We start from the raw sequence: 206317 nt of genomic DNA, 5'->3' as shown, positions 1-206317 counted from the left end.
TTAGATAGCAGCTGCGTTCACAATGAGTCAGCCTCCTTTGGAAATGACATTTTGGACGAAAGCAAGTTGTGATTTTGCCGAAAATAATGAGGATGTGTTATTAAGGGTGGAGAGTTGGTGAGGCAACATTATGACGGGAGTGGATGTAATATGGGGAAATAAATTGTACTTTTATAAGAAATAAGTTGTACTGGAAGGATGAAAAATAAACATTTTAGGAGAATAAAGTAAGAACATTATGACGGTAGAAAACAATTTCACAGATAACTTTTTTACAATAATACATTTTTAATCTAATGGGGGACAAAGGAAATAAATTTGTAGAATTAAGACGCTGATGATATTCTGAAAATATAAATCTTAATCTGAGGGGTATAACATAATAGCATTTGATTAATTAAAAAAAGAATTAAGTTGCAAGGTAAATCCAAACTGCACATTTATCGGAACTAACGTCAAAATATTGATGGAATATGATTAAAAAATAGCATTTCAAGAATAAATTTGTAATATATTGAGAATATAGAAACTTTAGGACAATGTCACCATATCACAGCAAAAAAATAAAATTCATTCATTCAAAACTTCAGCGTGACATTACAGGAAGAAGAGAATTCTACAAGAATAAAGAAAATCACAAATTTATGAGAATAAAGTAATTTCACAACAAAAGATTTCAATCCCCTCCATGAGGTCTCACTTTATCATGGTGGAGGGGTTTGAGTATTCCAATGATCTTAGGAGCTAAATTGTCCGGGGCTTTATGACCCTTGCAGGGTCAGCCAGGGCAAATGCACTGGGGAGGGGTTGCTGGGGGACTTGCTCAAGCATTCAGAATCTGTGCTCAGCAAGGGTTGTCCATACCAAACACCATGTTCAAGAACCAGGACACCCTCGCCGCAGTTTGACGATCAACTGTATGGTCGTGTCATCCATCGTATTTGCTGCCGCATGTCTTGGACACTCCGGTGAAAAGAGGGGCGGAGCTGTCAACTGATAACCACCTTGTGGTGTATTGGCGCTGATGGTCGGCGAAGATGCCGGTCCGAGCAGGCAGGCCCAAATATATTGCGAGGGTCTGCTGGAAATATCTGGCAGAGTCCCCTCTCAGAAGGAGGTTCATCTGAATCTGTGTGTCATTTCTTCATTCGTTTTTCAAGGCAAAACTAAAAAAAAAAATAATAAACACTTGTTTTCTCAAAATTCATTCCAAAAACCAAAATGAAACAACGAATAATGATTCACAATTTCCCATTTTGGGAAAAAATGGAAAATGGGAAAACATGGCAAATTGGATATTTTCTTCAATTCTGATATTTTCACCTGCTGTAAGTCGTGAGAACCACGAGGAACATTCAACCTGAAGGTAGCTTTCGCCTGACTCGCAGGAACTTTATTTCTACTAAGCATTCGGCACACTTTAAAAAGTCCTCACTGAATTTTTGAGCAATTTCCGTGCTGTTTGGTTTGTTGCAAACGCCAGACATGTAGTTATAATATAAAAAATGAAAATGCTTCTTCCTCAAAAATTGTGACTGTTATGGAAATATTAAGTAGGAAAAACAATTTGGTTAAAATGCTTGAGACTCACATGTGACTCCCATGGCACACGGAACCCTCTTTGGGAAACACTCATGCCCACGATCCCTTGTTAGTTGTTAAATGGATCAGTGATGGTTGTGACAGTTTTCTTGCCGAAGTGTCTCCTGTTACTAAAACAGGCAAATCTCCATGGCGACCTACGCCAAAGAGCGCAAGTGGAGGGCCCTTGAGGGTGCATTAGGATCTTCTCCATAGATATCTTGCATGAGCTAGCTTTGTTTCAGCCATAAACACCAAGAGCCTCGCTCGAGAAGCATCCTCAAGTATTCTATGAGGGAGATGTGCACTTACAAAGAGCGTACATGGTTAGGGTGGACATCATATCTTTGCATTATTGATTGTAATTGATATGGTGTTCAAACTCTTTCTTTCGAAAAAAAAAAGAGAATACAAAGCTTTTTACGTTCCGACAAGCAGACGAGAGTGTGATATTACATTCGATTAAAGCTCCATTATGAAGACTCCAAAATGGTGACCGACAGCCACCGAGGCTTTTGTCAATGTGACTGCACATTCATGAAATACAAAAGTCCAAGTATTTGGCAAAATTTGTTCAAAATTAACATGGACAAAATTGTTGGTACCCTTTCGAAAAAAAGAAAATAAATGAATAAAAATCATGAAACAGACTCCGACAAACATAACGGTGTTTAAAATAATATGACACAAGGGATATGCTCATTCAAGGTGTGTCCTCTAATTATCATCACCGGTGTCTTAAAACTTGTAATCTGTGAGTCAGCCTATTTAAAGAGTGACACAAGTAGTCATCTGTGCAGCTCGGTGACATGCTGCGTACCGCACTAAACATGTACTGGAGGAAGCGAGTGAGCGAGTTAGCTCAGTAGATTAGAAAGAAAATTATAGACAAGCACGTCAAAAAGTAGAGGCTATGAAAGCATCTCCAAGAATCTTGAGGTCGCTCTGACTACAGGTGTACATATTATTCAGAATTTTAATTCATTTCTCACGACGTGGTCACAGGAGGAAGATTGATGACAAATCAAAGAGATGGATAAAACCAATGGTAACAAAAGATCAACTGTCCAAAAAATTAAAGGTAACGCAAGGTCAAGTCTTTCACTGTCAGATTGCTCCATTCATGGGGGGAGTCATCCAGTGTTGAAAATAATTCGTAATTATCGTTCCCTTATAATTGTCATAAATAAAATACATTTAAAAAAAAAGCAATTAAGATAAGTGGGTAGGAAAAAAATGCAAATAAAATATTTTGAATGCTCGTTTTCCTCTGCATAGTTGTTTTATTGTATTCTACCTTTTATCCATTCAATACTCTTTCTTATTTTATATAAGGGGCAAAAATAAATAAATGCATCTGTTGATAGCATTTATTTTTTTCTTTTATGATATTCTAATAATCATTTTTACCAACCTTGAGTTTCACCAGGTTTGATTGGCAACAAAAAGTCCTGTGCTGTAGCCTCGAGACCCACAAGGCCACTTACAGAGGTGCCCACATAACATGCCCACACACAGCTTACATTGAATTTAATATTTGCCATTAAATGTTTTGGAATCATGAGCAGTAGATGCTTTCATTTTCCAAGCGTTATCCTTCAGACGTTGTCACTTTGGTGAAGGTCTGTTCAGTCCAGAATAGTTTGTTGCAAAAATGTTGAAGCTCTTTGAATGTAATTTCCGACCCAGAACTCTTATTTTCTTTACTTAAGAGTGGTTTGCATCTTCTAGCATAGAATCGGTGCTCAATGGCCATCTGGGGGTTGTTGCTGATGTCCTTACCAGTTGTTTTGGGGTCTTTCAAAATATGATCAGTGATCAACTGCTTTTTAGACTTCAAGTTTGATGTCGTACTGTTAGATTTTTGGGATGGTTACACCACCTCTAAAATTGAGTGAAGCCATTCAGCAAAGATGTTTTGGGCAACAAAACATGGAAACACTGATGGGTTCAAACTAGAGATGCTAGCTTTAAGTTCTGCACATGTGGAAATAACTTGTCTAATATTCATTCCAACTTATATAGAAATTCTGTGAGAACTGTGAACCCTATGTGATGACCCAAAGAACACAGCCAAAACAAAAGAGAGGTCTATCAGGGGCTGGACGTAAGACATCTCCAGAATCAAACCCTATAGAGCATGCATTTTACTTCTTGAATAATAATACTTACAAATAATCGTGTCTTCTAAGTTGTGTATCCGGGGAAAAGTTTAAATTTATTATCTTGTCTCGTGTTCTTCTTTTGATGTCAAATCTGTTTTCAGTCTACAGTGAAAATGAAGGACTCAGCCTCACTATTCCAGGACTAATTACAATGAGAATCAAACCAAAGAATATAGCAAAGCACAGTTGGAAAAGACTTCTTGAGATGTTTGTGTAATAACCACATTGATGGCCCCATAAGATGAAAAAGAGGACAAGTGATGAAAAAGAACACACTTGAGAGTGAAGTGCAAATGATGATGGTGGTTGTGTAAACAATGCAGCCACACTATCATTTTATTGAAATCATAATCCAACTTCAGTTTTTTTCCCCCCTGGGCAGCAAGAAGAATCTTTCAGTCAACAAAGAGCGCTACAACGCGGGTCTATAATTACTTGGCATGTTGGACTTATATGGACATGTTTCCAGTTTGCGCGAACCCCCAATTCGCGACGATTATCTCTCATTGTGGCTCTAAGCCACATACATACAAAGCTAGGTGACAGAAAGACGTCCTTCCTTTCTCGGCGTTTTGATGCCTCCTTGTCCCAATGGCTTCCTGCTAGCATAGGTGACCTTTCCTTTCGGATCTGTGCTCATCAAGCGGGAGACATTATGTTGCACGCCCGCGCACCCACACGCGCACACACCCAACACGTGAGTGCCGCAAATGATGCCACAAACAAGTTGCTCTCAAATGTGACCGGAGAAATGATCAACTGCAGTAATCTCCTGTATGAATAAAACATGGCAGACATTGACAGTGTCATGACCCGTGTCGGTCATGTCAGGGATTTTGTTGTCATTTTCACGTCCCATGCCTTGTCTTTGTTTTTGTTTACCTTTGTCAGCTGAGTGGGGGCGTTTCCTTCTGCGCTCGTCCCCCACCAGCCACACACCGGTTCTCCGTTAGCCTCACACACCTGACTCCCATCTGCTCCCCTAATCAATGGACTATTTAAGCACCCCTTGCCGACAGCTTGCCCCATTTTGCGGACTTCACTGTGCCCTTGCGTTGCCTTGTCAGCATGTCATTGTTTGCTCGTTACCCCCGTTCATGCTCATAGCTCATAGTAGTGATGGGTAGATGAGGCATCCTGTATCGTTTTGACACAGTGACACAATGTATTGACACTGTGTTGCTGAATACTGACACCTGGTGGACTTGCAGGAAACTTTTGACAGGGTCATCTGACACTGATCTGTCAAACTAATTTTATCCAATTCCATTGATTAGCGACGTGATGCGTTTTTATCCTATTTTGTATTACTTTCCATCGCACTAATTATTCTCTTATTTATCTAATTTATATATTTAACTGAATTATTGTTGTATTGCACTGGAGAGGGGAGCTCTCTCACTTCGTTGCACACTTGAGTACAATGACAAAGGGATTTCTGATTCTGATTAGGCATTTGCTTTCACATTATTTTTACATACATGCAATTTCATAAAAAAAATCTTTGATATTCGAGACGCAGTTGATAAATTAAGTGAACATCTGTCTGAATGCCCAAGTAAAAGTGTTGCGAATGACAATGGACTCATTGTAATTAAAGATTTTTATTCCAAAAAATTAGTTTTTCCAGCGTTTTGTTATTCAGTCTATTTCTTTTTTTGAGGCAATTTCCCCCGCCTTTGAGAAGATCCTCTCGCAAGGCACTGAAGAGGCCGGTGTGCACAACGCCTGTGTGGCAATAACTCGATGCTTGTTTTGAGCGTCCATCCTGTTGACAGATGCGCTTCCTTATGAACACAGTTTGGCGCGCGACCGCTGTGTCGACACGATTCTGGTAGTGGTCACGTGACTTTTTCAAAGCGGTACGCGCACTGACACGGGGTTTGCCCTTGAAGCTCGGCGCGCGCATCGACGCCTCAGTGTCGCTGGACCCATCACTAGCTCATAGTATTCGTTACTGTCCCCGTTTCTTAGTCAAGTTTAGTCTTCCCCAGCCGCGTTTCGTTCGTCTTCCTTGGTTTGCACTTGGACACGTTTATTTATTCCGAGTCCCTTGTTTGTCTTTCGGTTTTGGTTTTGTTAATTAAATTCCCTTTACGTTACCCTTACCTTGTCTTCCCTGCGTTTCTTCGGTCCTCCTCCACCTCGCCTACCAGCGAGCCTAACAGACAGGAAATCACGTTTTGTTCATGTGTTTACAGCCTAACCCCCTTTGATATTAAAGTAGTCATTTAATCCTGCTTGCGTGGCAAAACAGTCTTTTCAATGTGGCATGTTGTTGCTCATGTCGCAGGACAAATATTATACAGATATCACGTATTTAGAATTCCGTATTGTGGCTGTCTTGTCAAAAACAAATGTCCATTTTCTTTTTTTTTTTTTTTTACATTTTTACTTAGTGGTTTCCCGTTACAGACATCCCATTAACATTAGTTGTTGTGTTGTTCGCAGTACATCAAGGGTATCATCTAAAAAGTGTTGCTTAAAATATTTTTTTTATATGGAGACCATATTTGCGGAATATTTTGCATCAGGAATTATTTTTTTTAACTTACTGGTCATATACTAGTGAGGTGAGAGTTCTTTGGAGCATTTGTTGGGCAAAATAAAGTGTTTTTCGCGCAATGGGCTCATCTCATTTCTCTAATTGCAACGTCCTAGGTCACAGGTGTCACACTTCGGTCCTCGAAGTGCTCTTCTCCTGCACGTTTCCCTTCTCCAACTACCTGATTCAAATGATCAGCTCAATAGCAAGCTCTGCAGGAGCCTGATAATGATCCTGATCATTTGGAAACATCTAAAATTTGACACCTGTCCTCGCTCCTTGGTTAACATGCTAGCACCTCCAACCAGAAATTCCATCGAGGATGGACGAGATAGACAGAGTAGCAAGGCGGGAGAAGGTAGGAATGTTTTCAGGAAATGAGATGACTGTGGTCATGCAGACATCTACGAATGATGACATCACATCATTTTCGCATGTCGCAATTGCGCCATCTCGGTGTATGTCCACTTCATACTTTGTGTTTCAAATGGCGTTAATTTAAAATAAGAACAGTTGCACTTCAAAACTTTGCAGATATATATATATATATATATATATATATATATATATATATATATATATATATATTTCCGTATATGGCCAAATGAATTTGAGAAATATCAGCCTAATTACAACAAGATTTAGAAACTGGTTCAGCGTAGTCACCATGAGACGGTGTGCTCAAGTCATTTTGGTGTCTAATACTGCTCCAATGACAACCGCCACTCAGCAAAATACAATTTAAAACTAAAATAATCAAGGAATGACAGGACATGGTTCAAAAATGTTAAAAACTTAATTTGAAGTCCCGCGTCGTTTACGGGCAAGATAGTACACGCCTGTTTTTATACATCACCACCGAGGGGTGAGAAGACGTCCGCAGAGGAGGCATTAGACGTCCCTTGATTTAAGATGGCCCGTGGAAGCTCCTTGATGCTCGCTGCACGGTTAAGACAATTAAATAATTAATGTGGTGCCATGCAATCAATTTTCTGTTTGCTTTCAATGCTTTGAGGAGCAAGGAACGTTGCAATTAAGAGATGGGAGATGAGTCCAATGTGTCTGCCATGTTGCATGTTGGCCATCTTTGTGGAATGTGGTAAGACTGGCAATCCATTTTAAATTGTCCTTTTGTGGTACAAGAGGAACAACAAATGTTTTGGTAGTGGAAGATTTAGCAAAGTCCTTCCCGCTTGACCACGTTGTTATGGCAGATTACCAGATGTGCGTTGTTGGTACATGCATTGTTCAGACTATAAGAATGTAACCCACATGCTCTTGTAGCTTACGTTGACACACACACACACACTTTTTGTACACCATCTGATTTCTTTTCTTGTGCTTAATAATAATAAGTAAGGGCAGGAAACAAGAGGAGGTAATGTTGGAGAGGTGTAAGAAAGAAAAGCACTATGCACAGCTTGTCAAATTACCTTCCTAATGACCAGCTTGTCAGGCATCGTCGTCTCTGTGGAAGTGAGAGAGAGAGAGAGAGAGAGAGCAAAAAAACCCCAAAAACGGACAAGTGGGGGGGAGCGAGCCATTCTCTTCCTTGTCATAAAAATCACTCAATGGTCTTTTTACATGCTCTCGTCTCTTTCAACGACTGTTTGGCTGCTGCGGCGCGCTTGTATTCAAATGGTGGTAATAACTTGGTAGTACATGAGCACGCCATGGCGGGAGCGGCCCGTTGCATTGTGGGCTTGTCAATCGCTTGTCGACATTCTTTCAAAGTTGCCCTGTGGAGCCATAATGGGCTTTTCCATTAAGTCTTGTTCATGATTACTCACCTGAGCCTTCACTGAAAGGTCACAGACAGGATTAATTGTCTCTCCTTATTTGTGAAAAAAAATTACATTTTTCAAAATCTTTACGCCTTTAATAAGAAACGGTTATAGGACCACACTGACGAGAGAAAAAATTGTGAAAGGGAAAACATTAAGGGGCTAAAATTGCTATTTCTATACAATAACTATAAGTCATAATTCCCTTAACTTTTGGAGTTTATTTTTCCCATGCAACTATTCTCGTAAAATACTCAACTCAACTGTATTTACAAAGCACTTTAAAAACATTTGTTCATACAACAACAAAGACAGGTAAAACAATAAATGTAAAAACATTAAAAAAAAAAAAAAACAACCACAAATGTTCGCAAAACAGTCTTCAGATGTTCGCTTGTACTTTTCTTGTCGCACGGGAAATGCTGGACATTTTCAAAAGTCCAAGCGTCACCAAAACTGTTGGCGAACATCTACAACACTGAATGAACCCTGACGTTAACTCATTCACTACCAGCCAAGTAAAAAGAAAAAAAAAAAAAAGAATCATTGACTTCTTTAGCCGTCAATGGCAGTAAATGAGTTAATGCAACATTCACTGCCTTTGACAACACTTGCAATTGTAGTCGCTCAGTGGGATAAGGGCTTTTGGCCTCTGTACCTCCAGTAGCATCAGGTCCGCTGATTTAGCATTTTTTTGGCTGACTACAGAATGTAAAAAAAAAATTATATTTTTTTTAATAATTTACTTTTATTAAAACTCCTTTTCTAATTATAAAAAAATCTTCATATTTCTATTTATTTTCTAGTAAAGTTACAGCTTCCCCCCCATTAAATTCCAACTGTTTCATGTAACATTTTGACCTTTGATCCGGAGTATTATGCCCATTCTGTTCTCTATCTATTCAAACTCAACTGTTGTTAACTGAAAATTCAAACGTTATCATTGGACTATTACAACTTCATTTTGAGAACATAGCGACTTGTTCTCTCAAAGAAATCTCATCAAATTTTGACTTTGTTTATTATATTTTTAGCACCATTTCTGAATATTCTGACAAAAAATAAATAAAAAAACTATTGTCCTCCATATTTCTGGAGTCATAATCAATACCCTATATAGCCTAGATGACTACTATTACTTTATTTTTAATGGACTGCAAAAGACAGCAGCGCTAGTCATAGAAACTTAAAAGCAAACTCCATTAAGAGCCAAAAAGGTTCCTTAGTTCATTCCTTTTTGAAAGCACACGCACACACGCACGCGCGCACACACGCACGCATACACACAAAAAAAATCTCCTCCATCCGGACGAGACAAACAAAAAGGCAAACTTTCATATAGTTTAAGTTCAATTTCATCATATTTTTTCCTCTTCCTTTTAATGACTCACGTCCTCAAGCCTCTGGCACATTTGGATGTGGGCCCCTAAAAGAGAGCTTGAGCCATCAGAAAGGATTTTTCATTACTAAATGTAATAGGGCAAAGAAAATTACAGCTGCTCGAGCATAGAGTTTTTTTTCTCCCCCCCCCCGGATTGTTCCTGTGCTTTTTACCTTGATGATGGAAGCAGTACAGTGCAGCTGCATTGGGGCCATTAGGAGAAATTAGCACAGTACTCTCTTCCCATATGTGCTCCATCCCCTCCCCGAGCCCCTCAAGCATCTCTGCTCTATGTTATTTGCAATCGGGAAAGATTCATTCTAAAAAGGGGAACGAGCGTGTATTTTATCTCCGGCTCGACACGAGTGGGCAGCCGACGAAATCACGTAAATAATATCGCAAATGGAAAGCTATTAGGGAAGGACGAGCGCTTTCGTCGATGCCTCTCCTGAAATATGTGATGCATGCAGTGAACGTTTTGAAGGAAACTGACCATTAGTTACATTGTTCATTAAGGTCTCGCCTATTTATAGCATTCAAGCATGACTGGGCAGGTGGCTGTGGCTTTTTTTTTTTTTTTTGAAGTACAATGTATAAACTAATTTTGTAACAAATTGTCCAGAAATATATGAGATAATGAAATTAATACTTCACATTATATCATAACAGTTCTCAGACACCATCTAATACAGCACTTGCAGTATCTGTGACCGGCTGGTGGAAATTTGAATTTCCTATTTATTTATTGTATTTTAATTATATAAGGGCAATAGAAACTAATCATTTGCAAGACAAACCGTTTCAGCCATAAGATCTGTATTGGCTATGCAGAGAATCGCAAAGGTCTCTGTAAAATGAAAACAAATATGTATTCTAAATTTGACACATCACAGAGTGTTGATCACAACCCGGTTAAATTTGAATGGGGGGGTGGAATCTTCAAATATATAACTAAGTAAAGTCATAAATCATGAAAAAAAAAGCCGTTCGCTCCACTGAATGTGCTGAAATTACTCCCCGCTCAACTGTCAAGTGTCAATTACTTTTCCACGCCACAACGAGGCGCTCTAAAGTGATCATGCCACCTTAAGGCCGCACCCTGGTTGTCAAGTCTGACTTGTTTTCTTTCCTCTGGCTACTCTGTAAGATGTGCACTCAGTCTCAGTTGACGAGACATTAAGTGGCCACACCAGCGCAAAGTCCCGATCCACATGCTGGATGTCAGGCGGCTTTTTTATGTGTGTTTTCTTTCTTTTCCTTTTTTTTTTAATTACACACCCTCATCGCTCTTCCAGCTTTCTGCGTGATGTTTGCGCACTCACAGCCAATAAAGGAGTGCTCGAATGGAAAGTGGCCAAGACAGCCGATGAGCCGAAGTGATGATGCACTTCCGGGTCCTACAAATCGCTCGCGAGATGAGGTCAAGTCATAATTGTGCCAGATAAGTTCTTATATACTGTGAGAGTGGCGACAAACGTAAATACTATGCTGTACGTCTCCACGTGTTTCCAGCAATTATCGTTAAACGTGTAGTACTGTATAACGTATTAAGAAACAACGTGGGTTTTTAACCCTCATGCATCTGTACAAAGATGTTAAATGCTGCGTTTCATTTGAATTATTCTTTCTATTTCAAATATCTTTCTGTTAAGGTCATACAATAAGTTTTGTAAATTAAGATTTCTTTGTGTTCCGTCACAACTTTTTCTTATAGCTATATCACTTCTTGTGTCATAAAATCTCATTAAAAAAAAACAAAAACTATTTCTTCTCAAAATATGACAGAAACTTTTCGCCCCCCATACAAAAGTATTTTTTTTCTTATACCATTTCGACTATTCTCCGGAAATTACAAACCTTGATGACACAATGACAATGTTGACTTATTGTGAATTTGCAGCATTTTTCTCTTAATTTTTCCAGGGCAATTCTCAAATTCATGTAAACCCATTTACAAATCTATTTTTTTCCATAATATTTAGACTTTTATTTTGTTAAGATTTTGACGGTCGGAAATAAGTCAAGTCAAAATCTATCTTTGAAATAATTTGTTCTATGCAGCCCCACTAGCCTTTTCACGGTATTCTGATTAATATTGTGTTTGTGGAATATGAATTAAGCAGCAAAATCCACCCGTTTTCTGCATTTAGTCATGTGACATTCACAAGCTCAACCTTGAGCAAGAGATTGTCACATGACCGAACCCAGAAAACATGTGAGCCCTTTAGCACTGTGACATCATTTTCAGTCGACACCAAATGTCAAAATGGCTGCCCCCTGAGATGAAAAAAGAGAAAAATAAAAATAAAAGTGAATTCTTCTGCTTCATTCACTTGCCACAAATGGAATATTATTCACAATGCCGTGGTTATATTAGTTGGGCGCATATGACATATTATTGTAAAGAACATTTTTTGCCTTGACTTCCCCTTTAAAAAGAATTCCCACTACTTTCTCATAAAACTACTTGGATCATAATAATGTATTTCAGCTTTATTATAAAATTAAAAAAAACAAAAAACAATTTTGCCTTCATTCTCATTCAATGAGCACATTTGTCCCACATAAAAGTACACATTAGTATTTCTGTCTGTGGGATAGGTTTCATCTCGACCAATTAAGGATTATTATATATTTTGACATCTCTGTATATTTTAGGCAATTTTTTTTGTAATTATTATTGTATTGTCTCTTTAGCCATATTGCAGAGAGCCGCCAGGACGTAGACAAAACACAAGCATACATATCACAGACAACCCTCCCTCTGATACAGTGCCTCCTTCTGGGTTGCCTGTGCCCCCCACCTCAGGCCCCACCCATCCACCCTATCCAGACTCATTAGCACAAAACAGGCTATCAAAATGCATGGCCGGGTCTGTATTTAGATGCTCAACCTGATTAGGCACTAATGAAGGTAGACTAGCGACATGAATGGAAGTGCACACAGCAGTATAGCACAGTACACCGCATGTACAGTACATGAATTCAACTCACACATTGTCAGATATGCATGCAGAATCTAAATGAGAACCAACATGTTGTTTCTATTATTTGCTGGGAAAAAAATGGAAAAAAGAGGAAACATCTTGGAAACAGCACTCAATCCAGAACCAAATAATGCATTAACAGTAATAAATAAATTGATCAAAGAATATCTCTGACAGTGTCAATCAAACAGATTTATCAATGAGATTTTTCTTAACATTACGACAAAATTGTAATATTAAACTTATCTTGTATAATATAAATTTATTCCCTCCCCATGTTCTAATATGCAAAAAATATGCAATTTTCTCATTTTGACGCCAGCTCTTAAAATGACAACTTCTTCATAGTAAAGTACAATTTTCTCATAAAATTTCTTGTAAAAGCATATTATTTACAAAAGCCTATTCTAATGAAGTAGCACCTTTTTTGTCTTTCCCCCCTATTTTCACTTCGTTCTCATAACATTTCAACATTATAAGGTTTTTATTCTCAAATTTCGACTTTATTCCTTTTCATAAAAAAAAAAAACAAATCCCTTAAAATCAGGAAGTTATTCTTGAAATATTTCTGCTATCTATATAATGAATGGTACATTATATATTTTCAGTATACTGGGCTCTCAAAATTGCAGCATTTGTCTCATTATTTAGACTTTTTAAAATTGACTGTCAATTATTTGTAAAAAAAAAAAAAAAAAAAGCATTTAGGCTTGAATATATGCCCCTTTTATTTCACTTTTGTTCTTGTAATATTTCTACTTTATTCTAAAGATAATACAACTCGCAAAATTCTAACAATATGGTCGTAGTCGTAACATCCAAAGATTTTTCTTGTAGTATAATGGAAAAAACAGGAAGTAAGTTACTTTATTAAAGAAATACAGCTCATTCTTTAGGGGACCTTGGCTTCACAGGATTTTGCACCACCGTCCAAGACCATAACAACTTAGAGGACCATTGCAGCATACCAAAGTTTAATTTGAATTCATTATCTCTAGAGCTGTGATCGCTTGGTGGAAAAGCAGCAACAAGCTCCTGTGCGATGGCTGATAAGAAACAAAAGATGGCGCGTGGTACAAATGATTCTAATGATTTCTGCCTCCTTTCATTTCTAGCATTTGCTTTCTATGGTGCATGTCCCAAAAGGTAGCAGTTAATCAAACCTTGAAACATTTGTCGCATGTTGATGACTCATTGTAATTTTATTAGAGAAAAAAAAGTCCAATTTCACCAACACCAACCACCTTTCAAACAATTGTATACAGTTAATATTAAAAGAGCGCCAACAACAGTTTGTGTCGCACATACAAACTCATTAGGATAAAAACACAGAGGAGCTCTGTAATGACGAGAAATAATAAAAAATCATGACCTTTTCCTCATTTTCCTTTCCTATTTGCTCCCCTGGGGCGACTTTATTGAAGACCTGCACTGCCCTTGGATATTCAATTATTTCACCAACGAGATGTAATGCATGTAATGAATGAATACAAAGCCGGCAATTCATTACCGCAATTTGAATATAAACTCGGGTCCTCTGCCGCACTCTTCTCATTACAGTTCAAAAATACGCCTTACAATTCAGCATTTAGTAGAAATCTGACGTTTTAATGCACTTGGCATAATGACAGACATTGCATGGGAGAAATAGCTCCGTGAATAAATGAATGAAATCCTCCTCTAACGACAGCATGTTATATTGGTGTGCAGCAGATGGGCTGCATTGCGACATGAATTCACACATTGTCTCCTCCAGATCGGAAGCAGAAGGGCAGCTTGATCGCAGTCATTTCCCAAATAGGAGAAAAAAAACACCTAAGTCTCATTAAAAGAACTCTGCTCATGGTAAATGTCTATGTTCTCATTACCGCCATGCTCCCATTCTCATTTCCTGTCTCGCACCCTCCGCTCCAGCTCACAGCAGACCGCCTCGGTGACAGGCTCGGCCTGGGTCACCACCGCTCCCCTGTCGCCCACCTCCACAGTCATGAGGCAGCACATATCCACCAGCTCCTCCTGACAACGCCTCATACCGGCATCCAGCTGGGCCCTTCGGGTCGGGTCACGCCTCATTATCCCCTTCTCGGCCACCGTGAAGCCCAGCAGTCCCGTCAGGACCCGGTCGGACAGCTCGGCATCCAGGTAGCCGCTGCCGTCCGAAAGTGTTGCGCGGATTCGCCACAGGCCGTCACTGGCACTTAGTTTGCCCAGGAGGGTGACGATGAAGGCTTTGATTGTTATGGAGGTGGGTGGGGAGATTTCGTCGAGCACACACAGGTATGTAAACGGGGGTGAGGTGAGGGTGATATCACCCATTGTGTCCGGAGTTGCTCCTGTAGTGTTTGAGGTGTGACTCCCACCAAGAAGTACACTCTCTTTCCTAACTATTTCATTCGCAGGCAACTGACTGGCAGCAGCTTGTACGGTCTCGCCATAGGATTCAATGTCCACGGGTAAAAAGTCCATATCCTCCATGACGTCACCTCCGTCTTCTTCCACAGGAGGTTCACGCACAGGAGCCGTTCCTCCATGGAGGATCTCGGCATCCAAATTGTCCAGCGTGAAGTCAACAAAATCGTCATCGGGAAAGTCGTCGTCGTCGACATTGTGCTCCGCCGGGCCTTGCCGTGCAGGCAAGGGCTCGACGGGGCCGGACTCCGCTTGCTCGTTACCACGGCGACCGCTTGGAAATGAATTGACTCTGCTCACATTGGAGTGCATAGAGGCTTCACTTCTAAGGAGAAAAGGTCATAAATTAACAAAAAATCTGGATTTACGCTGGATAACTAAGTGCCCAATTACCATTTAATTCATTTTAATTTATCTTCAAGTGCTGATCGCGCTGTATTGACAAACCATATGCCCAAGTGTCAAGGTTGGACATGCAGCCATAACACAAAAGTAAATAATAATCTAAGCTGCCAGCAGCAATGAATGGTCCCCTGGAAGCACATTTTCCATGGCTAATCTTCAAAATTATCATTTGATGGTATGCTCCACCCACATTAGGTAGTGTAGGTACTGTGTAAGGCTCCACCATTTAGAATCACTCTGTTTAGGATGCCTGTTTTTTTGGATGAATTCTCTGTTTATTCATCAAAGTGCTATGCCTGGAATTCGCCCCAAAAGGGCTGTTTTCCAGCTTCTTTTCAGGTGTAGGTTTTTGAGGCTTAATTTATGGGTCGACTCGTGACAGACATGCCAACCAAACTTCATGTTGCTATGCGAAACCTGCTTTGGGGGCTGAATTAAAAACAAAAATGTGGGGCCCACCAAGATAACCTACCAAAGCAGTTAAAAAGAAAAATTTAAATGTTCCCTTGGAATAATAAGCTATTATTCCAAGTAGCAACGTTCACATTTCACAGCAGTGTGCAAAGCAGAAATAAAACCAAATTTCCTTTATCTAGAAATAGGCTGTTTCTTTCCTGATGTGTGACGTCTTTGTTCAAAACCAGAGCAATAAATGGAGACAGGCAAGTTTAAATGTAAAATGATATGGCGATTACGCACAAACTGAGGAGTTTTTGTGACTAAATGTCCTGACATCACGCTAACAAACCACCCACCTGCTGGATGAGGCACTCAGGCCCCTAATGGCGGAGCTTCTCGAGGACAGAGTTGAAAACTGGCTGAGCGTGCGGTAGCCGCTGTCTTGAATGGGATTGACCGGATGTCTCGCCACCACTAACTCCTCCTCCACCTGCTGCTGTTGCTCCGCCTCCTGGGCCTCCAGACCTGCCAGCAGCTCTCTGTCATCTATCTCTAGGTCCTGGCCTCCTTGGTTTGTGGCATCATCTTAAGCAGTTTTGAGTGCGTGAGCGACTTTGGAAGCACATAAGTTGAAACAAGTTGCCATGGAGGTTCTTTACCTCGGTGTGATGGTTGGTCTTCTCCCCGGTCTTCCTCTTCCTGCTGCTGCTGCTGATCTTCGGGTAGTCCCAGCACCCGACATAGAACCCTTCCCTGTCAGTATTGTACATGTATCACTTTTTTTTCTAGATGAACCCGATCTTCATATGATTTCTTTTATTTGAAAAATGATGTACCAGGCCATATTGTTCCTCTCCACTGCTGTAGGTGTGCATTATAAAGTAGGAACTAACTGCTGGTGGGTCAAAAGCCAACTCAGCCCAACGCAGGCAGACTGCAACTGCAAATGTTCAAAATAACCCCCCTACATTGAGGGTTTGGAGGGTTACTTTAAAAATTTACAATTTAAAAAGAACTATGTGGCAAACATGCAAACCACTTGCGTGACATGCCGAAGAGATAGACAGACAACTTCATCCTGGAAGGGAAATTAGATTTGATAGCTTCAAAAGGTTTGTCAAACATTTACACATGACCATTGTGTTATAACGAGAGAAACGTAAGAGAGAAGTTCGCCTCAATCCGCCCGTCTCACAGGTGCACACAAACACAAGTTCGAAATTTTAATTCAATGACAATGATAGGTAACATCAACCGCAAATTGGTATTTTTTTTTTTAATTCCCGGTGACAAGTTTAGCAGAAGTTTTTGGTAATTTGGTATAAATGGTAACGCTGTGGGTGATTTGAGTTGGGATTTAGTAAAGTATTTACTTAAAAGTTACAGGCTAGCTTGCTAGCTCTTAGTGGTCCTCGATGGTAACCGGTCCTGATATTTGACAGGTAACATGTTTTTTTGTAAATGTAATTTAAGTACTCCAGTGAATACAATACAAAACAGTCACCATCTATTCTCTTCGAGTCAACATGTAGCCTATTCAACCAGTGGCCTTTGTCACTGACATAAAAGGCAGTCCATGAAGTTATAGTTTGACCAATTATACACATAAATCTGGGAACGCTTGTTTACGACAAGTGTCAACATCTTACTTGTTGAAATTTGGTGGGTCATTTCCCCTTTTGCAAGCAGACCGCAGCAGTGAAATATAAAAATAGCACACCTCCATCTGTTGGACCAGCACCTTACTCCAAATATGGGTTACTGTACTGATTGGTCCCAATGCATGCAGACTGTATCAGTGAAAGGTTAAGTATACCAGAGCTCTATCTGCTGCATCTGGTTGATCACCACCCCACTTTGCCCCAATGCATGTAGACTGCTAACTAATATCTTAATATAAAAACATCACTGCTCCATCTGATCTTTTGCTAAAAGAAAAACTACGTCGAAGTCTCAAATTTTAGAAAACTAACCTGGTTGTTGCTTTCGGCCAAGTCTTCCACTTCCCCGCCCAGGACCTTCACGTTTCCCGTTCCCAACAAAAGCATCCCAAGTCTGCAGATCATCTGCCCTTGCAGCTGCAGCTTCACACCAGGCCTGGAGGTTGAAAACATTAACCATCATTTGTGTTTCTTTCTTGTCTAACGTGAGAGTTAGCATGCAAATAAATGTATGTGTGGTCCTTCACCTGAGAGCAGTGCTCAGTGCAGGTATCGTCTGATACTCCATGGCCTCCAGGCTCTGGACGCCATCTGTCACCTGCGACAAAGATGATGATTATTGTAATCAATTTGAAAGGCCATCCGGATCATAAATGAGCCACTAACCTGAAGCAGGAGCATACGTGTGGGTCTGGCCTCCCACGGCTTTTGAGTGTTCTGTGTGACAGCCGAAATGTTGTCATTGGCGCAGTCCGTGCCCCTCCATTGCTGCAGCTGACCATACGCGGGCCGACTGATGTCCTGTAATGAGTCAACCTACAACAGAGGCTGCTTTTATTTTTACCTGCTGAGTGATACAATACTGCCCTGAAAAATATTGTCATCTAAAGCTTGTATCCCACCGAGGGGCGAACGTTTATGAGTATTTGCCAAGGTAGCAAATATTGATTTCACATCAGGGTTCATTCAAGGTCGCAAACCTTAGCCAACAGTCAAAATTTCCTTGCGGCAAGAAAAAGTTCACGTGACCATTAGAACTGTTGGCGACCGGCGTCTTTTCAAATCAGAACAAACCCAGACAAAAAAAATAAATAAATCAATATCCACTACCATACAAACATTCTCTGCTCAGTGGGATATGGGAATAAGATCACTGCCTGTGAATAGACACTATAGATAAAAATAGAGTCACAATACAAAGAATCCTTAATGGTCAAAACAATCTGTTCATTTGTCTGCATTCAGAAAACATTTCCCATGGGAAACAATAGAAATGCAAATTAACCTTTATTAATTGTACAGAAAATATTTACGTAACACGTTGGCATGCTTAATGGTCATACACCTGTAATAATCTAAAACAAGAAATGTATTACGGGCCAAAAACCTCAACAAAAAAATAATCTTTATTGACAGAGGCTAATGCAAAGATGAGTCATTAAAAATAGCGGATGTGGTCAAATTTCAAATTATTTGAGCTGAGGTGTATTCATTCCACTGTATTGTAAAGTGAAGCTGTGCACTAATCGATGTTTTGCTACATGATGGTGTTTCTTGCTCATTTCATTTTCATGTGCCTAATGTTAAGTAACGATGACAAGTTATATGTACTTTCTTTAAAAAAAAAAATTTTAAAAAACACACGCACACGCACACACGCAAAGTTGGATAGTTCGTGCCTGTACACAGAAGGTACCGCTTAGCTGAGTGTTGTGGGCTTGAGCAAGTCCCTCAGGGAGAACAGGGTAGTCCAAGTCCTTCAGGTCCGTCAGGAGCCACTGGTCAAACGCCTAAAGTAATAACAAATGGTGGTGTTCTTTAGTTGCAGGCTGGTTGTACATACTGAATTCCTAGTACAGTTATACAATTTCTGCTTTGAACTCTCAATTGTAACCAAAATGTGAGTAGAAGAAGGGGTGCACATTACAAATTTGGTCTGGTTCTCTCCGTGGTTTGGTGCAAATTTTTAATGATGGGCGATTGATCTATTTACTGACTCTGGACCAATCCAGCAACAATTTAAAGTAAATTAAAGTGCCAGTGCCAACCATTTTCCTCATGTTATCAAAAATCTTATTCCCGCAGTGTGTGTATTTTTAACAAAATGGGTTGTTGTGAGTGTGGCAACATTTTCAGTTTCTCACATGGCTTCTTGGAAATAATTATTCAATTAATTGTTACTTAGAGCCACACTATCTTGCAAGCAGAGCTAATTTAATGAGCTTATTTATTAACAGCAGCTGTGTTTGTTGTTAAAGTGCTATAAAAATGAAATTCAGAGGAAAAGTGCAAAGATACTATACACTACGGTACGTCTAAAGCCTTCTAACTGTCAGTACAGCACTTTTCTACCAACCTGTTGGTTAATTTGCTGCTGCGACAGCCTGCCCACACCTCCTGCCTCTTCCTGGAGCCACTCGACACAGGCCTCCAACCAAGCGAAAGGAACCCGGACATGCCAGGAAGACTGCAGCCAAGCTTGGGTCACCTGGACCACAGCCTGAGGCGTCATACTCTGTCTTCTGCCTTCACCACTGTTGAAGAAATTGTTATTTTTCTTCTTTTTTTTCTTGCTACTTTGGTAATCATGAAGAAATTGTTATTTTTCTTCTTAATATTGTTATGATTGTGTTATTACTTTGGTAATCACCATTAGGATAGAAGTCAAGTAACATTTATGAAACATGCAATTCAACAAAGCGTCTAGCGGTTAGAATGCATGACACCGATCTGATGTTCGGGGTTTGAATCTCTTCAAGTTTGAATGTTCTCAAGTTCTTGTGTGTTTTCTGCCGGTGCAGTACATTCCAAAAACATGCATGCTTGATCTGGACTAATTAACACAAAATTGTCCATTAGTGTGAATGTGCATAGATATTTCGATGAGTCTTGTGATGGACTGACATACATTTCAGAGTGTACGACGCCTCGCGTACAAATGTCAACATGCTTCAAACGGTATGGTAAATACTATTTTCAAAACAAACGGATGCACACAAACACGCTTTCATAAGGCGCCAAAAGTTATCAAAATACACTACAAGCGTATACACTAACGCCATAAAGACAAAGAACATAAACCAGACGTATCAGATGCTTTGACACGTTAGCCACATATAAAAGTAAATTATACACACCTGTTGTAACAGAGAACCAAAAAAACAAATGAAAGCCACGAATTTCGCAAAACAAACGACTTCCGGGAGACGAGGGCGTCGAAACGCCTATAATTGTGATTGATCGCAGTAAAAGCCAATCAGAGGTTCACTTGAAGGCGCTTTTCGCCTTGTTCTCCGCCAATCCGCTTTTGCGTTTAGCTGCGCACTTTCTTTTCCGTAGCGAAGCAAGGGGCAGAGGAAGCGAGGAGTTTCATCGCACGTTTGGGTTCGTACCCTCCTCATTTGTTAGTTTTTGTGACATATTTCGAGCTCAAAATACCAAGCGGACGCTCATGCGCCGTTATAAACCGCACCATTGTAAACAGAGTGAGTCCCTGGCGTATCGTTGTTGACATTCGCTTACATGGCTCGCGCCACTCCTTCTCAACTGATTATAGCAAGATGGCGAAAGCTTAGCTTTTAGGAGCTAGCGGCTAGCTGATAGCCTTTGACGTGTGTGCCTCAGTACCTGCTTTTTGTAGTAGGAAACGGATGAGCGATGAATCGTGGTTTCTTGTCCACGGAGCAAATAATGTACTATAAAGACCTGCGCGACCGGAACGTAATTTAATAGCGGCGTTCTCCACAAAGCGCCTACCGAACGTACGCGTATCAGAGCGAGCCACCTTGCTTGCGTTTCCTGATTGTCTCTGTCTCAAGTCCTATTCAGCTAAATCCAACTGTTATAGTTAGCCACCCTATTTCGTTCTCATTTGATTCATTGCTTCTCGAAATAATTACTCACTTATTGACACCGTGCTGCTTATTTTGTGTTATTCGCTGTTAATTAATTGCGTATTTGCTATTGGTCTAATCCGCGTGTTCTCGTCATTGGCTGGTCTACGTAATCATTGTCGGTTATTTGATTACCACATAATTATGCTGATTAGAAGTGACCAGTCGAACCTATGGTCATGTCGTACAGACCTGCCTCGTAATAAATTTGCTCAGCAAATATTTTTTAACTCAGCTGCCCAACGTCAACATTTGTGTTGTTTCTAATAGAAAACTAGCACACAAATGTCTGAAAACATAATGAAACCGAAGGCACTGTTATGTAATAAAATGGTTTTGTCTAATGTAATCATCACAATAAATTATAAGGCACAGCCATTTTGTAAAATTTAATTGTGATTTTTGTTTTCCTCGTGTATAATTTCAAGTTAATATGCAATACATTTTTTCAAGCTCCTTGTGCTTTTTTTTAAACAAACATAAGAAATTCATTCATATTGATGAAAATAAACAAAATCAGATTTAACATACGTGATAGATTTAAGCTCAAATATAGGTAAATAAAAATCATTTACGTAACATATTTACTTCTTTTAATGTGTTCACTGTGACAACAAAATTCTACCCAGCAAGTGTGGCATAGACATGTCACTACGTACGTATATATGTAGTGTTGTCCCAATACCAGTTTTGACTTTGATAAAGTATCTCAGTTCCCAAACCGTATCCCAACAAAAATCTAAAAGCGGCAAAATTAAAACTGTCAAAAGAACTTTAAATGATGTTTTTTATTAATTCAAAATATTAGGATATGCTTGATAAGAAAATGACATTTTAAACCTTGTTTAACATTACACTTTTACACAACACGCATTAACCAGTATTGCACACAAACTAAGATGACATTTTGACACTTTTTATGACATTTTTAAGTTCTTTGCTAGGAAAACAAATGTCTCAATATTTAATTCAAACCCAATAGTCGATGTGCTGAACACTCATGGGGGAGTGAGATAACCATATCACACTGAGAAAATGGATGAATGTTTCTTTCTATACATCCATTATCTCGCCGGCGTCTCTTCACGAGGATTATATTTTATAGACTACATGTAAATTGAACTTTAAGAAAACTAGTTCCAATTTATTTTGATTAAATTAAATGTCACTCGAAAGAAATGTGCACAGAGGTTTATTGCGCCATTAGTGTGGTATCAATTGTAATGCAGTATTGAGCAGGTAATGATAATTTTCATGGCCAGATATGCAGCTGCACAGCCTCTATGATTTTTGGACGCAGATTTAGCCAATTTCTGATTTTAAGAATGACATTTTTAAAAATAATGTAATCATTGCATACATTTATGCAAGATTTATGTATACATATCAATGTATATACGTATTACATATTCACTGTAAGCTTTTACCTTACATGCCATATTCTTTACCTATTTCATGTCACGTCGTCCGTTGTTAACATTAACAATACATTTGCACCGTTACTGTCGAACAAATATGTTTATTTAATTTATGACTCATTGTAAAATTGCTTTGTGTGCGTGCGCGCGTGGTCTACTCTTATTTAGTGTGCTCCAAACTAGTTGAATGCCTCATCAAATTATACAAATTGTAATCAAAATAAGTCACGCAACTAATTTTTTGAGGGTAGTGTTAGAAATGTTTGCGATGTCGCTCTTTTAACTGGGGGTATAACTCTGGCTGATGGTCAGCAAGGTGCTTGGCCAGATTGGATGTGTGAGCCACTGTAGATTTAAAAGAAGACTTACAGACGGGCTTTATGTTGGTCGGCTTACCATGGCTGTCAGTCATGTAAGCAAAAAAGTTCCGGACGACACTTTGCGCGTCATGCTTTTCAATGCGGACCAGAGGGGTGGCGAGCGCCTCTATTGCTCATGGCCATCTTCCTTTTGCGCACATGCAGATGGAGGCGTGTATCTCAGATGTTCTTTGCACATATGTATACTTTCCTATAAGACAAAGTTAGTGAACTGCATGTTTTTTGTTTGTTTTTTTGTTTTATATACCAGTGTTAAAAAATTGTGTATGTAGGACCCCCGTCACTGTCCTGTGCCAAACAATTTTTAATTATTTTTTTTTATTTTTAAGTGAACGGGCTTTCTGCCTTACAAACACCCCATTAATGTGAGAAAAAAAATAGGCACGTTTTTCACTGGAGAGCAACTATACAGGAAGTACTCAATTTCCGAACAACTTCCGTACCTAATAGGGCTGCCACAAATGATTATTTTGCCAGTCAACTAATCAACCGTAGTCTCGATTAATCAACTTATCGTATCATGTGTGAATTACGACAATGTCGCACCAGCAAGCAGCTGCTCTTATATAACCAAAATTTGTTTACAGCTTGAGTTCGTCAAGATATGTACACATTTAATAACATTCAACTTTGCAATTGGTACCAGCATTTCTGAGATGTTTATTAGTGATGGTGCTTCTTAAATTTGGAGGCAATACAATGGCCTTAACATTTTTGGCTGTAATTGTGTAGTGTATTTTAAAATGAAACCAAAGCTATATATTATTCATCATTGCACTTATACAATTAAACTATATATACATACAAAAAGAAATGCTCGTAAACAAATTTCACTCTTCTTGGGCACCAAGCATTTTTTTCAAATGTAGAAAGTACTGAAATCAGAAGAGCAAATTAAGAAAATGCACTGTGCTTAGATAACTAAAATAAACACTTGTTTTTTTTTTATTGTTTTTTTATTTAAATTTGATTTTAATTTATCCAAAATATTTTGTCTTTGTTCACTAGTATGGGTAATATTAGTAAATTGGTCCCCACAATCAATGCAACAAGAAAAAAAATGTTAGAAGGAACATTTTTTGGGGGGCACTGTAATATAATACATTTTCAACAAACTTATGAGTTTTTCTGATGCTTATTATGGCTTGTTCTGTTACTTTGCTTACTGGTATTTCCCAGTTTATGATTGCATCACTCCGTTCGCGAGGAAGAGCGTGGGATCTTTTTGCATCGATGTTCACTGACTAATGCCTCCTTAATCCATAGTAGTCGCTACAATATGTTAGCGTATCAAAAAGGACATTGTGTTAGTGTAACTGTAACTGGCATTGTGTTAGTGTAACTGTAACTGGCATTGTGTTAGTGTAACTGTAACTGGTGTCTGCTACCTCCAGTTGGCTTCTCTGTCAGAAATTAAATCACGCATTAGCAACAACATACTTCCTTTCTTAATGATCGACCATCCCTGTCGTGCTGCCGTGCAAGGGAGGTTTGCATTGTAAGTATTTGTAGGTGAAATGTGCTGTCACTTTAGGACTTTGTTGCTAACACCAGGGTAGCCTTGACACACACACACACACACACCCCATCACCCACAATCCCTTTGTTTACATCACGGATGACCCGGATCACCACTACTGCGTGTGTATATATGTATATATATTAGGTCTGTCAAAATTAAAGCGTTAACTCTCGAGATTAATCTATTTGTTTTTTAATTCAGTTTAATATTTTAACTCAACCTATAAATCAAGGTAGCATTGTATTGTAGTTTCCTGCCTTTTGTTGCAGCAGTAACAGTTCCTCTTTTACATCTTTGGTCATTGGCCAAACATGGATTTTCAAGTCAAGCATTGAATTAAACAGTTACTTCTCCCCTCCCTCGACCCCCATCCCTCTCTCCCGTTATATTGACAGATTACAACAGCCAAGCGGATCCCATTTTCTTGTCTGTACCTGTTGTCCGATCCGGTGTGCCCCCCAACCCTTTTTGTTCTCACACTCAGAGAGTATCATGGACATAAAAGACGACCCGCAAGACGATTCCTCATTCAGCACTGAGACAAATGGTAATATCTGTGTGCGTGATGATACTGGTGGCCCGGCCTATTTACCATTGATGAGTTCGCGCAGTCTTTGCAGTATTCCGCCTGCCTTCCAACTATCATCGCTTTTCTCCACTCAAAGATGCTTTACGATGAAGTCATGAACTTCCTTCAAATGAAGCAGTGCACCAAGCGGCGCATAAATAGTTGCAAGACCAGACAAAAACTTTGTTCTCAAGGCAAGACAGGTTTATTTTTATAGCACATGTACAAGACAATTCCAAGTGCTTTACATACAATATGAGAAATCACAAGCTGAACCACTGGAACAAGTGCATTCTAAAAGATCAGGACTATACAGAAAAATTATGCATTTATTTTACTCTCGTGATTTTTATTTTTTTTTTAAACCCAAATTATTCTACAAAAAACAGCTGATAAACCTCAAATACGCATTTTCCTCAAAAACTGAGATTTGTCCCTCCCCGCGCCCCCTCGTAATTACAAAAAAAAGTTGGACAAATCTGCCAATGGTGCTGAGCTTCCACTATTTGAGGCTCCACTGTCGTAGCGGAAACATTTTTATAATTCCCCCCTCCCACAAAGGCCTTTCTTTTTTTAAAAATGTAATCAAGGGGCCACTCTGTGTGGTCACATGCTGCAAAACTATATCAGTCTGCATGCTTCACAGGCACACAAAGACCTATGTTCTTTCTCTTTTCTTTAAAAAAAAACTGTTGCAAAGATCTGAAATTAGGTTTAGGGAGTTGCCCGAATGTCTTGCGTGATATGCTGAATTTGTGGACAGTTTGATGTCCAAAGCTTGTTTGCCATTTGAGGTTAATTTTGGCCAACCATCAAAATTGGCAACTGGAAGCGATTTACTCTCTGAGGTTTCACTGTTTTTACTTCTAAGTACCATGAATGTTAGCTGGCTTCATGCTGTCTGTTTATCTCCTTTGCGGCAGGTAAGCGTCCCGCAGAGGATGCAGATCAACAGAAGTCGTTTAAGCGCTCCAGGAGCTCGGACGAGATGATTGAGCTCCGCATCCTCCTGCAGAGCAAAGTAAACGAGACATCCCTTTTAATATATTTTTATGTTCTAAGCGATATATATATGTGCTGATAAATATCATCTGTCTAGTAGACAAAACACAATGCACTGTTGGGATTTTCGTAGTATTAAAGGATTTTGTCTCCACAGATCACAATATATTAATGGAGTAATTGGAGACATATGGTAAAAAAGGTTTGGCACATAAATGGATAAAAAGTTACCTCTATGAGCAAAATCGTTTTGTGCAGTCAAATAATGTAAAATCTAACTTGGGGCTGGGATGATATTTCAGTATCGATATGTATCGTAATAGTCGCATGATCATTATCCATAGAAAAATGCCTTTGATAAAATGTTTGCCAGAAAAATTAACAACGCATGCCATGACCGCGTCAGTGAGTGTGTTGTCGGCGGTCCACCTTCAAACATAAAGATGAGTCATTCAAACCGATGAAGAAGACTCAGCTAAACCAATGGTGTGGGCGTGCGTCATACACGGAACGATGGCGTAACATCGTTCTAATAAATGACCACTCGATTCGGTACAATATAATGTCCATTACCCTGATTAAACACCTCCGTGTGAATATGTGGTGTACAAGTAAAGGAGTTGTCTGTCTCCATGTGCTAGTGCCAGTGTTAGCCATGTCTGATGCACGGCATCCAACTCATGAGTCAAAATAAGGCAGTGAAATATGAAAGGACTATATGCCGATAATGAGTTCACTAAATTGATAACGTAATCCTAAGGCGGTTGGTCAATTCTAATGCATGCACGCAAGAAAGTATTAGTTCACTACACATTGTATGAACATTGAATGAAGACTAATGTAGGTGTCTTCACAATTTTGTTTTGGGTTAGCGTCTAACAATAAAGGTGGACAAGATCCAAGATGGTCCACTTTTTTTCACTTAACAAGCTCAGTTTATATTTTTTTTTTATCAGGAAACTGAAATTTGTTATAATTTTCTATTTTTTTAATCTATTAATTTTGGAGAAATTAAGAAATAATGACGACTTAAAAATGCCTGCTTTTCATGACAAATATGGCCGCACCCCCCCCTCCACTCCCTCAGATGGTACGGCAAGAGTTAGTAAAGAGACCAATTACCAACTCTCCATTGGAAATCATTATACTTTCATTGCTTATAATGTCCAAAAACGATGATCAATTGGCACCAAAATCCATCCCTCCTATTACCACTTAAACATATAAAAAAGATCAGCCTTTCTGTGGCTGATTTATATGAGGAAGAGGAAGTGAGTAGAGGTACATAGATGTATGCTGTTAGGAAGCGGCATGCTGCTGCTTTGCTGATCACGGAGAGGGTACACTGCATAAAACGACGAGTTGGGATATTTACAGAGACTGAAGTGGGAATGCGTAGACATGCACATTTATTTGGGTGAGGATTGGCTCCAGTTTTTCAATTGTAGACTAGGTAATTTCAACGCGCCTTCTTATTCTTTGGAACGCGACGTCTCTGAGCTACGGGTATGCCTCTCAAACGCCCAGCCTTAGTTGAACTTAAACATCTAAGGATGATTCCTTATTTCAGTTTTTGTTTTTATCTTGTACTGTGTATATGTATGTATGGTTGGTTGGTTGGTTCAATACATCAATCAATTAGTCAATGTTATTGTTGGATATTTTGGGCTATCTTGCTCTGTCTTATTGTATAGTTTTTGTCAATTTCTCATCCCCTCCTTTTTACTGCCAGAATGCAGGAGCTGTAATTGGGAAGGGTGGCAAAAACATCAAAGCATTGCGTTCAGACGTGAGTACACGTGCAAGTTTTGTTCTTTTTTGTATTCCTCCCCGCCCCCTTTTCACAACCTCTAAAACGTCCTGTAAAGGGCAGCAGAGTTTTTCTTTGATAGTGTTGTCCCTGGGTGACAACTTTTGTAACTTTAGTTGACCATGTTTACCTAGTTTAAGATAGACCAGTCCTACTGTTAAGTTATTTCTACCTCTGAATTATAAAGTTAAAAGAAGAGCAGAGTGTGGTGTTCAGGTAACCTGGTCAAGATTTCTAATTTCATTCAGTCATTGCCTCCAGTTTGCCCTCCCCTTCTCTCCTGCTGTCTTCTGGTCTGTTCCCAAACGTTGAACTCTTCATGTTCTTAATATGCCATGACCTCTCTGTTCCAATGTCACCTTCTCTCCTCCTCTTTGCCAAGCCAATCTTTGAGAGAATTCAACACACATGATCAGTGTAGAGCCTGTATATTAAAACTGTTTCCCCTCTCCCCTCTCCCTTGTTTATTATTTTGCTGTTGACTTTTTTGCCCACTTCCTCCTCTGTTGCCCATGTTCTGGACGGCCCCTCCTGCGCCCGCCCACCTGACACCCCGGTTGGCCCTGCCCATAATCGCGCCCTGTTCCCTAAACGGGCGCCTTACTCGAATGACATCCGCGCTCGAATGGCCCCGGCCCCCCTGCCCATGCCACCACGCCCAGTACAATGCCAGTGTGTCAGTCCCAGACAGCAGTGGGCCCGAGCGGTATGTCCCTAAGCTCCTCCCTCTCACTGCCTGACTACAGGTCAAACAGACAAGAAGATCAGTCATAGTCATCCTGCCTCTTTTTCAGCTCATTGTATTTGATAACCTACTTGTGTTCACTGTTTTGTAGCCACAGTTTAAAAAGAAAAAAGCCTTAATGTCCAATGTTGTTGTTTTACTTGCATTTTTTTATAGTCACATCAATTGTTTTCAGTCTGCCACTGGTCTTTTTCCTCAATCTTATTAGAAATATGCTTTTTGTTCTTCCAGCCAAAATGCTTTTGTTGTTTTTCATTAATGATTATTTTTTTCCTATCTTTCGCCCTCTTTTAAAGTCAGTGTTTTGGGTGCTTTATTTGTGTGTTAGTCCCATAAGTCTTCAGCTGTGTCCTGCGCCAACCCATTCTTCCTTGTTCCATTATATAACAAACCTTAGCCGACCACCCATTCCCTGGTTCCGTTCAAGTACTGTGTTTGTGTCCTTGGTCACCTGCTTTTTGCTTCATTTCGGTGTAGCCATTAATTGCTGCAATGGTTTGAACGTACAGGATGCCACTCTCCCAATACTGCTCATATATGCATCATTTGGTTATACCGTATGGCTTTTCCCATTATCACCTTATTGGCACCGGCAACAGTAGTAAAACTCTTAATTCTACCTCTAGCACTCACCCGCATCTGTTGCCTATTTATCTTATTTTCTCGCTTACTGGGTGCAGACATCAATAGTCAAACTTGCTGTTCAAGACGATGAGTTCATATGTTTACCTGGTCTTTAATAGCTTGTTTGACGTATGTAGTCTAAATCATAGTACATTCGTGAGCACCCATCCCAGATTTATGCTTGTGAATTCTCTATAGTATGCATTGGTGCTACTTTTTTTTTCTCCCCACCAGCCAGATTGTCCCCAGATTTCACTCTCCCGTCTTGCCCCTCCAGTGGTCACTGATTGCTGTCACTTTCTTTTGGTTTCCCTTTTTGTCTCCTTTCTTACTTTTTTTTTTTTTTTTTAATCTGATCTGGACAAAAGACCAAGAAAAGTCTCTTTGTAATCACCTTAATGAATTTTGTAGTTTTATGACAGCTACAATGTGGCATTATCACTCCTCTACCATCTCAAATTAGTAGAATAATCGACCTAACGTTTGAATAGTTTTGATTACGTAGGTTGAATAAATGTACTTTGACTGTTTTTCTTGTTGAATTCTTTGATCTAATATGTTCCCCCACCCCTTCCTTCCGGGATGCCTCATGGGCTCCCTACACCCCACCCTGTTTTGCCACTGCCTTGTCATTGGCATGTGTAACGTAAAGCATCCTGTGCATCTGCGCTGACATAGAGACCATTGGTGAGATCATGCTCAAGATCATCCCCACACTGGAGGAGGTAAGGACTCAACATGTTTGCAGCCTTTCACCCAGAACCGAGTGGATGAGCTATATTAACGTTTTAACACGTGCTCCGCAGTACCAGCAGTACAATGGCATGGATTTTGAGTGTGATCTGCGTCTACTGATCCACCAGAGCCTGGCTGGCTCCATCATTGGAGTGAAGGGAGCCAAGATTAAGGAGCTCAGAGAGGTATTTTTTTACTTGTGTACTGAAACGTTCAAAGCTTATTTCTCCACAAATTATTTGTATGAGAATTGCCACGATCGGATCGATGTGATCAAAGATCTAGGTCGATCGCATGATTTTCGCCTGATCAATACTGGCAAACAAAGATCAAATTTTCAAATGTTCTTATTCTGAAGTCAAGAATAAAAAATATTTTATTTCTCTTCTGGTTTTGAATTACTGCTGATTTACAGCCAAACTGCCAAATCTGCCGATAGATCAATGAATGCCCTCTGATAAACACCTTGCTCTTAATAGATGGTACTGGCCTAGTACTATCTGGAGTTGTGTAAATGAACCCCCAGGGAACTATAATATATGGGTAAATACTGTAATTGAATGAACATGTCGTTCGTTTTCTGGCTCAGGAAACACAATGTAAACATTTTTCCCCTGATAATTAGATGCTGTATTGTAAACGTGTCCTCTTGTGTCCATTTTCCCCTAGAATACAAAGACCAGTATAAAGCTGTATCAGGATTGTTGTCCTCAGTCGACAGACCGTGTTGTGCTGGTCGGTGGCAAAATGGAGCGCGTGGTTGAGTGTATCAAGACCATGCTGGAGGTCATCGCTGTCGTAAGTGAGAGAGTGCAAGAGAGATGTATATTTGGCAGCCTTTTCTACACAATACATGTCTGCTGACTATGTTCCTAACATGAGTTTTATATCTATATCTGACATCCCTATTTTTAAGTTGGCCTGCACAAGGTGGTGTATGTCATACTATCCATTGTCAGTTGGGATGTACTGATTAGGGCTGGGCGGTATGACCTAAAATCAATATCACGATAAATTAAGCAATTTTACCTCAATACCGATAAATGCACGATAAATTTCCGCCCGTGGACCAAAATCAAAATAAATGCAGGAAATGCATATTAACTGTATTTTTTTATTTTTTATTGACCGACTGGTACACGTTACTTTCAATGAAAAATAAAAGTACAAAAAAGTATTTGATCACACTGCTATATTGCAAGTTCTCCCACTTAGAAATCATGGAGGGGTCTGAAATTTTCATCGTAGGTGCATGTCCACTGTGAGAGAGATAATCTTAAAAGAAAAATCCAGAAATCACAATGGATGAATTTTATTTATGTGTATGTATGTATGTATATATATATATATATATATATATATATATATATATATATATATATATATAGCTGGAAATAAATATTTGAATACCTGAGAAAATCAATGATAATGTTTGGTACAGTAGCCTTTCTTTGCAATTACAGAGCTCAAACACTTCCTGTAGTTGTTCACCAGGTTTGCACACACTGCAGGAGGGATTTTGGCCCTCTCCTCCACACAGATCATATCTAGATCGGACAGGTTTCTGGGCTGTTGCTGAGAAACAGGGAGTTTCAGCTCCCTCGAAATATTTTCTATTGGGTTTAGGTCTGGAGAATGGCTAGGGTGCGCCAGAGCCTTGATATGCTTCTTGCGGAGCCACTCCTCGGTTTTTCTGGCTGTGTGCTTTGGGTCATTGTCATGTTAAAAGACCCTGCCATAACCCTTATTCAATGCAATGAGGTTGTTCCCCAAAACCTCACACTACATGTCCGCGGCCATAGTGCAGTCGTCCCATCCCGTGTGCAGAAAAACACCCACAAAGCATGATGCTACCATGCTTCACAGTAGGGATGGTGTTCTTGGGATGGTACTCATCTTTCGTCTTCATCCAAGCATGGTTAGTGTAATTATGACCAAAATGTTCCATTTGGTCTAATCTGACTACAAAACATTCATGACTCCTCTGTATCTTAAGTAAACTTAAGACGGACCTTGACATTTGCTGGTTTAAGCAGGGGAATGTTCTATGCCATGCATGGTTTCAAACCATTATGAACAGTCACCTTGGAAATGGAGGTCTCAGCTCTTTTCAGGTCATTCTGTCATGTAGTTCTTGGCTGATTCCTCACCTTTCTTAGGATCATTGAGACCCCATGAGGCGATATCTCACATGGGGGTCCACTCTGATTTGAGTTGACCGTCAGGTTTAGCTTCTTCCATTTTGTAATGATAGCTCCAACCGTGGACCTTTTTCGCCAAGATGCTCGTCAATTTCGCCGAAGCCCTTTCAGGCCTCAGCTCCCGACCTCACACAGCTGCATCTCATTCAGGATAATACATGGAGTGGAGGTGGACTTTTAAAGGTGGACAAACAGGTCTTCGGGAGTCAGGATTCTTGCTGATAGACAGGTGTTGGAATATTTATTTGCAGCTGTATCGCACAAACTGTTAAAAAAAAATCATAAATTGTGATTTTTGTTTTTAGATTATCTCTCGCACTGTGGTCATGCACCTACAATGAAGATTTCATAACTAAAATAAGAACTGGGCAGGTGAAACAGCAGTGTTAATCCCAATTTTAGATAATTTGGAACTCATGCTCCTATAAATTTCTCTGGTTTTGCAGGCACCCATCAAGGGTCGCTCACAGCCGTACGATCCCAATTTCTACGATGAAACTTACGAATATGGAGGCTTTACGATGGCGTTCGAGGAGAGAGGCAGCAGCAGTCGCCGGCTAATGAGCAGCTTCCCCATGCGAGGAAGCAGGCCAAGTGCCGGTGACCGCGGCTATGATCGAATGTCCTCCAGCAGGTCGACACGGGGACCGCTGCCCCCTTCTCGCAGGGATTACGATGACATCAGCCCCCGGCGGGGTCCTCCCCCGCACCACCAGAGCAGGAACCGCGGCCACACTATGTCCATGGGTCGCTCACACAGAGGCGGGTAAGACGTTCAGTTCATCCAGCTTCCTTGGCAACGCTTAAATTTAAATGAAAGGTACACGTGTTGTTTGAGATGTTCTGTTGCTTATTTTTCGTTCTATAGTGCACACACACTTTCTTTATATTTTCACTTTCATTGGATAAATGGCGTCCAATTTTCTGACTGAAATTTAGTGCTGAGGATGTATTTCTTAGTATTAGTCCATTTCATGAAGTGAATGTTATCATGCCTGGGTGTCTCAGTGAGTGTTTTTGTCTTTTTATTTTTCTTTTTTCCCCATCTCCATCTTTTCTACAGAGATGATCGTTACTATGACTCATACCGTGGCTCAGATGAAAGGTCAAAGTAAGTTTTATTTTTGTTTGTATTGTTTTTTCTCCTCCCTTTATTCCTCTAATTGTCAGTCCCAGTATTTAATTTCTCTTCCCTGTCCCCCCTTTCCAATAGTGATGCTCTGAGTGCTGAATGAAGAGTAGTATGAGCTCCCCTTTGCTAATGACCCCTTAACCCCTTTTTTCAAATGTGTGGTGGTGCAGATGATTGCCAGACGCTAATACAAAACTGCTTACAGGGGGTCCTTGGTTTTCATCCTTCTTGACACAAGAGGTTTGGATATTACGAGCTGCCCACAGTGAACTAACTTTCTTGCACAGTGGTGTAAGATAATGTGGTTTTACAGCACAAGAAGTTCAACATATTACTGATTTGTTGATGCCATAGTATCCTATAATGCATAACAGATCATTTGTTTGTTGTAATAAATTGTTGAAAAATTGTAGAAAAGCACCTTGCAAAAACTTGCAAAGCAAATCACAATTTTTAGAGAAAAAAAAATCTCAATCGGATTATTTTCCATAATTGTTGAGCCCTACATGAAAGACTGTCTTGCGATCGATCTCGAGTGACATCCTATCGCAAGCTAGTTATTGCAAGAAGCTAATGTGTCTACTGTCACTTTGCACTTGTTGTCAAAATGCACAAATGGATGCACTCAAATGTACGATGCCTGTCTTCGTTCATAAAAGGCTACTCAATTCTGACAGTCAAATCGAGTAATTGGTGAGTAGAAACCAGTAATCACACTAAACATAACTGAGAGCAAACGCGTCTGCTTGCCGGACAAATATACTCTGACACCACTGGCGTAGTTTTAAATGAGTCCCTTTGTGTCATTCCAATCCACCTTGTCGCTACAAAAAATGATTCTAAACATAACAACTGAACATATGGAAATCAAGGGAAGAAAATCAGATTCCAAACAAATGTCCTCGGCGGTAGTGACAAGGCTAGCAAATAAATGCACATTACGACGGGTGGGAGCAGCAGCAGCAGCCCTTGGCTCCGATCTACATCACCACCACCTGTCACTCCTCTCACCATAACACTGTCAGAGCTGTTCCTGTGACTGTGTGGGAAGATGGCTGGGAGGAAATGTGTTTATACTGTAATCTTGCTCAGCGTGTGTGTGCAGGTTGACCTGGACCGCAATTTCTTTTCCTCTCCTCCCCTTGGAACGTTTTCAAGCATTTTTTTTTCTAAGCATTTTCTATTTCTTTCCACCCCCACCCACGTTCTCACCATCTCCCCCTCCCCTCCCTGTCTCTCTCTTTCATTACCAGTGACAGAAGAGCAAGACCGGATCGCTACAGCGATAACATGGTTAGTGACCCTTGCTTAAATGCATGCAGCTCGCGGGGTGCCGGCATCCTGAGGCTAGTGCATGCTGTTCGCTGCAAGTTTATGACAAGCTGTGATTTTGCATTGTGTTCCACTCATGCCAAAGCTTTATTAAAACCCAACTCTCCCGCTCGTACATACCAGCCATCTCGCCAAAATGACCGTAATGGCCGCGGCTGGAGGCATCCCATAATAATCAGTTATAATTGCCCTCTTACCGTGTACTTTTTCATGGCCGGCTTGTTTTTCTCTGCAAAGAGAGAGAGTGGCGGTGACCATAGTTGGTTGCTAGGCGATAACGCTTTGTTGACAGACTCCCTCACCCACCGCTCTCTCTGAGAGCTGGCAGGATACTGCCTGCCGTTACCCGGCAACAGCGTTTTGAATTGCCTGTTGCCCTGACGACAGCAGCCGCTGAATAGCAGGTGAAAATGGGGGCTGATTGGAAGGAGGGGGGAAGGAGGCGGAGTCTGGCATATGGATGAAAACCGGCTGGCTTTTAGTTGAATCTACTCCATTGATGGTACATGTACATGCCGCTCTTGGCGTGCACTCTTAGTGCAGGATGCGAACGAAGATGTGGCCTATTGCTAACCTCATTCCTTTTCTGTTTCTTTTTCACAGAGTGGAGGAGGATATGGTAAGTCGTACACCTTTTTATGACCGTGTCGCAAGGATGTAGTTTAAAATGCAGTGATTTTTAAACGATTCGATTTGTGTGTGTGTGTGGGTGTGTGTAGCTTTTACATGCATCAAATTCTGAACTCTTGTTCATTATTTTTTTGTAACATGTATTTTCACATGTGATTTATTTATTTCAATATATATTTTTTAATTGTCAAAAAATTTACTGAGCATTTCTGCTTTCTGTCCTGTGCAGACAACAGCTCCTCCTGGGATAGCTACCAGTCAGGTTAGTCCAAAGCTCGCATTCTGCCATTCCCACACCCCCTGCCCCCCATTCTTGATTATTTATTTATTTATTCGTCAATTTTACTTGTCGCTGCTCTGTTAGAATGGTAACCAAAGCATCCATCTCTAGCATCTAATCTCGTTGTCATACCAATAATTTTCATTTGAAGGTAGTATCAGCCATAACAGCGTTACTGCAATTGCAGTTTGAAGTTAATAGTCTCATCCACCTCCCTGTTATATGTCACATCATGCATGGATGGCTGCCGTCCTCTAATTATCTGTTTGTGGGATGCAATGTCCAAGTGTGAAAGCACCTGCTGTGAAGGCAACATCACACTTACACTGTACAATGTGTGAAAGACAGAGGCAGATACATGCTGTAGCTTCCGTTGAGGCTGAGTGAGAAAGAGGATCATAATTACTACTAGTTGTATTACGAATACACATTACGACAACTTTTTTGTCTGCTGTGTTTTATAACTGTTGTATTTATTGCCATCAGGTGGACGGGGCTCCTACAATGACCCGGTCATCACCACACAAGTGACCATCCCTAAAGACGTGAGTTACCGACCTGATGTGTTGAATGCAGGGTTATGCACCTTTTAAATACTTAACATTAAACAGATGGCTGCATATTGAGTTCAGCATGTCAGGCAAAGCTTACTATTGTGAAGACTACAGAAATGGAAATTGCCTGCTATATAAGACAGCATATCAATATGTACTGTATTCCAAAATCACTTGGGTTTTCATTTGTCGGGTTTTAATTTTCTCATTTGTCAGATTGTTCCCATATGTGCCTGGTTTGTATGTAATTGGAGGTTTGGTCCCTGACTAATATGTTTGTGCACCTGCTTGTTTTCTTTTGCTCCTCCTACTAATGACTCGTGCCAGCTGGCGGGCTCCATCATCGGCAAGGGCGGTCAGCGGATCAAGCAGATCCGGCATGATTCCGGCGCGTCCATCAAGATCGACGAGCCATTGGAAGGCTCAGAGGACCGCATCATTACTATTGTGGGCACTCAGGATCAGATCCAGAACGCCCAGTACCTTCTTCAGAACAGGCAAGTTCTACTCTGACCCTTTGATCTAAACAGGTTTGCTATATGTCTAGTTCTCTAGTGCAGGGGTAAAGGAACCAGGGGACAGGTTTGTGTGATTATGACTCCAGCAAATTGCGGAAATTCACCAAAAATGGCAACTTTGAAACGAAAATGGACAATGTCCTTTCTTATTCATCTTAAGGCTTTTTTCTGCGTTCATGCTGAACGGGGCTCCTGAATTTGGTGTTTAAGGGCCTGATCCTTTAAAATAATTGATTGATTTTCCAGGATATAAAAGGTGGCGTGTGTTTAAAGATGTCCCACTCACATAATCGGAGATTGGGCCCGATCATGTTATTTTCAGCTGATTTTTATCAAGAAAAATATTAATATAATGTTTTAAGGGCTTCAAAGCAACAAAATCCAGAGATAAACACACAGCCTGTGGGTAGTTTCTGGTTGTTGTCTCAGCAGACAAAGTGAAGCTAGCGTCATGTAACGCTGATAATGTCTCCAGTACGACGAAATTTTATTGTGGAAAGCAGAGACAGCGGCAACCTGTAATGTGTGTAAATTGAGCATTTTGTCACGGGGCAAAGGATAGAGCTTCTTTTAACGCAACTAATTTAATACACCTCCTGAAAAAGTGATGTAAACCCCCCCCCACACACACAAAAAAAGGGTGGGGAAAAGTTGCATTTTTTTAATGGTTTGACCACTGCTCCACTAGCCATCTAAGAGGTATAATTTGGGATATTTTGTTTAATTAAAAAAAAAAAGAAAAGAAAAGAAAAATTTAAATGCACTTTTTTGGGGGGCTGGGGATCCGCCTTAATACAATGCCGAGTTATTAGCTCGGTACTTGGCAAATCCTCAAAATCATGAGACTCAGAATTGGGTGCCGGTGCCGTTCGGAAGAAGAAGAAAAAACTTATGGATGGATGGATGGATAGATAGGACACAATTTGAATACAATCATGAGGAACTGTTAGAAATAAGGCCCCAAACATGTTTGGCAGCATTATATGGATTCATAAATTAACAGCCATTGATGAATGCACAGAAGAAAAAGGTTCCCTGCTCCTGCTCTAGTGCCTGTTTAAAGTATTGAAAAACCTTTTGAGCAATGCATCGTTTACAAATGGTTATGAAATGCATTTGTGCTGTATTTCTAATTTCTCTTGCCTGCTGTTTTTCCACTAACACCCTTCCTTTCTTCCCCATGCAATCTGCAAGTAGTACAAACCTTCCTCTTACACCAAACGGCTACGGAGAGGCAGGCAATTTTTATTATTATTTTTTTTTACAATTGAACTCCTCAAGATTCCTTTAATTGAAAAAAAGAAAAGACAAAAAATAACCAATCCCCCTCCTTCGAAGCCGTTTCAGTGTGAAGCAGGTAGTGGAGTGATTCTACCCCTGGCCGCTGCTGTGTGGAAGACTAGTGATTTTGTTGTTTTTAGTTAGATCAAGCGACAACAAATCACAGTCTGCCAAATAGCAGGGGGCTCCTCCTCTTCTGTCTCCCTTGGCAACCAGTCGGCACGTATACAACACGCCACTTCCTTCTTTTTGTCAACGCTAATACAGCTGTACAACCTGCTGCTTGCTGCTACTGTCTAATTAGCAGTGGTGTTGCCATGGTAACTAACCCTGACTCCCTCTTTCCTCCCTCTCCACCCCCTTCAGTGTGCTGCACCTGCTTGGACTCAAGGACTAACCCCACCCCACCCCCATGTTTCTCTTTTTTTTAGATCTCCTTTTTATTTTTTTGTTTATGCCCACCTAATTGTTCTGTCAACCCCCCCACCCGTCCAACCCCCTGCCATAGTCTATGATGAAAACGTATTTTTTTTTTTTGTTTTTTTTTTTTTAATGACTTGTTAATTGAAGTTCTTGTGCATTTTACTCTTTATTTCAGTGTGAAGCAGTTCTCTGGTCAATTGCTGTAGACACCCCCAGGATTGACTCGAGCAGATTGCCCCCCCCCCTTTTCCCCTCCCTCATACACAGCCCCCTCAGACTATTAATCTGTATTGTGGGTACTTTTTTGGGGGGGTAATTTCATTTTTATAGTTTTAATGCGATGTACAACATTCCTGTTCATCAAAAATGTTCTGCATTCTTGAAAAGAAATGTAGGTTTTTGTTTTGTTTGAGTTTACCTGCTTATCTTTCAAAATACACTTCAAATAATAAAATTCTCATTTTCCCAGCAGATGAAAATTAAACCTTATTTGTGATGCTTGTTTATGTGTGTGCATACTGCAGACATTTACATCCAATTTCTGCTCCAATTCATCCACAATGTATGATAACATGTTCTTTTTAACATTTTGGAGTGTGTTGGAATGCATTACAGAACACACTGGCTAATCTATCAGAATAATTGTAGGTGTTGTCGTGTGAGTTAAATTCAGTAGTTGACATCTAGTTGGATAGCTGCAGCAATTTTTGTTTGGAAATTGAACTGAAAAAAAAAACAAATGCCACATGTCTGTGCTCTCGACTACAGTCGATGTCCATGCTGTAAAACGTTTGTCGAGTTGTAAAATGAATAAAGTTGCCACTTTTTACTCAGCATGTCTTGTTTTTTGTTTCATCTTTATATTTAGACGTGAGTGGAAGAGGGCGGGGGGCATTGGGGAGACTATGGGCTGGGTTTTTGTCACTTGTTGGACAAACTTTGTCTCCCCCCCCAAAAAAAGCAGTACCGTACATGACAGGTGAACAAAATTGTCAATAAACGAAACCCACAATGGTCACTAAAATAACTTGCAACAAATAAGTACAAAATTTATTGACTGAAAATTTATCAATAAAAATCAGGTGTTGCTTCAAATTTCAGTAGATTCATATTTTAAAAATGTTTGGAGAGTTCACTGCACCACGCAAGTATGAAAGCCACCCTATGTCAGATATAGCAAAGCAGCCGCAGAACATAAAGTGTTCTTGCTATGCTTAATGTTTGTGTCTGGGAATGTAGAGTTTGTGCCTTGTGAAAAATTACTCCAGTTTTGTCATGAACTGTCCCAAAAAGTTGTCTTCCTTGTGGCGTATTCCAGTAGTTCTTTCTTGTCATTGCTTTCAACATTGGCATCGTCCCCTTGGCACAATGGATAGTGAGATTTGACACTTTACGTTTTCTGTGTTGTTTGCTCCAGACGCCTATTATCAGTCCCTCCGATTTGCAGAACTGGGCACTTGACCCCTTTTTGCCAGTCAGTTTCCCGCCCCCTGGCCGCGATCTCTGTACCGTTCCAGCCTCTACCCTCCGTCCTTATTCATAAAAATTGTCAGCCCCCAACCCAAACAAAACAAAAAAAAAAAAAAACGTCCATGCATGATGCCGCCGCAGGTGAGGTGCTAACATCAACGGTTTATGTAAATATCATTAGTTGGCTAATTTACTGTCCAAATCCACTTACCTTTTACTTGTCTTATTATGGTCTTATTCGTCTCATTCATCTCCTCCACGAACGTGCCTTATGCAAGTAAGTACATGTCATCGCGGTATTGCCTCCCATCTTGTAATATGCCCCAGTAGCAGTTGGGAGGCGCAGGCTTTGTGATGTCAGAATAAGGAAATACAGGCACGCTTGAACGCAGACTTCTTTCTCATGTCTCTTTATACACAAACAGTTGGTAGTGGCCCTTTTGACGCATTTGGAGGAGAATGAAATTGACAATTTTAATTAAACGTTTCATGGTGTATTTATTTATGGCACATTCAGTATTCCATAGGCATGTTTGTTTTTTCAAATAGTTCTTGTGAACTTTTAATTTAAAACCGATGACAATCATTGGTTAAGGAGGTTTGTAATACTTTTGACAGTTTATTTAATTGGCCGGTTTTTTTTTCATGAACAGGGGTTTAATGACGATTTTGTCCACGTGTATATGCATTTTTTAAATTCACTCTTACTTTACTTTTTATTTCATTGGCCCAGTCCAAATGTACGAACATATCGCTGTTAATTAGTCACAGAAACGACGCAAACAGAAAAAGCTTCAGCTGACCTGCTCTGTGATTGGCTGAGAGTCGATAACGGTCGCGTGATTGGCCGAAGTCCTTGCAAACAGGAAGCGAATCTACGAGTCGGCGACAGTCAACAGTCCTTATTCATTGGTAATTTTTAATAATAAAGTTGACACAATGTGATTACACAAACGAAAATATGTATATTAACGTCGGGGTGTTTAAACCTCAGTAGTTCCGAATTTCCTAGTGAAACGCTGTCACGTGATTTAACACTGCTTTGCATTGCCATAATTGCACTTAATGCTGAATTATGTGACAAATCCTCAGAACGAGGTAGACAAACTTGGTGCTAAATTATGTGACAATGCCTCAGAAAGATTTAGACAAATTAATATCTTAGAAAACTCATTTAGGCTGCTTTTAATGTGAATGACACATGTTGGTCACTGGTTTAAGGTTTGTGTCGCAAGTCAAAAACATGTTTGCATGATCTGTTTCTCAGACTTCATGGAGCCTCCCTTATTCCCACGAGAGTCCGGCCAGTTTGTAGCAGAACAAAGTCAGCATGTGTTTGTGGAGGAAGAAGGTGTCCGGAAGGTGGCACAGATGCTCTACGATCTGCGTGGTTGTGATGAGCTCAGCGCCAGTGGCTGGAAGAAAGCCAACCCCCTTGCCCCTGCACCCACCTCTGACCAGGGAAGTCAACGTCATATATAGCATCCAATGTTGGGCCTTTAAACTCTAAAATTCAAAATGCTCCGGTGAAGAGTGCGACCAACGAATCCCTGGGCACCTTTTTTCGTTTTTGTGTCCGAAATTCAATTATTATTATTATTTTTTAATTAATTTCTTTTTGTTGTTTGAGTCACAAAGCAAATAGCCCCCTCTGCCCCAGAATACCAGGCGGTAGAGCCTGACCTATTCCAAATGTTATTCTCCATATACTCCCAAAAAGTAACGTGGTAGCTAACAAGTGTACCGACAGAACAAACAAAAATAGGGTAAACCTTGATTTTTGTGGCTTTGTTTGGTGGTAAACAAATTGTGAATGGATCTTTTTCCACTGGAGTCACTATAGAAAAATTCCTGTCACCCCCAAATTCCATTTGTAGCTGCCTGTCAGCGCATGTTGCTAATTGCCTCACCCACAGCGACAACAACAAAAAGATATGCAATGTACGTTTATTGATGTAGAAATATATTTGCTCTTTTTGCCTTTTGAGTCGTATTAGAAACATCCCCACACCCCACAATCCAAATGGTCGAGCCCCATCTTTTTTCTGGTGATCTTCATTAGCCAGAAATAAATAGTTTGCTTGCCAACAAGCTATTTCTTGGCGGTCATTTGAGTCTTCAATTGAGGTGTTCACCTTTGTTCCCTATGTTTAGTTCCACTGTTAGATGTGTTTATTCATTTGCAAGTTCAGCCATTCATCTCCCTGTTGCTGCCTCGCTCTTGTAAACATGCACGCTGCTGATTAAAACTTGCCTCCCCAGGTCTAGCATTTGACTTATTGTATCGGTCCAACTTCTAACCCTGCAGGCCTTCAACTGGGTGTTCGTGGTTGACACCATGAACTTCTCCTTCTGGCCCAATGAGGAAACACAACAGTGTGAGGTGACCTTCCGAGGGACCACGCACACAGGCTACATGACCTTATGTGCTGCCATCACCAGAGCCATGGAAGAAGGTGAGATGGCGTGTTTCTATGACCAAATTTTTTGCTGCATAAAGAAGCATCAACTAGTAGAGCTATGACCTTAAAGTCAAATCTGTTTTTTGTTTTTTTTTTCGACAAAAATCTGATATATGATTTTAATCAATTTGTTTTTCCCCCGTTGCTTTTGGAAAAAAAATGACAATGACATTCAAAACAAATTTGAACGATAGGAGCTCTTAAAAACAACATCCTCACATGTTTGAATTAATCTGTATGTAAACACTTCTTCTCTGTTCGTCCACATGCTGTGCATCTGCCACTTCCAATTATCGAGCGCGTGCCCTTCACTTGAACTTAAACCGCTTGGGGAATTGCTCATAATGTCGTATGCATCATTTACAATTAGACTCCGGATATTTATAAATGACATCTCATATGGAATGCTGCTCCCCGTGAATCACATAAAATGATGTTGTTTGAGCTACTTGATGGAAATGACTATTATTCCTGTTGCTCAACCTTCATACCCGAGTGTCCGTTGACCTCGCTTCTCTTGCCTTCTCAGGACTACCAATTACCGACCCTAAATTCTTCTCCCAGATATCGATCGAGGAGCTCGGGCACATCCTTCGATCTGACAACGAAACACCCATGCCTATGCTTCAGCAGCGCCATCAGGTTCCAAAATAATCTTCATGTTCACATTTTAACATTCTTGACTGTCACTAAAATGTCAGAAGAAATTAACCACAGTGAAATGTTATATTTAGCATTGGCTCAGTTCTTCAGGCACAACATGACATACAGCAGAACCTCTTAAAGTTGAGCACAATCGTTTATCAAGATGTTGATTCATTTGTCGGTATTTCGTAAGAGTATCGAATGGGAAATAATGTAAATATAAATAATTTCTTCATGGGTCAAACTGCGGTCATCATAAAAGCTTTATTAAGTCGCCTGAAGCAACATTTTGACTTTTAGGACCGTCATGCAAATGTTGAAATTGAGAAATTTGAGAATGTTAATAGAAATCATTTTTTCTGCGGTCCATATGTGGCTATAAAATAAGCTTTACAAACTGCACCGGCCAGGCTAATATTTTCTCATTATAATTGACGATGGTGGTCAACATCTGAGTTGCTTATTTAAAAAACAAAAGTAAAAATTCCACTGTGGTGCAAGTATGAAAAGATGGTAAAAACATTTCCCCTTGTACAAATATTCAGTGCAACAGGATACACAATGGAACTTTTAATGGAACCTTTAAGAATAATCCATAGAAAATAACCAAACAGAAATCTGTTTGAGACAATCAGTGGCTGTCATGACACCGTTAATAACAGTACAGTAATCCCTTGAGGCAGCTGTAATTGTTAAAATTAAAAAAAAAGTCTCCTAGGAAATAATGGGGTTGTCCATTCCAGGGTGAAATCATCATCATCCTAAAACCTTAAACTAAACAGGCAAGGTACAAATCACAATTTATCATTCTTAAATGTAATGCAAATGTAAATAATAAAATGCATCGTCTTGATTTTGATGAATTTTAGTGAAGATCTAACGCAAAGTTGAATCATATACATTTTTGAAGTGTAAAAAGAAGTCAACGACTGTAAAAACAAACAAGTGACTACATTTGGTGACTCTGGCGATGTCGTCGCGCCGTAACGCCATCATAGCAAGTCACTCGCGCACAGGTTAGTACATCGTAGTGTAACATAGCATTCCAGTAGCGTGAGAGGATGACATGGGAGCAATCTGATTGGTAAGCGCTTTGATCGATTAGCGACATCGTTGTTTATTCTGTCCTTGATGTCGCCTTTCGATGTCTTGTTGTTTAAAAAGGTCATGTTTTCCTTAGTGCAAATGCTATTCTGCTACTTAAATGCTAATTATAGGGATGTGCATTGCACTGGCAAAGCGTTGGCTGCGAAATATAACCAGCCTCTTAGTCCTCTACTTGGCGTGGCAAAGTCATCTCTTCCACCATTACAGAGGTAAACTACTATGTTTAAATGAGGCTGATGTCTCAATCCGATTAACAGGTTGGCATCACAAGCGCTCCCGAGCTCATTTACATGCCGAGTCTTTCTTTCAAGGTATTGACTGAAGGTGGCCGTGTGCTGTTGCAACATGGCGGAAGCTTCCAGAGTTTCATCAGCCAGGCAAAGAACGACGCCCGCAAGATGGTCGAACTCATCGTGGAGAAGATTCCCTCCTACCGAGACGAAGCTGTTTACCAGGTGTTTAGTCCAGTTGTATGAACCCGCATGGACTAGTGATGAGCTCGTTTACATCACATTTCCGTTCTCCCCGTGCTCACATGGATATCCTTCGGTCATTACATCTTTATGCCATTGCATTTAAAACAATATAACTATTTTAAAGATTCAATGTAAATTAATTGAATTGAAATGTTCAATACAACTAAACTCGAGCAAACTTTGAGAATCATTGGTTTAGAAAATATGTGCCCTGCGTGACTGGGGACCAATCTGACGGTGTCACTTACCCTGAGTCAGCTCGGATAGGCTCCAGTTCATCTGTGATGCCTTTGAGTCCAACGCTATACTAAATGCATGGATGCATGTCTATAATGAGCTGATCCTTCAGCATGCTGAGGTGAAGCAGCTGCAATGTGAGCGCTCCATCTGCTGGCCGCATTTTGTTGCGTCAAGGCTGTATATCAGAATGGATATATATTTTTTTAAATGTACGCCACATTTTCTGGAGTTGATTTTTCTTTATATTTGAATCATCATTGTCATCATGTGTGACATCAGCAGATCTAAAGGATTTGCTCCTCAAGTGTTTTTTTGTTTGTGTTTTTTATATGGCTTTTTTTCTGTGCGATGTTATCACAGAAATTAATGGCAACAAGGAAAAAGTACCAAGTCAACCAAACACTGTATTGGAAGCGTTGACTTGAGTTTACTTTTTTATGCTACAGTGCTATTCTAAAATTGATTAAATTCATTGTGCCCCTTAAAATTCTATATGTGGTTAGGAAGTAAAAATAGTTGTTGAATTAAAAAAAAATGCTTTAATGTTAATCATGTCAATCAAATTCATACACTTCATTCAAGTCACACAAACGACTATATCTCAAGTGAGCATCAAAAGAATTGATTCCACATTTTAGCAAATGTGTAAGACTTCAGGGATGAAATCCACACGTTTTACTTTGTTGCTTTGTTTTTCTTAATGTGATCCCATCACAGAGGAGTAATGTTGATGGCAAAGAAGAAACGTGTGACACAAAGAACACAGCCAGAGTTCTCATGTTGTACCTTCCTTTTTTACTCATTTTGTTACGTCACAGCAATCATCCACAGTTCATCAAATCAGCAAAATACATGACTCCACCTACCGCCATTGTGGTCACCATTAAAATATTATAGTAGAGAAGGCCAAACGGTTCATTAAAACAGGACAGAGGCCTGTAAACATGTCTTTGTTCAGATCGTATTCAAAAATCAAAGAAAGCTATTAGAATTGTCTTTGAATTAAATATACTTGGTATTTGGTGATTTTGTATCAATTCCAAGATATTCAAGTAAATATCTGTTACAAGCTTCACAAAAAACAGTAGTTAAAAAATATGATTAATCGCAATTAAACGTGTACATTTTTGTGATTGACAGCACTATATACTGCATGTTAGAAAATAGATGTCATCATGAGAACATGTTTTGCTTCGTTTAAGGGGAGGAGGATCTCGTTATACAAGAGGGCTCAGATCCTGGTGGCAGATTTCTGGGCCATCGCGGCGGCCAGAGGCGAGACAGACATCGTCAATATAGATTGGCTCACCATGTTCGCTGACTACCGGGTCCCACAGGCCCTCGCCTTCCTGGGCGCGCTGCGATACTCTGACGCTCTGATGCGCACGCTCAAGAGTGGTGTGTGTTGTCACAACATTATGTTCACTTGCACTTTCCACTGAGATCCAATACCAAATTTCTGCCTTCAGGCGAGCAGTTGCAGTCAGGTGACCGCAGGGAGGTGGAGATCCGGGCGTGCTCTATTTGGGCAGTGGAGCGCATCAAGGCCTGCTTGGACGAGCTGGCGCGGGAACAGGGTGCCGACAGCAGCGGCATCAACTCGGTGCTCATCGACTTCTACCTGTGGCCGTACGCCAAGCAGCACCACCGAGAGATGGCCCACATTCCCATACACCACACACGATGTGTTTACTATTGACGAGATAGACGCTGCTCGTGTCCAGGATCAAGCCAACTACCTCTATGTACATTATTTTAATCCTTTTTCCTGGTAGTTACTCAGGAGATACAAAAAGTTTACACACCCCTGTTCAAATGCCAGGTTCTTGTGATGTAAATGAAGGACATCATGTTAATCATTTTCACAACGTTTCCCACTACTATTATGACATAACCACATTGAACTCCAGTGAAAATTTAATTTGAACTAATTATGAATGATTTCAAAACGCAGTGTGAGCACAAAATCTGAAGGCCATCTGTGAGAAAGAAACAAACTCAAAAAATGATTACTAGCTAACATTTGATCTGTATTTCTTGTTTTTCATACATACAGTAGGTCTTTTTAGGGTGCTCGATTAACCCATCTCCACACAGCTAAGTAAATATCTTCCAGATGAAATTTCAGGATGAACCTGAAATGCAGTATATTGTTTGGCCGGCAAACCAAATTTGAACTGTTTTCTTTGCACGCCATTGCAATTGAATGGGCCAACCGATTTTATGATTCAATGAGAATAGTAACCACCCTCTTCAATATGCTGTTCATTTTAAATCATTAAACCAAGATGGCAGCTAATTGATCTACAGTACCTCACCATCGCTAGAGTTCTAACCGAATATTCTCAGACTCATAGGGAAGTGGCCACAGATTATATATATATATATATATATGAAGTGGAATACGGATGAAGTAGCCTCAGCAAAAAGGCCAACTATTTTGCAAGGAGGGGCGGCATAATACACAAATATGAAGAGTACATAAACACAGTCGTCTGTACTTTCACATTTGTGGATTGTTCAATAGTTTTAAAATAATTTGACATACGAAAATCTGTTTTCTGATTAATAGATCTACATTTATGTATATGCCATATAGCCAACATTATCAGATTGTTAATGGAAAATGAAAAGCGCCAACTAGTTTAGCTCAAAACATTGGTCTGTCCTTCAATGTTGCATGCAAGTTTTGGAAGTCCCATGTGAGGGCGCTGTTTAATTTATAATGTCTTCAAGTTGCTCCATCGAGGGGACTCTTGGAGCACATTCTTTGACTCCAGCGACGGTTTCCATGCCTACCGAGCTGCCTCAACGGACGCTCAAATGTCAACAACTATTTAGCCATCACTTCTCCTGGCTCGATTAGAATCGCGTGGAATTAATAAATCGATAGGCTGATGATACGGACTGGATTATGAAAGAGAAACCAATTGGAGAATCTCAGTTGAAACGTGTTCATGACGCTTGATGCTTTTGACAGTCGCAGGTTTTACCTTTATGGTCCTGTCTGGCTCACTTTAATCTTTAAAAAGGGCGCACAACTAGAAAGGGTCTTTATATAAGGATTTTCTTTCCGACAACTATGTTTGAAAAATTAAACTAGATTAGTATTCGGTTGGTTTTGGTAGGGGATTCCAATAGATTACGTAATGACGGAGGTTCGCATCCGCGTGGCGGTTCGGTTGCGTCCTCTTCTACCGAGGGAGCTCCTGCACGCCCACCAAGAATGTTTGCGTGTGGTCCCTGGTGCCCCGCAGGTTATCCTCGGCTCCGACCAGCTCTTCTCCTTCGACCACGCCTTCGGACCGAGCGCCAGCCAGGGTGAAGTATACGAGTCATGCGTGCGGCCGCTGACCAGATGCCTGCTGGACGGAATCAACGCCACCGTCTTTTGCTACGGGCAGACCGGCTCCGGGAAGACTTACACGCTCGGTGGGAACAAAATGGGTGAGAAATGGAACGTTCAAACACGCCGTGTTAATTGAGGAGTTAAACGCTAAACAGGCGGATCTTTCTCTGTTCTCGTAAAGAAACACTAAACAGCACCACCTGTAAACATGCAGTATAAGTGAGATAGAAATTTTGCAAACTAAAATTAAGGTAATCCCTGGACAATGAAATGAATAGCCTACATTTAAATTAGGTCTGATAAAGGGAGATGGCTGCTATTTTGGTTAAATTAAAAAAAAAGGGCAACTAAACATCCATCCACCTATTATCCCAGCCGCTTATCCTCACAAGTATATCAATAATTAATTTGGGTACCTTAACTTTGTAATTAATGAGTTAAAGAATGATTTTATTTGGGAGGAATATCCAACCATCCATTTTCTTCCACTTATCTGGGATTGGGGCAGCAGCTTGAGAAGTGTAGCCACTTAGTACAGTGCTTCTGTGGGAGATCTTGAGGTGCGCCGAGGCCAGCTAGGACACACACTCCGTCCAACATGTCCTAGGCCATCCCTGGAAGCAACTTCCAATGGCTCGGAACACCTCTCCAAGCAGCCGTCCATAGGAGGTATCCTAAGGAGAAGACCGAGCCGCCACCTCTGGCTCCTCTCAATGTGGAGGAGGAGCAACTATACTCCTCCCACATGCCCGAGCTTCTCACTCCATCCCTAAGGGAGAACCTGGATACCCCTGCGAAGGAAATTGTTGTTTTGGCCTCTTTTGAATCACAGCTCATGACCACAAGTGATGATAAGCAAATCGAGAGCTTCACCTTTTCGCTCAGTTCCGTCATCAACATGACAGATCGAAGAGTCTGCATCACTGCAGATGCTACACTGAGTCGCCTGTCGATGTCCTATTCCATTCTTCCCTCACTCGTGAACAAGATCCCAAGATACTTAAACTCCTCCACTTGGGTCGGGATCTCATCCCTGACTTGGAAGCGGGTACTCCAGCCGTTTCCGACCGAGGACCATGCCCTCAGATTTTCAGCCCAACCCCTTCACAGTGTGCTGTGAACCGCTCGAGTGAGAGTTGAAGACTAAATCACATCATCTGCAAAAAACAGATGCAATATGAGGCCACCAAACCGGAACTCCTCAATGCCAAGGGATTTGATGTCCACATGACGTCTCAGAGGGATGTCAACTAGAACAGCCCCACAACATCCACACCCTTTAGGAACATCCATCCATTACCTGTACCGCTTCTCCTCACAAGGGTCGTGGAGGGTGCTGGAGCCTATCCCAGGTATCTTTGGGCAGTAGGCGGGGTACACCCTGAACTGGTTGCCAGCCAATTGCAGGGCACATGTAGACGAACAACCATCCACGCTCACACTCATACCTCGGGGCAATTTAGAGTGTCCAATCGGCCTGCCATGCATGTTTTTGGAATGTGGGAGGAAGCCAGAGTGCCCGGAGGAAACCCACACAGGCACGGGGAGAACATGCAAACTCCACACAGGAAGGCCGGAGCCAGAATTGAACCCAGGACCTCTGCACTGTGAGGCCATCGTGCTAACCAGTCATCCACCGTGCCGCTCCCCTTAGGAACATCGGGCGGTAAAATAATTAAATAATACAATACAATACAATTCAAATGATATTAAAATACATTCAAACATTACTCAATGCGATGTAACTTTATTTATAGTGCACTTTGGGAAAAGTGACATAAGTAAATACACTTTATATATTTGATAAAGCTATGGTCTTTAAAAAGATAAAACTCGATGGTGAGCCGTAGCGCATAATCCGCGGCCAAACTGTCACTCTCCTAATGTTGGCCTGCATTTTCACCAGCGGCCTGTTCGTAGTCTGAGGTCTTAAAAAAAGTATTGTAAAAACCCAAAAGAAAAAGAATTAAAAGCTAAAGTGAGTCAGAGCTGCTGCTGACTCTCACCCAGAAGTGACTGCTTTAAACACGAAAGAAGTTTTTGTTCGAATAATAATATTTAAAAATAAACTAAGTTAAGAATTTGATGTTTGCTAGACAGCTTAAAAATGTCATCAATAATTATACTGACAATTAACAACGAAATAATATAAAATCTTACAGATGCCGATGGAGGAATCATCTCATGCTTGGCCAAGGATGTGTTCTCGCTGCTTGACAAGAGGCAACACTGCGACGGCGTTGAAGTCACCATGCGGGTGTCGTATTTGGAGTTGTACAAGGAGGAGCTGCGTGACCTGCTGGAGCTCGGCACCTCTCACAAAGACCTTCAGATCAGGGATGACTTTAGGGGAAACACCGGTGAGATGAAGATCTTTGACCTTTTTTTTTTTTTTTGTAAGGACTATTTTATGATAATGATCTCAAGTACTATTTTCTCATGACTTGAAATGAAATGATTTGTCTTGAAATTAGTCTGTTTCTTTTGAAAATAGTTGACTCTTTTCATGCAAATTTAAAACGTATCAATGATAAGCAACACTTTTTGTAGAGAACTTTCAGGAAAAAACGGAAAATTAAATAGTTTGTTTGAAAAATATATGCAATATAAAACTAAAGCATGCAATGTTTTTTAAAATCAGGATTTTTTTTGTTCTTTCAAGAAATACATAAATTTGTTTTCCTTAAAAATATTAAATTTGGGTCTCTGAGGGTGTAGTGGTACACTCGCCTGCAGGGGCGCCAAAAGGGGGGAGTAAGGAGAAGCATTCGAGGGGACCATGATCGACAGGGGCCCAGAAGTTTTTTTTTCTCAAATATAATATCAAGCCTAATGTTCTTCAAATATTCAACAAAGAAATACTTTCATATTATGACATGACATGATTTTTCTAAAACTGTTTTTTTCCTTGTAAGATCACAACACATTTCTTGGTTTTTAAATATTCTACAAAAATCAGTTTTAACATGATTTTTAATGCCTGACTTTTGGGGAGAAAATGTGTCAACATGGACTTTGAAGATTTAACTGATTTCACTGAGCGCATCGTTGCTAACCAAAACAGCAGTGCCTAAACAGTCTCAGATGAAATATTGTAGATCTGTGTGTGCGTGCGTGTGTGTGTGTGTGTGTGTGTGTGTGTGTGTGTGTGCAGTGGTTGTAGGTGCCAAGGAAGTGGCAGTCTCCTCGTGCGAGGAGCTCCTCAACGTCTTGGAGGTGGGCAACGCATTGCGCCAAACGGGTGCTACCCGTATGAACGAGCACTCGAGCCGCTCGCACACCGTCCTCACGCTGTGGCTCCGCCAGAGAACCCCCGCAGGACCAGACAGGCCCGAGCGCCTTTCCAAGTTCTGCGTGGTGGACTTGGCCGGCTCGGAGCGCGTCGGCAAGACGGGTAACACAGGTGTCCGCTTCGAGGAGTCGGTTCACATCAACACGGGCCTTCTGGCGCTGGGCAACGTCATACGGGCCTTGGCCCATCCCGGGCGGCAACGCAGCGCCTACATTCCGTATCGCCACGCCAAGATCACTCGGCTCCTACGGGACTCGCTGGGCGGTAACGCCTGCACCCTCATGGTGGCGTGCGTAAGCCCGTCTCACCACAGCTTTGCAGAAAGCTTGAGCGTGCTCAAGTTTGCTTCCAAATCTCGCCGCATTCGCCACCATGCTGAGTTAGCGACGCCCGAACAAGACTCTGAGGAGACATTTACCACGATGATGACTTCTGATGACCCACTTCCAAATGACATCCAGCCTCTAAGGCAGTCAGGAAGTGACTCCACGCCAGAACAGGAAGTCAGCCACCGAGAAGAGGCTCCCTACTCATCACTTGTGCAGCAGGCTGCGGATCTCCTAGCAGAGGTCTGTGGACCGGACTCTCAAGACGACGCTTTGACACGCAGAGTGCATGAGTGGCAGACGAGGCTGAAGGCTGTCAGCCAATCACGTGGCAGCGATGACGTCAGCTGGTCGGATGAGAGAGACTCGCCCCATCTGGACACCATCATACAGCTCAGACAGGACCTCAAGAAGTGTCAGGTGAGGAAAATGTAACTTTTGTACGTCAGTGCTCTGGTTGGCGGTAATGCTCATAGCAAAGAGGAGGACGGCTGCAATACTCAAGGTTTTTTTTCCCGATAGCTTCATCTGTTGACTCTGATGAGTCACTGTCCCCTGATTCAGCGTCCAATCAAGCAGTCAATGAAAGCATCCATACACTAACCAACCCTAACGTCGTTAACAAACCACCCAACCATAGAAGTCATCCAACCTTATCAACCATCCAATCAAATAACCATCAAATCATAACACGCAACAACCAACCATCCATTATCTGAGCCGCTCATCCTCGCCAGGGTCACGGGCATGCTGGAGCTTATCCGAGCTGTGTTTGAGCAGAAGGCGGGCGGGGGTACACCCCGAACTGGTTGCCAGCCAATCGCAGGGCACACATAGACGAACAACCATTCACACCCACAATGACACTTAGGGACAATTTGGAGTGGTCAATTATCCTACCAAGTATATCTTTGGTATGTGTGAGGAAACCGGAGTGCCCGGAGAAATCCCACGCAGAATTCTCCGCTTACTAATAAGCTGGATCACGTCTTTGTTCTTTGCTATTATATCAACATTTACTTTAATGATAATATTTAAAAAGAAAAAAAATAAGGTTAAAACCCGGCATTGGAGCGGATGACCAAATCGAAACATTCATGGAGAAAAGCTAGCAGGGAAAACAACGATGAAGCGATGATGTACCACCAAATAATTTGAGCACATGCAAATCTGTTACTTCAGAATTAAATAATTAAAATTAAATTAAGAAAAAAGGGTGACCCCTTCTCCAAAGTAATACAGTATATATCCACCTAACAACACCAGTCTAACATCAACCAGACTAACCGGCCAAAAAAGCATTGGACCTTAGCAACTATTCAATCATTCGAACAACCCAGTTCTCAACCACAACAAACCCACCGCAAAAACCAGCATTGCAAACAACCAACAAACCATAATATCAGCTGACCAAACCACCCCAAAAAAACATTCAGCCCGATAATAAACACCTGAGCCATTCGCAACATCCAGCCAACACCTTCAATGAATGCAATCCTTTTTTTTCAGGAGTCTCTGGAGACGGAGGCCCAACTGGTGGCCCAAAAAGATGCCAAACTGAAACAAGTGCAAAAAGAAGTGCAGGAACTCTTACAGAAGCAAAACGTCCTCCTGCAGACATTTTGTGAAGAGAAGGCACAGGTGAGTGAGAATGCTCGTCATACGTTTGTGTATCATCCGCAGCCATCACTAACACTTGATGTCGAATGCCCTCAATGTTGTCAAGACGGAGCGACTGGTGGACCAGCAGATTCTCATCGATCGCCTTCGCTGCGACCTGATGGCCATGCGGGGTAAAACACCAGCTTCCTCCTGCACGGCTCACCACAAACCGCACAGTGCCAGCTTGATACGACCCAGCTGCGGACACATGCTGATCGGGAAGGTAGGTGGCGTGACTTCAGGGTTGCCATCAGCATTAGCGCATGTCACAAATGTTTACAGACCAAATTAGGAAATAATGAAAATTGAAATAATGCTGTCGTTGAAGCATCAAAAGAAGATGACTGATTTCCGTGTAGATTCGTCCCGGTGCGCCTGCTGAGTCGCTGGAGAGGCTGATGGCAACTTTCAAGATGAGCAACCACCGTCTGCAGAGTGTGGAGGAGGTGAAGGATTTCTGTCCCGTGCTGAAGCAAAAGGCAGAGGGAAAAGGTCAAGAGAAGGACAACTTTGTTAGTGGACTCGGGTAAGAAAATACTTTAAACATTTGATGGCCGTTTTTGGTTTGAAGCAGCTTTCTGGCTCGCAGCCGTTCTAATCCCGTTTGGGTGGAAAATTCACGAAAAGCTACCATTGCCTGCAAATTCTGCAATTTTGCAATGCGCAACCCAACATTTTAATGAAGTATCTTTCGTTCTTCAGCTGGACCAGCAGGCAGAAGAAATCAGCCCTGAAAGAAAAGAGCTTTGGACTGGACCAAGTATCAAAGCAAAGAACTCAGCAAGCCACTTGTACCACATGACTCTTAAGAATTATCTTCCCTCATATCTATGCAATTCTTTTTCGATACAGTCTACTTTTTCTCTCAGGGACCAAGCGACAAGCCGCTGAGTACTGTCACAAAAAGGACCCGAGGCTGAGAGCCAGTCTAATTCAGAGGAGGATCCAGATGTTGTCGGCAAACATGAGCTTAAAAGACGAGCTTGTCAAAGAGATGGAAAAAACTGGTGTGTACAGAATTGATTCGTATTATCAATAAACGATTTATTTTTAAGGTTGTTTGAAATTGTGCTGAAGCTCACTGACTTATTTTGCCCTACAGAGAAAGAAACGCTGGCGGCAGTCCGACGTGATGCGGGCGACCAGCGAGAGGACGACGCGCTGGTGTGGCTGTCGGAGCAGAGCCGCCAGGCCCGTTTGGCGCTGCGTCACAGCCTGCAGCACATGGACCTGCAGAGGGCGACACTGCAGAGGAGCCTCAGGCGGCCCAGCCCGGAGAGCAGCGACAACTCTGCAGAGTCAGAGCCTGACGGGGTTAGTGTGGAATGGAATTCTATGAGCGCCTGGAACACAGACACACCTGTAAATTAGATGTCTGCATCAGCCTTGTGGTTGTTTCAAGTAACTGGTAGAAGATATGATTATAGACTATAGAGAAGCGTTAATATTGCCTCTCATGAGCTCAGTTTCAATGTTTTAATTGTTAACTTGCTTCCCAGACGAAACAAGAAAACAAATGAATAATATAAAAACAATTTTGCTCCTAATGTTTAGCCTATAGCTCAAATAGAAAATGATGAAAAAAAATCTAAAAATTTAATTCTGAAATCGTAGTATTTTTTTAGAAATACAGTGAATAATAGGGACCAAGCCAGACCTCAAATAGCAAAAATCTGTGAAAAATTGACGCTGATTAAAATTGCTCTGAATTTATTTAGCTTTGTTATTTTAAATTTCAACAAAAGAAAGCAAATGAGTGTAGGACTTGACTGAAAAAAAACAAAACAAATACGTTGAGGCTTCTATAGAAAAGTCTTAAAACTAATCAAGAATGAAAACAATTGTCAAAATGATTCCGCAGCACAGCAGCTAGTCCTTAGCATTCCTGCAATCGTATTTTTATTAAGAATATAAATGTGAACAATATCAGCATGTTTGTTTCTGCCGGTTTTAATTGTTCATTTTATTTCATGTTGATTGGATTTTATTTTTGACTCATTGTGATTTATTCATGGGAATAAATACAAATAAATAAGTGATACTAATGATGATAATTTGAGATGGCATATTTTTCGTATGCAGGTGGACAGTGTTCTAGAAAGCAGAAATAAACTATGGCCAAAGGAAATGGTAAGATGAGTTCATTGCGGCCATTTCGCACACGTCGCCTTCCTTTGAGTTAACGCTCCCCTGCGCTGGCTGCAGCCTTCTGAACCTTGTTGGCTGAATGAGGCAGAGGAGCTGGAGCTACAGAGGAGAGCCACGCAGCAGGAGCTGGACGAGGAGTTGAGCAAGAGCGAGGAGGTGCGTCGACGCAGAGACGTGTGCCTGCAGCGCAAGAACGCGCTGGAGACAGAGAGGCTGCGCGCCAGTCAGGTAGGCTGGCTCGAGATCTTTTGCATAAAACTCTACAAACATAGACTGTGTAAAGCTTTGTGGTTGAGTCTTCGTTAACTTTCATTTTACACGTGTGTAGTTGTGGTAGATGACATCACCGTTGTGCATTTATTTATATAGCACATTTTATACACAAGCTAACTCAATGTGCTTCACAAAGTTAAAATCAAAGAATTTAAGACCTTTAAGGGCAAAGTAAAATACTAAAATTATGAAAATTTTTAATGACTAAAATGACAAAGAATGTTCTAATCAAGAACATGAATGTGGAAAAAATTATTATAGAAATGCTCTTGTCATATGCATGGGAAAAGAGCACCTGTTTTAAAAACATTACATGTGGTGACGTTCGGACTGGTTTTGTTGGCATCTTATTCCATTTGCGTGCAGCATAACAGCGAAATGTGGATCCACCATATTTGCTTTGAATTTGGGGGTCCACTATTTGACTCAAGTCTGCTGACCTTAGGACCCTACTGAAATGAAACTGCGAAAAGAGTAACAATCGCTCGTACGAAGCCCACTCGTCACATGAGCCCTCCACCACCACTCTTCGCACTATGCAGCCAGCGTCTAAAGTGTGTTGCAAACCAAAACAACAGAAGGCATATAAACAGTCTCTCAGATGAACTACACTTCAAACAAGTTAATTGCGTAATATTCTACATAATCTTGGGTTATGCGGAGACAAGTCTTTGACATCTCCTCGATGTGTAATGTTATTTCACAGGTTTTGAGTCAGGACCTGCTGCGCTTGTCAATGCGCTTGGAAACGCTGGAGGAGAAGGCGGTGATTAGGTCGAAGCATGCGTCCATGACGGAGCTGGAGAAAGAGAAAGAGATGCTGAGAAAGAAGAGAGACTGCCTGGATTCACAGCTCAAGGACAGTGCAGTGCTCACTGTGGAGGTCAGTTGGGGGTATCCCAACTTTTTCCTTTGTGGGCCGTTGACGGAAAAATTTATTTTCTCTGGACATTTATATTCTGGTATTTACTCATTTTAGTTATCATCCCCTTTGCTATCCTTGCCACCCAGTGGCGGCATCACAAACAAAAAAGCGAAAGAAAATGCACAAGCCACTTGTTCATGGCTTTTATTGTCGTCAAGGAGGAGCAGTTGGAAGAAGCTGTGCAGGTCCTGGAAGCAGAGCTGGACTTCAAGCAGCGATCTATCCAGGACAAGCAGGAGAAAGCGTCGAGCTTGGCGCCACACAACAGCATGCGTGTTTCCAACGTCACCGGCAAGCTGAGGGCACTCTCGCAATCCCAAGCTTCCGACCTGCTCGTCAAATACTTCAGCAAAGTAAGAGTAGAATAAATACACAGTTAAAATAAAATGTAAAAAATACAAAAGAGAAAGTACCTGTAAAACCATTTCAAGATAGAATTTAAACATAATTCAAAAAACAACAACAATCTAAGCATGTCATTTACTGTATATATAGAAAAGGTAAATACCATAAAGTCATCTATAATTATTTTTATAATTTAATTTTATTTACATTTGTTGAATAATTGATTCAGAATTTTACTTTTATGGAAATGAGGGTGATTAAAACATTTAATATTTTATCCTTTCTATATTTTGCAATTCTTTTAAATGTTCATTATTTTGCAAAGCAATTAAAAAAAAAAGAATTTTACAAAAACTTCCAACAAAAATTTATATATAGATATTTTTATAATTTATTCTTTCAAATGTTTAATTATTTTTTCATTTTATTACGCTTTATAGATTTTTTTTCTTACATTTTTTGCATGTAAATTTAAATTTTTACACTTTTACACTATTCAACATTTTTATTAAATATATATAAAATAAATAATAATAAAACATTTTATTTATGTAAAACATTACAACCCTTTTTTTTTTACATTTTAACTCTTGCACATTTCATTAACAGAAGAATACATAAATTAGATTCCGATGAAATTTTACAGAGATTTTTTTTACATTACTTGTACCTTTTTAAAATTATGTATTGATTATTAATTAATTAATTTATTAATTATTTTATATTTTGAATTGTTGCTTCTATTTATTTGTCATATTTTTATATGTATCGATTTGTCAACACTCACTTGATCACCTTGTTTGTTTTTTAGGTTTTGTAACATTCTTCCACAGACTCACTGTTGACAGTATGAAACAAAAGTGAGCCTCATTTTTGCGTTCTCCCACCTGGTCAACAGGTGGTGAATCTTCGGCAAACGCAAGCTTGTTTGCGTTTGTACTGTGAAGAGCTGGAGATCTACTGCGCAGAGCAGGAAGAAGCACGCGCAGAGCTGGAGGCCGCCGTACACAACTTGGCCTGGGACGCCGACCGCAGGCTCACCCAGCAGCAGCAGGAACACCACAGGAACATCCGTTTCCTCATAAGCAAACTTAAAGGTCAACACACACACACACACACGCCGAGCTGCGAAAATACCAATATAGGGTCTAACCCTCTCAGTGCTACTACTTACGGCTTAGTTTTTGTTTGGATTTCTTCCCACTTATAGAGGGCGCTTCATCAGGAGAAGCCCAGGAGGCGATCAAGGAGCGTATGCAGAACTTGGAGAAAGAGTTGTTCTTCTACAAACACTGCAGCCGCAAGCTGAGGAAGCAGCTTAAAGAGTCCCAGTGCGCTGACCAGAGCCCTCTCGCCAACGACACCCCGCCGGAACTAAACAGGTCTAAAGACGACAAAAGATTCTCGCGACAGGAGAGCCCATCTTCATCCTCATCATCGGCTGAGAACGCCAAGATGCCCGCCGAGCACCAGATCGGTTACCACGGTTACAGTGAGCGCCGGCCGCCGCCCCCTCACGGGATGCGGGCGACCGTTGGGCTGCGTCGTAGGAAGCTGAGGGAGCTGGCGGGGCCGGCGCGAGACTCTGTGGTGGACACCGGTATTGAGATGCTGTCGGACGACTCGTTGGAAGTGTCCACTGGCAGCGAAACGCCCGACTTTGTGGCAATGTGAGGCCAGTGGGACTTCACTAATGTTTTTGAATTGCATTTTGTTAACTATACAACTAATCATTGAAATTTCATGACTGAATATTATCACAAGAAAACCGAATTTCATTTTTTGTCATTTTATTTATTATACTACGAGGAAAATAATTTTAATTTTTGTATTTAGAGGAAAAAAAGTTTTATTTAACAATATGTAATTTTGAGAGAAAAAAAATCTCATTTGACATTTTTTATGCAATATTTTGGCGGAAGATAATTTGTGTGATATTTTTAGTTGTAATACGAGAAAAAAATCTTGATATTATGTCATTTTTGTTGTGGCATTAAAAGAAAGACATGTAGTTTTAAATGCAATGACGCAAAAATCATAATGGTGTGATTTGTTAAAATTTTTATACAAACATTTAAGTACAAAAATTAATTTGACTTCAAACAAATAAAAATTTCATCCAACATAACTTTTGTTGCAATATTGCAAGAAAATATTTTTTCTTAAATCTAAAATTAATATCACAAGCTTCTTTTTAAAGTTTTTGTTGTAATCTGAGAATGCGTATTATGTAATTGTTAATTTCTGTAGTACTGTATTTCTGTTTTAATAATCTATAAAAATGATATAAGATTTAATTTGAAATAATTTCTAAAATATTTTTGTTGTGATATTATACAGAAAGAAATCACAATTGTAAGTTTGAAAAAATAGCAATTCACAAATAAAATGTGATTAAAAACATGTATGGGATACTTGTAATACTACACTATTTCTTATTTTTTTCTCTCTTAACACTATACTTTTTTGTATCTTTTAAGGTTTAAAAAAAATCACGATTATTCGTTTTTTTCCAAACATTACTAATACAGTATAATTCCTTATATTCCATTAAACTAACAAAATCTAATTGCATTTTGAATGCTCTTATAGCTAAGGAAGTCTACTTGAAGATGACAAGCTCACTTGCCCAAAAACATGGATGTGAACTTTTTTCCAAAATGCCATATTTTTACATTTATACCAAGACGGACGTCCCTTGTACTTTGTAGTTCTGTTGTAAGAGTGTTTGCAATGATGGTAATGTTTACTCTTGGGAGTACAATTAGATTGATTGCTGTGTAATTCTTTTGTCTTTCAACATTTGCATGGAAAGAAATGTACTATTGATCTCCATTGGTTTATTTATTGTATCCTCGTCCTACAGGTCAAAGAATGTTCTTGAACCATATTCCTTTGGTCATAAAAGGGCTTTATTGTCCAATATCAAAGGATTTTAAAACATGATTTTACACAATCATGTTCTATAGCGACCTCTGTTTTGATAATAGATGCCATGCCTCAATAATCTTAATAAATAAATGCTGCACCTCAACTGAAGGCCCCTTTTTTTGTTTGCCACACCCTAAAAAATAATTACCATATAATATACTGAAAATTATATTTGATTGTAGAAAAAAAGTGAAGTTATCGCTCCTAATAGATGCCTGATTCTCTGTAGTTGAGGGAATAAATGCGCCGAGCCCGTTTTTTAATTTTATAGTGTATGGTATTGATGTTTACAAAACAATTTGTTTCCAAGAAAAACAGTTGTTTCTGAGAAGCATCTATAGTAAAAAAAATATTTAAGACATTTAACTAATAATAAAACAATTAAAAATTATTCTTAAAAAAAAAATCACTGAAAAAGTTTTTTATTGACTTAACAGTGCATAAACTAGAAACATTTCTCAACTCCCAAGTCAGTCAGACATTTTGAACAAACAGGCACTCACTCTGTTACTATGCACTTATGCCTGTAGGTGGCAGCACTGACAACCGTTTTGTGTGTGTGTGCGTGTGCACGTGTGTTGAGAGAAAGGCATGCATTAGTACATGCTGACAGTCCAACATAGAAAAAAATTAACAAAACAAGAACATGTTTATTTGTTGTTGTGACTTCAAGTGACACTATCAGAGATCCGGCTCAGAACTTTTCTTCCCTCTTTTGTGACCCTGGCAACAACAAGAATATAAGTCACATATTCAAACAAGTGAAAGAGCAAGTTGAAAAATAAAAACACTGCTCGACATTGGATCATCCTTTGAAAATGCCTGACACGTGATCGAGAGGGAACAGCTTGCGATTTCCGTGGTACCCTTTTTTGGCGGTCACTCCGCGGCCCTCGTCCCTCCGGCCTTATTCATAAAAATTGTCCGTCCCTGACCCTTATTATGTTTTATGGTTGTCATCACATTTTGTTCAGCATCATTTACTGTAGGTTCAACATTTTAAGTAGCATATTAAAGGAGGGCGGCACGGTGGCCTCACAATACGCAGGTCGTGGGTTGGAATCCGGCTCCGGCCTTCCTATGTGGAGTTTGCATGTTCTCCCCGTGCCTGCGTGGGTTTCCTCCCACATTCCAAAAACATGCATGGTAGGTTGATTGAACACTCTAACTTGCCCCTAATTGTGAGTGCGGATGGCTGTTCGTCTATGTGTGCCCTGCAATTGGCTGGCAACCAGTTCAGGGTGGATGGGCTGTGAGAAGCGGTACAGATAATGGATGGATGGATGTTTCTGTGAATATTTGAATGGCGGCTCACAGTATGACTTTTAACAAGAAGTTTACCTGATGCTTGGGCTGCTCGGACTGCAGACATTTGACTTTAGATCGTTCTTGCTCCAGAGCGGTGTGTAGTAAGGTCACCTACAAGGAATAACGAAACTATGAGGCGGCGATGAACAGGACCTCACGCACTCTTTTTCATGCTTTGTTCAAATCCTACATTAGCCCTGCCGACTAACAACTTTTACTGAGCCAATGCAAATGTTTCACTTTAGAAAAGAAAATCTTTCAATCTTATATGCATTTGAGCCTTTTATTGTCACTTCTGTTATTACAGAGCTGGTGTTTGGGCCCTAACAACAAAAGTCATTTCAATACAAAAAGTGCAACCCAACCTGCAACGAGAGCTCCTCTTTGATATGCAGCAGCTCCTCCACTTGCAGCAAAATTTCCGCTTTGTCTTTCACTATAAACAAACACACACAAAACACTCATCAAAACCTATGCCAAACTATGTTGCCTTAATAATGCCGCCTGCTGGCATGAAATGGAAAATGCCCTTGATGTGCAAGCAGTTAGCATCAATCGTCACAGTTTTTAAGTAACAGATATTACTGATCTCGGTGCAATTAGCTGGCAACCCGACCTGCGACCCTAAAGAGCAGATCAGCACTATAGTCAATGTATGGACAGACTCACTCTCCCCTTGTTGAAGCATCTTGAGTAGCTGCCCGTTTCTGGCTTTCACCTCTTTGTATTTGACCTGCAACAGATGATGCGAGTCGTCAGTGTGTCTCGATAGTTGCCCACGCTGTACGAGACATTAGTGGTCCCACCTCCCACTGTGCGATGGTCTTTTTCAGATCACGGATCTCCTGGTCCTTTTTCTCGAGCTCATACTTCAGCTGCTCGGCACGAGGGTTCTACGACAAAAGGAGGAGAGGTGACGAAAAACTTCGGTGGGCTCAGCGAGAAAGGCACAGTGGTGGGAAGTAATAAAGTATAAACACTTGAGCTTGATTAGTGTGTGAATGAAGATTCTTTTTCTGCCACCATGAGAAAGGTTAGTTGCATTTTTCTTGCCGTGTTGTGCGCACACTCACCGGCTCTTGCTCCGCCGACGCGTCACCATCATGTCTGCCGTTGTACTGCTTGCGCCTCTTCTCCCGCTGGATTATTCGGCTGACGTCGTCCTCCAGCTTGTTAAAGAAACGCTCCTCCTGGCCCAGTCCCAGAGCAGAGTTGGCCACTTCCTGGTGGGGGGACTAGCATGTTGTGTTATCTAGACCCCCTTTGAATGTGAATATTATATATGATGGAGCACAAGATAGGGCGTCGGCCACGTAATATGTTCAGGAGCCACAATTCATTTTTAAACCGGACAGTTGGGCCAGGTCAAGCAGCCATTAGGTCAAATAAATGCAGTAAAAAAAACACATCACTTTTTAAATGTTATTTTTAATTACTTTAATTATTAGTTAACTATCATTTCATTAAAAAAATAATGAATTTTGTTTAAAATAAAGACTCCACTCATGTAATAAATGCAAAACGTTAAATACATTCCAATCTTTTATTTTACTATTTGCAATTATTATTGAGCTATTATTGAGAAAACATTTACAAGTGCTGTGTATTTAAAATAGTTGATTTTACCCGTACTCATTTTATTTAAAATAAATAACTTTTTCAATTAAAAAGGTGACATTTTTACAGTTTTTTTATTTTATTTAAAATAAACAATGTATAGTGTATGGAAAGTTGGTTATTTTTTTATTAGCATTTCATTTACAAAAATAAATGAAACAATGATTAAACTTAAAGATATGCAAAACTGTTCTAGTTAAAAAAATCTTCAATGAATAAAATACAATGGATAAATGAAACAATTATTTAATGAGCTAAATACATTTTAGTTTTCCAATTTTAGGGGTAAAAAAAAGCCAAATAAATACAGCAAATAATATAGGACTCTTGCTTGATAATGTAAATGCTTAGCAGGCTGGACTAGATAGCGGAACGAGCCCTATATGGCCCGCAGGCCATGCTTTGCTCACCCCTGCATTCGATGCTCACCTCTTTCTCCTGTCTCCGGTTCACTTGTTCTACAAAGAGCAGGAGTAAATCAATTATTACAATGAAAGCATTTTTGCTGGTGTGGTCTTGGAGTTTGTCTGACCTGCACTGCCTTCAGCCTGGAAGTCTTGTAAAGAGACAGTCTTTTTGTCTTTTGCCTGCACGTTCTTCTTCTTCTTCTCCTTCTCCTTGCCGCCGCCATCTTTGCGAGACTTTGGTGAGGATGCGTGGTTGCTGCTGCCTCCTTGCTGGAAAAACAGTGAGGTGCTAAGGAGTGGAGCACAGTCGTGCTCTTGCAAATTTTCTACTTGTGCGAGACAGATACTACACTTGTATAATTGTTCATGTCAAACTAAAGGGAAGGTTGATGGAGCTAAAGAGGAGGGCGAACCCTCATGGGACAAGCCAAAAGGAAAATAAGCAGATAATTGTACATTGAATATACAGTAGCACCTGGGGTAACGTGGTTTATGGCAGTATGAATCACTAAAAAATTGAATATAAATATGTAATACACACTGGTTAGCTTATTTTGTAGTTATTATCATTATTTCTAGTGGGAATATTGAGTAATACAAACGTAGTGTGTGTCTTTGTCTGAAGTACCTGTTTGTTTTGTTCGTACTCCAGTTTGCTGAGAATCAACGCCTTCTCCAAATCTGCCTCGTACATTTCTGATGTCATCTGTGGTGAGAGGGCATGTTTTAGATATGGCACACACGCGCACACACATATATATATATTTATAATGAGATTGGCATGAGCCTCCTTTACCTGCTCATCCCTCTGCTTCCACTGCTGCCAGCCCTGTTGGGACGATGGGGTAGCACCGTGCCCCGCTGGGGCAGCGCTGAGGAGCTCGGTAGCTATTCCCGAAAGCGTCATGCAAGGCGAAGGACCATGAGACTTCTGCGGGATCTTCTTGAAGGCCAGATTGCGAAGCTGAAGTGAAGACATTGCACATGCTTGTTCAAGTTACTTGGGTTAAAGGACATTCAAATCATTTGAATTTATAATCGCCTCAACATAATACGTATACATAATTCCCCCTGCATTTTATTGTTTTACAAATTATTAGGACTCAAGATGTGTGCATGGTGCCTCTCTCTATAAATAAATATATGTCAGGGTAACCTGCAGACATAAGGGCAGGGTGAGCAGTGGCTAGAGGGTATATTATGTTATAGCATGATTGCTGATCCAACACAGACATGTTATTAAAACTCCTGGAAACGGCTTCCCCCTTTCTCACCTGATTGGCTTCACTTTGCTGCTGTTCCTTCTTCCTCTTCTTCTTGTCTTTCTTTTTGTCGTTGCCCTGATTTGCTTTGCCCCCTCCGGACTTTTCCAGACGCTGCTTCCCCGAGCTGGCTTTGTTGGTCGTCTTCCCGACCTCAGAATTGTCCGAGTCGGAGTCCGAGTCGATCTGAAGCAGGGCGAAGCGCGAGGCGGTGGTGGGGACCATGATGGTTGACGATGCCATTGAGGAAGCCTAATACTGATGAGGGAAGAAGAACACTTCGCTGAGAATAACATTCCAGTCACTGCTACTTTTACGTCATATTATGACTAAATACTGATCGTTTAAATTGTAGAAATGTTATTTGATTGGCGGCTAGCTGCGCATAGCATCTTCGTTTCCACAAAAGCTAAAGCCGGCTTATTTTTCTTCTTAGCGCCCCTACAAGTACACAAATAACGACATTCTACGAGGGTAAAAGGAACTTACGCTGTTTTGTTTTTAAATACACTTGGCGACTTATGTCGAAGAGTGGCGACGTTCGGAAAAGTTATCCAAGTCTTACTTTCACCTGTTAAAAGAGAAAGGGTTAGCTCTTCCTCGCTAGCTGCTAGCTGGTTTTGGTACGGAAAATCAGAAATGCCAAAAAGGACAAGTTCGCAATTTGACGTGCAAACACGCGTCCTAAATCTTAGAGCTACATTAATTTTATTAACGTTCACTTAGTCATAATGATATGATGATAAAATAATTTATTTGAAAAGGATAACGTAAAAATTTTTTTTTCAAGATTACTCTAAACATAAACGTCATCAAAGTATTTATTTTGGTTTTCTTTCTTTTTTTTTTAAACAAATAATTGCATGTTAATATCCATCCATTCATCCAACATATAATTGGATATTTATATTCATCCATCCATTATCCGGGCAACTTATCGTCCATTTATTTATATTGTACATTTACTGTACTTATTTTATTTGTGTCATTTTTTGATATTATGTATTTTTATTTTATATTATTCCATTAATTATTTGTCATTTATTTTTACCTCATAGAGCATCAGCCAAATGTATCACAAGGTATATTTTAAGGATGCATAACAAGTACAACAGGTACATTATTTACAACACACTCACATATGGAATTATAATTATTGTGTCTTTGTGAGTGTAGTACTTGGCTTTAGTTGTTTTCAACTTAGTTCAAGTAGTTTTGTAAACAACCACTTCAGGAATGTTACAATGGATTTCAGTAATACCCTCGTCGATATGTGACCGTTAGTTGGTGCTTGGGCTCCCTCTAGTGGTTTGCAAAGTAATCACGCTCGAAAACAGTTCGGTTGCATATAACTAAAGATTAATAGATTTGCAAATGAGTGCTTTAACATTAAAATGCATAACATTTTAATCAACGCATTGTTGAAGCAATTTTAATAAAATGGTTTAACTAAGTGCAGTGTTCACCGTCAACCTCTGCATAATGTTATAATAGGTGATGATATTAAATATATTATTGGGGAATAAAACATCTGCCTCGTTTTTATGATCACCTAGGCCTACAATGGCACTGTATTTTAATGTTAGTAGTACTTGAAGAGCTAACTTTTTTTTTTCAGTTGAGAACCACAGCGATAGCATGTACAATGGATCTATTCTGTTGTAATATTATATTGTCTTTTGGTACTATTATATATCAATGCCAGTTTTCCCATACAAGGTAATAAAAGCAACCTTCTTCTGCCTTGTAATGCTCAACAGCAAACACTGGAGAGCAGACACACGTCAGGTTAATTTTTAATACAAATATGTATAGCAATCCAAGTGTCATTTCAGTCTTTTTTTCTAAATTACAATTAGTGGAGGCTAAAAATTTAATTTATGTGGATCATCATAATGTGTGTATGTGATTCACTTGACAAGCAGTGTGTACGTTGCGTGATCTTCAGTATTGTACAGGAGTGTGCGCGTGTGTCTGTGTGTGCGTGTATGTGCGTGTGTGCACGTGGGGGTGCGTGTGTGTGGGGGTGTGTGTGTGTGTGTGTGCATCCCCAGTGTCTGGTTAGGAGAGATAAGAAATTTGGCCTTAGGGATTTTTTTCTCTCCAGTTATTTGGGATGAGGTTTGAAGACAAGTAAAAAAAACATGACATAGTTGCTGAGTGAATGTTTGACAGGCGTGAGTAAGTGTCTGAATAAAAAGAAGTTGATCACAACTTTAGGTACAATAATATCAACGGTAGTGATATCCATTTGAATGGCTCTTCAATCTTCACCTTGGAGACTTCAGGCTGTTGATGTGCTTCTCCACCTCCTCAGCCATGTCAGGGAAGCTCCTGCTTACATCCAGACGTAGAACGTTCTCTTCTTGCCCTTCCACGGGGAGCTCCAGGATATCAAACTGGGAATCCAGAAGGTCTGCCTTCATGAAATGTCCCTTGCGGTCCACCATCCGCCGGCGGATGACCTCATAATCTCCGTGCAAAAAGAGAAAGAAGACATCGGGAAGGGAGTGGGGAAGTGGAGGGGAGGAGGTGGAGGTGGAGGAGGGCAGGGCTTTGGCGCCGTGGAGGAGGATGATTCTGTAGAGGCGTTTGAGGGCAGAGCAGGCCACCAGTGCATTAGAGTGGGAACATCTTTCACTGCAATGAAGGACGTACACATTGAACAGTTTGATCAAATTTAACAATTAAAAAAAAAAAACGGACATTTAATTCATCCTTTCAAATAAGCGCTAAAAAAAGACAAAGCAGAGCACACAAGTGTGGGTTTAATCCCTTTGATTCTCACTGAACTGCTTTTTTTTTATGTGAAGTTGTCACGCAAATTTTTCAAACATTTTCATCAGATGCCAAATTGTGTGATTTCATTGGAGTTCTGAGGTTCCACTGTTGTAATGCCTTCTTATGCTAAGATGGCAGTGTCCTAAATAACTTTTGCACTGTTCTGTTTATAGCGTAACTAATAGTATTAAATGATAAAACAAGCAACCATATTCATTTGTTATAGCAGATTTTCAAGACTCTCTAAAATGGAAGCACTCTTCTATCCTTATCACCAGCATGATAACGGGCCTGAGATCTGAGGCCCAAGATTCCAAACTGCACGTTGACTCACACGAACAAGAGTTTTGCAAGAGGCGGAAACTGTCGTACTTAAAAAGGGTTTTGCGCTTAAGAAAGCACTGACGGATTTCAACATGGACAACTTGGGAGAGCAAGCAAGCGCGAAATGAAGTTTGAGGTGTTGGAATTGGAAGTGTCAGTGCAAGAGGCAAACAAACATTACTGAGAAACATTTTCTGCCAATTTTGCCTCGTTTGCTTGCGCAAACATTCAGTAATTCAGACCGTGAAGAGGAAAGGTGGAAGAAAGTCAGGGATGAGCGAAGACAACCAGACTAAAAGTCTTTGATGTTGCAGGCGATATGGTGGCACACTTTCAGCTACTTTCAATTTTCATTGGCCTCTCTCTCTCTTGCAAATGGCCCCGCCCCCCAAAAAAATGGCAAAATGGTTTTGATCTTTCGATGATAATTTCATGCTTTTGATTACTAAATCCCCTGCCCTTCATCATTGTGTGAGTGTGGGTGGGTGCCAGTTTAGTCACACCTTTCAATGACGTCATGTAGTCTCAGAAGCCAAGGAAATCTATCCTGAAGAGAAAAGTAAAAATATATTTTACTTTTAACAATCATGGATGTTTGCATGAAAAACATTTAAATAGTCCTAAAGTTACAACCTCAAGCCCCTTTTTTTCTGGTAAATGAGCACATTCACATACATGCAAAACTTACAATGATAATACTTGAATAATCACAAAAAATAATGAAAGCATCCATGGGCCCCTTGAAAAGCACGATAAATAGTTATGATTATTACTGTTTATCAATAACAGTAAAAATTACAATATTAAAGTGAAAATTATGGAAACAGTAAAAAAATCTTACGTAATTTCAAATAATGTAAAATGATGTTAATACTAATATAGTTACTAGATTATTGTTAAAATGAGATTAAAAACATTTTTAACAAATGTTCATTTAGTTATACAGTGATATATTATAATTTAATCATATTAATATCAGAACCACAAACTAGTTAATTTAAGGTGGAAATAATGAAAAACAAAACATCCATCTAGACATTATAAGAATATACTTTTTTTCAAATAAGGTCTTGGAGTTAAAAAAAACAACTTCACATTAAGACTCTCACAAAACAAAAACAATGCACGTCTTTTTGAGTAGCATTACACAAAGTCAAAGAAAAAGCAAAACGGACAGAGCACGGTTGTCATGTAGTCAACAGAAAACAGATAAGAGGAAGCACATTTTGTCCCATGTCCACCTCAAAGCACGCTTGCCTTCTTGCCTGCAGCCAAGTGTGATAGTAATACAAGAAAGCCTGACACTCATCCAACATGTTGCCAAAAACTGGCTAATCATTGCTTTGGTTGTTTGAAAAAGAGAACCTGTGCAGCACAGTGCCGGTACAAGTTGCACTTGAAAGCACAGGTGTGACAGAGGCTTACCAGGGGCAGCCATGGCACATTGCTAACATTGGAAATGCTGCCAAACGTTGTCATCAGATGTCCATGTTTACATTCCTCTAAGTGGGAGAGGGACAGAGCCCAACCAGAGATAGTGAAAAAATTCCAGTCATTGATGTCCCCAGATTTTTTTTTTTTTTTAAACTTAATGTTATTGCTTTTAACTGTAAATACACCACAAGGATCCGTAACAATAAAATACATCACAAAGCTGATATTTTTGCCCCAACCGTATTGAAAATGAAAAAAAAAAAAAAAAAAAAACGTTGACTCAACTATATTTGTAAACAGTGAGCATCGTGCTGACAAGATGCCAACTGACCTGGTCAGTGAGTGCTTCTCCGCGAGCCATCTTGGCCACATTCTCCTCAGGGTGGAAGCTGTCGCCCTCGTGCAGCGGCCATCCCAGCTGATTCATCAACACACACACACAAATTCAGGTGATGATGTCAAAAATCACCTGAGATTAAATGCCGGAGTGAAGGCTTTAATCACCTTTTCCGATAGGAAGGCCCCCAGAGCGCTTCTGCATGAGTAACACAACAGAGCAGTTAATATCTATGTACTACTGTGGATGCCTCTAAAGCCGCACAAAATTTCGGTGGTTCAAGACTGGAAAGACGTCAGTTCACGATTCACTGGTTTTACTCTTTGGCTTTTTGACGAGAAAAATTTGAGTGAGTTATGTGAAATGGTTTCCAGTTTTACACCCAAACGCTTCTACATTTGTTACACAATTTATGAAGTAATTGTCATGTTACAGAGTTTAACTATATAAACCAGTTTACTTAAATTAAATGAGTTGAATCAATACTTCTACTTTTACATAAATAATGTGTGAGTTGGTAATTATGCCACTTTCCCATACTTGCCACAACCTGACACTCCCATGATGATGTAGATCATCCTGCTGGAGCAAAAGTGGATACACAAGCATACATTTTACACCCCAGAAGAATATTTGTACATCATGATTATATATATATATATATATATATATATATATATATGTGACTTATGGTTGACTGCGGTTTTCACATCATTGGTTGTAATATCACCAATCACCACTAGATATGACATGTCATCGTCGCGCTTGCACTGGTTCTTCTATTTATTGCGGCTTTGGAATAATATGCTATACATACATAGTATCTCAACAATATTAGAATTTTGAGTGCGTGTATTTTTGTGATGAAATATACAACATTAGTTCTTGCACTTAATGTTGGTTTCTTGTTTGAAAGTGCGTCGTCTTCTGTTGCCCCCTGGTAGCACTGATAAGAAATTGTGCCCTTCCTGCATTTAAGTTGCCCGTCCCCAGTGTAACGCTTCTCCACAGTTAACAACACGATAGCATGTATTGAAAGAATATTTTAAAGTGTTATCACTAAAAAAAAAAGTATCGAGTGTATTTACTGTATATCTATTTATTGTGTGTCTCTGAACATCCATCCATTATCCTGTTCGGGCCAGTTGAAACTAAGTCGAACTGACCTCGGGCGAAAGGACTGCAGTCAGGCCAGCCTCCACTCGCAAAAACGAAGTCGAGCCAGCCGCCACTGTTATATTTCATACTGTGCATCACGGTGCATTACGGTAATGCGCCGAAACCGTCGTGCTGTTGGTCATCTTCAAAATAAAATCTAACAAACTCCTGATTGCATGTCAGTGGTTTGGATTTAAAATATTGTTATTAAACGTCTCTGTTCACACAGGGGGAATGCAAAATGTCTCAGAATTGCACCAAGAAACGTTCTGAATTGAGACAGAGAGAGAAATTAAGTGTGGCTGACATTACAACCGATTAAAAAAAAAATCAATACAAATTCAGTTTTCGTTAACCCGCAACCAGCCAAGGGCTGGGGCAGGCACGCTAGGCCACCCCAGGTATCCAACCAAAGTCCTTTGAATGAAATCTGATGTGCCATTTCAAAATAAAACGCAGAAGAAATTTCAAAATTTGACAGTTACACCCGAAAGTTGAGATTTCTTCTGCATTTTCTTTTGAAATGCCACATGACATTTCATTCAAAGGACTTTAATTGGATACCTGGGGTGGCGGAGTGTGCGAGTGGTCTGGTTACGGGATAACGAAAACTTAATTTTTCATGATTTTTCATAATCTGATGTATTGGTCAAAAGTTGAGATTTCTTTGGACTTATATTTTGAAATGCCACATCAGATTTTAAAGAAAGTACTTTGGTTGGATATGTGGGGTGGCATAGTGTTCCCCAGCGCTGGTCTGGTTGCGGGATAACGGAAACTTTATTTTTTATGATTTTTCGAAATCTGGTGTACAGGTCAAATTTTCTATATTTCTCCTGGCTTTTATTTTGAAATGCCACATCAGATTTTGATGAAAGTACCTTGGTTGGATACCTGGGATGGCCTAGTGTGCCACAGCACTGGTCTGGTTGCGGGATAACGAAAATTTAAGTTTTATTTTTTTTTTTAAATCAGTTGTAATATCAGCCATTGATGAACAGTGAACATTAATTTTTCTTTCTATCTCAATTCGGAACATTTCTTGGTGCAATTCTGAGTCAGTTTGCATTCCCCCTGTGTGAACAAAGAAGTTTAATAACATTATTTTAAATCCAAACTACTGACGCGTATACTTGAGTTCCACAGCTTTTATTTTGAAGGTGGCCAACAGCAAGCGCTTTCGGCACATTACTGTAATGCACCGTGTTGCACAGTATTAAAAATAACAGTGGCGGCTGGCTCGACTTCGTCTTTGCGAGTGGAGGCTGGCCTGACTGCAGGGCGAAACGTGGACTTCGCTCTCGACTGTTCGCCCGTCAGTCGCAGGGCACAACCAATCACTTAGTTCATTCACACCGTCACCGAGCTAAACAAGTTAGTTGTTAAAAGTAAAACACAGACCTGGCACCAGCACCATTGGGAAGATTACATCACCAAACAAAACGTCATCACTCCATTTGACAATTAAAGGGACAGTGTCCAAATTATCCAGATGCAAAAAAAAGCAAAGACGAGGTCAAGCCAGCCGCCACTGTAATTTTTTTTATCCTGTGCATTATGGTTATACGCCGAAAGCGCGTGCTGTATGGCACTTTTAAAATAAAAGGCATGCACTTTGGTTGGATATCTGGGTATCCGACACGATAGCACGCGGTGTCCAAAGTCACATTAATCCAGTACAAATTTGCAACGGTTCATGCAGTCGACGGACACTACAAGAGGAGGAGCCTTTGACGGCGTCGAAGAACCTAGCCTGCGAATCGTCTCTCTAGAATTTGGAAACCACGTGCAGTCGGATCAGCCGGAAGTGACGTATTTCATCAGAATATGTTTCAAGAAAAGTTAAATATTTCATTTTGATCATTTAAATTATTTTCTTATGCATACTTTTATTCTGGTCAAATTAATTATTTCGAGACAGAAAAATGTATTTTAAAAAAGTATCCTAAAACATGATTTTTTTCTTACAAATTAGATGTTATTTTCCCAATGTTGCAACTCATTTGTTTAACTATTGAATTTCCTGTTTTCTTAACATGTCTTTCCCCCCCCAAAAAACTGTAATAAAATCAGAAATACTTTATTATTCAATCTTGTCATATTCTAATGAAGTGACCATTTGCCCAATTTTATTCTGAACACGTCAATGTGACGTCATGTGTGCAGGGGCCCTTTAAATTGGATCTACAGAGAGAGAGTGCGGGAGAGAAAGAGAGGGAGAGAAAGGGAGCCCATGAAGAGAGAGAGAGAGAGAGACAGAGAGAGGCTGACTCCATGCGGTCTGTGCTGCAGCTGTGGGCAGCAGACGTGCACCATCTGTCCATCCTGCTCTTCCTCCTCCTCCTGCATCCGTCCATTCATCCATCTCAACAGCTTCAGATGCGCTGACATGCCGCGTGGAGCTTTGCGTCAGAGCCTCACACGAGGATGAAAATGCTCCGCTTCCGCAGCCCCAGCATCCGCTCCCTGGAGAACCACCAGGAGATCCCGTGCACCATCCGCCTGCTGGACGACTCGGAGATCTCCTGCAGCATCCAGGTAGGGAGGAATCATCACAATGAGTAGAGCAGATGGAGGGAGAGCAAGCTTTTGCACACATGCTCATTGCGTACCGGTGTAGTTTTACATAACGTGTTGTTTGACGCTGGTGTAGCGCAATGCACATGCTGCCTCAAAAATGCATAATTACATCAAATAAGCACCCCAAGGCAAAATAATTATTTTTGTGTATGTGCTTAAATGCATGTGTGTTGAGAGAAGTTAGGTGAGAAGTTTGCCTCTAAGTACAGCGATGATGGAGCTCCATGGGTGTGGTGGACGAGGTATTGACAGTAATCAGTCTTATAATATTTTTTGTTTTAATCATAATTATTATTATGGGCTGCCATCAGCCACAGTGCACGACCCAGCAGTCCAAATGTCTGCATGTGCATGATGCTTTATTGTTGGATCATAATTAGGCTCCAATTAAAAAAAAATAACTACAATGTTTTAATGCTTCACATTGGATTCAATACACAGAGCTTCAGCTTCAGATAGCTGTCTGAACAATTCTGCATTTGTGAGTAAGTATGACATCGTTCACTTTTGCTTGACATTGTCAGGGAATTATGTATATACAAAATTAAATAATAACTAAAATATACAAACCAAAAGTATAAACTTTACATGCCGTTTTTGTCCCCATTTTTCCAGATTGTCCACCAAAGTTCAATTGCTCACAAATGTGTCCGAATCTGTTTGAGTGAGCGCTTCCCCTTCAATTTGATAACCCAGCCACTTCACAAGTTTGGCATGTCAAGATGCTGATTTGAATGCATTCCCATTTTGGTTGGCCACAATAAAATGTCGGTAAATGTTTTACTATATTGGTGGGAGAGGAGCTGGGGGGTAGTGTCAGAAAAATAGTTAGTTTTTGGAAAAAATAGTCAACAGAGTGGCTCAGTAAAGTCACTAAGTTGGTAACATTGAGTATTTGTTCACTTTATCCCAACGTATTAGCGCAAACAAAAAGGAAAACGTTTTTGGTGACTTTAGAGGCGTTTGAAGTATGTGGAAATTGTCCTGCACTTCTAGGTGACTGCTTTTATTTCTCTTTTCTTTTCTTTCTTTTCCAGAGTGTACTGTTTAATGGCTTTGTGTTGCCAGTGTGCCGTGTGCTTGTTCTGTGCACCGCTGTGCATATTTCATGACCTCTTGTGCCTCCTGCTCTAAGTCACTCACAAAAGCAGCAGCACTTTTCTTGCTCATTACTGGTTTAATTTCTCCTTTCTTTCCATAATGTGGGTCGGTTGGCCCCCACATTGCAGACGTCAGTAGAATGTTGTGTGGTACAAAGATGTATTTTAATGACTGCCTTTGAGTCCTTTATTGCAGAAAACATTATGTGGGTGTGTGCTGTCAAATTCAGTGGTGTCATAACTGTACTGCGTCACGCTAAGAACTGCACCTAATCGTGTTGAACACAAAATTGCAGAGGGTCTACTGGAATTGTTGTTGAAGACACATTTGACCATGTGCTGTGAGATTGTTTAATACTGCACAGGGAACTCATTCACAACATGCAGTTAGCTTCCACAGAGAGGCTGATTGGTGCTTCTTTTTTGGCTCCAAACAGAGTTCGAAACAGGCTTTAGATGTCTGCGGGCGACATGTTGACGACTGAAGCTTGAATGGATACAGCAGTTTTTTTTTTACATTTTTATTATTATTATTTTTTTTAAACAAGTTATTGAAGCTAAAAAAATGCCCTGTTGTCAGCAACCTACAACCTTTTTATTCTTCCTTTTTTATTAGCAAAAACAAACTCTAAATAGTGACTCTATTTCTACCTTAACACAAATCTATCCTTCCTCCATTACTGTTAATTTACACGAATGATGCGACACATGCATGATTTCACTCCCTCAGATGAGAATGTGAAGTGGAAGTTTCCCACAATGCCTCATTATGCCCAAACTTTAAATACTAGTTTCCCTTTCTTACGTGTTCCATAAGATATTTATTTGTTGAGTGTCTTTACTTAGCAATATAGTGTTAGAAATCAGGTGTCCTTCTATATTTTGTAATTCGTTAACCAATAGTTTTGTTGAGAGGAACAGTGGGTGAAAGGGCAGATGTTTTTCATTTTGTATTTTCAGGTTAGACACGAAACAAAAGAATCTATTGGTTATTGAAGTTTACGACTGATCGTTGTGTGTGTGCGGTGCTACGGCATGTAACACACTATCGGTCCTGTCATGCATGTATGACAGGAGAGACAAATGGAGATCAATAACCGGTTGACCTCACCTCCTTGTGAATGCACGCTTCCCCTTCTCCATCCCGTCTTTATTACATCATTCTCTTCCCTTACCTCTTTTCCCTTTTTAACCTCTTGCCATAGCACCTTTTCTCACAGTCTCTTGCTCTACCTATCTTTTTTTCACTGCTCTCTCGGTCCCGTCCCCTGGCGTGTCTGTGACACATCATGTATAATTAAGAGAGATCAGTGTTCCTCATGCAGCTGACACCCGTCAGCTGTCGCTGAGGCTTTTGCATGGTGAGGGTCAGACAAAGACAAATTATTAAAAAAGAATAAGGTGGAGTTACGAGAGAAAATTTGTAATATGAGACAAATGCAATTTTCAAGAAGGCATTGTAAAATGACCAGAGATGGGCACTGTACCCTATTTTGTCTGTCCGTCCTCCATATAAATACACACACACACACACGTATATATATATATATATATATATATATATATATATACATATATTAGTGCTGTCAAGTGAGTAATTTTTTTTAACTAATTAATCACAAAAAAATTCTAGGATTAATCGCGATTAATCACAGTTTTCAACTACAATTTTTTGCAAAGCTTGTAACAGATATTCACTTGAATAATATCTTGGAATTGAAAATCACTAAATATGAATTTAATTCAAAGACTGTTCTAATAGCTTTCTTTGATTCTTGAATATGATCTAAATGGAGACATCTTTAGAGGGATTTTTCTTCAAGACATTTATCAAAACCGCCCACAAGCGTCACACTCCAGCAGTGTTGGTTTGCAAGGCCCAGTGGTAACTTGAACACGGTGTTTTGTTCTGAGACTTGCTAAAGATGTACAGCTAATATAGTGCAATATTTGCAAAGTATGCAAATTATTTTTGAAGTAAATCAAACTGAGTTAACTGAGTTAAAATATTTTAATGAGTTAAAAGAATTTGGATTAATCACCCGAGTTAACGCTTTAATTTTGACAGCCCTAATATATATATATATATATATATATATATATATACTTACTTCATTCTCATAACACAATTGTTGTCATTATATGACTTCTTTCTTTCATGTACTTATTTTTTTTCACTGTGACCTGCCAGATACTAAATCAAATATCACGTCGGTGTTGTGTGTATGTGCTTGTCAATTAGTTTGTAAACTGTATGTGAGCACAGGTGTTATTACAAGCACTGTTCCAAGCAGATAGACGTGTTATATAGTTTTATGGTATGGTAAAGAGCTTATATTCTATTTGTGGGCTGTAGCACTTGCAGGCATCCTGCAGGTCACCTTATCAATACATCATTCATCTATTACAGCAAAGTAGTTTACTATGTTGGGATCGTTTTCCCACTTCATTTGCCTTTTATGAAACTGTGTATGTGTGTGTGTGTGAGGCGGCTTTTGATAGTATAAGCAGCAGCGACGCAGTTCTCAAAATTGTGTGGAGAAAGTTAAAAATGACTGGACTGTTTCTATTCCTGTCATACTCGCCCGCTGTCTCTTTGATGCTGATCTATTTTCTGACTTTTACCTTTGTGGGGTGATAAAATAAAGGCACGGGAAATGGGTTACAGAGTAGAAGGATTATGAAGGGAATTTAGGTGTGATGTAGTCTTCTTGAAAAGTTAAAACCTGGACCTATTTTGGCATTTTGACCATTTTTCATTTTATATTTAAATTTGGAATTTGTCAGTGCTCTTTCAGTAGTTTCAATAGAACAAATATGTGTATTTTCCTCAAACATAGACTTACAAACAGCGGACTCTGAGAAATTTATTGTTGTGCAGTGGTCTCTTGAGTATGCGTTTACGACGCAAACATGAGCGAGAAATTGGATTAAACTATTAGAGTGCAAGGGCTGATATCTTAAAGGGGAAGTCAACCCCCGAAATTATTATTTTCAATTTTCTATGCACCTTCACTAGTTTGTGGAATTTGAGTTGAAGCAGCAAAATCCACCTGTTTTTAACCATCTCTGGGGGCAGCCATTTTTACACTTACTGAAAATTGAAAATGACATCATAGGTGCTCACAACTCAGGGAACGACCAAACACATCTCACCTGTTTTCTGAAGCTGAGCCATGATTGGTTGTTGACTAATCCCTGTTGATCCCTATTGACCTAAACAAGAAGCATGTGATTGGCTCCAAATAATTGTCAAGCATAATGATATTCGGGGATTTCTGAAGTTCAACTTGGATGTTGGAGGTAATCACCTTACTCGTATCACACGACATTAAGTACGCCAATGAGAGCCACGAGAAGAGCTGTACAAAGACTTTGCCTTTACAAATGTGCTCAATAAAGCTATCAATTTATGTGTTCATTATTTGGCTTGTCATTTGTGTAGAACTGTGACACATCAGCCAGCTTGCTTTAATATTACTGTTTTTGGGAACTCGCTAAGATTCTACCCTTTAACACAAATGCAAATTTTCTCAAGCAGTATGAAAGGACCTGCTGATATTAAAAGTATAATAAAGTTAAATTTGTCCATACGTAAACATAACATTGAGGCGGAAAATGCGGGAAAATGCTGACCAGTGTATCGGACATCCACCTGAAAAGCAGCCTCAGACAAGACCTAGGAAAGCGGAAAATGAACAGGTTGGCATTGTCCTCCCCATGTTGATGTTCCGTTTAAATGGCTATGACAAAGAGGGTCAAAAAGCAGAAAAACGTCAACTTTTGTGTGCAGTGTAAAAGGCGCATCACATATTACCTCCGACATCGGAAAATCATTTTGCGTCTGTGTGTATGCGTGTGTGTGCATCTCTGTGTTTGAGTGTATTGGCAAGCCATGCAAGAGGAATGGATGGCTCTCCATTAGAATAGAAACTACTCCTGCCCCATAAACGGATAATTTATGGCTAACTCTAAGCTTATTAGCCAGTGTGCCCAGCCATGAACTCACTCTCAGTGTGTATGCATTTGAACTGTGTGCGTGCGTGTGTGTGTGCCTCTATTATTTGAAGTGATGATGAGGTAATTTACCTTTCCCACACAGGGACAAGGTCATAGCACAGCCAATGTGTCATGTGATGAACAACCCACCCTCAGTCCTCCCCTCAAGAAAAGAGCCAAGATTCACCCTATAGGCCAGTGGTTCCCCAATTTTTTTTTTCACCGTCCCAGTTTTGGAGATGAAATTATTTACAACTTCCTTTCTGCTAGTCTTCCTAGCCTGCTGCACCTTGTTTGCCTCAGTCCTGGCCGGTAAAGGAAGCTGGCTGTGTTGTATGCCTCTCAGTCCCAAAAAATGGAAATGATATTGTTGTCCCACATTTTTTTTATTTCACATGCATTGTGTATGTGCATGTTAAAAAAATATATATATATTTTGCCTTTGAACGTTTTCATACTAAGAAATAAATTAACAATCACAGCTTTTATTGGTAACTTTATGTTAACAGTGAGAGAAAGATTAACAAAAAAAAAATAAAAAAACCTTTGGCATACACACCAAGAGTAATTTTAGTCCACTCGTCCCGGCAGAACATCTCCATCTCGATTTTTGTCTCATCCGACCACAGCTCCCAGTCTCCCGCTCAAACTTGGAGTGAGCTTGGACATTAGCCGTCTTGCGTAGAGGTAGCGTTTGCTCACTGCAGGATTTTAAGTCATTGCATCTCAGTGCATTAGCAATGTTTTTCTTGGGAACTGTGGCTTGAGATCAGGAACCAGCTCCTCCCATGTAGTTCTCTCTCTCTATCCATTGTCGTGAACATTGAGACCCCGCAAGGTGATGTCTTGCATGTATCCCCCAGACTAGATCACCTAACCAACAAACCGTTTTATAGAACAAAAATATCTATATTTTTTCTATAGCCTCTGAAAATACATGTGCAGTATCTTAAATGCCGTCAAATGCATTCTGCTACCTATGACATCTGTTAGCCAAAGGCTGAGCTGCACTGTATTTGTTTACATTTACATTGTTATCATTTCCTGATGCTTACCAAATAGATTGTACGTTCTATGTGGAAATTGGGTACGTCTCACCACTGTTCTGAAAAAAAAAATCACAAATATGTGTCATTTTTACTCACTGTCTGCGACCCTAACCAAAATGGGTCCGCTACTCACGATTGGGTCCCGACCCACCAGTTGAGAATCGCTCACTTAAAAATAGCTCAGGCCTGGCCAACATGCGGGTCTTCAAGCCCTTTTCACTCTGTACTTAGTAAAGCATCGTTGTCAACCCTATTTATTTTGTGAGGGGTGGTGACAACAACCCTAAAGGCAGTTTGTAATACAGAATGGGAGATGCTCATTTTCCTCCATTGTTGTTTATTGGTGCCTCTCATTCCCACTGATGTGTTCAATGTTTTTTGCAGTTTCCAGCAGCCTTGTATATCTGGGGTTTCTGGAATTGGCACAACAGTAAGTTGTACTGACCTCATTGTACGAGGATTTTCTAATAATCACTTAGCCTATTGACACCATGAAAGCCCAAATTCGCTCCAACAAAATCTTATCAAAAGAATGAAATCGGTTAATATTAATCATAGGTCATTTCCTAGGTTAGTCTCTATAATCTGAATAGGATATATCCCATAATATTAGCCTGACTTCTTGCAGTGTCGGATCCTCGGCTTGGCGCCTGAAGTTTTCAGAGCGTCGCCTGAGAGGATGATTTGCATCCTGCAACCTCGACTGGACTCTAATCTTTTCAAATGCACCAAGCACCACCAAGTGACCCACTTAGAGTAGACAAACTCAAGTAGTGCAGTCAAATATTCTTCATTTAAAAAAAAAAAAAATTGAGTGCTTGCCAGAAAAATTACTACCATAAAGTGAGGGGTACTTTCGAGTTTCATAAAACGCTGTGTTGCTCAAACGAGTTTTGCTGGTGTCACTTTGCACTGGATCAATTCGCTATAAAGCTAAATTAGCTTCCAAGTTCCAATTTTTCTAATGACGTCATCCTCCATGCGGTGGAAACAAAATTAGAAGGAAAGGGTTTGCTTTTACTCAGCACACAAAAGCATGTAGCAAAAACTTTGGTAAGGATCAAATCCATTCAGCAAAACTTGAACAAATAGAGAATGAAAACATTTTTACAACATTTTGTCTTTAATTCAATTGACTTTACAGAGGCATGGTGGCCAGTGGGAAATTCGGGATGACTCACAAACAACTTGCCCATTCCAGGCTGACATGTGCGAGCAATTTTGTTTGTAAATAGGCCCTTGTTCCTATCTAATTCCCAATCTTTTAACCACCACTTTGGATTAGTCCGAATATCGTAAAGAAAGAATATAAGGGTGCAAAGCAGAGAGAGCTTTTCTGGGCTGTCCACAGGAAAGATGCTGCTGAGGTAGGATCAGTAGATCAATTAATGATAATTGTTAAGTACTTTAATCCTTATCTATTGCATGATTCAATCTTGTTTCTCACCTTCAGAAAATGATCAAGTTGTCGTGACTTGAATTTGTGAAACACTTTGGTTAAAAAAAAAATAAATAAAAAGAAAAAATGCAATTTTGGGTAAAAAAATGGAACGATCCATTACTTGGGTCAATTTGACTGAACTTTCTGGATTGTTTGAGAGTTGGGACACTTTGACCCAAAATTGATTATTATTTTTAAACCCAACAGTTTTTAGAGTGTATAATACCCTTGAATACCACCTGACCTCCCACCAATAGAGCATTTATGGCACTCAATTGAGCCCTCCCAAATGGAAGGAGGTGGAGTACTTCAAGTTTCATTTTAAAATATTAACCCTGAAATGATACGGATACGGTACGGTATATCTTGTACTGTGAAATAGGAAGAGATGCAGAGACGACAAGAGAACGGTTGTTGCTGACTTTTTAAGTGCTTGCATCTGACGTATTGATTTGCCTCCTTGATGCATTCTGCTCAAGTTGCAATGATCGACCCGCTGCTGAATACAAACAGGATTTCGAATGATTGTGCGCGTTAATAAGAGGAGAAAAGTGAGCAAAACCGGCTAATACACTTGACGTTAAGAGCTAAAAGAATTGTTCCACATGTATTCTAAATCTCTGTTTACCCACATTGAACACCATTATGGTTAAAGTCCCATCAACTGCACCCTCCACAACCACCGCTCTAGCTTTATAATTCATGACGTTTCAGCTGTACATTGAGCCAATTAGCTGGCCGTGCCATGAAAAGAAACAACGAAAGTGGATAAGGACCAGTCATAATCGAGCTGACATGCGTATTAATTAAACAACACCGGCCACTTAAGTGGGACACATGACCCTGGGTCCTAGTGCCTGGAACACGCAAATCCATAAACACTGTGACAACTTCTTTTTGATCTATAGAGAGTGTTCCGTCATATAGAAAATAATTTACACAACTGCAGCACATCGGTAAGACATCTGCTCAAATGGTTTACTTTGATTTTTTTTCTGATCACACCATAGAAAGTTGCAGTCATGGCAAAACAGCGAGTGTAAAAACATTGTAAAAGCATTTTCACTCATGTAAGCAGCACTTCATATACTACACGATGTGTACGTGCCACATCGAGACATCAACAAATAGAAATTCCTGCCACCAATACTGCGTGGTCAACTCCTGACTCTGTCCTTTTTGGACCCAGCGCTGGGTTATATATTTCACCTGACCCAAGCCTTTTGGGTTACTTGCAAGCGTTTAAACAATATTCATCTATCCTCTATCAATATTTCCATTATTTTCTACAGAGCTCTTCTGTAGACGTTTGAGATTTGAATTAACAACTGTCCACTTATGCAGTTAATATCCTATTACCAAATTCAGTTCTTGTCCAAAAGCTGCATTAAGTGACTTTGTATTGCAAATGCAATGTGGTCGTAGGTCATGTTCCAGCATCAATACTTGATGTTTTGTGAGTTTTTGCGGATTTAGGACGGACCCCCGGAATGAATCTTTGATGGCATAAGTGCTTTTATTTTATATCGCTTGACGTGTGGACGTGGCTGGCTGCACAAAGCTTGTTGAGCACACACACACACACACACATGCTGCAGTGTACACTACTTTGCTCCTGTTAAACGGAAGCCACTCTGCACTGAGGGCTCTATTGAAGACTGCCTTAGATGAACCAGAAAGAAGGGCACTTTGCCATCATTAAGTGGGGCTCATGTAGAGACTGACCGGGTTAATTTTTAATATCCAAGCCTTTGATGATATAAAAAATGGATTTTGCTCTTGTTGGACATGACATGGACTCTTAAACTCAATTCTCCTCTGTGAGTCAAGCGTCCTCTTTATTTAGTGCCGTCTCAATCCTCTCTGTGTGTTTGGCCTCTCACACTGCCTCTGTTGTCTGTCCTCAAGTGTCTGCCCCGGGGACGAGGACGAGTGGGACTCCATGATCCGCCTGCGGCGTTACTGGCAGCATTTGTGTGGATATATTTGGTATCTTCTGATTTTACGGCTCCAGAATGCATTTGTCACTGGGAGAAAAGAAATCCAGATGAGAATGAGGATGGATGGATGGACGAGGAAAAACACGAAAATGTGGACATGCCATTTTACACTTTCTCAATCTCTAGGAAAATCAAATAAGAATAATTGATTGTATATTTTTGTCACAAATTACAGAAATGATCAAACATTTGACTTTCACAAAGATAAGTACAAAGGGATAATACTGCATAATACTTAACTCATTGACTGCCATTGACGGCTAAACACGTCAAAGATCCATTTTTTTTTTTCACTTGGCTGGTAGTGAATGAGTTAATACATAATTACTCTACCACTACTACTGACAATAATCAATGAGAGAATATTCCAAAAGAAAATTTCTCCTCACTTTATTTATTCATTTATTATTGTCAGCCAATACCAAAGTACGGTGGCCGAGAAAGCTCACAAAACAAAGATGCCATCAAATGCCTGGTTGATGATGACCACAACGTATCCCTCAGCCATACTCTTTCATTGTTTAAATTACTCTATATACATTGAAAGCAAACAGGTTCAATAGAGAGGTCAGAAATAGTTTCGATAGATTTTACATATTCGTTTGCACTCCTCATGTATAAGTACAGTGAGGGATCATGAGGTAGAGTCCCATTTGGAAAAAGAAAATAAATATAAATATAAAGTATTTACTATGGCTGCAATTTCTGCATTGTTGATGCCCATTACCAACCATGGAAGGAAATGACTGCCCAGACTGCATGGTGCATAAATCAAGGCAAAAATGTGTTGACTTGCCTAATTGAGCTGTCATGATGGCTAACATTTGCATTTAAAATCACCTTAACTTTACAAAGACCTCCTGCAAAACGAGCGCTCGAGATGTGCGTGTGTTTTTGTTTTGTTTTGACGTGTGTTTGTGTGAGTGCGTGTCCCGGCAGGCGGGTAAATCTCAGCGAATGCCCGTAGGACTCAAATCAATCAGTCCTGCTTAACTGAGCACAAATTCAACCTCCATCAGCAGGTTATTGAGCAGTTAGAGGACACGCTCCCTACAGTGATTGCTATAGCACTTGGGTTGACACATGATGTGACAAAATGGAAGAGTCAGGGCTTATTATTGACAGATTTGACAGAAAAAATATGTATCATGCTACAGTGCCATAGGAAAAAAAAGGGGCACCACTCGCAATTTGCATCCTAATCACCTAAATCCGCGATTTGACAAATTTGACCTGAAGAGCTCATTTGTTTTCCTGTTGGGATTGTGTTTTAAACAAGTATCTTCACTGGCTACTGTGGTGTAAATATGTTTAAAAAAATAGAAAGCAGTTAAACAGGTTTTTGTTTCAGAGATTTCAAATTTACATTCATGGTTTTGATTGAAAATTGCAACATTCCGCTTCACCGTTGCTCAAATTGCCAGAGGTCACAATTTGGTGATCGTTAGTTGCATCTGGGTCAATGCTGTCTGACTCTGACCGCACACATTTTTTACATCGCTTTTGTCAGTTTCAAGTTAGCTGCTTTACGAGGCGCAGTAAGGATCTGGGGCTGGCGGATATCATTCTCTTGGATCTCAATTCAAAAGCAATCCTGAATATCATTACTTTGGTCACTATATTTTTTTTATATTAATTATTGATTTTGTGAAGTTATTTTATTGAGTAGTAGTTAGCTATTTAGTTTGTTATAGTTTGCTAATTCATGCTCAGTAATGTTCTGGGGCTGCTTTTCGACATCCGGCACGTTGTCTCAAAATGCAAGCTAGCTATTTAGTTAGTTAATTGGTTAATTGTCAATCTCGGTTATTTTGCTTTTCTATTTTTGAGTCAAACCAATTCTAACAAATTAGTTCATTTTCTGTCAATTTTTTAATAGATTTTATATTGTGTTAGTCCACGTGAGCATTGGAGGTTTTTTCTGTCTTCATCGGAAGGGAACTAAGAAATTTGACCTGACATCAGCTTCACCAATTGTCACAGAATTGGGTGAATGCCGCATGAAATGACCCATGCATGAAATTGAAGAGGAAGTCAGCCATTTTAGTTGAAAGCTGCCATTTCAGGCAAATTTCAGAGCTTGACGTTACGGCCTGCCTCTCGCCCAGAGTCAGCTGGGATCGTCTGTGGATGGTGCTTTTACGAATAAATTCAAGCTTTTTTATTATTATTATTTTTTTTAAACCTGTGCCATCTAATACGGGCCATTCATCGTCATGGTCTGGTTATCTTATCCCAATTATTTTCCCCACTTTTCTTAAAGGTCCAACTTTTGCGTTCTACATTCCAGTATTGCTCGTGTTCATTTTCCATGATGAGTAGATATTGACTGAGGAGAAGAGAGTTTATTGATTGCTCTCTGTGTGTCTGCATTGTCATTATGGACTTGAGTTGAACATCCGGCCTGTATTTACTGGCACTACTTTACCTCAGTAGACGCATCACCACCGCAAAGCTGCTGATGTTTTTCTTGTTATTGTTATTATGATATTTACAATCATAAAACTGCTCAGCAGACTTGAAGCCAACTGGGAATTGTTGGCTGGGATTACAAAGGAGCGGTGCAAAAGAAGAGGGGTGGACTTTATGGGATTTGTCAGCTTTGATAGCAAGCGTTTGAGTGTCGAGCCAAAAAGAACATCCATTTTGGAAGTCAGCGCCAGTATTGGATCTACACGGCCAGACCCCGAGAGGGTTGTAAACTATAACCCTCACGCTCACACTTGACATATTCATGCGCCTACAGTGGGCATCTGCCAAATACAGTAAAAGCACTTTATTCCAATAACTATCATAGCGCCTGTATACAGTGGCTTAGTTCAGGTTGTATGCAGTTTGGTCAAGTTTAGTGATTTATTTATTTTTTCTCAATTTTATTCCCATTTTGCATCTGCTTTATAAATGATAAAGAATTTGAATTTTCCTATTTTGGATACTAACTGGGCATTGGTGTTATATTTTGTCAATAAAATCTTGGAACTATGTATATTTTTTGAAATAATGCAACTTTATTCTTGATTTCTCTAACTATCTAACTTTTAATCTAAAAAAGATGGGCCTTTTTGCATGTGGTTTGGTGTTGCGCAATGACTAGACACATTGACAAGTGTATTTGTATTTCAGTGGCTCGGTGTTGAAATTCTACTACTGTGATATTGTAATATTGCTAAACAAGACAATTTTATCATATCAAGAAATATAAAGTCAAAATATACAATTTGAATAGTAACAAGTAACATACTATAAGTCCTGATCCTTGGGGTATTTTGACAAAAGCATGTCATTCACATGATATTAAGACTCTCGGGCCATGCTTCAAATAAAAAAAGTGGTCTGTTTGTACTTTATATTCTTTCTAGAGAGACACGAAAGGCCAGTTCCTGTTCGACCATGTGTGCAATCACTACAACCTCCTGGAGAAGGACTACTTTGGAATTCGCTATGTGGATCCAGAGAAACAGAGGGTAAAATAACGTGACTTACGCGTGCAGAAGAGAGATGTAACCTTGACCTAAGCTTAGGAATGTTTATGTGTGTGTGTAGCATTTTGAAACCTAAAATTAAATGAAGAAGCTGTCGTAACGATAAAGTATTCTCCTTTAATATATCGAGAAGGCTTAGCATTGCCAAGTGCTATACATCATTGCTAAAAATTATGCGCTTGTGATGAGGTGATATTTCATCTCAACAGTGCAGAGCTTTGGAATGTTTTTACTGTTCAAGATAAGTTGGAGAACTTTGTTTGTTAGCGTGTAATATTCAACTGTGTGTAATAATGTGACATGAATATTTAACTTTCTTTTTTTTTTTAGCACTGGCTGGAGCCAAATAAAGCTGTGGTTCGACAAATGAAATGTAAGTGCAGCTTCTTGTGCATTTTGCATGGATTTATGCATGGACGGTTGTGATTAAGTAGATTTAGTACGTATGGATATAAAATATCATCACACAAAAAAGTTGTTTGCATCCTTTTACTGCGCCGTGTCAGGTTTTCAGTTGAGGCGGAAGACCCAATGCAGGGAAGCGAGGCTCTGTGTGGTTTAACCAAAAAAACGTTTAATTTCCCCCCAAAAAAACTCAACAAAAAGATCAAAGTGCATATATGGATAAAGTAACAAAACCTAGAAAGCAGCAAAATGACTATAATAATGACTATGACGACTGAAACACGCTGAGGAACGGAGGACAGACACTTGACAGGAACTATTGACCCGACAAGAATTGAAAGGAAACTGGGACCTAATTGCAAACATCTTGAAGAGACAACGAGGATAATATTTATTGATTTTTGGAATAAAAACATTACTTGTAAAATGTAGAAAAATAAATGCCTCCCCATAATAAACTCACACCCTTCACTTGACATATATCGTAACAAGTCATTATGTCAACCATGCAAGATTAACACTTAGTGTATTCTGTGTGAAAATAAATGCTTCCCTCAAAAAATAACGTCTCCCTTCAAATAGACGCCTCCTCCATCTGCAGTTGAGTAAATGAACGCCTCTTGCCGCTATGTGAGGAAGAACCCCTTTTTCATGTCCTCTCTCTCTTTTTCCCCGTCTTCTCTGCATCTTTTAATGGTCGGCTTGTTCTTCCTGTTCTGCTCTAAACTGATAACAGAACGGGGCTATTAGTGGGGCAACATGTGCCAGGGAATTAGCCCGAGAGATTGAGATAGAGGCAGAGGAAATGTAAGACGTTGATAGATAATGTGGCTAAAGAAAGAAAGAAGGTCTGGGAAACTGAGACGAAAGCTCTGTTGACAGGGAAGGAGAGAGGACAAAGAAGAAAAGAAATAGAGGCGCTGAGTCGTCCTGACGTGTCTTCTTCTCCCTGTGGCTGACTTGTATCCTAAATTAGGACATGTGACGTATTTTTCTTTCGGACATTGACGTCACATTTGCATACATGAGACAACTTTGTTTAAAAAAAAAAACAAAAAACATCTCAGCCAGTAAGATGCTCATGTTTTTTGAGGACGGGTGTGTGGGGGGGAGGAAAATTTTGGCTTTCATATTCCTTAGCATGTATTATGTATTATGTGTGGATTCTATTTTCCCAGTGACATAATGCCGCTGAGGATCACCCCTTTAAAGGCAAAGTCTGCCTAGATTCGTGGTGGTCCCATTTAAAATAACTCTTTCTCTTTTGTCTTTTTACTCGCTTTTTATGGAAAAATTTAATTCTATTTGAATTCCAATGCAATTGAAAAGCTTTATCGTTGTGCATTTTTATATGCAAATATCCTACTTGTGGTTCACTATTCACAAATTCATTCTTTTTTTTTTTTCTGTGGAACATTTTTGCAGCTATTTGCTGAAAAACTCACCTGTTTTGTTTTTGTGGTCAATGTTGTTTAAAATAGGAAAATAATACATTAATTGGTATCAATGAAGTACAGTTTGTTGAAGTAACACAAGGCAAGCTTTGTAGGACAGAGTGGAGATAGGTTTTGTCAGTATTGCATACGCATGTACATGCACACTAAAAAAAACATTTGTATTCATTGTTTTATTATTTAATTGTATTAATTTTAGTGGATGTAAAAATGCACTTCTGGAAACATAGGCCCTTTTACTGGTAAAAGTGAAAAGGATGTATAGTACCTGGAAGGTGAAATACTGTGTATTGACATATTTGTATAAACATACAAATGGTTGTGTTGTCACAATAAAACAGTAGACACATGTAATTAATTACAAAGACAGAAATCAGAAAGATTACCATTTCAAGTATCAAGAAAATGTTTGTGTGCGTCTTGTGTTTCTCCCACAGCTCTGCAACCCTTCACCATGTGCTTCAGAGTCAAATTCTACCCGCATGAGCCAATGAAAATCAAAGAGGAGCTCACAAGGTACAAGAGGCCTTTACACAAAAACTGTGCTACTTGGTCATTGGTACCATGGTAACAGGGGAAATATGGGAATGGACAGGAACAAATTGGAATTAAATGCAAATAGTGGGAGTCGTCAATTTACAACAGCTCCATTCTTAATGAGGTTATTTGTCCTCTATCACTAGCCTTTGCTCGCACAGTAATAAAGTCTTAATTACAGTATGTATTAGCATGAAAAACACTTGTAGTCATGGACAAGCATATTTTCACGCCTTGTAATACAATGTGGGGACCATCGCAAACTGAGGACCTGCTGTATAGGTTAGAGCAGTGCGAGAGATCATCAGGTATGCTGCGGGACACTCAAATTCACCTAATTGCTCTGCAAACTATTATTTACCACAAAAAAAAATGTTCTGTCAACTACTATAACGTAACATAAGCTTTTCCACTAGATGGCAGAAGGTATAAATCTATCCACCTTCCACCATTCATCCAACAATGAGTGGTATGGTGGATGAGTGGTTAGCACATCTGCCTCACCGTTTTGAGGTTGGGGGTTCGAATCCGTGCTCACTGTCCTTTGGTGGGTTTCTTCATGTCCTCCAGTTTCCTTTAACAATCCTTCATTGCGGACTCATCATTGTCAATTGGTGCAGTTGTGAGTGGGAATATTTGTTTGTTTATATATGCCTTGTGACTGGCGTGCAACCCGCCTTTTGCCCAATCAGTTGGGTTAGGCTCCAGCTCCCCTGTGACCTTAATGAGGATAAGCACTATAGAAAATAGATACGGATATAACGCAAAAGAAACTTGGAATACATGTAACAAATCCAAAACTAAGAAGCAATGAAATAGAATATTTTTCTCTCGTGTTTCCATGTACTCCGAAAGGGTGTAAAGGGTGTGTGCTTTGCCTGAATAAAATGATTTTTTTTTTTTAGTGTGTGTATTTTGTATGTAGAATGGGCTGATCTGGTGTAGTATGAAAGCTGGTGCGAGAAATGTCGCAAAATACCACACAAATCAGAACATAGTCATACTTCCTCCAAGCTTCATCTAATTCTCATGGACACGTTAGTGGCAGCCCCGCCTCAGTAACCATGACAACAAATGCATCCGCTGGCTGCGGCGCCGCTGTCATTTTTTATTTCCTTGGTAACGCAACACGCTGCCTGCCGTGAACATTTCAAGCCGTTTCCAGGGTTACGCCACCCCAAGTGTTTATGTTATGCCGTATCGCGGCATCACATGCCTTGCAGTCATTACATTTTGAAAAGGTGCGGTGAAAATGTTTTCATATTAGCCGGATTTGAGGTCATCGGATGTGTTGCAGGATAATTAATCCATATTTCATCATTCACTGTTTTTTTTTTTTATTCCACTCTGGATTTCAGCTAATGAATGCGGAAAAGCATGAAAACAAATCCATACGCGATACTATTTTGGTTTATTTATGGAGACAGAAGAAAATGGCTTTAATTTTCCCATCATGTCCGTTTTGCTGCCAAATATATCAAAACCTTGTGATATACTTTTAAGAAAGTCATTTTAAACCTTGTTACGCAAAATGCAAATGCATATTTCATTAGCATTTTCAATTTGATTCAGTTTCCTTCCTTGCGTCTGCAGGTACCTGCTCTACCTCCAGCTGAAGAGAGACGTCTACCACGGTCGTCTCCTCTGTCCCTTCGTGGAAGCTGCCTATCTGGGCGCCTGCATTGTTCAGGGTGAGGCGGACCGACAATGCAGTGTAGTATGCATTCACGCATCTTAACATGCTGTAGTCTATATACCAATAATAAACTAAAATTTAACCAACCTTTTGTCACCTTCTCTTAACACCTCTTGTTGAGGTTGCTCCTTCTTTTGGAATAGTTGTCGTGAAAATATAGATGGTATTTCCTATTCAGTGCAATACTTTCACTTTTCCACGTGCGAAATCCTACTAAAGTTAATTGAACTCAAACTACCAATCGGAGACAGACGACGTCCCCACGTCGTTCCGAAACACTCGAATACAAACTCGTGGTTGAGAGGAATGAGTGCACAGATTAGGAATGGGATTAGGGAGACTTGTTCTGTTCGAAGTGAACACGACTGGTCGAGTGCGCTGTGATTGGTTCGTGTGAAAGCACCGAAGCCGCAGCAGAGTCCTCTCACTTCCAAGTGTCACCATGTAATGAGGACGGCCCCCTTCGGGGATTGTGGATGTGGATTAGTTTTAATGAGGCAACGCTTTGATTTCATCATTACACTGATTTGTAATTAGGACTGGATTTCAAAGACAGTTGGGACCTTTCATGTGTTTACAGATCGAGGTTTTACAGTGATCCCCTGCATATCCACGGTGCACTTTACAAATTCATGGCTCGACCTCTATGACTGGGTTTAAAAAAGGTCATTAGTAACTGTACGCAAATCGATGTAAAATGACAGCTGTGAAAATGTGGGATGGGGTAGCGGGCTCCATTTACACTGCGTGGTTCCAAGTGACTTAACTCTGATGATTTCCTCTGAGCGGAACAATTGGAATATGCGTCACGACAATGTAAAAAAAAATAAAATAATTGAATCACTTATGTTCAGAGGATAATTGTCAGGTCAACTTTTTTCAAACATTCTGACATGATGTAAAAAAAGTTGTGCACGTGGGTGTCTTACACTTAGAAATGACTACAGGTTCACAATACAGACAAAAATATTGGGATGCTTGGTTATTGTTAAGCTTCAGCTTCCACTGATTGGGAAAATATCCCGGTGTTTCTGTGGAGAATTTTTGTCCATTCATCCAGAACGTTAACATTCTCTCAGATGCGCTTGTAACTTTCCAAAACAATCAATCATGCCTTTTTGGACCTTGCTGTGTGCACTGGGGCACAGAAAGTGCTCCCAAAAAGTTGGAAACAAAACAATTGTCCAAAATGTCTTGCTTGGATGCAGAATTAAAGACTCAGTTGAATCAATCTGTGTTGTTCACGGTTCAGTGCCCACCTTGGTTTCAAAAGTCCACAGTTCAGTTCACACTGGGAACAGGAAGGGGTCTACATGTGAAGCAAACTGCTCATGTTTCTGTACATTTGGAATAGATTTAATGACAATTACAATAAAATATCAACATCTTAAATCATGCAGTTTAGAAATCAATAACTTCTTCTGCGATTGGCTGGTAATCAGTTTAGAGCATACCTCGTCCAAAGACAACTAGGATAGTTCCACCTACTGCCTGAAGATAGCTGGGATAGTCTCCAGCAACCCCCGCGACCCAAGTGAGGAGAAGCGGTACAGATAATGGAGGTATATTTATAGCACGGAGTTAGGGGGCCGACAATTTTTAGGGATACGCCCGAACCGTACCAAGATTGCAGCCAGAGGGCAGGGGACTGACCAATAAAAAAGGGTCAAGTGCCCAGCTCTGCTAATTAATTTTGATCATGTTATGGCTAGTTTTGAACGGAGGTCAGGAGAAAATGGTGTCGAGATTGTATGGGCCATGTAAAAGGCCCGTGAGCCTTGAGTTTGACACCCGTGTCATAGTGCATTCACCTTAACCGTTTTGTCTCCATCCAGCCGAGCTGGGGGACTTCGACCCAGAGGAGCATCCGTCCGACTATATCAGAGACTTCAGACTGTTCCCCAAACAGTCGCTTAAACTGGAGAGGAAAATCATGGAGCTACACAAGACTGAGCTCAGGTGGGAAGAATGAGGATGATTATGTGTGCATGTGTTTCTTACTGGATGTTTGATCTGTACACGGACTAAACTAAAATGGGAGCCTACTCTTGAAGATGTGAAAAAAGAACAGTTTAAGTGACTGGATGGATGGGACTGGAGGGAAGAAGCTATTTATAGATGGTGTGAAATTTGATTAAAGGTGTGTTAAAAAAATGGTTTGGGAATCAGGAATTTGCTTTTAGACACTGGGTTGGATATAAATATCACTGTTGCTTTACAGCAAGAATGTCACTTGGTTGAATCCTGGCTTGTGAGCGTTGTCATTGTTCGTAATCAACAAACGTCAGCTTTTTGATATCATGGCTTTGTGCTTTGGCTCATTGTGCTGGAGCTGTAACAAAGCGCTAGCATCTCCTCAGCCTGCCACCACACGCTCGTTTGTGTGGCTAGAAATGGCCAGGTGATGAGTCGTGCTTGGTGTCCTTCAAGTATGACATCCCAAGAATCAAGAATCCCGTCAGATTAGAGGATTTTGGCTCGAAAGGCTCCATCTGGTGCCTTTGCGGATTTTTACCTTCTTTAGCACATTTTATCCTTATGATTTCAGTCACCTTTACATTAAAAAATGGATTGGTGCTCAAGAAATGTGAAATGTTTTTTTTTTTCATTTTGTTATAGTTAGTTTCAGTAATAGTGCATCTCAGCATAGTGTATAGTTTTTGGTTCAATTTTAAATGCACTAATGATTAAACATCAATGGGTATTTCGTTTGGGGACAAACAAGGCAGCAATTAGAAAAGGAAAAATAAAAAATCGAATCAAATCTGGGCACTGAAAATCGTTAATGGAATCGAATCGGGGCTTGATTACTACCGTCAACTGAGTTTGCTACATGTGAGCAGAGGAAGCAGGATGCATCTGTGTGCAATTTTGGGCTTCCTGGCAAACTATGAATACATTACTTGAGTACATTTTCATTATCTGTTGTTCGCTATTGGATTTTGACTGTAACATAACAAAATATGGAAAGAGTGCAGTGGATTCTTTTTGTTTGTTGGACTATAGTGCTTGTGATATGTTAGACTGATAAGTAAAACGCTATAAGCCACTCCCCTTGTCTTCCCTGTGCAGAGACGTTGAGTTCACGTGATGCTCTTATCCCACTCCAGCAGGATGTGTTTGAATGTTTGTTTAGAGCTGAGCTGCAGCCTGCAAGGTTTGTCACACTCTGAGCTTTTAAGCATCAAAGACAAATCCCTCATTTGTCAACAGCGCAGGGGCACACGATGACAAGAACGCCCTCAGTCTGCCCTATGGCGTCCAAATGACAGTAATCGCGGCACATGGCTAAGAACGCCGCTTTTGAGGTGTCTCACGTTCTTCCCGTTAGGCTTTTCGGCTCGCTGCATATGAACAAAAGTTTACGGTTGGGTTGACTTTGAGACTGATGAGCAGGTCGGTCATTGTGTTGTGTTATGTTATGTTATCGTCCATCCTTTTTCGATAGCGCATGCCCTCATTTGGGTTGTGGGTGAGCTGGAGCCTATCCCAGCTTAGTTTGGGCAAAGGGTGAGTCACACGGTGGACTGTTGGGCTTCTCCTGTACTACTGCCTTTCACTTGATGTGACTTCAGAATTACGTTTCATCGAAAGCTGTCTTGAGCCTGAGCTTTGGCAGCCCATAAAGGATTTAAAATTTAGATTTTGGCCACACCAACATTTGAAGTTGGGGCCAGGAAATATCATGCAGTTGAGTCCACTGGTTCAGTCTTCAATAACCTGAATAAATCTCATTCAAGCGTGGCGAGAAAAAGCAAATTCTTCATCAGAAGGCAGTTGCTGAAATTCTGATCCAAATGCCCTACAACCAGACCATGCTCGCGAGTTCTAAGCAATTAAATGAAACTAGTCCATATCTAACCAGAACTTTGAATCTCAGCTCTGGGCTTCCGATTATTTTTTTTTTCTGGGTATTATGCTTTGCTTCTATGTTCCCAAAACATGCACGGCAGACATGTCAGCCACTATTCCATTGTGTTGCCCCCAAAAAAAAAATTATAAAAAAAAATGAAAACTGGAAATTGTCGTTAGGTCTACATGAGAGTGACAGTAAGAATGCCTCTTTTCTCTCTCATCCAGGGGTCAATGTGCTGCCTTAGCGGAACTCAACATGCTCCAAAGGGCTCACAACCTCGAAACATACGGAGTTGACCCTCACCCATGCAAGGTCGTTTGTACTACTTTTTATTAAGTCAGACTGGTCATAAATATGCTGTATCTTGTGTTTGTCACTTGAAATATATCGGGACATTTGTGTGTTTGTGTACAGGACTTCACTGGCTCCACAGCATTCCTCGGGTTCACAGCGACCGGTTTTGTGGTCTTCCAGGGGAACAAGAGGATCCATCTTCTCAAATGGTAATGAAAAATATGTGCATGTTGCGTCTTATTCTCAATTCTGGAAGCAAAGAAATAACCCATGAAATCTTACTGTACTCTATAATATTTCAACGTGCACATTTTCCACTCTACTTTCTATTGGCACTATTTCATGAGCAAAACCAGATACTATTCTACTACCTGGTTTGCTGAGGAGCGGCTATCCAATACCAGTGGCGGGTCGTGAATTTCCCACGTAGGCCTTCAGTGAAGTTGTACTTAGTCCGACTTTAATCAATCCCCCTCACATTGCCTTCATTTATGACACTACAGCGGAAGAAATATACAGAAGGCACTAACACACTACTGAGTGTTGGACAACCTAGCTTCTCTTGAAAGGCCCTTCTTGAAAATGGCCTCGCAAGTGTATCTGCAATTAAATCCACACTTTTCCCTCCTCCGTCCATTGTGGTTTCAAAAATCAAGTATATATTTTGGATTTTCAAACAGTCGCCAGTTACAACTTTCAGGTGTGCTGATTCCGCATAACGCTGACCCCTCACGAGTGAGTATCCAATCACAAAACGGCGTTCATCACTTTCAACATAAGGCCAGCGAGAAGGCTCACTGTCATCAACTCGTGATCTGATTGGCTATCACAACTGTCTGTCAACTGTAAAAGGCCCCGTCCTCACACAGAACAAACACCCGCATGATTTTATCTGAAGGCCTCGGACAAATAGTGCATACCACTAGTATGATGAAATCTGCCTGGCAACTTGAGATAGCTGAATTGTGAATGGATAAAAACTCTAACCAAAAAATTCAACACTAGGATATAATATAATATGACATCAATGTGAAGAATATGATCATGATTGCTTGATTACCACATTTTTACGGCCATAAGACACGCTGAATCAAAGGGCGCAACACCAGTTGAGGGTGCTATTTCCGCATTTAATGCATATACTAGGCGCGCCGCACTACAAGGGGCGAGCTAGCGCTAGCTGTAGCCAGCCCACAAGGGATCACTGCCAGAGGTATCACCCCAAGTCAATGACAAATGTCCTGAGGCTATAAGGAATCACTGTCAATAACACTTACTCTAACCAATAAGAGGTGTCTTGGCAATACGTCTACTAGACAACGTCAGGGGAGGGACTTCACTAGTCACCACACTCCTTAGAGTCATGGTTTCAAATCAAAACCAAAAAAAAACTCAGCATACAAGCAAACAATGAAACAAAGAAATAAGATTAACACAAAACATGTATCTCTCATGCCATCTATATACCCAAAAGAAATAAAAATAATACAAAAAGATTAGAGCAATGGCTTCTTGGGAGCCACTCAGACTCAGCCAATCACATGGCTGTTTAGAGAGATGTGCATGTTGTGCTTTGGGCTTTTTGCAGTCTGTTGTCTAAACCTGGGACGTTTCTTGCTTGCAATAACATAAATGATAAGACAGACTACAACATTGTGGACAGCTGCCCTTTTGTCCAGCTTTCTCCTACACCATCAGCCAAACACCATAGTCACATCATGTATAAGTCACGGTCAATTTGAAGCATAGATGACTCAGACTTTGACCAGCAGGGTGTGCTAATGTGCACTCTGTACAGCCCAATGAGTAAAAGGGTTGATGGGCGAGAGTGATGCTCAGTCCATATAATGGGCTCGTTTGTTTTGGGGAAGATTTGGGACTTTAAAGTGCGTCCTATGGTCCGGTAAATATGGTATGTTTGGCTAGCAGAGAAGGCCTTGAGCGGCCCTTAGTGAAAACCGTTAGTACAAAAACTCTTTTCACAGTTCCTTGTTTTGTCCTTCCATGCTTTGTTCAGGGCCGACGTCAGTAAGCTCAAGTTTGAAGGGAAAACATTTTACGTCATCGGCATTCAAAAAGAGGTGAGTGCGTCGACCTCCTCCTTCTCCTTTCATGTGTCCAGATGAAGTTGGAAACTTCATCGCCGTGTTAACGCCTCTCATGTTGACACAGTCACTGTGTATGGTGCGACCTTTCTGCTTTCTTTCCTTCTTGCTTTTGCCCTTTGATAACCTTGAACACATCTCTACTGTTGATGCCCCATCACACACAAACTGTGTATTTGTGTGTTACTGTTTCAGATCTCCTTAACAGGCAGGATACACTGTAACAGGATGGTGGGTGTGTTAACCTCCTCACTCCCATCATGTGACCCAATGTTACCCAAACACAAGATGCCTTGTAGACCAGAATACACTCATTGAACTAGGGATGAAACGGGTGACAATTTCAAAAGCCGTGATCAGATTTCAGCGCATGAGAGAGAAAAAGAAGAAGAGTATACAATCGGATAGTGAAGAAGACATTAGACATGTTTTGGCGAAACAAATCAGAGAAACCTGCCTAGATGAGTCCTTCCGAAATATTTTTTTTTTTTTTTGTTTCTTTCCCTCTTTTGTAAATTGGGTCTAAAGATATGGTATTTTTTTTTCTTAAGGTGTGTTTTTGTTCGTGTATTTTTAATTTAATATATTGTATTTTTGGGTAACATTGTTGATTTCAATGTATTTTATCATTTTTTTTTCATCTTATATTTTACATGTTGTTTTCAGTTTTTTTGTGCTTTTGTCATCATAAATGTTTTAAATTTTTCTCCAAATATTGTTTTTTTTTGGGGGGGGGTCTGGTATTGGTTCTAAAATGTATTGGTTTTCTTAAACGCATAATATTTTCCTCCAACATGTTTGTTTTAATTTTTTGCTTTACTTTTGTCTTTTTTTTAAATTTGCATTTCCCCCCCTAATATTTTTGTATTTTAGTAAATTTTTGTTCATAATTGGAGCATTTTCCTTGGACTCTTCTTAGATTGCGCACGTGGTCCTAATCGTTTGAATTGTGCCACGGATGAACAATTTTATCATAATATTGCTAACCGTCATCATTTTGGTCAGCGCAGGCCTTATTGTGATATGAATTTTTTCATACCGTTTCATCTCTTCCAGTGATTGTTGCTTTACTAAACGCCATCTGAATTCCATCATCTGATTTTAAATAGCAGTCTTGTGTTTGGATAGACTTTTCATGAACATCTGGGTGTTGCGGCTTTGATGCCTCTCTCATAGTTGTGCAAAGTGCCTCTTCATTTTGCAGCTGATTGTGTTTGACATTGGAGACTGACTCGCATTGCTGATTGGGTGTAAAGGCTTCATTATCGTTAAGCCAAAAGCTGGGTTTGGTCTCCAATGTGTTGGCTGGCCAGCCAACCGCTCGGTCTGTGCTAATCCAATGTGATGACGGCTGTTTAGTTTTATCTTTGTGTTTCTGTCTCTTCTCTCCGTTTGTAAACATAGTCGTCACTGGTGAGTACACGAGGAGGCGGGCGGCACCATAAATCACTCTTGTACTCTAATCTTCCGATATGATCTCCCTCACAGCACCATCATCACATCACAAACAACCACTGTCACACAGGCCCTTCATGTTACATTCAGAAGAAGTTTGTTGATGTTTATTGTCAGCTTGTTGGGTGTCCTTTTTGTGTACAGTAATTTCCAGATTTTTTTTTCTGTTCCCTATCCTTAGTTACTCTGAATGGGAAAGTACAGAAATTAGTGTCAAAGAAGCACAAGGAAGTCTTCAATTTTAACTGAGAGACAAGCTTTGGCAGGAGTTTAGCCTGGGTTGTCAGTGGAAGTTATGTAGTTATGATTAATTTTCGAAGGTGATGTTGTAAGATGAGTTTCAAATTATATTCATTTGTTTCGGGATCTGTGTTTGTGTTACATTTACAGTTAAAACTATAAATTAAAAAAAAAATGATGAGGGTTTCGAATTCTCAGTGCAGGGCTTCGTCCTAGCGGGAAATTACTGTATATTAATTGTCTTAGTTTGCGGTTTGTCATGTAGCTCATCTCATTGTCATCTTGATGTCGGGACGTTCAGAAGACACAGTGTGCGCACAACAGTACACTTGATGCGAATATAACGGTGATCAGATACGACTTGAAAAGCGACTGTATGTGGATGTAGTTTGTAGGCATACGTGTCAACGGTGCACTTTTACTCTCCACTCTCACTGAAAAAAACCCATAACGTATTTCCTCAAATAGTGGAGGTTATTAAACTTCAGATTTTATTCATAGTAAAGTACAGTGTAAATACTGTGAACACGCAATTCATATTTTCCACACATTTGACTGCCATTGCTAACCAAAACAGCAACACCGGCAGGAGCACATAAACAGAGTTTAAGAGTAGATTTCCAACAGTCGTAAGGTTCATCTTCTCTTATGTACATACGATTCACTGTTCACTGTGTGTGTGTGTGTTTGTACGTTGTTTATAATCCCTCACAGCATGACCTCATCACTGTTTGCCCTCACTTGTCATACACTGTGTAAACCGTCCCACTTTGAAACACGCTTAATGCTTCTGAACAATCCATTCACAGTTTTTATGGTTTCATTTTATCACCATAATGCGTAGTACGGTATCAGTAAAACGGAGCTCCACTCATTATTTTTATCCAAAGTGGGATCAAGGACAGCACGGTTATCTTAACACACTCAAACACACAGAAACACATGGCCAATGTGTGTAAATCCAAACGACTTAATGTAAAGTGATGTGTGACACAGAGGGGAAAGGAGAGTGGAGTGGTTGCAACTTAGCTGACTGAGTCACTTTCGGAAGGTCACACGCTGTTATGATAATAAATTACTAAGATGCAAATGATCTGACACACAAACTAAAAAGTGCTCAGTGCAATAATGGACTGAACATGAAAAAAAAGAAATTCCGCCGTGAATCGTTGATGCTTGGGGGTTGACGTGCCTCCATCATGCGCTTAACGTAATCATTGACCGGAAGGCGTACGTCAGCTGGCAGCCATGTTGGCCTTGAGCAGAAATACACCAGCCGTTCGGGACATTTTTCAGAAATTCCAGATTGCCACCCCGCCCCTGATTATAAATGCAGTGTGTGACTACCCTCAAGTACTCATCTAAAAGATATGCTTTTCTCCATTCAATTTTTACTTAACTTAAATTGTAAATGACAAAAATTCAGCTTCGCTCTCTCTCGCTTTCAGTGGGACAACACGAATATATAAATGTGCGCAGTAGCTGATGATGTCATACCTGTCAGTGTGTTTCACCGAGTCATTCTCACATCATCACAGCACTGATTAGAATCGATTGATTTTCTCATATTACCAGACGCTCACGGAAGCTGTAAACCTGCACTTAGAGCAATATGTCCATCTTGCAGGCCCATTACGACCTCACTGCTGACCTCTTTGGGCTGAGCAATGGAGCTGAAATGACAATTGTGGCTGTCAGACGTTCTTTTTTGCACAGCTCCCCTCTCTTTGTGCCTGTACATGCCCCCAAAATATTTTATTTGAGAGGTTAAAACAATCATTTTTGTTTGGGCCCAGTCCCCCGCGAATAACGGGGTCCACTGTATTTACATCTTACAGTTACATTGGCATGTAACTTATCAGCTCTCTTTCTGTACTTTTGTGTTTTTTGTGTGCAGAAGAAACTGGTGTTGACGTTTCACACTTCAACCCCTGGTGCATGTAAGCACTTGTGGAAGTGTGGGGTGGAGAATCAGGCCTTTTACAAGTGGGTCTCACACACACACAAACACACACTACTACATGAACACACTCACTTTGTACAGTGGAACCTTCGAGGTTCAACACAATTTCTTCTGATTAAAAATAAATAAATAAATAAATAAAAAGTGTTCCAGGAAGCGGCACGGTGGACGACTGGGGGGCACGATGGCCTCACAGTTCAGAGATACTGGGTTCGATTCCAGCTCTGGCCTTCCTGTGTGGAGTTTGCATGTTCTCCCTGTTCCTGCGTGGGTTACCTCCGTATACTCCGGTTTCCTCCCACATTCCAGAAAAACGCTTGACAGGTTGATTGGACAATCTGAATTGCCCCTAGTTGTGAGCGCGGATGGTTGTTTGTCTCTGTGTGCCCTGCGATTGGCTGGCAACCAGTTTGGGGTGTACTGGACCTACTGACAGAAGGTAGCTGGGATAGGCTCCAGCACCCCCCGCGACCCCCATGAGGACAAGCAGTCCAGATAATGGATGGATGTTCCAGGAAAAAAAAAAGATTTTAAGGATTATCTTTGACAACACAGTTGGTCCTCATGAGAATTTTGAATTGCAAACAAAAAGTTAGCCTGGTCATGTTTTTTTGTTAATCGAAGTTGCCTGAAAAAAAGCTTTCCTCTGACCAACCAATCAGAGGATCATTGGGTGCCATCTTGCTGACCTTGCAAGGATGAATTTTAAAGCTGATCGGTTAAAGAAACATTTTAATATAGTTGCTAAAAAGCTTTATTGGCTAACATTACTGAGTCTGACGATACTTAATTGGCAATTTAGATTGAGTTTGCAGCATAAAGAAGCTGAAATCTTATTGGATCAGAAAAAAAAAACAAATTAGTTTTTTTCGCTGTATAAAAATGTCTTCAATAGTTGCTAGTCTGTTTCTATGCCTCGCATAAGCTCACGCAACCAGCAACACATCACTTTGTGTTTGACTTTTTCCTCTATTCCTGCTGTGCTGAATGGCAGACACGTCCTTGAGTGGGGAGCAGCTGATTGCTCGGAGGCCTGAGTGAAGTGTCAGGCAATGAAAATCAGGAAGTCTCGAGCCAGCGTCACTCTCTGCTTTTGTAAAATGGGGTCAACACATACAGATTCTCAACACCTTAAAAGGGTTAAAAATTCTGAAACAGCACACACATGATGAGGAAAAAAATTGTCAAGTGTGTGTGCTTAGGGCGCTTAAAGTGTGTGGTGAGTTGACAGCGTTCAGCAATCAGACACATTTGCTGGACTTTCAACCAGAAAAATGCAACTACATATTTATAAAACAACGTGGGACAAATGTACGTCAAAGGTTCCAGCTACAAAAAGTGATTATTATTTTCTTCCTTTTTTTCTGACATTCTTCCTTTCATTCACGCCATCATTTTTCCTTCCTTGTTTCATTGCTTTCTCACATAAGAACCTTTTCCACCTTCCTTCCATCCATCATCGTTTCCTTCCTTTCTTTCACACTATCATTTTACCTTCCTTACACCTTTCCCTTCTTTCCTACCTTCCATCCTTTATTCCGTCCTTTCCTCTTTTTATACCAGTCTTTTTTCCTTCCTTCCTTGTTCACTAAATAAATGCCGTCCCACTTTTTCCTCACCCTGTATCCCAGGAACTCCACGATATACTTACCTAGTAGTAACAGACACGTTTGCAGGCCTTTCTCTCCTGGCTCTTGCGTCGACTTTTTTTTAAAAGTTCAATTGGAAAACGGGCCCGTGATAATGGATGGATGGAAGGATGGAAAATGCTTCTGTCGTTCAGCGCATTTCCCGGAACAACCGACATTCGTATCGACTTCTTAATGAGAGCAACTCGAGTGTCTCGTAGGGCGCGAGACAGAATGTCATCTCACATGTCAGACAAGCATAACATCTGATTCAATTCTGTTTGTAAATGAAAGGTCCGTAGTGTATTACTGCGATTCATACTGAGCTGGCGACGAATAGCAACCAGACAAAAAACACAGGTCGCTAATATTTTTTTTATTGAGCCCTCATGCATGAGATGCTTTGTAATAATCTCGCTATTTGTATGTGTCTTGTCTCCCGTTTTCTAATAGGTGTGCAAAGTCAAGTCAGATAAAGACCATGTCGAGTAGCAACATTTTCTTCAAGGGCAGCAGGTTCAGATACAGGTGACATGCATGTTACGGTTTGTAACATATGTACATTATACAGGTGCATGTTGTGTGGATTTTGCTGCTTTGTATCTATAGGTGGATCACATTAAATTAAAATCTCGTCCGAAACGTTTTGTTGGTTTGTCATGATTGTATCACTAAAATTGTATGCTATGTGTTCTGTAAAACGCTTTGTTACAGTTGCAGTGGTATATAAAGAAAGATGAGCCGAGTTCGCTTTGTGTGTTGCAGAGGAGCCAAGTTTAGTCTGGGTCGTTAGCAGGAGTTTGTCAAATGTGTATGTTTTTGCTCTGCTGCGTGGCTTTAAAAATCTCAAGCAGTAATCTACTCATTTTAAAGGGTCTTCTGTGAGGGGAGTTTTATTTTATATTAAAGTGTATTAGTTGGTGGTATATCTATGATTTTAACTGATGAAATGGCGTTTTTGGGGGGATCTGAGGGGAGTCAGGTCAATCTCTTTCTAATTCTAATTACACTGTCCTATGTAAAATGTTGGTGAAATGTTTTTTGTTTTTTTTTGCAGTGGAAGAGTAGCCAAGGAGGTGATAGAAGCAAGCTCTAAAATCCAGAGAGATCCACCTGAGGTGCGCAGGTAAGGTCAACTGACGCGGTATGTGTGCTACCATTGTTCAAGACAAGTAGGAATTTGTATAAAAAAAAAAAAAGAACGGAATCATCTAAACTAGATTAATGCTCACACAAACACTTTAAACAATGCTCTGTAAAATTTTCCATTGTGCTACACAAAGTACAATTGGTCTATTTTCATTCTTCTTTTCTGAGAATGAGCATCAACAGATTAGATGTCAACACCCCGTATTCTGCTCCTTTGTATGGCCATGTGAAATCCCTCCACATAGTTTTTTAAAAATATGCAACAAAAAAGCCAGTTTTTACAAATTATAATGCTACCCATTTTGTTCAAAAGTCCTCTAAATTCTTAACATTCATGGTTGTTCATTTTTGTCACTCCAGGGTGCAATTTGGCCAAAGTCGAAGCTTTAGCTCATTGAGTCATAAGAACCTCATCATGAACATGGAACCTCTGGTACCAGCCATGCCCTCGACCAACGAGTACGACGAGACGACCGCGGAAAACGGTAGGCGGATGCTCTAATTCTCGTTACACGCAAACGTACATCCCGCAGGAAGGTCAAATGTGGGCTTGCACGTACGCACCCCTCACACAGAGCGCTAATTGAGCAGCTGATGCTCCCGTCCCTCCATCAGTCCGGTCTCCCTGGAGACGGCTATTGCCGCCTGCTAAAAATACCCTTCCCGTGATCCTCCCTGAGTGTGCCGCCATGTCTGTGCACGCACGCTTGTCTCCGTGCGGCCATGTCGGCGCGTCAATATTTTTAATGTGCGCTATATGATTTGAGATCCCTCAGATTGAGCATGAAAATCACTGTATTGGGACTGACACAGGGAATATTTACACTTGTCTCTTATTGCTCCTGTCCTTTCTAATGTGAGGATTCAAAGATTGAAATGATGATACAGTCGTATCCACACTCACGAGTGGAATTTGTTCTGTGATCAGGCTCATATCACAATTTAGTCATATATATCAAATCCATTTTCATTTAACTTTATTGCAATGCCATAAATACATTCTATACCAGAAAATAAATGTTTTTTTTGCACACTTTTAATAAAGAAAATAGCATTGTGTTCCAAGAAAAACATAAAACGTAACAACAAAGAAATAGACTCGTTTTGTTTTTTTTCCCCCCAAGTCTAATAACTGTCTTCCTTGTAGTATTTGTACGTTTGACTGTTTTGTGTTTGACTGTTTGTTTCATTCAATGAACAGGTGAAAGTGCATCAGCAAGTGTGGCACATGCATGACAGTACCTTATTAATTATATTATCTTTTTTAATTTTTTTACTTCAAGATTGCCTCACAAAACTGCAAAAAAAAAATGAACTGATAAACTGAAAATGATGGGATGGCTATAAACCTGGAAAATCTGTTTATTGCAGCCGGTTTAGTCAAGGTACCTCTGCAGTGGACTTTTTTTCCCCTCTACATTCACACTTTAAAGGAAACAAATGCATAATTGACTCTATTTTTGCGCTTTTACAAGTAGTTTGGTGTTTGGAGTGCTTGCCCAACCAAACACACCTATGCATAGACAGAGCACCTCGGAAAACCATCTTTTCTGTCCAAATTGCTAATGTCTATGAAAGGTCTTCACAAGGTGTTGTCTCCTAATGTTTCCCACATGACTCTTCATTTGCATGTTATCATCAATCCCCATCCTTTTCTCTATTATGTGATTACGACATAAATATCAGGTATGATAAGCAGAGGGTTAGATGACAGGAAGCTAGGTAGTTCATACACGTTAGTTTCCATCACAACTTCACCTTGGAAGCGTCAACAACCGACCACAAGGGCATTGGGATAAAGTGTCCTCGACGTCTAGAATCACCGTCTATATTCAGAGCTCTAATCTCCAACATTAGAAGAGAAACAGGAAGCTGACCCGGCATCAGTGTCGACCTTGTTGTATTTGCACAGCCTGTCCCCACACACTGTGACACTAGGCTATCACTTATGAATGTTCTTATGGGACTACGCTTCTGCCATGTGCTTTTTTTGTCAAAGAAACTACATATGTACTGTATACACTACACTTTGTGACACACTGCCGTCAGTAGTGCATTAGTAGTCATTTTCTGTCCTTCTCCACTAATTCTCCACTAATGTGCATGTACTAATCTAGTTTGTAGTTACTAACTAGTAACCGTGCAAAAGGCAGAAAACATATAAGTCACAAACTACCCTTTACAAATTTCATCTGCAGTGAGACCTGCAATCCACCGGTCCAAAGCCCAGCTCTTTAAAAATTGGGCATTACCGCCCCTAAAAACCGAACCTCCTGAGAATACTACCCCATTGACGAGCAGGCATATAATGACGGGGCAATGAACAATGATATAGGGCACAGGTGTCAAGCTTCGGTCCTTGAGGGCCGCTATCATGCAAGGTTTAGATGTTTCCCTCCTCCAGCACACCTGATTCAAATGATCAGATCATCAGCAAGCTCTGCAATACCTGATAACGGTCTTGATCATTTGAATGTAGGAGGAGGGAGACATCTAAATTATGCAGGATGGCGGCCCTTGAGGACCGGAGTTTTGCACATTGGGGGTACATTAATTAAGGTACATTTAATCCTGGACCCATCCAGGACTCCAGGTTGCGCCCTTTTGGTCTAAAAAGTAGAGGTATGTTCATTAGCTGTTTAATATTTGGCATTCAGTGCCTTGCTCAAGGGCACTTTGACAATAAAGTGGGCTGTCCTCTCCAACAACCTGCCCCAATTTTCTTTTACCGTGAGTCTTTAGCCTGCAGTCCACCATAGCCCAGATCCTGCCCGCTCTGAAAGATGAACCTTTGAGGGTTCCACTCCATTGGCAAGCAATCCAACCACCTATGATTCAATGAACAAGGATACAGTTGGAGTTTGTACTAATGTTACCCTTTGGCCTAACTCCAGGTTTTCTCTTCCTGGTCCAAAAGGTATATGGTATGTTCCCTGCTCCTACACCTTCCTCAGTGCTATTTTTCCAGTGCTAAGTAGGTAAGCTCAAGTAATCAGCCCCAGGTTTCCTTCCGCAGTGGGATTTTAACTTGCAACTCTTTGATCCAAGGCCCTTTGAAGAGAATAACTGACTACTGTCCTTAAAAGTGCAACTTTTTGAGCATACCGCCCTTGGCAAGTCGCCATAGAACGGTGCATTTTGGGGGGGGAGTGTAATGCACCATTAGGGCCCAGCAAATGTTGCAAAAGACCTTCATGTGGACCCCCTTGAAAAGGGGAAAAGGAAACTGATCCCCATCCCATCCAGGGTAAGGCCTGCATCTCTGTAATCACGGTTAGATTAGTTGCCTCTCTCCCACTAGGACTCCCTTGATTATATTTAGAACCTGAAGCTCTGCTTGATCTGCCTCTAATGCCCCTGCAATCTTTGTTAGGATGGTTGACATTCATACGAAGGCCGGCGATGTGTGGTGGATCACAGAGAGAGAGAGAATGTATCTGGTCCGCGTCACCCACTGTCTCTCAAGTGTTGTACATAGAGGCATGTGAGTGTGTTCAGATTCCAAACACTGTCCAGTCAGTCTATGTAGTGTCGTCTCAGTGGACAGTTGGGTCTGAGCTTTGTCATCAGACTCAATGATGGAGGTTCTTGACCACCGGAACGGCACAGATCAAATCAGTTCGGAGTTAGAAGGGGCCGAGGAACCCAACCGTGGTAACGCTTGTAGCCTGCCGCCAGAGGAGATTGAGTCCAAGGAACTGCCTGAGGGAGAGGCCGGGCCCCTGGAAGTGTTCTACCCAACGGAGGCCTCAGAGGACCTGCCATCACCATCGTCAGTGGTCGTGGCACAGGCCTTGAGGTGCCAAGTGAAGATCACCACCCAGCGCAGCCTCCATCTGCGCATTGCCAACCACACCGCACGGGATGTGTATGTGCGCCTGGTCGGTCATGGGGGACAAATCGCTGGGATCAGTGCCGGAATGCAGAGGAACACACAGGAGCCAAGTAAGATAAGGAGATGGATGGAGCAATACAATAATCCTCGAAAAGTCATGCAAAGTCGATGGGATGCTGGTTAATATCCAGTTTCTTTGGATTTAAGAGTACATCTTTTTACATTAATGCCAGTATACAAATTTTTAATGTCTATGTTTATTTTATTCATTTGGACAACAATATACACTTCCGGCGTGGGCAAACTACGGCCCGGGGGCCACATGCGGCCCGTTAAACGTTTTAATCCGGCCCGCCGACCCTGAAAAAAATTAAATGAAAATGTCTTATTTTCTAAATACTTTGGTTTTTCAAAGACATATATATTGTTGTAATGCTTTTGTTCATTTTCATGATATTAAAGTGTATTGACTTGAATTAGGGGGCAATTGTAAGCATTTTGGGGTGGTATCAAATAAGCACACACACCCACACATGTATATATATATATATATATATATATATATATATATATATATATATAAAACTATCTCTACTTTATTGTGTCAATTATACTCTGTCTGCTGTCTGTGTAGCTGATAGCGTCTGGTTTGTTGTGCCAACCAGTTGGTGCAAAGTGTAAATGCAGTCCATCATTCTCACTCTCTCTGGTGGCATGCTCTATGTGTATGTGTGAATGAGAGCAATTCAGAATGCGTGCGTGTGTTGGTGTGTGTGTGTGTGTGTGTTTTCAAGTCGCTACTGTATTCATTAGCTAACAATGCTATTGATGCCAACTGTAGCATGCATGAAAGTGACTCTTATAGCTATTAATAATAATCGACTACTACAGGCTGAAATGTTAAGGAGACAATATTAGCCTGACTGTGGAGTCATAGCACAAGTGGTGTCAATGAGTCATTGATGTGGCTGAAGGCGGGTGGTGAGTGAGCAAAACCTGTGGCGCTAACTGCCTGTCTCTGAGTTTGCCAATCATCAGTGGAAAGCAAAATGGAAAAAAGCTGCCTTGAAGAGGAACATCCTTTTGACTCAAAGAGCGCGTTAACATCGCCAAGATTCAATTTGCATACTTCCTGCATCAGAGATATCACTTGGCAATAGTTTAACGGAAAAGCCAAATGACGGAATTACATCAAGTTGATAGATTCTCATGTGAGTCGAAGGCCTGTCCTCACAATTGTATTGCAATCACTCAATAGTGGCAACGTTGTACTCCGAACATTAAACCTCAAAGCCTCCTCAAGGAGACATTTAAACCGTGCACGTCTTGGAATGTTTCCAGTACAGTCAAGTGTCCTTCTTCCAAGCTTTAAACCTCCCTCGTGACATTTTTAGGTGATCCCTTACACAGCTCACATTACTTTCTTCAAAATGGAAAACGTCCTGGAGCGATCGTCAAATGAATTGTACTTATTATTTTTATTATTCAATCATGGTATTTGAGCTAAAGTTAAGAGTAATACCAATACAGAGAAATGTATTCCCCCTGTGGATATAATACCAACATCTTTCATTTCAGGGTTTTAGGGAGCACAGTCAAAGCAGCCATGACTTCCCTGTCATTTATCATTACCACTGGCTTTGGGACATTGTCCCTCCAATATGTCCTAGGTCGACCCAGAGGTCTCCTGGACATTGACGTATCAACTTTTAGGGAGACGACGACTGGGAGCTCGTCTCCCTGCCGGTTGAATAGAAACACCGGTCGCTAAAGCAAAACTGCGGCATTACTTTACTTTCTAAACTTGGATTTGCCAGAACCGGCAGACAAACACAGGAGATGGCAGAGCCACTTCAGATGGCTTCTCTAGAATCAGAGTTCCCTCTGGACGCCCATGTAGGGTGATCGACTGACAAAACCTGTTTCAGGTTTTTTTGGCCACTAACCTCGCTTTGTCACAATGGATGACAGTGGAACTGTGGATTAACCAATAAAGAACTTTGCCTTTTAACTCTTTACCGGGATGATGCGATAAAGTGACCACAGCACAAGTCGGAGTTAAGCTAGCTCGTAAACAAGACCCTCAGATGCTTGAACAAGACCTAAATTCTCAAAAGCTGAAACAAAGGCCAATCTTTTAAAGTTGTTTCATCTTTAACTTTAAAATCTGTGTAAGATGGAAATTCCTGGCTCAAAATTCCCAATGGCCGCCCCGTCCCTGGTCAGCCCCATTGACATTTTAGTTGTAGTTTTTATTTTTCAATATGGCTTTATTTTATTTATTTTAAAGTGTGGCATGGTCATGGACTTCCATTTGAATGGACAAACAATGCCGCTTCCTTGTCAGCGGGAGGAGTGAAGCCACAGGAGTCCATTTTACAGTGCCACTGGCCAAACCCGACTAATTTGAATACATTTATTCCTCTGCGATGTTTTCACTTTAATTTCTTTCTCTGCGGCGAAAATACAACAGTGTATGGCATACGCTCGTGCCAATAAGTGTTAGAGAAGTGCTACATGTGCATTTCATCGGTAAGAATATGATTTTAAGTTTCACTTTTAAGGTCTCTGTGTACCACTTGTTTTATTGTAGCAAAGTAAAGGAGTCTGCTCTGGATCTTGTGCACCGGTGTGAGTGTGCGAGTGTGCGTGTAAAAATATATCCAGCTGTCTTGGGTGCATCAAATTGGGGGGCGGTTGTCGGTCCGCTAATGTCCTGTGTTGTTTGACTCAGCTTGTCAACATTTTGTTCATCCAGAGTTCATCTTTCACTTCACGCCACTCGCATGTACATTATGCTCAAGTACACATTTGCACAAAATGAACCTGCAGGATTTTTGTCTAGTGGTCAAAATATAATTTGTAGTATTCTCACTGTTACAGTTTGTGTGAGAGTGGACAGGGCGTGTTGTATGCAAACTTTGGTAACATTTCTGTTACTTTGCCCCCCTGTTTTACCAGCCCGTGAGCGCCATCGTGTGGCTAATATGCAGGATTCAGCGAGTTCAATGTAAAACAAAAAATGCATTTGAAAGTTTGTCTTACAACTAAATAAATAAAAATCTGACTGAAACTAATACAATCTACATTTACCTTCCTTAAGAAGTTATAAAATCCTCTCCTTTTTTCAAATAAAAATAAATAATAAAAGTTGTGTGATGTGACAAATTTTCATTCAACTTAAAAATAAAATGTACCCTGTGACATTCTTTTGTCTTGTTTTTTAAGGCGCAACAAAATAATGTTATATTTCTCAACATTTTAGATTTTTCCGTATCCTTTTCATGTAAGTCATTTTTAATTTATTATGAAATTGTGTGGTGAGCCAAGAAAAAAAAAAAACTTGCAGTCGCCTACGAATGGCTCCTGGGCGGGACTTTATACTCTTAAGTAAAAATAAACAGTTGTTATTAGAGAGAAACCAAACAAAATATTAGATGAGTATATTCTTGTAAATTCAATGTTAAATCTGAAATATATCCATGTCACCCAGCAGGCTTTGTTGCTCTGAAGGACTCGGCCGCATTGTCTCCCGTCACATCTTCAGCCACTCCTGCAGACGAGCAACAAAGCACGGATGGAGCGAACTGTGCGTCCGACCTGCCACCTCCCCACCTTGCCATGGACACTTCAAGTATCCGACCTCAGACACCCAAACCGGGTAGAGAAATGAATGAGGACGACGAGGCCGACGGAGAGAAGACCATATCTGAACTTGTCTACAGGTTAGTTTGACCACAAATGCACACACTGGTCACTTCATTGAGACCTGCAGGTGATGCTCGTTACAGCTAACTTGGGTTGACGGATTAGATTTAGATTAGAAAAACTAGGTTTAAAAAAAAAAGGTACTGCATATTCCTCAATCGTATAGAACAGTGGAGGGCAACTTAAATGATGGAGGTCGCCACAAATTTCAGTGCTACTGGACTGGACGGCCACCAAGGACCACACATTTCCTCCAAATTTATGTTAAATATGGGAAAAAAATCTTTCCATATGTCGTTTTTTTTATTGAGCCACTGTAAATCATAGTATCTTAATATATTTTATTTTTCATCAAAAACACATTTCAGTGCATGTATCAAAGATCCAGCCCTCAACAACAAAGAGTTTTAACAATCAAAAAATAAATACAGTGATTTTTTTTCCCATGTGCTGTCATGCTTAAAATGGGACGGCACAAAACTGCTTAACAGCCGACATTAAGTGCGAAAACTCATTTTGTGCAACTTTTTTCCTCACATAAATTGTTTGTCCTGGATGTCTTTACAAATCAGCTAAATATTATTAGGCTTACTCATGTTGGTGGAATAGATCAATTAAAGACCTGGTGCACGCACAACTAAGGCAGGTCTGCCATCTACTGGTGATTAGGGATATTACAACTTCAAACAAAATAACTGAGCCGGTCGGCAAATAGCGGAAATCCGCATATAATTGACGGCTATTAAAATGGAATTGTTTGGGGGTTTATACCCCCAAAACATTTTTACAAAAATGCCGGTAAACCTCCCATACACTTTTTCCATGACAAATTCAGGTTTGCTACTATGGAAAACCATAACGCAAACAATAGTTTTTTTTTAAATATTGACAAAAAATGTATATCAATAAATGAAATGCGCGGGTGTCCTGCTGTGAGTATGCTGGGTCCGCTGTAGAAAACGTAACATGTTTATATTCCACGCCCCCAACCCCTCCAAAAAAAAAACTCCACTCGGAGTATGGTTGCAGTCCACATTTGCGAGTTGCCCATCCCTGCTGTAGAAGGTAATCAAAAGTTGAGCAACCACAGAATTTAAGAGTCTGCATGAAAACTCATGATGCTGGATGGTCTCTTCTTGTGTGTAGGTCAACTCATTTACTTTGTCTTTGTTGCTATGACGACATGTGTTTCCATCTGCCTAGCCCTTGCGCCAGCATGCTTCCTACCCCGGTGGACGACACCCAAGGAGGCGTGGACCTCCTATTCTCGTCACCTGTCCAGAGCCCCGCCAGGCTTCTGAGGGAGCTCCACGACGACCCCGACATCCAGGCCCAGCTGGAGGCCGAGAGGGAGCGCGACCGGGCCTTCGAACGCACCCGGCTGGCAGCGAGAGGAGCCGGCATCGGTGTCCTGAGCCTGCTGTCGTCCAACACCCGGCTCAACGCCTGCGTGCTTAGCGTGGCCCGACTAATAGCCGCTCTCACCGGCGTCCTGATGGTCACCGTGCCTACGCTGCTGCTGTTACTGGAGTCTGACCTGGATGTGTCTTTCCTGCACGAGATCCGCCAGACACCGGAGTTCGAGCAGTTCCACTACGAGTACTACTGCCCTCTTCGCCGCTGGATCGTGTGCAAGTTCAGCATGGCCATGGAGAATCTGTGGTCAGACTGAGCAAAGGATGGAAACGCTCTAGGACAATGTGGCTAAAAGAGGGAAGGCATCACTTCAGGGAATAAACTGATGCCCAAAGGTCTGTCTTATAGGGATCCTCAGACATGACATGGGAGAAAAATACAAATTTGTGGTTACAAATTACATTTAATGCGTACACAAAAATACTAATTTGTGGTCACAAATTAAGTTGAATATATGCACAAAATACAAATTTGAGAGTTTGACATCCTTCCTATGAATAACTTGTACACCTGGGAAAGAAAACTGGCCGAATGTGATATGGCGAACATTAAAGTGTGGCCACAATGTTGTAACACATACAAAATGCTTATTTGTGGCGAAAATGTGGGTATAACTTGCACACAAAATACTCATTTATGGCCAAGTTAGGTATAAAATGCACAAAAATATTAATTTGCCAAAATGGCCTTTGTGAGTCATTCCCATGAACAAGTTGGACATCTGAGAAAGCAAATCAGCCCAAAAGTCTGAATTACAAAGGGGCCAAAACGTGTCTTATAAAAAATAAATTGTGGCCACAAATTAAGTGTAACAAGCACACAAAATTAATTACATTTTTTTTATTTTATTTTAATTAATTTGTAGTCAAAAATTACTATAAGGTTTACACAAAATACAAATTTGTGGCCATGAATTCGGCAAATTTGCAGCCCAAAATAATGGTGTAATATCATTCCCATGAACAAGCTGGATGCCAGAGCATGCAAATGGAGAACAACTTTGCTAGAAACTGACCTCTACTTCTACCCAGGCTTGGGAAGCCACGGAATACGGACATTATGTATTCAGGATTCAAAAAAATGCAATCTGTGATAGTTACAGAAAAAAAAAAAAAAAAAAACGGTTCATAGATTTTTGGGGGGTTTTATTTCACAGGATTACATTTTCAATGCAGGGAGAGAGATACCACGGTCCTTGCCTGTCCTCAAACAACCTTTTGCAGGAGTTAAGTGGATAACTTGTCACAATATAGCTTAATTGACCGCTATTGCTCATTTCAGTTTTTGTTAGCTAACGAGTACAGTAAATGACACAGGTTACGTGATATCGCCGATTTTAAAGCGGTCAATTACAAAAGTGACTCACAGGGAATTTGTTTATTCATTTTAAATAACGGTTCCAAAGCAATATGTGAGCTGTTAAAATCGCCTAGACTGCTTGTCACCACAGAGGAGCGCTAAGAGCTAGCAGGCTAGCTCGCAACTTGGAATTAAATACTTCACGAATTCCTGTTATAGATCTAAATGCCATATTACAATTCCATTTTCTCAACTAGTCAGCAGAATAAAAAAAAAAAGTATTCTGGGGTTGAAGTGAGGTGTGTGTACACGAGTGAGAGGGGCAAGGGCGCTAATGAAGCAACCTTTTTTTTTTTAACCTCTAAGTTTTGACAAACTTTATGACACTAGAAATCTAATTTCCATCACAGGCAGAATCTATCAATTTATCTCTGCAGCGTGGCAAACAAATGGTTATAAAATTCCCCAATGATGCATATTAAACATTGATAAAAGAGAAAAGCTCAGACAGGACGTTGTTTACATATTTTGTATTAGAGTAATCCAAAGGGAATTAAAGGTAATCAAGTGACATTACTTTCAAATTATAATTCTTGGATTACATTACTAACACACTCACATTCATTTTTGTAACTAACTAGGAACTGTATCAAAATGGATTTTAAAACTAACCCTCCCAATTCTGCGTCTACCTTACAGTTTCCATAGAAAGTGCGCTACATTTGCTTGCCCAATTGTCCAAGAATTATATTAATATCCAAATGTGAAAATTCTGCATGCTTTGTGACCACAAATTTGTTGCCAAATGCCAATGCCCATTAGACTTAATTTGTGGCCCATAATTGGCCTTTTTGTGTGCATGTGAAGTTAATTCTCCCCTCGCCCTGTCATGTCTGGGTCTCCGTAGTCTTAACATGTCATTGAATCCCAGTCTTGAAAGCCAGTCTTAACTACTGTTGCATCATCGAGTCTTGAGCAGCAGTGCATCACAAGACTGACATTTGTGGCCAAGGAAAGAGGACAAATGGTGCTGGTAAAAGAAAGAGGAGAGACACAAAAAAGAAAAAAATAATCAAGATGCTGACAAGCTGATGCAAAGACTTTTGTCTTGACTTATGTTGTTGTTTTATATAACGCTTGTTCAATGAGCGCCCCAATTGGTCCCCCAGCATGTCAATCATAAGAGTGTGGGCGGCATTTGCGCTAAAACTTACCACACTCTCTTAAGTTGATATAGCAAACAGACAAAAAAAGCCACATTGGTACACAAGTTGTTTTTAACCTTTTGTACATTTTTACGTGACGCCGACCTTTCAGGAATTTTTCAGTCAGAGGATCTACTTGGATCTAATTTTGGAAAAAATATGGACGTTTACAAAAGAACAAAAGAAAAAAAAACAAGCAAATTTACCCAGATTCTTTGGGGGCAAGGGGCGTATTTTTTTTACTCCTTGACTCCTACAGCACAAATTGACGTCGAGTCTCTTTGTGAGACCACGTGATGTCATTTCGGTAACAGGAGGGGGCGTGCTTTGTTTGTGCTAATACAACAGGTCATGTCTTCATGTTACATGCGAGGAGTGATGGGATGCTGGAGAAAAGTATGTAAGAGTGGGATTTGGAAGAGTTGGGACTGAGAGGGAAGCGATGGACGTGGCTTGATTAAGATGTGTGTCATGTCAGTGTTGTTCGTTTCCTGTGATGTGTGTCGTAGAGGACGGTTTTGCCTGTAGCTCTTTTCCACAACACTGTGTCAAAACCTACTGAGCGCCGCGTCTCCCAAAGTGGTCATTTTCAAATTCTCTCCATCCAAATAAAAAAAACACGGTGCTCTTGGTAGCTTCTATTCGGACTGTCCAGTCAGCTCTTATGATCAACTTCTCAGGAAATAGCTCCTGTTGATTGCATCTCGTAGGCAGACGTAACACTGGGCCAATTGTCATTTACTACCAAGCTCAAGCATGGTTAGTCCCTCTCTCCCTCCCTGGCCTCCACTCATCCATCACTGCATGGTACTAAACTGTACAAAAGCAATTTTTGTTTGCCTTTGCGGCTCATTTCTGGTGATTAGAATGAAGGGAAGGAGTGTTCAGGGATGGGACAAAAATATGAAAAAAATTATATTATAAGAAAAATGTGCAATACTAAGAGAAAATAAGCGTATATGCTTTAAAGTTGCAGAATGAAAGGAAAAGCCGATTTCGATTGGCCATGAATCAAGTCAGCTGTGTTCAGTCCCACAACGGTGCAAGCGCCCATTTCTAACAGAAAGAAAATTCCACCCAACGCACATTAAGACTGCACTTAGCACTAGACTTAAATAAAATAAATAAAAAAGGACCCCAAATGTTCAGCACATTAACATTCTATTTTGGGCTACAAGAGAAAACTACCAAAAGTTGTAGCATTTATAGAACAAACACTTTGGGGGATATAAGAAAAATATAGTTTAGGAAAATACTTTTTTTTTCCATTCCAAAAAAACTGAATTGAAGAGAAATAATGATTTTAGTGTACATGAATGATAATAATAATAATAATAATAATAATAAATTATCTTCAAAGCAGAAGAGTATTGTTCTCAGAGTTGACAAGACAATAATAAGGGAATATACATTTATTTGGTGGAGTCTTAAACAAACAAAAAAATAGGATGGGATATTAAAAGAAAAGTCTTATGTAAATGGCAGGATTCCCACATAAGACAAGACCAGCAAACCACATTCTAGCGGTCTGCAATTCTGTAACTTTGCTGGAAAATGTTCTTTCAAACAACAAGAGCATACAAACCAAAACATTTTCTCAAATTATCATTGTAAAATGAAGAAAAAATATTTTTCAACTTTGTTTGGTAATTCTCTGACATTTTGGTCTCCATTTCATATTATGGCCAAGTCTATCTTTTTCAAGCCGTGCCAGGGAAGTGTGTTTACCCTGCTTGAGCTCACTAATTTAATTTGAGCCAAACAATCTGTACTGTGGCTAAGGTATGAATTTCCTGGCGTGAGTGTGCTTTCTCCATACACACTGCAATACAGTGCTGTGCAAAAAGTCTATAATTAGCATCACATATCTAGAATGTCACTGAGTAGAGTGCAGATGTCTCCAAAAATGCAAAAATAAATTGTCAAGTGGAGACATTTGTGATTTGTTTGGCTACTTCCTGGGGAATCTGTGATGAATACCAGACCAGTGGTGGAGGCGATGGACAGTCCGATTGATGGCAAAAAATAAATTGTAATTAAAATTGGTAAATTTGTGGGTATAAGATACAATTATACAATAAATTTTCCTAATTTAAATAGTTAACCATCAGTTGACCAAATTATTTTCCCACAATTGTTTTACCTATTAAGCAGAAGTCTTCTTCTTTAGAAAACAACACATTGAGAGTGTTAAAACCTTTGCACAGTACCGAATATAAGATGAAGTGTATTTATTTCTAGCAAGACTGTAGCTGATGCACTGGAATTGTCATCATTGTGAAGGCATTGAGTGAATACATGCACTCCTTTCAAAGTCAGTCCAATTATTTCCCGTGCACCTGTTACGAATATGCATAACGACGTGAGTGTGTCCGACTCAGCATGCTTTATGGTTACGTAGAAAATATGCAGTGACAAAGCATTTATTTTTTCTACTGAAAACCAACAGAAGGGCCAAATCACTATGACAACGTCCCATTCATCATAATATTAATTGCTGATGTCAACATTTTGGAATTCCGAGGTAATTCTCTAGAGGTTTCATAGATGTACAGCTCTTCATTTCCGTACTAAATCACTCACTGGTGTCACTTTTTCAGAGCCTGAAAAACTGCATGTCCTCCTTTTGTAAATATGATGTGAATCAATGTGGCGAAAAAAGAAAAGATTTTGAAATATGTCGCTCCCCTTTGTCTTGTGGGCTTGGCTGTCTTGACCATCATTAGAATGCATGAAACTTGATTTGTTTTGACCGAGAAGGGTTAAGATAACAGTTTGCATTAGCTGAGACCTGTAATTTTACTAACTTTTTAAATCAACGATTTAAAATGTCAACTTAAATTATAGAAAATGAATTACAAAGAAGATTTTTCAAAACTGTCATGAAATCGAAAGACAAACTCGAGGCTAACGAAGCATGCTAGCATGCTACCTAAACTGGCATTAACCCACTTGTTTGAGCCAAAGTGAATTATTAACCGATTGTGATTGGCTTTGAGAATAATTTATAAACATGAAGTGTTAGACAAAAATGCACGGCTAACAATGCACGCGAACAAGTTTGCTAGCATCATGTTTCTGTTCATTTAAAATGACTCATTAGCAGTTTTGAGATTTAGCTTGGAGAAAAATCTTACATACAGGATGTTGCATTACCTTAGATTGTAGCTTAGCGATTACGCTAAAAACAAAGGGGGACCGTCACCTTTATATTGTGGCTCTTATTTTGAGCTGTGTCACTTAAGCATCACGGTGACAGGAAGTTTTGCAGTTTTTGCATTTCAAATAAAAAAAATATGCATATACGGCAAGTAGACACTTGGTGTCATTTCCAAGGACATGTTTTGGGGATTATTGTCATTAGCAAACATTTACAGAATTACATTGAAGTTTGTAGAATTATACATAATAAAGAGTGAAATGTATTCTATTTCAACTCAGGTCTTTGCCAAGGATTGGGCATGGAGAGGATTTGGAGGGAAGCATTTAGGAAATGTGCGAGCATGTAGCAGACTGTAGTAGCAGACTGCTCATTTTCCTTTTATTTGAAGGGACTCTGGGAGATTTTATTTTGAAAGGTAATATCCACTGCACTTCCCCCCCTCAACCCTCCTCTGGGACAACCAAGCCTTATGAACTTTGTGAAGTGAAACATTTGAATGTTTGTATGTCATTCAGAAGCAACTATGTGTTGATTTCTATATGTTGATACTGCCACAATAAAGCTCCCTAACGTAAACACATGCTGTGTCCACCAGAAGTTAGTTTCAAGAAAACACCTCTAATGTCACACAAAGCTTTTGTCGGAAAGTCTCATAAGACCTCAGTTCATCAAGGAACAAATGAATTGAGTACGTTTTGGTTTTTTCTTTGCCTTTCACTATTTGTTTTTGTTTTAGGCGAAACTTTATTGCTAAGGATATAAACAGGAAGTTACGTGAAGTAATCTTTCACCACAGTGTCCATCTGCTGGATCAGGCACTTGCTTTGACAGGTAAGTGAATTTTGGTAGAATATATCTATCTTTTTTGCTGTCGATTGATTATTGGTTGATTATGAGTGACAAGCTGCAGGTGTGCCAGAGGAGGAGCCTGAAGTTGCAGGGGCGTGACCAGGTACGGAAAGAGGGAGCCGCCCAAGCCCTGCAGGGAACACCAGAGGCTCCAAAACACAGGAACACACACTTTCCCTCATCCCAATTGTCCCGATAGTGTCAAATGTGGCTGAAACTAGGCCCAGTTGCTCTTTAGCGTACTTTCTAGGACGAGTGGGCCCTCCCTCACTATATACGTCCATACTGAGCACCGTTATTCCATCAGTTGCTATCACCTGCTATTGTAAGTTCCTTAGGATCAATACCTGAGAACATTTCTACCACTAAGATGGCCAACGTTCCTTATTTCCATATGCAAGACTCAAATGTTAAGGTTTGTATTATCTGGAACTATTTGAAACTTGAAGCAAGATCAAGCCTTTGCCTCCTATTTCCTGTCAAGTGGCCATTCTGTATGGTGTAGCAACTAAGACACTTTCCGGTCAAAAAGTTCAAATGTAGAAATGTTTCACTTCTCATTCAAATCAAACAAATACACACTAGAGACAATTAGTACTTAGACACACACATTTTGCGAGTGAATACATTTTCTATACTGCTGCACTATCCTTTGGATCTGGTCGGTCAATGCAACACTCGCCCTAACATCCAAAATGACCCTTTTTTGATGACTACGGTAAGCCAAAAATCAAATTGACACCCCACCCCAAAAGTCCCGATGGAACAGAAATAGTCCACTTCTGCATAGTCATCATCACATCATCACATTGGCGTGTAAGCCTGAAATGGCTCACTGCTGTTTGTGGTCGATTGCAGCACACACCGCCTTGTGTTTGCCCTGCTAATTCATTTCCCACCCTGAGCCGCAGATCCATGGAAATGCGAGTCATGAGGGTCGCACCATGGACGAAGGAATGGAGGAAGGTGGCTCTAATCAGCCTGCAAGTAAAAAAAAATGGAATGTTTGAAAGTGTCGCCATTATATTGGTAACACACAGTTCCATACAATTTACACAACATTGTGTATATACACAAGTCTTGATCAGTATCATCTTATATACACGAGGGTATGTAGACTTCTTAAATATAATAGCACTAAAGTACGTCCGCCTGCTTATGAGAACTGGAACTATGATTTTAATTCCATACATATCATGTGTCAGCTATTTCAACTATATCACGCTTCCGATATCCTGTCGAAGTCTCCCAAAAGTGGGGAGATGCCCATCCAGATCCTGCCCCCAATATATTTATTTGATAAGCTATATTGCTGATACATTGCATTTTTACTTTTTTGTATCTCACTTGCTATTTAATAGACAGTGATTTTCAAATGGGGGTTGAAGGCAAAAAAAAAATGCAAATATGAGACAAGAACATGTGTAAATATACCCGTGTTGAAGGTTCAGGCTTGGTGTTCAAATCAGAATGTCGGTGTTGCGTTAACATCACTCAGTAATCAAATAGCACGTGCAGTATAAGATGTCGCGCTGATACGTTGTAAAAATGGGGTGTCGCCTCAATTCAACCCGGTCTGGCGTCTATTTGAAATTGAAAACATGAGCTATGCAAGGATGCTCTTTGTGGACTACAGCTCGGCATTCAACACGATCATCCCAGACATCCTCGTCGCCAAACTGGACATTCTCGGCCTCCCTGCCCTCACACGCATCTGGATTAAGGACTTTCTGACCAACAGACCCCAGACTGTGTTGCTCGGCCCCTACACGTCCTCCACCCGCAGGCTGAGCACCGGTTCCCCTCAAGGATGCGTGCTGAGCCCTCTCCTGTACGCCCTCTACACCTACGACTGCAGCCCGGCCCACGGCAACAACACCATCGTCAAGTTTGCTGACGACACGACAGTGGTCGGTCTGATCTCGGAAGGTGACGAGACAGCCTACAGAGAGGAGGTAAAGAGACTGACAGCTTGGTGCAAGGACAACACACTGCACCTTAACACTGCAAAAACAAAGGAGATTGTCGTCGACTTCAGGAGGAACAAGACGGTGCCGCCCCCCCTCTGCATCGAAGGCGTGTGTGTGGAGAGGGTCCACACGTTCAAGTTCCTGGGAGTACAGATCTCCGACGACCTTTCTTGGACTCACAACACCACAGCAGTGGTAAAGAAGGTCCGCCAGCGTCTGCACTTTCTGAGAGTCCTCAGGAAATTCAACCTGGACAGGAAGCTGCTGCTAGCCTTCTACCACTCGTCCATCGAGAGCCTGCTGACGTACTGTGTCTCCACCTGGTACAGCGGCTGCACTGAGGCGGACAGAGTGAGGCTCCAGAGGACAGTCAAAACAGCGCAAAGGATTATTGGCTGCCCTCTCCCCTCACTATCGGACATCTACACCGCCCGGTGCCTCAGAAGGGCTCTCAACATCGTCAAAGACAATACCCACCCAAACTCACACCTGTTCGACCTGATGCCCTCTGGCAGGCGCTACAGATGCATCAAATCGAGGACCAATAGACTGAGAAACAGTTTCTTTCCGAGAGCCATCTCCATTCTGAACTCTCACACACACACGAGAACACCCGTACCTTGCAGAACAGCATTGTGATGTTTTTTTATATACACTATTCAGTACTAAATTCCATTGCACTCTCTTATTTATTTATCTAATTTATATATTTGTCTGTATTATTGTTGTATTGCACTGGAGAGGGGAGCCCTCTAATCTCGTTGCACACTTGAGTACAATGACAATAAAGGGATTTCTAATTTCTAATTTCTAATTTACGTAATGTTGGAGACAATTCTCTTCAGAATAATTTTCCCCCTCACTTGCAAGATTAATTAAACTTCCCTAAGGCAGGTAAAACTCACATTTTCCACTTGAGTTTTACATTTCATATTGCTTAAAACAGACTGTCCAATCATGGTTATTTTCCTGAGAAGCCGCACTCAACAAGACTGACTGACACTGACAAGAGAGGACCTGTTAAATACTTCAAAAAAGTACAACAGAACTCAGTTTTTCTCACATTGTCTTTTTAAAAACATACTGTATGCTTTAAGATGGCGTATGTTTTACCATTCCCACGCCCAATAATACGGTGAGCGTTATGTATGTGTTAAATACAGAAATAGCACCCGTAACTGAGACACTGCTTTCTAATACGTGGGCTTCTTTGACCGGCTACATTCTGTTCACGTCACCTTTCGTGGAGTTAAGTGAACACATTTGATAATTTAAGATTGACAGCCTTGCTCCGTTTCGAATAAATCCTTGCTTAACAAACATTAGACGAAAAAATAATTTTATAGGACAATCTTAGAAGATAAATCATATAGTTGGCCTTTTTTTAGCATACTTGGTCTGGAAGGAGAAATATTTCAGATTCCTAGTTATACTGCTAGCCAGCATTATCCTTGGGCCTTGGCAGAGGTCTATACTCTACCGAGAAGTCACTTTGTAACATTTTTATGGGTGAACGCTGGGAGGTTATGTCACAGCCACATGGCTTGTTCTCATGGCGTAAGCACATCCAGTGCGTGGTGGCGAACAAGCGCACCTCCCTGGGCAAACATGTTGTCAGATAATCCTGAGATTAGCAATGATATAAACTCAATCAATAAAACAGCCTTTTAACATCTGAAAAACATATCCGAACTGACAGAATTGCATGCTCCAAGCAGACAAGGAGAAATGTCACAATCTCCAGGATATTTATTTATTGTAACGGTCTTCTCACTGGACTTAATCAAAAGAGCATCAAACAGCCGCAGTTCATTCAATATGCTGCATCTTGGGTTCTGGCCGCAACAAAGAGAATAGATCATATTATGCCAGTCCTAAAGGCTTTACACTGGCTACCAATCAGATGTAGAATTGCTTTTAAAATCCTGCTACTGGTCTATAAATCACTGAATGATTTGGGTCCTGAATACATTCAAGAAATGCTGATTAAATATTACCCCGGTAGCGCTATGAGGTCAGCAGATCACGTAAAACATGGTGGTGCTGCATTTAGCTTCACACAAATGGAAAGGATCGCCAAAAGAAGTCAAGTCAGCTTTGAGTCTAAATGCTTTCAAACCCAAGTCAAACACTACCCCCCATACCTTTGATTAAGGTCTTCTAAACATTTTGACATCATTTTTCTTCTTTGAGTTAATTCAGAAACTACTCTTATTACATACTCTACTTGTTTTTTATCGTTTATTCTGTCCTTTGTCGCTTCTCCTCACAAGGGTTGCCGGAGCCTATCGCAGCTATCTTTGGGCAGTAGGCGGGGGACACCCTGAACTGGTTGCCGGCCAATCGCAGGGCTCACATCGACGAACAAACATCCACACTCACAACTAGGAGTCATTTCTAGGGGTAATTTAGAGTGTTTGATCAACCTTCCATGCATGTATTTGGAATGTGGGAGGAAACCCACGCAGGCACGGTGGGGAGAACACGCAAACCCAACACAGGATGGCCAGAACCGAAATGGAACCCACGACCTCTGCACTGTGAGGCCATCGTGCTAACCAGTCATCCACCGTGCCGCTTCTGCTTTGCTTCTAAATATCGTTTATTGTTCTATTTGTAAATGCTTGTAGGTGTGTTTTTGCTTGTGTGAAGCACATTAAGCTGGCTTGAGTCTGAAATGTTTTTTTTATAAATTAAGCTGCAATGCCTATTCCATATAAACACTTGTTCTTGGGGGCAAACATGATTGTGCTCCATGAATTTTGCACAGCATATGATACAACTTTATTCATACACATTCTACAATAGCAAGCCAATAGCAATGAAATGCATATGTGGAGATGTTTTGATGAGCCATGTCGCTCACATTGGTTTGCCTGCAGGGTTTCTTAAAATTTCTTCTTCATGGACTTTTTTTTTCCATCGAAGGTTTTCCCATCAGGAGTGTCAACATGTGATGAGCTAAGAAAAAGCACATGAGTGTGAGTGCTCATATAAAAAGTCAGCGCATCATCTTTATTTGCCGTGTTGGGGTATTTTGAAGGAACACTCATGGATACTCCAGGAGCGGTCGGATTGTTTTAAGTTAGACCAAGAAAAAGACATAAAAATGGCAACGGCGTCAGCAAGAGCCTTGTCGGAACGTCGGCGGGGCTCGCTTTTCCGAAGTCGCAATGAAGAGGATTGCGAAAAACTGACGAGAAATGACGACGACTCTTCCATTTTAACGGATGTCAGCGGTGGAAGCGGGACATGCAGAGATCTGGAAGATGGAGCAGAGAATGTTTGTCTTCAGGAAACTGTCAAAGCAAGGTCAGAGAATGTGATGTTTAAAATGCAATAAATTTTGCTTTGCAACAAAAAGATTATGGGATGTAAAATCTTCAAATGGGGAAACTTGCTTTTATAGGCAAACTTGTATTGTATTTTCTTCTTTTTACTTTATCCACACATATTGTTATTTTTCACATATCTTTACCAAATTTAAATGTATTAAATATTAACACTCCTCTCCAGTGTTAATTTTGGACTGACTTGCTGTTTCCGTCAATTCGCCCAGTCCTTGTTATAAATTGAGTAACATTCTTTTTTTTTCTATTGAGTTCGTTGCGTGCCTTTCATGCTAAAACGCTTCTTTGAACCTTTTCGGGGCAACACGTAGTGTATCACTGACAACAGACAAAATCCGCTCACCTCCAAAAGCAGACCAGGAGCAACAGTTGACATCTCTGTTGAGAAGAGCGCATTATTGCATGTTTTGCGAAGTTAATATTCTGAGCTGAACCCTTAATATTCCGAACGTTCCGCCTCACCCTGTTTTGTGGGTTTGATTACGTGACGGTCACATTGCGAGCTGAGGGCTCTCTGACGTCAATTTCTGTCGACAGCAGGTGGCAGCAAAATGTCAAAATTTAGATCCATTAAAACGGGTGGATTAATCTAAAATTAATTAGAATACCGTGTTTAGACTTGTTGTGACACACATTATAATAAAATATTTGTTTTGTATTGACTTTCATTTCAATAAAGTCCTTTATACGTTATTGCTGTGTTTAACGTCTCCCCAATAGTTTTTATTGACTTTGCGCATAAAACAAAGAAAAAGAAGAAACTTTGCTCAATTTATTGACTCATTTAAATCCTTAGGAGGGAGGGAATAAGCCTCGAGGCTTTTGAACACGCCTCACACACACACACAGGTACACCCCCACTTGTCTGGGACTTACCTGAGTGTGAGCGTGCTCATTTCTGAGGAGGGTGTTTTTGAAGTGGAACCGAGGGGGGTTAACGTGTTTATTTTATTTATTTACTTTTTTTCCTTCCGCCTCAGCGTGCTGCGTCCCAAGGTGATGAGCGCGGAGGAACGGGAGCGTCTACGCGCACTCTTCGACGCCTACGACACGGACCAGTCCGGCAGCATCGAGCGCGACGAGTTCTTCACCATCTGCACGGAGCTGCAAGTCAGTCCCAGTGAGGCCGAGCGCCTCTTCAACCGATTGGACGTGGACAAGGACGGCACTATCACGCTGCCCGAGTTCATCAGCGGCTTCCACGAGCAACACCGCATGGACGTGGGACAAGAGCCGAGACAGGAGGACGACGACGCGAAGCCGTTCGCCGTCGCCTGGGAGGACTTCGCAGCCCGGCTGGGCGAGCAGAACAAGTTCATCCCCAAGTCAGTACAGCCATATTCTATTAAAGACAAATACTCACACGTTTAAGTTGAAGTACGGGTAGCCTACTTTTCTCATTTTTTTAAGGAACAGAATGAGTTGTATTTAAGTCCATCAATGCAAAAGTCAGAACAGCGACAGTAGCATCATAAAGGTACAAGTAGGGACCATTAATGTAAACAGATTTGGTGAAGCAAGATATTCCCCAATCATGGACTTACTTAGATGGGGGTTGGTTATGACGCAAACCTTTTTCTTTTCTACATTTTACAAATGAACAAATTGGTCATGTGTAAAGGTTTGAAAAAGTACTTTCCCTCACCAGATGAAATTATCTATCTGTCTGTCTAGCATGGTGCACATTTGGTTATTATAGTGCTTCTCAAATAGTGGGGCAGCCCCCCCTAGTGCGATGCTGAGGGTGGCACGCGTGAAGCTAGGGAGCATGTTTTTTCCCACCATACTTGTAATTGCTCATCCACTCCAGTAGTTGGCAGTGGTGCTCTCATTGCCCATTGTGCAAAGCGAGTATTAAGTCTACAATGTCGATTTGTTTTGCAACAATAATGCTCGCACTGGGTTAGTACAGTATATCTCCCTCACATTTCTTGTGCTTTGGAGTTGAATTGTGGCTGCTCAGGCTTCTTACCATACTTATTTAACAGCCATAAGGCAGAACAGAACTGAAGAATATATTTAAAAAAAAAAAAAGAAACATCGTATTGATTTGTTTTTGTTGGATTAAAGGGCTGCTTGATTGACATTAACATTGGCATTTACATAATAGGTTTGCATGTAAAAATGACATCTGTACTGAATACCCCCGTAAGACTGTAGTGATTTAAGGGCTTTTTTGAGACGAGATGAAATTTACGACCAATTGGCATGCCCCCCTTTGGAGTTCACCTTATTATTTTTTGGGGGGTTTCAGTATCTACGTCACAGCAGGGAGGCAAGCGAGGTAATATTGCTCGCTGTGTCAGTTCTGTTGTCCAAAACGGCGACCGATCGCCACCAAAATGCAAATGCACATTACTACTCTTGTCCACTTCCACTTGTGAAAGTATGAAAGCGTTCTGCCCAATAGTTTGGTTCGATTGACATCAAACGTGAGGTCATGGGATCACCTCCACAAAATCCAAAATACCGCGCCGATCAATTCTCCTCTTATAACAGGCTGAAGCGGTCAAGTGCATGAATGTGCACACGAACCCCGATTGGCTATATTTGAGACATTTAGCTATGCTAATGTCATGTCAACTCTCAGGAGGCAGGCAATGTTCAAAGCTCTGCTCACTTCCACAGTTCCGCTTTCTTCATATAAATTAGTCATTATAATCAGTGTACAACGAGACTAGCGAAACTATATAACGGCAACGCAGCATCAACATTTACTTTCGCCACAAGGATCCCCACCGTGCCCTGTCGAACACCAAAACCCAGGGTGTTCTTTCATCCATCCATCCATCTATCCATTTTCTGAAGCCTTTATCATTTTGGACTAATTTCAGATCCATTCACTTGTCATACCAGCTGCTAGCTTGCGCCAAGCTAACCGGTGTATTTTTCTCTTTGGCGTGCAAGCGGCCAAACTCCCTTCATGTGCCGCTGTGAAGGCGTGAAGCAAGCAATGACAGCAAAGACAAAGGTGTTGATAATCTGCCTAGCTGGGATAAATTGCCTGAACAGTTGAATTTAATGCGCGATAGCTGGCTAAATATTCTCATACACATGCAAAAGCCGGCGTATTTTGTTCTCAAATTGCTTCTCCCACTTACATACGTCACACATAGACGAGTGTGTGTGTGTAATCTCACTCCAATCTGGTAACACTCATTCCGCGTTCACTTTTATCGGCTAATTCGCTACCCACCGACTCGTGTATAGTCCTATTATAGATCTAATATTAGTGAATTATAGATCTAATATTAGTGAATTGAATGAACGAGTCATGCAACGTGATAATCTGGACAACTGAGCACTTTCCCGGTAGGCCGAGCTGCTATAGACACTGCTCCAGGCCGCTATTCCAGCCCATACGTTAATTTCCTCAGCCAAGCGAAACTGTTTTGAAATCAACTACTTAAGTTTGTTCAGGACATTTACATTTTTCTTCTCTTCTCATATTAACGTACTGCTAACGAAATACTGTCATCGTTCTTGGTAGGCCATTCTACTTTTTTTATAGCACTAACTGCACTGCCTTTATTATTAATGTATGCAACACAGTGATGAGGCAGAACTGCACTGCCCACATGTGGAATGTGCGTGATTCTGCCACAAGATTTCATGAGTGACTGAGTCTCAGCAACTGGTTTGAATTGGTTTCAGTTTGTTTGTTGGCCTAACAGTGTTTCATAAACGTGACTTGTTTAGTGTAACGTGTGAATCAAAAGTTGTGTTTTGCACTTCATCAAGACGCAATAAATAGCAAAACTGAGAATCGCAGATGTGTAAGTTTTCCCGATGTTCGAGACAGTCCCAAAAAGTGGTAGGAGAGATCGAGGCAAGCTCGGTGCAACTTGTGCCGCACCAGCTAGCTAGCAATGAGCTTTGACTGGCTACTGGTGCAAATAAACAAGTTGCGGAGTCACTATTAAGATAGTCACCCTCAGCTACATGTCGGCAATTAAACGCTTCCGACGTGTATTTTTGTAATGAATTAATGATGAGCTAATTGCTAAGCTAACCTGTGATTGACAACGCGTAATCGTAATAGCTTGGATGTTCAAGTACCGTTTTCACCAAAAGTCTGTCTGGAGGGAAAATTGTAAAATACAATGTGCAATTGGCCAACTGAAAACATTTCTCGACAAGAAAATACGCTGTGCTCCGAGTCACAATGTGAATTGAAGCAATGAAGCTCCTTTACTTCATAAAATTGGAGAACCAATCGTTCATTTGTCAAATCGTCATATTTTTAATGTTTAAAAAATCCTACCCAAAATTAGAAAGTTTTTAATCAACTGTAATATATTGTTGCAGGGAATGATAAGCTATTTTAGATTGACACACTAATATGGATCAAGTTGTACATCTTCATTAAATTGTTGTGTTCGGTCTGAGCCATGAAAATCCTGGGCTGAAAATGAGTCTCACTTCGTCCCCGCTGGCAGATCTCATTTTACTGGATTGCGTATGTGCGTGTGTCTGTGTGAGATTCTGTGGCGCGAACCCCCAGGAGGCCTGACATGGGACGGGGTGCTGCACTTTTGGAGGACATTGATTGTCACAGCGGTAGTGTGTGATGCACAAGCACTAAAGACGCTCTCTTTATTCCTGGTCAGCTGACGGAGAACATTTTGACAAAGTGTGTTTTGAGCACATCAAAGACCAGTTTGTGTGTCCATGATGTAAGAAATAAATGTAGCGACATAAGAGAGATTTGAAATAAACCTCAACGTTCCCTCTGAGCGTCCTCCAGAACGACACTTATTGGGTCAATTTCGGCTTGTGTATGTTTGTTGCCGCAAGATGTTGACAGACGGCGCCCAGGTCTGTGTACTCAACCTGCTCTGTCAGTCAACACACAAGCACTACATCACACTCTATGTCGTGCTACACTATTATCACTTATTACCCAATTCTAAAATAAATTTATTTCGAACATCCATCCATCCATTATCTTTTTCCGCTTCTTCTTGCAAGGGTCACGGGCGTGCTGGAGCCTATCTCAGGTAACTTCAGGCAGTCGGCGCGGTACACCATGACATGGTTGGCGGCGATACGCAGGGCACACAAAGACGAACAACCACCCGCGCTCAGACATACACCTCGGGACAATTCAGAGAGTTCAAGCTACCTTGGGTGCATGTCTCTTGAATGTGGGAGGATAACGGAGTACCTGGAGAAAACCCACACAGGCACGGGGAGAACATGCAAACTCCACCCTTTATTTTGAACATGCATCAAAAATAAAGAAAAAAGAAAAAAAACAATAAATTAGATGTAATATGTAATAGCGTATCTGCTTACACCTGCAAAAAGTTGTAAGAGAAACTATAAACTTAAGTATTCCGTCTAATTATTATATTCTTAATTAATTGGTTCACTCACATACACACACTCTGGCACCTCTTGGATTCGAGTCTTTTTTTGTTTGTTTTGTGGAAAACTCATTGCCGATTTATGCCTTTTTTCTTTTTAAATATTGTGTTTAAAAAAAAACTATTTTTTAATGCATTTATAATGGTCATCAATTGTATACTGATTTTCCCTACATATCCATGAATGGTAAAGTGAAATGTCATTTTCTCTTGTTGCAGACATGAGCTAGTGGTGACCTTATACCAGAACATCAGTGTGAACGAGCCTAGGCTCATCCCTCAGATGGAGAAAGTTCTGCTTAGCTTCATCAAAGAGATCAAACAGCAGAATGCCGAGATGGAGAACCTGTCGCTGGCCATCAGGCGGTAAGTGATGCATACACACACACAAACACACGCACTAGCACACACACACTCACACAAAGACATGTTTGTGTTCTGTGTTTGAAGTAACACAATTACTGTGAAAAAGAGCACAGGATCAAGCAAGCATGCAGTTGAGCGAGATGGAGGAGGAGATGGACCAACGCATTCACATGACTGAGAGGAAAGCGCGTGAACAGGTGGGACACTTCATTGGGTACACCGGCACCGTCAAACGGTGACGTCAAAATAATGCTTACTTTTGATTGACACAGTCTGGGAGCTATTCATTTGACAGTAGACTTTCACTACAAAAGAGCTCCAAAGTTATTTACACTTCGATGACATTCAATAATATTAAAGTGTTACTTTAAATGATGCCTGTACAGTTATAAAAGTGTTTCAAATATTTTCTTCGCTTTAGTAATCCGGGCTGTTTTTTTTTTCTTCGCGAAGATGCAATGAGCAGTTTGTTCAGTTCTTCCCTCATGTCAAATAAAAAGAACTTATCTGAGATCAGATTAACTAATGGGAGAATACGGCTGCTCCTTTACTGTAAGAAGCATGACATCATCTCAAATTGAGGTCATTTAAATAGGTGAAAACTAAGTCATGGATAAAAGATGTATTTTTTCATGTATAGGTTGACTTTATTTTTTTACCGGTGCTGTGTTTATTATTATTATTATGAAGGATAATGAAAACATCCATAATAATTATTATATTATTATTATACCAGGGACTGCACAACCAATCCCATTTTTTTAACACACAATTTAAATGTGTGCTTGCTTAAACAGAAAATGACTAAATTAGCATTTTCTAGTTAGCACCGACTCATCCACCACCACTTAAAAAAAACGTAAAGACTTGGAAAAAATGTAAAAGTTGGAGTTGCCAACTTTTATTTTTTTCCCTGATGGTCCAATTGAGCTGTGCTTGGCTGCCTAAACTATTCACATCTCACTCACTCACTCTCTCACGTTGAGTTTATTGAAAAGTTGTGACATAATGTATGACCGCTATCAGTGTGTGTGTGTGTGTGTACATACAGACTTATGTAAGCGCGCCACATAGACTCAGCTGACTCAGGATCTGCTGTTTGCTTTGTGACACGCCAAATTAGAGGCCACTTGTTTTTGACGAGGCTTATCTTTCCTTCGAAATAGCAGTAGGAGGTGATGAAATATATCCACACAACTACACTGAATGCTCCAAATCATTTGGAAAAATATGTGAAAGATGTGTGTGCTGTTGTCATTTTGCTTGTATGTGGTCGTGTTTAAAGGAGAAGAAGCGAGGGGAGGCGGAACTTCAAGAATTGCGACGAACTTATGAGACCGAAGTGTGTGAGCTTCAGTGTAAGATCCAGAGGATGCAAATGGTAATCACAGTCCTTTTTTCTTAAAAAAAAAAACAAAACAAAAAAAATCAACATCAGCACGCTACTTAAGATTTAATAATGTCATCCAAATATGTCTTTCGAGACGTATACCTGCAGAAATCAGAGTGACACATATTTAAGTATTTTATCTTTACAGTCAAAGTCAAGAAAGAGTAACCACATTAAAGTTGAACAAATGGGTGCTTTCAAGTCAGGAATGACCACTTTTCATAAACACACTTAAAATTTGACATAATTGGCATGGTAGTTTAGTAATAATTGTCAGGTGTTAATAAACATGATCTAATCTAAATGTGGCACACAGATCGAAGAGAAGTACAAGAACATCACAGTGAATGATGAGAGTCCGGCCCTGAGGAAGAAGATCAACGAGCTCACTCTGGTAAAACGTCTGCAGGCAACCTTTTTGTGTTTTGCATTTTTCTTTAATTACTGTTCAGTGTTGCATCTCTGCATGTTGCCATGTTGTAGGAGAATCAGCGGTTTAAACAAGAGCTCCTCAAATCCCAAACCAAAGTGGCATGTCTGCAGAGTGACATGGACTCACTCAAGACCGAGCTCACCGACCAGAGTATCATCTCTGAAAGGTCATTACGTGATGTGACTTTATTTTGCTGCATTAGCCTGTATTGGCTTTAAAGACCCATTTTATGTGGATTATAATTCAAATCATCTGTTGTTTGACAAAGACGGAGAAAGTCATAAACTAAAGAAGATACATAATGCTTATGCTAACGTAACGTGTGTCCGAGCTGGTCCACCACTGTTATAGAGTTTCAAGCAAAATCAATCACTTCTGTTTGCTATGACTAACACAACCGGTCTACTGGTGTATCCACCAGTATTGCTCTAAACCACATTCATGCTAAGAATAGTATGCCACGATACAAATATAGAATATATTTATTTTCGCTTTTGACTGGTACAGTCCACTTGCATTGGGGCCAAGCGGGGCAGTGACTCGCCAGATTCAGTAGATGGAGCTGAGGTGGACAAAGCTCTCTGTTTGTGTTAGTTCATTACTGCCACCGAAAGAACTGAAATGGAACTCAAGTCAATCAAGCCAGCCTGGCAGACAATATTTTTGACCTTGGTGGAGGTTACCTCAAACTCCTGAGTCTGCTTGAATCATTTAGGTCAGAGACCTAGATTAGAGGCAGACAAAACGCCCTCCTGTGAGTGTCTTCTCCCAGTAAATGGGCGGAGTTTTCTTTTTGTCACTGGGCGAAACAGGATATCCTGGAGCGAGTACAGACGCACACTGTGTGGTTGCCTAGCAACTCAACACAGCAGAGGCAGAACAACAGTTCTCCCCAGTCTTGTTTTTATTATCAAAAATGATACACACAGCTGCTTAGCGGATCCACAGATGACCTCAATATGATTGACGCGAAATCATGTGAGTCATACTCAATAGATACTTCATTCGGTACATATAATCGAGATCATCACATCCAATACATATTAAGACAATTTAAAGATAATTCAACAATGCAATAAAAGTTTTTGTTTGGAAAGACTAGAGCTGTTACATTACTCAGCAATAATTAAATGAAATTAAACCAGTTTAATAGATTTTCAGAAACAAATACATATACATACATAGATACAAATATATTATTATATATATAGATACAAATAAAACAAACAAAACAATTTTTTTCTGGTCAAATTCCCCAAAATTGAGCAAAATCGTTTCGAAACCATAGTCACTTTCGATGAGTAGAATTTAGAATCTACAGCCTGAAATGTGTTAAATGTGCACCACTGTCGGATTAGCAAAAAATATTCCAATTTGTTTATTATTTAAATGATGTCATTTGCAGAGACGAGGAACTAATGAAGCAGTTTTCTGAGGAGCGAGACATCCTGGAGAGCCAGATTGAGATCCTACAGTGCGTTGCACAAACACATACAGGAACAAACTGCATTTTTACTTTGATTTCAGAGAAGACCTAATATTGTAAAAACATCATAAAAATAATCATCATTTTTATGTGTGTGTGAAAAGGGAAGCCAACAGGAAGCTCCATGACAGCAACGATGGCCTGAGAGCCGCTTTGGAGAGGACCACCAAGGTAGGGAAGCATGGTGGGAAAAGTCTTTTTATGGCATCCTTTTGTTTTTTTTCCATGTATCCTATTAACTACATTTCAATTCACTTAGTGTATATAATAACATTTAATATAGAATTGAACCTGGATACTCGTGGTTTGGCAACCATGGATTTGCATTTTTGTCAATTTGTTTTAATTAATTCTTTTTTTTTTTCATGGGAACCCCCCCGCCCCATTTTTTTTATGAAAAACATATTGAATGCTTATCATTTCAATGTTTTTCAATTACACAGGGATTGTTGTTATTCAGGACGGTCAGTGGGTGTCGATTGTATACTTTTTATCACTCTTTTTTTTAATTTTATTTTATTTTTTACCTTGTCTATAAATGACCTGGCCCATCTTTCATTTTTAAAATCAAAAGTGGCCCTTGTTATTATTTTTGTTTAATAATGCTGTGTTTGTGCGTGTTACAGTCAATTAACAGCGGGTCTTCAAGCGCCACAAAGGACCGACTCAGAAGTAAAAGTGTTGCCTACCCGTCACCATTCGCGCTGGACAGGTGAGATTGAATGTCTTGCTATCATCCTAATGCCACTTTTCCTCTCGGAATGTTTTGTAAGGATGTTTATGATGTGCTAAAATTATTTGCATTCTGCGAAGTTTCCCAACATAACCCCTTAAAATACTGCTGTCAAACTCAAGGTCCGGGGGCCAGATCAGGCCCCTGACCTCAGTTTATGTGGCCCACAAAGGGCCAATCATGTGCGTCAACTTCTTGTTTCCAGCATTTTTCCTCACTTTTAACGTTGAGATATGAGATATTACCATTTATTTGTTACCAATCCTCCCCTTTAAAAATAAATTGAAAAATTGATGAACAAACAATTACTTACTGGCTTCTGATATCAAAATTGTCTCTCCATCAATTTGTTGTGTGTATGTGATAACGTAAGGTGATCATATATGCATGTATATGGGTTCACAATCATAACTGCCCTCTGAGGGAAACATTGTAGTTATCTACATTGTTGCCCATCCACAAAAATGAGTTTGACACCCTTGCCTTAAATGTCATCAAGTAGTGTCAAGTTGGAAAAAATGAGCCAGAGACGCAAAATTGGGTGGTCATGTCTCTCATAACAGCACACATGGAAAAGTCTCAAAGATCAATGACTGAAACTAAACAGATAGTCGGCAATATGTAGATAAAGATGGGTTGTATTGTATTGTGGGCGCACATCTTAACAAACTCCTAATGGAGAATTCACTTAAATGAGTTTGGAAGCGGGCATCCAAGGCAGATGATTGAGATTTGTCGAAGCCATCGAATGTGGGCAACGCACGGCGTCAAAGTCCAATGCCCATTTGGATGATTTGCCATGATAAGGGCAGTGAAAGGCCACGTTGAAGACAAGTTGCACCTTGAATTATTTTCATTCTTGATGTAGTTTCTTAGTAATAGTGCTGTGTACTTTAGCGATCAAACCGGATGGACCAGCTTTTAAAAGAGCCCTCCAGCCACACATCATAAAATCACCCTTCTATTGCAAGGATGAGCAACTTCAATGCTGGAGAAGGCCACAATTTTTCATCGGTGCAACTTGGGAGCCACATAGGACCGCACACTTCCAAACCAGATGTATGATGAAAATGATCATTTAGTTATTTATGTGGATAAAATGTGGAATTATATGTCTGTGTGTATTTTTCAATGCATGTTTACAACATCCATTTTCCCAACCCAGCAACAAAGTGTTTGAAGCAAACAATAAAATTGCAGAACAGCCATTTTTTTCCCAGTGCATTTTTTTAGGCTCTCGCATAAAAACATGACCATTCAAGGACGGCACAAAACGAATGAACAAGTAACCAACATAAAGCGCAAGAACTCATTTGGTCCATGTTCTCACAAAAAACATCACAATTAAAATTTCTCACGTGCTGTTTGTCCTGCATATCATTCCAAATCCGCAATAATAATAAAATGCTTACAAAATTAAACTGGTTGGTTCTTTTATCTTAGACAAGGCGGAAGACTGCCGCTGAATCATGCCAGGTAAATAACAACCTAAAAAGAACTGTCTGAGATAAAAGAAACAAGTTTAATTATTAAGAATGAACTTCCATCCATTCATCCAATATCTGAACCGCTTCTCCTCACGAGGGTCGCAGGGGTGCTGGAGCCTATCCTAGCTATCTTCGGGCAGTAGGTGGGGTACACCCTGAACTGGTCGCCGGCCAATCGTAGGGCACGCATAGACAAACATCCATCCCCGCTCACACTCATACCTAGGGACAATTAAGAGTGTCCAATCAACCTACCATGGATGTTTTTGGAATGTGGGAGGAAACTGGAGTACCCGGAGGAAACCCACACAGGCACGGGGAGAACATGCAAACTCCACACAGGAGGCCCGGCACCGGAATCGAACCCACGACCGCTGCACTGTGAGGCCATCATGCTAACCAGTCGGGCACCGTGCCGACAGAATGAAATGTTATTATGCTTACTCATGTTGTACAGTACTGCACCAAACTAAGTCTTCCATATAGTGTTGATTCATGATATTACAACTTAAATCTACAGTCTATCCCTGAATATTTGAAATTTGGCACCTGCAGATAGCATATTTGCATTTTCCCCCCCATTTTTTTAGAAGGGGGATTATATCTTTTCATAGTTTCGATTTTTTTTCTATGATTTCTTTCCCCTTTGCCTATTTCCAAGTTTTAAAAAAATAAATCAGTCATTAATTATCTGTTGCCCATCCCTGTTCTATTGTTTATGCTTCTTTCGTGTTCCTCTTTTCAGGTTCTGCCAGCGCACCGACGACTTCCCCATTTATGGCCGGCGACCCAGCAGCGACTCACTGGCCCTGGCGCTGTGCGACCCAGGCCTGAAACGGCGGAACAGCAGCGAGTGCGAGGAGGACAGCCTGCCCGAGATCTACATGGACAGCGGCCTGTCCACACTGCGAGGTTCGCACGGCGGATACGACTCAGAGCTGGAGGTCAAAGGCCTGGAAGAGGAGGAGGTGGAGGAGGAGGAACAGGAGACGGTGACCAAAAAAGGGGAGGAGTTTGTCACTAAAAACGTGCCTGAGGTGAACTCCGACACTGAGGTGAGGAATTCATTTTTGAGTTTTACTTTACATTATTGCTTATGCTCTCGAATTCCATGCATCCAATTTCTATCGTACTTTTCCTCATGTGACTTTGTGTTGTGTAAGGATCGAATGACACACACCACTGTTTCACAACACATTTTTTACTTTTCGTGCATGCAACATTTTTTTTTAAAAAACTTGTCAGTTTAGTGTAGTAAAAAAATCATTTGCAATTGAAAACTTTTAATACATACACTTGCATTTAATCTTTAAAAATATTTTTATTTCATAATCCCGCACTTGAATTTAATCATTATTTAAGTACAGTATATATTTCAGTGCTAAACTGCATAATGTCATAGTGGTTTCCAGTAAAATCCGTTATACTAATAAAACCACTGCCTAAATTTTGATGGTGACTTGGGCTTACTTCGGTACTGTATTTTAATGTTAGTCATTTCTTTTGGGGTGGAAAAGCTTGAAAACCACATTATCAAAGTATACAACAATCAACATATTTATAATCCCAAGAAACATATTTCACTTTATTTTTCACCTGAAATCGTAAAGTCCATAATTAACTGTTGAAGTTTCCGCTGAAGACAATTTCCTCACAAGCCACAGAAATACGTTTGCTGCCCTCTAGTGTTCATATCGATAATCACTGATATACAAAACCAACTGTATAATAAACGGTGGTAGACTGCCACAATATATAGTAGTACCCTAGCAAGTATCCTCCAATTTTTGTTTGCATACTATTAGGTCACCCACCCGTTTTATTGATTTGAAAAATGTGCATTTGTGTTAAAATGTGCACATACAGGCCACTACATTTGGCACACCAGTAAAATCAATCCCCCCCAAAAAACTTTGCAATGATAACAAGAAATGGGGGAGAGAGGACCACAGAGGACCACAACGTCTAATCCTAAAATGTATATGATGCAGCATATGTCTGATATTTGCTTGCATTATTGTTTGATTTGACACGGCAGCCAACAGAGACTCAAGATGGCGAGTCAGCGTTTGGTTCCGACAGCAGCTCCGTTCTCGACTGGAAGCCATCCGAACCTATTCGGCCACCCGCCACCTTGGGCCTCACCACCCCTGCCACCCCGCACACCAGGAAAGCCATCAGCGCCATCAGTGTGCAAGTGAGCGTCACAGGTCAAATGTAAACTAAACAGTATGAAGGGATCAAGCACGGATGTAGACAACATGACCGTTCCCACGTTGTTGTCCGTAGAGGGAGGACAAGAACAGCGGCGACTTGGGCTACATGACGTGCGAGAAGACTTACAGGATCGTGATGGCCGGAGACGCCGCCGTGGGCAAGTCCAGCTTCCTGCTACGCCTTTGCAAAAACGAGTTCAAACTCAACACCAACGCAACCCTCGGTGAGTTTAGCACCTTTGAAGCAACGCGATGTAATAATCTAGCCTATAAGTTTGATAGTGATGAGTTGAGGCATAACTTTGTTTGAAAGCAATAATAAATATGAATCCCACCTTAAAGTGACAGCAAATGGGGAAAAAGGGGCTGAAGATAGATGGACATTTTTATTTATTTATTTGTATTTTTTTATTTTTTATTTTTATTTTTAGCGCTAACAGTGGGGAGTTAGCACATTGTACAAACTTTGTCCAATATTAAAACGCCAAATATAACACAAATCCTTTCTTTCAAGACATGATTAGATAACATGCAAATTATGTTTTAAACTAAGTGTATGAATTCATTGGACTTTTATCATGTTTAGCATGTGCATTCCTTTTTTTAGCAGGTTTTTGCCTAGAAGCCAATGATCATTGAACTCTGCGCATTTATATTTACATCACTGGCTAAAATTAAACACGAAAAAAAATACATAGAATACATAAATAAATTTTTTGTTTGTCTTTTGTTTTTTTATTTATTTTTTTATTTCAGGGGTGGATTTCCAAATGAAGACGTTCGTGGTAGATGGCGAGCCCGCACTGTTACAAATTTGGGACACCGCTGGACAGGAGAGGTGCGTGCTGGTGTGTGTCCACGTGCGTGTGTCATGTTATCATGAGTGTTCTGTTGTGTCCAGATTCCGCAGCATCGCCAAGTCTTACTTCCGGCGAGCTGATGGCGTGCTGCTGCTGTACGATGTGACATGTGAGAGGAGCTTCTTAAACGTGAGGGAGTGGGTGGACATGATTGAGGTAAACGGCAAATGTCTGACATTCACTTTCCATTCTCGTTTTTGGATGCTTATTGTATCCTTGTTTCTCTCGTTTCCAACAAGCAGCAGATGTGTAAGTGTTATCGGGGGCTTCTTTTATGCTTTTGTGTTTGTGTGTGTACAGGACATGTCTCAGGAGGACATCCCCATCATGCTGGTTGGTAACAAGTGTGACCTCAGGTACGGGACTGCCAACTGTGTGCCTACCAGCTATGGCGAGAAGCTGGCAATGGTGAGGATCACCATTATTATTATTATGATATAAATATGTAATAACAGTTAATCCTTGCGATTTGTTGGGCATAGAGACTAATCACAAAATCTTATTTCTGCCCACACAAAAAGGTTTGTAATTGCCGTTAGATGCAACAAAATGAAATCAAAGCACTGTTTTTCTCGGTATGACACAAAGCTTAGGCCAGAGTAAATGAAGCTGCTCCCCTCAATTACAGGTGCTTGGCACCAAGATGCCACCAGATGACAGTAAAGCATTCATTTTAAGTATGGTGATTTTCTCAGTGAATAACAAGTCCAGGACGAGAAAGTGAAAACCTCCCACAGTTTGCCAGTTTGGTTTTAGCCACAGGTACTTCTACTCATCCGGCAAATTAGATGGATGGATGGATGGATAGATAGACAGGCGTTTTTGGGGTGTCCTGACAAGTGATGATTTTGGAGGTACGAGAGTTGCGCCGGACGCCAACAAAAGTATATACTGTATATATCATTGTACAAGGTCTGATAATATTTTTCAAAAAATAACTCAATTTAATCAATGTAACTCATTTAATGAAGTTACAGTAAACCAAAAAAAAAGAAAATAATCTTGAATTTCGCTTCTAAAATTGTATTGACAGACCTACAACACTCTCTTCTGCGAAACCAGTGCCAAAGATGGCTCCAACATCCTGGAAGCTGTGCTGCATCTTGCCAGGTAAGCGCTTTGCTGTCCTCCAGAAGTGTACAACCACATCCAGTCATAACCGCACTTCAGTGCCCCAGTTTGAGCGCTTTTCGAGTTCGGAGCCTGCTTGATTTAAAAAAAATATATACTATATATTTTTTTTTTTTACATGTTACAAAATGCGAGTAAAAAAAATCAAGCAATTCATTTACTGTAGCGCCTTTGCGTGTGGGCAAGAGGAGCCGCAGTCGCAGAATATTTAACGTGGCAAACTCACAAATTCAAAATGAGAAGACTCACAGGAAGCTTTTTTTTAAGAGCATAACACCTTAAACAATGTTTCCTGTCTTGTAAGGGAGGTGACCAAACACGCTAAGTTGGACCAGATAAGTCATTACCAGTCGCTGCCCAATTTGGACGCTCCCAGGAAAAAGCCCAACTTCTCTTGCTGCAACTGATCGACTCGTTGAGGATGGATTATTCTTCTTTTTTTTTTTTTTAATAGAGATTCAAGGAAAACAAAATGCAGCAAAAGGAACAAAACTTTTTGGTTGTGAATTTGAAGTGACTGGAAGTCTCGCAGAGCACTACGTACTGAACTTTTTGGAGGTGTTTTGGCATTTGGAACTCTTTTGTTCATGTTGCTATTTGCTCATTTGCCATCACTTTCCGCACTTTGTATAGATCCAACATATGAGATGTGAATGCTCAAAGAAAGATGTGAAAGTATGTTTTAGTATGTGACATGTTGTTTATTATGGAAGGATAAGGCTTTATTTGATTGATTTTGCTTGTTTGTTTTCTTTTGCATTGTTTTATGGCAATGAGCTCAACCTTCTATTGAACTGATTGACGTCTGTTTCATTGCACAGGAGCTGACTGTCTGAATTTTTACACTATTATTCAACCTACTGTTAATATAATTGTCGCCCTACAGTGTTATTCTCCTACTAGTGATGATTTGATCTAGTGATAAGGATTGATGCTTTTTTTGCTGACAGCGTATCTATTGCTGTTGTTGTACTAAAATGTTTTTTTTTCTACAAAAAATAAATACATAATATCTGCGACTTACAGTTTTATATATTTAATTCAGTAATTCTCCAAGTGTGGTGTACTATCACTAGTGGTACTTGAAAGAGTCATTGCCCAAGTACAATTAAGTTAGATTTATTTATATAGCCCTTGATCACAAGAAAATCTCAAAGGACTGCACATGCCCACAATTGGAAAATGTTAACAACATCCCCTGATTTTAACCTAGAGGAGGGCAAGGAAAAACTTTAAAAAAATACAAAAACATTCTTTAAAAAAATTATATATATATATATATATATATATATATATATATATATATATATATATATACATACATTCGGTTGAGTTAAGAATGTAGAATTCGGTGGTCAGAGTAAACTTGTGGTTCAGGGTTAATGTAGGAATAAAATTAGGGTTGAGTTGTTATTTTTTGTCACGAAATGCTATACTTTACAATTTAAAGCTAAATCTCACTCAATCGTTTTTTGTTTTTTTTAAATATCATATACATGAAAAAAAAATCTGACAAATTTTCTCCCGGAAGCTCAACATTTTGTAGAAAAGTAAATGGTCATAAGGGGTTCAGCTTGCAGGCAGCAGAAGTCCAGATGGTTGTGTTGTGAACATATGTGTTGTCATACGCCATCTTCACGCCAGCCAAGCGGAAACTATTGAATAGAGCCCGCCAAGTGGGTAGAACGCTGAGGGTCACTGGCTCAATCCCCCTTTGCACCAGCGTGCCTCTAATGAACACATAATGCATGGAACATGGAAGACGAAAACATTATTGAATGGTGGAAACTGCGAGGCAACTTTAATTGTCTTCAGTGCATTGAAAGGAGAAATGAACACATCAGTTTTTTTCTCCTTTGCTGCTTTGCCGTGTGCATCATCAAGGCTTTTCTCAATAACATATGTTCTTCATTTTACACCAGCGATGATGATGCGAGCGTGTGCGTGTGTGTGCGTGCGCCTGTTCCCCATCTGTTGACATTGTCATGCGAGCGATGAGGCGAGACCGTTCATTTGTCAGACAACAGGTGGAGGAGCAGAATGGTGGTAAGTGAGTGGAGCAGGGGGACGGTGGGAGTAATTAGATAAACGGGGGACGCTCCAGCACGAAGGTTAATGACAGTGATGAATATATTAGTGTGGGGGGAAGGGGAGGCCGCAAGACCACCAAGACTGTCCTCCACATTTAAACATTTTGCACCAAATATTGCCACAAAGACAAAAATACGGCAAGTACATGTCTAGAAATCTACTCGAGTAAATTAATATTTGATGTTTTTCATAATTTTTTTTCTAAGGTAAAAAACAAAACATTATCTGGCATGAAATACAAACCAAAAATAATTTAGGTTTAAGATCAAAAACATCATTTTTTTGTGTTTTGCCCATAGTTTTTCTCAACATTCAAAAATACTGTAAATGGTTTTGCTGGAAAGTGACAGAATCCGTATGTTTAACGCCCGTACTATGAACATTACGAAAGACAAAAATAAATCATGTAAAATAATAAAAACACACTTTCTTTTTCATAATAACAATTGACCTACAAAATGAATTTGTGAAATTTCAATGAGAAAATCGACAAAATGATTTTGTAAAGTGACAATGCCCAAACTTTTGTTTTTTTTAAATACCATTGAGAGAATTAGTGTCACACAAAATAATTTCATAAAATTACAATGACAAAAATCAACATTGCAATTGTGGGAAACAAAACATGCAAATACAAATATATAAATAATATACTTAAATATTATCAAATAACAAAATAAATAGGAAAAGTTAATTCCCTCACTATTATTTACTAAAACAAACAAAATAATCAGTTCTTCTTGTTTCAAACTACAAAACTTTGAGTTTACAAATAGATCATACAAATATCAAATAAATAATTTTGCTAAAAAATAATGGAAAAATATTTGAAAAAAAATAATAATGACAAAATGTAGTTCAATTAAAACAAAAAAATAAGTACTGAAAAATAAAAATATTGATTGAATGTTTTATGGGCCAAATAATTGTATTTGATCGTGAAATGCAGACATAATAATGTAAAAGCTAATAAAAGAAAATACAACTGTATGGAACGTTGCCATAAAAAATGAAAATATTAAATTCATTTGAAGCACTGCATGCAACACCGCTTCTTAAAGCCAGAGGGCAGCAGGCACCACTTACACATTAAAGTCTTCATTTCTACTTGACCTTAAGGGAGGACAAGACCCAAGATGGCCCATTTTTCACTAAAAAGCTCAGTTGATATTTTTTTTGATCAGGAAACTGAAATTAGTTATAATTTTCTTTTTTATCTATTCATTTTGGAAAAATTAAGAAATAAGTGATGACTTGAAAAATATCTAAATATATATAACTTTTAATGAGAAAAATGGCCACACCTCCTCCCGCTCTCCCCAAGAGTCACTGGAGGTACCAATTACAAACTTTCCACTGGAAGTCAATGTACTTTCATTGCTGATCAATTGGCACCAAAATTCTGACTGTAGGTGACGAAACTACAACGCGCCGTTATATTCTTTGGAACGAAACTCCTAGCTACGCGTACACCACTCAATACTACGTTCGAATGCGGCCGGACTCGGCTCTGGAGTCGGCCTCCTCGCTGGAAATTTTTGTTCGCTGAACATTGACCCTCCAGAAGCAGCCCCACGAAGAGCACCGTTCAGGAAGACCACCTCCAGGGTTCATCGATGAGGAGTTTTATCCGAAATCGACGCTGACTCGCGCCGTGACACTGACAGCTTCATGATTTGGCTGGAAGCGGTGGTGGACGCGAACGCACATGAGTGGCAACAGCCACTATTTATGCGTGCTGATATTAACGTCAATGAAGCGTCTCTTTAAAGATGCAATGCTCCTCTCATTATTATTTGGTGGCCTGTTGTTTTTCTACACCAATTGCCCTAAACGACCAAAAATGGATGCATACACACATGAACATTGTCGGGTGCACATGCACGCACAAACACATGCAAAGCACACTCAGACTTGTGAACTTTCACTGGGCCATGGCCTCATCAAGTATTGCAAATTCATCATCACCATGGTAACACCAAGTGCTTGCTCACACAACACAGCAGCAGCACACACACGCCCACACACCCCCCCCCCCACACACACACACTCCTAATAGGACACTCCATCTGTCGATGTAAAACAATAGCAACCTTTGCTGACCTCTTGGGCTGAGCAGTTTGACAGTTAATCACTTGATAAGTGTAAGTATGTGTGCATATGTGCGCACGTGTATTGGAGGAAGCAAAAGTTGGATCCATATAATTTCATGTAACAAAAATGATCTGGCAGCATATCACAGCAATACCAAGAACCCATACCATCTTTTCATTTTTTGGGGTGCCCTATTATGAGCAAAGCAACCTGTCAGCAATTACAAATGCAGATTACGTCCCATTGTTTTGTTATTTGACTTTTTTTTTTCACCAGGGGGCAGAACATCATTGTACAAGGACACAGTAATAATTAAAAAAACATAATGACATCTTATGAGACTTGAGTCTTAATTTTATGCAAATAAAATTAAGTGGAAACCAAATGAACTTTGGTTTTCTACAGCATGGGGAAATGAGAATACAGTTATAATTTTATGAGGAACATATGCTTGAATTTTACCAGAACAAACAGGTAATAGCACATATGTGGTAGGAAGAAAAAACATTGTACAGGAACAAATTTATAAATAATTGGAAATTACTATCAATAAAGAATAAAGCAATAGTTTGTGCAAAAAAAAGACCCTAAAATGTTATGCAAATGAAATCTTGATTAAACAATGTTTAGTCAACATGTTTTGATGTTAATAAATCATTCCTTTGCGTCTAATTGTTTACTGAGAATCCCTGACATGGACGTGTATGCTAATGAGCAACTTAATTAGGCCAATCAGGTGAGTCAGAGTAGCGGTCATTAGCACTAATTGCCCTGCTAATAACTTACACAAGTGTGTGTGCGTGTGTGTTCCATATGTGTGTGTGGAAAGGACATGTGTGACCTACTTGTTCAAGTCCCCATGCCCACATCAGTGTATTTGTGTGAGTGTGTGTGTGTGTGTGTGTGTCATTTGTTGTCCATCATACCCATTAGCATCCTCCCTGAGCGGGAGCCTTGCCAGCCAATCAGGCGGAGGCGTGCTTGTCAGCAGGTGTCGTCAAATGGCGGGCCTGATTTATCAAAGGGACAGAGCGCGCCGCACAGCATGACAGTGGCATTTATCTCTCTCCATCACACTCACACACATGCACACGCACGCGCACACACAGTATAAATAGTAGTACACATCGCTTTGTATTGTATAAAAATCTAAAACAAATAGAATGTGAAGAAATAAACTGGTTGTATTCAGTGCAGGGTGAAACCTCAATTTAATGGACTAATAGCGGGGCGGGGTCATCCGTTAAAGCCGAACGTCCGTTAAATATTAGTCCTTTTTTTTCATGGCGTAAAAACAACCAACATGCCGGCTCGCCCGAGCTACAGTTATAATGCGCTTTCTTTTTTTCGCTTTCGTTACGATTGGTTGCCATTAGAGAAGGTCTCGACACAAAAACAACTGTATCTTGAGCTACGTACATACGGCGATGCAAAGCTAAAGCTTTTTCTTGCTTGCCTTTGATGGGATTGTTGCCCCAGCCAACATGGTCTCCATTTCGGCAAGCCTGTAAGCGTGTTCTAGTCTGTAATGTATACCAATCACCACAGCGTCGCCAGTATTCAATGGCAACAAATCTATAACTAACAAACTTTGACATCTGATGTACAAACGGGCATTCAGACACTTTTCTGTCCATTAAATCCGGAATCCATTGGTTTAAGCTCCATTCCACTGTAAATTCTATGTGCTGTGTTGGATGCGTGCCTTTAAGGGGCGTAGCTTAATCTGTGATAACGGGTGCTGAAGTCGAGCTTGCACCTCATGACCATTCACATTTTGTATTCAGGAAGTGAAAAATATTTTTCCAATTCACTGAACAGCTGAAAGTGCATCAATGACTGTGGCTCTCCTTGAACTCATGAGAGGGCATTACAATACATTAATTGCGGGGCGTGACAAAAATAGCCGGGTTCCAAATTCTGATGTTCGGCAGAAAAAAAATTCTGACAATCGATTACTTGGCCGATTATTTTAGAAAACATTTGCAATATCAATACAATATAAAATAAAGACAGAATTTATCAAATAAAATGCATAGCACATGCTAGACAATGGACATGAATTTAAAAAAAAATACAAAAAGAAATTGTCAAAGTTTTTCTGTGAAAGACACCTGGAAATGGATCCAAAAAAATGGGAGCGCTAAACTAATACTTCCTCTGTCTTTTTCCGGCCATAGGCTCTTGATACGTGACACAAACGATCACCTACCAAGTTTAATGTTACCAAGCGGTAAATTCTTGTTTTACGGTGGCAATATTGTTGATCTTCTTGTCTATGGAGTGCATGTTGCTATCTTGCCCTTTTCTGGGTGTGTGTTATTGTGCATTCAGAGGAGACAGTGATATACGATTCACTGCGAGTTGCGAAGTCAGACAACATCACATCACGCACTTGTGTCAGTGCGCGCACACGCACGCGCGCGAGGAGTCTGAGGCGATAAGAGAGTCTTTGAAGGTGGAAATGAGTTTTGGCGCCTGGCTGCTCCTGTCTTGCGGGTCATGTGACTAAATCCTCCGACATAACCTGATAAGACAGCTCCGCCATGCATGCGTGCGCGTGCGTGTGTTTGTGTACGTATATCCCAAACTGTTTGATTTACTCTATACACGCACATGTGTGCATGCAAGTCGAAGAAAGATTGAAAGAAACAAAATTACGCATTTTTTTTATGTACAAATATAATTCGAAATAGTCAACATTAATTTCACTTAAAGTAAAATGTAGTAATAATATGGAGGGGGTATTTATGAGAATGCAGTCTTAATTGTATTAGCATAAAGTTGTTGTTTTTTAGAATAAAGTCACAATATTAGCAGAAAAAAATATAATTATTACAAATAAGTCATCTATGTACATAAAGTAGCCACGTGAGAGCATTTCAGTACTTTGTGTAGCGGCCACTTGAATTTTTGAATAAAGACAGAGTTTCAAACGGGTGTCGATAATCTTATATCTGTCAACATGCATATCAAACGTTCTGCAACGTGGAAACTACAGAACAGAAAAACACAAATTGTGACATTGTATTTTCACAAATAATTCACATATCAATCATATATACACAACATTCACATCAACAGTAAAGAGATATGAAATTAATCTAATGACACTTTCTAAATATGCCCCCCAACTAATAATTTACATTTTTAATTTATATGACATGGCAGACACGATGGCCTCACAGTGCAGAGGTCATGGGTTCAGTTCTGGCTCCAGCCATCCTGTGTGGAGTTTGCATATTCTCTACGTGCCTGCGTGGGTTTCCTCCTGGTACTCCAGTTTCCTCCCACATTCCAAAAACATGTATGGCAGGTTGGTTGGACACTCTAAATTGTCCTTCGGTATGAGTGTGAGTGCAGATGGTTGTTCGTCTTTGTGTGCCCTGCGATTGGCTGGCAACCAGTTCAGGGTGTCCTCCGCCGACTGTCCGAAGATAGCTGGGATAGGCTCCAGCAACCCCCCGCGACCCTAGTGAGGCGAAGCGGTACAGATAATGGACGGATGGATGGAACATTTTAGCCGGGGCCGCTTCAGGAACCTAACATGTTGGATGGGGAGCTTCATGACAACCCCGGTTGTTGTGCCTTGATGGAAAGTTGGACTTCTAGCACACCCGCGCATGACCCTGGTGAGAATATGCAGTGCAGAAAATGGATGGGTGTTTAGAAAGACTTCAGAATTCAGAGCTTCCAGTGAGGAAGCCGACTCCACAGTCAAGTGTGGCCACACTGGACACATAATTTTTAGAATCTGTGGTGTAGTGGTCCTGGTGAGCAAGTCAAGCCAACTATTATTGATTAAAATCCAATATATAACGACCCTACTAACAATTAAGGTTAACTGTTAAAAAAAAAAAAAAAAAAAAAAGGAATGCGTGTGTGACCATTTCAGTTGTGTGAGCAAAAAAATAATAATCAGTGGCACGAATGAGTGTTTTAGGAGTGTGTGTGAGAGCTTTTGAGTAGTGTGTGTGAGTGTTTCAGCAGTGAGTATAAGAGCATTTCAGTTACGTGTGAGAGGCAATCCCAAATTATGCTCCTGACAGCCCCTCATAGGAATGAGTGTTTTTTGGATTGCATTTATCCTGTGTGCTTCTCTTGTGGCAAAATAATGTGTGGCAGATAAACAGCCTTTAACGCACACACACGCGCTCACGCAAACACACACACTTGTATACATACACAGACACGGTAATCAGGGGATTTACAATGTGTAGTTTGGATCCTAATTGCTCTTCAGGTCCCTATGAGAACGCTGCCAAAGCCATTAGCTGCTGCTATTCTCAGTGCGTGCGTGTGTGTCTTATAAATGCTAATGCACGTGCATGAGTGTGTGTATCTCGGTTAGTTTGGCTCCCCTCCAAGCCTGAAGAGCTAATTGGAATTAGAAAAACATTCCTCAAAGGCCTCGCTGGGTTTAGTGCTAACGACTGAGGGGGAGAGAAGTGGCTCGGGGTGAGGAAGTGGGAGAGGGAGGGAGAGTGCGCCCTAACGATCGGCACTAACAATGTTTGATTGGGATTTTTAATGAGGGGTAATCACTCAGCTGGAGAGGGGGAAGTGGGGGGAAGGAAAAGGGGATGATGGTGAGATGGAGGAGGGTGAGGAAACAAACACGATCTCCTCTCTGAGCTGTGCCTTACACAAAGTGCCTTTTATTGATGTGTGTGAGTGTATGCGTGTAATTGTGTGTGTGTGTGCGTGCGCATGTATTTATTGAGTTGTGGGGACATACAAGCCCATTTTTGGTTAAAAAAAATAAGATAAATCATCACAAATTTTACAGAACTTTTAATAATGTACATTTTCAGTCAACCAAGGGAATGAAAGCAGCAGATCATGTGCCCACCCTGTCGCACAGTCAAAAAAGATGTGTGACAGTTTGAAAGAGGAAGAGATGATTTAAAAAATGTTGACATCTGATTGTGTGTCTCTTCCTCCTCATCCTCATGTGTGACTAGATTAGCCAGTATGTGACCTACTGCACTCGCCACAGCCGACAATCAATAGAGGCCCCTTTTTTTTTTTTTCTTAAACCATCGAGTCAGACTGAGCAGCGATCAATAACAAGACAACAGCCGCAGCGAAGAGTCAGTGTGGGAAGAATAAGACCAATGGATCTTGGAAAATGCTTATGCAGGGGTGTGTGCGTGTGTGCACGTGCAATGCGCGGAGTGAAAAACGATGGAGGAGGTTAGTGATGGTGTCAGGGGAGGGATAGCAGTGGAGACGGATCAGCAGAGAGATGGAGACTGATTACGTCCAACCATTGACACAGTCAAGGCCCCGGCAAGGAGGTGGTACACCAGCCCACCCCCAAATCCCCCATGACCGAGTAGCAGCTGCCATAATGTAAAACATGCGAAGCTACACATAGTGAAACCTCCAAATGATAAAAGTCGTTGTATTACAATTTTGGCGTTAAACTGGAATATTCGACAAGTCTTCACACTGGGACGGTGTCGATTTTTTTTTTAACTATACTGAACTGCTTAGCATATGTTGAGCCACAACATATTGAATATATTTCAGAATGTTTCCGAAAAACACTGAACAGCCACCATCTTCCTGGAAGTGGCCGTCTGGGGAAAAAGGTTGGACATCTTTTAAGTTAAAACCATCATCATGCGTGGTGTCAGCAAATTTTTTGACACTTGATATATAATAGATAACTGCTACCATCTATATAAATCAAATATCTAAAAAAAAAACCTTACAAAAACGTCAAACTTACGTCTTACTTTTTACTTAACTAAATTTAACTTAACATTTCTGACCAGTTAATACATTATTAAAATCCTAATTTAATCTATTTCCAAATGGGGGAAAAAATGTTTTTTTGGAGGGGGGGTTGAACTTCGGCAGCTCAACTCTGCCCATCTTCCTTCTTTCCTACACCCAACCTTCAAAATAAATAAATAAATGGTAATTCTCCCTCTGCTTGTGTCCATGCTATACACTTTATCAAAGCTACCTCCCCATGAGGGGATTCTCCGGACCCTCGGAGCAGAAAATGGAGGCTGGTGGACAGGCCCAGTGAGTAGGGGGGTGGGCACTCGGTGAAGTAGGCACTCGCAGGTCAAAATATTAGGTACACATGCCCAATCTAATGACAATGAAAAATTTTTTTTAAAGGGATACATTTGAGAAACTATAGTAATTAAAAAAATGTCAGCGTGAAACAAAGTTATGACTGTAACATAAACAAGGGAATCAAATATGAGGGACAAACAGAGGATTATAGATTATGGAAATCAGGTTGTGATCTGTGAGGCGCTAATCCTCGCCACAGTGAACAAACCCTTAAAAATAAAAAATAAATAAATAAAAGTGTTAGTCAGATTAACCAGCAGATTAGCCACGTAGCCACGCTCATGTTTTTAAAACCTTTGCAAAAATAAAATACATGGTCTTGGCATTAAGCGTGCGGAATAGCGCCTTGTGTGTGTGTGTGGGGGGGGGGTGCGTGTGTGCGGGGGTGTGTGTGTTTGTGTGTGGATGTGGAAACCAGGAGATTAGCATGATGACCCAGAGGGTTCAAAAATACTTTTTCTAATCCTTTTTTTGCTTTTTCAACCCATTTTTATAGCTAGTGAAATTTCAAATAGATAAGAAATTAATTAATGTGACTAAATTTTAAAAATAGTACAGAAAAATCTAGACATGATATTAATCAGATTTTTTTTTTTCGCTGATTAGCACACAGCATTTTCTTTCCTATTCACAGTCAACTGTTGCTAGGTAGAGTTCACAGGGCATATTCATACCTGCCGCGGTGGGAAAAAATGTGACAGTATCTTTTTTTTGTTGCTTTACTCGACTGCAGGAAATACCAAGTTGTATCAAGTTGATTTGGCATACGGCATTCGCTAGAAAGGAGGTCTTCAAACTAGGCATAATAAAAATCAGAGACTGTTCATGCACCTCAGTCATTGCTGCTGTTTTGATTAGCAACAGAGAGAGCTCAGAAATGAATAGACTTATTTGCTAAATGGGTTGTTTACATGCTTTGGTAGGTACTGCTGTTTGAGTTTGCAACAGAATTCAAGTGGGCTCAGTAGTTAACTCTTCAATGTCTTTTGAAACGAAAATTACACAAACATCTTTCTTCACCTTTACTTTAAACATAAATGTCAGCTTTACATCAACCACATCTGAACTTCAGGTATTATTACAAACATTAATTTCTTCCAGCGGAGGCCGTGATTTGAGGAAATGATGTGAGACACATTATTATTAAATGCAATTAAACAGCTGACTTCCTTATCGCTGCTTCCACTTAACAAGGCATCAAGTGTTAACGAAGCGGAAGGTGTCGGTGTGAGCGGCGGCATGTCTTCACTAAGTGACAGTCAGCCTCAGGTGAAGATGTTAAAGATGGAAAATCCTCAGTGACACACACACACACACACCCCTTCCCATGCACACACATTTATCTGCATCCTATTGAATAACTCGGTGATGCTTTCCATATTCCATGCGAGGGATTATTACAGTTTACCCACAATCCCCAGCAGCTGATTATCCTCCGTGTTGACAGGACAGAGCTGCGCTATCGGCGTTGTGCAGCAGCTTGTGTGTGCGCACGCTTGTGTGTGTGCGCGCTGCGCGTGTTGTATGTTAATGCAGCAGCGGGCAGGTGTTTGCGGTTGATACCTGCAGCTCCAGTGGGTCTTGATCACCTCAGCATGGTAACTCACCTTGGGGAGGGGGAGACACAGCACACAAAGCTCATTAGTTAGTATGTGCGCGAATACACACACAGGCATGCACGCACACACGTGCATATATTGTACATGCATTAGCAGAGTACGCCATCTCTTTTAGGCAAGAAACTGTTAAGAGAAAAATGGCCCCAAAAAGAAAATACTGATGCAGAACGTCACGAAGAATAACTTCATAACTTAATAGCTCACGTAAGACATGAGACTTTATCATCCAAGTCAGGGCTGGGGCAAAAGTCTAGCTCACCAAATATTTACAGTAAGAGTCACTACATCATTAAATTGTTGCATTCACTGTTCATTTTTCCTTAAAATGTGTTTGTTAAAATCTTTTTTTATTTCGTAATTATTTATCTTGTTTTATAATTGGTTAATTTATTTATTCTAAATTTTTGTAAAACTAACAATTTCACATACACGGTGGACCCCAGAATGTTTGTGGCTCTGCGCTCACAGACTCATCTATTTGGACATTTTTTCGTCAATATTTTTTGTTTTGTTGTGTAGGGAACCAACCCACATTTTTTTATGGGAAACACACACTGCCATTCGTCAACCCTGTTTATAAGATTTTTTTTGGTGTTAAAGAAAAGATTTTAACGCAATTACATTGGGAATCAATGATAAGCGGATTTTTGCCATTTGCGGGCACGGTCCCTATGCCCTACGAATTACGGAGACATGTACATTGTACATGTATCATGCGTGCTGGAGCCTATCCCAGCTGTCTTCATGCAGTAGGCGGGGGACACCCTGAACTGGTTGTCAGCCAATCAACAGGGCACACAGACGAACAACCACTCGCGCTCACAATCGCACCTAGGGACAATTTAGAGTGTTCAATCAACCTACCATGCATTTTTTGGGAACCAGGGTACCGGGAGAAACCCACGCAGGCACGGGGCGAACATGCAAACTCCAAACAGGAAGGTCGGAGCCTGGAATGGAACCCTGCACCTCGGAACTGTGAGGCAGACATGCCACTCTTAGTTTTATTATACACCAGTTAACCTATAAGCTGGGCACTCGACCCTTTTTAGACGGTCAGTTCCTCGAACTCGAGCCGCGACCTTGATAGTGTGGCCTTGACCCTCCAGCCTTATTAAAAAAATTGTCAGCTCCCGACCACGTTTTTTTTTTTGTTGTTGTTAGCCCATTGTGCTCAGTAGGTTCTTCTGGCAAGCTCGTGACCACATCACACGCACGAGGGCGGGACTAAAATCCACCTCCGGCCTTGCTTATTCAAAACCTTTTTTAAAATTTGTCATACCCTACCTACCCCCCGCCTCAAAAATGGGGTTTGCACTCGCCTGGACCGTTTTGCCCCCGAGAAGGACTGCCCAGCTCTGGTGTAAACTTGACCTTTTCTGATGGCCACAGTTGGACCCTGGTACAGATAATTTCTATTACCAAATGTTTGTTACCGGAAAAACGTTTGAGGATCTTTTTCTTTTCATTGTTACGTAGACTATAATCGTTTAATACCACTTTAAGTATTATGTTTCCAAGCCTCCAATCTTTACAATGGAGCAATCGGGGGAAACTGAGAAGTGCACCCACGTCCACATCCAGTGGGAGGAGAGCTTTGTTTTTTTGTTGTTTTTTTTTGGTTTGTCTTTTATGCATTTTTTTTTTACGTGTGGTGCTGAGATAAATAGGATTAGGGATTTGGGAGATTTAGGGGGAATAATCCGTCAGTGTATCAGAGAGAGAGAGAGAGAGTGCCAGAGAGGGTGAGAAAGAGAGCGAGGAGATGATCATGAAAAGAGAACGTCGTCATTCCCTGGGCCCCATTCTGTGCGTGCAATGACATTGTCTCCCTTTTCCTCGCAGGATCAGCTTTCATTTTGTCACCACCGCTGCTGTAATTGCCTCCTAATCGCTTCATACTGACTGTGCGTGTGGGTGTGTGCGTGTGTGTGCACGTCCGCCTGTGTGAAACTGGGGATGGAGAATTAAACATTCACAGTAATTGATCAGATTTACAGTTTACAGGAGAGCGAGCGGGAGCGGGATCTGAGAATCTGTTTGCTGTGGGTGTTAGTATTAAATAGCGGATTGGGCTTGTGTGTTATTTAACACGCGGTTGATTTGAACAGCTGCTCCATTGTGGTATTATCGACACGCTTCATATCCGTGCCACGTGTACATGCGCCAATAGAATAAAACCAGCATACAAATCATAGAGTAACACTTAACAGGTTTTTGGGGGGGACACAGTGGGTACTTATTAGGGCAGTGGTCCCCAATCACCGGTCAGCGGCAGGCCGTACAGAATAAATAAATTAAAAAAATTGCAGTACTTCTGGGTTATTTATTATTCAAGTAAAAGTGAAAAGTGACCGTCTTCTCTCAATTACATCGGACTCCTTACGCATATCAAGATCCTAATTGCCTCGGTCGCATTATTCTAATATTAAACCGACAAGCTAGCAAAATGAGAAGGAACCAGACCACATACGAAGAACGCTCTGCAGAATAAGCGGCGAGCCCCCCTCCCCCTTCCCATGCACGACAAGCTACGGCCCTGAACGGCGCCGGCCAATGTGTGCTCATTTGTGGCTCGTACATTGATGACAAACTCATGTCAATTGCTCGACACATTGGCCACTGACATAATATAAACATAATCGCTTTGCAAACATTGCCTTTTATAATGCCACAAACGGCATTACATTTTATGACAAACATTTCACGAGTACAGCAAAAGAACAGATGGCGGTTTCACACTCACCTTTGTTGATTTTCATGACCGGTGAAAAGGATGATGACGTTGAGGTGAAGAATCTACTGACGGCACTGGAGGACAGCAAGTACACAGTGGTCACAGCAGCGCATTTACCAGACGCAAATGATGACTATTAATTCAAAAGTGTGACTTCATAACTTACATGAAGCTGCTGGAGCCACTCGGCGTGATTCGGGTTGCACTGGCATATCGTTCCAAAAAAAAAGGTAGCACCGACACACGTCATTATGATTTTTGGAGAGTTAAAGTAGAAATACTTTAAAATAGTATACCTTGTATTTTGTAAGCTGAATGGCTACATTTAAAAAATATATTTTTGACAAAAATTTAAATCCAAAATGCATCGGCAATAAAAATCTTAAGCGAAAAACTACAAAATTGGATAATATTGTCTTTGTTTCAAGTCAAAGAATATTTTTGTTGGTGCTGCTGCATTAAGGGAAAGTTCTTATATATACTGTTGTGGCTTCTTCCATCTATACTGTATTCGAATCGAAGGCAGGAAAAAGATGATGATTGTGATTTGGAGCCAACAAAAGTCCACATCCATTACAAAAACAACACCATTTATTATCTAAACTTTTCAGATTTGCTGTTAAGACCATTTAGTTTTTCTTTAACATTTCTTTTCCATGTAAAAGATGTACAAAAAAACTGTTATTTCTAAACAACATCCCATAAGAAACCAAACAAAAAAAGACATTATATACATTTGTACAGACATTCAACGGACAAAAATAGATTTAAAAAAAAAAAAACATACGCGCACAGTCATGAATTATTGTGATTTTAAATGATGCACAAATATAATCAACACTGATGCTCGGCATTCTTTGTGTGGAGATGCAATTTGAACCTTTTTCATCCAGACTCTCGATGGGCGTAATTTTCGATCGTCCATTGATCGTTAAGACTTTATTCATGGCATCTTAAAGCAACTGAGTTGTCACTGTGGCAGGCAGCTTGGAAAGGGAAATTCACAACATTCAGAGATTCTCTAATCCCAATATTTTGGATGAATAACACGATTTAATTGAATTCAGATGCCCATCCCTAATAACAAAAAATACTTTTAAAATAAGGGTTTTACTCAGGTCCTGTATAAATAAAGTGACTGTTATGGACTCTTATTTGGTTTGCTGTTTTAATTCTTTAATTTAGTATAAGATCAGTGGGGGGGAACCTCATTGTCTATATAGCGCTTGCTCTCATAAGCCTAATCGATCTTGACTGACTTTGGGCGAGAGCTCGGGGTGCACCCTGGACTGGAGGCCGGTCAATTGCATTGCAGATATAGACAAATATCCATTTGTCCTTTATCTCTAGTATTTTAATTCATTTGTGTCACGGCTGACACAGAGCCGATCCCAACTGACTATGGGTGAGAGGTGGGCGGACACACAACAAGTATTCCTACTCACACCAATGAACAATTTAGAAGTTTTCAATTAAGCTAACATGCATAAGTTAGATATGTAGGAAGAAGCACCTGCAGAAACTCAACTAGGAGGTGCCTGAGCTGAGATGCAAACTGAAAACAGCGCCACTGTGAGATGTTGCCAAACTCACAAGTAAATATTTTCCCTCACATATGCTCATCATATATATATGTTCCATTATACTTGCTCAGGAATTTATCGAGGCCCTTGGAGGACTTTATAAAAAGTGGAATAAGGTCCCCCACCCTGCTATTAGATAGTAAAATGTTGCGTGTGCCTCAGGACAATCGATGGCAGGGAATGGAGCTGCATATGCGAATGTAGAGTGTGTGCTTGTGTGTAGGTGGACTTGCTGTAAGGACAGCAGAGGTCACGTTGAGATGGTGTGGGCGTCTCTGAGCGGGGAGCTGAGGTTCGGAGGGCAAAGAGGCAACAGGCTCTGAGCACAATACACTCCGCCTCCAAGATACTTCTTGGCTCATGTCCACCTTTTCGTCTACTCCGTCACCGGTCGGCGGTTTCCAGCGATGCTCGTTGGTTTCAGTGTTTACTCCATCCATTATCCAAACCGCTTATCCTCACGAGGGGCGTGGGCATGCTGGAGCCTATCCCAGCTGTCTTCGGGCAGTCACACTTCGTTTTAATAAAAATGTATGGTCAAGTCACCCGTCAAGTGATCCAGAGAAAAACAGGGCAGCGTTCCAACCTTCCAGTAACATCTGCCTTGGTTCGGCTTTGGTCCAAAACGCATGTGAAACGCTTCTGTCCGTCTTGCTCTTTTTTTCCAAGTTGTGACAAAGAAATGGGGTGTGCACGATTTCAAGCTCTAAAAATGAACAGTACACATGAGCCTTTCATCGCAGCGTTAGTAGATGACCTCATAGACAGTGGCCTTCTTGTCCCCGGAACCGGTGACGATGTACTTGTCGTCCACAGATATGTCACAGCTGAGCACTGAGGAGGATTCTTTAGACTGCAGGGAGATGGGGGGAAGACACATGCTTATGAATAACTAAAGAAAAAGTGAGCAGAAAAGCCACATGTTCACCGTGGTAGGTGAACCGCAATCGCGTATACCGAGAGGCATGTCAAATGTAATAAGTGACTTGTGGTCACATTTGATGTATGCATACCTGGAATATGCTGGCGCCATAAGGAGTTCTCCATGCGTTTAGCAAGTTGTCTTTCCCCGTGCTCACGAACCATTTACCTGCACAAAAGTAACAGAAACCATCAATATAAAGCTATGTTGAGTCACGCCAATTGTTTATGAGACATGGTGTTCACAAAAGTATGTCTCAAACATTTAAAAATATTTTGTTAGCCAAACAGCATAGTAATTGCCTAAATCGTTTAACTGTCTCAATTTCAATAAAGATGCCACTGGGATTTAAAAAAGAAAAAAAAAAAAAGATTCAGAGTCATCCAGGTCAGGGTAATCCACAAAGGCTGAATGAAGGCAACGTAACTCCTTTTTGTTAAATTTGTGTTTTCTGAAAATGTTTAAAAATGACGACTTAAATGGAAGCATTTTCCCCAGGATATCCATTCTTGAGTTTTTGGCTGGCTCACGCCGACCAAAAAGGGTCTTCATTCGTCAATAGAATAATAAAAAACAATTCTCTATTTCACCCAGCAAGAGCAGTGATTCCCAATCCCACTACAATTCCAAAGTTTCACTTAATAGGTCCAAAAATCCTCTCTTTATGCTATCTTTCAAGTAATGTATCATTCATCTCCTTACTTACCAATGTATAGTGGCAGGCAAAACAATGAGAAATTACGTTAGATGGCCAAAGGCACAAAGAACCTGAATAAACACCTGCTGCCATTCATACAAAGCGATCATGCTCAATAACTTTGTCAGTTCACATTTCACACCGACTACATTTGCGAGTAAACTGAGATGAAATCATCATTATTTCACTATATTTAGAGTACGTTTTGGGACACTACGTGGTATGTTGTGAGATTTTTCGAATGGAAAATATGTGCCTTGGCCTTGGAAACACTGAGCTAATGGGTCCACAACCACAAGGCTGTGGTCCGGCACGAGGCTGCACAGAGACTAAACAAAAAGTATTTCATTGATCAGACTGAACCAGTTTTATTTTGAATAATCAGCTGCATCCGCTTGAGCCTGCCCCTTTATCCGTCAAACTGATATATATATATATATATATATATATATATATATATATATATATAGTGAGAGTGAGAGAGAGAGAGAGAGCGAAAAAAGTAAACCCACAAGCAAGAAAAATGACCAAAAGAAACTATGGTGCGCTGGAAAGAAGAAAAAAATCAATGAGACGAAAAAAGAGCCAACAACTTCCAAGAAAAAGAATAGCCAATAACTGAGACAATATTAGCAGTCCAACAAAAAATAAATAAAATAAAAATCTGAATTTACAGAAACTCGTGGTTCTTATGAACCAACCCCACTCAATGGGCCGTAGTGCAAAAAAAAGGTTGTGACCTAGAGTAGTAGAAGGCAAACAGCTCATGTCTTACCGCAATAGGCGAACTGCAGGGAGAGCACACAGCTCTCATGGAGATGCAGCTGGTATTTGTCCGGCTTGGTCACGTGGAGGACCTCCACATTGCTGCTCTCCATGCCCACGGCCAGCCACTCTCCAGTCGGACAGTAGCCAAGAGAGAAGATCTGAGCCAGAGAAGGGAGAGGTGGCGTTACTGGTGCGTATGTGACCGACTGTGTTGGCGGTGAATGTTTTCAAGCGCACGTGGCGGCGTCGAGGCGAGCACGCACCTGCGACGTGAAGTCGTGCTGCTGCAGTTGACGTCCCTCTCGCAGATCCCACGACCGGACGGTGTTATCCAGGCCTCCAGTCCACAGCTTGGTGCCATCGTTGGAAATGTCAATACAGCTGGCTCCATCTGTGTGGCCCTGGAACTGCCTGCGGGGTTGGTATACACGCGTACGCGTACACTTAATAACTTAAGCGATTCTACTGAGCCTGAAAACACTCTGCACCTTTTGATTTAGTTTGAAATCAAACCAAGAAATAAGTGGACTTGTAACATGTCATTTTGAAATTTGGACGAATTTGACATAGGATATATTGATGACCTTGGCAGCTCCCTGCACTTTTTGTCAGAATTTCACACCAAAGATGTATATTGTCAAAAATGTATTAGAATAATAAATACATAAAAAAAGGCAAGTGTTAAACTGGGCACAGCTTCCTGCCATCCGACCTCTGTTCCTTTTACACTATGATTAATGGTTCATTTCCATTTAGGTTGAAGAGAGACAGATTTCTGCTATTGGGTCACACTTTCAACACTGCAACTTAACTTAAATACTGTATACCGTCGTTATTCTGTAAAAAAAATAAATAAAAATAAATAAATAAAAAAACACATACGTACAATTTTGTCATTTAAATATGTTCATGTTGAAGGGTTTAACATAAAAAAAAAAAAAAAGACAAAAAAAAAAAAAAAATCAACAGACGTTTTCCACAGGACAGCGACGATGCGTTATAAACGAATGATTCATTGTGTGTGAGTTCTTACCTAACCAGTGTCTGATTGTGCAAGTCCCACACGGCAATATTGCCATCGCTGCAGCACGAGAAGCAGACCTTGGAGTCCGGGCTGATAGCCAAAGCGTAGCAGGCCGGTGCTGACGATGTTAGCTCGGCCTTGATCCTGGGGGTGGGCGTGGCCAGGTCCCAGATGGACAACGTGCTGGCCTCGCCGCCCACGATCAACGTGCGGCCATCGGGAAGGAGGCGGCAGGAGCGGATGTAGTTGTCTCGGTTCTGTGGGGTAAATGAATAAATAGCGCTTATTTCACTCAGAGTTCCGAACTCCTGTTTCCATGCCAGGATCGTACTGAGAAGCCGCCTGGAGGTATTTACGACAGTGTGGATGGAGCTCAAATTACCAAAAGAGACATGATGTCCTTCTTAAGAAAGTAAACGAGTTAAGTGACCCAACAGATCCTCCGCTTAAGCAGGGTACACAAATGCTGACAACTGGGCCAAATTTTCAATTTTTCCGGCAACCATGAAAAGTCGCCGCCACGGTTGCCAGCCACAAATAGAGGAGCAACAGGTTGTGTATTTGTACAACACATTCACCACGATAAAAATGAAAACCGTTTGTAACCAAATTGTAATTACCAGGTAAGCTAACCGTTCTAGTTCTTCTACTATGATTCTTTCTTATTACGCTGCCTGTCACATCAGTTTTTGTTCTAGGACAAACACAGTTTTGTGCGTGGTGTAATGTATTGCTCATCGCAAGTACACCACACAATATAAGCATGTGAGGGCTTGCTCACATTGCTCACATTTAAAAAAGGGGTTAGTTTGTATGTATGTGTGTGTGCTGACACACCCCACTTTAGCCAAGGCATGCACACCATTTTGTCTCAATGACCTCAATGTGCAATTAACCAATATACCATTTTTTTACTCACCAAACAGTCAAGCTGCGACACTGGGCTCTTGTTGCCAGGGTGACTGATGTCCCACACCTTGACACAGCCCTTCCCGCCCGTGTAGACGTGCCGCGTGGGGTTACTGATTGTGACGGCGCAGACCACCTCGCCGTGGTTGAGCGTGTTGATCTGGCGGGCGTGACGGGGGATCCCTGGGCCCACCAGGGCATCAGGTGGGAATGGAACAGGCTGCATCTGACCATCGGCCGCAACATGGAACGAATAGGCTCTACAGTACAAAACCCAGGAAAAAGAAGCACAATGGTGATCACTGCTTAATGGCAGAGATGCGTTCAATGTTCTCGCACTAATCAAACAAGTTGCTGCAAAGTAACTTACGGCTTGCCACCAGGGATTCCTGCCAAACTGGGAGGCATTCCAGGAACCCGCATGTGAGGGTGCGGATCAAAGCCGACCTTGATGAGAGACAGCACACACTTATGAGCACAGTGCAAACACACGCAAGCACTGACAATATTTTGCTACATAATAGTGCATTAAGTCTAGTGAGCACAAAGCAAACAACCACACACAATCTGAAAATGAGCGGCAAGTGTAAGAGTCTGTAAACACACACTAAAAGCCTTAAGTACCTTCCCAATAGATACACACACACCTCCCAACCTGACACACAAACAGAGGCTGAGTACACACAAGCAGAGTTACGTAAAACTGTTGCTCAGACACAGACGCCACTTGACTGAGGCCTTGTCTACTTATTTAAACAGTGTAATGAACACTATACAAATACAGCAATGAGTGATGAGCTCGTTGGAAAATAACCCCCGCTCCCCCCAGATACTGACTGAATAAATATAGGAAGTTCTCGTTTAACAGTGGAAACAAAGTTGTATGCTAGTTCAAATGTGGTGTACTCTATCACTAACCTACGCTAACGCAGTAGTGAAAAAATAAATACTGAGTATGCCTTGATGCCATCTTACGTCGCTGCGTTAACTAGTTAGGGTCAAGAGTTTTGCGTGATCTCTTTTTTATCCCAGTTAAGTGTTACTTTTAACATTGACCACACTGTACAGTTAGTAAAGGTTTTAAGAGGACATCAGTATTGATCCAAGGACACATTAATTTACTTTCCTAGTTTTTTCTTTTTAATTGGGACTACTTGGAAGTAAAACAGCATCACGAAACAGATTGTGTTCAACTTTGGAGGTTTCACTGTACGGCAGCATTGTGTTATAATATGAACTAGATACTCTATACTGTGTTGTAGCATATCTGCCTCATAGAATAGAGTCAAGTCTGGCCTTCCTCTGTGGAGTTTGCCTGTGCTCCTCTCGCTTTGCGTGGGTTTTCTCTGGGTATCAAGGGTTCCTAGCACATTCCAAAAACATTCATGTTAGATTTAGAGAAGCTCTCAAATTGTCCATAGGGGTGAATGTGATGTGAAAATTGTTGTCTTGATGTGTAACAAAACTGGCTGGTGACCAGGTAAGGCTGTACACCGCCTCTCGCTCAAAGTCAGCTGGGCTTAGGCCCCAGTTTACCCCAAACCTTAAAAACGGATTGATGGATAGAAAAAAAAATTGAAGTAACATTCCATAACCTTGTTAAATTACTAGTTACTTAAACACATATTTACCATAACTGGGACTACTGTTTTATGGTGGGGAAGGGAAAACCACTTCCCATTATGACCTACACAAATTTTAGTTCAGTGCTGTTGAGGGAACGTCAACCCTGGACTCCCTAGTAAACCTCAGATAGCCACAACGGTCCTTACTCACCATCGGTGAGCGGCCATATGCTGCTACTGCAGCGGCAGCGGCAGCAGCACTCATCTGAGGCGAAATGTTGTGCAGTCCAGCAGCGTAGGCAGCAGCGCTGGCTGCCCCGGCCAGGTCGCCGTTCATCCCCGCTGCGTGAGGCAACATGCTGAACGCCCCCGGGTACGGACCGGGGACCGCCAGAGGAGTCCTGAGACCTGCAGCTGAGAGGAGGCAGAGAGCACTCAGAGTTTGATGCAAGAGTTGTAAAATTAAAGCCGTGTAAGGTCAAATGCCCATGTACAATAATGTGACACAATTGAGGGGTTGGCCACAGACAGGTTCCCTCAACATTGTATCAGCAGGGAGGTACAACCTCCATAAATAGTCATCACATATGTGCTGATTGAATCTCTTAACCTTCAACCTGCAGCAATCAGTGAGCTTTTTCCACACTAATATTAATGAGCATCCACTGTATTGGATACATTATGAGCACATGATCCACTGGTGTGTTTGTGCCTAGTGAGCCAATCCATCCTGCTAATGACGTGAAAACGTGCAACACAATGAGGAAGCAGTAGATTAAACCTACATCAACTACAGAGTGTACAATGCATCAATTAGGGATTTTTTTGGTGGGAGGCCTTCTATGCATCCATTTGCTATTGTGCCCTGGGTTATGGTTGGGCTCAAGCTTTGAGCACCCTGGACTGGTCAATCACAGGGCACACTCAGACAGCCACACATGCTCATATTCACACTGATGGACAATTTAGTTTTGAGCTAACATGCATGTTTTCAGGATGTGGGAGGAAGTCCCGGGAGGAAACAAACGCACAGGAGGGCGCAAAACTGGGATTTGAACACTAAACATCAGAATTGTGAGACACGTGCTTATCTCTAGACCACAGAAAGGAGCCCTTGAGCTGTACAGATGCATTCTCATATTCATATGCAAGCGAAGTACTGTATTTTCCGGAATATTAGGCGCACATGTATATAAACAGCAGCAACAACTTTGCTAATTAAAACGGAACAGACCCAAGAGAAAGAAAAGGAAAAAACAATTGAACAGCAATTTAAGTGTTTCAGTGGAATTTTTAAGGATATTATCATTTAGTAAAATCTAATTGAAGACAAAGCATTCACAGACACTCTGACTAGTAGCTTTGTTTCTAGCTGAGACGTACTAGGTGGATGGGGGATCTCCATGGAGGGGGGTTTTGATAGGCTGGGCCGGACACCAGGTGTGGAGCTTGGCCCTGGTGTGGAATCCCCTCTTGGCGTGGGTGTGCTTGACTTGAGCCCGGGGGTGCCTGCTTTGTCTCGCTGGCACATAGACAAAATAAAAATGTGTTAACCTTGACTAGTTGTGATAACAGACAAAAAAAGAACAATCAAAAAAAAATCCCAAACCATTGCCATCTCTTTGGATTTGAGGGAGGAGGAGCTAGCCGATGATGCGGTCGAAGCAGGACTGCAGGGGTCTTTCTTCAGGAGGCGTGCTTTATCCAAGCCGTTCTCCCTTGGGGAGGGGAGTGGCGTGCCGCGAGGCGAGGGTTGCTCCTGCCCGAGAGATAACCATCCGTATAATTAATTACCGGCAAGCAGAATTCCTGTAATAAACCTGTTAGCATTCAAGGAAGATTCCCATGTGGGCGGTAATGAATGTCAATCAAGCAAAGGCCATGTCTCCACAGGCTTTTAATGAAGTTTTGCAAAAATCTACTTGAAAAAAAAAAAAACTTTGATGAAAAGGAGTAGTACAGATGAACTGACCTCATTTGAGACATCCACCACTAAATTGTCATCGCTTTTCTCCCCGTCGCTATCCTGCAGTGATAAACAATCCATTAGTGCTTCATCAAAAAACCCAAGGAAAAACTGATGAACATTTAACTGTAAATAAAGCTTTTGTTTTTCACAAGGGTTAGTTAAGGTTAAGGTGAGGTAAGTAAAGACAAATAAGGCCTCACTCTGTTCCACTGAACAGCATACTTGTGAGAAAGTGAGACTTGGAGAGGTGTGACTAGGAGGAACAAAACCCCGATCAGAACACAAGCACTGTTACTGGACTTTGCTCGTCACAAACACCATTTTGAAACATGAGGATGCCCATGTGTGTACCGGGCACCCTGGGCTGTAGTTCGTTGATTGACTTTGTAGTCAGTGTTGTGTTGGCTCCGATGGTGGGGGAAGATGCTGGTCAGACCTGGCAGACCCATATGTATTGTGAGGATTTTCTACAAAGGTCTGGCAGATGTCAAAAAGCATTTTAACTCCCACTTCCGGCAGAACTTTGCCCACGTTCCGGGGGAGGCAGGTGACATTGAGTCCAAGTGGACCATGTTCTTCACCTCCATTGTTGCGGCCGCCGACCATAGCTCTGGTCATAAGGTGCCTGTTGAGTCAACAACCCCCGAAACTGTTGATGGACACCAGTGGTGAGGGATGCCGTCAAGCTGAAGAAGGAGTCCAATCGGGCCATTTAGGCCTGAATGAGGCAGCTGATGGATACAGGCGGCCCAACTGGAATGCAGCCTTGGTGGTCACTGAGGCAAAAACACAGGTATGAGAGGAGTTCGATGAGCCCATGAAGAATAACTTCTGGATGGCTTTGAAGACATTCTAGTCCACCTTTCCGCATCTCAAGAGGTGGAAGCAGTGCACCGTCAACACTATATGAGTGGTGATCAGGTGCTGTCGACCTCAGAATTCGGTGGAGAAAATACTTCGAAGAACTCCTCAATTACGCTGACATGCCTTACCATGAGGAAACAGATTCTGGGGTCTCTGAGGTGGGCTTTCCTATCTCTGGGGTTGAGGTCACCGAGGTGGTTAACAAGCTCCTCGGTGGCAAAGCCCCGGGGCTGGATGAGATCCGCTCAGAGTTCCGAATGGCTCTGAATGTTGTTGGGGTGTCCTGGTTTACACACCTCTACAACATCGCATGGACATGCTTCTGGTTTGGCTGACCGGGGTTGTGGACCAGCTCGACACTCTCGGTAAGGTAGTCTATGGTGTATGGGAGTTCGCCCAACCAGTCTACATGTGCTTTGGGGACATGAGAAAGTAGCTCCATGTATGAGACCCTCATTCTCAGTCGGAAAACTGTGGAGTGCCCTTTCCATGTCTGGGATGAAATACCGCCCCAAGTGGAGGAGTTCAAGTATCTTGGAGTCTTGTTCACGATTGAGGGCAGAATGAAGTGGGAGATTAACAAGCCGATCGGTGCGGCATCGTCAGTAATACGACCTCTGTATCGGTCCGTCGTGGTGAAGAGGGAGTTGAGCCGGAAGGCGAAGCTCTCAAGTTACAGGTCAATCTACATTCCTAGCCTCACCTTTGGTCACAAACTGAGGGCCTTGACTATAGTTGAAGGTAGGAAAGAATAACATCCCGGATACAAGCGGCCAAAGTGAGTTTCCTCTGCAGGGTGTCTAAGGGCTCTCCCTTAGAGACACGGTGGGAAGCTCGGTAATCAGGAGGCGCTCAGAGTTGAGCTACCGCTCCTCCGCATTGAGAGAAGCCAGATGAGGTGGCTAGGGCATTTTCATCACCTGGATGACTCTCTAGTGAGGTGTTCCGGTCACTGGAAGGAGGCCCCAATGACGACGCAATACACGCTGGAGAAACTATGTCTCCCAGCTGGCTTGGGAATGTATCGGGATCCCCCTGGAGGAGCTGGACAATGTGGCTGGGGAGTGGGAAGTCTGGGCATCTCTGCTTAAACTGTTGCTCCCGCGACCCGACATTGGATATGTGGAAGAGAATGGATGGATGGATGGTGTTCCACTGAACAACAACTGTGTCTCACATAGTGGCTTGAGTCCTTATCCTCCACTTTGCGCTTCTTGTTGTCGTTTGAAAAGTCTGGGCCATTCCGTCGCTTGTCTGAGTTGCGGAGGCTTTCCGGCAACAGCGAGTTACTCTGCACGGTGGGGAAAAAGAATGGATGTTAAAACAATACGGGTTGAAACGATTCATTCAAGAGTTGACTTTATGTCTCCACGTTAATCGATTGCGGATTGTGTAGACGTCATAAAATGAGGACGCCCTGTACAAGTATACAACAGTAAAGTTCAGACTTTCCGCAGCTTCAAACCCTTCACTTAAAAAAAAAAAAAAAGACAGCTTATTTGCCGATTTTCCCCATCCCAGGAGCGACCTGTTCTCATCTTTATGCATCTCAATAATCCACGAGTATCATGTTTGGTAGTCATTACATTTTATGAACTCCATTTTGATATGTTAAAACAAATACACAAACATTTAAGCATTTGGATCTGCATAAAGATCAGCTTTACTCAAGCTGGCTTAGTTCTAATTACGTTTTATTTTCTACAAAAAGGTTTGTGTTTTTGTTTTCTGTTATAGTTGTATATTTATTATGCGCTGCTTATATTTTTAGTCTTACATCAAATTTGACCGGCTCCCACCAGGAAGTGTCAACAACGAGCAGTTTTGTTGAGCCAAACTGGAATTGTACCATGAAAATAAATGATATACAGTATTTGTGGTGTTTTTCAGCCAAACTTGCCATTTAATTGTCACTTTGCGACAAAGAGTTTTTAGGGCCCCTGCAAACGATCAAGTAGGGCACCACTTTTTGTATGATTTCCAACGATAACCTGGTGGGAACAAGTTGCACTAGACCGCATTTTCCTACAAAATGACAGCCACTCTGCTCGTGTGAGGTGCAGGTTAAAAAAACAGATCGGACTTATTAGCAAATAGGTTAAGAGCTCACAGGAGTGCGAATTGAGCAGCCACACATACACCTCTGAAGTTGATGATTATATTAAGTGGCTCTTAAAATCTAAACACACTGCCTCTCCTGGCTGTGTATGTGTTGAGATGTGAGCGCGCAATGTGTAATTGACTGTGAAAGCCTGTGTGTACTGCTTGCATAATGCTTGTGTGTCGCCAAAGCACACATACACACTAGCGCCCCCCCACCCGCCGCCCGCCCCCAAGCCTCCCACTGCCTCCTGACCAACGGCTCCTATTGTTAATGGATTAAAGCTTCATGTTGAGTCCATTATAGTCTTAGTTTGTCAATGAAATGTGCATCCAGCATACACAAACACACATGCGCGTGCACACATCAAGCAGCACAGTGGGAGTGCTGACAGAGAGGGGTGAGGTGCGGGGGCTAGGGGATAAATGAAAGAGGAAGAGGAAGGGAGGGGCTGAGAAAAAAACAGGGGGAGTGGATGAGGAGATTAGAGGACAGAAGATGGAGGAAGGGTGTGAGTGTGTGGAGGAGAAAAAGGGTGACAATAGACAAGGGGAGGGGGGGTGTTGACGGGCAGAAAATCTGCATTCTACCAAAGCCCCCAACAGTACACCGCCTCTCCTCTCCCGCCTACACCTTCATAATAGGGTTTTAGTGGGCTGAGCACTGACCCGCAAAACATAAGCAACCCCCCTTCCCTTTCCTTTAGCATGACATACACACACACACACACACACGCTCAAGTGTCATCTGACTGCTGCACCTTCATCCCTCCTCTTCCCTGAGACCTCCCCTCTGAGTGGTGGCGATATTAAACACAATGAGAGTCTTTAAACGCGGGATCAGGGGCAGTGGGAGGGGAGGGGGTTTATGAGCCGGGGGTAATCTGCTCACTGAGGTGTTAAATAGGCACAACAATGCAGGCTAGTCTGGGCTGGAGGAGTGTGCGTGCGTGTGCGCGAGAGGGAGAGAGAGTGCTAAAAGGATCATTTGGCAGAGAGAGAGACAGAGAGAGAGAGAGAGAGAGAGAGAGAGAGAGAGACAGAAAGAGAAAGACAGAAAGAAAGAGAGACAGAGAGAGGAGAGAGAGCAAGAGCGTGCTAAAAGGCTCATTTGGCAGAGAAAGGAGTTCAGAGTGTCTCCAGGGCAGAACTAAGCAAGCAACCAAAGCTCCCCCCCACCGAATCTCCCCCAGTCCCCAAGGGAACACATAAACCCCGGTTTACGTACAAAGACATGCACACGTACATGTGCGCGCACACAGACCCATATACATGCACACACGGTTTGGCTGTCAAGTACAGCCACAGATGCCGTTTTGGTATGAATGCATGGTTAAAACAATTACAAGACATTGGCATGCTTCATGTCACAGCGAAGTGAGCATCAGTGATCTCACAAATAGAAAGAAATGGGGAGGAGGAAGTTAAAACCTGACAGAGCAACAGGTGCACTTCGTCTACAGTGCTAGGCGGTTCTTGTTTTCACTCAAAATGGGAAATGTGGAATTTTGTTTTTTTAATTTGTTGGCTTGCCCACACACCTAATGTGAAATTAAACAAGCAATGCATCTTTTGTTCATATGTTTTTGCCAGGAAGACCTTCTCGAACGTTGTCAAATTTACATAATAACCACCCCCAAAAATGTATTTCTCCACCACCAGCTATTTGCATAGACTGTAGCATCTTGACTTAACAAAAAAACCATCAATTCAAAGCTATAAGCTAATCAAAGCGGCAGGTGTCAACAAGAGGGGGAGGGGGAGGGTGTTTGCGTTTAACGTTTTGTTTCCTGCATGCACGGTTGTTGAGGGGACTGTAATTCTTTATTATTTTTGTGTTTTGACAAAATAACTTCATTTAGAGACCGGCGAACAGACTTCCTAATAACACCGGTTCCACAATTTGTTTTGTGAAGGATTGTGACCAAAAGGTACGTACTGTGCCAGGTTCCCGATCTGATGTGGCCGAAAATGCGATGACATGGAGGATAAACAGAGAAAACAAGATAATGATGAATAACAGTGAAAAATACTTTTTCTTCCCCAAATGTCAAATTAAGGAATAATCAAGCAAGACCTCTCAAGTGCTCCGGTCCTCCGGGGTGCGAGTCAGGCCCGGAAAGGTGTGGCTTTTTGTCAGGACCGTCTTTCCCTGCAAGATGTGGAGGCACGGCGCCGAGTGCTCCCGAGAGCGCCAGCAGGCTGGCTGAACCGGCCAGCTGGGAGGGGTGCAGGCCAGCAGGGTGAGGTGTAAGGGGGACAGGTGTGCCGCCATGGTTGTGTGATAGATGCTGCGGTCGGAAGAAACGGACAGAGACATAAAAGAGGCTTGAATGGTGATTCAAGAGGAAAAAGTATGCTTGATTGAGTAATTGAAACGGTTGTTTGTTTCTTTCAGCGTCAGTGGTCGAGTGATTCCAAAGTTTTAACTAATAGAATTGCAAAATTTTCTGAAAAGATTGGTTGAATTCTGTGAAGTTGTCACAGACCACTTAAAAGACCACAAGTCAGTTAGTTAGATAGATAAAAAGGCCGTCTTTCATATTAATTTGGGTTCTTTTTTTTTTTATTTGATGGTAAAGCTAACCCATATGAACATAACATTTATGCATAATAAATCTGATATTTTAATGTAATATAGATTAATGTATTGCTTGTTTGTTTAAAAAAAAAATAAAATAAAATAATCGATGAAAAGTGGACCTCTTTTTCACAATCTTTCAGCCCAAGTAAGCATGCCAGACCAGCAGCTGGCGACTATATTTTGGAAGCCAAAGCATTGCTTTAATACCGTACAAGAAATCAGTATAATTCATCTACCAATGGTAGATTCTGTTACATAATTTTGATCTGCATGCAATAAATCAGCTGTGTGGAATTACGTTATTGTCAATCATCAGCAAAACACATTTCATCATAGAAACTTGGTTAAATAAAACATATTGTCATCTGCTTTTTTTTTCCAACAGAATCTTAGCTCGTCTTTCAAGAAAAACCTCTCAAAAATCCTAAAATGAACTGAACCAAGCAGAAACAGCCGTTGCCTTTATACATAGAACACACTAAAGCTGGTTTTGCCGCAACTGTGGGCACGTTCACACAGCAACGCAGCAACCCACAATGAGATAATCATCTGGTGCAATATATTAAATACTTGTCATTTCTAACACAAAAAAAGACAAGGCATGCAAGTGTGAGCGTGTTATATTTCACACAGGCTCCGGTACCATCTCCAAAGGAGGGAAATTGCCAAGTTGACTTAATCGCCCCATTACGTGCTAATTTATTTTACACAGAAAAAGATACATGTGCAAACTCCACACAGGAAGGATGGAGCCAAGTGCCATCGCACAAACCTTAGAACTGTGCGGCAGACGTGTTAACCACTATCACACTGTGCTGCCATACTTGTTAAATACGTGACATGATCAAAAGGAGAACGACATTTATCCATTTTCATGGTTTTCACTGCCCAGCCTGACAATAAAATGTCAGATATCACTGGATGACCAGTAGGTAAAAATCAATGGGACTGTGTAACCTAATCAACAGCCCTTTGTAGCCCGGAACAGATGGCACTGTTTCTTGTGTGTCTGGACTCACAGCATCTCAACAAGCTGCTCCAGTCGACAAGGAGGTGAACACATCCTCTACACCACCCCGCGCCCCCCCTGCTTCTCCTCTATCAACCCCCTTCCACCTCCTCTGGGGTCAAACACTAAACAATACTGACAGCTGGGATCAGAGTCTCTGAGCTGGAGGATGTGGTGGGGGCAAGGAAGGAATGATGGAGGAGAGAAAAGGTGGTGGTGGTGAGGGGGGGCTGAGGTGGGGGGTCGCAGCTGCTGCTTACACTGTCAGGTCTTGTGAGGGAGTGATGGTGGGGGGGGGGTAAGAGAGAAGAGTTTGGCTGGCAGCGCCGCTCTCTCTTTCACACCAAATCAGGCGCTCGTCTGAGCGTGAAATTCCTTTGTGTTCCAAAACATCATTATTGCCTCCTCAGACAGTAGCCGCGAGAATCTAAGCTCACTGATTCGCCGCGGGGAGGAGGAGTGAGGGGGTTGGTTGGGAGGTGGAGAAGTAGGAGGACGGGTATAAAGGGTGTGGGGTGGGGGGAAAATTCTGAGATGTCACAGGAGGTGGCTCGGCAGGGGTGGAAGGAGAGCTGAAGGTCAAACCTACTTTTATCTCATTTAATTGACTAAACTACCTCCACTGTTCCTCTCATCCATTCTGGGTCCAAAACAACTAAATGGTCTTTTAGCCTCCACCCCATTCACCCCCCCCCCACAGACACACACACACACGCACAAACGTCACACTTGATCAGCCAAACGTCCACACATGCACACAGCGAGTCTTGATAAACAAGGCAGGCACACATCTAACACCCCCTCCTCTACCACCCTCGTGCCTCCAACCCCCCCCCCCCCCCCCCTTGCTCCTGTTGTTTCCACAAACACACGCACGCACATGCACACACATACACAGATGCAAAAACACAGTGACGCAGGAAAACAAATAGGACCCCTGATGGGACCAAATGGAGGGGAAGCACTGGCGGAGTGCGGTTTGTCATGGGATGTTAGCGTGAGCATATGCACGTATGTGTCTCTCTCTGTATGCGTGTGCATGTGAGGGGGAGGGTTTATGGGGGAGGCAGGGCCAACACGCTTCATTACACACATTTAACTCACAAGCGGGGTGAATGACAGGCTGGCGTGGGAGACGAGAGAACGGGAAGAAAGGAGCACAGGGGGGCAAAGCCATGACCCCCCCCCCCCCCCTTTTCACAAACACTAAAATCCTACAATTAAGACTCAAAGAGCAACTGCCCAATCTACCGCTTGAAAATTTCACCTCCAATCCCTTTTTTTTAAGACTTATACACCTATCAGTCTACGTCAACTAACAAGCCAAAACACATATCCAAGTCTCAGAAGACAACCTTTGTTAAGCTAAAGCTTGGACGACCTGTCACTCTAGTACAATTCCCTGAATGTCAACACGCCCCCCCCCCGCCATTCCTTTAGTAGGTCCGCCCCAATCAAGCTGAGAGTCCTCAAGGTCCTTATTACACGGCCTGTGAAAGCTGGAATTTTTTCACCACTGTTTAAACCCTCCAAGCAGCCTTCAGAGGTAGTAGGATACATCATAACAGACGCAGGCACCATGCATCTGTTATTCTCACTGTGGGAAGCTGGAAAACTGTGAGTCGTGTGAAGCGGGTATTTAGCAGAATCTTTGTATAATACGGGTTCCATTTTTACTCCCAAAAAAACAAAAGTAAGGATGGGCATAATAAGTTAGCAATCATGATTGTTTAATTGGTTGTTGATTTTGACACTGTTGATTAATGTCTCATAGGTTGCAGATTCAAAAAAGTCTCAACAATAGTCGATTAGCATCACAAAGATTGTTGATTTTAATAAAAAGATGTCTTTTAAGGTGGTCGATTATTAGTGTGTTGAAGAGTATTTATTACGGTGTAAAAAAATTGTCAATTAACATCATCTCAAGTATGTTGATTGTCTAAGAATATTGATTATTAACATCTTTAAGATTGCTAATCAATGTATTGATTCGTTGAACGTCTCGAAGGTTGTCGATTAATTGTCAAACGTTTCAACGTATGTTGTGGACATAATGTCTGGAAGATTTTTGATTAATATCTTCATAGCGCCTCAAAGATTGTTGATCATGATTTCTTTTAGTCCATTCATGTCGAGAAGATTGTTGACTTATGTCTTGACTGCCAATTAACATTTCCCAAAGACTGTGGCTTTCAAGATTCAAGGCCTTTACCTATAAACTAAATGGACACTAAAAAAAAACAATGAAGTTCTTGCATGCGCCCTCTCACAATAATAGAAATGATAAATGAGGTTTGAATAAAAAAAGATGAATGGAATAGACTTAAAAAGAGATCAGAAGAAGAACACGAACATTTTAAAACTAAGTTGGAGCATAACGTGCAGCATGTGTGAGGTCAGATTTTGTATTTATAACGTCTTTAAGATTGTTGAGTAACAACATCTTAAAGATGGTCAATTTAATGTCTTGGGGATTTTTGGTAAATAATGTTCAAGTAGGGACGACGCATAGATGTCAACTATCGCAACTCCCTTCAGGCAGTACAGATCTAATCAATTTAACGCTAAATGGGCACAGGAAATCAGAATATTGAGACATTTCTATTTCTTATATAACAATATATTAATTACAGACATACAGTACAAAGCGGTGAAAGCCCATTGTACATTTCTCCATTGTGGGACTAATAAAGTTGAATTTTTCTATTCCTGAGGACAATATATACCTCAGTTTCATTTGACTGACGGCATATAGACAACCATGCGTATGCATTGTAAGCAAGCAAGCGGATGGAAACACACCGTAGGCGGAAGGCCGGGCAGTCCCCGGACCCCGATGACAGCATTGAGCTCGGCCATGGTCACCTGCTTTGCCCGCTCTACCGCTTGGACCACCTGCTGCTGATGCTGCAAAACAGATGGGCGCACGCAGACACACAATGTTTACCTCCAAGGACTATTACAGCAGACATGTCGACATACTTAAGAGAAACAGGGCAGACGGGCTTACCTCCTGCGAGAGGAAGGGGATGACTTGTGCGCAGATTGTGTTGAGTCTCTTGGCGATCTCGGTCTGTGGGAAAGGAAGAGGCGTGACAAGAATTTAATAACATAATCAGGAGATGTTGCTAACAATAATCAAGCAACACAACATGGGAAGGTAACTGCAATCTTTCACACATTGTCGCTTTCAGCCTTTTTATCCTCATAAATTTCCTAAAAAACATTGGTATATGGACACATTTAGCGATTGAACTGCAAAGAGTATCTGTTGTTATATATATATATATATATATATATATATATAACCTAAAAAATTTGAATGCCATGAAAAATATCGATTAATTTCGGTACTAAAATTTGAAAAAAAAAAATTAAACTGATCATGAAAACATTCACTAAAACGAGCTTGAGAGTGCGACTAAATTGGTCGCATTTGGGAGGATTTTTTTGTGTATTTGTCTGAGAGAAAGAATTTCAACTGGTCGTGTTAGTGCAGGTGGATATGTTTTTATGCTCCCACCAACACAGTATTAGAATTGCGGTTACAAGGCGCTCACTTCTTCGGTCTTCTGTAGTTTCCACACTGTGCGTGCGCCAGCCGCTTTGGGCTTGCACATGGACTACAGATGTGCACATTGTTGCAGATATACAATACCAAATATTTCAGGACATCTGTATGCGTTACATGCATGCACAATGGTCCAAAATCCCTCTCCACCAAAAAAAAGGGGGCGACCAAATGAGAATGTAGATAACACCAGTCAGTGAAACCAAATAAAAAAGTGTCAAGCCCTGCAAAATATTTTATGATTTTAGTCAATTAGAACAGCGTTGTAATATATGAGCTTTACTTTCTGAGTTGAACTGCAGAATAAAAATAAATAAATCTACCTAATAGTGACACGTATAAAATGTCTCTGTGAATTTCCTGACATGCAAGAAACTGCAAAATTGCTTGGTTCGTTTTTTTTTTTTTTTAACAAAATCCATGTAGCAACATCAAGGTGGCGAAGGCACACAAACTCCAGAACTTTTCTCTTCAATTATCAGGAGACGGCTTGGGTTTCTCGCTCCCTTTCTCATGCCCCCCCCCGTTCGCTAACAGCACTTAAACATAATCTCATCAACTCCTAACTTTATTTGCTGGGCCCCGAGTATCCATGCCAACACATCCGCCCTTCTCTGCCCTGATCCTCTCCCCCCACTCCTTCACCCGGAGGCGGCCACAATCGCCTGAAAGCAGATATCCCCTTAGCAGCGTCGAATCAGATAAGTGGGCTCGTATTACACGTCATCCAATCAAAGCGATATGAAGGAGGTCGGGGTGAAGAGGGAATCGTTGGGGCGGTGACACACTGTGATGTCTCATCGTTATACGCCAAGTAGATGCATACACAAAAGCTGCATGTCACAGTGAGGGCCTTTGGTAGCTCATGGAACCGTTCCACTTTACTGGGTCAAAAATCGCACCACTATAGTGGCAGCAAACTTAAAAGTCAAGAGGCAAGTTACACCCTGTACTGGCAGAAAGTCAATCACAGCTGGCACATTTTGACAAATAACCATTCACACTCACATTCACATCTATAAACAATTTAGAGTCTTTGATTTACCTAACGCGCATGTTTTTGACTGCTTAGTGCCTTTTTGACATATAACAAAAAACATAAAGCCACTCATGTAAAACCCCAAGTTTATTTTGCATGTTTTGGATCTTATTTCAGTGTGACAACACCACAGAGCTTCCAAGGACACACTCATGGGCTCACCAAAGCTTTAACCCTGTCACCGTTCAGCCAATTATGCACTTGAGCGAGCTAAATAAAGTGTGAGCCTCGTTGGGACAACCTCTGAACTATGCTAAACGATTATCTGCAACTCAAACTGAGCTGGAGTCCCCCCAAAAAATAATAATTAAGAATAAGAAAAGAAATGACGCAGAGGAAATGAAACAAGGTGAGTCACGATGAAGAATGTCATGCTAACAGTACATATAATAGATGATGTGAAATGATTAACGCAATGGCAGATGAAAGACAATTACAGGCTTGTTTGCCAAAGCTTGATGTGGTTAGCATAGGAGCAGTCAACCAACATCACTAAACACAACATGAAGGTGCCTGGGTGGTTCATACACTAACTTGCCAGCTTAGCGTTTGCAATAATTATGCAAAGTGAACACACCCCAGCTCAATTTAGCCTGCCTTTCGCTGCAATTTTGAGAGACGCTCTTCTGTATGAAAGACACCAACGGAGAACGGGGGGAGGCAAACCACCAGTATGCCTTTTAAACTACATGTAAAAGCAGATTTTCCAGCCCTTTTTTTATGTCACTCCTGAGGGTAACTGTCACAAACACGGAACGTGGGGTCAACTTTCAATGTTACTCTGCCAGTAAAATCTGTATTTTTCCGTGTGCCGCTGTTCGAAATAAAAGGTATCAACAGAGAATGGGAGGGCTGAAGTAGACCAATGTTTTTGCCTTCACAGAAAAGAATCCCCATACAAAGTATTTTGTGAACAGAAAGCATTTCCATGTTATTGTTTTGTTTAAATGGCACCAACAAAGAATTTGGGGTTCATCGACAAATTGCCAAGTTCTTGGTAATATCAAAGCTCCCTTTTTATATGCGTGTAAAAGCCATTTTTTCTGCACTGCAGCGTTTTCTGCAATGCCAAGACCTGAGGTGTTGACACTGTCCAACAAGTACTTTGTCACACCTGATTCCTATCTGATCGCGGGATGCCGCCTCACTGTGTGAAAGCATACAGGTACGTCAATACCCTGCCTTCCCTGGAGTTCTGCGTTGAAGGCAAAGGCAGCTGTGTCGTCTGTTTGGGTTCTGATACAGCAATTTTGAAGGCTCTCTGCGTGAAAGAGGCCATAAACAACGCCTCCGCCCTCACAGCAGTTTGCAAGCTGCTGACCTCGGCATGCTGTAAATCAGTCTTACGACTAATTGGCGGCGTGTTTTGAAAGCTCAGAAAGAGCTAATTTTAGGCCGACTGTACCTGCACAGCCATTCGCAGAAACCCGTGCTGCGCGCCTATAATTAGGCTCGTATCACGGCTCCCCTGATTAGGCCGTCTGAGAATAGTCTCACCAAAGACTATCAAGGCATCTTAACTTGATGAGGATCAAACAAACCGGGTTACCTGCATTCCCGCATGTAAAGGGATATTTGCGCACGAGGAGACACGTGCCCTATGATTTTAATCGTCACTGGAAGTTTGGCCGGAGTCATTATTGACTAAATATTTGTTTCCACTGTGACTGGAAATGACAAGTGAGCAAAGATGTAGACCTCTACATTAGAATGTCATGCTAGCAAACTGGAGCAGACATCCACACAACCGCTATACTGCTTGTCATTTGAGAGCCCACACCAGCTGACTTTGGGCTAGAGGCAGGGAACACCCTGGACCAGTCACCATCATTCACACTCATTTACACCTTTAGACCATTTAGAGCACAGGCGTCAAACTCAAGGCCCGGGGGCCAGATCTAGCCCGCGACCTCATTTTATGTGGCCCGTGAAGGGCAACTCATGTCTGTCAACCTGTCTTCACTTTAAACAACATTGAGATAGGAGATATTGCCATTTATTTTTTATAAATCCTCCTCGTTTAAAATCAATTGAAAATTTGTTGAACAAACAATTACTGGCTTCTGATTTCAAAACTGGCTTTCAATCAATGTCATACATTTATATGGGTTCACAGTCATAAAGGCCCTCTGAGGGAAACCATAACTATGATGGGACCCGCCCACAGAAGTTTGACGCCAATGATTTAGTATTCAATGAACTTGTGAGCATGGTTTTGGGATGTGGAAGGAAGCCCAGCACGGGTCAAACATGCAAAACTTCTCATAAGCGGGGCAAAAACCAAAGTTTGCACCAGTGCGTTCTCAACTAGGTCACTGTGCTGACCTGTTTGGAACAAAACACTTTAATCTCCAACTGATCTCGATGTGCAATAGTGTTTTGAAGTTAGACCAGCAAAGCACCATAATGCACTAACTATGAACAGACATCCTGTTACACACACACACCCACACACCCAAATAATTGGAGCAATACAACACTAACAACACACACATACACACACACACACGCACACACACCCACACACATGTCCATACACAGCAGGGGGTAGTTTGTTAGTCTGTATCCCCCACACCACCCGCCTACAGAAGCCTGTTGCTCCGACAACTAAAGCCCCAAGCTAATGACCTCCCCTGGAGCTGCGTGCGCGTGCATGTGTGTGTCTGTATATATAATAGGAAGAAATGCATCTCCTCACAAAGAAGGAAGAAGAGCTTCACATAGACAAAAGGAAAGTGGACCTGGCTAGAAAGGAGGTGTGCGTGCATGAGCAGTTTTTTTTTCTTCTTTTTTTTAGGGGGGTTGAGAAGACCGCACATAAGAGCAGCGAGAAGTTCGGGTATAAATTCGGGGCGCTCGAGGAGGATTAGGAAGAGGGAGGAGGAGGAGACAACAGGAAGGTGAGACTCATCAGTGAAGGAGCCCCGGCCAATTCGCCTCCAATTTCCTCAGGTGTGACTGATCGATAGCCGGGGTAATTACTGCTAAACGCCTCGAGCTTCGCAACACTCCGCTGAGGGAACCGTGTGTGCACACAAACGTTCCCCTCCTCGTGATTGTGTCTGCGTGCTTAACTATTAAGCCTTTAGTTTGTACGTTCATTTGCCTCGTCGCTTTTTTGGCGCCACACAAATGTCCACAAGGGGCCCATTTGGCATGTCTGCCTTCCTAAGGTTTGCATCAAAGCACACTTCTTTGCCTGCAAAAAGTGGAGCTGGCTGTTTCTAACTCGGCTGATGATCGATTCCTCTGCTCCCCTCCCGCTCCCCCTTCCCACAGCCCCTCCCCTCTAATGTAATAAAGCAGGCCGCTCCCCTAGACAGCACCAATCAATCTACAGAGCCATTCATCCTGCCTCGAGGCTCAGCCGGCCGACCCTAACCGGGGAATTGGAGACAGAGCTCCATCGATCACAGATAAACACACGTGTGCACGCACACACAAACACACACCGACGCACACACACAGACACACGCACTCAGGGTAACTGTAAGGCGCACACACACAAAACGCGACCATACCTGTTTGTGCATTTCGATGTTGAGGCCGTAAGACATCTCGTAGTACTGCAAAGGACACGAAGCACAATGGTTACATTAAATTGCAAATAAGACTTTTCACGTAAAATCCAATTAAGTGTTAAAGTAGTAAAAGTTTGAGGTAAATATATAGGGAGAACACAAAACTGTCCTCTTCCCAACAAAGCTGTTGCTGTGGACAAAATGCTGGCTGTCCTCCATTGTTTGTTTACTGTGTCACACTGCTAAGGTGCTTCCAGAAGCAAAACCCACGTGAAAACTCAACCCAGATCAGTGTTTGCCATTCTAAATCTGAACCAAAGTGGAAACACGGAATGGATACAGTAGATCCCACTTGTACCAGCTAACCAGAAAAGACTCCGAACTGACGAGAACTGTCAGATAAAGAATTCAGTGAAAAGATGCATGCAATCGGGGGTTCGTTACAGATGACCCCTTGGATCGGAAACCTGGAAACGGGTCAAATCGGTGTTGTTTTGGAGCCAGACAAAGACTCTCAAAGTTTACGCAAACAACAGTGTCACTGTTCCCAAATAAAAGCTGACAACAGTGGTCTGTGAAAACGGAAAACATAAGTGTGCAGGTTGAGTGGTCACCTCACTGCTGTCATAAAATTTTAACATAATGCCACTCCAGACTTCCTCATGCAGCACCACAACTCCTCACTGGCACGAATTTCAAAGGCTTTCTCGAGACCTCCAAAGACACAATGCTGCTATGTGGAGTCATGGAACCATATTGTGGCTCACAAATTTGCACTTCTGTCCTCGGTCTAGCCTCCACTTAGTAGAAGAGGTAATTGTAGTGGATCAGGAAATGGTCGACGAGTAAGAGGGTGGTTAGAAAGGCACGAAACAGGATAAAAAAATTAAAATGCAGTTGGTCCTCATGACACACCTGATGAGAAGTTCTAAATCTTTTTATCTTTCCACATTTGAAAATATGGGGCTGCTGGAGCACAGTATGTGAAAACTCATCATTTTAAAGCCAAAAGGTCAGCAGTGCTGCACTGAGTTTTGTCAGATGCACACAGTGAACAGCATTTGCTCCTCATAAGCAGCGTAACTATAGATTACTCGTCAAAATGTCAACGCAGTGGCTGTGGGACGTTTGCCGTTGAGTCCGCGCATATCCGGGTCCTCACAATAATTGACAAGTGTAATTCGGCTCTTTGGTGTTTGTTGATGTGCTGTTTCCACTAATAAAATAAATTGCATGCTGTCTAGTACAGACTCACGTGGGCGTCGTAGCCCTCACTCTTGTTTTTAGACCAACTACTGTAAAACAATATCAAAGTAACTCAACACTCGTCGTTATGGTAACGAAAAAGCCATGCTCCACAATGTCCCCACAATACAATAGTGGTGAGCAGTGGCCCATTTACATGAGACAGACACCTCAAAACTAATGTCAGCCCAAATCAAAACAGAAGGTGCAAAGATTTCTATAACTCTCGATCATTTGGGTGTGACAAAGCATGTCACAGACATGCTGTTAGGACCCCTGGGAAATGTTTTGTAAAAAAAAAAAAAAGAGAGAGAGAGAACTATTAGTTATTTGAGAACGCCTTCCAAAATGACAGTGTTCCTATGTTAACACGCACGCATAAAGGCAATCATCGCCTGAGGCAAGATAAAAGTTTAGTCAGATCAGAACACAGGGCTGATGAGGACATGCCACCTTTCTCAAAGGCACTTTATGCAGGAGAAAAAAAAAACACACACGCTGTAAATGGATCTCACCATGACGTAGTGTCTCTGCATCTCCGTCTTTTCACCAGCCAACTTCTCGCACTCCAGCTTGAGACTGAAACACAAGTGTCACAGGTTGGCACAGCGAAAGGCGCATTGAGAATCTTACAGAAGGATTGATGTAAATGTATGCAAATGTAGCACTGGATTGAACATAGTGTGAACCTCCCGAGTCAAACGCCGCAAAAGTGATATTGTTTTGTGTTCCTCCAAACTTTTCAGGAAGTATGCCAACTCGTGTTGAGGTTCAGCCCAATCATGTGACTAGTTAGACTTCATCTCAGTCAGCAACTAAAGGATTGTGCCCACTAGCACGTTGCTTTTTGTGATCCCACCACAAAACGGTACCAAGTACAGCAAAGAGAAAAAGTGTGAACATGAAACGTAACTAGTCTGTCTGGACGTAAACAGCAGGTAGCTGAAAGCTCAATAATGACCAGAGAAGCTTGCTAACAAATGGTTCATTTTTATTGGCGGTTACGCATCCGTCTGGCATCTTTAAAGACAAAGTTGTTTTACTTGCTTTAGTTTAGTTTGATGTAGTTCTGCACTCTTTTTACTTTATTGGGTGCCTAATTAAATGACTCGGTGGGCTTTTGCATGGGTGCAATGTGGGGCATTTTAAATTGGTGTTTCCTAACCCTTGAATCTGCAGCATTCCATCAGTCTAGTTTTGAGCCCTTTTTACACTTATTAGGCCACCGTCCTTCAAATAACTGCCGCGAAAGTGTCAGATTTTTTCCAACACATTTTTGGAAAATGATAAATATGGGAAGTAAACTATAGAAAATAGTGTTATGAAAAACAGGTTATGTCATATTCTGCACAATTTTTACATGGCAGTTTTTTTGTCGGTTTTTGACAGATTTTTTTGGGACATATTTTACTCAATTTTTAGGTCAGTTTTGGTGACATTTTTGTCAGGTTTTGGACCCTCCTGTAAATTGTAGACAAATTGTGAATCCGATTTTTAGAAAAGCAGCCTGTTCCTAAGACAGCAACGCAAGACAAATTTGCAATATGCAAATGCAGTAGTAAAGTCAAAACTACAGTTAATATGAATAGAAAAAACATTTCTTCAGTCTTGAAAGATTTTATGACGGATTTTTGTAATTTTATAATTTATTGTGCAGGTTTTTGACACGTTTGTTGTCACATTGTCAAAATTTGTCGATTTCATGTTATATTTGTATTTGTTTTGTAATTATGTTTCAGTTGACGCAACCCAAATATGTTCGCAAGTCAAATTACATTGAAATCTGTTATTAATCTAAGCTAATGCAGTACTTGAGTCATAATAGCAGTAAATATTTGCACGAAAAACATTTCTAGGCCAAGTATATAAAACATTCAAATGAAAGCCACAAAGTACGGCAGAAACCAAGCATGCCTTGATGGCAAATTTTAATGTCACTGTGCCTCCTATTTTATTGCACGCCTTTTATAAAGTTGAAATGTCGTATGTAGTATTATAATTATTGTGCCCTGCGATTGGCTGGCAACCAGTTCAGAGTGTACCCCGCTTACTGCCAGAAGACGGATGCGATAGGCCCCAGCACCCCGCGACCCTTGTGAGGAGAAGCGGCTCAGATAATGGATGGATGGATAAATTATTTCCTGCATAAAAATTTATTTAAGCCCATGGAATACAACAGCCGTTATGAAACAGAATTTGTTTGACAAGGGTGGTTGCACTATATGATTGTCGATTTTGATCATTTACAGACGTGCGGTTGTGGCTGCAGGCTCACAATCCCTCAGTTGGATTAAAAAGAAGTTCACGTAAAACTAAGAAGCAATTTGCGGCTCCTTTGGCGGTTTTCCCTGACAGTAGATAATAAGATAAGCAAAGAATGCAAACGTCTAAGCTCGCCTTTTTTTTTTTTTGTTTATTCCCTGATCAAAGGTCCCGCAAGTTGCTGGGAGAAGCCCTGCGTCTTCCGTTGAAATGGAGAACATGACTCTTCCTGTTGAGCCGAGACAACCGCGATGTGTTCGCCTGTCGGCTGTTTATGTGCGTTTGCACATCAGTGCGTCTCACCTATCGAAACCACCCTAACACAAACACATTAACGCAAAAGAAACACTTGTGTCACGGGTGAAAATAAGGGGTGATTTACAAAAGGCCACACGCCAGCCATTACTGCAACTCGGACCTACCGCAGCCGAAGAAAAAAAAAAAGAAAAAAGAGCCCCGATGCCTGAATGTGCTGCACGCTCTTGTGAACCCGATCCGTATTTATGGGTGAGTCTGAGGCCAGTTTGTTATGCTAACGGGGGTTGCGGCTGGCTGGGAGTAGCATTGAGACCAAGGGTGGACAAAGTATGACACGCGGGCCACATGCAGTTTGTTGCATACTTTTGTCCCGTACACCGAGCATTTACACCAGGAGCTGTTGTTTCCCTAAAATTGCCTAATTACAATATATTCATTGTACTGTCTTTTTTTTAATTAATTTATGTCATTAAATAATGAATTTATCGTAAATTAATAATGAACCAAAGTATTTTAGATTTAGAGTCCACTTTTTAAATGAAACAATTGGTTGATTAATGATAATAGAATTAATTCTAAATAATACTATTCCAACAATTTTACATACATTTTAATTTTATTTTTTCTTCGCTCCATGACAAATGGCCCAGGTCGTTTGTCCAATTTAAAAATCAAATGTGTCCTTTGAGCAAACAAGTTTGTCTAATACAGATCATAGTGAGACTGTGTGTGTGTGTATATATTTATTTTAATTTATTTATTTTTTGGGGGGGGGGGCGGGGGGTGGTTAACTGTGATCTACCTGTGGTACTGGGCCTGCAGGAACTGGAATTCCTCCTTGATGCGGTCCAGGGATTCTGGGATGGTGAACTTAAAGGGCTGACCCGGAGCCTGGTGAGGCGTCTAAAACAAACACACGCAGACATTATTATTAACGCCATGCTACGGACCTCAATGTGCATGGGATCCAGTCCAGACTCACACTAATAACCACCAATTTGTTTTAAATGCTAAGACAAGGGTAACAAACCTGAGTTACGTGGGCCATAAACGGCCTGCAATTGATGCGGTCCACCGTGCAATTCTAAAGACAAATAAAACCTCAGAGGAACAGCCTCAGAACATGTAACATGCGTTGAATAAAATACGGTTGTTGCTCTCTATTTGTATTTGCATTAGCAATTTAGCATTAGTACTCAATGAAATATGATTTTTGCTCCAGATTTGTAGCTGCAATTTAGCATTAGCGATGGAATAAGGGAGTCACTCTTGGGAATTTGGCACGAGTTGTCAATGAAAAGAGTTTTTTGCCATTTTTATTAACAATCTAGTATTGACACCCAATTAAACATGGTTGCCCTTATTAACATTAGCAATATATTATTCGTGGACAATTGAATGTGGTTTTTGCGCTACATATTAGCGGTCAGTGGGATGTGGTTGTTGCCATTTATTTATTTATCAGTCAACAAAAGGTGGTTGCTTGCATTATCAGTGTGAAATACGGTTGCTGCGATCTACTTTATTTGTGCAAGTAATTTTGCATTACTGGTCAGTGGAATACAGTGTCTGCTATTTTTGTGGGGAAATTAATATTGGCAGTCAATTAAAATAGGTTGCTGATTTTAGCATCAACACTAAATGAAACGTTTACACTAGGGGTCTCAAACTTCAGTCCTTAAAGGTCGCTTTCCTGCATGTTTTAGAAGATTCCCATTTGCACCTGTTTCAAATGATCAAGCTCATCAACAAATTCTACAGGGGCCTGATAACGATCCCAATCATTTGAATCAGGTGTGTTGCAGGAGGAACCTCTGAAACATGCAGAAAAGTGGGCCGGAGGACCGGTGTTTGAGACTTATGGATTACACAATCGGGGTTTTGCAGTTGATCACCCATCAACGAACAAAACAATCACAGGTCATCGATCTGATCACAAGATGGACCAATCGATTTAAACAACTTGCTTATTTACTGTACAGTCGAACCCCATTATTTGTGGGGAAATTTAACAGGCTCGGCCCACAAATAGCCAAAATTCCCGTATAATTGAGGTCCACTGAAAAGCATTGGGGGGAAAACAAATCTTAAACCCTAAGAAGTCTCCCAACAATACCTAGAAACGTTTAATACACTGAAAATGGTGGGGGATCGAACACCCCCCCCCAAAAAAACATTTTTTTTTCTTAAATAAAATTCTGACTTTATATGCTGAGAAACCTCGTCTTATTAATGTTTGCAGCACAGAGGGCCCCAATAAATAGATTGTGTTTGCGGCAATGTCTTATTTTGCAGTTAGATCAATGAAATCATTGATTGATTGGCAGATTACAAATTATTACAACCGCTCACTGATTTTGCACAAAATGCTAAATATCTGCCAATCAGATTTATGTAAAGTCTACAAATGTGGCTGTTACGATTTGTATTAACCAGTTAGCATTAGAAGTCAATGAAACGTGACTGTTTCATCTGATTCGTGTATCAATCTAGCAATTTAACACCAGCCTGTAATTATAAATGGTTGGGGCAGTTAATATGAACAATTTAGCATTAGCAGTCTTTTAAACATGTTTGCCACTATTTCTGTTGGCAATTTACTGCATTAGTAGTCAATGAAATATGGTTGCAATATATGTCAGGATGTTACAGGCAGGTGATGAACTGCAAATGCCACAAAGGGGAGGTGGGGGGGAGGCGGTTATAGGGGTCTTACCGGGTGTCGCCCCTGGGGGAACATTGTTATCTCCGGACCAGGAGAGGGGGGGTCCTCCCGCTTCCGTCACGATGCTTCCCTTGAGAGGCACCAATCTCGGAGGGAGGTGGGGGTGAGGTCGGTGCTGCCGATGTGCCGCTCCGCTTCACCAAGCCATCAGTCGACCTTTCCACAAGACGACCGAGACTTGGGAGCCAAGAAAGCCGTTTAACGTGCTCCTCTTGCGGGCGTCTCGACCGCCCAAAACTCCCGCGGGCGGAGGGGCCGTAAATCAGGAAAAGAAGCACGGAGGGAGAGGCTCATTAAAGCTCCGGGCGGTAAAAGAACCAGGTGAGCAATGAAAAGGTTTAGGTCGTCACACCGCGCCTTGTTGGTGGCGTTTGTGCGCCGATATATTCCGAGTCAAAGAAGAGGTGGGGTATCCGTCAGTTACAAAATCCTCAGAGTTAATTGCACCGAAGAGCCGCTATTTGACGCACTCCAGCACTCTGGTAAATGGGTATTTTTTTAATATATTTACCTCCCCGCTGAGTTATGGTGGAAGCATAGCAGTCGAGTGAAGGCAATAAAAAAGGACTATTTCGTTAGTTTGGATAACAACTCCAAAGATGCGGCGGCGGTAGCCGGAGCTGTTGTCCGCTGTCCGGCAGTAGTTCCTCCTTCAATGGCAACTTTCTCACGCGGTTTCTCGCACCAAGCTATCCGAAACTGGAGGACTGCCCACTGAGCGGCCACAGCAGCCAATCGGAGGCGCCGCTCCACGTGGGGCTCGCAAGGGTGGACCGCGCCTCGGACCAATCGCCGCGCCGCACACCGCCCCGTTGTGGCCGTTGACCTGCTTGAGCTCGAACGGCGGTGGCCAATAGCAGCGCAGGCACTTCGTAAAGCGGAAGAGGAGGGAGGGTGGAATTTGCGGCTGTCAATCAAAGTAACGTGGCTCAACCAAGTAATCTGGACAAACGCGCGCGCGCACACACACACGCACACGCACGCACGCACACGTAGACGCGCACGCACCACAAGTACAGAGTTCCGTGAAATCTTACTAACAAGTGTCAAGACAAATCAACTCCACCCTATCCATATCTATATCTATGTAATGTACTGAATTGCACTTTGACTATGCATGTATTCTACAGTTGAAACACTTAATCCTTTTTGGTAGCCTACAAACCCCCAACCCTAAATGAAATGTCAGGGTCCTTTGAGAGAAGATCACCACCCTCACCTAGGAGGTCAAAGAGAAAACATTTCCTTCCCCCTCTATAGGAAAAAATGGAACATTAATCTGTTCCAGGGTCAAACTGTCACCATCCGAAAAGCTTTTGTGGCATGCAAGCAAGTGCGAGTACACAATTCTTGTGAGAATACTACTTTTTTCTTTGCAAAATTGCAACTGTATACTTCTAACGTTACCCCTTTGTTTCTATTGAAAATAAAGTCTTCTAATACCATTTTCTAGATTTTTTTCTCATAAAAAAAATGATTGCCCCCCCCCCAAAAATATACTCTTGCAAAATAATTTTTTATGACTATTATTTAAACACTATTAACCCCCTTTTTTCTAATAAATTTGCTGCTATAAAAAGTACTAGTTCTCATACACATTTGGGTTACGCCAACAAAAACGTAACGTGTTTTTTTTCCTCATATTTCTCCTTAAAACTATATCCTCAAATGAATAATGGTATAAAAAAAAATCTAAGTTTACTATTTGAAGTACTTTTTCCAGCAAAATAACCCATAAAAAACTAAAACTAAAAGAAAAAATGCAATTATTTTTATATTTCTACTTTCCCCTCAAAAACATTTGATTATTTTCTTTTGTGATATTCTTTTACTTTTGGCTCATTGGTATAAGGGTCGATTCCCAACTGAGAGTTCGTGGGATCGATCCCCGGCCATTGTGACCATGTCCAAGTATCCTTGAGCAAGATACTCAACCCCCAGTTGCTCTTGATGGTGTGTCATCTGGAGGTAGACTTGACACCAGTGTGAAGTGCTTTGAGTGACATAACAGGTGGAAAGGCGCAATACAAGTGAAAGACCATTTTCCAAAAAAGACCATTTCATAATAATACTTCATTCTCATAATATTGCTCATCTTTCTTTAACGTTTTATTCTCTGGGACAAATAATTTGTTTAATAAAATCACCACTTTCTTCTTTAAAATACAACTTTATTTTATAATACTGTGACTTTTTGCTCATGAAAATGTGATTTTTATTCTTTAAAAATGCCTTTTCATCTGCAGTAAAATTAAGTTATTAATTGCTATCATTATTGCAAAACACTATATTTTTCTTGATAGAACTTGGATATTTTTTCAATATAACTATTTTTTTTTTCTGTTTATTATCTCTTCTTGAAATTGACCATTTTATTGAAGTAAATTCTTGTTCTCATACTACACATATTTTCAAATGATTTTATCACTGGACAAGTAAGTTTTTTTCCCTTAGGAAAGTGACTTAATTCTTGTAAAATAATACTAATTTATATTTATCCTAACATAACATATTTATTGATTTTCCTTAGAACAAGACAATCCAAACTCTGAAGACTAACAAATTATTTTTGTTTTTATTTTGTAAATGTGTGGCCCTCACACCGGTGGGTACGTGACAAACAACAGACATGGTAAACGCGAACCAGCCGCTATTGGTGCATATGTGTGTCGTAAAAAAAAAAAAAAGGGCGTGCCCTGTTCCACTTATCCCATCTAAGCATTTGGTGTGTGAAAAAAAGCTCCTCGGACCGCCGCCGCCTTGTGATTGCCTCGGAGGGGCTCGACCCCTCGACCTCTGCCGTGGCTGATCCAGTGCATATGAGAGACTCCTGACTGCGACCAGACGTGACCTTTTTCTCACAGCTCTCACGACACACAAACACGCACACACGCGCACACACACAGGTGCTGTGCGGTGGGTGGTAGCGTTAGACACAGCAATGACCTGCATGCGAAGCTAATGTTAGCGTGCGTGTTTGTGCATCCTTGATCTTATTTTGTCTCTCCCAATGTTCCCTAAACAAATTTCCTTGCAATGTTATACACTCGTGACTATTTTCTGCATTTCAAGGCTCACTTTTTCCTCTCATCAATAACAGTACGTGGAAAATATCCATTCCAACAAGCAACAAATGCAGTGGTGCCTTGCCTTACAAATGCAATTTGTTCCGTGATCACAATCGGGATACAAAACAGTCTTATCTCAAACCATCTTTCCCCAGTCAAATGAATGCAAATGCCATTAATCCGTTCCAGACCCACAAACAAACAACAAAATTATTCTAATGTGTTTTTAATAAGAAGAACAAAACTGCAGCACTGTACTAAATAATACCATACAGTACTGATAGAATAATAATGTTAACAATAATAACTTCAATTGTGATTGTGCTAATCATTTTTGCTTGTCGTTTGTGTTCAAATAGAAATTGCTTTAAGGGCTTTAACTACCGCAATATCTAAGCTAGTTTTGTTTACCCGATTACAACATGTTACATTATGTGTTAGCAGTAAGCTCGCAGACTCGTAAGTTATGTACTCTGGTGAACTAAACGTGTAATTCTCTTTCTTTTAAGAGGGGTTCATAATAAATAGCTTGAAGCAGCCAGTGTGCCTCTTTTTGAAGACTTGCTCTCACTCTTTAGTGAGTGTAATTCAGACTTTTACACATCATTTCAGATTAAAAAAAAAAAACTGTCCAAATGATGGCTCATGTTGAAACCATGGAAATCGAGCTGCCACTGTACTCTAAAACAAAGAAAATCCGGATACTTTTAAGTGTATGCCCATTCGTAGACACTTTTGCTTGAAGTGCAACAAGTGATCAGACTCCCAACTTGAATTCATGCGAGTTGGTAGATGCAAATGATTCAAATGTACTCAGATGTAATTAACATTACCAAAGCAATTATACTTAATAACTTTTTTTCCAGATGGGCAAAATCTGATATTTTTATTTGAACACTTTTATTTTTCTGGGACTGTTTGCACTCTTGCTGATATTTTGGTTTACGACAGAGTTCAAATTGGCTCATTGGTTCTGAAAAGCAGCGTCCATGAACTGAGGCACTTATTACTTTATTTTATCATGAGTAAAAGAGGGGCTTTTATTTGTTTTAGGTAAACATTTGTATGTACATTTGAAGACACTCAGCTGTATGTGTGCTTAGTTAGGTGCTGCTGTTTTGGTTAGCAGTCGAGTTCAAATTCTCAGTTTTTATGAATGACCTGACATTATTACATGGACTACCATTTTTTTTCCGCCCCAGGTGGGCTTTTTGTTTTATTATTTGCCCGCCTGTGTGATGGAGTTCAAATGGCCCAGCAGTTAACTCACTCATGTCCTTGCGTGAGCATTGTGGTCTGAGATAATTGTTTTCTGAATGGGAAACGGAAGACGTCGATTTGAAGGCATTTATGGGTGATGCACTTGGCCGCACATGGCCGACGGGCCGCAGGTTGGCCACTCATGATGTACCGTATGCCATTCACGGTCATCTTGAAGTCTTAATCCTGTAATCTTAATCGTATTGTACTTACCTCTCAGACCATTAACGATTTAACTAAATGTGTCGTCGCGCTGACCTTAAAGAGACACTGCCAAAAGGTTTTAAGATACATAACGTCCACTTCCACTGAGATCTTGTGATTCATTTAACTGACTCTTTTTTTTTTCCATTAATTGACATGGTCTGGTTACAGGGCTATGACTCAACTGGGTGCCAGTAAGAGACATCTAATAAGACAATGTCTTGAAATAATAATATGAGCACAGAAAGCTTATTCTAATGTTACACTGCAGACCACCATGTACAAAGTTCAATGTGAGTTTCTCCACTCACTACACCACAAGTGAACGTTTGCTTTTAGATAGTCGCTTGATACGGATAAATCGCACCATCTGCCTCCAGTTTAAGTCAAATATACAGAATGTCACTCCCCGAAATGTATGTACAATTTAACAGCTGGAAGCTCAACTGGTGTTTTAGGTGAGGTCTTGGAGCTAAGCATCTGTTTTCTATTGTGCTTGTCCTCATTAGGGTTGAAGGTGAGCTGGATTTTGGGGCGAGAGAAGCAGGGTATACACTGGATTGGTTGTCCATCGTGTGCCTTGCCCATAGTAGTCATTTTAGTTTGAATTTTCACACATCTGTATCTTCTGTCATCTATTGTTTGTCTTTTAATTTGTGTGCAAATTCCCCGCTAATTTATATTACATCATATGGAAAGCGCTTTGTTACAGCTATTGTGAAATGCGCTATATAAATAAAGTTGTATTGTCTTGTATATTGTATAATCTTACAAAATTACTTTTAAAAATGAATGGATGACGACAGTATTTTTTTAAAAATGCGCCAGAAGTGCTCCGGAAGTTCCATTAACAACGCAGTCGAAACTTTGCTCCTGAATCTGAATCTGAAGGTGTTCTTTGAAAAAACACAAAAATAAAACGCAAATCGCTTGGTTTTTCAGTTAATAGCCGAGGTTTGGTTCCTGAGCAAAAATAGTGAATAGCCGTGGGTTCGCTGTACTTTAAAGCTTTTAAAAGGAACCGTTGCCGCAGCCACACACTCACTACACTGTAGTGAATTGTGAAGAAGCGCACAATTTCCTTAACAAATAGCTCATCCCTTTTATTCATTCCAGGAGCGTCTCACTCTCCAGCTTTGGAGTCATTTGTTTTGGAGTGGGAGAAGCACACAATTAGCCCCTGCTTTGGATGAGGGACAAGAAGCCATACAAGCCTCATTTGGTTTGCAAATGATGCCCCCCATTTCGTTGTGATTTAGCGGCCTGAAAAATAAACGGCAGGGGGGCTTTGTTTTTACAGAGGAGGAGGAGAAGAAGAAGAGGTGTCTGTTTTAGTGCTGACCCCCTCATCGGGCCTGGAGTGGACATAAGAGGCTCTAACAGATAATGACTGAACGAGCTGCTTTGCAGAGTGATCCCAGTGTTTGTGTGAACTTCTATGCAAACGTGTGTGCGTATGTGTGTGCGTGTAAACAGACTGTGATTTGCATGGAGGTTGAAGCTGAGGCGTCCTTTTGTTTTGTTGTGACTCTTGAGTTTTTTGTAGGTTTTTTTTAATGGACGTCATTTGAATAGCTTAAGCTCCGCCCACATCTGCAACGCTTAACGCATGCATGTGTGTGATGTGGGCCAACAACAGTGGTTTCCACATAACGTGAAACCTGAGTGTCTTTGAAAGTGTGAAAACTTAATCACTGTGCCATACAAGCAGTGGAATAAGAGGATCCATACCACACACACACACACTATTCTATGTGGGTCCCGCTTATATGGCACCTAAAAAATATATATATAACAGTGATACAGCGAAAAAAGGCCAACTTTTACAGGCAGTCTAAAAGTTGGTGATGACGCCTAAAGGTGGACATTTGATGGGTTGTAAGGTTGAAATATGCCAAGTTGACTTCATTCATTTACTTCATTCTTCTGTGTCAGTGCGAGTTACACAGAAAATTGATACAAACGGACATAAAAATTTTGTTGTTTTGTTTTATATATATATATATATATATATATATATATATATATATATATATATGTAAAAGTGCCTTGTTTTCATATTCAGTATCAATGCTGTTTATACATAAGAGCAACCAGAAAATTGTGGTTTCCGATATTGTCCAAAGGCAGAACATTTGTAGAATAAAGGCAGCTTTTACAGAGAATCTAAAAGGAGCTTGTGATGCTACACCATAAAGTGGAAAACTGACTGAAAAGTTAAATTTCACAGCCCAATTCTGTCAGTACCAATTTCCAAAAACAGAACAAATACCCCCAAAAAAGGTGGTGTAAAAGCGGCTTCTGCTACCACTTCAGAAGGTGAAAAATAGACAAGTCCACTTTGTCCCTCGGTCCTACATCACAGTTTTGGAAAAATGCAGAAATGGCGGGTGCATTACACAGACGGTGTCTGTTAAGGAAAGACAGTTGAACATCGCTAACTTTTACAAGCAATGTTAAAAAAAACATTGTTTTAATACCCAAGAGCGAAAAATTGCTCAGTTTTAATTTCAACTGCATCAGTGGGTTTGAAGTTACTGTTTCCACTTAGCTGTAAAATTCAGCTTAGTTGGGCATGTGGTGCACAAATCTTTTGAGTTTCTCAAGTCAAAAGTTCTGAGAACCAAATAGGGGCTCAAAATAGTTGACCCGTACCCTTTTGCTAGAACAGGCGTCCTCAAACACACCTGATTCAAATGATCAGGATTGGAGATACAAAGAAGAAACACATACATACATGCAAATGTCAATGTAGTTTTTCGACTACATTAAAACAAAGTTGAGGTGAGCATGTTGGCTCTGTCTCCGACAAGCGTTCCAGTTTCTCATGTGGGCCCCCTTCACATTTTATTGCCCACCCCTGCCTTGGCGATTAATAAAGTGCTATCCACTGATTGGTCGCCAAAAGCCCCCAGTCTACAGCCATTTCACAGCCGCAGATCGCACATGCAGAGCGATGTAGACGTCACATGATTTATCAAAAAGGTGTTCATTTGACTATTTAGCACAGTAGTTGTAATTTTTTTAACACTTTTATCAAAGCAACAGCTTGATAAAAATTCAAAGTTACAAGTGTGTTGCCAGCATGTATTTGGGAGTAAAGGTGAGGCAAGGCTTTTCAATCTCATTTCAGAGAGACGTCACTAAAGATGATGTCACGTCTTTGCAATGCGTAAAAAATGAACCGATCTTTGTGGTTAAATTCTTACTAAATCACCATGAATATGTACTTTATGCCTCATGTTTTAAGTGGTATTAAATTAAAGTCAATACTGTGACTCAAAACAACTTTGCAGATTCGATTTCAAGCTCGCAGCACACTTTCTTCACCCACTCGGAATGCATTTTGGGCTCCAGATGACATCAATGACGGCTGTATGCGACCCAGTCATTCAGACTGCGGTCACATTGCAAAAAAATAAATAAAAAATCCGATACGTATCCGATATAGGACCACATATGAAAGTGGCCCTGGTCCGATTTGAAAAAATTAAAACATACAAAATGACATATTTCAACATATTTCCAAGTTATTGTTTTGCTGACCCCCTGCGATAGCCTCGACACTCCATTGCCACCCCAAGGATAAAAGTCTAGCTCCACCACTGCACTGTCATGTGAGCCACAACATCACACACACCACTCACTATACAGCATCAGGAAGCCGGCCATGTCATGTGGCCATGTCTGATTCCACTGGGCAACGTTGATCTACAGCAAACATCAGCTTCACGCTCTTCAGTCTCACATAAAATGTCCTGACATGCATGAATTAAGCTTTGCATTAGACGCGGCTGTCACGTCACATGATTTTCACTAAAAATATTGTAAAGCACCATAAGCATTATAATGTGAATGCTGGGAACCAGTTAATGTGTTTACACCGATTTGTGGTGGTCAAGCTTCTCAAAGTGGAGATGATTTTTTTCTCACCACTTTTTAGAAGATGCTGAGATGTCAGCATTGCAGTTGTACATAACAGGACAGAAAAAATGCTGGCTTTTACAGTCAGCATAAAAAGTCTTTCTTACACTTACAAAGACATTGCGGGATCGACTTAGTAGTCCGTGTTGTGGCTGTGACATTTACAGAGAACTGTGAGATGAACAAATGGTGAAAAGGCCAGCTTTCCCAGGCGGTGTACAAGTGCTTTATCATATTATCTTCGAAGGTGTAACATTGTCGGTTCAGATGGGGCTTCTGAAACCACCTCTGAAGCAAAGGATCACAAGTGAAAAATGTTGAGTTTTACAAGAGGTGTAAATGGGGCATGTGATATTACATCCAAAAAAGGAAAATTTGCATCTTGACGTCATCCCATTAATCCACATTGGTGTTGTTCATGCAGAACTGCAACACGGCAGTAAAACTGTAAAATACTCACCTAAAGGAATATGTGATACTATCTCCAATGGTGGACAACGTGTGGGTCGAACTTGTCCCCCATTCCAAAGTGGTCAGATTAATAGACAATGGCAAGAAAGAAAACAGATAAAAAAAAAAAAAGGTTCAAAGGTAGGCGGTTGTAGGGTCAACTGTGTACCCTCATTGCAAGTTAGTGTCTCATGTATACAGAATGGAAGTTTAACAAAAAAACTTAAAAATCATGTTTTTAACGGGCAGTGTAAAAGGACATTCTTAGATCTTTAAAGGCGGAAAATTGGAGGGTGGACTTTTATCTCGGTCCCCCATTCCATTTTAATGCATTTCATACAGAAAAGTGTCAAGGGAAAGGGAAAAAAACAGCTGGCTATTACAGAGAGTGTAAAAGGCACCTGAAAGTACCTCCAAAGGTAAAACTTTTGCCGGCTCGAGTTTTCTGGTAATGTCGCCTCTGATCGATTATGACAATGCAACAAAGTGTACATGTATGCGTTATTTTTCCTAAGCCCATGGAAGAATTCTCTAAATCTTATCTCATTGAAAAATCTGGAATGCGTATCTTTAAATAACAAGTTAAATGGTTTATATTGCTTATCCAAGGCTATGACTAATATAATTATGATTTCATTCCCACAGAGAAGGCGCGCAAAAAGAATTTCAAGGAACGTGATGGTGGGTCATGTTTTTATTACACTTTATTTCCATGTGAGCGAAGCGAAACCAAAGAATTTAACATTGCTACTGGACAAGTGCAGATATTTGTTGCACATTTAATGTGAGCCTTACAGGTTTCCAGGAAAAAAGCAAAATGTGGTTTATATCACGTGAAGACAGTCAATCACATACTGTATGGTTAATTTTGAATGGATTAAAAAATAGAAAATAGCTTTATTTGAATACCTTCCAAAAATTACTTGAATTAAAAATTACATTTTAGAATTTATTTGAATGATTATATTAGTCACTATTTTGTGATGTGAAATACTAAAGCTGTGTTTATTTTCACTAGAAAACAGTGGTGTGATTTTGTTTGACTGATGGCTTATATGCAACAGCCAATCACGACCTTACAGAAAATAATGTGAGCTACGCAAGTTTATTTGCGACAAATAGGCTACGTCATTTTTGGTGGGCGAGAGTCTTGCATGTCTTTCAAAAAGAATCGGAAGGTTTTTTCGGGTGCCATTGTGTAATCTGGCAACACAAGACTGTGAAGTAGGTACGAGACAGCCAAAAACACTGTTGTAGACTGACTACTGCGCTTGGTGCAACTCACAAAATGGGGATTTTTCTTCTTTTTATATTTACATGGTATAAATTAAATGTACTAGAATTTAAAATGATTTCTAATACTTCCATTATTTTTTCAACTGGGCTATGTTAAAATAAATAATTTACAATACTTTTAAACACCCTTAAAATGCCTTTTTAAATATATTGACATAAATTCAAGATAGACATTTTTGTAATACTTTCTTGTAATTATTTTCTTTTGTTGAATATGTTTTAAAAATACTTCAATGTAGGGATTTATTTTAATAAAATGTTTTAATACTTTTAACCAATGCTTTACATATGAGGATTTATTTATTTATTTATCTGACATGAAAATATTTTCAATGATATGTTTTACTTTTAAAATACTTTGATAAGGGGATTTAAAAAAAGAAAACTCTTACAAAACATTGAAATTATTTTTATATATTCAGTTATTTACTTAATAGGTATAGTGCAGGGAATAACTATGCGAGACCTGTTTTCTGCTGTGAGTCGGAGTCCCGGCGTGGTGCTCATTCAAACCCACAGTGCTGAGAGTTCTTGTATAATTTATGAGAGTGCATTAAACAGCCTCGCACCGGGCAGCCTATCATGTAAACAGATCAGGGCTTTTACAGGCAGCTCGCCGGCTGTTTAAACAGCCGAGAGGAAGAGGGGAGAAGGAGGGAAATTAAAACGCTTAATGGGAAACACGTGTGTCTGTCAGTGTGTGTGCATGTGTGTGTGGGGGTGTGTGTGCGTGAGAGTGTGTCTACATGTGTTGGTTTTGCAAGAAGAAGTCGACATGGAAGTGACACAGTGTGGAGCTCAAGTACACACATAAAAAGGGGTCTAACACATCTAATCACTCAGACACGCACACACAGACACACACAAACCACAAAACCTGACTTTGATCGCATCCAGCTGTGAGCGTATCAAAGGCAACATGTGGAGCAGAACTGCTGCACACACCATCGGGTCCAGATGGAGCCTGCTGGCCGCTTTTCTTACTTGATATATTTCTCCTGATATGACATACCTCCCCAATCATATAATCGGTTTTACTTGGAATAAATCCAAGTGAGTTGTGCGTAATGGCCCAATTAGAGTGTAAACCACGCTGCACTATAGATAATCTCCTGTATTGACATTTTGGCCTTTTTGGCCATGACAACAAAGTGGAGACAGTTGAGTTTAATACGGCTGGATTAGCATGCTTGTTCATTTTTTGTCGTTTCACGCATACTTCATCAAAAAGGAAGATTTGGAGGCCGACTTTGCATCCCCAATGCTATATGAACAAAAATGTATTAGGGGTTGATTTGGACTACTTCATGAGAAAAGGATACGATACTGAAACCCTGTTAATCGTTCGTCAAAAGTTCCACCCATCCATTGGTGAAAACCCAGGATATATTATTTTACCTCTCCCAAATGCTTAAAACATATCAGAACAGTTAACCTTTATAACAATGTGATTTTTAAATATTTCTTGGCACCTGTTCTCATTCTCATTGGTCTTAATAAGAAGCAAAGCATGCTTCAAGCCATTTATCAATCACTCCCAGTTTTCTGGAAAACTGATCCAAAAAACGATATTGTTTAAAATGTTCAACTTTTTATACTATAATGTTCCATCAAACTGTATAATTCCGTCGAACAAACGCTTGCTTGTTTCATCTGTAAACGGGCTGTCACTTGATTTTCTACCTATGCTACTTAAAGCGCTTCACACCATTGCTTCACCTACATGCTGATGACATACCATCAGGAACAAATGGAGGTTCAGTATTTTGCACTACTATATTTCGACATGGTCAGAATGGTCGAGGATCGAACCCTCAACCTCTAGGTTGGGAAACAACCACTCTACCACTGAACCTTGCTGCCCACAATGGATCGTCCTCATCTCAGTAAAGGTGTTCATGACTCAACTTTAAGAAAAAGGCAAACATGGCATCCATGGAAGAGTTCCATGGCGAAAAAACACTGCTGACCAAAAAGAACACAAAAGCACATCTTATTTTTGCTTTCTTTTGAAGGATTCCCCCCCAGAAAATCAGTTGAGCAATGGCTCATATCTCACAAAGCCAAGATACGTCTGTGTATCCCAAGGTGGACATTTGCGGGGTCAACTTCATTTTCTGGGTCCTTGCCAAGGTACTGTGGAAAACAGTGGATCGCAACATTGAATGTTGTTCACACACATGCAGTTAGCATTGGAGACATTCATTGACAGCAGATGTGTGCTCTTGCAAAAACAACAACAAAAAAAAGAACAACAACACTGCGTGATAGCATTGACAGAGTTGTGTGTAGGGGGGAGAACAAGGCCTGTGTAATAGCACAAGCACACCAAAACTAATAAATTACTTTAATTGTATGCAAAGCCATCATGATGAAGACATCATGTCAACAGATGGAACTCAGACGCCATGTGGACAATTAACATTTTTTGGTACTGGACCGCAACGCAAATGTGCCACAACAATAATTCAGCCTTTACAAATAAAGCAATTGGAGTGAAATACGTCACCAAAATAGTCAAAACAGTTCTCAGTGTGGCATAGGGAACAAATTAGAGGGCAAAACAGACGAATGGAGATAAAAATTTTGTTGTATTGTGTGTTTTATAGTTATCAGTACACTTTGTCTCATCATGTGTTTTCTTCATTGCTGAGCTTTTTTTTTTATTTTTTAAAACAAGTCAAACACAAAGAAAACACACTTGCAGAGACAAGCACTTAATTTGTTTTGGGTTTTCTAGTCAATGGTTCTCTGGCCAAAAAAGGAAAATATGCCTGTTCTGTTTGCAATTTGTAGTTAATTTAAATCCAGTTGTTTCATTCAAGTTACTGTGAAGTGTACCGTCAAATATTTTTAAAAATGTTTTTGTACAACGCAACTTTAATTTCGTAATGATGCAGCGTAGGTCTAACCGAAAATGACGTCATCGCATCGGACGTCGCGTACGCGGAAGCAGGAAGTAAAATAATAGATCGTCAATGAGTGAGAAATGTGATGATATTCGAGTCCAGTCGAGCGCAATCCGCATACATCTTACGCCTTTGTTGGCATCGTGGGTACGTACAAGTTTGTGTTGTTAACAATGTACAATTCTGTGGCGCTTTTATGTTAAAAGATGTTAATTCGGCAACATGTACAAAAGCGCTCAGATCCATGCTAGCACTCGCTAATTGCGTTCGCACAATGTCTCGTTACTACGGCAGTTGAGGTAATGTTAGCTCATTGAGTTCATTTATTTGTGAATCAAAAGTACCCAGCTCTGCACTTTTCTGTGTGAAAAAAGACAAAAAAATAAATAAACAGAAGCGACTTTAAGCTGTTCGATATCACTCCCACTCTCCCAGTTAAACAGTTAAGTGTCAAATTAAACGAAATTAAACATGTATTCAAAACAACCGCGTAACATTTGTTGAATTTATGTTCACTAGCTTAATGCTAGCATGTAGGGCTCTATTTTTGACACATCTCCATTTTTGAGTTGAGTCAAGTCGCATTGCGCCTCGGTGGGTGTTCTGACGCATGGAGCTAACACCCCCTGATGCGACGCACCTGATAATTTGGTCACAGAAAGACTTTAAAAACGGGTACATCTCAATTTTTGCACATGGTAAGTCTAGTTTAGCATGTTTGAGCCATTGTTAGACCACGCAAAGCATTGCTTGGCATGCCGCCAGACCGAGGTTGTTTTCTAATACACTGCCTCAGCACATCTGCCGATTTGGTGAGAAAAATTAAACTAAATTAAAGCACCACGTTTGAGAGGGTTATTTTCCTTATTATTATTTTTAATTATTGTTGTGGGGGAAGTCTGAAACAAATAAAACTCACATCACACTATATTTGTTATTGTAAAATAATAATTTTCTTACATATGATTTGAAATTGGTCAATTTCTCGCAGAACACCAGACAATCACTCACACCACAACGTTGTGCCACAGCACAATAGTTATTAGGAATCATTGATGTAAGATGTATGAAAAGCAGATTCTCTCTCCTGACCTCACCTCACCAAAACTGCAAATTTCCAAATGCGGGGGAGTCAAACTTGATAACATCCGCCTTGTTTCGCTCATTTGCATTCCCTCCATCACTCTATTCCCTTTGATTCGGCCTCTCTTGTCCTCGCTTTAAGCAAGGATGAAACAGAAAGTAAAATGGCAGCGGCTCTCAAGCGCTCTCGACGTGTCTTTTATGTTTGGAAAGTCGGGAGAAAAGTCACCACTGATTTGTACCTTCTCCATTTTACAGTACAACAGTGCCTCTTGAAACACATTCTCTTTGTTCTTGGTGCTTTTTCTTTCTTGTTGTCCAGTTGATGCACAACTGTGCACTTTTCACTGTCATCATGCGTGTGCGTGGGTGTGGGTGTAAGAAATAAGGGTACAAAAATATCTGTTTAGAGCAGGGATGGGCCAAATATGCCTGTTCTTCAATCACAACCACGTAGCATGTACTATATGTATTATCATGACTGCCATAATAATTGTTGCCTTCATTTTCTTCCCCTAAAACTGGACAATTAAAATATATTTACGACAATGTTTTATTTGTATTTTAGTACTGATGTAATTTTTACATACAAACCTATTATATACGTGCCGATGTTAAGCACATCCAAGTGTCCCCCCCAATGTAATATGTTTCACAAATCGCATATTGACGCGCAGCAGAAAGTTGAATAACTGTGAATTGCATGTCTTTATGTCACATGGTTATGAATAGAAACTACTGCTACTACTTTAGTGGTAAATATATTTTTTTTAATTTTTAAGAAAACCTCTAAAAAGCGCTAATTCATCATACTATTTTATCATCTTTATTATATTATTAGGTGTTGTTATGGGCGTTGCAAGCCTCCACGAATGATTGTGTGCATGTGTGTGCTGTATGCGTGTGTTTGTGCGTGTGTGTGTACATTCTCCTCAGCTGTGTTGCTAATCCAAGAGACAGGCTTAGACAGTGAGACTCTTGTGACCCCCTTGAAGTAATCACTAATGCCGTTAAATCACAACTGAGCTCCCGCACGTACTCAAGATAAAGCTAGACACACGCACTCGCGCGCGCGCGCACACACACGCACACACACCCACCCCCACACACACGCGCACACCCCCACACACACACCCGCCCGCACCCCCCCACACACAGGCCCACACACACACACACGCACACGCCCACACACACATGTAAACATAATTAAGGCGCGTAAGTAATGGGTTGACCCTCTTCCATTTGTGAGCATACCTTTTAGTTGTGGTGGTTCTTTTATAAGGGCGGGAGTCGAACGTTCCTTTCGTGACCGCTGGGAAATATTTCGACAGATTTAGTGTTTAAATGTTAAAAAAAGGACGCCTGCATCAGAACAACAAATGTGAAATGCACTGTGAAAGACTCCGCACTTGAATTCATCTGAGAGACTGTTTGACTGTAGGTGCTGCCATTTTGGGCAGCAACAGAGCTCAAATGGAACATAAACATGGATGAACACAAGATTGTGGAGCGGCCATGCGCTAATTTCAACTGGAACACTGATTGTCATTAAAGAAACCATCTCCACATAGGATAAGATCTCATCTCTGATACTGCACAGGAACCTTGTTTACAGCATGTGGTGAAAAGCCACATTTTACCACAAGACGCATTGGTCAGGCCACTGAAAATGAGAGTGGGCGGGCTAAATCCTTGTGATTTTTAAGTTAAGTGCAAAAAAGTAGAGAAAAGGTCATATCTTTCAGATGGTTCATCATCAGGTCATCAGAATCCAGGTTTAATTTCAATTTTGAAAAAAGAGCGGATGTTCTTTGCAGTTTTCCTAATTCATTAGTGTAACACGAAGCCAACTCTCATTTCCAGCCAACATGGGTGAACCTATGAAACTAGATTTTAATTTGTGCAAAAATGTACTAGGAGGACAGGTTTACTGATTTAAAAAAAAACAAAAAACAAAGAATGAACTGTGGCAGCTGATGGCACCTTAAATTGCACTTCATTTGCACCCACAGTTTGCTGCTGTCTTGACATCCTGTTCACAAAGCATATTTCGCTAATGACATAGCAGCGCAAACACACCCACAAAATTTGACAGCTAAGTGCACTTTGCCTCGGATTTCTCCTTGGCAGCAATAAGTCACACATGGCAAAGTATAAATGCTGGCTTTGCGCCAAGAAAACCATGAAAAAACAATGGCAGTTAGGAAGAGAAAGATGAAATTATCAGAACGTCAGCTTGGGGTCCAGATCAGGGAGGTGCAAATGGGATTGTAAAATGAACTATTATCAATCATCACCAAAATTTTCATGCGCATCTCTACTCATGTCCACGTAAATATTGTAAAATTATTGCCTCAATACTTTGGAGTTTATTAAGCTGTAGTAAATGCCTATGGAGAGGAAGACAAGACAACTTTTTTTATACAGCGCATTTCACAACAACAATGACAATCATTCACGTGTCAATGAAATATTGGTGTGATCATTTTGATTTTTTGCAAAGCTTGATGTAGCTATAGGTAGAGATGTCCACATGAATTTTGGGAAAGATTGAACAAAGTTTTCTGACATCTATCTTGCATTAAGAGGTCAATTCTTCAGCTCCCAAAGTTCTTGAAGGTGTAGCCTTCTTTTCGTAGAAACTACCGGGCTAGTAATAACAATGAAATCCTTTTTGGGAACGTTGAGGTCAATCCTGATGACTGCCGTCTTTGCTCTCAGTTGCCTCTTTCATTCAAGCGAGTGGCACATAACTCTGTTGTACTTGAAACGTTGAAGTTTTGGAGCCAATCCAGAAGACAATTTGGTCTACATCGTGAGTCTAGACTCGCACCTGTTTAACTGAAGCATTTGTTTAATCAGTCCGGTTCTGACCGTCCTTTTGAATCTGGTCAAACTGCGGTCTTAAGAAGATCTGACTCTTGCACATGTTCTGTCCTTGCGCCAAATTCAATGACCTCTGGCACACTATCTTCGAAATGGTGGGAAAAGTCCTGGGTACGACAGTGAACCCGGATCCACTTACAGCCCTTTTCGGAATGCCCACAACACTACTTCAGTCCAAGACCGGTCAAACTATTGTTTCTTTTCAATAGTCTGCTTGCGAGGAAACTCATTATGCTTAAGTGGACTCACTGATCCCCACTTACTCATCATAGTTGGAAACAGGAAATCTTCCAATGTGTGAAGTTTGAGAAGATGAGATTTTCCCTCAAAGGGTCTCTTCAGGCCTTTCACAAAACCTGGCGGCCCTTCTTGCTTTGTATAGATACCTTGGCATATTGATGCGGAGAACTGATGAACCATTGAGTTGCTGATTGTGTGTGCATTTTATAAGTTCCCCCTCATTTATTTACCGCACGATACTTATTTAATACCAGTATTTTCATTACCGTTAATCAATTATGTTTCTGCTGCGTTTATTTACACTTTTTTTCAAATTTGTTTTATCCATTTATTTATTTGGTCCTATAAAATGTGGTGTCATTGTGTAGCTGAGTGTATATTCTATCGTTCTGATGGAGGCATTGCGTTGCCGATTTGTGCTGATTGAGAAGGAGGTCATTCTTATTGTCTCCTGATCGAATGTACCCATCTCAAAACTGGAAAATGTTAATAAAAATATTTGACAAAAAAAAAAAATTGCAATGTCGTATGAAATAAGCTAAAAATAATTATGCATACTTCAATTCCGTTATATAAGTCTACAAGGCTCGAAATAAGCGGTTTCGTATCACTGTTTGCAAGTCCAAATTTATATTTTGTGCCTCAGTATTACAAATCAAATATGTAATTAACTGAGTCTCAAACGCAGAGATAACTTTCAAAAGATAGTATCAGAAGAGCAAACGAGACAGTCCAAAAAAGGTTTGCTGGGCTCACGCCACCTATTGGAGTTAATCTGGAGGTGGAGGGAAGCTCTGTGTTACTTACTCACAAGCAGGTCGCTAGAAACAGCTTCGGCTGGCTTCTAGTGCTCTTCAACAAGTTGAGGAGTCACTCCTAAGTCAGCAATCACCACCAGTACATTTCTCATGACAAGTGCCATGAAAAGCTTATAAATAAGTTAACCTATGAATGACACGACTAGTGTTTTTAACACTGCAATTAAGTGCTTGGGTGATGGAATAAATGTCGCAGAGGTCTGGCCAGAACCACGTTAAAGTGGAGTGCATCCAACAGTAAAATAGCAGTGGTGGGCACATCAGCCTGGCGTCAGAATTCCTCATCATTTCAGGCTGGCTCACGTGGGCCCAGTCCAGCTTTTAGTGTTTTAAACAATACAATCTATTTGAAAGATTACCAAGTTAAAAAAAAAACATAATATTTCATAATATGTCTTCGGAGTTCATTAAAAAAATGCCACAGTAGGTGAATCGAATCACTTACGCAGAAATTCCCCTGCCGAAGGTGGTCATGTAAGAGACGTCACATTAACGCAACATGGAAACAAAAAAAAAAGCAAAATAGGAAGTGGAGCGAAAGAATTATGAACGGCCCAAAGTGATTTTCAATGGCCTGTTCTAAGTGCGACATTACGAAGTAGAACTGAAGTGTCTCCGCTTTGGCGCCCTTAACGTAACTCCCTCTCTAAAACTTTACAAAGAACAAGTGGCTCAGGTAGAAATGTCAGTAAAACATCGACATGGCCAGGAAAGTTCAAGAAGACCGAGCTGTGGACGGCTGAACAAACAGCCCTTGTGTTTAGTTAGCGGGGCTTTGAGTCGAGTGACAATAAGCGCCGTGTCGGTGGCTTCCAGAATTGATTCACAATTAGCGTGTGGCGCATTAATCTTTTTGCTCTACTTCTTAAAACTGTGACAATCACAATCATGCACATAAGAGAGCTGGAAATGAGCACTGAAACACATGACAGCATATCGAATGAGTTTTACTGTAAAAGAAAGTACCCGGTAGTTCTATTACCTTACTGCCCTCTTTCTTGATTGTCTTATTCCAACAACTAAATCGAAGTTTCTGAGGGCTTTAACTTCCTTTGGCCAAATTTGCTGCGCCATGCATCCTGGTGACGAGTACAATACAATACAACTTTATTTATACAGCGCATTTCACAACAGCTGGAGCTGTAACAAAGCACTTTACATATGGTGTCATAAAAACTAGTGGGTAATTAGCACACAAATTAAAACACATATAAAGTAGATACCAGAAGAACGTCAGAACAGCGACAGTCTCGTGTTGAGTCGAAAGCGAAAGAATAAAAAAATTGTCTTCAAACGAGTTGGACAGAGAGGTGGAGGCGCTTGACTGGCTGATTCCAAAGTCAAGTGCATTGCAGTAATCTCGTCTAGATGTGACAAAGGCGTGGATAACTGCTTCGAAGTGCTGCAAGGAATATTGATGTTGAATTGACATCAGATGCCCCGCTGGGTAATGTTGAGTCCATCCAAGTACTGGGAGCAAGCGCATAAAATAAATAAATACCTAAAAAGAGAATGAATGATGGCAGTACATGATGAAATGCCTCCATCTTCAGCAGCAGGGCAATGACGTCGTTGTTGGGGTGATCTTTTTTTGAAAATATTTCTTGCAATAAAATTAAAATAGCACTTAAATATTATAACCCTCTGCAATCATGTGATGCTGTCGTCACAATTGTGTTTTGCCATTCAATGGTGCTTTTATTTCAAAACTTGTATGGTGCTCGAGTATGTTATCAATTCTTCATTCCCCGTGTGTTGGTGTCCCAAAAATAACAAATATTTCTACATGTGTGCAACAATGGCTGCAAAAAGTCTGCAAACATTGCAGATGTGTTAAGATTCTGTAGTGTTTGCTGTGACTCTGCGGCCCCAAACCCATAGAGTATATTTCACAATTTAGCAATATTCTTCTGTCTTGTAACTGGACAAAATGTGCAAAAATTTGCCTTTTGAGTTCTTGAATAATAACTTTTTCCAAACAATTATGGATGGGGTTCTCGAAAAATGTGGCATTCGTTCTTAAAAAATGTCCTTTTTGCACCCCAAAAAGTATTTTCTTGGAAAATAAGCAATATCTCCAAGAAGTATTACTTCTTTTTTAATGAAAAGTTTTTGGGAGTCATGTCTCCAAACAGCAACCTTTTTAATTAAGAAAAATGTAATAAAAAAGAATAAACTTTTTTTCTTCAAAGTTTGTGCCTTTTCTTTTCCCCAACCAACAAGGCCGGCCGGAATTTATGAATGGCTTCACCATGTCAACATCTGTACCAGGTGGTAGGTGGCTGCTGGAGAAGCTCATGTTTCCAAATGAGTTTCAAAGCAGCAAAATCCAGGTTTTACTTTTTATCTTAAAGAAAAAAAAATCCACGGAAAGCATTGCATTAAAGAGAACAAGGTAAGTTTGAAGTTGTTTCTTTTCAAATGGATATATTACCAGTTTTCTTGAAAAATGTTTTTTTTCTTTTCCCTGACGAAAGAAACTTCCTTCTCAAAAATATATTGAGTAATAAATAAATAAATCTTGTCTGGACTAATGTTATTTATTTTCTAGACAAATATAACTTTTCTAAGAAAACATTTTTTTCTCCAAATGAGTTTTGTAGAAAAAAAATTTTCACTTAAAGCAATACCGTTTCCTCTTCAATGTAATTTGACTTTTTTTTCCTGAAAATGGTTCCTTTTTCTCTACAAATGTTGGACACATTTCTTTCCTAAAATGGGAACAAAGCGCAACAGTGGCTGCAAAACGTCAGCAAACTGCTGACTTATGGGGTGTGTGTGTGTGTTTTTTGTGTGTGTGCGCGTGTATCACACTTCCGAGGGAATTAGTGCCTAATGAAAGGCAGACAGACTTAAGTCCTGGCCAGACTGGCGTAGCGTGACGATGTGCCACTGACTTTTGTTCCCCTTCAATCAATGTCTCAAAGTCCATTCGAAGCTACAAGGATGCAGGACACTTTGGGATAAAACGGTCTATGAAATAGTGCGTGTGTGTGCGTGTGTGTGTGTGCTTAGGGTCAAAACCCACAATCATCAGACCACAGTGTGGTAGCTGTGAGTACTTTAGCTGGGAGCTGGATGCTCGAGTAGTTAGCAATGATCCATGTGACACTAGTGGTGGAGATTTTAAAGCGCACATCAGTGAAATTGCTTTTCCACAAGCCAAAGAAAAAAAGTTGCTCTAAGGAAAAATGCTGCTTCTCGGACAACCAGACCAGACAGACCCCCTCTCGCCCAAACTGCAAAGTGTTGATAAATAAATAAAATAGTCCAAATTCACAATTTTCATTCATTTTCGTTTTATGCCGTAGATCTGGACATTGTAACCTCGCGTCAGGAAAGTGATGTAAAACGGAGCTGTCTTGTTGCACTTTTAAAGAAAAGGGTGATTGCAACTCTTATGGATTATTATGGAAGTTGCACATCATTATGGATTATCAGTTGGCTCAAAAAAAAAACAGGCAAGGGTGGGATGTGGGTGGGAATGCTGCAGGAAATGGGCACGTATTCTCCCACTGGGAATATGTATGAAAACACGAGTTCAAACTTTTTGAGAAGACATTTTTAATTCTTATTTTAGTCAA

The 206317-nt window shown here is 40.8% G+C and overlaps 9 protein-coding genes and 1 long non-coding RNA gene across 20 annotated transcripts; 5 read left to right on the top strand and 5 right to left on the bottom strand.

Moving 5' to 3' along the window:
• Positions 1-13153: 13153 nt before the first annotated feature.
• Positions 13154-20592, bottom strand: rmi1 (RMI1, RecQ mediated genome instability 1, homolog (S. cerevisiae)). The gene is made up of 9 exons (XM_088295771.1): positions 20455-20592; positions 19674-19851; positions 18997-19107; positions 17984-18133; positions 17845-17915; positions 17630-17753; positions 16316-16409; positions 16013-16241; positions 13154-15177 (listed from the first exon to the last, which is right to left on the bottom strand). The coding sequence occupies exons 2-9, from the start codon at positions 19827-19829 to the stop codon at positions 14328-14330; spliced, it is 1785 nt and encodes a 594-aa protein (XP_088151897.1). The 5' UTR covers positions 19830-19851; positions 20455-20592; the 3' UTR covers positions 13154-14327.
• On the top strand, positions 20586-39198 carry hnrnpk (heterogeneous nuclear ribonucleoprotein K). Of its 3 annotated transcripts, none has more exons than XM_088295785.1 (16): positions 20586-20701; positions 24926-25077; positions 26022-26119; positions 27833-27889; positions 28573-28616; positions 29932-30004; positions 30086-30199; positions 30684-30812; positions 32662-32981; positions 33279-33326; positions 34601-34640; positions 35283-35298; positions 35539-35571; positions 36076-36134; positions 36471-36640; positions 38541-39198. In XM_088295785.1, exons 2-16 carry the CDS (start codon positions 25023-25025, stop codon positions 38569-38571), a joined length of 1287 nt encoding a protein of 428 aa, XP_088151911.1. In that variant the 5' UTR covers positions 20586-20701; positions 24926-25022; the 3' UTR covers positions 38572-39198. The 3 variants fall into 3 exon arrangements, with proteins under 3 accessions (XP_088151911.1, XP_088151920.1, XP_088151930.1); XM_088295794.1 differs by having other exon boundaries at positions 38309-39198; XM_088295804.1 differs by having other exon boundaries at positions 20677-20802.
• A 1419-nt stretch (positions 39199-40617) lies between these two features.
• Positions 40618-47664, top strand: qng1 (Q-nucleotide N-glycosylase 1). Its single transcript, XM_088295758.1, has 7 exons — positions 40618-40747; positions 41103-41297; positions 42145-42291; positions 42827-42939; positions 44361-44504; positions 45968-46163; positions 46235-47664. The coding sequence occupies exons 2-7, from the start codon at positions 41108-41110 to the stop codon at positions 46462-46464; spliced, it is 1020 nt and encodes a 339-aa protein (XP_088151884.1). The 5' UTR covers positions 40618-40747; positions 41103-41107; the 3' UTR covers positions 46465-47664.
• Positions 47665-47806: 142 nt separating this feature from the next.
• On the top strand, positions 47807-60106 carry LOC148344276 (kinesin-like protein KIF27). Its single transcript, XM_088295726.1, has 15 exons — positions 47807-48212; positions 50277-50474; positions 51269-52152; positions 53242-53373; positions 53459-53617; positions 53754-53920; positions 54097-54185; positions 54264-54401; positions 54497-54708; positions 55477-55524; positions 55600-55770; positions 56522-56698; positions 56899-57093; positions 57984-58182; positions 58296-60106. The coding sequence occupies exons 1-15, from the start codon at positions 47915-47917 to the stop codon at positions 58757-58759; spliced, it is 3531 nt and encodes a 1176-aa protein (XP_088151852.1). The 5' UTR covers positions 47807-47914; the 3' UTR covers positions 58760-60106.
• A 316-nt stretch (positions 60107-60422) lies between these two features.
• Positions 60423-65266, bottom strand: gkap1 (G kinase anchoring protein 1). 2 transcript variants are annotated; one of them, XM_088295735.1, is made up of 12 exons: positions 65100-65266; positions 64623-64868; positions 64145-64312; positions 63977-64054; positions 63474-63618; positions 63371-63399; positions 62398-62559; positions 62131-62217; positions 61994-62057; positions 61690-61760; positions 61358-61435; positions 60423-60739 (listed from the first exon to the last, which is right to left on the bottom strand). In XM_088295735.1, exons 2-12 carry the CDS (start codon positions 64851-64853, stop codon positions 60698-60700), a joined length of 1155 nt encoding a protein of 384 aa, XP_088151861.1. In that variant the 5' UTR covers positions 64854-64868; positions 65100-65266; the 3' UTR covers positions 60423-60697. The 2 variants fall into 2 exon arrangements, with proteins under 2 accessions (XP_088151861.1, XP_088151871.1); XM_088295745.1 differs by having other exon boundaries at positions 62398-62547.
• A 1128-nt stretch (positions 65267-66394) lies between these two features.
• On the bottom strand, positions 66395-77583 carry LOC148344274 (gluconokinase-like). Of its 3 annotated transcripts, none has more exons than XM_088295705.1 (6): positions 77481-77583; positions 72046-73169; positions 69654-69684; positions 69481-69567; positions 68219-68262; positions 66395-67190 (listed from the first exon to the last, which is right to left on the bottom strand). In XM_088295705.1, the coding sequence occupies exons 4-6, from the start codon at positions 69508-69510 to the stop codon at positions 66881-66883; spliced, it is 384 nt and encodes a 127-aa protein (XP_088151831.1). In that variant the 5' UTR covers positions 69511-69567; positions 69654-69684; positions 72046-73169; positions 77481-77583; the 3' UTR covers positions 66395-66880. The 3 variants fall into 3 exon arrangements, with proteins under 3 accessions (XP_088151831.1, XP_088151816.1, XP_088151824.1); XM_088295690.1 differs by having other exon boundaries at positions 66395-67250; positions 77481-77577; XM_088295698.1 differs by lacking the exons at positions 72046-73169; positions 77481-77583 and adding an exon at positions 70653-70748 and having other exon boundaries at positions 66395-67250.
• On the top strand, positions 72829-113694 carry frmd3 (FERM domain containing 3). Of its 4 annotated transcripts, none has more exons than XM_088295658.1 (16): positions 72829-73182; positions 86173-86277; positions 86626-86668; positions 88592-88670; positions 90285-90382; positions 92223-92346; positions 94468-94555; positions 94658-94746; positions 96555-96618; positions 96838-96873; positions 100235-100323; positions 102382-102456; positions 102986-103054; positions 103438-103562; positions 110409-110637; positions 111824-113694. In XM_088295658.1, the coding sequence occupies exons 1-16, from the start codon at positions 73072-73074 to the stop codon at positions 112290-112292; spliced, it is 1893 nt and encodes a 630-aa protein (XP_088151784.1). In that variant the 5' UTR covers positions 72829-73071; the 3' UTR covers positions 112293-113694. The 4 variants fall into 4 exon arrangements, with proteins under 4 accessions (XP_088151784.1, XP_088151773.1, XP_088151793.1 ...); XM_088295647.1 differs by having other exon boundaries at positions 110406-110637; XM_088295667.1 differs by lacking the exon at positions 96838-96873 and having other exon boundaries at positions 110406-110637.
• Positions 78826-90805, bottom strand: LOC148344273 (uncharacterized). Its single transcript, XR_015843141.1, has 2 exons — positions 90475-90805; positions 78826-82840 (listed from the first exon to the last, which is right to left on the bottom strand). It is a non-coding gene; the product is annotated as an uncharacterized LOC148344273 (long non-coding RNA).
• A 9876-nt stretch (positions 113695-123570) lies between the features above and the next one.
• On the top strand, positions 123571-140362 carry rasef (RAS and EF-hand domain containing). Of its 2 annotated transcripts, XM_088305685.1 has the most exons (18): positions 123571-123834; positions 124853-125197; positions 129461-129607; positions 129714-129804; positions 130893-130988; positions 131314-131391; positions 131481-131596; positions 132836-132904; positions 133021-133087; positions 133543-133628; positions 135882-136191; positions 137175-137333; positions 137426-137576; positions 138109-138190; positions 138254-138368; positions 138513-138620; positions 139246-139322; positions 139648-140362. In XM_088305685.1, the coding sequence occupies exons 1-18, from the start codon at positions 123632-123634 to the stop codon at positions 139748-139750; spliced, it is 2403 nt and encodes an 800-aa protein (XP_088161811.1). In that variant the 5' UTR covers positions 123571-123631; the 3' UTR covers positions 139751-140362. The 2 variants fall into 2 exon arrangements, with proteins under 2 accessions (XP_088161811.1, XP_088161809.1); XM_088305683.1 differs by having other exon boundaries at positions 138109-138368.
• Positions 140363-154553: 14191 nt separating this feature from the next.
• Positions 154554-185282, bottom strand: LOC148344270 (transducin-like enhancer protein 1). 2 transcript variants are annotated; one of them, XM_088295622.1, is made up of 21 exons: positions 184587-185282; positions 182901-182954; positions 182673-182773; positions 179866-179929; positions 178106-178150; positions 172985-173047; positions 172777-172881; positions 168459-168672; positions 168321-168337; positions 165459-165572; positions 163421-163474; positions 163058-163207; positions 162832-162970; positions 161660-161862; positions 160254-160330; positions 159894-160143; positions 158984-159231; positions 158214-158361; positions 157958-158108; positions 156577-156653; positions 154554-156416 (listed from the first exon to the last, which is right to left on the bottom strand). In XM_088295622.1, the coding sequence occupies exons 1-21, from the start codon at positions 184608-184610 to the stop codon at positions 156309-156311; spliced, it is 2406 nt and encodes an 801-aa protein (XP_088151748.1). In that variant the 5' UTR covers positions 184611-185282; the 3' UTR covers positions 154554-156308. The 2 variants fall into 2 exon arrangements, with proteins under 2 accessions (XP_088151748.1, XP_088151759.1); XM_088295633.1 differs by lacking the exon at positions 182901-182954.
• Between the last annotated feature and the right edge of the window lie 21035 nt (positions 185283-206317).

Source organism: Idiotropiscis lumnitzeri, chromosome 1 (assembly GCF_059441095.1).
Source record: "Idiotropiscis lumnitzeri isolate Australia: NSW breed Sydney's pygmy pipehorse chromosome 1, RoL_Ilum_1.0, whole genome shotgun sequence".
Taxonomy (NCBI): Eukaryota; Metazoa; Chordata; class Actinopteri; order Syngnathiformes; family Syngnathidae; genus Idiotropiscis; species Idiotropiscis lumnitzeri.
This window is presented reverse-complemented; position numbering and strand designations above follow the sequence as displayed.

Coding starts and splice junctions, on each gene's coding strand:
- rmi1 (XM_088295771.1), bottom strand. CDS start 19,829: ATGACGCCTCAGGCTGTGGTCCAGGTGACCCAAGCTTGGCTGCAGTCT. Junction 16,410..17,629: donor TGGCCGAAAGCAACAACCAG/GTTAGTTTTCTA, acceptor CAATACTGACAG/GGAAGGGTTCTATGTCGGGT. Junction 16,242..16,315: donor AGACCAACCATCACACCGAG/GTAAAGAACCTC, acceptor AAACTGCTTAAG/ATGATGCCACAAACCAAGGA.
- hnrnpk (XM_088295785.1), top strand. CDS start 25,023: ATGGACATAAAAGACGACCCGCAAGACGATTCCTCATTCAGCACTGAG. Junction 27,890..28,572: donor TCAAAGCATTGCGTTCAGAC/GTGAGTACACGT, acceptor CACCACGCCCAG/TACAATGCCAGTGTGTCAGT. Junction 30,005..30,085: donor TCATCCCCACACTGGAGGAG/GTAAGGACTCAA, acceptor CGTGCTCCGCAG/TACCAGCAGTACAATGGCAT.
- qng1 (XM_088295758.1), top strand. CDS start 41,108: ATGGAGCCTCCCTTATTCCCACGAGAGTCCGGCCAGTTTGTAGCAGAA. Junction 41,298..42,144: donor TGCACCCACCTCTGACCAGG/GAAGTCAACGTC, acceptor TAACCCTGCAGG/CCTTCAACTGGGTGTTCGTG. Junction 44,505..45,967: donor GAGACGAAGCTGTTTACCAG/GTGTTTAGTCCA, acceptor GCTTCGTTTAAG/GGGAGGAGGATCTCGTTATA.
- LOC148344276 (XM_088295726.1), top strand. CDS start 47,915: ATGACGGAGGTTCGCATCCGCGTGGCGGTTCGGTTGCGTCCTCTTCTA. Junction 52,153..53,241: donor AGGACCTCAAGAAGTGTCAG/GTGAGGAAAATG, acceptor CTTTTTTTTCAG/GAGTCTCTGGAGACGGAGGC. Junction 53,618..53,753: donor GACACATGCTGATCGGGAAG/GTAGGTGGCGTG, acceptor ATTTCCGTGTAG/ATTCGTCCCGGTGCGCCTGC.
- gkap1 (XM_088295735.1), bottom strand. CDS start 64,853: ATGGCATCGTCAACCATCATGGTCCCCACCACCGCCTCGCGCTTCGCC. Junction 63,400..63,473: donor CCAGGCTGAAGGCAGTGCAG/GTCAGACAAACT, acceptor TGCTCTTTGTAG/AACAAGTGAACCGGAGACAG. Junction 62,058..62,130: donor AGACCATCGCACAGTGGGAG/GTGGGACCACTA, acceptor CATCTGTTGCAG/GTCAAATACAAAGAGGTGAA.
- LOC148344274 (XM_088295690.1), bottom strand. CDS start 69,510: ATGGCTCGCGGAGAAGCACTCACTGACCAG. Junction 68,263..69,480: donor GAGAAGCACTCACTGACCAG/GTCAGTTGGCAT, acceptor TTTTCTCTTCAG/GATAGATTTCCTTGGCTTCT. Junction 67,251..68,218: donor CTACATGACGTCATTGAAAG/GTGTGACTAAAC, acceptor CCTTCATTGCAG/TGAAAGATGTTCCCACTCTA.
- frmd3 (XM_088295647.1), top strand. CDS start 73,072: ATGAAAATGCTCCGCTTCCGCAGCCCCAGCATCCGCTCCCTGGAGAAC. Junction 92,347..94,467: donor CTACACAAGACTGAGCTCAG/GTGGGAAGAATG, acceptor TCTCTCATCCAG/GGGTCAATGTGCTGCCTTAG. Junction 103,055..103,437: donor GATCCACCTGAGGTGCGCAG/GTAAGGTCAACT, acceptor TTGTCACTCCAG/GGTGCAATTTGGCCAAAGTC.
- rasef (XM_088305683.1), top strand. CDS start 123,632: ATGGCAACGGCGTCAGCAAGAGCCTTGTCGGAACGTCGGCGGGGCTCG. Junction 129,608..129,713: donor CTGTCGCTGGCCATCAGGCG/GTAAGTGATGCA, acceptor ACTGTGAAAAAG/AGCACAGGATCAAGCAAGCA. Junction 131,392..131,480: donor AGATCAACGAGCTCACTCTG/GTAAAACGTCTG, acceptor GCCATGTTGTAG/GAGAATCAGCGGTTTAAACA.
- LOC148344270 (XM_088295622.1), bottom strand. CDS start 184,610: ATGTTCCCCCAGGGGCGACACCCG. Junction 182,955..184,586: donor TCCCCCAGGGGCGACACCCG/GTAAGACCCCTA, acceptor ATTTGTCTTTAG/AATTGCACGGTGGACCGCAT. Junction 163,208..163,420: donor TGGTGGATGTCTCAAATGAG/GTCAGTTCATCT, acceptor TCTCTCGGGCAG/GAGCAACCCTCGCCTCGCGG.